This window comes from Podarcis gaigeae, assembly GCF_964106915.1.
Source record: "Podarcis gaigeae genome assembly, chromosome: 12".
Lineage (NCBI taxonomy): Eukaryota > Metazoa > Chordata > Lepidosauria > Squamata > Lacertidae > Podarcis > Podarcis gaigeae.
The window spans coordinates 8,949,272-9,194,048 of record NC_139688.1 but is presented as its reverse complement, the minus strand read 5'-3'; the positions used below and the strand labels follow the sequence as shown (position 1 = coordinate 9,194,048).

Genomic DNA, 244,777 nt, shown 5'->3' with positions numbered 1-244,777 from the left:
CTAGCTAATAAAATTCGAGCGGCAGTTGTGGCATACAAAAATAATTTTACATCTTTCTTGGGCAGTTCCAGACCTGTTATTCTAAGAAGAAAGGCCTCTGGTTTCTCAATAAACGTATATTTAAACATTTTTTCCCCAGTTCATTATAAATCTTTCCCCAGAAGTCTTTCACCTTGGGGCCGGTCCACCACATATGATAAAAAGTACCCTCTTTTTCTTTACATTTCCAACACTTTTGACCCTTTCAATTCACACAAGGAGGGTATATAATCCAAGAGTTGGAAGGGACCCCTGAGGGTTGTCTAGTCTAGCCCCCTGCAATGCAGGAATCTTTCACCCAGTGTGGGGCTCAAACCCACGACTCTGGGGTGAAGAGCCTCATGCTCTACCGAGCTTTATAATCCTAAGAGTTGGAAAGGACTCCAAGGGTCATCTAGCCCAACCCTTGCAACACACGAATCTCAACACTCAGTCCCGCATTCAGTTAGAAACCATAGCAGATCTTGCTGAGCTTTGCAAATGTGGTAGCAGTTACAGTATATATATCGGCAGTGGTGTAGCATGGGGGTGCAGGGGGGGCCGGCCGCACCGGGCGCAACATCTGGGGGTTAGGGAAATCCACGGGTTAGGGGGCGCAAATCCATGGGTTAGGGGGCGCAAATTACTTGCCTTGCCCCGGGTGCTGATAACCCACGCTACGCCACTGTATATCGGTATATGTGTGTTTGTGTGAAATTTCATAAAATATATATACCACTTGATTGTAGGAAAAAACCCCTCAGAAATCATGCCCTTTGTTTATTTTGATTTAATTTTAAATGCAAGTGCAAGGTCCTCAGTCCATAACTGAGCTGTTAAATGCCAGTTCCATCACTGAAATCATCCACAAAAGCTGCTTTGGTTGTACTCCGAGATGGCGAAGCTGATGTGACGGTCAACACAAAACTGAACTTTCAATGTCAGCCGCCCGGTCTTGTGGCATGTTCCCCCTATGGAAATCCAGCAAGCGTTTTTGTATTAATTTTAAGTGTTTTTTTTTAAAGCAAACAAACAAACAAACAAACAAACAAATGTTTGCTGGAAACCTTTCTGTGCCACCAGGCTTATGCAGACAATTAAAGAAAAGAAAAATCTGTTATGCTTGGCACTGATCTGTAGCTTTTATTGTATGTACACATTGTACATTGCTTTGATATATTTTAGGAAACAGTGGCATGCATTTTTGAAAAAATAAACAGTGCAATTGCAACATGGGCTGCCGCTGCAATTCAGGGGTCAGCAAACTTTTTCGGCGCTGTCCCTCAGATCTTGTGGGGGGCCAGACAATATTTTTAGGGGGAAATGAATGAATTCCTATGCCCCACAAATAACCCAGAGATGCATTTTCGATAAAAGGGCACATTCTACTCATGTAAAAACATGCTGATTCCCGGACCCGTGGGCCGGATTGAGAAGGCAATTGGGCTGGATCCGGCCCTGGGGCCTTAGTTTGCCTACCCATGCAATAAAGCATTGCTCATCACTCAGCAGCTGTGCAGCTGGAAATTCATGCCTCCACCTCCACAGTTCCCTGTTCTTGCACATAGTGTTTCAGAGAATAAGATCCCTAGCAAAAGGGGTCCCTAGAATCTGATTCCCTTGTTTGATTGAGTCTGCTAGGACTTTACACTATCCAGCCAGTTATTTGGTTGTGGGCTTAATATAACAACAACAACAACCTTGCAATTTTACTTTTGAAAAGCAATCGGTCCTGATTAATGTACAGACGCACCCATTAAACTGCTTTTTAATTATCCATTCCATTGGTCCAATAAAACCCAAGGGAGCACATTGTTTCGTCATCTCAAAGGAATGTCACTGTTCAGGATGGGGGGGGGGGGGAGGCAATTCCACACCAGAAGATTTTCCCTGCTGGGTGAACTTCCACACACCCTTCAAGAACAAGATGATCAACATTTCTCTAATTGCGAAGAAGAAAGCTCTTAAATGTTGCAATTGTTCGCTGGCTTTCTCTGCACAAAGAGGAAAGCAAGGAGGGCGATGGACCCCAGGGAGGGAGCTAACATAATGGCTTTGATTGATGGGTTGCTACATTATCCTGTTCTGCCAACCTTTGGAATGTGGCCTGCCTTCTCAAATTCCCACCCTCTCTTCCATTGCAAATCTCCAAAATTACAAAGCTGAGATCCAGGATTATTTTTGTGTCCTTGTTTAGACACCCTCAAACCTTTGAAGTTTCAAGTCTCTAATCTGAGTGTGTTTCATGTCTATTTCTGAAGCTCTGGGGGTTTTTTTCTGGCAAGGCTCCTACATTTTTCTCAGCTGCATGGCATAAATCTGCTTGCTGGTCGTTTTTCTTTTTACCAGCTTGAAGATACAGTGAGTGAGAGATGTTGTACCTCTTTGGGCGTCATGCTTTAATGCAGTAATTAAGAGCTAAGACAGCATTGATTTCAAGTCTGGTCTGGTACGGCTCAGCTGGAAATAGCACCCTGTGTCAAACTGTCTGAAGAGCAATTGTAATCATCATATTACACAAGTAGGACTACAAGAAGTTTTGTAAGGAGAAATATATGAAACAAAGTTACAAAGTAGATAAAGAATAGAGATATCAGTGACGAGATTTAAATGCAATAGGGAAAGTAAGAAATTAGGTTAGATTGGAAAATTTCCAGACAGGATTGATGGAAGTCAAAAAATTGTATAAGATGTAAAAGCACGTTTCATTACTGTTGAAAATGGTATGTTAAAAAACTAATAAAAATTTACATACATAAAAAAAGGAAATAGCACCCCGTGTCTTTCACAGGGAAGGGCGATCGACTATAGAACATCTTGGAACTGCTTGCTTGTCTAAAAAAACAAGCGAGATAGCAAAACTGTTTCTGTTTTTAGAGATTTCCACGCATGCATATCGTTTGGGATTCCCCCCCCCTCTCAGTTTGGGAACATTGCCTTTGACCCTCTTCTCTGCTGTGTCGCTCCTTTTTGTCCCTCCCCGCCCCATGGCCTTTAAATATCCCTGTCAACGCCAAAAGGCCCAGTTAGCAGAGACTTTCATTCCAGCTGCCAAATGACAGGGTTGTGATGAGCAACTGGGCGGAGGCCCGGTTTGCTTTCCCCTGCACAGCTGCCAGCAGAGACGTCAGTATCAGAGGAGGGCCGTCTCTGCCTGAAAAAGAGCCACGCTGCTGTGGCCTGGACTCCTCCTTCGGAGAACCCTTCTCTGCATTCCGAGAAACCTATGGTGCTGCAAAAAGAGCAAGTTGCTGGACAGAAGAGACGAGGAGCCTCTCACAAGCCCCGCCAAGGCTGTGCCTGGATTTCAGAATTATTTGCAGGAACCGGTCCCCTCGGCTTGCTTCCAACATCTGGGCAACCACATCTGCCGCAGCTGCAGAAGTGCCTTTTCCGGCGAACTTTCCTAGAGAATGGAGCACAACGGCAGCCCCTTGGCCTCTAATGGTGAGTCGAGACTTGCAGTGATTTATGGCAGGCGTGTGTACGGTTGAACACTGCTGAGAAATGCTCCCTTGCCTCTGACTTAAGGGTGCACATAGTCCCCATGCGCAGCCACGCTGAATTTTTGAGTCGGCCATTGCTAGTGCTCCAGATGTTTCGGACTGTTCTCAACCAGCATGGCCGTTATAGTCCAAAACACTTTTGAGGGCACCAGGTTGGCAAAGGCAGATCTGAGCGATGTGCTGCCCAGGCATCGCGCCACTTATTGATCAGTGTTTTTGCTGCGGGAAGAAAAATAGTTCATCCCAGCGGAATATTATATTTGTTCCGGTTTGTGGCTCTGCTTTGGAGAAATGTTTATTTAAGGATAGTAAAAGAGACTGCTCCAGATGAACCTCTTTTAAACCAACCACTTTTTAATTGCATTTTTGTCAAAGAAAAAGTAATGCTTTGTTACGGTATTGAAATACCATCTGATATTTTGTGAAGCTAGATTGCAATTTGGTACACTGGCTTGCTTTTAGTCCACAACTCTGTATAACCTCTTTCACAGGGGAAGTGTTTTTATTCTTTGTGTACTCAACATATCTTGGCATGTAATGAATGGAGACCTAAAATTAGCACTAATACATGGTCAATGTATCTGTTTCACCGAAACCTGGGAGCTGTTTCGGATTTGGACCATCGCAACTTTGCAAATGTTGGTTAATTGCTACTACTTTTTTTTTGTAAACAACTAATTGGAGAGTACGGAGACGTGGGTGGCGCTGTGGGTTAAACCACAGAGCCTAGGACTTGCCGATCAGAAGGTCGACGGTTCGAATCCCCGCGACAGAGTGAGTCCCGTTGCTCGGTCCCTGCTCCTGCCAACCTAGCATTCAAAAGCACACCAGCGCAAGTAGATAAATAGGTACTGCTCCGGCGGGAAGGTAAATGGCGTTTCCGTGCACTGCTTTGGTTTGCCAGAAGCGGCTTAGTCATGCTGGCCACATGACCCCGAAGCTGTACGCGGCTCCCTCGGCCAATAAAGCGAGATGAGCACCGCAACCCCAGAGTCGGTCACGACTGGACCTAATGGTCAGGGGTCCCTTTACCTTTTTATTGGAGAGTACAACTTCTGGGATAACAAAATCAAAGCATTATTTACAAAGCCAAATCTGAAAATTCATTTTATGGATTGTAGGTAAATCTGTATTTGTTTGGAATGTGTAAGAACAGCTCAATCAGCAGACCACGAGACTCTAAATATCATGGTTGTGAGTTCGAGTCTCACATTAGGCAAAAGATTCCTGCATTGCAGGGGGTTGGACTAGATGACCCTTGAGGTCCCTTCACGCGCTACAATTCTGTGTTTCTATATGAAGTTGCCTTTTGTTGTCCTGCCTGCCCAGACACTGGCGGATGAATGTGGGACCTTCTGCATGCAGACTAGATGTTTTGGCACTGAGCTACTGCCCTTCCCAAAACGTTCTCAGTGCTGAAGTGAAGTTTTTTATTTTGTATTTTCAAAGTTTTGACTGGCAATGGCACCAGTTGACAGCCAATTTTGGTCATACTCAGAGCAAGCTGAGCCCAAGGAGTAGAAAAGGCTTCTTTTTAAGACTTGTTAATCACCATACTTGCTCTTGTTTTTCACTTAAGGTAAATTACTTTTGTTGTTACATGGCACGCTATTATGTCATCAGCGTGCATGGTATTTTACAAAGTACAAGAAAACAGGTTTTTTCCTTGAGGGCTAGGCAGTCTGAAATTCAGTAATAGGAGGAGGGTAAAACATCTCCACTCAAGGCCAGTTCTTTGCAATTTTGTGCCGAAGCTCCAGAGCCATCTGCCCTCCACATAAAAACAATTGATTTAAAACAAGTTAAGCCCAATGAAGACTAAATTAAAACTCTGCTATCTGCGAGCTCTGCGACTGGCTGCCTGCCTCAATGCCATATTGACCAGAAGTCCAGTCTAAAATTAAAATGGGGACACTAAATATTTGTGTAGCATTCCACCCCAGTAGTCTACAGCCTTTGCAAACACCAGCTTAAGCGATCCTTAGAACATTTCTGTAAGGTAGGCTTGTATAAGCTAGGCCTGTTTACGGAAGTTTTTAATGTTTGATGTTTTATCGCTTTATTATTATTAATATTCTGTTGGGAGCCGCCCAGAGTGAGTGGGGAAACCCAGCCAGATGGGCTGGGTATTATTATTATTATTAATAATAATAATAATAGACTCCATTTTGCAACTGTGTTGTCTGAGGTTGGCAAAGTGGGGTTTCTCTGAAACCACCTGGGGAGTTTATGCGTGGTAAGACTGGAACTGGGGTCTTCTCCTGCCTCATATTCTTAGTCATTCTCCTAGCTCTCATAATGGTCCAGTACTACTCGGAAGTAAGTCTCATTTAGTTCCATGGGACTTACTCCCAGGGAAGCATACATACGATTGCAGCCTTAGTCTAATTATTCCTGCCTGCTAAATATATGAGGATGTAGCTATAAGTACAGTGGTACCTCGGGTTAAGTACTGTACTTGATTCGTTCCCAAGGTCCGTTCTTAACCTGAAACTGTTCTTAACCTGAAGCACCGCTTTAGTTAATGGGGCCTCCTGCTACTGCTGTGCTGCTGGAGCACAATTTCTGTTCTCATTCTGAAGCAAAGTTCTTAACCTGTTCTTACTATTTCTGGGTTAGCGGAGTCTGTAACCTGAAGTGTATGTAACCTGAAGCGTATGTAACCCAAGGTACCACTGTATGTAAAGAATTTGTACTGAAGGATTGAAAAGAAGTGATAGAGAATACACGCACCACCAAGCACATTATCAGATTCTTCCAACACACGAATGGAGGAGTGTGAGGTTGTTTCGTTCTTCAATAGTTGCAAAAATAGAATTTGCTGTGTGCGGATTTTGTGGCTCTGAGTAAAACGACCCCCCCCCCCCCAAGTTCCATACTGTGTAATAGCTGAAAAGGGACAGAAGACCCCACACGAAAGGTGCAGGAGCTTACGTAAATAGATAAAGGGATATCTTTTATTGGGACAACCCATGCAGTCTTCCAGATTCTGCAGAACTGTTATGTCAAGCAACATCACTGTTAGAGACCTGTGAAGCTTGCAGGCCTTTCTCTCCCACACCAACATAGGCTGGTCCAATAAAAACTATCGTTATATATACGTATGGTTTTTCAGCAGCGTGGAGATACGATCTTACAGCCGGAACCACCGAAGATGAAACTGTACCCAAAATGAAGGTGTGTCTCCCCACCAACTTCCTTTCAATGTTTCCACTTCCTCCAGAGAGAGAGAAAAAGAAGCTTGTTGCTTCTTCGGAAGTCCAAAAGGATGTCATAAGCAAATAAAAACAAACACACCCTTTAAAACCATCTAGAATAGACAATACTGACCTTGATGGAGCAATCAATGGTTTGATTCAGTAAAAGTCACCTTCCTACGTTCCTAATTATGTACGCTTAAATGAATAAGTGCATAGTTTGTAATTAAATAATTGATTTTTACATTTTTTTTTATTAAGGATCACTTGGTTGTTGTTTTTAAATGACTTCCTCAGTGAACTAGACTTCCCCCAGCTACAGCAACGGTGACGCTCCCACTGATATGGAAAGAACATAGCAGGATGCACACACACAAAAAGCACAACACCCCCATTAGTGTGGAAACTCTACTGCAATTCCGCTTTTAGCTGGGAGCATTAGAAGAATATAATTAGTAGGAGTCACTAATATTACCCTTTGTGTACACAGATTTTAGGGTTGTTCTGAGGTGTCCCATCCCTGCTCAAATTAAGGTTACCAGATTTTATTTTTAATGAATCCGGGGACACTTTCAATAAATAAATAAATACCACACAGTTCGGGATGTTGATGCTGCAGCGATGGCGGTGGCAGAGGGGCAGCCGCCACCTTGACCTCAACCGCCACGTTTCCCCTTCCTCCAAGGCGTCTATCTCCTTTCTCCATGAGCCTGGGCAGCCCCTGAGTTGCTGCTTCTTCGATGGAGGTGGTGGTGGGGAAGTCCATCAGAGCAGCCCCAATCCCATTCCTACTTTCGTGCAAGCAAGAGGGGGCAGGGGTCTCTCAGGCAGCGCAATGGTTCCCATCAGAGCAGCCCCAATCCCATTCCTACTTTCGTGCAAGCAAGAGGGGGCAGGGGTCTCTCAGGCAGCGCAATGGTTCCCATCAGAGCAGCCCCAATCCCATTCCTACTTTCGTGCAAGCAAGAGGGGGCAGGGGTCTCTCAGGCAGCGCAATGGTTCCCATCAGAGCAGCCCCAATCCCATTCCTACTTTCGTGCAAGCAGGAGGGGGTGGGGATCCCTCAGCTGGAAAAAGAGGCTTCCTGTTGCCTAACTGAGAGGTCCCTGCCCCCTCCTGCTTGCATGCAAGCTCTGATAGGCAGCTTGAAGCCTCCCTTCACAGCTGAGAGATCCCAGGTTGCAAGCAGTAGTTGGGAGGCTGCTCCAATAGGCAGCATGAAGCCTCCCTTCACAGCTTAGTTGCTGGGGTCAGGGAAGGTGGAGGCAGCCTGGAAGCTGCATCTGAGAGCCCCTGCCCCACCATCATATAGGGACTTCCCAGCAGCTCCTGAAGCCAGCCAGAGCCAACCGCTCCGGGCTGCTGAGACGGCCACCGCTGTGTTTCCCGGGGACATTAGATGAAATCCGGGGACATTCCAGGGATGGAATTTGTCCGGGGACCTAATCGCAAATCCGGGGACTGTTCCCGGGAAACGGGGACATCTGGTAACTTAGCTCAAATAGGATTTGCAGGTGTTGGAACAATGCCAAAAACCTGCACAACCTTTTTATCCAAAAGCAGTAGCTAGATTGTACGTATTCAGAAGGACGTTTGACCTCATAAACTGCCTTGTTATGGCTGCTAGAAATACGCTGGTTGCTGCCTTCGTAGTGAGTTGTTTTATCAGTTTTAGCTGCCTTGGACTTGCTGATTATTTTGTCTTTTACTGCTTGAGCACCATTTGGTGGAAAGGTTGCATGAAAATTTAAACAAACAAACAAGATAGGCAACCATGCCCCTTCATACCCCCTTCAATATTTAGAATAGTAGTCTGCCCATCGGTAGCCTAACATCCAAACAAATTCAAAGGCTGCAGTCTTTATTCAGTTAAAAGGTAAAGGGACCCCTGACCATTAGGTCCAGTCGTGACCGACTCTGGGGTTGCGGCGCTCATTTTGCTTTATTGGCTGAGGGAGCCGGCGTACAACTTCAGGGTCATGTGGCCAGCATGACTAAGCCGCTTCTGGCAAACCAGAGCAGCGCACGCCGTTTACCTTCCCGCCAGAGCGGTACCTATTTATCTACTTGCACTTTGATGTGCTTTCGAACTGCTAGGTTGGCAGGAGCAAGGACCAAGCAATGGGAGCTCACCCCATCACGGGGATTCGAACCACCAACCTTCTGATCGGCAAGTCCTAGGTTTAACTTAATTCAGTTACCCAGGAGTAAAGCCCCATCGAAATTAATGGGACTTACTTCTGAGTAGACATACCTGCAATAGCTCTTTGGGAGCCAACCTGCACTTCATGTTTTACTTGTTATTGAAACACACAATTAGGACTTTGCATTTATTTGGTAAGAAAGGGCCCCCCCCCAACCATGTGGGAGGGGGGAAGGAATGAGATGTTTGTGTGCCAAATCCGGATACGGGCTGTGCTGCAAAAAGAAGAGGCGGGGGCAGTTGTTAAAACTTGTCCTCCCCCTCCCCCAATTTCGCACACACCCCTGACAAAATTGCTGTTTGCCCACCAACATACTACCAGCCGATTTCACCTTTGAGCGGAGAGCGCTGGATGGAGTGGGTTATTTCTGGCAGGAAAATGGCACGAGGGAAAGGGTTAAACGTCCCTTAAGCCCACATCACAGTCCCGATCCGGATCAGGCGTCTCCCCCTGCCTCCCTCCCTCGGCTACTTTGTGTTAAGGATTGCGTCCCGGTCGCTTTTATTATCATCATTATTTAAGTGGCACAGCTATTAACACAACATGCAGTTTGGTCCCACTTCTTTTTCCAAAATGCACACTGGACTGCAACGTAGAAACTGCACTTTTAGTCCCAAACAAAGTTTAATCCCCATTTGCGGGGACACAGAGGGATTTCCTCCTGAGTTAACAGCCTTAGGATCGGCCTGCAAGCGAGTTTGCAGACACACAAGGGTTCAAAAACCCATGATGCGCCTCTGCTCCAAGGACGCATCGCTCCTGTTTTCCATGCTGCAGCTTTTGGCGCAATTCGTTTTTCACTGCCACTGAACTTGCATTTCTTTTATGATTTCTGAAGCAGAGATTTTTAGGCCGACATGGCTTGACTCAGCCTCCTCCTGATTTCAGAGTCTCTCTACCCCCTCACTTCTCCGTCTCCAAGAGTTTAGATTTTTTGTTTTCATCAGAAAGTGACGCGTTTCCCCCCTTAGGTCAGGGCGGGGACCTCGGAGGAAGCCGGCCTGCTCTGACCAGCCTCATATGGAAACATTGACTTAGCTGGGAAGGGTGACCCAAAGGGGCTGGGAAAAGCTTTGAAAATCTGCGAGCCAGAAACTTTCCAGGCATGAGAGGGAGAGAGAGATGGATACCCCCGTGGAAGTTTAGGGAGAGCAGGAAGGGGGGAAATAACTATGGAGAGGATTTGAAGCGTATATGGGCGAATCTGCAACTCTCATTTTTCTGTTTCCCATTTTTTCAGCCATTAAATTCAGTTCTCCACAATGCTTTGCATTTTTTTTAAAAAAAGAACTTGTGAAAATCCATCAACATCAAAGTGTACATTCCTCCTAATGCACACATCTTTGCATGTGATTGTGCCCAACTGACACATTTGTGCAAAGCAGTGTTGTTGTTTTGTCGTTTAGTCATGTCCGACTCTTCGTGACCCCCTGGACCAGAGCACGCCAGGCACTCCTGTCTTCCACTGCCTCCCGCAGTTTGTTCAAACTCATGCTGGTAGCTTCAAGAACACTGTCCAACCACCTTGTCCTCTGTCGTCCCCTTCTCCTTGTGCCCTCCATCTTTCCCAACATCAGGGTCTTTTCCAGGGAGTCTTCTCTTCTCATGAGGTGGCCAAAGTATTGGAGCCTCAACTTCATGATCTGTCCTTCCAATGAGCACTCAGGGCTGATTTCCTTCAGAATGGAGAGGTGTGATCTTCTTGCAGTCCATGGGACTCTCAAGAGTCTCCTCCAGCACCAGAATTCAAAATTCAAAGAAATTCATAATTCAAAGCAGTATCCCCCCTAATAACAATGCATTTATTCTGGATGTGGTTTTTCAGCGATCTATGAATTTGGAGGCATCGAATTTATCATCATCATTTATAATTTGTATACCGCCTTTCTATCTTACAATACTCAAAGCGGTTTACAAGCTGAAGAAACAAAAAATGTACATCTTATAACAATCTAATGCAATACAAAAATGTGATAATAAAACATAACTTTAAAACAGGCAACCTACATCAAAAAGTAACATTCAACAATCATTAGAATATTATTAAATCATGTGCTAGCAGTTTTGTTGCTGCACCACTAGGAGGACGTACTTAGAGCCATAGCACTTATTTCATGGGAAGTGAGAATGCCTTGATAATGGGGCAGGGCTCAAGTTGTCGCGGAACAGCGGTTGCATTTTTGTTTGTTTGTTATTTGTTGCAGTTATATCCAATTAATCACAACACAGATCAGACTCTCCCAATTAAAATCCAGGCAGCATTTAATCCTGGTAACTTATCAATAAGCAATCTGCCTGGGGTTTGAAAAGCCACTCCGTTGCTTTCCAAATCAAGAGTATTTCTAAACATTGCAAGCAGTGCATTTGAAATAACATAGCCAAGGTGCTGAATTCATTTGGGCAGGAATGCTGAAGAAGCACAATTCTGCATGTGCGCTAGAAGGAGCTTCGGGTGTGACTAATCACATTTTTGCTTTTGGCCTTCACAAGAGAACTCCAGTAACACAGCCGTCCTCTGTGATTCATCCCTCAAATTACACACTGCCTGTCCTCCTTCTCAAGACCTGTTTTCTCATGTGCAACAGCCACACACAATGAAAACTATGCTTCTGATCCCATGATGGCTGGTTATTATCCTATTAACACACTGTCTGTCATTATGATGGGCCAGGTTTCAACGTATCTGCTGGATGGCAACGACTCCTGTAGGCCGGTGATGGGAGAAGCCATGTCCCTCCTGGTGGTGTTAGTAATACAAATCCCATGCTTCTTGTCCGTTGCCCATTCTGGCTGAGGCTGACAGGGCAGTGTGGAAGGGCCAGGGCAGTTTAGAAGCTGAACCAAGTGTGGCAACAGGGGCATCATGGGAATCAGAGTCCTCCTCATCCCAACTGTGGGACTAAGGGCAGAAATACAGAATCATGATCACTGCAGATGGTGACAGCAGCCACGAAATTAAAAGACGTCACTGCAGATGGTGACAGCAGTCATGATATTAAAAGACGCCTGCTTCTTGGGAGAAAGGCGACGACAAAGCTAGACAGCATCTTCAAAAGCAGAGACATCACCTTGCGGGCAAAGGTCCGTATAGTTAAAGCTATAGTATTCCCAGTAGTGATGTATGGAAGTGAGAGATAGACCATCAAGAAGGCTGATTGCCGAAGAATTGATGCTTTTGAATTATGGTGCTAGAGGAGACTCTTGAGAGTCCCATGGACTGCAAGAAGATCAAACCTATCCATTCTGAAGGAAACCAGCCCTGAGTGCTCACTGGAAGGACAGATCCTGAGGCTGAGGCTCTAATACTCTTCATGAGAAGAGAAGACTCCCTGGAAAAGACCTCTGATGTTGGGAAAGATGGAGGGCACAAGGAGAAGGGGACGACAGAGGACGAGATGGTTGGACAGTGTTCTCGAAGCTACGGACATGAGTTTGACCAAACTGCGGGAGGCAGTGGAAGACAGGAGTGCCTGGCGTGCTCTGTTCCAGGGGGTCACGAAGAGTTGGACACGACTAAACGACTGAACAACAACAACAACAAATAGAATCATGGAATTGCAGAGGTGGAAGGGACCTCCAGAGTCATCAAGTACAACCCCCTGCAATGCAGGAATCTTAGGTAAATCATCCATGGCAGATGGCCATCCAGCCTCTGCTTAAAAACCTCCAAGGAAGAAGAGTCCATAACCTCGTGAAGGAGACTGTTCCACTGTCAAACATGGTGCCCATGCAGAGGTGCCCAGAACGGCTATCCTTCCTATTGCAACGCCTCAGTGTGACTAAGACAGCATTCACACCAAATGTTTAAAGTACAGTGGTACCTTGGTTCTCAAACTTAATCCTTTCCGGAAGTCTGTTCCAAAACCAAAGTGTTCCAAAACCAAGGCACTCCCATTTCTTTAAGAGCTTGCCATAGTTTGCTAATCCATTCCAGACTTTTAAAAACAACCCCTAAAACAGCAATTGAACATGAATTTTCCTATCTAACGAGACCATTGAGCCATAATATGAAAGCAATAAACAATGTGGTGCAGTCACACAATCAATCAATCATTCAGGAGCTGAACAGGGTTCCACACAGTCACACACAAAAAAAGCTGTAAAAACAAAAATGCAGAATAAATAGCACTCAAATTGGAAGCATAACACTCAAATCGGAAGCGTAACACTCAAAACAGAGCATGTTCGGCTTCCGAAAAAAGTTTGCAAATCAGAACACTTACTTCCAGGTTTGCAGCATTCTAAGCCATTTGAGAACCAAGGTACCACTGTACTGTGATACCACTGTGAACAGCCATGGCTTCCCCCAAAGAATCCTGGGAGTGGTAGTTTGTTCACAGTACTGAGATCCCCTCGCAGAACTACAATTTATCTGTTAAACTGCTGTTAGAATTGTGGCTCTCTGAGGAGAATAGGAGACTCCCAACAGCTCTTCACATGTCTTCACGGTCAGGCTCTCAGTGACCCGTGCAGGGTCACGGAGCTCCAAAGATTCACGTTGGGTGTGTGTGTGTGTGCTTTTGCACAAGAGCATGTCACCCAAAAATGTGCAAGACTGCACCCCTGGGAAAGGCCCTTTTTTGGGTTGGAATTGTGGCGTGAAATCGTGCAAGATCGTAGGACCGAAAATGGCCGCCATGCTCGTGCAAGAAAACAACGGGATTGCGGCGTATGCAATGGTCTGATTCAGTTTAAGGTAGGGCTGTCATACGTCTGAATCGTCCTGGACATTACCAGGATTTCAAAGAAGGAATTGACGTCGGGTGGGGGGGATTTCTGAAAGGGGCTCTTTGTGCTGGATATTAGGAAGTCAATTGAAAAATCGTGGGGTTTTTTTGTGTTTTCGTAAAAAAAAAAAGCTCTCAACAACTTTTGGGTTTTCCTAGAAAAAGCTAAACCATTTCAGGGTGTCTTGGTTTTTAAGGTAAAGGTAAAGGGACTCCTGACCATTAGATCCAGTCGTGACCAACTCTGGGGTTGCGGCGCTCATCTCGCTTTATTGGCCGAGGGAGCCGGCGTACAGCTTCTGGGTCATGTGGCCAGCATGACTAAGCCGCTTCTGGCGAACCAGAGCAGCACACGGAAATGCCGTTTACCTCCCTGCCAGAGTATTTATCTACTTGCACTTTGATATGCTTTTGAACTGCTAGGTGGGCAGGAGCAGGGACCGAGCAACAGGAGCTCACCCCGTCGCGGAGATTTGAACCGCTGACCTTCTGATCGGCAAGTCCTAGGCTCTGTGGCTTAATCCACAGCGCCACCCGCGTCCGTCTTGGTTTTTACTTTTTGAAATATGGCAGCGCTAGTTTAAGGTAGCTTCCTATGCACCAACATTCAGATCAAAGCTGAATGTGCTGTTGTTTTCAATTGTGCTTTAACTGGATAGTGTTGCAAGCTATTGGGGGTGGGGTTAGGGGCTGAAGGCAAAAGAAATGGATGAGTTGAGGCAACGCTGCCTCAAACTCTCATCTTGTGTTAGAAGCACATTGGCACAGAGCTAAAGCAAGGACTGCAGATCTGCCTTGCTGATTCGTAACACTTCCACAAGGTGGAACATTTAGGTTACGAAGCAAGGGCGACGGGTGAAACAAGCGAATCGCAGAAGGATCATAACTCTAATCCGGTTGTGTTGCTTCCTAGGATTACCACTCAAATTACTGTCAGCAGGAACATTCAGTTGGGGGAACATAGCAAGCACAGAGTGCTATTTTTCAGGTGGGATTTAGTCTCATTGAAGCAATTAACCTGCTTCCAAAACAACCCAGATTTTGCAGAGCGACACTCCTGCGAGGAAGGGTTGCAGCATTTGGGACATCGTAGTTTAGAGAAAAGGTTAGTTGGGGATAGGGATGTAGACGTGTACAACCCTAGAAATCACGGACATTCAGTGAAGCAGAATGTTGGGAGATTCAGGACAGAAAAAAGAAAATAGTTCTTCATGCAATGCAGAGTTAAAGGTAAAGGGACCCCTGACCGTCAGGTCCAGTCGCTGACGACTCTGGGGTTGCGGCGCTCATCTCACTTTACTGGCTGAGGGAGCCGGCGTACAGCTTCCGGGTCATGTGGCCAGCATGACTCAGCCGCTTCTGGCAAACCAGAGCTGCACATGGAAACACCGTTTACCTTCCCGCCGGAGTGGTACCTATTTATCTACTTGCACTGGCGTGCTTTCGAACTGCTAGGTTGGCAGGAGCAGGGACTGAGCATCGGGAGCTCACCCCATTGCGGGGATTCGAACCGCCAACCTTCTGATCGGCAAGTCCTAGGCTCTGTGGTTTAGACTACAGCACCACCTGCGTTCCACAATGCAGAGTTAAAGTCTACTTATTGTTGTTCAGAAAGGAAAGTGGCAGCGAAAACACACTGGCAAACGCGACATAACAAGTGGTCGAAGCGGCATCTTATTTACCACAAGTAAATAAGAACGAATGCTCAATAAACAGCAGGCGTCATATATGTAACCTCCCTGCAAGATTAGAGCAAGCAAATGGGGACGAGTGCTCAGTAAAGAGGTCACCTGGGAATTCAGCCAGATCTATACAACTGCAATTATGTACGCCGGAGGTCACCAATAGGCACGTTTTTGGGACAATGGTCGCATTTGGAATTTTGAGAAAGTGCCGTGGGCGCCAGTCACAAAATGGCTGCCATGGGACACAACATGAATGCTTCTGGGATGTGTCACACCACAAAACAGCTGCCCCGGCTAAAAGAGACAGGGTTTCAGGGACTGGGCAGAGGAGGAGGAGAAGAAGAAGAAGAAGAAGAAGAAGAAGAAGAAGAAGAAGAAGAAGAAGAAGAGTAGTAGTTTGGATTTGATATCCCGCTTTATCACTACCCTAAGTGGCTAACAATCTCCTTTTCCCTTCCTCCTTCACAACAAACACTCTCTCTGTGAGGTGGGTGAGGCTGAGAGACTTCAGAGAAGTGTGACTGGTCCAAGGTCACCCAGCAGCTGCGTGTGGAGGAGCAGGGAAGCGAACCGGGTTACGAGTCCACCGCTCTTAACCACTACGCCATGCTGGGGGCAGGAAGAAGACAGTATAGATTTACAACAGGGGTTTGAGGGAGGTTGCAGCTCAGAGGCAGATGGGCGGAAAAGCTGGGAAATCTTGGGAGAGCCGGAACAACACTCAGCTGACACGTCATTAGAAAGCATTTCAGACCCTACATCTCCCAGAAGCTGGCGAGCCTTGAAAGTAGGAGAGTAAAGAGCTCAAAGACAGAGGGCACGTAGCAACACCCGTAGAAGTGACGAATGAGGAAGTGGAAGAGACGGGAGGTGGAAATTCACTCGGGACAACACCACTATTCAAGAGGCTGGGTTCTATAGCCTCTCTCTGCGAAGATTGAAATAAAAAAGGACAGTAAGAAACTTTTCCTTGTTTTTATACAGTGGTACCTCGGCTTACAGATACTTCAGGTTATAGACACTTCAGGTTACAGACTCCACTAACCCAGAAGTAGTACCTCGGGTTAGGAACTTTGCTTCAGGATGAGAACAGAAATCACGTGGCGGCGACAGCGGGAGGCCTCATTAACTAAAGTGGTACCTCAGGTTAAGAACAGTTTCAGGTTAAGGACGGACCTCCAGAATGAATTAAGTTCTTAACCTGAGGTACCACTGTACTTTCCTGGGCATCCAGCTGGGAATCGCTGACAGCATCCTGACACAGGACCACAAAATGGTTTGGGAAAGCTTTTCCCTTCTCCTATCAGCAGCTGGACAAATGGGAAAACATTGGAAGACACAAGATTTACCCACCCGGGAAGAATGGCAGGTGAAAGTGATGGACTATATGGAACTGGCGGAAATGACTGGCAGAATCCGAGACCAAGTGAAGAGTTGGTGGAAGAAGATTGGGAAAAAATTTAAGTTTATCTACAGAAACATTGTAGAGGGACGCAGGTGGCGCTGTGGGTTAAAGCCTCAGCGCCTAGGACTTGCCGATTGAAAGGTCGGCGGTTCGAATCCCTGCGGCGGGGTGCGCTCCCGCTGCTCGGTCCCAGCGCCTGCCAACCTAGCAGTTCGAAAGCACCTCCGGGTGCAAGTAGATAAATAGGGACCGCTTACCAGCGGGAAGGTAAACGGCGTTTCCGTGTATGGGCAGGGGTACCTTTACCTTTACCTTTACAGAAACATTGTAAAATTAAGGAATGTTAGAAGGTTGTTGGAATGAAGTAATGTGGTTTTAGCAGAAATGATATAAAGGATTAGGTTAAAATTGATTTTTTAATTGGTGAAAGACGAGAATTACAGTATATTAGGATAAATTATTAGGATAAAAACAAAGCTGGAAAGGATTTGCTGAAACATCTAACTGAACTAGAATACAAAAAAGGGAGGTGTGAGGAGGTCAAGGAAATAAGTAAAGGAAAGAAAGCTATGTAAAGGTTTGTTTTGTTTTTTTTAATTGTTTGTATTTCCTATGTCTTTTTATGTTTTTTATTTTTTCTCTTTGTAATCTTTAAAATTTGAATAAATACTATTTTTTAAAAAAAGACAAATGGGAAAACGGCCCCTGTGCCCACTCACTCACAGAGAGAAGCTTTTTGCCTTCTTTCTGTTTAGAACCACAGAATCATCAAATTGGAAGGGAGGGGTCCCCGAAGATCATCCAGCCCAACCCCCTTGCAGTGCAGGAATGTGCAGCTCTCTCATACGGAGGGGGTGGTGGACAGGGACTGAGGAAGAAGAGCAAGCCGTGTCCCTTCCCACACTGGATTTTTGAGGAGAACATCTTCCAAGGATGCCATAGGAGGGACTGGCAGACCCACAGGCACCCAAAGGCCCCACATTGGCCACCCATTTTTTTCTTCTTTTAGAAACAGGAAATGGCCACAGCCTGTTTACTCCCCCTGTTTCACTTCCACCCCATATTTGCTTCCCCATTTTTGCAACCCTTCACGTCCAGCCTTTCCCACATCTCTTTTCTCCCCCTCTTCCCCTGTTTTGCTTAGACTCCTTTCCTTGTTCTCCTCCATTGGGGGCTTTGTGTCACTCACGGATTCACCTCACACCCCCTTTTAATTGTTATAAAAAGCATGTGTGTCTGTTTGTCTATATCTATCTATCTATCTATCTATCTATCTATCTATCTATCTATCATCTATCTATCTATCCATCTATATCTATCATCTGTCTATCTATCTATCATAGGGCTGCCATACGTATAGGCTGAATTTCCAAAAACCGTTTGCAAGCCCTTTCGGAAGTGTTGGGTTGTTTTTTTTTTTTGGCAAATTTCCTAAAAGATAGCTGAAAAACTTCTCTAGTGTTTTTTTTGGGGGGGGAGATTTTGCAAAAAGAAGCTCAACAACTCCCCCCTCCCCAAAGAAAAAAGCTCAACAACTTTGCCCTCCCCCCAGTAAAAGTTCAACAACTTTGCCAAGAAAAACCTCAACTTTTAATAATGTGGCAACCCTAATCTACCACACTGGAAAAACATAATCAGAAACGCTTGAAAAAACATTGTACAGGGGTACCTCTGGTTAAGAACTTATGGTAATTCGTTCCGGAGGTCCATTCTTAACCTGAAACCGTTCTTAACCTGAGGTACCACTTTAGCTAATGGGGCGTCCCGCTGCTGCCACGCCATTTCTGTTCTCATCCTGAGGTAAAGTTCTTAACCCGAGGTACTATTTCTGGGTTAGTGGAGTCTTTAACCTGAAGTATTTGTAACCCAAAGTGTTTGTAACTCGAGGTAGCACTGTAGTGTCTCTGTAACATGCAGGGAGGGTCGACAACCCACAATAATTCACAATCCACTTTGTGTTCTTGAACAGGGAATGTGATGCGAACAGATCTCACCCCTCCGAGGAAAAACATAATAATGAAAGTCCAAACCCACACCTGTGGGCGGCCTTTAAGAATATACTGGAGATCAGCCTCCAGCAGTACAAAACCTTCTGTTAAAAAAAGGAAAGGGCTGAGGTTATATCAGTGAGTCCTTTACCCCGTTAAAGTTAAGTAATTGCTGACCGAGTCACTGACACTACAGGCCCTCTGATTTTTCAGAAAGTTATTCACCTGAATTCCTCAGCGAGGTGACTTGGCATGAGGTAAAGAGAGGAGGATTAGGCCCTTGGTGTACGCAGGGAACATTTTCATATCCACTTAAGTGCACATGTGCTACATCATATGATCTCTGTGTAACGTGGAATGTCAGCAGGAAGAATGCTGAGACATCAAAATGGCATATTATGTTACCCGTTCACACCCCAACGAATGCCAACCTAGCAGTTCAAAAGCACGTCAGAATGCAAGTAGATAAATAGGTACCACTCCGGTGGGAAGGTAAACGCCGTTTCCGTGCGCTGCTCTGGTTCTCCAGAAGCGGCTTAGTCATGCTGGCCACATGACCCAGAAGCTGTACCCTGGCTCCCTCGGCCAGTAAAGCGAGATGAGCGTGCAACCCCAGAGTCGTCCGCAACTGGACCTAACGGTCAGGGGTCCTTTTACCTTTAAGTTAGCAAAAATGTATAGAACAAGTACAAATATCTGTTAGAAATGTAAAAAAAAAAGAAAAGGTACCTTTTGTCACATGTGGTGGTAGTGTAAGGTAATAAAAGCTTTCTGGAAGATGATATATAATGAAATGGAAAAAAAAATGTTTAAAATAACTTTTGTTAAAAAATCAGAAGCTTTTCTATTAGGAATTATAGGTACAGGTGTTCCAAAGGAGCAGAAAATACTTTTTATGTATGCGACAACAGCCGCATGGATGCCACTAGCCCTGGGATGGAAAGAAGAAAGAGTCCCAACCAGAGAGGAATGGAAGCTAAGCTGATAGACTACGCCGAAATGGCAAAGCTGACTGGAAAGCTCAGGATTCGAGGAGAAAAACTTTTAAAAAGAATGGGAATTTTTTAAAATTTACCTAGACCACTGCAAGTAGATGGAAACATTAGCAGGATTTTAATCTCACTTGTCATGCAACAAATATTATGGACAATATGGATTGATATAAAATATACGGTAGATTATAGAATAATAGGTAAAGGTAAAGGTACCCCTGCCCGTACGGGCCAGTCTTGACAGACTCTGGGGTTGTGCGCCCATCTCACTCAAGAGGCCAGGGGCCAGCGCTGTCCGGAGACACTTCCGGGTCACATGGCCAGCGTGACAAAGCTGCATCTGGCGAGCCAGAGCCGCACACGGAAACGCTGTTTACCTTCCCGCTGGTAAGCGGTCCCTATTTATCTACTTGCACCTGGAGGTGCTTTCGAACTGCTAGGTTGGCAGGCGCTGGGACCGAGCAGCGGGAGCGCACCCCGCCGCAGGGATTCGAACCGCCGACCTTTCGATCGGCAAGTCCTAGGCGCTGAGGCTTTAACCCACAGCGCCACCTGCGTCCCCTTATAGAATAATACACAGTTGTAAATGTTGACAATAGGACCCATGGAGGGGGTGGCGGGAAGTCTTGAGATTCAGAGTAGTCTCTATACCATAATCCATTTCGGAAGTCTGTTCGGAGGTCAAAATGGGTTGCTGAAAGAGGCGCCATTGTGCACAGGTGTGGGCGGTGATCGCCCGCTTATGCGCATGTACGATTGGCTATCGCCGCTCCTGCGCATGCGCAAACAGCTGCAAATTCACCGGTTACTTCCGGGTTTGCTGCGGACATTGGGTGAAATGGTCACAAGCAGAGGCAGACGTAAGAAGAGGTTTGACTGTATATGGATACGCATTTGGATTGCTATAATTTTATATTTGTAAAATAAAATATAAATGATTTTTTAAAAAACCCTGAGGGAATGAGCAGCAAAATAGCCATGGAAAACAAGTGAAAAGTGATGCACACTAGGACATAAAAACCCAAGCCCCCGAAACTTTAATCGCACATGGATGCTCTGAATTAGCGGCGATGGACCAGGAACAAGACTTTGGAGTTGTAGTGGATAACTCCATAAGGATGTCAGCCCAGTGTGTGGCAGCTGTGAAAAAGGCAAATTCCGCATGAGGGATCATTAAGAAAAGAATTGAAATTGAAGCTGTGGATACCATAATGCTGCTATGCAAATCCGTGGCGTGACAGCGTCTGGAATACTGTGTGCGGTTCTGGACAAAGGGAATCGTGGAGCTGGAAAAAAAAGGAAGGGTGTGGCATTCAGGACTTCTTAATTTACAGAAAAGGCAAGAGGTGATGTGATAGAAGTTGATAAAATTAGCCATGGCGAGGAGAAGGTGCATGGGGAAAAGGTCTCTGCCCCTCGCTCTTATGACGCTAGAATTCATTGATGTCCATTGAAGCAGAATGATGGAAGAACAGACAAAAAAAGTACTGTATTTTTCGCTCTATAAGATGCACCAGACCACAAGACGCACCTAGTTTTTGGAGGAGGAAAACAAGAAAAAAAAAAAAAATCTGAATCTCAGAAGCCAGAACAGCAAGAGGGATCACTGCGCAGTGAAAGCAGCAATCCCTCTTGCTGTTCTGGCTTCTGTGACAGCTGCGCAGCCTGCATTCACTCCATAAGACGCGCACACATGTCCCCTTACTTTTTAGGAGGGAAAAAGTGAGTCTTATAGAGCAAAAAATACGGTATTTCTTTTTGCAGTGCTTTGTTAAGCTGCGGAGCTCACTCAGCAAGTAGTGATGGCCACCAACTAGGATGGAGGATTGGAGAAATTTATGGAAGGTACAGCTATCAATGGTCAGAGGTAGTAATGGTTCTGAATTTCAGCAGGCTCTTATGTACTTAATTTGTCAGTGTTGTATCAGTACTGAGCCTAAGTTCCGGAGCATCGGTTATTAAAGGCTGCCGCTGCTGCTTTGGGTTTAATCAGAGAGTTATTATGAGGCAAGAGTTTTCCAAACTGTGCTGGGGAGCCCTGGATTCTTCAACGGCAGCCTTCCCAAACTTGGTGCTCTCCAGGTGTTTTGGACTACAACTCCCATCAGCCCCAACCAGAATGGCCCCACGAACCTCAGCTAGGGATATCAGGAGGCAACGGTATCGTTCCATCCTGGATGGGTCACAATCAGCTCTGTTTTCGTTTTGCTGCAGTTCGGCTTCTGTGAAATACATTATCCGTGTCCCTGTCCACTATAGCTGAAACCTACTCAATAAATTTTATTTCAGTTGAAGGGAAACATAATAAAGAATGCAGGGGAAAAAGACAATAATTTACATTAGCAGACTAACGAAAGGATAGCAAATATTGCTCAAGCTCGCTTGTGTGATTTCTTTTTTTTTTTATTATAAATGATTTTTATTGAGATTTAAACCAACAAAAACATCACATCTTATTACATACCGTATTTTCCGCCCTATAGGACGCACTTTTCCCCCTCCAAAAATGAAGGGGAAATGTGTGTGCATCCTATGAAGCGAATGCAGGCTTTCGCTGAAGCCTGGAGAGCCGCAGCACCAGCCCCACAAGGTTGGGGGACAGCGGGGAGGCGGAACGCTGCCATCCCGCTGTCTCCCGATGTGGTTTGGAGGCTGACGGCGGGGAGACGCGTGCTTCTCCCCGCCGCCAGCCCCGCCAGCTCCGGGGACAGCAGGGAGGCGCATCGCGTCTTCCCGCTGTCCCTGGACCTGGTCTGCAGGCGGGCGGCGGGGAGAAGAGCGCTTCTCCCCGCTGCCGGCCCCACAAGCGCCTGGGGGGGGGAAAATAAATTTTTTTCCTTTATTTCCCCCCTAAAAAACTTGGTGCGTCCTATGGGCCGGTGCGTCCTATGGTGCGAAAAATACGGTATATCCTACTTTATGCTCCATAGAGCCGTTGACTTCCGTCCTTCCCTTCCACCAGTTTTCCTGTTCCAATCTATAATTCACAGTTTCTTTAATTAAAAATTACACCATGACATAAGATTTGCTGCCAATCCTGCCAATGTTTTCATATTTGTATAGTTCTCACTTACATAAACCATAAATTTACTCCATTCTTTTTGGTACTTCGTCGTCTCCTGATTGCGAATTCTGTGTGTCAATTTAGCCATTTCAGCATATTCTACCAGCTTTATCTGCCATTCTCTTACCGTCGGAATCTCCTGTAGCTTCCACTTTTGGGCTATCAATACTCTAGCTGCTGTTGTTGCATACAGATATAGTCTTTGGTCTGTCTTCTTAATATCTTCTCCCACCAAACCTAGTAAGAATTCTTCCGGCTTTTTGGGAAAACTATACTTAAACATCTTTTTTAACTCATTATTAACCGATTCCCAAAACTCTTTTATTTTATTGCATGACCACCACATGTGATAGAAGTCGCCCTCCTTTTCCTTGCATTTCCAACAAGTTTTACTACTTGTCCTCTACATTTTTGCCAATTTGGTGGGAGTAAGATACCAACGATAGACCATCTTCATAACATTCTCTTTTAAGGCAGAGCAACAAGCTCGCTTGTGTGATTTCTGTTCCCAACCTCGTACGGACGTGCAAATTGGAGGAAATTCTGCTCCCATCCCTGATGGAATTATGCAACACCCCTACCCATAGCTTTTGCAAGAAAATTTCCCCAGGCAAAGTAATTTTCATCCCCCTTGCAAAACCTGTACTGCTTGTCACTACTGTATTCTATTTTTTAAAATTAAATAAATAAATAAGCAAGCAAGCAACCCCACATCCCGTATGAGCAGTTCGAATGTCGGCAAACATTCCGTGACCTCAGAGCAGTTTGGCCAATAGGGAAATGGGTCTTGAAGACAGGAAGGCACAGGCAACCTTTTATAGCCTAATTACATGTGAGAGGCATTAAAGGAGACAAAACAGTTGGGCACTGAGGAGAAAGGAGGAGAAGAAGGGAAAAGAAATGAAAAGACAATGCCATAAATGCCCTTCCAGTGCCAGGTCACATGCCAGGCAATCAAGTTTTAATTGCTGGGGAACTTTGTCCCTCCCTCGCCTGGGGATTGGAGCAACACAAGTGCAGTATAACTCAGTCTGTTGCATCCTCCTGACTGGTGCAAGAGAACAGGGATTGCCTAACGTCGGACTCTTTCATTTGAAGCCAGCCTCCTCCTGTGTTTCTGTTTCGGCTGTGTTTCTGTTGCTGGAGTGCTTTTTGTGCCAGTTGTTTAACCACAAGGACTTTGCGGCAGCCCCAGGGCGACCAGGGAGCCGGCTGGGCTGGGGACTGACTCCCCAATGCTTGTCCTTGCCTCTCTCTGGGGCAATGCAGTGTTTCCGAAGGCAGCCCAAGCTCAGCAAATCCCAGGAAAACCTCTTGTTGGAAGAGAGCAGGAAAGTGGCAGCTCTGAATGGGAAGAGACTAGGTAAGGGGCTGGTGTCTCAGCCAAATAAATGCCTCCTTAGGTTCCTGGCAGCTCTGTGACAGCAGTGGCGGATGTTTGAATCTCTGCCGCACCTTTAAAGTCAACCAAAGTTGTTTCTGTGCCTTTTTTAAACGTGTGTTTATATATATATCCAGTTCAGCACTTCTTGAAGATCTACCCTTTCCAATTATTATTTTTATCAAAAAGTGGAGATCTTCTTTATCTCAATCTGTAGCTCGACTGGATTTTAAAAACGGTTTTGTTTTTTTAAATCGTAGATGCGTGTGTTTTTAAAACAGTCCATCGCTTTGAGATGTGTTCATAGGAAGTGATTTATAATCTGCGTGTCTATGCAATTTCTCCGCTTCAATCTGCTTGATGCAGTGGAGGTTTTTGTTATGTTTTGGGCCAAATAATGCTTGGAGAAATGTTATTTTGAGAATAACGTTTTGAGAAACTGCTTGGGTCCTTTTGTTACTGTTTTTAAGTTTAAGGAAATGCTCCCCCCAATGAGTTTCCCGCGGTCTGCCTGTGGTAGTTTATTGATTGCAATGTTGTTGTTGTTGTGCTGGTGGTTGTTATCACTACTACTGCAAAACTCAGCGTCTCATCTACTGCTCTGAAATACTGTAAACTAAGAAAGAAACAGGAACTTTATGTTTCCTTCTCTCCCTTGTTGTTGTGGCTTCAGCAAATGGCTTTTTGCAAGGGACTGTAACACTAAGGCTCCAGACTTAGCCATATACTGTATTAAAAGAATTGTGGCTGTTAGAATAAGAGCTCAAAGGAGCCCTCCAAAGGTCATCTGGTCCAACTCCATAGATGGGTGGCCATTCAATTGTTGTTGTTGTTGCTGCTGCTGTTGGTTTACAGTGGTGCCCCGCAAGACGAACGCCTCGCAAGACGGAAAACCCGCTAGTCGAAAGGGTTTTCCGTTTTGGAGGCGCTTCGCAAAACGAATTTCCCTCTGGGCTTGCTTTGCAAGACGAAAATGTCTTGAAATTTCCTGCGGTTCCCCCCCCTTTCCCCCCTTTTTCTAAGCCGCTAAACCGCTTATCAGCTGATCCGCTAAGCCGATAAGCCGCTAAAAGCCACTAAAAGCCACTAAAAGCCGCTAATAGCGCTAATCCGCTAAGCCGTCAATGGGCTTGCTTCGCAAGACGAAAAAACCGCTAGACGAAGAGACTCGCGGAATGGATTAATTTCGTCTTGCGAGGCACCACTGTATACAGAACTATCAATGCGCACGATGTTTCATAAGGAAATAAATACATGAATAAGTTGACACAAGCAGGCCAGTGCCCCAAGAAGCTTGCAGTCTACATTTTGATGGTAAGGAAAATGGCACAGAGATGGATTCTAGAAAGTCCAGGGATGAGCTCAGGTTGTGCCTCTTCCATGGAATAGTGCGGATGTCATTTTCAGAAAAGGCACATGAATAAGCAGCACTCAGATTTTATAGGGGGGCAAGAAGTGGTCTGTTCCCTTTGGTTACTGTAGTTAAGGGACTCTGGTGTGTGTGAATATGTGTGTGGGTTTCAAGGAAGGCTCCTTTACATATTCCCCCCATCCCTGGCAAAAATAATTTGGGAAGGATAAAATGGGGAGGAAGAGGACCGCGTATGCCACCTGGAAGGAAAAGGTGGAACTGAAATGCAATAAATAAAATTTATAAAGGAAAAATAAACCTAGGTCTAGTTCTCAATGCAGAAGTAAAACCACCTGTATCACTGGGATATACTATACTATAGATGGTGACTCAAATACCTGAACGTTCTCTCCCTCTTTGCTTTGGGCTATGAAACAAAAGATTGGCCTCTAGGGCTAATTCTTTAGTCTTCTCGGCTGGATCCTGGTTTTCTAAGGTGGAGAAAATCTTGAAGCAAAACTGATCAAACACAGGCTAGTGCCTTCTTCTGTGGCAGTGATGCTGGTGAAAAAAGGAGAGATTTCTCCCGATAACTACTTCCACTCAGTTCTACCTGGGAATAATTTTTGGCAGAGTGAAAAGTCTCTTGTTTTTAGAGCCTTGGGTTATAACTTTTGGAAGGCCACCGTGGCCTGTTTGTTCAACATTTGGCAGATAAAATCACTTGCACCCGCTTCAACTTGAACTCCTGAAAAAATGCAGTTCAGCGGCAGGTTGTTCCTGCAATAACTTATTTGTCACAATTGCTCAGATGAGCTATGACCCTTCCTCGCTTGACCCTTGCTCCTGGCAGCTTCTATAAATCTGCCTGTCTGGTTGCAAGAATGGGCTAATGCCTCTTTAAGAGCGAAGGGGTGGTCCCCCATTTGAAGGAAGTGGTGGCGAGTCCACTCCTGAAGAAGATATTCTGCGTTTTGGCAAGTGCTCTCAAGTGTGTGGTGATAGTTCACTTCCGCACATCCCTGGCTGACTTCTGTGATGTAGACGCTTTCGCTCCATTTTGGGAACTAAAACTGCTTTGGTTGCTCTGGCTGAAAACTTTTTTCTGGGAGAGAGACAGGCGGAGGATGACTCTTTCGTTTTGTTTTTAAGATAAACTTAAAAGGTTTACTTACATTTCCATGCAGGCAGCAAATACATCAAAGTCATATGCAGGTGAAAGTACTTCTATGTTACAAAATACAAAATTAGTTTCCAAAATGGAGTCTGGGTTCTGAGTTGAGCCCAGGCATGTACATCTCCTCAGATTGCTGGCTTGAAAGAAGAGAGTCAGTATGACTCTGCTGATTTTGGTAAACCTCTTGTCTAGGGATGTGATTTATTGAAAATCTCAATGTTGAACTTATTTGCACAGATTCCCCCCCCCCCCAATTCCATGCCTTGCTCCTTAGTCTCAAAGTGAGAATCAAGCTTCACCCCTGCCCAGACTCCGGTTCTACTGAAAATGCAAAAACAAAACTAGCAAATTATATGCATTATTTCAGGAATAGGCAAACTCGGCCCTCCAGATGTGTTGGGACTACAATTCCCATCATCCCTGACCAGTGGTCCTGTTAGCTAGGGATCATGGGAGTTTTAGTCCCAAAGCATCTGGAGGGCCGAGTTTGCCTATGCCTGCATTATTTTATGTATATACTTTGCCCTGTCCATCCCAGGTTTCCTAAAGTAACCATCACATAACTAGATATAGTCATCGATAAATATATTAAAAAACATATGCATTATTTATAAATCTATGCTGTGGAAATATGTTACAGCATGGGACTTGATTTCTTTTGCATATTATTATTAGCTGGACTTATATGCATGAATGACTCAGAATTCAGATACGAGCAAAGCTCAATCAGGTTGGAACCGCCACCAAATTCTGTGTATAAATCCATTTAAAACGGATTCCTCCTCCATCCCAGTGATTTAACTGTTGTTGCTGCTATTGATAACAGTGTCGTCTTGAATTTACCTTTGAGATTAGATATAAGAGACCCTTCTCCATGTTTCATCTTCTGGAGAAGTGGGAGCTGCCTTGGTAGTGGTGCCGTGAGAAATGCTCTCTGAAAGCAGTTAGGTCTGGTTCTGACACTGTATTCCTCACCCATATATACCTCTTTTTGCCCAGACATTTTAGATTGGGGTGGAAAGAAGGTAGATCTCTGGGTGATTTGCAGTGTGGTGTAGTGGTTAAGAGCGGTAGACTCGTAATCTGGTGAACCAGGTTCGCTTCCCCGTTCCTCCACATGCAGCTGCTGGGTGACCTTGGGCCAGTCACACTTCTCTGAAGTCTCTCAGCCCCACTCACCTCACAGAGTGTTTGTTGTGGGGGAGGAAGGGAAAGGAGATTGTTAGCTGCTTTGAGACTCCTTAGGGTAGTGATAAAGCGGGATATCAGATCCAAACTCCTCCTCCTCCTCCTCCTCCTCCTCCTCCTCCTCCTCTTCTTCTTCTTCTTCTGGAATCAGCAATGATTTCTGGGGTGCTTACAGATAGTTGTTCTTTGGTAGGAGGAAATCATTTGCAACAAACCCATTTCCCATCCCCAAATCAGGACTTCTTGTGGTAAGCAAAGCTATGGGAAAGTCCACTCGAAAAAGTGGGATAACGCTTCCTTGCCACATCTATTGTATAACCTCCCTGCAAACAAACCAGGATGAATGCTCAGTAATAAGTGATGTCACCTGACTTCCCCATATGCTTTGTGCAAGCAGAGCAGGATGAATACTAGGCAGACAGGCCACCTGGAAGCAACCTGATACCCAATTGTTTAACAACTGAAGCAACAATATGACTCCTCTCGCCCTAAATTATATTGCTGAAATAAATAGTGCTGGCAGGGGAACCAGGAGTGGGGTTCTCTGTATGAGCGCCATTCCTTTCTGTTGATCGGAACAAACGCCTGGTTGTTTGCAACAGGCAATAGATGGGGAATCTAGCAAAAACTCCACCATCACTGCAGGAGATCCCACGAGCCTGAAGTGTGCCCAGTCCTGTTTTAGATTATGATGTTTTGAGCTTTATGTATGGCTTCACCAGACCTTCCAAGTATCCCTATTTTCCAGGGACTGTCCCAGATTTGCAGAAGCCGTCCCGGTTTATGATTTGATCTCAGAATGTCCCGCTTTTCCTTAGGAAGTCCCTATTTTCACTGGAGAAATGTTGGAGGGTATGGAGTTATGTGACCGCCGAGCCGTTTGCAGGCAATCCTGTATAGGGAAGGTTGTTTTAATGTTCAATAATATGTTTTTATATATGTTGGAAGCCGCCCAGCATGCCTTGGACAGCTCAGTCAGATGGGTGGGATATTATTATTATTATTGAATAGGCTGTCCCTATTTTTCATAGGAGAAATGTTGGGAGGGTATGGTTTCATTCCTCTACACTTTGCTTATTTATTTATGAAGGATATTTACAGCAGAATAGAGCCAAAGTTTATGTTACTGATTAATGAAAGAGCCAAGGATCTTGTCAGCTGTCTCAAAGGCATGGATTGTTTAGGAACAACAAGTTCAATGATAATAAATTATTATTATTATTATTATGCCCAACCTTATGTTGCTTCCAACCTGCAGCAATAGTATTTATTTATGCACTTATATTTGCTTTATTTTGTTTAATAAAATAAAAATAAAAATGGGTTATTAGCAGCAGGGGCCCATTAATAACAAGACACCTATCACCAATGGCTGATAGAGTTTGGGGCAGTTTGCTACATAGTTCATAGTAGCATCTCATCAGTGCTATTTGTTGTATTCTTTGTTTATGTTATTTTAATGACAATATATTATTGTTATTAAAATGTATGACCTACTCTTCACCCTAAGGTCTCAGTGTGATTTGCAACAATAGCCATTAATATTAAAACGAATTTGAACAACTTGTAATTTTAAATTTCTTTGTATCCTTTTTGAATGGAGGGTGGTCAGCGCATTTAAAAAAATGAATAAATGGCTGACTGATCCTGTGTTTCAGCTCCTGTTTGACCGCGCAATTGCAGAAGGAGCGTTGGGGAATTTCTTCCTCTCACTATGACAGGATCTGTCCTCTTCTCCAAGCTACTTAAAACCTGCAAGTTTGGGCTGCTTTGTCATCGCTATGCAGATGACACCCAGCTCTACCTGTCTTTTTCATCTAGTCCAGGTGAGGTAGTGGGTGTTCTAAACAGGTATTTTGGCTGAGTCATTCAGACGTACGATTTCTCCACCTGCAGCCTAAGGGATGCAGCCTCTTCCTAAAGTTTGGTTTTGAACTTCCGCAAAGCAAAAGGTTTGTGTATTGTGCCATTTTGACTGTAGAAAGACCAGCACACAGAGAATGGAGATTGTCACGCATGCTAATAGCAGTCTGGCCAGTATACCTGAAGGAGCCTCTCCACTCTCATTGCCAAACCTGGACACTGAGGTACAGCTCCGAGGGCCTTCTGGTGGTTCCCTCCCTGTGAGAAGTGAGGTTACAGGGAACCAGGCAGAGGGCCTTCTCGGTGGTGGCACCCACCCTGTGGAACACCCTCCCATCAGATGTCAAGGAAATAAACAACTACCTGACTTTTAGAAGACATCTGAAGGCAGCCCTGTATAGGGAAGTTTTGAATGACTGATGTTTTAATGTATTTTTACTCTTTTGTTGGAAACTGCCCAGGGTGGCCTGGAAAACCCAGCCAGATGGGTGGGGTATAAATTTATTATTATTATTATGGCAATAGTGACGCAGCAGCTTGTGAGTTGCATGGCGCAGGGACTGTTCATACACCTGTGAACACCTGTCCCCCCCATTGATTTTTTTTTTTTGCAGTCTTGGTTGCTGTGATCTTGTCACTCGGCCATTTCTCTTTATCTTTCACCTTTCCCCCCTTAGAGCAGGGAGCTGGAAGGATATTTGTGATGCTGTTCCAAAACTGCCTGGAGAACACCTTTTCCCCAGTCCTTTCCTGCTGGGGACCGACAGGAGTTCATTGGCTCTGGTCTAGACTTCTCCCTGACATGTTACTTATCTGTCTGCAGGGATTCCCAGCAGCCCTTATGGTTAATCACCCGGGCTAGGTTTGCACGGTCAGACAAACCATAGTTAGGGTCAACAAACTGTGGTTTGCATTCTGTGCAAACTGAGTCAATTTCATTGCTTCACGAGGCTCTCTCTGTTTAAACTGGCCGCGGGGTGAAGTTATTTGAAAAGTCGCCATTCGGAAGAGAGAGCAAGAGCTACTGCATTGTAGTTTATAGGAAGCAGATGAGCAGAGATGGAATGGAAAGCAGAACTTGGGGTTAGCCTGCGTGCGTAGCTAGACAAAAACTGAAAGTCCAGTTCACCGATTTAGTTTTGACCCGGGATCCAGCGACTTCATTTATAGGAAAGACGATTTGCGTGCACGCACTCCTAACAGCCGGTTGCTGGGAATTGATGCCAATCGATGGGAATCACAAGTGGGGAGTGGGCTGCTGCGCTAAGCGCCTTTTGGTGGGCTTCCCATAATGGACAGCTGGTTGGAGGGGAATAGGGTCCTAGACTAGGTGGGCTTTGACCAGTCCCTGAAAGTTCCCTGCACGGACCAATCCCTCTTTCCAGGGTCCTTTGGGAATTTCAGCTTTGCGAGGAGAATAGGGGTCCCGAAACGACTCTCAGCAGGTTCCCAGGATCCTTTGTGGGGAGACATGATGGTTCAAAGCATGGAAACATGCTGTTTCCAACGTAAGGTGCAAATGTGGCCACAGTCATGCTGGTTTCTGCCATGCCTGTTTTGCTCACCTTGCGTCACAGAAGATGTACCGGCTGTAATTATAGCTCTTCACGTGCCCTAAGTGACACATGCAGGCACTGCTGTCTTAGCAGCAGCTTAACTCTGAGAAAGCGCCATTTAAATTGCAATAAGAGGAGGTTGGGCACAGAGGCAAATTCCTGTTGCGTTTGCCAGATGGTCTGAATTCCTTCTGTGTGCATTTACAGGAATGATCTACCTGCTCCTTCTCTGTGTCACAGTGATGCAAAACCACATCGTCATACTGTGTGACGAGAAGGGGTTTAGTAATGGACGCATCACATGACAGGGCATTCCACTTCATCAGGTACAGGTGTGGGGATCTCATGGCTCTCCAGGTGTGGTTGGACTCCAGTTCCCATCAGCCCCAATGGCCAGGGATGATGGGAGTTGTAGTCCAACAACATCTGGAACAACACAGATTTATTTAGTCTGGCAGTTATATCCTACCCCAAAATTGTTGAGGGTTTTTTTAAGGAAACCCCCCAAATTATTGAGCTTCTTTAAGGAAAACCCAAAAGTTGTTGAGCTTCCCCCCAAACACCATTATTATTATTATTATTATTATTATTATTATTATTATTAGTTATTAGTTCGACACTCCAGCCACTACACCTCAATGGCTGGTTCGCCTCTCTTCTCCCTTATAGATCCCAAGCTGGTTTCTTCTACCTGGTCTTGGAGAGTAAATTGGAATGTTATCAGCACAGGTCAAAGAGTCACTCATAAAAAACAAACAAACACAAATTGGGAGGGTGTCTGTTTCTTTGGCTGGCGTATGTAGCACTCTGTCCCATTTAATTGTTCAAAACAATAGTCGCTTGACATGTGGAACCTGAGATTCAGTCATTGGTGGGGGTGAATGCAAGGAATAATCTATCAAGTACGGTATAAAACAGGGGTCAGCAAGCTTTTTCAGCAGGGGGCTGGTCCACTGTCCCTCAGACCTTGGGGGTGGGGCAGGCTATATTTGGGGGGGGAATGAACGGATTCCTATGCCCCACAAATAACCCAGAGATGCATTTAAAATAAAAGCACACATTCTACCCATGTAAAAACACCAGGCAGGCCCCACGAATAACGCAGAGATGCATTTTAAATAAAGGGACACATTCTACTCATGTAGAAACATGCTGATTCCCAGACCATCTGCGGGCTGGATTTAGAAGGCGATTGGGCCGGATCCTGCCCCCGGGCCTTAGTTTGCCTACCCATGGTATAAAACAGGGGTAGGCAACCTAAGGCACGTGGGCCAGATGCGGCCCAATCGCCTTCTTAATCCAGTCCATGGACAGTCCGGGAATCAGCATGTTTTTACATCAGTAGAATGAGTCCTTTTATTTAAAATGCATCTCTGGGTTATTATAATTTGTTCATTCCCCCCCCTCCCCAAATGTAGTCCAGCCTACCACATGGTCTGAGGGACGGTGGACCGGTCCACGGCTGAAAAAGGTTGCTGACCCCTAGTATAAAAGCTCTGGGTGGGGAGTGAGGGAGACCTCCCATCCATCATCAACCGAGATAGCTCAGTAGAGCATGAGATTCCCAACTCTGGTTCAAGGTTGGGCAAAAGTTTCCTGCGTTGCAGGGGGGTTGGACTAGATGACTCTGGTGGTGCCTTCCAGCTCTATGGTTCTGTGATCTCTAAATGGCACCCTGGAATAGCCTTTTTGCTTTAGGCCAAATATGGTAGTCAACACCCCGGAATTGCTACCCCTGTACTAATTGTCCACTATCCGTGGCTGCTGGTCATGAGGATAGCTTTGTAGTGATTCCAGATGTTCTGCCCCTGGATACTTGTCATGGGATTCCCATCAGTGCCTGGGCACCGTGAGATTCAGGATGCTGGGTGAGATGGGCCACCAGAACGCCTGCTTAGGTTCTTACGGGCACCTCAAGGACAGCTAAAAACCAGTAGCAACAGGAATTATGTGCATGTTGTTGTTGTTTAGTTGTTTAGTCGTTTAGTCGTGTCCAACTCTTTGTGACCCCCTGGACCAGAGCACGCCAGGCACTCCTGTCTTCCACTGCCGGAATCCCGCAGTTTGGTCAAACTCATGTTGGTATCTTCGAGAACACAGTCCAACCATATCTGTTTTGCATTACTTTCTGGGGAAAAGCACGCCTTGGTTTTGGAACGCTTTGGTTTTGGAACGGACTTCCGGAAAGGATTAAGTTTGAGAACCAAGGTACCACTGTATTTTGAACATTTGGTATGAATGCCGTCTTAGTCACACTGAGGCGTTGCAATAGGAAGGATAGCGGTTCTGGGCACCTTTGCATGGGCACCATGTTTGACAGTGGAACAGTCTCCTTTACGAGGTTATGGACTCTCCTTCCCTGGAGGTTTTTAAGCAGAGGTTGGATGGCCATCTGCCATGGATGATTTAGCTGAGATTCCTGCATTGCAGGGGGTTGGACTAGATGACTCTGGAGGTCCCTTCCAACTCTGCAGTTCCATGATTCTATTTGTTGTTGTTGTTGTTTAGTCGTTTAGTCGTGTCCAACTCTTCGTGACCCCCTGGACCAGAGCACACCAGGCACTCCTGTCTTCCACTGCCTCCCTCAGTTTGGTCAAACTCATGCTGGTGGCTTCGAGAACACTGTCCAACCATCTCGTCCTCTGCCGTCCCCTTCTCCTTGTGCCCTCCATCTTTCCCAACATCAGGGTCTTTTCCAGGGTGTCTTCTCGGGGATTATGTGCATACAATGGTCCAAGAGTCTTGTGCACAATGAGAACATTGGAATCTGCATTTTCCAAAGTGCCATTTAGCTCCTTGTTCTCTTCATCAACTGGCTGCGGCTCTGTAGGCTTTCAGACAGGGGGCGCTCCAACCCCTACCTGGAGATGCTGGGGATTGAACCCAGAACCTCCTGAGTGCAACGCAGGTGCTGTACCACTGAGTTATGGCCCCTCCCACTAATTATCCTACCTTTCCTACCTTTCTGGTGCCCCCTAGGTCTGCAAGATGACAAGGACCTCAAGTTTCTCCTGCGTGGAGGCCACCTGCTGAAGGTCAAGTCCAACTCCTGGAGGAGAGAGAGGTTCTACAAACTCCAGGAAGACTGCAAGACCATCTGGCAGGAGTCCAAGAAGATGCTGAGGTCTCCTGAATCGCAGCTCTGTAAGTCTGCGCCCATCTTTAATGCAGTATGTTCAGCCTATGAACAAAACGTAGTTAGGGGGTGGTTCCTGGGTGGGTGGAGATTCGGGTCTTAGGTGAGAAGAACTCAGGTAAGCCCCCTCCTCTGTCAGTAGATCCGTTTGGACTGCACTGTTACATCAACCCAAGCAGCAGTGTTTGGCAATGAGTCCAGCTACCATTTTAATTTCCCACAATGCCAGGCTGGCAACTGATTACGCCATACACACACCAAAAAAGAGAGGACGAAATCGGGCACAGATGTGCCTCTAATTTGCGCTTGCTAGTTTAGATGTGCAGCTGCTGCCTTGCAGGATATCTTCGGTAGAAGAAAAGGCTAAAACGTAAACACTACACAAATTCAGAGTGGAGTCCCTAAGACAGTTGGATGGTGTGTTGTACACCTCCTTCTGGCAACTCCTGCAGCCAAGCTGGTGCCAAACGTATTGCTCTGCTTTCCTTTGAACCACATCAGCGAGGCCAGCCCAGGACCTCCATACACACTGCCCAGACTTCTGCCCTAGAGAGGTCACTTGGGTGCTGCAAATACATCGGTTTTGCTTCAACCCCAGAGGCGCACTCCATTGTCTCTCAAGACATACGGATGCCCACATATGGATAATATATCCTCTTTACTGTGCATTTGGGACGCGAGTGGCACTGTGGGTTAAACCACAGAGCCTAGGACTTGCCGATCAGAAGGTCGGCAGTTCGAATCCCCGCGACGGGGTGAGCTCCTGTTGCTCAGTCCCTGCTCCTGCCAACCTAGCGGTTCGAAAGCACGTCAAAGTGCAAGTAGATAAATAGGCACCGCTCCGGCGGGAAGGTAAACGGCCTTTCCGTGTGCTGCTCTGGTTCACCAGAAGCGGCATAGTCATGCTGACCACGTGACCCGGAAGCTGGACGCCAGCTCCCTCGGCCAGTAAATCGAGATGAGCGCCCCCAGAGTCGGCCATGACTGGACCTAATGGTCAGGGGTCCCTTTACCTTTAATTGACTGTGCATTTACTGTGTGATGTTTGCTCTTGACGGAGCAGTTATTTGTAATCCCTCTTTCAATACCATTTCGGGGTGGTCACACTGCTTCGTTTCCAACCAGTGCACGTCCTAGAGCTCCCAGCTGAAATCCTGCTGTTTTCGGGATGTGGGGGTTTGCTGTTTTTGTTGCACTGCAGTGCAAGAGTTGGGGTGCGGGTGGTGCTGTGGTTTAAACCACTGAGCCTCTTGGGCTTGCTGATCAGAAGGTTGGCGGTTTGAATCCCCATAACGAGGTGATTTCCCATTGCTTGGTCCCAGCTCCTGCCAACCTAGCAGTTTGAAAGCACACCAGTGCAAGTAGATAAATAGGTACCACTGCGGCGGGAAGGTAAACAGCGTTTCTGTGAGCTCTGGTTTCCGTCACGGTGTTCCGTTGCGCCAGAAGTGGTTTAGTCATGCTGGCTACCCAGAAAGCTGTCTGTGGACAAACGCCAGCTCCCTCAGCCTGAAAGTGGGATGAGCACCGCAACCCCATAGTCATCTTTGACTGAATATAACCGCCAGGGGTCCTTGACCTTTACCTTACCTAGTGCAAGAGTGCCCTGTTATGGCAATGATGCAGTAACATTTGGGAAGCATCATGGAACAACTAATAAAGCAGGATAATGTGGGGACTGTCCAGTATAAACCCATCATGAATGCGGAAGTATTTCATCCATGACACGATGCTCAATATACCTGCAAAATGACACCTTTCTGGAGGAGCCCTGAGCCCACGACAAACTGCCACACAGAAGAGCCCTAAATCTTAAGAAATATCAACAGAGTCTTGGCTAACTTTCCAGTTAACACCCAGTTCCCTCTGCTCATTTAGTGCCCAGCCTTGAAGCGAAAACAAAGTCCTAGATAACATCTAGCTGCTAAAAGCAAATAAGGGTGTGTGTGTGTATGTGTGGGACTTTGGAAAGGAAACCAACCTTAATATCTCTTCTGTTGCAAGAAACAGGAATCCGACACATACAGTACATGAAAGGCTTTCTTGAGTCCGACCTAAACTGGATTTTCAAGTATTCTGTGGAGTTGCTTGTTATTGGAATTGTTTCTGTTTGTTTGCTGTTTCGAAGCCCCGGCCAAAATTAGGTGCACCAAGGCAGGGGAGGGCTTCCTGAGAAGCAAATTCCCACATAATGTTACAATGCAAATGCAGCTTTCTTAGTCTAAAAATAAATCATGATTCACAGTCAAAGTGTAAGGATTCCAGCTCTCCTTTTCTTCAAAAGAAAGGTTTTTTTCCTCCCTCTTCAAAATAGTTCTGTATTTCAAGTTGTTAGTTCCCACGGCTCTCAGGAAAAGATCACATAGGAAGCTGCCTTATATTGCATCATCAAACGAATGATCCATCTATCCCTGTATAGGGAAGTTGTTGTTTTTTTAATGTTTAATGTTTTATTATGTTTTTATATATGCTGGAAGCCACCCAGAGTAGCTGGGGCAACCCAGTCAGATGGGCAAAGTGCACATAATAAAATTCTTCTTCTTCTTCTTCTTCTTCTTCTTCTTCTTCTTCTTCTTCTTCTCCTCCTCCTCCTCCTCCTCCTCCTCCTCCTCCTCCTCCTCCTCCCTCCTCTCAGTGTTGTCTACACTCTCCAAAGTTTCAGGCAGGGAATGATAATAAGGATTTATTCCATTCAGTTTTAAGGCTCATAATCTGTGCACCAGTCTTGTGATTGTGTATGCTGGAAAAGCATCTCAAAGGTATTTGTTTAATATCTGCCGCTCTCTTTAACTTGATCCATCAAAGCTCTCAGAAGCTACTGTATATCCAAAAGACTTTTTGATTACTTGGCATAAAAAACATGTTTGGAAACTTCAGTGAGTTTCACATGTGTGCAGCCTCAGCAAAACAGATGCATATGTTCCAACTACCAAGAACAATCTTTATTTGGCTATCCTTGGTAAATTCTCTATTTTGCTCCCATCCTTGCCTTTTACATTTTATTCATAGAAGTGGGGCCTGCAGAAAAATGTGCCTAAAGGCCCTTTAAAGCCAGTGCTTCTGTTATGGGGTGCCAGCCAGCCATGCCCACCTCCACAACACTCCATTGCATTCCCCCTCCCTACTAAAGATGGATTTCATTTTGTTCAGAGTCCTCAACAGCATTTTGGTGCAAACTTTGGCTAATATATTCATCTTTGTATGCAATTTTGCCTAATGAACACATTTCTACAAAGCAATTTCCCCTAATGTAATGCTATATTGTATGTTATTTTCACTAATCTATGAATTATTAGGCAAATTTTCCCCAAGTATACACATTACTTGGCTGGAAAGTGACATTGCAGTGTGAATTTTGACAGATGGCTGGGTTTCAGTCATCATACTGTTTTGCAAAGTGCAAATAAAATGAACTGAATCAAGTTCCTCCCCTATCCCTTTCCCCCACCCATTTCCCCATTTTTGCACTCTCCATATCTGCTTAATTGCCTCCACAGTTTCCTTGCTAACTTTCTTGATAGATTCCCAATTGACTTCCTTTTTTAAAAAACGAAAGTGAACAACCTGGGTCTCCTGCTGAGGGCAGAATGATTATGAAGATGAACTAGAAAACATTCAATGTCCTGCCCCAAATGAACTTAATTCACCTTTCATTTACTTGGCAATTATGGGAACTAGTTTCAGGTGTCATTCAGCTTTTTTCTTTTAACTTGTTTAGTGAGCTTTGTTCAACTGAACTAATTCATGCCAAGCACTGGGATGCATTGTAGATCCTGCAGTGAGCAGGAGGGGTTGGGCTGGAAAACCTCTTAAGGTCCCTTCCAGCTCTGTGTGTCTGCAGTGAGGGTGTCATTGGCGAGAAGGTACAGTGGTTCCCCGCAAGACGAACGCGTCGCAAGACGGAAAACCAGCTAGACGAAAGGGTTTTCCGTTTTGGAGGCGCTTCGCAAAACGAATTTCCCTATGGGCTTGCTTCACAAGACGAAAATGTCTTGCGAGTTCCTGCGGGTTCCCCCCCCTTTTCCCCCTTTTCCTAAGCCGCTTATCAGCTGATCCGCTGATAAGCCGCTTAACAGCTGATCGCTAAAAGCCGATAAACCACTAATAGCGCTAAACCGCTAAGCTGTCAATGGGCTTGCTTTGCAAGACGAAAAAACCGCTATACGAAGAGCCTCACGGAACGGATTAATTTTGTCTTGCGAGGCACCACTGTATAGCAATGCAAAGTTGCCCTTGGGATGGTACAAGTTTTCATCCGGGAAGTGCTGGAGAGCAGGAGGACGCCCAAAGAATGATTTTCACACTTGACAGGATAAGGAAAATGCCGGGCACAAAATCAGCCTGATTAAAGCTGTGCAGAATGTCCTGGCTAGCTTGGCGGGAACAGCAGTCCAGTTAAATTCGTTAGATGTAGAGAAAACAATGGATTATGTCTGGCTGCTGTTTTTTTTATCATACCCAGGAATCCGCAGTGTGTGCGTTGAGTTAAGGGTGCACTGGAAATAGCCAGCGGTCTGTTACAGGGTATCTGGCTGGACCTATCGGCAAGGGGGGTCGGGGTGATCAGGCTGGGAGATCTGACTTGGGCAAAAGACGAGTTGGACCCTTTTGTGTACACCACACAAAGCTACAACAAAATAAAAAAATTCCTTCCAGTAGCACCTTAAAGACCAACTAAGTTAGTTCTAGGTATGAGCTTTCGTGTGCACGCACACTTCTTCAGAGAAAGCTCATACCTAGAACTAACTTAGTTAGTCTTTAAGGTGCTACTGGAAGGATTTTTTTAATTTTGTTTTGACTATGGCAGACCAACACGGCTACCTATCTGTAACCACACAAAGCTGTGTGGGTGTCCCGCCCTGTGCGGACAGGGAGCAGCAGCAGCCTTTCCCCGTGGCACCGCCAGGTAGCTCCCCTGCCGACGTTTGCACAAAAAGGGGCCACTGCAAAAATGCAGGGCAAGTCTAACACTCCTTCCCAGGCAAAATACGTCAAACCAAAGCCCCAGGAAGTAGCTTCTCTGCCCTGGTGCCCTTCTGGAGACTTCTTATCTGCACTGACAGACTGTCACTATCATAGTGGATGAAAGGTTTCTTTTGTAGGAAAACTTTTGGTGTGTTTTTTTAATAAAGAAAAAGCTCTTATCCAGTTTGCTTCTCGATTCCTCCGTTCGCTTGCTGAGGAAGTGGCTGAGAGAGATTAATTTGTGGGCTGGATAACAGCTCTGAGGTTTGAGCTATCTGTGTCGCCATTGGAATGGCAGACCTAACAGATACCTCTGAATGGGAAAGCGATTGTGGGGATGGGCTGCCCATTGAAATAACACCCACAGGCTTTCTGGTTTTCAGTGTGTTCTTATCAGTGCCGCCACATCCATTAACGGGGGAACAGAGACGTTAGGTGGCTCTCTTCAAATCAGGACTGCGGAGGTGGGAAAGTATTTGGCGTTCGTAACGTCTCACGCGCAAGAATAAAATCTGTTTTTAGGCAAACGGCCTGCCCCAGATCTGAAATTTATCGTAATCGATGCAACCCCTGTTTGAGTTTTACATTGTTTTAAAGAACTATTGTCACAACAATTGTAAGAATGTAAGAAGTGGCTAGGGACGTGGGTGGCGCTGTGGGTTAAACCACAGAGCCTAGGACTTGCCAGTCAGAAGCTCGGCGGTTCGAATCCCCCAAAGGGGTGAGCTCCCGATGCTCGGTCCCTGCTCCTGCCAACCTAGCAGTTCGAAAGCACGTCAAAGTGCAAGTACAGTGGTACCTCATATTAAGTACTTAATTTGTTCCGGAGGTCCGTTCTTAACCTGAAACTGTTCTTAACCTGAAGACCACTTTAGCTAATGGGGCCTCCTGCTGCTGCCGCGCCGCCGGACCATGATTTCTGTTCTTATCCTGAAGCAAAGTTCTTAACCTGAAGCACTATTTCTGGGTTAGCGGAGAGTGTAACCTGAAGCGTATGTAAACCCAAGGTACCACTGTAAATAAATAGGTACCGCTCCAGCAGGAAGGTAAACAGCGTTTCCGTGCGCTGCTCTGGTTCACCAGAAGCGGCTTAGTCATGCTGGCCACACGACCCGGAAGCTGTACGCCGGCTCCCTCGGCTAATAAAGCGAGATGAGCACTGCAAGCCCAGAGTCGATCATGACTGGACCTAATGGTCAGGGGTCCCTTTACCTTTATCTTTAAGAAGTGGCTACCAGACCCAACAGCCAGGCTCTTGGGTTCTTATGCAACCTGGGCATTGATAGAACTTTGGCCCAAAACCTTGTGAGAAACTTTGAGCAGGCTGCTTGTTCATTCCTGCGGGAAAATGTTTTTCTGCTTGGGATGTCTGCAGAGTGTGAAGCGGCCCTCGCTTCCAGAAGTGAATGTGTCTGGGAGAGCAGCCATCAGCCATTCTTCGCTCAGCTCTTGACAACCCTGTTTCCAAAAAAACCCATTTGCTGATGGAAGCATGTTATGCCAAGCTCAAGTGATCTGTGAATGCAGGACCCGTCTGCCTGCTGAGCTTTCTGATCGCTGGCATTTATCAACACCACTCAGTCCTGCCTAGCAAAGCCTTTCTCTGTTTCAAATGCCAGCCTGCCATGACAATGTCTGTTAGCTGTTTCCACTGCCGGATCAAATTCAGAGGGGGGTGGGAAACTCAATAGCTGGAGCAAGAACAGAAATATCATTGACCGGAGGGAGCCAGCAGTAAATCACACTGTGCAAGGTAGACTTAACTCTTCATTAGCAAGAACAGGATCTGCACAGACTTGGTGGAGTGTCTGGCCCAATGAGAACAGGAACTCATCCTTGGTAGGTCTTGCCCCATGGATTCTTGGTAGGTCTTGCCCCATGGATCAGTTGCTGAGACTAGAGGTTCTTGCCTCCCCACAGCTGGCTATGTCTCTTCCTTTCCCCAAGCAAACTGACACTGTGCCTGTATGCCTGTCTTTGCTGTTCCCGCTTCATGCCTCTTCTGGTTCTGGGATATCAGGGGAGAGGGGAGCTTGTCACAGCAGGCGGAGGAGACACCTGTGAGTCTTCACCAGCTGAACTCATCGCTGCCTCTTGGCCTCCTTCTCTCCTGCTTCAGCTTCTGCCTCTGATTCTGGACATCTCTCTGCCGCAGACTCTCCCTGCTCACTAAACCCTGTTACCTCTTCAGCTTCCGACACTTCCTCCTTCCCGTCTTCTTCCTCTTCTCCCTCTGACCAGTCATCATCGTCCCACCACCAATCCCTGGGCTCTGAACCTTCTTCATTGGGGGTTCCCCAGCAGATCCCTCCCACTGTTCCTCCGTGTCCAGGCAGTCCATGAAAGACAGAACTGCTCAGTATCTACAGTATAAATGTCTATAAGCGCACAAGGATGGTGGCTGGCTGCAGCAAAGGCTGGTGGATTAGGATGAATGGGGCATTGCTTCACCAACCTCAGCCAGCCCCCACTTGCCCACCTTCTTCCTTGCAACCAATCTAAGGGGCTGAAAGTCGCTGTCAGCTTCCTCTTTCCTGAGTCTCACTGTTGCCCTTATGGAACTCAGCAGGAAAGAAGAGGATGGGGAGAAAACTAGGATTAGTTGTTTCCACCTAGCGTAGGCTCAGGCTCCGCCCAGCATTCACTCTGGCTCCACCTACCAGAGTAAGCCCCGCCCCCTGCGAGTTCCAGGTTGACAGGCCTGCGAATCGGAAGGTCACTTGTTCCCTGTAAAGTGGAGCAGGTGTGTGCGAGTGTGGCTTAAACCACAAAGGGGCAAATAGGTGGTTAAACATGGAACCCCTCTTCCCAGGGAACTCTGGGAATTGTAGCTCTGTGAGGGGAATAGGGGCTCTCCCTTCAGCACCCTTTCATTCTCCAAACCTTTATTAGGCATTATTACAGTCGTACTTTGGTTCTCGAACAGAATGCGTTCCGGGAGTCTGTTTGACTTCTGGAACTGTTCGAAAACCAAGACACGGCTTCTGATTGGCTACAGGAGCGACTAGTTTCTCTAGTTTCCGGGATTTAGAGAAGACCAGATTTTTTGTCTTCTCCTAAGTTATAGAGAGTTTGTTAATTTCACAGTAAGAAAACAAGGAGAGTAGAAGACAATTCAAACCTATCCTTCTCAATGATAATAAGGTCGCATCATCCACATACAGTAAAAGTGGGACTGGGTTTTGGTTGATTTGGGGGGCATGTGATTCTGTGTTTTTTGTGTGTTTTTTTGGATGTGCTCTGGAAGATCTGATCCAAAATATATTAGAGCGAAAGGGGCAAGAAACCTTCAGCACTCTTCACAAACTACGTTTCCCAGGATGCTTTGGGAGAAGCCAAGTGGTGTGACACTGCTTTAAATGTAGAAGCCGGATATGGCCTCAGAAACGTCCAATGGGTATTTTCCCTTTGCCCTTATATGCCAGCCTTTCTCAACTTGGTGTCCTTCATATGTTTCAGACTACATCATATGTTTCAGACTACAACTCCCATCAGGCTGGGACTGATGGGAGTTGTAGTCCAAAACATCTGAAGGGCACCAGGTTGGGAAAGACTGACTGGGGGTGAAGCCAGCCCCATTCCAATCCAGGGAGGTCAGAGGAACACCAGAACTGGTGTTTTCCCCTCACTGAATCTTTTCACACAGAAGGATGACTGATAAGGGTCTCCCTTTAGGCTTTACAAGTTGCCTGTGGAGAAAAGATCCTTTTGCGGTTCCTATCTCATCTCAGCTGCCCACATATATCTTAGGAGTCATTGTAGGCCTGTGGTTCAGTGAGATAATGCACCCTAGTCTTATCTCCCTCGCTGCAGCTGGCTGTTACAAATCATGCTGTGATTTTTGAGGGGCATTGTTACTTTGGTGTTGCGAACAAATGCTTCATACGTCTCGCTAATGCGTGGGATTCACTGCCGAGAGGTGTGGTGATAAAAGAAAGTATTTCTTTGTGCAGCGCACAATTAAACTCTGGAGCCGGCTCCCTCGGGAGGCAGCGAGGGCCACCAATTTGGAAGTCTTTAAAAAGAGGATTCGACGAATTCGTGGAGAAGAAGGCTAAAATTGCTCTCAGCTAGATTGGTCTTGGGACGCGGGTGGCGCTGTGGGTAAAAGCCTCAGCGCCTAGGGCTTGCCGATCGAAAGGTCGGCGGTTCGAATCCCCGCGGCGGGGTGCGCTCCCGCTGCTCGGTCCCAGCGCCTGCCAACCTAGCAGTTCGAAAGCACCCCCGGGTGCAAGTAGATAAATAGGGACCGCTTACTGGCGGGAAGGTAAACGGCGTTTCCGTGTGCTGCGCTGGCTTGCCAGATGCAGCTTGTCACGCTGGCCACGTGACCCGGAAGTGTCTTCGGACAGCGCTGGCCCCCGGCCTCTTGAGTGAGATGGGCGCACCAACCCCAGAGTCTGTCAAGACTGGCCCGTACGGGCAGGGGTACCTTTACCTTTTTAGATTGGTCTTAACTAGGGCCAGGGCTTTTTCAGTACTGGCCCCGACTTGGTGGAACGCTCTGTCACAAGAGACCAGGGCCCTGTGGGACTTGACATCTTTCTGCAGGGCCTGCAAGACAGAGCTGTTCCGCCTGGCCTTTGGTTTGGACTCAGTCTGACCCTTATGTTTCCCTCCCCTTATGGTTTTGATCTATGGCCTACTATTAAAATGAGGCTGCATTTTAAATTGCATTTTAACCCATATTTTAATTTTTTTCTTTTCTTTTCACTCCCCCCCATTATGTTTTTATTGTAATTTTACTGGTGTTAGCCACCCTGAGCCCGGCTGTGGCTGGGGAGGGCGGGGTATAACTAATAATAATAATAATAATAATAATAATAATAATTAATAATAATAAAAATGGTGGAGGCAGTAAAGCTTATGAATCCCAGATGCTAGAAACCACAGGAGTGGAGAGTGCTCTTATGCTCATGTCCAGCTATGGGACTTAACAATCGGCCATTTGTTTGGAAAATTCAAAATCAGGATGCTAGGTAGGCCATTGGTCTGATGTAGCAGGGTTCCCCCCCCCCCACCTACATGTGCAAATTTTGTGCCAATGTTGCAGCTGGCGAGGGAGCGGGATAAGGGTCCCTCTTTGCACATTTTGTAGGAATCTGCCTTATATATAATTGTCCACCTAGCCCAACATCGCCTACTCCCAACTGGCAGTGACTCTTCACGGCCTCAGCCAGAGGTCGCGGGGTGTGTGGTCTGCCCTGGGTGTCACCCTGATGGGGTTGACAAAATGGTGGGTGGCACTCACTGCAGGGCCTGCAGCACGCCCGAGCTGTGTATCTTGGGTGCCCGCAGGCTCCGCGCTGTCTGCCTGCTGCCTCCCCCTCAGCTGTTGGGCAGCTGAGGCCCCGTGGCACGCCTTGTCCCTAAGGGTGCCACGCACCCCATGCCATCCCTCCCTATGTGCACCGCATGCCCCGTCTCATCCCTATGGGTGCCACACGCCCTGTCCCTCCCTATGGATATCGTGCCCCCCATCCCTATGGGTGCTGTGTGCCCTGTACTGTCCTTATGGGCACCGCACGCCCTGTCCCTGTGGGTGCTGTGCCCCACCGCCGTCCCTATGGGTGGTTCGCCCCAGGTGCCCGAGAGGCTTCCTTTGCCAGTGCCCATCACCTTTGTACATGACCCCTCTCGCAGGAGATACCAGGATTCAAACCTGTGACTTCTGTGCACAAAGCATGTGCTCAATCAGCAAGCTATGATTTCCCTCCAAAAGAGATCCCTTCACTGAAGGGTGAAGAAGGGCATGCGTGATTGTCCTCACACTAAAGCAGGCTTCCTCAACCTCGATCCTCCAGATGTTTTTGGCCTACAACTCCTATGATCCCTAGCTAGCAGGACCAGTGGTCAGTGATGCTGGGAATTGTAGTCTCAAAACATCTGGAGGGCCAAGGTTGAGGAAGCCTAAAGACTAAAGCTTTCATCCTACACGGGGCTAGCTCAGGCTGTGTACACATTACTGCTCACTCTGACTCCAGTGCATTCCCGTTGCTGGTGTTTGAAGCTGAGCACATACGACGTTCGCCGTATGCGTGCTGAAGGCGCTTGAGAAATACGGCTGTTTGATTTGTTTTCGCTCAAACCAGCTTCTGATGCAAATCTGAGGTAGGCTGAGCTGAGGTGTGTACACTTGGGACCGTTGTTGCACATGCCCAGATGACAACTCCATGGAATAGAAGTTGTGGGGTTGCAGGTGCAGGGAAAGAAATCAGCTACTGCACAATGGGTGACGACACCCTTGCCTCTTCTCTGGCATTTACAGCAACGTAAAAGCAACATGGGACACGGGTGGCGCTGTGGTCTAAACCACAGAGCCTAGGGCTTGCCGATCAGAAGGTCGGCAGTTCGAATCCCCGAGACAGGGTGAGCTCCCGTTTTTCGGTCCCAGCTCCTACCAACCTAGCAGTTCAAAAGCACGTCAAAAGTGCAAGTAGATAAATAGGTACCTCTCCGGCGGGAAGGTCAACGGCGTTTCCGTGCGCTGCTCTGGTTCGCCAGAAGCGGCTTAGTCATGCTGGCCACATGACCCGGCAAAACTGTCTGCGGACAAACGCCGGCTCCCTCGGCCTATAGAGCGAGATGAGCGCGCAACCCCAGAGTCGTCTGCAACTGGACCTAACGGTCAGGGGTACCTTTACCTTTACCTTTAAAAGCACGACTTGAAAACCAGGGGCAAGGGGGATGATTTTGCTGCATTTTAAGCCTCTAATGCTTACCTATCCCTAGTCGTTTTGTACCACGTTGCTTGTGCTAGACAGTTCATCCCCTTTCTCTGAAATGTCTTCTTGCGACTGACAGCTATAGGAACCACAGTGGTGCATCTCACATGTGTCCCACGCTTCTAGCTCATATGAGAAGCAGAAGTGTGAAAACAGGTCTATAGGGAGCCGTTCTCTGCTTCCTTGTGGGAACACATGTCGGCTTGTTTTCAAACTGCAATGAGGAACCCAAACCGGTTCCAGACGCTCGCTGTTTTGCAGATTAGGGACTCAGTGGCGCACCAGTGGCTTCAGTTCACGCAATTAAAGTGGGTTTCGTCCTCTGAAAAGCCCCCCTTTTTGTGGCAAGGAAAGTGAGGCGAAAGTGCGAGTTAACAATTGCTTTACAGGCAATTGTATAACCGCCTTACAAACAGATCAGAATGACTGATTAATAAATAACCGGTCCATTCCACGCAACTTGTTCCCCCAGCATTCATCTTGATTTGTTTGCACAAAGTTTTCAGGGAGGTTAGATGGCATTGGCTGTTTATGCAGCATTCATTCTGATTTGTAGGAAGGGAGGTTGTGCCAAGCAAACGTTATCCTCAACTTTCTTGTGCATTTCCCATCATTTTCCCATCACCGTTGAATGACAAGTGTGTTTATAACCCTACAGCTGTGGTGCAATGGGTCAGTGTGTCTGGCTATTAACCAGAAGGTTGGTGGTTCGAGCCCAATGAATGGGGATACTCTGTATCTTTTGTTTAATCCCTTACATCTCCTTTTACTTTTTCTTCTTCTTTGGGTCTTCATAGAAAGGTGCTAGAACCTTTTTAGGGATGCGGGTGGCGCTGTGGGTTAAACCACAGAGCCTAGGACTTGCCGATCAGAAGGTCGGCGGTTCGAACCCCCGCGATGGGGTGAGCTCCCCTTGCTCAGTCCCTCTCCTGCCAACCTAGCAGTTCGAAAGCACGTCAAAGTGCAAGTAGATAAATAGGTACCGCTCTGGCGGGAAGGTAAACAGCGTTTCCGTGTGCTGCTCTGGTTCGCCAGAAGCGGCATAGTCATGTTGGCCACATGACCTGGAAGCTGTACGCCGGCTCCCTCGGCCAATAAAGCGAGATGAGCACCGCAACCCCAGAGTCGTCCGCGACTGGACCTAATGGTCAGGGGTACCTTTAGAACCTTTTTAAAAAGCAGGTACTCTGGTTAAGACGCTGTGGGAAAAGAGCGAATCGGAGCGCTGGATATGTTGCTTGGTTCCTCTGCAAAATGCAGATAAGGCTGGGATCTTCGCTCTCTCTTGATAATAAAAAAAGCGACCTGTTTGTTCCTGCAGTTTCCATCGAGGATATCCAAGACGTCAGGGCAGGCCACAGGACGGAAGGGATGGAAAGATACTGCAAGGATGTGCCCGAGCACCGCTGCTTTTCCATCATCTTCAAAGACCACAGGAAGAACCTGGACCTCATAGCTGGCTCTGAAGCCGATGCCAATCACTGGGTGGCAGGCCTGGCCAAGATCATCGCCAAGAGCAACTCCATGAGCCAGCGGCAGAAATTACAACAGTATCCTTTTGTTTCGTTCCAGAATTATTGCGTGGCAAGTCCCCTCCCCCATGTGAAATGAAGACACTGGACACATTATTTAAGGTTAATGGGCATAAAAAGGCCACAACTTTATTGATTACAGAATTGAAAGGTATTGGCCTTAGGCATTGGCTCCTATTGACTACCCGGTATGGAGACCAGGAAGGGTTATCCGCAAGCCGTGGGAGTCTTGTTGAAGTACGCCAACTAGGATCCCACGGGTGTCACCGCTCGGGGGCGTGCCGGGGGCCCTTACCTCCCTAGGTTTCGGACAAGGCAACGCCCCCCGGAGTCCTCTACCGGACTACCCTTTTCCTTGGGGGAAGGTGATGGCGCTTCCTTCCCCCTTCATTTGCATACCAATTAACCCCCTGCCAATGCCTAACCGCCAATACTGCGGAAGTTGTGACGCTAGGCCCCGCCTCCCCAGCCCGATTGGCGGCCTGGGTGGAAGGCACGCCCGGGGATTCCCTGTTCTCGCGGGGGCAAAAGACCAGCCCCCACATGTGTGTGGGAGGGTGTAGCCCGCAACACCCTCTCCTTCCAAGCTCAGAAATGGCTTTATCAGTAGTATGCATTTGTTTATTGCATTTATATCCAGTTGTAAGCTGAGGGCCCCATTCCCTTCAAGGTAAGCTTTTTGGAGGGGGCAGGGACACACCTGCTGCTGGTGGGTGGGGCCAGGAACAAAATGGGCGGAGCGTCACATGCAAATGCTCCCTTTGTACAGAAGACAAGTTTCTACAGTCACACAACCCTCTGTGGCCTCCATCAGGGAAGCAAGAGGAGTTTTCAGAGTCCAAGGAGACATTGTGGCCAGGCATGAACACTGAAGGATGGTGTGAGGCAGGGCAAGCAGGGGGTGTGGCCTGAGGAGAGTAGTAGTAGTAATAGTAGTAGTAGTAATTTATTACTCTGGGCAGCTCCCAACAGAATATTGAAAACTCGATAAAGCGTCAAACAATAAAAACCTTCTGATACAGGGCTGTCTTCAGATGTTGTCTAAAAGTCAGATACAGTGGTACCTCAGGTTAAGTACTTAACCTGCGTTCCGGAGGTCCGTACTTAACCTGAAACTGTTCTTAACCTGAAGCACCACTTTAGCTAATGGGGCCTCCTGCTGCTGCCGCACCACCGGAGCACGATTTCTGTTCTCATCCTGAAGCAAAGTTCTTAACCTGAAGCACTATTTCTGGGTTAGTGGAGTCTGTAACCTGAAACGTATGTAACCTGAGGTACCACTGTAGTTGTATGTTTCCTTGACATCTGATGGGAGGGTGTTCAGCATTGTGGGTGCCACCACTGAGAAGGCCCTCTGCCTGGTTCCCTGTAGCCTCACTTCTGGCAGTGAGGGAACCGCCAGAAGGCCCTCGGAGCTGAACCTCAGTGTCTGGGCAGAACGATGGGGGTGGAGACGCTCCTTTAGGTATACTGAAGGCCAGACAGAGATATTCTGAGGGCTGCTCCTGGGCCTGAGGTTCCCCACCCACTCCTCTTCTAAAGTGACAGACTCCACCACCGGCTTGAGAACCAGCCGTTATGTTTGCTAAATCAGTGCCCCAAAGGACGACATTGGTGTCTGGAGAAAGCCCTTTCTCAACAGAGTGAAAACGTGTCCCTATTTGGGTATGGTTAAGCAGCGGAGATAGACACAGCCCATTTGATGGGGCATAATTACCAGCATGCAGCGACCATGCCTTCTGATTTGGGCCGTTTTCTTGGAAAAGCCTGGCTTCTCACAGACAAGCATGAGTTTGACGCTGCTTTTGAAGTTCTAGCTTGGACTTCTAAATTTAGATATTCATCGGTCAGGGGTTTGATCCAGTTCAAACATTTTGAAAGCCAACTGCCTTTTTGAGCCGAGGCTTGGCTGAGGTCAACTCCCGCTGACTCTGTCTAGCGCACGTCAGAGGTTTTCCTTGAAGCTGCAATTACCTGTATTATAATTAGCTGGGCATTTTAATATTTGGGTAAGCTTGGGGAAAGATTAGTAGTTTGAAATGTGCTGCAAGCACTGATTCACAGCACTGCTCCATCTGTGTGTGTACGCACACACATCTGAGTGTGTGTCATTGCAACTTTTAAATGCCGTCCTCCAGTGCATTTAGCATGCTGAATTTTGCGTTGCAAACGTCTCACATGCACCATTAATATAAATAAGGGATGAGGAACCCTTTATAGATCAAGGGCCACATTCGCTTATGGAGGCCACATTCTATTGGTGAGCAGTACCAGAGGCAAAAAAAAATGGGCAGAGTACAGCGGTACCTCAGTTTAAGAACAGTCCTGTTTACGAACGATTCAGTTTACGAACTCCGCAAAACCGGAAGTAGTGTCCCGGTTTGCGAACTTTACCTCGGTCTAAGAATGGAATCTGAATGGTAGATGATGGTGGGAGGCCTCATTAGGGAAAGTGTGCCTCGGTTTAAGAACGGTTTCGGTTTAAGAACGGACTCCCGGAACGAATTAAATTCGTAAACCAAGGTACCATTGTAATGGATGAAAAATTTAAAAAATTTAACTTGTACAGTGGTACCTCGGGTTACATACACTTCAGGTTACATATGCTTCAGGTTACAGACTCCACTAACCCAGAAATATTACCTCAGGTTAAGAACTTTGCTTCAGGATGAGAACAGAAATAGTGCAGCGGCGGCACAGCGGCAGCAGGAGGGCCCATTAGCTAAAGTGGTGCTTCAGGTTAAGAACAGCTTCAGGTTAAGAACGGACCTCCGGAACGAATTAAGTACTTAACCTGAGGTACCACTGTATTTTGAAACCAGAGCCACCTGCTTTCACACACATTCGCCCCCCCCCCCCCAAAAAAAGCTTAGGATGTAATATTGGGAGAGGAGGGTTTTTTTTAAATGTAGATCCCTTAACAAGTGACTGAACAGCTGGATCCATGCTTGCTTGCGGAAGGCAGATAAGAACAAAGACAACAAAATGAGCTTTAAAGAGCTCAAGAACTTCATGAAGGAAGTCAACATACAAGTCGATGACAACTATGCCCGGAATATTTTTGAGGTATGGAGAATTTAATTTGCCCACTTGCAAGCCTATTTTGTTATGAGGCAGTGGTGTTTCATGAAACGGTAGGGACCCGATCCTATGGATATTCTCTGGAAGGAAGCCTGATGGGTTCCAGTGGGACCTCCTCTTGAGTAAAGCATATGGAAAGGGTAGGATTTGCACTCATTAGACACGTGTGTGTGTGTGTGTGTGTGTGTATTCCTGACTCTCAGAATTTTGTAGGAGGGATTCAGTTGAATATTGGAAATTTTGGGTTGCATAATTAAAGCGGATTAAAGCACACCGAATAGCAATGGAGCAGAAATTCAGTTTGGTTCACTTTTAAAGCCAAACCTACTGAATTCTTTCTAGAAAAACATACAAACCGAATTGACACAGCTGGCCTTCAAAATTCACACTTGTCTTAATTTTTGCAATGCAGATTGCCAAAAAAATGCATATGGCTAGTGAAAAGGACACACACAAATACAAAAAAGCATGCAAGAAATGTGTATGTTAGGCAAGATTGCATACAAAAATGCAGGCAGCCCCCCGCCCAATTTACGCAGGGGTTACATTCTGAGGCGTCACATGTGTCAGTGAAATCACGTATATTTGAAACACCATTGGAGAAGCCTGCAAACACTCAATTCCTCCCCTTTTTGTGACGTTTTTGGGTCACTTCTGGGTTCAACACAATGCATGTGCGTGTGGTAACACACATATTGAATGTGCATAAGTACTTTAGGATAAATGTATGCTAAAATGCTAATGCAGTTTCATGAGGACCTAAGAAGCAGCGGCACAAAGTGATGTGGAAATGTGGAAACTGAATTTAAGATTGGAAAAAAATGAGAAACTGAGGGAAACCAAAATTGAGAGAATCCCTCTTCTCTACTCTGAAGCCCTCAACATGGCAGCTCCCTTTTCCTGCTCCCAGAATCCACTCTCCTTTCCCAACTTTATTTAGCCAATTCCTATTCCGCCCTAAAACAGAGAGAAAAAGGCCTGCTACGTCGGTGAGATCTGCCAATCATGTACTCCATGCCTAGCTGCAAAGTTGACCTTTTCCAATGACCCCTATCTGTTTTGCATTGTCTAGCCCTGGTTCAGGTTTCAACCCATAAAGAAGAAGGGTTTTTACCTCTTCTCTCTGCGTTCACAGCAATGCGACAAATCCCAGACGGACACTTTGGAAGACGACGAGATCGAGGAATTCTATAAGATACTGACCGAACGGCGTGAGATCGACGAGATCTTCTCTGAGCACTCCAACGGCCAGGCCGTGATGTCGCTGGAGGATCTGGTGAGGTTCCTTCGAGAAGAACAGCGTGAGGAGAATGCTGGGCCTGAACTTGCGCTCTCTCTGATAGAGAGATACGAACCCAACGGAAGTGGTATGTTGGTAACCCTTTGGATTTGACAATATTTACACTGAATGCGTGCAGAGGAGGGCGACCAGGACGATGAGAGATCTGGAAACCAAGCCTTATGAGGAATGGTTGAGGGAGTTGGGTATATGTTTAGAATGGAGAACAGGAGACTGAGAGCTGAGGTGGTAGCCATCTTCAAATATCTGAAGGGCTGTCACATGGCAGGTGGAGCAAGCTTGCTTTCTCCCGCTCCAGAGGGTAGGGTCAGAACCAACGAATTTGAGTTATAAGAAAGGAGATTCTGACTAAACATCAGGAATAATTTTCTGATGGTATGAGAAGGCTATAGTTCATAGGTAGGCAAACTAAGGCCCAGGCGCCGGATCCGGCCCAATCGCCTTCTAAATCTGGCCCGTGGCCAGTCTGGGAATCAGTGTGTTTTTACATGAGTAGAATGTGTGCTTTTATTTAAAATGCATCTCTGGGTTATTTGTGGGGTGCAGGAATTCATTCATTCCCCCCCCCGAAATATAGTCCGGCCCCCCACAAGGTCAGAGGGACAGTGGACCAGCCCACGGCTGAAAAAGGTTGCTGACCCCTGCTATAGTTTCTTTCTTTCTTTCTTTCTTTCTTTCTTTCTTTCTTTCTTTCTTTCTTTCTTTCTTTCTTTCTCTTTCTTTCTTTCTCTCTCTCTCTCTCTCTCTCTCTCTCTCTCTCTCTCTCTCTTTTCACCAGCAACACTATCAAAGCATCTCACATAAATACAATAAAGGAAAACAATAAGATTTAATTTCTGAAAACCAGAATTAAAACTGAATATTCAATGTCTAAAAGCTGGCAACAACCCCCCACCCAAAAAAGCCATGTAGTCACAGCCTGACCCATTCTCAGTTTTGTCCTTTTCTTCTTCTCCCCATTGTACTCCCCCCCTTCTTTTTCTACAGTCAAGGGACAAAATGTCATGACCAAAGATGGCTTCCAGATATATTTGCTGTCTCCCCACGGAAACGTATTCAATCAAGCTCACATCCCCATTTACCAGGACATGACCCAGCCGCTGAGCCACTATTACATATCGTCTTCGCACAACACCTACCTCATGGAGGACCAACTGAGAGGACCGAGCAGCACCGAGGCTTACATCAGGTTTGGCACATCATCTCCCCTCTTCTGATGGAAGAGCCAAGAGAGTTGCCAGAGGGGCCTGGGAGAGGTGCTTCCATTTTAATTACCCACAGTGCCCCCGGGGCACAGCATCACCCCAAGGCATTGTGGGAAGTTAAAAAGGGCGGCACTTATCAGACCCAGCAACTCGGTGCTCCTCAGTGTGCCAGACAAACAATTTGTTTCAGAGCTGTAGTCCGAAAGATCTGGAAGCCATCAGGTCAGCAAAGGCTGGGGTAAGGGGAGAATTTGTGAGCAGTCTTGGGTCCTAGCCGCACGAGACATTTGAAGCGGTATCACTTTAAACAGTCGTGGCTCCCCCCGCAAAGAATCATGGGAACTGTAGTTTGTTAAGGCTGCTGAGAGTTCTCAGGAGATCCCTATTCCCCCGCCTAGAACTACAATCCCCAGAGTTCCCTGGGAGGAGAGATTGGTTGCTAAACCATTCTGGGAACCACAGGTTATGGGAGAGAAACAGCCCTCGTTCTGGCCATTGCTCAGCGGCAAAACATTTGCTTTGTGTGGAGAAGGTCCCCAATATCTGCAGACATGTCTGGGAAAGACTCCCTCCCTGAAACCCAGGAGAGCAGTTGCCAGCCCGTGTCAACAGTATTACACCCTTGTGCACATTAACTGAAACAAACAGTGTAGTTTATTGTAGAGAACTCACATATACTTGTACAAAACTCACATATACGTACATTTGTAATGGATATGACCTCCGCTGTTTTTAAGCAGCATTTGAACATGGTTTGGCATGGAGTCTACTAGTTTCGAACAGCCACTGTTGATTTTCGGATCTCTGTACCACAGAGAGCCAGTGTGGTGTAGTGGTTAAGAGCGGTAGTCTCGTAATCTGGGGAACCGGGTTCGCTTCCCTGCTCCTCCACATGCAGCTGCTGGGTGACCTTGGGCCAGTCACACTTCTTTGAAGTCTCTCAGCCCCACTCACCTCACAGAGTGTTTGTTGTGGGGGAGGAAGGGAAAGGAGAATGCTTTAAGAATGCTTTGAGACTCCTTTGGGTAGTGATAAAGCGGGATATCAAATCCAAACTCTTCTTCTACTTGAATCAGTGCCTGAATGAGCTTCTCCATAGTCATACAGTCTACAGCACGGAGGCGACTTTTGCATATAGCCCACAAATTCTTGATGGGATTTACCTCCAGGGAATTCCCTGTCCTCTCAAGTACCTGTATTTGCTGCTGTGCCATGAATTTCTTCACCACTTTCAATGTTTGACAGGGGGCTAGATCTTGCTGCAATATCCCAGTACTGCCAGGATACCTCTTTTCCAGCTCCGGCATAACTCTCTTTTGTAGAACCTCAACATATTGTGGTGAGCGCATCATTCCTTCTATTGGCTGCAGGCTTCCGACACCATAATGACCAACTGACTTTTCGTGTTTGTTTTGAGTACAGGATGATGAGCAAGATAGAAAACATGCTTTGTTTCAGTTAATTTGCACAAGGGTCTAGGCTAGTTGGAGCCAATGGGTCTGACTTCGTATAAGGCACCTCCTCCTTTCGCCGTCTCTGGGAATCTCATTTTGAACAACTCCCAACAGACCCTGTGATGTTTCCTTTGCAGAGCCCTGACCAAAGGCTGCCGGTGCGTAGAGCTGGATTGCTGGGACGGGCCTAATTCGGAGCCCGTCATTTACCACGGCTACACACTCACCTCCAAGATCCTCTTCTGCGATGCCATCAAAGCCATCAAGAACTACGCTTTCAAAGTAAGGGCGTCTCCTCTCCCTCCAGCCAGCACCCTAGCTTTAAATCTCTTTATGCCTTTTGTACCGCTGTGGTCTAAACCACAGAGGCTAGGACTTGCTGATCAGAAGGTCGGCGGTTTGAATCCCCACGACGGGGTGAGCTCCCGTTGCTCGGTCCCTGCTCCTGCCTACCTAGCAGTTCGAAAGCACGTCAAAGTGCAAGTAGATAAATAGGTACCTCTCCGGCGGGAAGGTAGACAGCGTTTCCGTGCGCTGCTCTGGTTCAGAGGGAGGTTGTGCCAAGCAAACATTATCCTGAACTTTCTTGCGCATTTCCTATCACTTTCCCATCACCAAAGTCCTGATTTGTTGGGTGGCAAGTGTGTTTTTAACCCTACAGCAATGGGTCAGTGTGTCTGGCTATTAACCAGAAGGTTGGTGGTTCGAGCCCTGTGAAAGGGGATACTCTGTATCTTTTGTTTAATCCCTTACATCTCCTTTTACTTTATTATATATATTTTTGGTCTTAATAGAGAGGTTCTAGAACCTTTTTAGGCATGCGGGTGGCGCTGTGGGTTAAACCAAGTAGATAAATAGGTACCACTCTGGCGGGAAGGTAGACAGCGTTTCCGTGTGCTGCTCTGGTTCTCCAGAAGCAGCTTAGTCATGCTGGCCACATGACCCGGAAGCTGTACGCCGGCTCCCTCGGCCAATAAAGCAAGATGAGCGCCGCAATCCCAGAGTCTTCCACGACTGGACCTAAAGGTCAGGGGTCCCTTTACCTTTACCATTGCAAGACACTTTGAGACATGCCGCGAACAAGAAATGAAAATAGCAACAAGGGGCATTTCAAAAAAAAGTCCCAGTTAAAATTCCCGGGTGAATTTATTGTTTAAAAAAACAAAAATCCTACATACCTAAAGTCAAGCAAAGCAGGAACCCGATGGGCTTTTTTTGGGAGGCTTTTCAGCACCGGTGTTGCTGCAATCTGGGGCAATTGCTTTTTTTGAGAAACTGAGAGGGCACACACCCAGAATGGTGCAACTGATCCTGATGATTTTGCTAAAATATGACATCCAAATTCAAATGGACACCCTGATGTTTGGCACCCACCAAATAAGCATATACCGTAGATTAGGGGTCAGCAAACTTTTTCAGCAGGGAGCCGGTCCACTGGCCCACAGAACTTGTGGGGGGCCGGACTATATTTTTTGCGGGGGAAATGAATTCCTATGCCCCACAAATAACCCAGAGATGCATTTTGAATAAAAGGACACATTCTACTCATGTAAAAACACCAGGCAGGCCCGATAAATAACCCAGAGATGCATTTGAAATAAAAGGACACATTCTACTTATGTCAAAACACGCTGATTCCTGGACCGTCCACGGGCCGGATTTAGAAGGCGATTGGACTGGATCCGGCCCCTGGGCCTTAGTTTGCCTACCCATGCCACAGATGTATTAAGATATCTGTTGCATTAGACTTGTGTTCTGGGGGAGGGGAAGACCAAATGTTTTTTGGATAATGTTTCTTGAAAATGTTTAAATTTTTTTTTTTTTTTAAAAGAAGGCCCTGCTCTGTGGGCCCCTCGATTTTACTTCCCCAAAAGCAAGCACCCAGCAGAGCAGGACATTTTTTGAAGAGCTCAAGGGTTGGAGTCACTCGTATACAGGAGGAAAACAGCTGTTATTCTTGTATTAATGTTATTGTTCTCTCTCCCACCCCCTCCTACCCCCCGCAGACCTCTCCTTATCCTGTCATCATATCCCTGGAGAACCACTGTAGTCTCGAGCAGCAGAAAACGATGGCGTACCACATGCACAACATCTTGGAAGACATGCTGTTGGTGGCGCCAGTCGACTCCAATGCGTCTGAGCTCCCTTCGCCGGAGGTGAGTTCAGCTGCATTTTATCAGCACGTAAAATGTTGCGGCTGCCATCTTGGTTGACAAGTCAGGGGTGGGGAACCTGTGGCCCTCCAGACGTTGTGGGACTTCAACTCCCCTCAGCCCCAGACAGCATTGGCTGATGGTTTGGGATGATAGGAGATGTAGTCCTCCTTCTCAGAAGAGAAGAAGAAGAGTTTGGATTTGATATCCCGCCTTTCACCCCCCTTCAGGAGTCTCAAAGCGGCTAACATTCTCCTTTCCCTTCCTCCCCCACAACAAACACTCTGTGAGGTGAGTGGGGCTGAGAGACTTCACAGAAGTGTGACTGGCCCAAGGTCACCCAGCAGCTGCATGTGGAGGAGCGGAGACGCGAACCCGGTTCCCCAGATTAGGAGACTACCGCTCTTAACCACTACACCACACTAGCTCCCACACTAGCTTCTCAGACCATTGGCCATGCTTCCCGAGGCTGATGGGAACTGGAGTCCCACCATGTCTGGAGGGCCAGAGATACTGATCCTGTTCCACCATTTGCACCCTTTGCCACTGTGATATCTCTTTTTTTTTCTTTTTCTTTTCCCTCTAGCAATTAAAGGGGAAAATTCTCGTGAAAGGGAAGAAGCTGAGCCCAGAGACGGAAGAAGTCTCTGATGAGGACGAAGCGGCTGAAATGGAAGACGAAACTGTGAAGATTGAGGTGGAGAGGAAAAGGACGGTGAGCCTCGTTGGCCATGTTAGCAACTCCAGGCCCTGATTTTGCATGTTCTTAGCAACTGCTAGGGACGCAGGTGGCTGGCGGTTCGAAAACCCGCGACGGGGTGAGCTCCCGTTGCTCGGTCCCTGCTCCTGCCAACCTAGCAGTTCAAAAGCACATCAAAGTGCAAGTAGATAAATAGGTACCACTCCGGTGGGAAGGTAAAAGGCGTTTCCGTGCATTGCTCTGGTTCACCAGAAGCAGCTTAGTCATGCTGGCCACATGACCTGGAAAAACTGTCTGCAGACAACCACCGGCTCCCTCGGCCAATAAAGCGAGATGAGAGCCGCAACCCCAGAGTCGGTCACGACTGAACTTAATGGTCAGGGGTCCCTTTACCTTTACCTTACTCTGAGTAAGACGAGCACCGTCTACAACCATGGAGATTGAGAGGCCGGTGGGTTGTTTCACTCCCTGCCTCCCACCCCTGAAACTATGATGAATTCTCAGTTTTCTACCTTTTTCCTTGTCCCTTTTTAGAGTGAAAAACTGAAGCTTGCCCAGGAGCTATCTGACACGGTGGTCTACTGCAAAAGTGTCCACTTCCAAGGTTTCAATAATACCGATTGCAATGAAATGTCATCCTTCAGCGAAAGCAAAGCTTTGAAGCTGGCCCAGGAATCTGGTAAGTAGCCCTTGCCTCATCTGGTGTGCTCAAAAGAGAGATCCACTGACCGAACATAACCCAAGAACATGGTGTGCGTGTGTGACCTAAAGTAAAACGCTGCAGTGTGGAGTGCGCTGCTATTCACGATGCTAGCCAGCCATTCCCATTCCCAGGATACTCCATTCCAGCCAGCTAGCCATGCCCACGTCAAGGAAATTCCATTCCAACCCACCCACCCCCCATTTTCTATTTATTCCCTGCTAATAACCAGCCAGCATTCCATGGCTATTGATCATGCTCAGTCCTTACTGGGCTGTTTTTTGTGGGGGTGTCTCCCCTACTTTTGAACTCCCCCATCTTATAAGCTTACAAGGAGGGCATGCCAAACCACTCCTTCCCCCTATTTCTCGTTTCTGGCGCCACCCATTCACAGGTATACCGCTGCTGAACCTGGAAGCTCTTTGGCCAAAATCACTAGTAATGCTCAGTATATTTGTTTTGTCAGATCCTGGTGGCCACATTCACGTGTGATAGCCTTAAATAATTTTTCAAATTAAATTTTACATTTTTATCATGATAACAACATCACAGGGATGTGGGTGGTGCTTTGGGTTAAACCACAGAGCCTAGGACTTGCTGATCAGAAGGTCAGCAGTTTGAATCCCCTCGATGGGGTGAGCTCCCATTGCTCGGTCCCTGCTCCTGCCAACCTAGCAGTTCGAAAGAACGTCAAAGTGCAAGTAGATAAATAGGTACCACTCCAGCGGGAAGGTAAATGGCGTTTCCGTGCACTGCTCTGGTTCGTCATGCTGGCCACATGACCTGGAAGCTGTACTCTGGCTCCCTTGGCCAATAAAGCAAGATGAGTGCCACAACCCCAGAGTCGGTCACGACTGGACCTAATGGGCAGCAGTCCCTTTACCTTTTTAACAACATTTCAATTCATCAGAATCAAAGAAATACATTCCCCAGAATCCCCACCTCCGACTTCCCTCAACTTCCTCTTCTGTTTTTTTACATATTCACTCCCCCTGCTTGCTTTGTTATATCTTCATATAAATTCTTTATATTAGTTATTATCTCTTATCATTTTAACATCATCTTTAAAATTTCTGTATTTATTTTTGTTAGTTGCAGGTGTTTACTCAAACCCTGCTAGTGAGTCCATTTCTTTACATTGTTTCTGTAAATACAACATAAATGGTTCCCAATCTTTTTAAAATTCTCTATTGTCTTTATTTCTAATTCTTTCTGTTAACTTCACCATTTCCACATATTCCATCAGTTTTTGTAGCCATTCTTCTTTGGTTGGTATTTCATCACTTTTCCATCTTTGGGCTAGCATCCTAGCCGCAGCCGTAGCATACATTAAAAAGTTTCTTCTTTCCTCTTGTCCGATCTTGACCTGAAGTGCCTAATAAAAAAGCTTCTGGTCTTTTAGCAAACATTATCGTAAATATTTTCTTGATTTCATTATAAATCATATCCCAATATTTTTCAATCATTCTGCAATTCCACATATGAAAAAATTCCACATATGAAAAAAGTGCCTTCTTTACATTCCCAACACTTAATGGAGCCTCATGTGTGATAGCCTTAATTATGTGTTGTACAGTGGTACCTCGGTTTACATACGCTTCAGGTTACATATGCTTCAGGTTACAGACTCTGCTAACCCAGAAATAATAATAATAACCTCGGGTTAAGAACTTTGCTTCAGGATGAGAACAGAAATCGCACGGCAGCGGCACGGCAGCAGCGGGATGCCCCATTAGCTAAAGTGGTGCTTCAGGTTAAGAACAGTTTCAGGTTAAGAACGGACCTCCGGAACGAATTAAGTACACAACCAGAGGTACCACTGTACGAAGAAGAGTTTTCCGCCCTCACAACCCTAATCTGTCTCTCTGGGTCACCCCAGCTCACCCACAGTTCCATTATGATTAGAGGAGGAGAAAGAAATTGTCATATTTTTTTTTCTGTTCTCATTCCAGGGCCCGACTTTATCCATCACAACATCAGGCATCTGAGCAGAATCTACCCTGCGGGATGGAGGACGGATTCGTCTAACTTCAACCCTGTTGACATGTGGAATGTGGGGTGCCAAATTGGTAAATTGGGTTGTTAAAATCAACATGGCTTATTTAGTTGTGAATAACTGGGGATGAAAGGGGGCTGTGAAGTAATTTTATCTCTGTCTTTCTGTTTGTTTGTCTTATCACCTGCCCTGCCCTTTAACGCCCCAGAGTGGTTACAACCTTAAAACACAATATTAAAATTGGTTCAAAACATATTACAGTCCTAAAAATGAGGTGGGTGTGGCGATCACACAGGGTCCCTGGACGTTTCACCATCTATTGATCCCTGTGCCACGACTTTATTTCTTGCTGCCACCACCCAGGCACTACCTGGTACAATACTGAGTCCAGTCAGGGTTAAATTGGAACATAAACTTCGGTTTATTTATTGCAGTTTAGCAAACGTGTGGTTTCATAAACAGTATCGGTCAATTACATTCATAGGGTGCCTATCCAAACCTATAACTTCCGCTACCTGCTCTCCCTCACTAAACCACCTCTCATAGAGCGAAAAATACGGTAAATGTCTAAGACACACTTTTTCCTCTCCAAAAATTAAGGGGAAACGCGTGTGCATCTTGTGGAGCGAATGCAGGCTCCATGGCTTCAGTGATAGCAACGCGAAGCCTCCAAAGCACAGTGGGAGCGTTCCTGCTGCGCTCCTGAGGCTTTGCGTTGCTGTTGCTGAAGCCTGGAGAGCGAGAGGGGTCGGTGCACACCGATCCCTCTCGCTCTCCTGGCTTCGCTTTGCTGGAGAGGCACTGTGCAGCTTTCCCTCTCTGTGCAGCGCCCCTTCAACGAAGCGGGAGGAGAAATGGAAGGGGCTCCATTTCTCCTGCTGCTTCGCTGAAGGGGCGCTACGCAGAGAGGGAGAGAATATTTTTTCTTGTTCTCCCCCTCTAAAACAAGGCGCGTCCTATGGTCGGGTGCACCCTATAGAGCGAAAAATACAGTACTTGTCTTCCTAGCCCCTAACTGTCCCCAACTCAGCTTATTTCACTACACTAACTCAACCTACCCACAGACTCTATCCCAATTCACTCCCACTCCAGCCAACTCCCAACGAATTCCCCTTTCGCCCCTCCCAGAGCTGGTTTTATAGCCCTCTGACTCCACCCCTTGGGTTCTGATTGGGTAACTTGTTTAACTATTTCACCTCCAGCACACTTATATGTTAATGTCACAGCGGGTCTTGAGGTATATACACCTCAAGTGTCAAAAGCCAGGATAAGCAGGTGCGTTTTCAGCGCTCTCCGGAAGCTGTACAACAACTTTCCGTGGTGCAATCAAAAGCAAGGACTACATTACTTTTCCAGAACACGATAATGTTCTGTAAATCTGCTATCGTGCCCCATTCAATGGGTTAAGGGCTACTAATGATCATACACACCTAAATGAAGCATTGCCTTGTAAAATAATAATTTGCCAATTAATTGTACGTATTTCTCCCCCCTCCCCCAGTTGCCTTGAATTTTCAGTCCAAGGGAACCGATATGGATGTCTACCAAGGCCGGTTCCAGGAAAACGGCTTTTGTGGGTACGTCCTAAAGCCGGAATTTCTGCGGGACGAGCAGTCCAGGTTCAACCCCAAGGCCGTCTCAGAAGGGCCGTGGTGCACCAAGAAGAAACTCCAGGTGAAGGTAGGAATTGGAAACGAGGTCCAAAGCATAGCTGTCAAGCGTCCCTTATTTGGCGGGGCAGTCCCTTATCCCAGTGCCAAGTCCTGCTGCTGTCCCTTATTGTTGATATCCCTTAAATTTCCTGGGTTTCAAAGGAAGCACCTCCTCTCCCTCCCTGCCTGCCGGCCGGGGAGGAAGGAGGCTCCAACTGTGTTGCTTGGCTGCGTTGCTCACCCAATAAGGAGTCTAAGAATGACTGGGGGGTGGAGCTTGCTTGCCTTGTGCCGATCAAATCGGCCGCGTTGCCTGGGGACTTGCCTTTGCTCAGCGCTTCCCAGCAGGAGAGGTGACGGTGGTTTTCCTTGCTGCATCCCCTTTGCCGGGTTGCTGCGCTGTGGGAACCACCGCTTGAGGCTTCGTTTGGCTGCTGGTTGACTAAAATCCCTTATTTTGGCCGATGATCCCTTATTTTCTTGGCTGATGGTCCCTTATTTTCAAATCTGTAAGTTGACAGCTATGGTCCAAAGTTGGTACCCCAGTGCTGTTCCTTATTGTCCCCTGGAAGGCTTCCAAGTCACAATGGGCACTCAAGACCCCCTCTTTCTCTCTTACAGGTCATCACAGGCCAGCAACTGCCCAAGGTGAACAAGAGCCAAAACTCCATTGTGGACCCCAGGGTGATAGTCGAGATCCACGGCGTCCAGAGGGACAACGAGAAGAAGCAAACCACCGTCATTGACAACAACGGTAAGAGGAGGAGTCTTCACCAGCCAAACTCATCTCTGCCTCCTGGCCTCCTTCTCTCCTGCTTCAGCTTCTGCCTCTCATTCTGGACTTCTCTCTGCCCCAGACTCTCCCTGCTCACTAAATCCTGTTACCTCTTCAGTCCCCAACACTTCCTCTTCCCAGTCTTCTCCCTTTGACTGCTCATTGTCATTCCACCACCATTCCCCGAGCTCTGAGCCTTCTTCCCTTGTGGGTTCCCCAGCTGGTTCCTTCCACCATTATTCTGCATCCAACCAGTCCTTGATACCAAGGCGCTTAGAAACCATGAGCTTAAAGTCCAGTCCAGTGGTTCTGCTGCATAGCGATTGAAAAAGGACCAAGATTTTGGCCGCCATACCTTCTGGGCTGCTATTCTGACAAACCCCTTGGCTCCTAGCTTGGAGAGGCTCTTTCTTCTTGCTGTAGCCGGGTCAATGGAGATTCAATAGCGGCTTTGTTCATTTGTTTCCCGGCAAAGGAAAAAGCTGAAGCTGCTCTTCTTTGTCCAAGATGCCTTACAAAAGGGCCTTTCATTGCTTCCTGGAAGGGGAAAGGGAGCCTGAATCCAAAACTACCAATAGCTGGCAAAAGCCTTGGTTGTATATTCTCCCAACTTTGGGCAATGGGCTGCTTGGCTTTCAGCCCAACTGAAAACTGATTCAAGTCTGCAGACATGCATGTGGTACAGTCCTCTCAAAAGGCTATATCACCTTGCAAAGGAGTTGGGGTGAAAGGGATTGCCATTTTGGAAACTCCCACTATGGCACGATCTCCTTGGCATGTGGAAAACTTACACGCCAGGGAGAAGAGGAGATATGTTAGTCATCAAATATCTCAGAGGCTTTCACGTGAAAGATGAACAAGCTTGTTTTCTCTTGCTCTGGAGGGTGAGACCCGAACCAGTGGCTTCAAGCTACAAGAAAGGTGCGCAGAACTGGACACAGAACTCCCAGTGGGGTCTGACCAAGGCAGAATAGAGTGGGACTATTACTTCACATGGGTGGCGCTGTGGGTTAAACCACAGAGCCTAGGACTTACTGATCAGAAGGTTGGCTGTTCGAATCCCCACGACGGGGTGAGCTCCCATTGCTCGGTCCCTGCTCGTGCCAACCTAGCAGTTCGAAAGCATGTCAAAGTGCAAGTAGATAAATAGGTACCACTCCGGCGGGAAGGTAAGCGGCGTTTCCGTGCACTGCTCTGGTTTTGCCATAAGTGGCTTACTCATGTTGGCCACATGTATGCTGGCTCCCTTGACCAATAAAGCGAGATGAGCTTTGCAACCCCAGAGTCGGCCACAACTGGACCTAATGGTCAGGGGTCCCTTTACCTTTTTATTACTTCTCTTGATCAGCACTCTTTGCTTCTGTTAATGCAACCCAGAGAGAGAGAGAGAGAGAGGGAGAGAGAGAGAGAGAGAGAGAGAGAGAGAGAGAAAGGAAAAACGAGTCTCTGAGCATCTTTTCTATCAATCAAAGATGAGGCCAGATTTTTCTATCTTTTACAGATCTAGCCTACTGGAAGGATGTTCAGACTTGTACATCTCTGTGTTGCCCGTGTTTGTCTTTTCTTCCTTCCTCACTTAACACTCTCTCTCCTCCTTGGCAGGCTTTAACCCCAGATGGGATGAAGCGTTTGAGTTTGACATTGACGTCCCTCAGCTCGCTCTGGTTCGTTTCATGGTGGAAGACTTTGACGCGTCAACCAAAAATGACTTTATTGGGCAATTCACAGCTCCCTTCACAAGTCTGAAGCAAGGTGAGTCTTCCCATCTTAACCTTCAGTGCAACTCTTCATTTGAAGCTTAGAGTAATAGGGAGTTTCTGGGGTCAGCAAAGAACTGGGTGTTGGTTGTTTTTTTTTTAAAGTCCTCTCTCCTTTTTAAGTGTAATGTCTCTTTCAATATGGTTGGGAGGTCTTCATGAACTACAAACCCCAAAATTTTGCACCCTCTCCAAACCTGTGCCAAAGTTTTGCAGTCATTTTGCAGTGAAAACTTTGGCACCGGTTTGGAGTGAATCAAACAATGTTGGATTTTGGGGTTAGAACCCTGCTTTGATGTTTCAATTACTCAGTTGGGGTGTGTGTGCTGCAAAACATGGGGGTTTTTTTGCTGCAAAACGCTGCAAAACAACTGCAAAACTTTGACACAGGTTTGGAAGGAATCCCAAATTTGGGGGTTCGTAGTTAATAAGCGGGGACGCGGGTGGCGCTGTTGGTTAAACCACAGAGCCTAGGACTTGCCGATCAGAAGGTCGGCGGTTCGAATCCCCACGACGGGGTGAGCTTCCATTGCTGGGTCCCTGCTCCTGCCAACCTAGCAGTTCGAAAGCACATCAAAGTGCAAGTAGATAAATAGGTACCACTCTGGCAGGAAGGTAAATGGCATTTCCGTGCGCTGCTCTGGTTCGCCAGAAGCGGCTTAGTCATGCTGGCCACATGACCCTGAAGCTGTACGCCGGCTCCCTCGGCCAGTAAAGCGAGATGAGCAACCCCAGAGTCAGCCACGACTGGACCTAATGGTCAGGGGTCCCTTTACCTTTACCTTTAGCTTTTTAGTTAATAAGCCCTGTTGGGGGCTGCCTTGTGGGCTGAAATTCAGGGGATAGGGCCGTAACCAACACTAGTCCTACTCTGAGTAAACCCAGTGAAGTTAATTAACATGACTAATTTGGGTTCGTTAATTTCAAGGGGTCTGCAACAACAGATAAACCACACTGTTTACGAACCTCCCAGGTGTCTTATAGGAGCACAGCGCCCTCTACTGCCCAGTTCAGGCACCGCTTCCCAAATTCCTGATAATCCAAGACACACTTTTCTGAATTATTATTAATGACATGTGTAAGAGAAGGAGTTGGCCGCCTTCAGAGGAGCCAGTTTATAACACACTTTCTCTTAATATATGCAGACTTGTGGCTGGAGAACTGCATTGCAGAATTCAGGGATGTACAGGTTTCGAAGGCTATCTGCTTTTTCAGGTTGTTGTGTCTTTGTTTTGGAAAGAGTGAATTAGGCCACGTTAAAACTGAATTTCTCCCCCATCTCTATGTTGCGTCCTCCAGTCCCCCTGGCATGTAAGAGTCTGATTGTCGCCACTCCCAGTGCCAGCTATTGAAATACACCAAGTGAAGATAACACCACAATATAATCTCTCTCTCTCTCTCTCTCTCTCTCTCTCTCTCTCTCTCTCTCTCATAAACTGCAGGCTATCGCCACATTCATCTCTTGACGAAGAATGGAGACCAGTACCCTTCTGCCACGCTCTTTGTACACATCAATATTACGGATGCTTACTAAAAGGACAATTTTCTCGGACCGCTCAAGGGAGAGGTCCCTGCTTTCCCTTTGCAAATGAGCTGGGAAGAGAGAGACCTCAAACACTACCCTGGTTTTTAGCCGATGTGGAATCCCCATAACATCCACGGAGAGCAGGAAATGGACAAATGAGTCGAGCCAACCACCACAGAGGTCGTTCTGCAAACTGCCTTGCAGCGTTTAGAAAGCATCATGGAGAATTGCTGCTCCAAGTGCCTGTAAAAGGCCATGTTCTGTTGTGGTTGGGAATTCTGGGCTATCCTCCTTATCATGGGCAGGCAAACTAAGGCCCGGGGGCAGGATCTGGCCCAATCGCCTTCTCAATCCAGCCCATGGACGGTCTGGGAATTAGTGTGTTTCTACATGAGTAGAATGTCTCCTTTTATTTAAAATGCACCTCTGGGTTATTTGTGGGGCCCGCCTGGCGTTTTTACATGAGTAGAATGTGTGCTTTTTATTTAAAATGCATCTCGGGGTTATTTGTGGGGCATAGGAATTCGTTCATTTTCTTTTCAAAATATAGTCCGGCCCCTCACAAGGTCTGAGGGACAGTGGACCGGCCCCCTGCTGAAAAAGTTTGCTGACCCCTCCTCCTTATCCTAGCTGCTGTTTCTGAGTGAAAAGAGAAAAAGAGTCAACTTTTCAATCATGAAGCACGAAAATTAAGATAAGGACAGGCGCAGGAGATTGTTACTTTAGTCCTTTAAGGCTGGGAGGTCCACACACTGGCCACTGTCCCCCCTCTGTTGTCTCTGAAGACCTCACCTGGACTGTAGCACTGGCTTCAGGCATGTTCTGAGTCAGATCCGAGATGTGGCTTCTGTGTCCTTTCCGCTTGTTTCCATTCCTCTGTTTCCTCCCTTATGTCCGATGGTTACTGACTTCCTTTGTGCGCTCGGGCAGCAAGGCGCCAGTTCTTCCTGACGTCACCTTTCAGGGTTTTCACTTTTTCAAGGTTTCAGTCCTCATGATAAGTAAGGCAAGCTTAAAAGCGTAAAGGCAATTTCCGATGCAATTTCGAAGGCTAAGGAAAGTTGTTGAACGATGTATACATTGTTTTAAGAAAGCGCACATTCCGCTGCTGGGTGCTGCAAGCTGTGTAAATCATTCCAATCAAGCAGACTTGCGCAATATTTAATTCTACCTCCAGCAGCAGCCCAAACCCCTCCTTTGCAACTTCTCCGACTTCTGAAATTTAACCGGGCATTGCTCACCTTTTAAGTCATAATTTACCCATTGGCTGAAACAAGAGATTCCCAAGAAGCTGCTTTCTGGGGCCAGTGTTACATTCTGTGTTTCTGCTGCGCTAGAGTGGACCAGCAATGTACTCCCAGCCAGATTTCATACTGTAAAAATGTGATTTTTAATTTTTTTTTTAGACATTAAGACGTAAGCACTGTCCTTGAACTTTCCCAAAACAGTGTCAGGGTATTGGGCTTTTTCAGTTTTAGAAGCTGAGGCAATTGCATCAATCATCACGTTGTGAATTTGCTAGATGCTACTTTTTTGTAAATTTTGTAATTTTGTTCGATCTTTTTATAATTAATTATTACATTATTTTTAGGCGAAAGCAACCAAGGAGAGCAGGCCCATTGTACAGTCACACCCTCTCTTTTCTTAGTAGCTTGGAAACGGTTCTGAATTTGAAGGGGGTGAGGATATAGACTGGGGTTTAATCAATCTCATAGGCCATTATCCAAAGATGATTGTTGCCTGTGGAAATTTATCCCAACATTAGCAAATTCAGCCGCTTGAAAGAAACTGACTGATATAAAATATGCTAATTCTGCTGTTTCAAATATTGGGTTCCCCCCAGCTGGTTCTGAATTACTACTGTTTTTGAACATGATGCAATTGTATCTAAGGTTTTCCGTGAAATGGTGAGGACTGGAAACTTTTGGAGAGTTTACATAACCTCACATCAAAAAGGTTTGAATCAGAGTCCTGTTGTGCCACCATTCTGCCTCTTTTACATTACATGTGAGATACACTACAAAATCCACGCCCTAAAGCCTAATGCTTTTTAAGCGTTCTGTAGATTTCAGTGGGAAAGAATTAAAAGTGCACCTAATTCTCCCAGTGATATCTATGAGTTTTAAATGGCTCTGGATCTTTGCTGCATGTTACACTGTGATCTATACGCAGTGTTTCCCAACCTTGTGCCTCCAGATGTTTTTGGCCTACAACTCCCATCATCCCTAGCTAGCAAGACCAGTGGTCAGGGATGATGGGAGTTGTAGGCCAAAAACATCTGGAGGCACAAGGTTGGGAAACACTGATCTATAGCAAATTGTGAAAATGCTATGCTACTGACAATGTTGTACCAAATCCTCTTATTTTATATGTGGTCCGAGCCTCTAAAACTCACTTTAGATAGAAAAGAGTGGAGGACCTTTGCTTTTCACTAAGCAGAATCCTTTTAAACAATCTGCGGAAGCTGAAGGCTCATTTACACGCAATCATATCTTATGAGAACAGGGCCAAAGCCTGTTCTCATAAGATTTAGGTGCCTATGCTGTGGTACTTTGCCAAATGCCAAAGGCCCCTGATTTCATTTCAAGACGTAAGAATTGGTCAACAGCACTGGCCAGTTTGCAGTTCCACATCAAAGCAGATGGGCCTGAAAGTGATCCGACCGAGAGAATCTGTGATCTCAACTTGAATTCCTCGATTTGCGGAGAGTTGCTCTCTCAGGGTAGATCACCTGTCAGGATCGAGGTGTTCATTTGTCAGCTACCTCTCTGTGCAAATTTCGAGACTTGGCCGGTCTCCTGACAAAATGGCCACCACCTCCAATCCTTTCATCTGCAAAATGGGGTCTGCATTGTTATAGGGCAGGGGCTCAGTGTAGACAGGAACTCATCCTGTGTCATGGAAATCCATGTGCCTCTAACCCAACATAGCCTCTTGTTTTGGGTTAGGCTTTGCCATATATATATATATATATATATATATATATGCAGGTTTTGGTGTCCTCGGGTGTCTTCCCGTGTAAAAGTTGGGGTGTCTAGGCGACGTTTCGACGAGGTCTCACTCGTCATCTTCAGGCTGGTGCTTTCGGCTTCTTGTTACTGGAACATATATATATGCTTTCGTAGATTTTCACGGGTACAGGAATGCAGGTTTTGGTGTCCTCGGGTGTCTTCCCGTGTAAATTGCTCTTTAACACGGAACATCACCACAAGAGAATAATCATGGAAGCCATCGAGATAGAGAAACACCCTCACAACATGAACAAGCGTGACGACACATCCCGCTTGCCAGACATCTGGAAATTAGCCCTCTCCACAAAAACTGACACCAGATCCAGAGGCACACAGAACGCCAACACCAATCAACCACACCAGACCCAAACCCAGACCCTCTCCACAGATGAATTACTGACACCATCCAGTAGCCAATCCATGGTGGCACCTCCGGATGCTGCACCCCCCTGCAATCCCTACACAGATCTGGCTGACACAAGCCACAAAACCACAGCTCGCCCCTATACACGAAGCCAAGCCAAAGCACAACTAAGTGCAATACAGCCATCTTCTCAGGAAAACTCTTCACAAAGTTCAAGAGGTCAAGACACAAAGACTTTAGCAACTAATCCACACCTAATGACCCACCTAAGTGGTACTCAGGATATCACTCAAGAAATCACTCAAGGTATCTCTCAAGTAATTAAGGAACAAAAGAAGAAAAGGCACACTAGCCTGGGAACTTCCTCTCTGCCCAGAACATTGGAGGCTAGACACCACACCCCCTCTACAGTATTTATAGGAACTCAAACATTGAGATCCCGCTCTGTTCCAGTAACAAGAAGCCGAAAGCACCAGCCTGAAGATGACGAGTGAGACCTCGTCGAAACGTCGCCTAGACACCCCAACTTTTACACGGGAAGACACCCGAGGACACCAAAACCTGCATATATATATATATATATATATTGGGGGAGGGGTGGAATCCTGAGAGCCACTTTCATGAAACGCACTGCAAATTTATTAAACAGGAAGGTGGTTTCTAAAAGCCGTTCCATTTTCCCTTTCTTGCGGCGAACATTATCTCAATTCTCAAGGCGCTATGATGAACTGTGTCGCCTCTTCCCCCCAAACATTTCCATCTGGGATTTTGTAATGGAAAAGCCACGTAATGCCTTATTGCAGTAACTGTAAGGTCTTGGTCTAGCACTTTTAAAAAAATGGATTGGGACCTTATAACTGCCCCAGCCTTATTCTGTTTGTGTAGAAGACAATCACAGGGTGGTAAACTTGAAGAATGGTTGAGACGATGGTTGAGATGCAACTGTAGTTTTTAACAGATATTCCATAAGTGGAGCCCTGACTGTCATAATGCAATAGCTGAATCCAATGGGGATTTTGGGCTTGTGTAAGACATAGAATCATAGAGTTGTCATCCAAAAAAAAAAAATCAGCCTTCTCCAATTGGGGTCTTGCAGGTGCTTTAGACTACAACAGTGATGTGAGCCGAAGTCCAAAACATCTGGACAGAAAAGGCCAATTCTTCTAGTCTCCAACTCCCTGCAATGCACAATGTCAGCCTATCATTTGCAGTCTTGTACTGTTGTGCTCCTGTTGTTTACACGACAAAAGTAGTTTGCCCAACAACACCAATGCTCCCACTTCTTGCCCTGACATGACAGTGGATCTTGTCTAAATGGGTTATATCCCAAGTCAGTCATACTGTTGAGTAGACCCATTGGAACTGGCGAATGCAGCTAATGAAAGCCCCTTTATTTCAGCGGATCTGCCTTCGAGTACGGCTTCGCGAGATATAACCCAATCATTCTGCAAACAAAACTGACTTTTATATTGCGGTTTTTTAAAAATTAAAAAATGTCATATAAAGCTACAGAGTTAGAGGGTTTACAAGAGTACGATATAAATAATATATTTTTTAACTGCGATTAAAATGAAAAGTAAAAAAAAGAATTGTGTTTCTCTGCCTCATCTTTTCCTGTTTATTTTTCTTACTGGGTTCACCTGATGTGTAAATGCACATGGCCAACTAAACTGGCTTAGCTCAAGCTCTCCTACCTTGAACTCTGCCACCCCCCCCCCTAAAAATGCTCACTTTTTCTTGAATGGCAGGATTGTACACCTACCCTCCCATCTGTTCTGTATAGAGGAGAGGTTCAAGAAACCGCTCTCTGAGCAAGCATGGCAGGGGACAATGAAGTCTTCCCCCCAATGATGGCGGGAGAATTTTTGCTCTTTCAGACACGGCAGCCATTTTGTATTATGCCCAACGACAGCCATTTTGTTACTGACGCCCACAGGAACATCTCAAGAATCCAAATGGCCCACTGGCCAAAATAGGTTGGCAACTACTACTGTGACTCTATGTATGTTTTAACCTCCATGTCAGGGTCTCCTACCCAGACACTGGTTCCTACTCCTGTTCCAAGACTGGGAAAAGTCATTCATGGAGCTCTACCACATGATTAACCATGGTGGTATTGACCACAAGTCCTTCCTCTTGGGGACAAAAGGGAAGACAAAACAGAAGCGCCCCAGTTTCACTTGCTGATTTCATCACGAATGAAGCTACCGCATGTAGATTTATGAAAAACGTACGCCACCGGTCACTGTGATTTGTTTTATTTCGAAATCATGGCACGGAAATGAACAAAGTGAAATGGCCACAGGTGGTTGTGATGGAAATTGTGGGGAATGTGTGAATTCCTTTGCCGCTGGTGCTGTTTTTTTCTGGATGTAGGCTCTGAAAGGCCTTTGAGGCCTTTGGATGAGAAAAGGTGCCATTAATCCTTGAAGAGAAAAGCTATGTGGAGTTACAACCCTCAGGGTGCAACCTTACACTTCTAGGGTACCATAAACATTCATGGAGCAATCTAGGGTACCACAAACCTTAAGCCCAAGACCTACAATTCTCATTATTTAAGACTCTTTGGGAAGTTTGATCATATCCTGATCGTCATATTGTGATATTCACCCAAATCCCTCACATCCTTATTTGCCAGCGAAATGAGAGTGATTATTTCACCAGCATCTCACTCCTAGCCTGACTGGCAGTATAACAATGATAAACTTAGCAACTGTAGTCAAGACTGTGACCCCAGACAGTTCACGTGGGATTCCCTCCTCTTCATATCCCTTAACAAAACCTGAGCAATACAATTTTCTCTGGACCCAGATGAGGCCACTAGTGCGCTGCCTTTCTTCCCAATCCTGGCTTCATAAGAGAGAGAAGAAAGAATAGTGAGAGCAGAGACCCAACATTTGTTTTCAGTGGTACCCAAACGGATGCTTCGGGGTCCCAAAACATGGCCGCCTGAGGCAAAGGACAAGATGGCGCTGTCCTCTCAATTCCATGTAGGAAAGCCAACCAGACTGAACTTCAACAGGGGCAACGGGATGGAAATTGTTCTCCGCTGTACCAGAGGGCAACGTATGGGGGGTCTGTCCTCCCGACATCTTGCTGTTGCTGCCTGCCCCTCGGCATCTGCCGCCTGAGGCAACTGCACTCAGCGCTGCTTTACAAAGGAGGAGGAGAGGATGGGTCAGGGTATTCAATTCCATGCCTTCAGAATGGAGGCCAGTTGCTGCATAACTAAGGGGTGTGTGTATGTGTGTTATGTACTGAGTTGAATAGGATGCAAAATGCAGCAGTCTGATTGGTCCTAGAACAATGCAGCAGTATGATTGGTCCACAGGAGCCACCCAATCCAGCTCCAGGTGGAAGTGAATCCACAACCTGATTGGCCTACAGGAGAATCCCGGAATTAGCCAATCACGTGGGGCCCACTGTGTAAATAATGTATATAAAGCAGATATTGTGGGGGAACTTCCATTCCTCCTCACCACTATGAGCTGAATAAAGAGCATGAAAGTCACTCCTGATTCCAAGTGTATTTCAGTGTGTGTGTGTGTGTGTGTGTGTGTGTGTGTGTGAGAGAGAGAGAGAGAGAGAGAGAGAGAGAGAGAGAGAGACTTTTCCCTTTCCAAACTTCCAGAGAGTCCAGAATCAGCCCTAGAGGCCAGTCTTTCATTTCCCTTCAACATTGCCTGAAGCTTACAACTTCACGTGCAATCCCTGAATTTCCAAACTCATAAAATGCAAGGAATTTTCTCCCCGCACAGATAAATTATAAAAAGCTTGACAGGCAAAAGAGGTGGCCGTTTTCAGTAGCACAGGTGCAGGGGAAGGAAATAATCTACCAAGCCTTTCTTTGACAAAACTGATTTCAAGAGAGAGAGAGAGAGAGAGAGAGAGAGAGAGAGAGAGAGAGAGAGAGAGGTTTCTTTAAATAGTCCTTTTTGGTAGTGGGGGCGATGATGGAGGGAAGCAACTTTTATTCAGGCTCACTTCCTCCCACCCCTGTGGAGTTATCCCAAAATGAGTTCTAAGGAGCCAGCCAGCCGGCAGGCAGGCAGACAGGTGTGCAGGCCGAAAGCTCCTTCGCTCAAAAGAGTCCAAATTGTTTCTTCTCATTCTGCTGCTTCCACCTGGGCATCTGGTAGAATTCGTCCTTGGTCTTCCCAAAGATGTCATAAAAATCTGCGTCAGACAGGTAGTACTGCAAAGAGAGTGAGAGGAAAAGGAAACAAGTGAGGGGAGAAGCCTGAGGGATTATGGGATTGTTCTGTTCTTGTTTCTATTATGCATTTTTAAAATAATATTGTATTTTTATGTTGTGAACTGCACCAAGATCAACAGAGGAAGGGCGGTATACAACTTGAATGAATGAATGAAATAATAATAATAATAATCAGTGTGGGTTTTTTCTGGGGGTATGCTGGGGTAAGCATACACCTAAACATTTTGTGAATCTTTGTACTTTTGTCCATTTACTGTATTTATTTCCCCCGAATTGAACTATAAATGGCAGTTATCTTGAGTCAAAATGAGAGTAACCCTAAACACATTTTTTAGAAAAAAAAGCACTGATGATGATAATGGTGATGATGATAAAATAGTAGTAGTAGTAGTAGTAACAATAACACACAGCACCACCTAGTGGATAAAGAAAGCAGAGACACATATTGGGTCCTCCTAACATAAAGGTAAAGGAAAAGGTACCCCGCCCGTACGGGCCAGTCTTGCCAGACTCTGGGGTTGTGCGCCCATCTCACTCAAGAGGCCAGGGGCCAGCGCTGTCCGGAGACACTTCCGGGTCACGTGGCCAGCGTGACATCGCTGCTCTGGCGAGCCAGAGCCGCACACAGAAACGCCGTTTACCTTCCCGCTGGTAAGCGGTCCCTATTTATCTACTTGCACCCGGGGGTGCTTTCAAACTGCTAGGTTGGCAGGCGCTGGGACCGAGCAGCGGGAGCGCACCCCGCCGCAGGGATTCGAACCGCCGACCTTTCGATCGGCAAGTCCTAGGCACTGAGGCTTTAACCCACAGCGCCACCTGCGTCCCTCCTAACATACTTGCCTCCAATATACGGTACATTTGGGGCAAGAAACTACCAACATTAGGGTCAATCTGCATTCCAACCACTTTTTAACCTCTCTTGAGATCAAGCGGATGGCAGGAATTTTCAGCCTGTCGCATACCAAGGACTGTGGCACATTCGCCGTCCTAAACACCAGCTCAGGGGCCTTTAAAAGAGGATTAGGTATGTGGCCATGAAGGATAAAGCTATGCTTGGCTACCACTCACAAGGACCATGCGCTCCCTAAGCACCTGGATGGCTGCTTAGGAAACAGGACACTGTACTCAAAAGGCCTCTGTCTTGGTCCAGCACGGCATCTTCTGATGTCCTAATGTCCCTTGCATGCAAGACCAGGGGACGTTTGGTTTCCAAACTGACTCACAGAAGAGGAGGAGTTTGGATGTGATATTCCGCTTTATCACCACCCGAAGGAGTCTCAAAGCGGCTAACAATCTCCTTTCCCTTCCTCCCCCACAACAAACACTCTGTGAGGTGAGTGGGGCTGAGAGACTTCAGAGAAGTGTGACTAGCCCAAGGTCACCCAGCAGCTGCATGTGGAGGAGCGGGGAAGTGAACCCGGTTCACCAGATTACGAGTCCACCGCTCTTAACCACTACACCACACTACCTCTCATAGGCGCAAGACCTACCTTATTGCTGTGCTCCTTAGATCTGGCGTTCCCGAACAGACCTTGTTCCTTTTAATAAAACATTAACCTCCCTTATTCTGTGCGACCCTCTCCTGACTGCACTCAAATGTGTCTTTTAAGTGCCTCATGTGTTGTTCATGTGAGCTGCCCTTTTCACATACCTGCTTCCTGTGCCAGCGATTGTGTTAGCCACAGTGGTTGGGTGAAAACAGTGTGAGAAATGACCAGGGAGCGTGCCGCTCAGTCGGCAAGATAAACAATATTCGGTGTATTCACCTACCTCTTTCTTGGTGGGGTCCACTCCCTCTGGAAGGTCATCCACCGTCTTGTTGATCAAAGCATCTCTGTGATATGCGCCAGTCCCATTGGTCTCCACGGAGGTGGGGTTGTTGTTGTTGTAGCTGCCGCTGCTGCCACCACCGTTGCTTGAGGGCGGTTGGTGTACTGGCGACCTCCTTTCAGTCTCCGAAATGGCTGAATTGGGGGCAGGCTTACTGCTGGCGTTCCTGTTGTTCAAGTTGGCATTTTTAAGGTCCTGCAAAAATATAGGAAAAGCCCATGAACAGGAGGACACTCTGCACATTTCACATGGGGCAAGCACACCTTGCTAAGGAGCATTGGCCAGTCAGAAGTTCCTTGCCACTGAAGGAATGGGTTTCTGTGCAGTCAGTTTGAAACGGGACCCAAACCCCCCTTTTCTTCTTTCTCCAAGAGAGCATTTCTAAAATACATTAACTTGAGCTGTTGAGCAAATGCATAACAAGAACACAGCTTATAAACAAAACTCTCTCCTTTATCAGTCACGGCAATGGACGACCTTGGCTGTTCCAGTGGAGTAGGGATGACATGTCTGGGACGTACAGACCTAGTCCGGGAACAGCGACAGAGTGTTCTTGGAGTTGGTGACCTCTTGCTCCAAGATAAGAGTATAGGAACAGGAATACCCTTTTATGGTCAGAAGTACAGGAAGGAAAACCCTTTTATGGTTAAGAGTACCGGAGCAGGAACATCTGTGATGTCAGCCTGCGTGTACAATCTGACGTGGCTGGATTCCTTGGGAAGGGCGAGAGGGTGCCTGGAGGATATATATACTGCATGAAATCTCTCATTTCTTTGGACTTGCTGTGGACTGACCACGCAAATGCCTTTCTGCTGCTCTGGAGAGCAGAAATAAAGAACTCTTTCTCTGAACCAACCCTCAGTGTCATTTGACTTCCTTCCTCCCGTCCGGGAGCAATGCAGAGCCCACCAATCGGTAAAGTTTAATAAGGCTACACCACATTCGGCCAGCCCTCAGATTTTGGCAGGACCTGAGAGCCAGCCTTCGGCAGGCAGTGAAGTTCAAGCTTCTTGCTGCACCCTTTTGCACCTAGTAAACAGTCTCGTACTGAGCCACACCTAGCGCAGTGTTGTCTACACTGACTGGCAGCAGCTCTCCAGGGTTTCAGACCAGGAGTCTCTCCCAGCCTCTACCTGGAGATGATTGTTGAACCTGGGACCTTCTGCTTCCTGAGTGCCACTGGGCACTTACATGAAGACCCCCTTTGCTTTACGCAAGTTCAGGCTGTCAAGGAATGGTGGGCAACCTCTGGCCCATGGGCCAAATCAGCCCAGCAAGGGGATCGGTTTGGCCAATGAGGTCATTTCCTCAGAACCACACCCACCTGTCCCATCCGGCCAACTGGGAACCTTTAAATTGTGCCTCTGATGGTTCCTTGACAAGTGAGTATTACTATTAACACTGATCAAGCCGTACAGCGTTAGGGCCGCATACTGAATTTCTCAACTTTCAAATTCCAAAAACGAGGCATGCTAAGAAGTTGTAATATGGCTTGGGGATTCAAAATATATTTCGGTTAAATTAGCACAATTTAGCACAATTAAATTAGCACAATTTGCTTGGTAAATAAAATGTGCATAAAAATTGCATAGAAATCATTAAAAGTGCCAAGTACTTGCAGGTATATTATATATTTAGTAGCAGCTGCAGTAGTAGTAGTATTTAGCGTTATCTGATATTTTCAGAAGGTAAAATTAAAATTATTTGGTTTTCCAAAGGCAGTTTATGGGCTTCTTCATTAAATGTAGACTCACCGAGCTAAATGTTGTCCAGTCACAAAAATAATAGCAAATTTGAATTCCTTACACCCAAAGGACCCTTCAATGAATAAATTTGCAAAAATATAAGTTTCACCCCCTAAAATGGCGCGTGGCTGCTTGGAGAGCCTGAACGGTGGAGTTGTCGATGGGGAAGCCCCTAGCACAGAATCAGGTTGGCTCAAAGCGCTGGCCAGCTAATCGGTGCTCACAGCAAGCCAGCTGGGATCTGGACTTGATGCAAGCCAGTCATGCAAAGAACATTCCTATGCAGTCGTAACTCAAGCTGTGCCCACAGAGAAGGAGGTTTACTTTCAGTCACCTGACACTGTTGTGATGTCAGGTGATTGACAAGTGGCCAGCCCCGCCCACTGATCGACAATGTTTCTGGCCCCTGCTGTAAAGAGACGGATGCAACCTCTGCACAAGGAAGCTGCAGCTTCCACCCTAGGCTTACTCACCATGGTGATCTCCGAAATGGTGGCTACTTTCCCCAAGCTGCTCTTAATCTCCTCATAGGACGACTTGCCATCCTGAGAGGAAAGGAAAGAAAAATCGCTGCTATGATATCTGCAAGGAAGCCTTAGTTACCCAAAGAGAAAGGCGGTTGCAACTTTGACGCGAGACCTTGTTTTCCAAATCAGCACTTAAGCAGTGGTGTCTGGTGCTCATTGGGGCAGATGGGGTGCAAGGCAGGAGGCTGACAGTAGGTGGCGCCAGAGCCAATGACAGGCAGAGCCAACAAATTCCAGTTTCGTCCCCTTCATGCTTGCTGAGTTCTGCAAAGGCAACACAGACTAAGGAGGAAGAAGTTGAGAGGCAAGGGCACATTCTGGGCTGGTTGTAAGGAAGGAGGCAAGCAGGTGGAAGCAGCTGAAGTTGTACTGGAAGAAGCAAAGATCACCAGTGTCGAAGCAATGATTCTTCAACATCAACTTCATTGGACTGGTCATGTTGTGCGGATGCCTGGTTATCGTCTTCCAAAAGCAGCTACAGTGGTGCCCCGCAAGACGAATGCCTCGCAAGACAGAAAACCCGCTAGACGAAAGGGTTTTCCGTTTTGGAGGCGCTTCGCAAAACAAATTTCCCTATGGGCTTGCTTTGCAAGACGAAATGTCTTGCGAGTTCCTGCGGGTTTTTTCCCCTTCCCCCCCTTTTCCTAAGCCGCTAAGCCGCTTAACAGCTGATCCGCTAAAAGCCGCTAAACCGCTAATAGCGCTAATCCGCTAAGCTGTCAATGGGCTTGCTTTGCAAGACGAAAAAACCGCTATACGAAGAGCCTCACGGAACGGATTCTTTTCGTCTTGCGAGGCACCACTGTACTCTATTCCCAACTTAAGAATGGAAAGCATAATGCCAGAGGACAACAGAAGAGGTTTAAAGACAGTCTCAAGGGAAATCTAAAAAACCCCCGTAGTATAAACACCAACAACTGGAAGACACTTGCCTGAGAGCACTCCAATTGGAGAACTGCCTTTACCAAAGGTGTCATGGGCTTTGAAGACACTCGAACTCAGGACGCAAGGGAGAAATGTGCTCAGAGGAAGGCACGTTTGGCAAACCCTCACGATGATCAACTCCCGCCTGGACACCTATAGTCCCCACTATGGAAGGACATATGGATCCCGAATTGGCCTCCACAGTCACTTACGGACTCAATGTTAAGACCGTGTTTATGGAAGGCAATCTTACTCGGCTACGAGGGTTCGCCAAAGAAGAAGGAAGAAGATAGGGCAGTGCTCCATTTGCCCTGATGAACCAGCCTTCACTGCACCATATGATACCAGACAGGTAGCATGGCCCATCTGTTAAAACTGCCCTGCAGTGTGCGGTCCAATTCTGGACCAAGTTCTCAGGCCAAAAAAGCTGCCCCACTCCTGTTCTAGTGAACATGCACATTGAGTGAGCATCATTTAGCAGCAAAATGGTAGACGTGTTGCTCTGTTGTCATGGCGCTTGAGAGGGAGGAGTCACCAATTTGCTGGCTCTGATTGGCTTGCCTGCTCAGGTGTCACAGAAGCTGAGGCAGAGCAGCCCAGTTTCTAGTGGAACGAGAGAGAGCTCTTGAAATGCGCAACTTTATGTGGAATTAAAAACAGGTCCCAACTAAAGAATCATGGCAAGAAAAATTGATGAACTATGCAGAACTGGCAAAACTGACATACAAGCTACAGGACAAGGATAACTATGTCTTTAAAGATGAATGGGAACCCTTTACAAAGTATTTAAAGACGCAACAAAGCGAATTGGACTCCTTGGCTGGTTTTGAATAAACATTCACAAACCTTTTATTGATAATAATCAGCTAAATAGTTTGAGGATCTATACAACTGTGTAACATGCAGAAAACAGCATTTTTAGAGAAATCAAAGACTGGAACTGAGGGAAGTCGGGGGGTGGGGGTGGGTGGGTTCTGTGGGGGGAGGGAGGGGGAGGGAGGAAAAATGGGGGGGAATAAGGATGAGATGTTTCTGGATAATATGTTTTGTTTTAATTTTGAATAAAAAAATTATTAAAAAAAACACACAAAAAATAAGCTACCAAACTATGGCCTCAGCGCAGAGATGTTTTTACGTGCGGTTACTTACACTCCACTTGTATGGGTCCCAAGCGGTGAACCAGCCCGTGAAGTTGACGGGTTCGTGACCTTGTTTCACCACAATAATCGGTGTCCCCAAGTCTCTTCCCGCTGGGTGGGTCTTCAGGTACTCTTTGGCTGAGGTCATGGACTCCTTCTTCTCATAGTCGTTGGAAGCTTTGCCAACCCAAAGGAAAACCTACAGGTGGAAAACGGGAGGTGGAAGAAAGAGGAAGAGTCATTTTTCCCCCTAGAAAAAGGCTGGGGTAACTCTGCCCCAATTTGGCTTGTTCCCCCTAACCAGGCCCACTTGCCACACACCTGATGTCATACAAAGGTCCACAAATAACAACACTTTGGAGGTCCCGAGCCTCAAGGAGGTTAGATTGGTTTGAACTAGGGCCAGGGCCTTTTCAGCACTGGCCCCGACGTGATGGAACGCTCTGTCACAAGAGACTAGGGCCTTGCTGGACTTGACATCTTTCAACAGGGCCTGCAAGACAGAGCTTTTCCGTCTGGCCTTTGGGCTGGACTCAGTCTGACCCTTATGTTTCCCTCCCCTTATGGTCTTGATTTATCAGCTATTTTAAAATGAGGCTGCATTTTAAATTGCATTTTAACCTGTATTTTAATTCCCCCCCCCCACGCTCTCTTTCTCCCCTATTATGTTTTTACTGTGATTTTATTTTATTGGTGTTAGCCGCCCTGAGCCCGACTCTGGCTGGGGAGGGTGGGGTATAAATAAAATTTATTATTATTATTAGTTGTAGTATGTGGTGCTAGGTAGAGAATTAGCTGCACGGAAATGATATATAATGAATTGAAAAAAATCACACGTTTAAAAGTAACTTTCCAGAGCCCTTTCTGTTGGGGATAATTCAGAGGGAAATTCCCAGGTGTCAAAAAAGGTTATTTACGTATGGTACTACTGCAGCCCGTGTTTTGTTAGCCCCAAAATGGAAAACGAGTGAGGTTCCATCCAAAGAAGAATAGCAACTTAAGCTGGTGGAATACGCGCAGTTTGCAAATTTAATTTACAGAATAAGAGAGCAAGAAGAATGTATGTTTAAAGAAGACTGGAAAATGTTTACTGAATATATGGGTGAAAATTGTGTTTATTTAAAAACACTGGTAGCGTTAAGATAAATTCAACAGTGTAAATGAGTTTTGATGGATATAACAATGGATTACTGGATAGTTTAGTTCAAGTAAAATATACAGGGATGTATGGTATGCAAAAGGAACTACAGAAAGAGGAGAAGGGAAGTCATTGATTTAAGATTGTTTGAAGCTGGACCATCAAGAAGGGTGATTGCCAAAGAATTGGTGCTTTTGAATTATGGTGCTGGAGGAGACTCTTGAGAGTCCCATGGACTGCCAGAAGATCAAACCTCTCCATTCTGAAGGAAATCAGCCCTGAGTGCTCACTGGCAGGACAGATCCTGAAGATGAGGCTCCAATACTTTGGCCACCTCATGAGAAGAGATGACTCCCTGGAAAAGACCCTGCATGACATTGTGACACCAAGTGATGGACAGGTGGGTGCAAAGGGGGTAGGGAAGATAAGGATCTGGCCCTGCCAGCCAGATGAGATTTCCCATCACTGTTCTAGACAATTAATATCATTCAATGAGCGACGGGTATTTATTACTGAGAAGAACACCCTGTTCGTTCTGGAGAGAGGCTTTGCATCCACGCCCAAGGCATGCATGCAAACTTGCCGCAATGGCAGCAGAACGCTTGGAAAACTCCTCTGCGGAAGCAATAGCTCATCTCCACTGACCTCCTCCCAGGTGTCCAGCAGCATGATGTCATCCTCGTCCAAGTCATCCTGGCAAAAATCCACAATCTCCGTCATGATGAACCGGCCCGTCTGATTGGAGCACTCGAACAAACGGGGCTGGTACTGGGCAAACTGCTCTTGGAACCTGGACGACACAACATTGGGGAGGGAGAGACTCTGCGTGAGATGAAGCCGAGTCCCTTTCTAACATCCGACGCTGATTCTAACCACTAGAGGTCAGGCTCCTAACTCCTAATTGGGAAGAAAGTGAGCTGTGGGTCTTTTAAACCGCTACCAATCAGGATGCCAACCTCCTAAAGGTGGACGTAGATTTGCATGCTTTAAGGTTAATGTTGTTCAGCGATCCAAAGAAGCGTTTGTCCCATGAGGTTTTTTAAAAATACAGTGGTACCTCGGGTTAAGTACTTAATTCATTCCGGAGGTCCGTTCTGAACCTGAAACTGTACTTAACCTGAAGCACCACTTTAGCTAATGGGGACTCCCGCTGCTGCCACACCGCCAGAGCACGATTTCTGTTCTCATCCTGAAGCAAAGTTCTTAACCCGAGGTAATATTTCTGGGTTAGCGGAGTCTGTAACCTGAAGCGTATGTAACCCGAGGTACCACTGTAAAATAAAATAAAATAAAAACGAGTTTCTGTTTTTCAGGCGAAGTGAACATGGCAAAGAAATATAATATGAAACAGGAGAGCAAGACTGAGTTAACAGAACAAACGGAGGTGTGATGAGGGGCAGTGGCAAGGTGGAACTTTGCTTCCCATAAGAGGTGACAAAGTCGGTGTGGGTGGGTGTGTCCCGCCACCAAATTATCTATGCCCTTGACTCATTGAGTTAGATATCGGAATGAGAGCTTTCAAATAAATGACTTCCTTTCGTTTCCTTCTGCAAAGGCATCAGGGCTTGGTGGGAAAAGTACAGCCGTACCTCGGAAGTCGAACACCTTGTGAATCGAACGTTTTGGCTCCCAAATCCGGAAGTGAGTGTTCCGGTTTGCGAATGTTCTTTGGAACCTGAATGTCTGATGAGGGTTCCGAGGCTTCCGATTAGCTGCAGGAGCTTCCTGCAACCAATCGGAAGCCACACCTTGGTTTTTTAATGTTTTGGAAGTCGAACAGACTTCCGGAACGGATTCCGTTCAACTTCTAAGGTATGACTGTATATTACTCTGCATACCCAGCGTTATGAGCTGTGAAAAACACACACCGAAACACACACACGCTCCTATTGTATATGTATTTTTATCTCCTGCCTTGCCACTGGCAAGCTGTGTTAACCTCAAGTCTGTGGGTGGGCATTTGCGGCTACAGAAACCTGCCTTATGCTGAGTCAGACCCTTCAACCATCTTGCTTGGTGTTGTCTACACTGACCGGCAGAGGCTTTCCAGGGTTTAAGGCAGCGAGTCTCTCCCACTCCTACCTAGAGATGTCAGGAATTGAACCTCAGACCTGATGTTCTTTTCAGATTTATCCACACCCATTCTCTGAAGAGATTACAGAACCAGGCATCTCTTACCTCTTATCACTGGCGTAGGGGGCTTTGCCTCCAAGCGCGACCCAGAACTCCGCTGGTTCCTGGCCCTCTAGTATGGTCTGCTTGTCTCTCTTGGAGATAATGTCGGCCACGTTCTTGGCCATCTCTCTCTCGTCCCCACTGCACCCCTGGAGAGGCAGCACAAAACCAGAGCAAATGAGGAGTCGGCACAAAATGCCAGGGGGAGGGTGGGACACTTGTGGAACTGGGACCCACAGGGTCTGTGGCCCTGCTCCACACAACTGGGGGTTCTGCACTCAGTCAGTGTCAGGGACCGTCCTGAGGAAGTCTGCACTGAGGAGGAATCATAGATCTTCCCAGGAGCAGGAAGACAGCATAGATTTGGAGCAGTGGTTTGCAGAGGGGCATAGTTCAGAAGGCAGAAGCTGGGAAATACTGGATGGGGAACAGCTAGAAGAAGAAACACTGGGGGAGAGAGGGTTAACGGATTCACAGTCGTTGGACAGCATTCCTCCACTGCCCTCCCCAAGGTTGAGAAGCGCTCAGAAAGTCTCAGAACAGAAAGCACAGAGGCTACAAGCTCAGATTACAAGACATAGGATTGATGTAGATTAAAAGGGACGGGAGGCGAGGTAGCCTTAATTGGGAGCACTGCCATTTCTAGGGTGACGTGTTCTTTTGTCTCTCACTGTGATTAGTAAAGAATCTACTGTAACTGGTAAGACGTTCCTTTCGTTTGATCTTCTTATTTACTGTCATGGCGGAGGAAGCCAATTCCCCGAAGCCTGACAGTCAGTGTGCCTCTGTATACAGTCATACCTCGGGTTACAGACGCTTCAGGTTGTGTTTTTTCGGGTTACGGACGGCTGAAACCCGGAAGTACTGGAACAGGTTACTTCTGGGTTTCGGCAGTCACGCATGTGCGGAAGCACTAAATCGCAACCTGCGTGTGTGCAGATGCACTGCTGCGGGTCGTGAATGCTGCAGGTCGCGAATGTGCATCCCGCATGGATCACGTTCACAACCCGAGCGTCCACTGTACTGGGAAATGTAGGTCTGAGCAATTAAAGTGGATTAAAGGACTCTATCACTCTAGTGCAGTGGTTCTCAAAAAGTGGGGCAGGAGAGAATGGCGGGAAGTTTCAAGGACAATAATAGAAACATTTAAACATTTCAGTATAGTGTCAACATATTTTTTAATTTGCAGAATGCGTAGATGCATTGCTTTACCCATGATCATAATATAAAGTAGTTATGTTCTATGTTACAAATCAAGCACTGCTAGAAGTTGTTTCTTTTTGTTTTCCAGCGTATTTCTTATTGATAGAAAAATTCGCCGTGGCATGAGCAAATTTTTATTCTGAAAGCGTGGACCAGAGGGAAAAAAAAGTTTGAGAACCACTGCCCTAGTGCAAGAAATCTACCGTATTTTTTGCTCTATAAGACTCACCTTTTCCCTCCTAAAAAGTAAGGGGAAATGTGTGTGCGTCTTATGGAGCGAATGCGGGCTGCACAGCTATCCCAGAAGCCAGAACAGCAAGAGGGATTGCTGCTTTCACTGCGCAGCGATCCCTCTTACTGTTCTGGCTTCTGAGATTCAGAATATTTTTTTTCTTGTTTTCCTCCTCCAAAAACTAGGTGCGTCTTATAGAGCGAAAAATACGGTACTTCAAAAAAAGGAAACTGATCCTTTTGCGGTTAGGAATGTGATGGGAAAATGCATCGGAAAAGGGTGGGATGAATGAATGACTAACAAGATGCACAAACATCCTGCGAGTGCCCATTGTCTGAATAATCTCCCTGCAAACAAACCGGCACAAATTCTCAAGGGTGACCAGATACAACACAGTCCTCACATAAGCACTGTGCAAGGAAGGCTCAGTAAAGAGGTCATCTGGAGCAGCATTCTTCAACCTTGGGCCCCCAGACTTTGTTGGACTACAACTCCCATCATCCCTGGACGCTGGCCAAGCTTGCTGGGGATGGTGGGAGTTTTAGGGGATGGGCACACAAGATTGGAATACGCTGGAACATACGCCCTAAAATTCACCTACCTTTCCACACCACAGGTAGCACATTTGGTTGGTCCTGAGAAGGAAGACATCGTTGGAGTTGAGCGAGGAGGCTCGTGCTGGGACCTCGACGGTCTTGGTGTTGAATTCATCTGTCCCCTTCACTTGGAAGAGCCGGACGGCGGGCTCCGGCTCGCTCTTCTGGGCACGACTTGTGCCTCCCTGAAAGAAACAAAGCAGTCCGTGAAGCAGAAATCCATTTGGTTGGCATCTCAATGCAAACTCTTCTAAATTTGCACTTCCTGAATCAATGTGCAAAAATCCACATGTCTCCCATTTCTGGTGATGCAGTCTTCCAGCCAAGAGGGGTATACAAAAAAGTGTGTACACCAGAGGAAAGTGCCCTACCTGCCCACAGACTGTCTCGCCAGAGTGGTGCATGCTCTAGTTATCTTCCGCTTGGACTACTGCTATGCGCTCTACGTGGGGCTACCTTTGAAGGTGACCCGGAAACTACAACTAATCCAGAATGCAGCAGCTAGACCACATAACACCGGTCTTGAAAGACCTACATTGGCTCCCAGTATGTTTTCAAGCACAATTCAAAGTGTTGGTGTTGACCTTTAAAGCCCTAAACAGCCTCGGCCCAGTATACCTGAAGGAGCGTCTCCACCCCCATCGTTCTGCCCGGACGCTGAGGTCCAACGCCAAGAGCCTTCTGGCGGTTCCCTCATTGTGAGAAGCAAAGCTATAGGGAACCAGGCAGAGGGCCTTCTCGGTAGTAGTGCCCGTCCTGTGGAACGCCCTCCCATCAGATGTCAAAGCGATGAACAACTACCTGACATTCAGAAGACATCTTAAGGCAGCCCTGTTCAGGGAAGTTTTTAATGTGTGACATTTTAGTGTATTTTTGGTCTCTGTGGAAGCTGCCCAGAGTGGCTGGGGAAACCCAGCCAGATGGGCGGGGTACAAATATTATTATTATTATTATTATTATTATTATTATTATTATTCAAAAAATACAGATATCAGTAAAAATAGGTGTATAAAAATGGATTGTATCAGGAAAAGTTCCTTGCAGCAACGTGCTCATTGGGCAAGATTTTGCACGTTAAGAGAAATTAACACGAACATTTGTTGAAATTTTCATGATGCATTGTAAAAAGAATATCGTAATCTGATGTAGAAATGAGGGGAAACAGAAGATTGGAAAAATGAGATATGGAGATATGGGGATCTGGCCAATTCCTTGTTGAGCCACTGCTTTTCTGCAATGATCTGGAAGAGGAACACGGAACAGATCGATACATTATCCCCCGCTGCTGTTCCTCAGTCTATTGAATCGCATTCAGCAAGGTCCTTCTCTATGTTAATTAAATGTTTGTTTGTTTGTTTGTTTCAGTCGCCTCATCTGCTACTTTCAGGGTACTGCCCTTCACAAAGTGATATACAGAGAGAAAAAGAAACAGACTATGAAACACTGAGTGGCTCCAGATAAAGAGACACTTGGAAATATTGAATTGGATCGCCTAAAGCAGCGGTTCTCAACCTGTGGGTCCCCAGATGTTGTTGGACTACAACTCCCATCATCCCTGAGCTCTGGCCTTGCTAGCTAGGGGTGAGGGAGTTGTAGTTCAACAACATCTGGGGACCCACAGGTTGAGAAAGGCTGGCCTGAAGCGTGTTAAAGACAGGCAACTTTAAATAGATTAGGGCCTCCCGGAAAGGGCCAAGCAAATGAGAAAGGAGAGAGTTCTACAACTGTGGAGCCACCCCCAGTAAGGCCCTGTTGGGTGGGCAAATAGTATTATAGCCACTTTTGTTTTAAAGATGTGGAGTTTTGCTCTCCTTAAAGAGAGAGGAAGGGGGGAATGGAGGGAGGCTGAGAAATAAGAGACTTTGAGGTCCCTTGGTGGGTATGGGCTTTCGACCAGCAGGAGCCTACCTCATAGATGATCAGTTTCCCCTTGAAGATGGAGAGGAAGTGTCTTGGCTCCTTCCCCATCGTCACTCGAACCTGCACCGGCTCATCCCCGTATTTTTTGTCCAGCTCCACAGCATTGAACGCGCAGGCAGTGATTTCATCCGCCGAGGCGTGGCGGCCCTGAAGAGGAACAAGGGGAACACCCTCAGATATGCAGCATTGTTCAGACCCAAGGAGGAGTCACCAAAAATGGCTAGCAAAACTGGAGAAGGTGGAAGGAGGGAGGGCTGTTTCGTGAGCTTTGTAAAGCTTGGAGAATACAACTTAGAGCAGGCTTCCTCAACCTCGGCCCTCCAGATGTTTTTAGCCTACAACTCCCCTGATCCCTAGTGAAATATACTCAGAGTCACAAAGTGATTTCATGCTCTTTATTCAGCTCATAGTGGTGAGGAGGAATGAATGAAAGTCCCCTCAAAGTATCTGCTTTATATACATTATTTACACAATGGGCTGCACATGATTGGCTAATTCTGGAATTCTACTGTAAGCCAATCAGGTTGTGGATTCACTTATATCTGGAGCATGATTGGGTGGTTCCTGCCAACCAATCATACTGCTGCATTGTTCTAGGACCAATCAGACTGCTGCATTCTGAATCCTATTGTTCTAGGACCAATCAGACTGCTGCAATTTGGATCCTATTCAACTCAGTACATAACACCTAGCTAGCAGGACCAGTGGTCAGGGATGATGGGAATTGTAATCTCAAAACATCTGGAGGGCCGAGGTTGAGGAAGCCTGACTTAGAGGGAACTAGATGACAAGCTTTAGGGTGGTGGCCTGCTTAGGCATGGCCCCCAACGAAGGAATGTGTCACCTGCCCCTCTAAAAAAAGAAGAGAGGTAATCAATTTGCACAGTGAAATTTATGTCAATAGGTGCAAATGTAGAAACAATTACTATAATAAAATTAGGGGGGGGGACACATCTCACCCTAGTGAGGAAGACTGTCCCTATTTCAGTTCTCAACAGAATTCTCCAACACCCTTAACTCTCACCCAGAGGGAAGAAAACTGCCCAGCACCGCAAGAGGATTCACTCAGGGAAGTGTAGGGTGTCTAATAGTTGGTTTAGCTTGGGCTAGACTTGGTCTTTGAGGCAGGAAGAAGAGCTGGATGATATAAGGTCGTTTTTGTATCATAGGGTGCATCCCGGATAATTTGGGTGGGTCTTAAGAAAGCATATGCTGCAAAGTTGTGGCATGCAGTTAGAACAATTTCACAGTTCATCCCTTGGTTTAACTGCATTAAAGAAAATTGATTCTGGCTTTTATTTACTTGGTTTTACGTGCACTCAACTGAATAATTTTGCAAGTGCTAGTGCAAAGATTAGTACAAGTGCAACAGGACTTTCTCCCCTTGCCTCTGCCCACTGCAACATCCCCAAGTCTGCTCTGGAGGGTTGAGGGACCCCCAGAACAGATTTAGGGGGCTGGGGGAGAGGGGGAGAACATTCTGTTATGCAAGGAGAAATATTTGGACTAACGGAACAATTTGCTTAGTGCTATGTTAAATGCAGCTCGTTGTGAGCACAATTCAAAATGTTGGTGCTGACCTGTAAAGCCCTAAACGGCCTCAGCCCATTATACCTGAAGGAGCGTCTCCACCCCCATTGTTCTACCCGGACACTGAGGTCCAGCTCCGAGGGCCTTCAGGTGGTTCCCTCATTGTGAGAAGTGAGGTTACAGGGAACCAGACAGAGGGCCTTCTCGGTTGTGGCGCCCGCCCTGTGGAACGCCCTCCCTTCAGATGTCAAGGAAATAAACAACTATCTGACTTTTAGAAGACATCTGAAGGCAGCCCTGTTTAGGGAAGTTTTTAATGTTTGATATTTTGTCACATGATGATGATGATGATGTTGGGAGCCGCCCAGAGTGGCTGGGGAAACCCAGCCAGATGGGCGGGGTAATAATAATAATAATAATAATAATAATAATAATAATTTAATTGGACCTGACAGTTTAACAGTATGAAAAATTGAGGAATTCCTGCTCTCTCTGGCAGCTTGGTACCCTTAACTTTATGCTACACTCTGGAGCCAAAACAGCCTCCAGCACTCTGCACTCTCCACTTTAAGCTGTAGGTTGATTCTCACTAAGAAAACAGGAGGGTTAAGATGTAAAATCACCAGCGTTCCACTGGGCCCGATTCACCTTCTCAGAGGACACTGCCAAATAATGAAAACACACCTCTTGATCTCAGCCATTACTTACAAGCCACATGTAGATGATGTAATGAGGCCTGCCTAATTTTGTGTAGGTGTACAAGATGAGGTAACAATCCCCGCCATAGAACTGCCCGTAGGTCCTGGGGGCAACGGGAGCCATTTCTAGATCCTCAATCCTCCACACCTATGGAGAGAAGCACAGTTAAGAATTCAGGGTTGTGGGGATGAGGTGGTGTGCACAGTTTCGAAAACGCTGGGCCGGCTAATTTAAAGCAACATTCGTTCTCAGAAATGTGCCTATTCGTTTCTTATTTAAAGCATATGAACCCTGCTCTTCGGCTTGAAAACATCCCTCAGCACAATACAATTCGGTAGAAATTACACCGACTCTGCCCCTGGGGCTTACAATCGGAAAAAAGAAATGGCACAAAAGGAAAAAAAAGGGTGGGGAGGGAAGAGGAAAACAAGCGAACTCAGACATCAAAGTCTCAACATTGCGAGGTTCTGCTTACAGTTGACAAAGTAGGCCTAGGTGGCTCTGAGAACGCAGGTGGGCTTTACAAAGTGGGCCATTGGCTTTCTGAGGCCTAACGGGAATATCATAGAACTGTAGAGCTGGAAAACACCATGATGGTCATCTCATGCACCCCTGCAATGTAGGAATCTTTTGCCCAGTGTGGGGCTTGAACCCACAACCCTGAGATCACAAGCCTCGTGCTCTACCAACTGAGCTATCCCAGCCATATGCCAGCTTCATCATGGGGGCCCAGCTGATACCTCGCCCTTGTCCCCAGCAGATGGCCACACTTCACCTTGTCCCAGAGCACGTAGAACTGACGACCTCTTGGCCCAGCTGGTGAAAACAGCAGTGAGTAGAAATGGCTGTCCCTTCCTGCCTATTGCTTCTTCTCATGCCCAAGGAAAACTGCTACTATCTGGTCAAACAGGTGCAGGATTTCGTCTCTGTGTTGGGCATCATTACAGTTGTGGTGGTTTTTCTTTGTTGTCGTTGGAAGAACTGGATGAAATTTGCAGGCAAGCTGTTAACCCAGCCAGGCGCCCGCAGAGGTTGCAGCAGCCCAGTAACAGACCCAGGGACAAATATCCTCTGGCCCTGGCCCTCCTCCTTCCTGACTATTTGTGCTGGGCCCGGGGGTAACCAGTGAAACGCGGTCCAGGACCAGTCCAGAATCCGAAGGTTCTGCTAGGAGTCAGTCTGACAGGGCCACAGCAGGAAACCAGGCAATGACAGGTATAGGATCTCAGGCAGGATCTAGCATACAGCAATGTTTCTCCTGCAACCTGGCACGGGGTCCGACAGCCTTTTATCTTTGTCGGGGTAGCGGCCGGTCCTGATCCCCCGGTGACTCACCTCCCTGTCTTGCCTGAAGGCGAGCACTCCTCCTGCGAGTACTCGGGTCTCTCCTTCTCTCAGACCTTAGTCTCTGCGGCTTGGGAGACGTCGGTGGCTTACTAGACCCAGGGGCCGCCTCAGCCTCCCCTGACCCAACTGGTAGTGGAGCAGCTGTAAGTGATGGCCCAGCTGGAGGCAACGAGGTCATCCCTGCATCTGGAGCCAGGGCAGGCTCAGGCCCCTGACTCGGCCCAGCTGGTGCTTGTTGCAGGGGAACCTGTGCAGACTGGGGCTCTTCAGGATCAGGCCCCAGACTTGGTTCAGATGATGCCTGAGGCAAAGGATCTGGTGCAGACTGAGACTCCTCTAGTTCCGAGTCTGAGCCTGAGTCCCAGGCCATCACACTATCGCAACTTGCTTGCATGTCCTGTCTCCCCGGCACTGGCCCAGACAATGGTGGGAAGAGATGGCTAGGAGTGGGTGCTGGATGGCCTTGGTCCAGTCACCATCTCTTCGCCTATCCTACCTCACAAGGTTGTTGTGAGGATGGAATGGGGAAGAGGGGAACCATGGACACCACTCTGAGATCCTCGGAAGATAAAGGTGGTATATAAATGCAATGGATGAATAAATAAAAAATATGAGATAAATGGCAGCTGGTGATAAATGGCAATGATGTCTTGCCCAATATCCTCCAAAATCTGGAGCTGGCACCAAGGTAGGGCGGAGGAGAACTCACCTCTACATTTCCAGAGGCATCATCGGCCATCCGCTGTTCAGCAGCCAACTCCGGTCTCGCGTGCAACTGAGTGACGTCAAATTTGACTTGATCCACTTTGGCTGCGTATAGAACACAGAGAGATGTTATCTCACCTGACTGAACCGCATTCACTGCAAGCAATATATGTCATAAGGACTAGGACATGCCTATTTATAGGATGTGCGTAGCCTCTCTCACACACAGCAGATGAGCTCTCTCTGCCTTCATCCCTGACCACTGGTCCTGCTAGCTAGGGATCATGGGAGTTGTAGGCCAAAAACATCTGGAGGGCCGAGACTGATGAAGCCTGATCTAGTCTAATCCCCTTCAGTGCCAGAATATGCTGCTGTCTCATACAGTGGTACCTCGGGTTAAGTACTTAATTCGTTCCAGAGGTCCGTACTTAACCTGAAACTGTTCTTAACCTGAAGCACCACTTTAGCTAATGGGGCCTCCTGCTGCTGCTGCGGCGCCAGAGCATGATTTCTGTTCTCAACCTGAAGCAAAGTTCTTAACCTGAAGCACTATTTCTGGGTTATTTCTGGGTCTGTAACCTGAAGCGTATGTAACCTGAGGTACCACTGTATTGGGCTCAAACCTGCAACCTTGGCCTTATCAGCATCATGCTGTAAGCAACTGAGCGACCCAGGCTCCCTCCCACCCCACCCCCCCAAAAGGCTGGTGCAATTAGCATTTTTTTAAATATAAAAAACCCTGCTCATTAAGTGCAAAAATGCATTTAACATCATGTCAACCTTTGCCTGAAGGAAAGAGATTTGGGTGTTTCTGTCTCACCAATTTTGCCAACGTTGTAGGTCTTGCCAAGTCCCTGAGTCTCGTCTTTTTCCGACCACTTCTGGAAGAGTTGCTTAAACATCGCCGACTCCGCCCCGTCGTTCATGACTTCTACGTTCGTGGTGGGGGGATACCCTTTGGCTTGGATGAAACCCTAGAAGGGCCCCGAGAATGTGTCAGCGATTCTGGCAAATCACTAAAGGGAAATAATTCTGCAAATCTATAACTTAGTCACCCGCGGAGTGCAGAGATGGTCAAGAAAACATTCATATCCTATAGTGCTGTTACTGCAAAGCAGATGCATATGTTTGGTACTGGGTGAAGAATTTATATTATTAGTGGAATATTAGCATTCTGCCTTGTTGTTGTTGTTTTAAAAAGAGTGCTTCTATTCTACTCCTCAAGGCTGCTAAGGGCAGCTAAGGGCATGGGCATTCCCCAGAGGAGGGAACGGGCAATGGAGGCTGGAACAAGGACTTGGGGTGGAGCTTTCAGGTCCTATAGAACTTTTTGCCCTTTGCCCGGACTCTCAAAAACAAGACAAGTGATGCAGCTATTATTTAGCATATGCACATTGACTTTTAATTTGCCAAAGCCTGCAGAGGAGGTGAGATTGCGGGTGTCATGGCCCCACAATGTGCGCAGGGCTGGAGCCCAGCCCCTGCGTGATTGGGTGAATCCCTGGCCGTGTCACCCCCCCAGCCAGCCAATCGGCTGGCTCTGGGGGTGTGGCCTGCTCTATTTAACGCAGATGCAGCCGGGGATCTCCCTCTTTTCCCACATACCAGCTGTTCCTGTTTCTCACCCTCCCACCCTTTAAGGCTTTCGTTCCTTGACCTTGCTATGGACCTTGGTTGGTCGCCGTTGAGGGGCCTGGTAGGAATTTTTCCACTTGGCAAATTGGCACCAGCCACTTGGTTTTCGCCTGCCTCGTAGCAAATCACCACAACTTTCTTGGTATTGGTGGTTAGGCATTGGTATAGTTCTGTAGATGGAAGAGGGGAGGGAGCACTATCACCTGCCCCACATACTGAAGGGTAGTCCGTTAAAGGATTCCAGGGGGCGTGGCCCTGTCCGAAGCCTATGGAGGTGAGGGCCTAAGGCACGCCCCTGAGCGGTGACCCCGGGGGAGTTCCTAGCTGATGTGCATCAGCAGGACTCCCCCTACTGGTGGTTAACCCTTCCCAGACTTCAAGCGGACGGGCTGAAGCCAGATATAGTCTGTTATGACCAATGCCTAAGCCAATACCGCTCATCACCTGTAACCAATAAAGTTGTGGCCTTAATTAGCCCATTAACCTTAATAATTGTGTCATGTGACTTTATTTCCCCTGGGGGGGGGGTGGCGGGAACTCGCCACGCAAACATGTGCCAGGTTCAAACTTCACTCTGTGTTTCTCTCTTTAGGGCATGACAATAATTATAATGCCGATTGTTAATAATTTCCTAATTATATTTACATTCCTTGCAAGAACCCTCCAAGGTGGGTTCAGGTATTGGCCTCGTGAGCAGAGACCTGAACCCAGCTCTCCCTGATTCAGATTTGGCATTCTGTCCATGCCAAGACACCTCCATTAGCTGTTTCTGCCCGCTTTGTGTCTGAATGTCCCTGTCGTGATCTGACTGAGTTTCCCACCCACCCCCTTTTTAAGCGGAATAAAAAACCCACTTTTTTTTTGCACCGCTATTTGAACACCCAACTCACCACTGCTCGGCTGAACGCTGCCTTCTTCTCTTCTTTGCTGGAGTCTTTTCCACGCCAGACATAAATTTTAAAACCTCCCTGGTCCAAAATGTGACAGTCCTGTTAAAATAAAGGGGGTATGTGACAAGAACCTTCACTGGATTTGAACCCAGGACTTTGTAGACCAGGGCACATATCTGCTAAACTGACAGGGGGGACCAAAAGAGAGAGGATGTCACAACAATCATTCTGCACAGACAATTTAGTACCTTACCTCATGCTGCAAGAGGTCTTGAGTCAGGGGACGGGTAGCAATTTCTTGAACTACTAAATCCTTCCCATTTTCATAGACGCTGCAGGAGGAAATGGACAGTAGGAATAATAATAATAATAATAATAATATAATAATAATTTATTATTTATACCCCACCCATCTGGCTGGGTCTCCCCAGCCACTCTGGGCGGCTTCCAACAAAGTATTCAAATATAGTGGTGGGTTAAACATTAAAAGCTTCCCTAAACAGGGCTGCCTTCAGATGTCTTCTAAAAGTCTGATGGTTGTTCTTCTCTTTGACATCTGGTGGGAGGGCATTCCACAGGGTGGGTGCCACTACTGAGAAGGCCCTCTGCCTGGTTCCCTGTAACTTGGCTTCTCGCAGGTAGGGAACTGCCAGAAGACCCTTGGAGCTGGACCTCAGTTTCCAGGCAGAACGATGGGGGTGGAATTGCTCCTTCAGGTATACTGGACTGAGGAATCCTTAAGGACTTGTCCAAGGTTTGAGCCTGAGAGCTGGGAGACAGTCCTTGCCCTCAGCCCTAAAGGCCTAAATGCCACCCATTCGGGGAGTTATCCAGTTATCCTCAGGCTAATGCGGGCCCCCCAACACTCCCAATCTGGCCCCTGTGACTCTCTACAGGCCAGCCCCACCCCACCCGTGCTTTGCACCCCTTGGAACAGTTTTTGTCTGGCTGGAACGCCATTCTTGAAACTCTCACCCTCAGACCTAAGAGCCAAACTACACTTTATATTAATCATACAGCTCGCCCCTGGTGCAAAATTTTCCTTCCCCATCTGCCAACATTTCTCCAAGCTTGGTTCTGATGTCAGAAATCAGGAAAGGACTGAATGGAGGCCCCCTATACAGGGGTGTGGGCTTTCAGTTATGCCAGGTGAAGCCAGCCCTTGATTCCTTCCATTGGACTTGCCAAGCCCAATTCGACTTCCTACGACTGGTCGCATATCTCCTCACCCCAAGGGAGAAACCAGCATGGTCCCACTCATTGGCCAGTGAAAGAGCAGCAGCTTCAACATCTGCTTTCCTCTTCCCTCCCCGCAGCTTTTTCCTTTTGTGTTGCGCCCTATTAGATTGCAAACACAGCATGGACAAATTTAAGGCACTTTATCAGCGACTAACGTGACCGTAATCTTTAGCTGGTATTTACGGTGATATAAAGGAGGTCCTCGAGACATCTACATCACTTTTCCCATCACAGAATTTGGGGGGTTCAAATTCAACAGGAGTTGCATTTTAAATTTCCCAAGCCTGAAGAAAACAGGCCAATTTTTGGCATCTGCCTTTTTTGGGAGAGAGAGAGAGAGAGAGAGGGAGGGAGAAAGAAACTGAGAAATAACTCCCCAAGACTTACTGGTAAAGGCGGACATTGGCTTTCTGAAGTTCATCAGCTTTCTCGTCAGGCAATGCTTCCCGCAGTTCCCCGTGCCTCTCCCCCAGTACTGCTTTCATGATCTGCATGAGGTCTGGGCAGTCCTTCTCATTGTCGACGACGCCAATCTGAGCACGGCCCCCCCTCTCGCCATCCCGGATACTTCGCGCCAAGACCATGCCCTAGAAGATGGGGAGAATTACGGAGGCATCAATATGCATAATGCTGAATCAGACCGTTGGTCAATCTAACATTGTATTGTCTCCTCCAGCCTCCCCTAGAAGTTGGAGTCCGGATGTTTTGGACTACAAATCCCATCAGCCCCAGATAGCACAGACTGATGGGAATTGTAGTCCAAAGCCTGGTGGGAATTGTAGTCCAACACCCATCACCCCCTGGGATGCAGGAATCTTTCATCCAATGTGGGGCTCGGACCCTGAAATTAAGAGTCTCATGTTCTACCAACGGACCTAAGCATTGCCATTTCTCGAAAACTGCGCCAGAATTAATGCCACTCTGATTTCCAACACTCACCCTTGATTTCTCTGCAACGTTGCACGAGGGACCGTTCCACTGAATCAAGACTTTGCCGAGGTCCAACAGGAAGACGTCGCCTTTGTTGAAGCTGTTCCAGGAGAGATCTACCTGTCAGGAGGAAAAAGAAAAGGGTTTTTTAAAAACAAGAAGCCACAAGAAAGAACGCAGGGTGGTGCGATTAGGGGTGTCAGAAGGCATCGGTTTCCTGTATCTGTCGCAGGCAGTGCCCTTTCCGTTCTGCTGCAATTTGACTTCTGACAAAGCATTTGTCTCATTGTATTCTATGGCAAATTGGGATGCGGGTGGCACTGTGGGTTAAACCACAGAGCCTAGGACTTGTCAATCAGAAGGTCGGCGGTTCGAATCCCCGCGATGGGGTGAGCTCCCATTGCTCAGTCCCTGCTCCTGCCAACCTAGCAGTTCGAAAGCACCTCAAAGTGCAAGTAGATAAATAGGTACCGCTCTGGCAGGAAGGTAAACGGCATTTCCGTGCGCTGGTTTGGTTTTCCAGAAGCGGCTTAGTCATGTTGGCCACACGACCCGGAAGCTGTGCACTGGCTCCCTCGACCAATAAAGCGAGATGAGCGCCGCAACCCCAGAGTCGGCCACGACTGGACCTAACGGTCAGGGGTCCCTTTACCTCATTCTATGGCAAATTTCTACGCAGCTACTTTCTTTGCACCAAAATGAACGGTGTGGGGTAATGTAAAGAATTATGCACCTTTCATTTTAACGAGAAGGAAGCACAATGCTGATTTCTCCCCCCCCCCCAGCCCCCAATCACATATGACTTGCAGAGTGAAAACAACAGCAGCAGCAAATACCAATCACATTCACTGGATTGATTTCTGTTTTGGAAGTGGATGAATAAGCGAACAGGGGCAATTTCTGCCACCATCCAAATGGCAACCAATTCCAGGCTCTCGCTCAGCTCCTTACCTCTGTAGCCGAGACGTGTTTCCTCCCCTTGACGTGAAGGAGGCGTTTGATATTGTACATGTTGGTCTCTACATGCTTGAACCCGGAAGCAACTCCTCCCTTCTTATAGCTGTTGGGGATAAGGAGGTTTTAATAATTGGGGGGGGGGGGGAATGGGGGCATGTGTGCCCGTGGGGTAGGGAGCAAGTGGGCAGTTGAGAACCATGATATCCAGCTCTCCAGTTTCCAAAGTAAGGTTCTAGCACTTGTAGAAAGTGAGATGGAAGGTAAAATATATAGGCACTATTATTCACCTTTTTTGCAGGCGTGAAACTAACCTGCTCCTTATGCCAGTCTTTTACTTTTACTTTGACCCTCCCAGGAAAAATTCCTGCAGGTGCCCATAGGCCTTAAGAGAACAGTAGCTTCTTAATAATAATAATAATAATAATAATAATAATAATAATAATAATTATTATTTACACCCCGCCCATCTGGCTGGGTTTCCCCAGCCACTCTGGGCGGCTTCCAATAGAATATTAAAATACAATAACCTATTAAACATTAAAAGCATCCCTAAACAGGGCTGCCTTCAGATATCTTCTAAAAGTCTGGTAGTTGTTTTTCTATTTCACATCTGGTGGGAGGGTGTTCCACAGGGTGGGCGCCACTACCGAGAAGGCCCTCTGCCTGGTTCCCTGTAACTTAGCTTCTCGCAATGAGGGAACTGCCAGAAGGCCCTCGACGCTGGACCTCAGTGTCCGGGCAGAACAATGGGGGTGGAAATGCTCCTTCAGGTATACTGGACCGAGGCCGTTTAGGGCTTGAAAGGTCAGCACCAACACTTTGATTTGTGCTTGAAAACGTACTGGGAGCCAGTGTAGGTCTTTCAGTACCAGTGTTTTATGGTCTTGGCAGCCGCTCCCAGTCACCAGTCTAGCTGCCGCATTCTGGATTAGTTGTAGTTTCCGGGTCACCTTCAAAGGTAGCCCCACGTAGAGCGCATTGCAGTAGTCCAAGCGAGACACAGGGAACCTGTGGTGTTCCAGATGTGGCTGAACTACAACTCCCAGCAGCCCCAGCAAGCATGGCCAATGACCGGGATGGGGTGGGGAGTTATAGTTCAGCAACATCTGGAGGGCCAAAGGTTCCCCAAACCCGCTGTGGGAGAACAGCAGGCTGAAGCTGTGGACAGGAAGAAGTGAGCCTCGATTCTACACTGTGTGCTGTTGTTAGAATCTTGCCTTTTAAAAATAAAAATAAAAGTTACTAGCCCTTATTGTTGCTCATAGGACTTTTGAATACGGGAATAGTGCAAGAGAAGAAGAGAAGAGTTTGGATTTGATATCCCGTTTTATCACTACCCAAAGGAGTCTCAAAGCGGCTAACATTCTCCTTTCCCTTCCTCCCCCACAACAAACACTCTGTGAGGTGAGTGGGGCTGAGAGACTTCAGAGAAGTGTGACTGGCCCAAGGTCACCCAGCAGCTGCATGTGGAGGAGCGGGGAATCAAACCCGGTTCACCAGATTACGAGTCTATCACTCTTAACCACTACACCACACTGGCTCTTTTTTAAACAAGAGGTTTAAAAAGGAGACAGCCGGTTGCCTGATTCTATCCGTTTTCCCCACAGGACCCCCATTGAAATGAAGTGGGTTCCCCAAGCCTTTCCCCAGCGCTCACATGATGCCATTCTTGAAATAACTTTTAAAGGCTGCCGACTCATGTCCCTGCACTTCTCTGTGCTGGATGGGGTTCCCGCCAAGTAGGTCATCCAGCTGAGTCACGTAGAAAGCAGCCACGCCTTGTTCATCCTGGGAGGAATCGCGCCCAATCCAGTAGTGCAGGTCCGTGGCGAATCCGGAACGTGTCTTTGTGTTCTGCGATGGAATAAATGGAATTACAGAGGGCATAGGTCCATTTCTTGGGACGCGGGTGGCACTGTGGGTTAAACCACAGAGCCTAGGACTTGCCGATCAGAAGGTCGGCGGTTCAAATCCCTGCGACGGGGTGAGCTCTTGTTGCTCGGTCCCTGCTCCTGCCAACCTAGCACTTTGAAAGCACGTCAAAGTGCAAGTAGATAAATAGGTACCGCTCCGGTGGGAAGGAAAACGGCGTTTCCGTGCGCTGCTCTGGTTCGCCGGAAGCGGCTTAGTAATGCTGGCCACATGACCCAGAAGCTGTACGCCGGCTCCCTCGGCCAATAAAGCGAGATGAGCGCCGCAACCTCAGAGTCGGCCATGACTGGACCTAATGGTCAGGCGTCCCTTTACCTTTACCTTTTATGTCCATTTCAGTTCTCCCAGTTTCTCATTTTCCCAGTTTTAAATTCAGTTTTCCACATTTTTACAGGAAGCTGTGATTATTATTATTTAAAAACACACACCCAAATCTTCCTGAAAATTCTTGAGCATTTTGGTGCAAATTCCTCCCCGATAAACACATTTGGGTCTGCTGTTCTGCCTGGCGCATGCATTTTTTTTGCAAGCGCTTTCTCTTAACGCAGTATGTTGTTTTCACAGATATTTTCATCTTTACACACGCTTCCCCTTAATATATGCATTTTTGTAAACACTGGCTGGAAGAACAGCACCGCAAAATTCACGTCGCTGCGAATTTTGAAGGATGCCTTAAATTTTCACATTGCTTCGGGAGATGAGAATGCGATAGATTCGTCTCTGAAGGGAAACTGAGTCAAACTTCTCTCGCCCTCCCATCCCTAGCTGACACAAAAACGAGTAGAAAGCAAATCTCATTTAGCAATAAAATACCGGAGGTGGTTATGAGAGAAGTTTTGAGGTGATCAGAGGCCAGAGTTCCATGTGAAGTGGAATTGAGTGCTAAACCCACTTTGAGAACTGTAGGTTGTTTGGGTCCCCTAACAACCCTCAGCACCTTCAGCAAACTACAGTTCCCAGAACTCTTCTGGGGGGGGCACCATAACTGTTTAAAATGCCATCATGCATGAAGAAGATTGGAAAAAAATAAGGATTATTTGAATAAATATTGTAATATAAATAATTAGAAGTCACTTGAAAGTACCAAATAGGCCTAGGATTAAATTAGGATTAGTTAGAATAGTAAGAAATGAGAATAAGATAGTTAATTGCTGGAATTAATTTCAGTTAAGAATGTTATTGCAGAGCTGTTACATGCAGATATAATGAAATTCAGAAGGGAGGGATCTGAGGAAGTCAATTAACAATGTAAGAGAAATTGGGGGTTTTTAAGGGATAGGCGTTTAAGATCCCATTTTGTTTTTGTTCAACATTGTATTGTGCTTTCTTTGTGTGTTTCCTTTTCTTTTTTCTATGTTATATTTGTTATAATTGTGGGAAATTTATTATTTTTTTAAAAAAATATATAAAATAAAATGCCATCATGCTGCTTTAAACGTAAGGTGCGAATGCGGCTACAATGAAACATACGTGATTTGTCAAGTGAAACCCCTCCCCAGCCTGTGTATTAAAGGTGACCCCCCCGCCATGGGTGAACCCCCCCGGCAGCACCCTTAAGACGGTCTTGAGAGATAGCGCCCTGCGAAGAAGAAAGGGGGGGGGGGAGAGGCGGAAACGCAATACATGCCCCAACATGCACAGCAACCCATTTTCTAGCACCGTCTCGCTCTCCGACAAAGTAAACATTTGCCAAACACCTCCTCAGCGAGGTTACCATAGCGATTGGTATGCCAAGAGGGCAAATTGATGTCCAGAGGGCAAGAGGGAGGAGGGGAACACGGACAGTTTGGCCGCGAACACAGAGAAACAGAGAAGTGGAGCCTTGTTTTCTGACTATGGTGAGATCCGGGGAACTATGCAAACATGGCAAAGGTTTCCAGGGGGATCTTTTTAATTATTATTATTTTTTAAATCAGCCACCAAAACACAAACAGTGAAACCCTCCAATACATTGGGTATACAATATTCAATAATATACATATACAACAACATACATATTCAATAATAGCATATTAAACTTAACCATAAGTACACTTCTATATAGGGACGCAGGTGGCGCTGTGCGTTAAACCACAGAGCCTAGGGCTTGCCGATCAGAAGGTCGGCGGTTCGAATCCCCGCAACGGGGTGAGCTCCTGTTGTTCGGTCCCTGCTCCTGCCAACCTAGCAGTTCGAAAGCACGTCAAAGTGCAAGTAGATAAATAGGGACTGCTGCGGCGGGAAGGTAAACGGCGTTTCCGTGCACTGCTCTGGTTTGCCAGAAGCGGCTGAGTCATGCTGGCCACATGACCCGGAAGCTGTACGCCAGCTCCCTCAGCCAATAAAGCGAGATGAGCACCACAACCCCAGAGTCGGTCACGACTGGACCTAATGGTCCCTTTACCTTTACCTTTAAGCTACTGAAGGTAATGGGGCCCTTTATATGTCCAGCTGTCCTTTGTCAACAACAACAAATTATTGCAGTTTTTTGTGCTGAACATATGCTCTATGGTAATTTATGGACCCAGCAGGTATCTAAAGCCATTTGCAGATAACAAAATATGTATTTAATGAAAGAAATTGTTGAACTGAAATACAATTAAGAAGAAGTACATTAATAGTGATGGGGGGGCAAATGAGTGGGGCCCTAAGCTATAGCTTGTTTAGCTTATACGTAAATCCGGCACTGTGCCTGTCGCACAAACAGATAAACCCTGCAATGTGGCTACTTTGTGCATAAAGAAGATTGGCTACCTGGTTGTGGACACGATTCTTGCATTGCAGGAGGATGGGCTAGATGACCCTCGGGTCCCTTGCAACTCCACGGTTCTGTGATTGTATGATTCATTCCCACCCTATGGCACCATTAGCAGAGCTACTTACGTTTAAGATGATGTAACAGTCCCCTTCAAAAAAGCTCCCGTAGGCCTTCTCAGGAAGAGGCACCATTTTCATTTTCTAAAATAATAACAACAAACAATAGAAGCATAAAAATCCAGTTAAGAAGATATGCAGAGATAGGGTGACAGCCTTCGCTGTAGGAGATTCAGTTCTACAGCCAAAAGGTGGGGAGATTGCTAAGAAAACGTTAATAAGTCCACAAACAATTTATATAAAATAACATGAACACAAGGAATCCAACATGTTTAAATAACAGTAGCAGTTGTTGTTGTTTTTAGTGATTCATTGTGTTTTAGAATACATCAATCTCAAGCTTATGTGCAAGGACAGTTCTTTAAACCGTGTTAGTAGTTTAACTTTTGAATGCTTTAAAGTATGGCTGTAAAATTTTATGGATTTTATTGTTTTATCTTTTTGTAACCTGCTTCAAAGTCCCCCACCTACAATCAAGGGGTGTATAATTTTTGTGAAATAGATAAGCAAACCTCGCTGCAAAACCCCCTCCCTCCCTCCTTGCCAAAGTTTCCGCAAATGGAGGCTCAACATACACATTTGGAAGATCTCACACATCCTTCTCGGCTTAATTAATCGTGAAATGTTTTCCGCTTCACCTCTAGCACAAATTGCAAAACTGGACAAACTTGTTCGGCAGAGAAGCAGGAACAAACGATGAACTGACTTCTCCGACTTCAGCCTAGGTCACGAAAGGGTGGAGGCAGGTGTGCTTGTACATTTGGGCCTGTAAAATGGCAAGCCCAGATTCTTCCCTTTTTTAAAGCATTCTGGATTGATCTGGCAAGACTTTGGTACAGTGGGCCAAAGTTAACCAAAGACAACTTAAAGTCAAGTAGAAATTTCATCACCACAGCCTTTTAAACATAGGGAGTATTGTTTTTCGTTTGTTACTACGTTCTGCATTTTTGCCGTTTTATTTTGTAAACCGCCCTGTGATTCTCAGACAAAGGGCAGAATGGAAATGTAATGAAACAAGAAGCAAATGAAAATCCCATAGCAAACGATTCCAGAAGCAGAACAACGAGTCCTATCTTTATTTCTGGCAGAGTTCAGCTGCTTTCAACTGCTGGGTGACAGGCAGAAATCAAAAGGGTGAACCTTCACCCAAATCCTTTCCATTCCAAAGGGTGGCTGGCTATCACACTGTTATGAAAGCAAACTTGTAAGCCTGCTCCAGGGGAGCTTTTATGGGTGAGAGTTAATTTCAGTGCAATAATGTACTAAACCTAACCAACCTAGGCCAATGATTGAGGACTAGTAAATTTGTGGACTCACTTGCAAGGCTGGACATTTAAAAAAAATAAATCCATTTCAGAGATGGAGGACTGAGGTCCATCTCCAGCCATCTGTTCCTTTGGACAGAATGTTTGCAGAATTCTTTAGAGAGCTGCTAGCCTTTACACCAAGGCACAAGGAAACCAAGACCGATGATCTGGGAAGAATGAAGTTGCTGTTCTGGGCAGCTTGGGAACAGACTCCCAGGAGGCAGCTTTCGAACCCAGAGCCAATTTACATGGAGCTCATATGCATTTCAGGGTTTTGACTAGCCAGCACATGCCTAGGCTGTGGCCAAGCAGGAATGCTAGGGAGTGAAGCTGTCATGAAGCTGTCATGAAGTCCATGAAGTCCATGTCATGAAGTCCTCCTTATCTGGAGGCGTAAGAAAAACGTTTTTGGAAGAGCTGTAATAATATGCTCATCTTCTTTCTCACCAATTGGCAGACATCACCTTCTTGAAATTTCCAGAAGCTTGCATTCAGAAGCATTGCTCCCCCCAGTTGTAGAGGCAGAGCCATCCTATAGGGTTGCCATATTTCAATAAGCGAGCTTTTTTAAGAGAGAAATTGCCCCAAAACAACACGACTGACATCGCTTGTAACCCTACATCATGGCTAGAGGCCATGAATAGCTTACTCCTCCAATAACATCTGGTGACCTGCGGGTTCCCCACCCCAGATTAACAAACTGTAGAAGGACCAAAACAACACATTGTTCACCAGTCAGGTTAGCCTAAAGGTCACTTTTGTTGTTTAGTCAAGTCTGACTCTTCGTGACCCCATGGACCAGAGCACGCCAGGCATTTCTGTCTTCCACTGCCTCCCGCAGTTTGGTCAAACTCATGTTGGTAGCTTCAAGAACACTGTCCAACCATCTCGTCCTCTGTTGTCCCCTTCTCCTCAGGGTCTTTTCCAGGAGGTCTTCTCTTCTCATGAGGTGGCCAAAGTATTGGAGCCTTAGCTTCAGGATCTGTCCTTCCAGTGAGCACTCAGGGCTGATTTCCTTCAGAATGGAGAGGTTTGATCTTCTTGTAGTCCATGGGTCTCTCAAGAGTCTCCTCCAGCGCCATAATTCAAAAGCATCCATTCTTCGGCGATCAGCCTTCTTTATGGTCCAGCTCTCACTTCCCTGTTGCAAAGGTGTTGTTGTTGTTGTTGTTGTTGTTGTTTTAGCTGCTGCTGTTGTTGTTACAGTTTATATACTGCCCTTTACCAAAAGATCTCAGGGCAGTGCACAACATTAAAAACACATTACGAAACATCAACAATAAAACATAGTTGAAAACACAGTAAAAACCATATTGGCAGACATAATAACAGTCCTGTTTTGTATGATTACATGTGCAATCACAGTGTTTGTGTTATTCAACATGTGCGTATGAGAAATGCATCCGGAAAACAAAATGTATTGAGGAGTTTAGCTATCTGACAAGGACTCCTTCCTGCCTCTGTTCCTTCCACCTCCCTCGCTCTTGTGAACTTTTTCGATGGTGTGAGAACAGTCTTAGATGACTTGAGAACATTGGCAGGAGGTGAAACTCCACACACAGCTGCCTTAATCAGATGTGGAGGATAATGCTGGGTATCTTCTTTGATGTTGGGCATTGTTTTGAGAAAGTGAGGCATTGGCAGGGGGTGGCTATCTATAAAATCGGACGGTTTGGGCAGAGTTTGGGCAGAGTTTGGGCAGAGTTTCTTCCAAGCTTGTGCAGAGACTGGTCGGCCACTGGGCCGTGCAAACTGAGGCTACCTGGGGAAGCCGCTTCTTTGCTTCTTGACGGCTTCCAAGTGGCAGATTGAAGTAAGTGCTTAAGTGCTTGGTATGTATACAGTGGTGCCCTGCAAGACGAATGCCTCGCAAGACGAGAAACTCGCTAGACGAAAGAGTTTTCCGTTTTTGAGGTGCTTCGCAAGACGAATTTCCCTATGGGCTTGCTTCGCAAGACGAAAACGTCTTGCGAGTTCTTGCGAGTTTTCCCCCTTCCCCCCCTTTTTCTAAGCCACTAAGCTGCTAAGCCGCTAATAGGCGTGCTTCACAAGACGAAAAAACCGCAAGACGAAGAGACTCGCGGAACAAATTAACTTCGTCTTGCGAGGCACCACTGTATATTGCTTGCTGTTTTAGAATAAAGCCTTTCATCTTTTCACTCACTTGTGTAGTTTGCATTGCTTCTGAATCTCATTTTGAAAGAACCACCTTGCCTTTGGCAAGACAGTATGTTCAGCTAATTCATGTATAATTTAACAACCCAATTAAAATGAAAAGGTGAGCTCTGCCACACGACCTTTTCATCAAGCATTTATCCTGATTTGCTTGCCCAAAGCTTACGCGGCAGTTAGATTTTACTGAGCTTTTGTTCTGATTTGTCTGTGGGGAGTACCGTATATATGACAATGAGCATTCGTCTCAAAATAATAATAATAATAATAATAATAATAATAATAATAATAATATACTTATACCCGGCCCATCCGGCTGGGTTTCCCCAGCCACTCTGGGCGGCTTCCAACAAAATATTAAAATACAATAGTCCGTCAAACATTAAAAGCTTCCCTAAGCAGGGCTGCCTTCAGATGTCTTCAGATTCGCCTGTGAGGTGTTTCTACAACTTCCCATAAATCATTTGTTCATTCCACACTTCTCAAGGGCATTCTCCCGTCACTTTCCTAACCGCAAAAATCCCACACTCGGATTCACTTCAGTTGCACAAACTGATATTTCTGCTATGCGCCTGAGTCTCTCCTGCAAAATACTAACAGCCTGAGGAGTAGACACCGTGTTGTATCACCCTGCAAAAAATACAGGCGATGTATGGAGGATGCCAGCTGTACTGTACCTCTATGGTCCATATCTGGAGGCCTGGCTTCCTCTCAATAGTGGGGAGTCCCACGTCTGCTTCAGCGTCAGCCATCATTACTGCAAAAAAAGAAAAAAGAGGAGGTGAAGGTTTTCTTTTTAAAAAGTACACATTTTGATGAAATGAAAGCCAGCAAGGTCTCATGGTTGGAGTGTTGGGCTAGGATCTGGGAGACCAGGGTTCAAAGCCCCACTTGGCCATGACACTCACTGGGTGCCCTTGGGCCACTCACTGCCTCTCAGCCTAGCCTACCTCACAGGGTTGTTGTGGGGAGTAAATGAGGAGGGGGAAAACTGTGGATGCCACCTTGAGCAACTTGGAGGGGAAAAAAAGGTGAGATACAAATGCAATAAAATAATTACATAAATGCATAAATGATGGGGGGAAATCCAGTTCAATTTATTTCATTAGTGGGGGTCCATGAATAATCAGTTTAGAGGTCCCGGGCCCTAAGGAAGTCAGATTATCCTCCACCAGGGCCAGGGCCTTCTCAGTGATGGCTCCAACCTGGTGGAATGCTCTGTCCCAGGAGACCAGGGCCCTGCAGGATTTAACCTCCTTCCACATGGCCTATAAGACAGAGCTATTCCGCCTGGCTTTCAGTTTGAACTCAGCCTGATCTTTTATTCCCCTTCCTTCCCTCCCCCTCCCCTTTTTATGAAGATTATCCGCTCTGGGATCCCACAGCTAATTCTCCCCTGGTCTCCTCGCTGGCCCAAATAAGACTAACTTAGCCAGCTAGCCCTAGTGACCATCCAAAGTTTATTGGATGGATTTCCCCCCTAAATTGATTTTTGAATTCTGAATTTATTGTTATTCACGTTTTATACTGTATTTTATGCTGTTTTTTGTTGCATCAAATGTTTTAAATTTGTTGTTGGATGCCCCGAGCCTGGTTTTCTGGACCGGGAAGGGCGGGGTACATATAAAAAAAATATTTATTATTTATTATTTTAGCATCTTTTATTCAGGAATGGCAAACAGTATCATGAGCTCTGTTGCCAACATTTCAAGCAGGCAGCAGGGGGAATGATCAGCTGCCAATTGCTGCAGATCAAACTACAGTGATACCTTGGTTCCCAAACTTAATCCATTCTGGAGTCCGTTCCAAAACCAAAGCGTGCATTCCCATGGAAAGTAATGCAAAATGGATCAATCTGTTCCAGACTTTTAAAAAGAACCCCTAAAGCAGCAATTTAACATGAATTTTTCTATCTAACAAGACCATTGATCCATACAAAGAAAGAAATAATCAATGTATTGTACTATAAAATAAATAAGACAGTATTGTAGTTGATAAAAAATAAAATAAAATTCTTACGGGCACTGATAGTCATTGTTTCGATGGGGGGCTTTTATCCATTTCTGCAGTCACACAATCAATCAATCAATCAGTAGCTGAACTGGGTAACACAGTCACAAAAACAGGTCACAGCCAAATAAACAAAAAAGCCACACAAACAAAAATGCAATTTTTTTTTTAGCAAAAACAAAAGCTCCAAATATCACCTCTGTTTTTGTGTGAGTACGAGGGACTCAACATCCGACAGACTCAACAGGAAGCCTCTAACTACCAGCGGGGGACTCAATTTAAAAACCAAACACACTCAACAGGAAGCGGAACATGTTCAGCTTCCAAGGCAAAGTTCACAAACCGGAACACCTACTTCTGGGTTTGCAGCATTCTTAATCCAAGTTGTTCATAAACTAAGCTGTTTTAAAAGCAAGGTACCACTGTACTATTAAACACGCAGTAACAAGGGCCAGTTGAACACCTGACCTCCCTAATCAATACATCAAGAATGGTTTCCTAGAAGGTAATTTTTACAGCCTTCCCTTCTCCAAACTTTTGCATTTGTTTCTGATTTATTTTTTAGTCCTCCCGAAAATTCGTTAGCATTTTAATGCAAATTTCTCCTAACACACACCCTTCACATGCAATTTTCCCGATACACACATTTTTACAGTAAGCTGAAGTAAATTTCTCCCCATCCCTTTGCCAGAGGTATACAGTGGTACCTCAGGTTAAGTACATAATTCATTCCGGAGGTCTGTACTTAACCTGAAACTGTTCTTAACCTGAAGTGCCACTTTAGCTAATGAGGCCTCCTGCTGCCGCCGTGCCGGCGGAGCACAATTTCTGTTCTCATCCTGAAGCAAAGTTCTTAACCTGAAGCACTATTTCTGGGTTAGCGGAGTCTGTAACCTGAAGCGTATGTAACCTGAGGTACCACTGTACTGTCATTGCATATGGAAGCTCCAAACCTAGATGGAATGGCTGATAGCCACCAGCGCACTGATTCTCCAAGATTTTTGTCAGCCTTTCCCAAAACCAGCATGCAGAACAACATCCTGAAGCAAAAGGATCCGCAGCGAAGGATGAGTCAGTGGTGTAGCGTGGGTTGTCAGCACCCGGGGCAAGGCAAGTAATTTGCACCCCCTAACCCGTGGATTTGTGCCCCCTAACCCGTGGATTTGCGCCCCCTAACCATAACCCCCAGATGTTGCGCCCGGTGCGGCCGGCCCCCCCTGCACCCCCACGCTACGCCACTGGGATGAGTAGCCTTGCAAATCATTTATCCCAAACTTTTATAGTTCCAGAAAAGTCTCCAAGCTGAAATTCCTCACGGCAGACCGGAAGCATTTCAGAATAAAAAGTTGGACTCGCCTAATAGCCTTAGAAGCTTCTATTTTAATGCTGTTCCCTTGATCCTGTCACCTGTTTCAGATTTGCTTGTCGTCAAGCAAACAAACAGATAGACACACGAAACTCCGTTGCATTTCATTCTCCCATCAGCATTCTTTGCACATTTAAATTCTGCATTGATCTGAGGCTATCCTTCCTGTTTGCACTGTTTCCTGGTTTTTTGTTAAGGTGTTTGAAATGACAGCCAGTAATGCTCCCATGTTCCAAACAGCATAGGCAGAAGGTCAAACCGTTTTTCTGGCATGAGCTGCAACAGGAAATAGGTGGGAGGAAGACACACTGTCTCTGAATCACTGCAAACAATTTCTTCGCTTCTCCTTTTCTGTGGAATTGACATTGATCCTTATTTCAGAGGAACTAATCAACTCATCAGTGACAAGCTGTTGTGGTTTGAGGTTTCATCCACCCAGTGCTTTTTTCCTAAAAATATATATATTTACGGGTATTCTCATTTTCCTGTTGTTGTTGTTTAGTCGTTTAGTCGTGTCCGACTCTTCGTGACCCCCTGGACCAGAGTACGCCAGGCACTCCTGTCTTCCACTGCCTCCTGCAGTTTGGTCAAGCTCATGTTCGTAGCTTCAAAAACACTATCCAACCATCTCATCCTCTGTCGTCCCCTTCTCCTTGTGCCCTCCATCTTCCCCAACATCAGGGTCTTTTCCAGGGAGTCTTCTCTTCTCATGAGGTGGCCAAAGTATTGGAGCCTCAACTTCACGATCTGTCCTTCCAGTGAGCACTCAGGGCTGATTTCCTTCAGAATGGAGAGGTTTGATCTTCTTGCAGTCCATGGGACTCTCAAGAGTCTCCTCCAGCACCATAATTCAAAAGCATCAATTCTTCAGTGATCAACCTTCTTTATGGTCCAGCTCTCACTTCTATACATCACTACTGGGAAAACCATAGCTTTAACTATATGGACCTTTGTTGGCAAGGTGATGTCTCTGCTTTTTAAGATGCTGTTTAGGTTTGTCATTGCTTTTCTCCCAAGAAACATATTGAAATACTGCCCTTCAATGAGGCCAAACTTAGATTCACAAAATGTTTAGGGGTCTTCTTCTTCTTCTTCTTTGGCGATCCCTCATAGCCGAGTAAGATTGTCTTCCATAAACACGGTTTTAATAATGAGTCCATAAGTGATTGTGGAGGCCAATTCTGGATCCACACCTCCTTCCACAGTGGGGACATTGGTTCCTGGGCGGGAGTTGATCACGGTGTGGATTTGCCAAGCGTGCCTTCCTCTTAGCACGTTTCTCCCTTGCGCCCTGAGTTTGAGTGTCTTCAAAGCCCATGACTCCTTTGGGAAAGGCTGTTCTCCAACTGGAGTGCTTGCAGGCCAGTGTTTCCCAATTGTTGGTCAAAATGCTGCACCAACAAGTATAAAATAACCCCTCTGCAGCACCACAAATCCAACTCAATGTTTAGGGGTATGTGTACCCCCGTGTACCCCCAGAAAAAGCATTGCATCCACCCACAGGAACCTGCCTTGCACCGAGTTCAAATCTGTGGACCATCCATCTCTGTACTGAATGCACCAAGGGGGCAGCAAACACAATGCTTTCCAAATGCCTCCAGCTTCCAACAGCCCCAGCCAGGCATGCCGGGTTCCGCCCCACATTTGGAGTTCCTGGTGTGTGTGTGTGTGACATCATGCACATTGCACCTGTGATGTCACATAGTGCGACATGGCTCAAAGCTGTGGGTGTGGGGGATTCCCTGGTCCTGAATGGGGTAACTGTGCCCCTGAAGGACCAGGTGTGCAGCTGTCCATGGAGGCGCAGGTCAATTCTGTGTCCAGGGCAGCTGTCTACCAGCTCCATCCTATCTGCCCGCAGACTGTCTCTCCAGAGTGGTGCATGCTCTAGTTATCTCACGCTTGGACTACTGCACTGCGCTCTATGTGGGGCTACCTTTGAAGGTGACCTGGAAACTGCAATTAATCCAGAATGCGGCAGCTAGACTGGTGACTGGTAGTGGCCACCGGGACAACATAACACCAGTCCTAAGAGATCTGCATTGGCTCCCAGTGCGTTTCCAAGCACAATTCAAAGCGTTGGTGCTGACCTTTAAAGCCCTAAATGACCTTGGTCCTGTATACCTGAAGGAGTGTCTCCACCCTCATCATTCAGCCCAGACACTGAGGTCCAGCTCTGAGGGCCTTCTGGTGGTTCCCTCATTGCGAGAAGTGAGGTTACAGGGAACCAGACAGAGGGCCTTCTCGGTAGTGGCGCCCACCCTGTGGAACACCCTCCCTTCAAATGTGAAGGAAATAAGCCTATCCTATTTTTAAAAGACATCTGAAGGCAGCCCTGTTTAGGGAAGTTTTTAATATTTAATGCTGTATTGTTTTGAACACAAGATTGGGAGCCGACCAGAGTGGCTGGGGAAACTCAGCCAGATGGGTGGGGTATAAATAATAAATTATTATTATTATTATTATTATTATTATTATTATTATTATTATTATTATATATTGTTATGCATGATGTCACATGGTGTGATGGGCCCCATTGCGCCTTGGTGTCTGACATCACATGCAAGACGCACTGGATCGCCCAGCCGGGCACCCACAGTCAAAGGATTTTGGGTCCCTTGGCACCCAGCCCCCCCCCGAGATGGTGCCAATGGCCCCAGCCAACATGGCCAATGGCCAGGGATGATGGGAGTTGTAGTCTGACACCATCCAGAGGGTGCCATATTGGCTGCACTTGGTCTATGCCAGGCTTCCTCAGCCTCGGCCCTTCAGATGTTTTTGGCCTACAACTCCCATGATCCCTAGATAGCAGGACCAGTGGTCAGGGATGATGGGAATTGTAGTCTCAAAACATCTGGAGGGCTGAGGTTGAGGAAGCCTGGTCTATGCTGACTGGGAGGTGCTCTGCAGGATTTCAGACAGGATTCCTTCCTATCTCCTGCGATCTGGCCCCTGTAGCTGCAAGTCAGGCTCTTCTGCATTCAAATCATACACTCCATACCGTTCCTCAGATGAAAACAGGGACATTTCTCATGCCCCCCCACCTCAAGTGACCCCACCTTGATCCCCTCCATTTTTCAGCAGATGAAGAGGGGCGAATGCCAACGCCGCTTCACCAATGAGACACAGCACACCCGCCCTCCACCGTCCTGAGAAAATCCCCTAACCCTGATTTTATTTTTATTTTGTCCTTTGGTAGATTTGCAGAAAAGAAGGACACACACTAAGAAATTAATTTAAGAAAGGGGCAAGATTAGATGCGGTCACACACAAAAACACACAACAACATAGGGCACATGTCAGCTTAAATGCGTGTGAGATTCTGATTCCCAGGGGGAGAGAGTGGTCAAACTGTTTCCCCTTCTTTGTACAACCAAGCTGGATCCCTCAACTTCTTGTGCTGTCCTTCAGAGACTTAGGCCGCACCTGCGCAGAGCATTTTAAGCAGTATCACAGCACTTTAAACAGCCACACTCATACCATACACTGAAAGCACTATGATGCTGCTTTAAACCATAAAGTATTCTGGGAGTTGTAGGTAGTTACAAACTCTGGGAGTTGTCACGAGACCCCTATTGCCCTCACAAAGCAACAATTTCCTGAGTTCCCTGGGAAAAGGGATTGACTGTTAAAACTGGTAGTTCTGTGAGGGGATTAGGGGCTCTCCCGGCAACTCTGAACCAACCACAACTCCCATAATTCTTTGGGGGGGAAGCCATGCTTGTTTAAAGTGGCATCATAGAGCCGGTTTCCCCAAACTTGAGAAGTCCGCTGTTGCTGGACTACAATTCCCACCATCCCTGACCACTGGTCCTGCTCTCTATGGATGATGGGAGCTGTAGTCCAACAACAGCTGGAGATCCAAGTTTGGGAAGCCCTGTTAAACGTATGCTGTGAATGTGGCCTTGGACAACATGAAGACACAGCCTTCCTGCCGTACTCCACAGGGAATGCCTTTTTAAATTATTTCCCCCTCTCCTCCCTATTCCAGTAAAACAGCCCCGAGCACGCTCATCGCTTTCAGTTTGCCCTATTAAAACTTGCCCTTGAGGATTAAAATTGGCCCCCAGTGATACTGCTAGAAATGTGCAGATGGGGCCGTATAACATTTTTGAACCTCACATCTTGTTTGACCCTGAGGTGTGGCTGGCTCTGCTTGGCTTGCTGGACTCAAGGTGCCAACACACCTTGCCATCTTTCTTTCCGGCTGCCCAGCCATTCACGGGACGTTAACTGTGTTGCGAGGTGCAGCCGACTTCACAGTTTTATTGTCAGGTTTCTGTCAACTAAAATCCCTGAGAATTTCCTCGGCTTAAGCCCCTCCCTTCCCCACCCTCCTCTCCTAAGCTGGCTCTTTGTGCCCAGGGATACGGGGAAGAGAGTTGCCTCACATGAAAGTCACGCCTGCAATTTCAAGACGCAAGTAAACAGAGGCGAGAGGAAACTGGTCTGAGTCCGTAACCCCACACAAAACCCAGAGCTGAGAGGGTTGTTTGCTTAAGGACTGGCTTTCCACTGAGGAGAAAGGCCTTCAGAGATATTGTGTGGTACGGTCCTCCCTGGAGGCCATACCACTTCAGAATGAGAGGAGAAGCCAATTCTGAACAGTCTCCAATATAATAAAGCTCATACGTTAGGTTGTGGCCTAGTCCTCCCTTGATCCCTGAAGGGCCATAGCTCAGTGGAGGAGCTTTTGCCTTGAATGTAGGTTCAATTCCCAGCATCTCCAGGTAGGAATGTCCTCTGCTTGAGACCATGGACAGTCACTGCTAGTCAGTGTAGATGACACTGCACTGGATGGACCAATTGTTTGACTCAGTCTGAGGTAGCTTCCTATGTTCCAATAGTTTACAGTAGGATGGAGGAACCTGTGGTTCTTTAGATGTTGTTGGACTACAACTCCCATCATCCCTGGCCACTGACCATGCTGACTGGGGCTGATGGGTAGTAGAGTCTAGTAACATCTGGAGGGCCACAGGTTTCTCAACCCTGGTTTACAATACTGGTTTCAAGCATCCAGCTACTGCATCAAATAAAGTAAATGATACAGCCCCAATATTGATGGTGGTGTGGTAAAACTCTGACCCGGTTCAGATGATCTTATTTAAGCTTTATAAGCCAAGATATGAATGAGTCCTTTGCCCACAGCCCCTTTGTTCCCCCCTAAGTGCATAATGCAACCTGAATGCAATAATGAAGTCTCTAACCAACCACAGTTTCCTGTTTCATCTTAACTGAGAAACCATGGTCACCAACTTCACAACAAGCCCATATCCTTAACCAGGGTTTGGAGTTGGTTTAGGATCCTGGTTTGTTTCCAAGTTCAGATAAAATGGATAACTTTGCTGAATTGTGGCTTGCAAGAAAGGAAGAGGGAAGAGGCCTCACACACAACCTAAAGGCTTGCTAATATTTCGGGTCATTAAGCCAAGATATGGTGATCTAATTACTTCTGTCTACAAAATACTTCAGGACTCTCTGCTTGTTACCTAGATTATTCCACAGATTCTGAGCATGTGGAAGTCCACACTGATGGAAACCTGTCACCCTTAACTATACTTTTTAAAAGTTAGTTTTTTTCTGTGTGCAAAATCTGGTACCAATATTTTATTGAGGTCAATAATGTCATACCCAGCACCCAGATGAGTGGAGGTCCTGGAAATACAAATCTTGTCATTCCATACAAAGTAGACTTTCCAGCTACTATTTAACCTTTCTCTGCTATATATCAGGAATTATGCATTTCTAAGCAGCTAGAATACTTTTGTCGCTTGGGGCAGGAGAATTTCTGAATGCCCAGGTCAAAACAAAGTAAGGATTATTTTGGAAAACGGGACAAGAAAATGGGCATATGGAAAAGTCACAAAGCAACAAGAATTTGCATTCCGTCCTGTCCAGACCAGGACATTGTCCAAGTCAAAATATATTTTGGGTGGTGGTGGGGAAGGAATTCTTCTGAATGTTCTTAAAACTGAAGAGAGAGAGAAAGAAAGTCTTCCCTTCTCAACTCTCTTTTCAAGTCTCTGTAACACTAGGGAGTTGTGGTCTTTGATGGCTTGGTTTGGAACGGGCACGTTAAGAAATGGACAATTACCACACAACAACCAAAATAGGCACGTTTTTTGAACTGCCACTTCCTGGTTTCGTGGGCAGTCATTCGGGTTAAAATGACACCAGCCGGCTTCTAATTAGATTCCCCACTGACAGACAGAGAACCTTATTTCATACAACATCAAAGAGACTACAGGCACATCTATAATCATCAGTATTGGTTTGAGCAGTCAAAGGGAATAATCACTACAAGCTGAGCTCCCTTCTGGACATGTTCATATCCATCTCTGTATTTATCTGTTGCTCACTTGTTACAAATTTACGACAGGCCATTTTGTTTTTGACCAACCTGGAATTGTTAAAGTCCGGGATGGAAAACTCGGTTCCCCATCAAATGTTGTTGGACTGCAACTCCAGCTGTCCTGGTCATTTGTCAGGCTCTTGGAGTTGTAGTCCAACAACATCTTGAGAGCGCCAAGTTGTCCACCCCAGATTAGCCAGATATGCTGGTGACTGAAGATGGGCATTGCATAAACCACATGCTCATCCACTGAACTTTGGACCTTTTCCTGTAGGCATCCCATCATTCTTTAACCAGCCAGGCTACCAGCAGATCCCACTACAAAAACCAGCCTTTGACCCCATGACCTTACGTTGCTCCTTCAGTTAACCTTAAATGCACATTCTGGGTTTTTTCAGAACCGGATCCTCAACACAGGACTCCTGCAGGCAACCTGTTTATCGAGAATTCTTCCTGGTTTGCTTGCACAAAGCTTATGAGGTGGTTAGATTGTATTTGGTGTTTATCTGTTCTAATTCTTTATGGGGCGAGTATATATGTGAATGAGCATTTGTCCTGATTTCGCTTGCAGGGCGTGTGTGCATTGTCCCGTTAATCATTTGTTCTTCCCACACTTTTTCATTTCAGTTCCCATACCGCTCGCACCACAAAAGCCATTTTTTTTCTCCTCCTCATGTGGATTTGTTGCAGCAGGAAAACACAGCAATTTAATAGTGTGCAAAGCCGCATTTACAGGGACGCGGGTGGTGCTGTGGATTAAATCACAGAGCCTAGGACTTGCTGATCAGAAGGTCGGCGGTTCGAATCCCCGTGACGGGGTGAGCTCCCGTTGCTCGGTCCCTGCTCCTGCCAAACTAGCAGTTCGAAAGTGCAAGTAGATAAATAGGTATCGCTCCGGCGGGAAGATAAACAGCATTTCCATACACTGCTCTGGTTCGCCAGAAGCGGCTTAGTCATGCGGGCCACATGACCCGGAAGCTGTACGCCGGCTCCCTCGGCCAGTAAAGCGAGATGAGCACCGCAACCCCAGAATCGGTCACGACTGGACCTAATGGTCAGGGGTCCCTTTACCTTTACCTTTAAAGCTGCATTTGGGGTATGCAGATGAATCCCTCCTGCAAAAATGCTCTGGAGCCAAGTCCTGCTCAATTCAACAGCACTTGCTTCAGGAGTCACCAACCCAGTGCCCGTGGGCACCGTGGCACCCACAAAGGTCTTCACTGGCACCCTCAGGAAGACATGAGGTTGTCCTGGGAGAGGTGGGGTGAGGAGAAGCAGCAATCTTGTGTTACCGGACGCCCTCATGGCAGCCATTTTGTGTTATGCCATGCCGCCCATGACAGCCATTTTGTGACTGGAGCCCACAGCACTCTCTCAAAATTCATAATGTATCTTTTGGTCCAAAAAGGTTGGCGCCCGATGCCTTGGTATGTAGAAAGCAAGTAGAAAGAACTGTCGAATAAGCCCCAAAAGATGAGCACAGTGTCTTAAAAGGTCACCTGCCTGTCCTTGGTTCAGCTGTGCCTGTGGGCGGTGAATTTAGACATAAACAAAGGGAAGCCGAAAACACCATAAAACAACCCCTGGCCAGCCCTGCCTGGCTGCTGCCTATGCATCAACGAAAGTGAGAATGTCACCAATTTCAACCAGCTTCAGACCTGGTTCACTAACTGGGGCTTTTAACAGCTGAGTTTCCAAGCAGAAATTCTCTGTTGCTGGCACCTGCCTGTCTCAAGAGACAATGGAGTGCGCCTCCTGGGGTGAAGTCAAACTGCTGTGTTAGTAGCACCAAAGTGACCTCCTTAGGGTGCAAGCCTGGGCAGTGTGTATGGAGGTCCTGGGCTGCCCGGACAACAAGACCCCCCCCCCAGCTTCACATATGTGGCCTAAAACAGTGTTTCCCAACCTTGGGTCTCCAGCTGGTTTTGGACTACAACTCCCATCATCCCTAGCTAGCAAGACCAGTGGTAAAGGATGATGGGAACTGTAGTCCAAAAACAGCTGGAGACCCAAGGTTGGGAAACACTGGCCTAAAAGGAAAGCAGAGCAAGTTGTTTGGCACCAGCTTGGGTGCAGGAGTTGCTGGGAGGAGGCATGCAAGGCACCATCCAACTGCCTTAGGGACTCCACTCCAGATCTGACAAAGTTTTTTTTTGTTACTCCTGGGCCTTTTCTTCTCCAGAAGATGTCCTGCAAGGTTTAGACCCAGAGTTTTCCTTCTTCCCAGGTGGACGAGCCCCATCTGCCCCTCACTTCCCTCTACACAGCATGCGCAGAAATTGCCTTCTTGACCGATGGACCCACTATTGATCTCGTCTGCGCAATCTGCTGGAGCCTGCCTTCACCTGCTTATTTCTCAAACTTTTGTAGGCTCAACCCCCCATCCCCATCCATTCTTCTACACGTTTATGGCCCCAGTCTCCCGATCCACAGCAGAGCAGGCATTTGGATGAATTGTACACGGCCTTGCCAACTGAGGAGTGCCACAATCTGTGGGGATGAGCACTCAACCTCTGGCATCGAAAGAGGAAACAGTACAGGACAGTGGAGCCCTCCAGAAAGCACACAACAGGGAAATGCCATGTAAACAAAGCAGCTCCCCTTGCCCCTATCCTGCTTAGGAAAGTGAAGAAGCAAGAGCTTGGAAGGTGGGTGAGGCCAAAGGGGGCCCCGTATAGCCCAGAACAATGGCCAAAGTGAAGCCCACATGGAGGACCTGAGGGCAACTGCCCTTGTTATGTACTGAAGTTCTAACCCTGGGCCAGCAGGGGGATACTGTAGATAGTATTCCCTCAGGTCCACATATGCAAATAAGGGATTGAAGGTGACGTTCAGTGATTGGATAGTTACAGAAAGTTGTTACTGTTGCATTGTAGTGGAGCTCTATATAAGCAGGCTGGCTGAACCCTTCAGTTCAGTTCTGTTCTGGGCCTGTGAATAAACAAGAGCTAGAGTCTGCAAATCATTTCTTGATGAACTGCATTCGACAGCCTTCCCAGCAACCTCCAGTTCCAAAGAAAACCATGATGCCACCTCAAGAATCCAGGCAGGCTTGCGCTCCTGGAAGCTGTTCATTTTAAGATTTGTTTCATAAACAGGAGTGGGGAACCTTCCTCAGCCCCGAGGTCTGCATTCTCTACTGGGCAACTTTCCACAGGCCACATGCCAGTGGAAGGCAGGCCAGGGGCAAAAATGGATGTCTATTTCTCCTAGTTTCTACACAAACCCACACACCAGCCTCTGTCCTCCATTGAGGGGAGCAAGAAGCATTATTATAGTTCAAGGAGGCACTCAAGCCAGGAAAACACACCCAAGGGAGGTGTGAAGCCAAGTTGGTGAGGGGCATTTGCCTGAGGAGAGTGCTCTGAGGGCCAGACGGAAAGTTCTGGAAGGCCACACTTGGACCTGTGGTTCCCTATCCCTTTTCTCTAAAAGTAGAAAGAAGAACTTGCCACAAAAAACCCAAAGGTCTCACCTGCACAATACGTCTAAAACAGTACGACTCTCAGGACCCTTAACTAACTTCAGTTTCTGGGATTGTTTGGCAGAAGCAAACAACTGTTCAAAGTGGTATAAAACTGTTTTAAGTGTACAGCGCAGATGTGGCCAAGATCAGGCAATGTACCAACCTCAGGTACTTAGTAGCCGGACCCTTTCCTTCCAACCCAGTTCTCAACCATTCAGTTAAGCTCAGGGGAAGACACCCTGAGATAAATCCTGCCACCGTTCAGGTAAAGCTCAGGGGAAGACACCCTGAGGTAAATTCTGCCACAAAGCTTTTCCTTTTCAGGGATTATGGGTAGTCAGGGATGCTGCGAAGCGCTGGAGAAATGTTCGGTGGAAAGAAGGAGAAAACCACACACATCACCCCACTTTGAAGCCATATGGTCAGCATGACCCCACAGCTGCCAGAACGGGAAATAAATTCCAAAGTGGCTTGAGAATAAGGAAGGAAAACAGAAGCCCTGTTTGCTGGGGAAGAGAATGGTCAAGAAATTGGAAGGCAGGTTTTGGCGCAGCTACTGGGCAAAAATTATCCATGGGCTGAACAGAGACATCCCTTGGCACCTTTTCTTTGACGCTGTCACACCAACACAGTCTATCTCACACACACCCCAGGCATAAATTGTTGACGTGCTATAGTAAGCCGCCACCTTCCTGCAGCGACTGAAAAGATCTACATTAATATGTAACCAGTTACAGGGTGGAACTCGGAATTACTTTCTCCTGTGAACATATTCCATGCTACGTGGGTGCGACTGACCTATATGGCTCCCTGGGTTTCCCCGGTACTTAAAATGAAGACATGCAATACCAAAGAATCATAAAATTGGAGAGTTGGAATGCAGGAAACTCAGCTGAAGTATCCATGACAGGTGGCCATCCAAACTCTGCTTCAAAACCTGCAAGGAAGGAGAGTCCACAACCTCCTGAGGGAGACCATTCCACTATTGAACAGCTCTTACTGTCAGAAAGTTCTTCCTGATATTTAGTCAGAATCTTCTTTCTTGTAGCTTGAAACCATTGGTTTGGGTCCTACCCTCCAGAGCAGGATAAAGCATGCTTGCTCCTTTGTCCATGTGATAGCTCTTTAGATATGTGAAGATGGCTGTCCTATTTCCTCTCACTCTCCTCTTTTCCAGGCCAATTCCCTCAACCGTTCCTCATCAGGCTTGGTTTCCAGACCCTTGATCATCTTGGTTGCCCTCCTCTGCACATGTTCCAGTTTGTCAACATCCTTCTTAAATTTTGGTGCCTAGAATTGCACACAGTATTTCAGGTGTGGCCTGGCCAACGTAGAATAGAGCAGTACTACAACCATCCTATATTTGTGCATCTGATTATTCTTGCCTAACTGTCGAACCTTACACCTGTCCCAACTGAAATTCATTTTACTAGTTTGGGCCCAGTTCTCCAATCGATTAAGGACATATTGAATGTTGTTTTCTATCTTCTGCAATGTTAGCTACCTCTCCTGGTTTAGCGTCATCTGAAAATTTGATGAGCAGTTCCTCTATTCCTTCATCAAATTCATTTATAAAGATGTTGAGCAACACTGGTCGCAGGACAGAACCCTGTGGCACCCCACTTGCCACTTTTCCCAGGATGACAAGGAGCCATTAATGAGCATCTTTGGGTTTGGTCAGTCACCTAACAGGAACATAGTCTAGCCCACATTATATCAGCTTCTCTGCAAGAAGATCACAGATGACTTTGTCAAAAGCCTTACTGAAATCAAGACATACTACATCCACAGCATTCCTCGGATCCACCAAGCTTGTAACTCTCTCAAAATAAGAAATAAGCTTTGTCTTGCATGACTTGCTTTTGAGAAACCCTTGCTGGCTCTTAGTCATCGCAACATTCTTTTCTATGAGTTCGCAGTTCAATGATCTATTCTAGGACCTTTCCTGGTATCGATGTTAAGGTGAGGCAGGTGCCTGGCTTCCCCACCCCACCCCAGCTTTTGAAGATGAAAAACAACATCAGTGTAGCGCAAAAGGTACTGCAGTAGAACATCTTGTTGTTGTTGTTGTTTAGTCGTTTAGTCGTGTCCAACTCTTCATGACCCCATGGACCAGAGCACACCAGGCACTCCTGTCTTCTACTGTCTCTCACAGTTTGGTCAAACTCATGCTGGTAGCTCTGAGAACACTGTCCAACCATCTCGTCCTCTGTCTTCCCCTTCTCCTTGTGCCCTCCATCTTTCCCAACACCAGGGTCTTTTCCAGGGAGTCTTCTCTTCTCCTGAGGTGGCCAAAGTCTTGGAGCCTCAGCTTCAGGATCTGTCCTTCCAGTGAGCGCTCAGAGCTGATTTCCTTCAGAATGGAGAGGTTTGATCTTCTTGCAGTCCATGGGACTCTCAAGAGTCTCCTCCAGCACCATAATTCAAAAAGCATCCATTCTTCGTCGATCAGCCTTCTTTATGGTCCAGCTCTCACTTCCCTGTTGCAAAGGTGTTGTTGTTGTTGTTTTTGCTGCTGCTGCTGTGGGGAGGGGAGTGTGTTTGAATCCTGCTTGTGGATTTCCCATGGGCATCTGTTTGGCCACTATGAGAACAGGACACTGGTCTAGATGGGTCATTTCCAACTCTTTGTTGTTGTTGTTTAGTCATTTAGTCGTGTCCGACTCTTCTTGACCCCATGGACCAGAGCACACCAGGCACTCCTGCCTTCCACTGCCTCCCTTGGTCAAACTCATGCTGGTAGCCTCAAGTTTGGTCAAACTCATGCTGGTAGCCTCAGGAACACTGTCCGACCATCTCGTCCTCTGTCGTCCCCTTCTCCTTGTGCCCTCCATCTCTCCCAACATCTGGGTCTTTTCCAGGGAGTCTTCTCTTCTCATGAGGTGGCCAAAGTACTGGAGCCTCAGCTTCACAACCTTTCCTTCCAGTGAGCACTCAGGGCTGAGTCGGACACAACTAAACGACTAAACAACAACAAGGTGTCCTTGTAGGGCTGCATGAGATTGTCTTTCTCATCACTTGCTGCCAGAGTTTTCCCAACTGTTGGAAACTGCTGTTGTCTTCCATGGCAATGCCTCCCAGCCTCCTTCTCCTTGAGGAATCAGCCTGGAAGCAAAAGGATCACCTCCGCTCTGAAACCTGCAGACGTCTCCACACAGCCGCCTGGGAAGGCTTTAGCAACCGTTGCCACCAAGTCCTTGGGGAGGAATGTCGTGGGAGGGAGGGAGCGAGGCAGAGAAAGGGAGGGAGGAGAAGGGCTCGCTTGTTTGAGCTGTGGCAGGCAGGGGAGTCCACCTCGCTTTGCCTAGAACCAGCGGGAACGGGATAGAACAGGCCCTGCGAATTACTTCTCTCCCCTGGGGCTTATCGGTGCAAAAAATCAGCCTGATTCTGCTATTGAGAAGGGAAGAGCTTGTGTTGCAGGCCATGTGCTGGAAGAGGGAGCTCTGTGCCAATGCGTTCTTGAAATCTCACCCCCTGACTTGAGGGCAGAAGAACTGGAAGGGATGGTGGCGGCGAGGAACAATTTCACCAAATTTCTTCAGAAGAGGGTGAATTCTCAGACCTGGGGCTCCACATCAACAGTGGCAAGAACTTCCACAGTCTCTCTCTCTCTCTCTCTCTCTCTCTCTCTCTCTCACACACACACACACACACACACACAGAGCAGCAGCAGCAACAACAACAACTTGTGTTGCCCCCATTTCAAATCCTCCACAATGTTCCAGGATGTTGTGAAGGGGTGGAGAGAAATGGAGAATATTCGGGGGAAAGTCTGCAAATAAATTTCTCAGGCGTTCTCTGAGAGAAATGTCTTCTCCCGTTGCCTCCCAGTATGTTTCGGAGCACAATTCAAAGTGTTGGTGCTAACCTTTAAAGCCCTAAACGGCCTCAGCCCAGTATACCTGAAGGAGCGTCTTCACCTCCATCGTCCAGCCCAGACACTGAGGTCCAGCGCTGAGGGCCTTCTGGCGGTTCCCTCACTGCGAGAAGCCAAGTTACAGGGAACCAGGCAGAGGGCCTTCTTGGTGGTGGCGCCCAGCCTGTGGAATGCCCTCCTATGAGATGTCAAAGAGAAGAACAACTACCAGAAGACATCTGAAGGCAGCTCTGTTTTGGGAAGCTTTTAATGTTCAACAGACCACTGTATTTTAATACTTTGTTGGAAGCCGCCCAGGGTGGCTGGGGTGACCCAGGCAGATGGGCGGGGTATAAATAATGAATTATCATCATCATCATCATCATCATCATCATCATCATCATCAATGCTTTCTCCCACTCCAGAAGGTAGGACCCAAACCAATGGCCTCAAGTAACAAGAAAGGAGATTACAGCTAAACATCAGGAATAAATTTCTGACAGTAAGAGCTGTTCAACAGTGGAACGGACTCCCTTGACAGGTGGTGGGCCCTCCTTCCTGGTTTTTTTTTTTAAAGCAGAGGTTAGATGGCCATCTGTCAGGGATGCTTTAGCTGAAATTCCTGTGTTGCAGGGGGGTTGGACTAGATGACCCTTGTGGTCCCTCAACTCTATGATTCTATGAAATTCCTACTTGGTTGTAGTAGGAAGTGCTTTTTGGTTCTGCAACAGTCACCGACACTCTTATCAGAGCCATCGTACTGGACCCCTTAGGCATTGGTACTGGCCCAAATTCTAACAAAATTCATTTTTAAAAAACAACACCCTTAAGCACTTTAAATGCTTCCAGAAATATTATGAAGCTGGTCTAGGGAGGAGGCAGGCAAAATGAGAGAGAGAGAGAGAGAGAGAGAATGCAATGGATTGGTTTCCCCATCAGAGTTTTGCAGGAGTGGCTGACAAGGTGAGGCAATGCTGTGTAGCTGTCAACCTGACACCAGCATCCCTGCTGCTTACCTGGGTGTGGCAGGGACAAGGCCCCTGGAAGCCTGGCTAAGCATGAGAGTGGCCCTCAGGCCCAACACTGCATATGGATGTATGGCCGCCATTTTGGTCAGGAATTCAGTGGCACCGGAAAGGCAACAGCAACAGCTTAACAAATATTGCCTGCCCCCCAGCAGTCTGCAACTGATTCCCTGCCCAATTCTGCCTTTGTTACTATGTGGAAAAATAAGTTCAATTGCACCTTTTGTCAATATTATCTTTAGCAAAGTTTCCCACGTTCAGAAATAAATACACTCAACTTCCTCTTTTCTACATTAAACAGTTTGCGCTCTCGGCTAGCACTGCCTTAAAAAAATAGCCCAGCACCCGTTCTAAGATACTATCCAGTGTTACTCTGAAGTAAACCATCACATAAAGAGTCCAGGTCTTCTTGAGGCTGTTTTGCATCTCAAATTAACAGGGCGCATGAGGGAAGAGGAACCATTGTAGAAAAACCAGACAACAGGGGTCCTTATGTGTATGCAATCAAATAATTTCATTTTTTTTTAATGGACACAAGGCAAGCTGTGATATTTAGCTGATCTGGTGCTTGGGCTACAGGAATCCTTTATCAATTGAGAAAATCTAGACAATCTCTTCTTCCCCCTTCCTGCCTTCTGAAACAAGAAGTGTACAGAACAACTTTTAAATTAAACCCAGCTCCTGCCGCAAGTCAGATGAGTCACCGACGCTGAACAAAACAGAGATAATTACTTGTTGTGTGAAAGTCAAAGCAATTAGACTGCGCTGGAAGAAAAAGCCGGCTATTGTCTTGGAAAAATGTTATGTATGTACTTGGTTTGGAAAGGGTTTCTTCTACCACCCAGCGAAAGGCTGTAGAACGCAATTTCCAATGGTGCAATAAAAATAGTAATTTCTGCAAATCTTTCTGAAGAGGATTCAACTGACCCCTTTCCCCTTTTATTAGCGACACCATGGGGAGAAGAAATCTACACACACTCCCCACCATGCTGGGAAAGGTCCCCGTCCGCACCTCTCTTATTTCGGCCTGACAGCACGCTACTCTTAGAAGCATAGGAGCCCTGCGGCAAGGAAACATGGCAACCCCGATAAATGCAGCAGGGAAACACAGATCTAAATGCTGCCTTCAAATCAAACACTTGGGAAGAAGTAGCCCTTTCTCCCTTGGATTGGATTCGATCCAAATAAACCGGTTTGCTTCTAAAGTCACTTTGTGAGTTTCTGTGTCATCCTGTCCTTAACAGGGACTTTAAAACAGGCCCCATTTCTTCCAAAGGGGGCAATCGTAGGTGACTTTTAACTACGCTTTGTCTGCAAACGGGCTGCCAGATGGGTCCACAGCCTCACGCAGCTCTGCCCCTTGCCAAAGGAACTTGGGAGATTCCACTTACCTTCTTATCCAGATTCTCTCCTCCTTTTTTTCCTTGCCACCCCAAATGCACCACTGAGCAGATCGCCGGCTCCTGACACGCTCGCTCTCCTCCTGGGCTCCCTCTGGCAGAAGGAGGCATGGCAAAGAGGAAGGTAATTCAATAGTGTACTTAAGCAGGGCGGTGGAGGCCAGCCTCCCGGCGAGTCACACCCATCCTCTCGCATGAGAATCGGCGGAGCAGCAGTCTGCAGCCAGGAGCAGCTTTCGACGGAAAGTTTCAGCACTCCACAGAGCAAGGAAATGAAACCATGGCTATTGCTTCTCTCTCGACTGGGCGAAACAGTTAAGCAGACCTTTCTCTCTCTCTCTGACACACACACTTTTTACCTAGGATGTTCTGTTAGGCATTGCAGATGTGAAGCGGTGCATGTTTGCTGCTCAGCAAAGTTTCGGATGCAACAAACTTTGAAATGCAGCTATCCGTCAAATGCACCGTCCTCTGAATTTTGTGGTGCTGTTCGTCAGCCGGAAAAAAAGGGCACAAAATGAGCGTAAAAACGCAGACATTTGCAAAAATGATATTAAAAAGTTTCTATTTTATTGATTGCATTTCAAAGGGCTGAAGGTGGCAAACATAGTGGTCAACGTTTCCCTTTTTTAAAGGGAAATTCCCTTATTCCGAATAGGATTCCTTGCAAGAAAAGGGAACAGTTGACAGCTATGGTAGCGAACGTGGTTTTCCCTGCACTTCTCTCTGAATCCCCACAACAACCTTGTGAGGTAGGTTAGAGTTGAGAGACGGTGACTGGTCCAAAATCAGTGAGTGGGGATTTGAACCCCAAACCTCCCAGGTCCTTGTCTGACCTCTAACCACCACATCACACTGCATTGCATCAGGAAAAAAGAGATATTGCAAAAATGTATTTTAGGTAAGAATCCGTATGAAAATGTGCATAGTATGGGCAGTATTCACATCGCTGGGATGGCTCAGTCAGTAGAGCATGAGGCTCTGAATCTCAAGGTCCTGGGTTTGAGCCCCATGTTGGGGGGAAATATCCCTGCACTGAGGGGGGTGAACTAGATGGTTCTCAGGGTCGCTTCCAGCTCTGCAAATCTGTGGTTCTATCTGCTGATGAGACATCACCTTGCCAACAAAGGTCCGTATAGTTCAAGCTCTGGTTTTCCCAGTAGTGATGTATGGAAGTGAGAGCTGGACCATAAAGAAGGCTGATTGCTGAAGAATGGATGTTTTTGAATTATGGTGCTGGAGGAGACTCTTGAGAGTCCCATGGACTGCAAGAAGATCAAACTTATCCATTCTGAAGCCCTGAATGCTCACTGGAAGGACAGATCCTGAAGCTGAGGCTCCAAGACTTTGGCCACCTCATGAGAAGAGAAGACTCCCTGGAAAAGACCCTGATGTTGGGAAAGATGGAGGGCACAAGGAGAAGGAGATGGCAGAGGATGAGATGGTTGGACAGTGTTCTCGAAGGTACCAGCATGAGTTTCACCAAACTGTGGGAGGCAGTGGAAGACAGGAGTGCCTGGCGTGCTCTGGTCCATGGGGTCACAAAGAGTCGGACACGACTAAATGACTAAACAACAACAACAACAATGTATTATTTATACCCCGCCCACCTGGCTGGGTTTCCCCGGCCACTCTGGGCGGCTTCCAACAGAATATTAAAATACAATAGTCTATTAAGCATTAAAAGCTTCCCTAAACAGGGCTGCTTTCTGATGTCTTCTAAAAGTCTGGTAGTTGTTTTTCTCTTTGATATCTGGTGGGAGGGTGTTCCACAGGGCGGGTGCCACCACTGAGAAGGCCCTCTGCCTGGTTCCCTGAAACTCGGTTTCTTGTCATTTTTGCAAGAACGACTTTGCATTCTTTTTACAAAAGGATCTGGAGATATGCCAGACTTAAGATCAGAAAGACGAGAGGAGCCGAAATGGATAGAATCTGTCCATCGCAAGGTGGTAGGTGACTCTGGATTGCTGCCATGAGTCGCCTCAGCAGCATACCCATGTTTGTGTCTGTGTAATGTGCAAAATGCCTCTTGTGGGAACAGGCCTGTGCATTATTCCAGCGCTCAAGTGAATTTGAGAAATGAGGGAGGTTCCCCCGTCTCATTTGCTTCCAAAATGCTGGACCTTCGGACAGCAAGCGCTTTTTGACAGTGGAGCTGACTGTTTCACTGGAGGGTGTGTTGTTTTTTTAGCAGAGGTTCAATGGCCATCTGCCATGGATGTTTTGTTGAGATCCCTGCATTGCCGGGGGTTGGACTAGATGACCCCCGGGCGTCCCTTGCAACTCTACAATGCTATATTTAAGGCAAGCAGATGAGGGCAGGCTTAGTCCTAATGGACCAGCCTCCACTGCCTAGACCATGGGCAGGCAAACTAAGGCCCGGGGGCTGGATCTGGCCCAATCGCCTTCTAAATCTGGCCCACAGATGGTCCGGGAATCAGCGTGTTTTTACATGAATAGAATGTCTGCTTTTATTTAAAATGCATCTCTGGGTTATTTGTGGGGTATAGGAATTCGTTCATTTTGTGTGTGTGTGTGTGTGTGTGTACACACACACACACACACACACACACACAGTGGTACCTCAGGTTAAGTACTTAATTCGTTCCGGAGGTCCGTTCTTAACCTGAAACTGTTCTTAACCTGAAGCACCACTTTAGCTAATGGGGCCTCCTGTTGCTGCCATGCCGCCAGAGCACGATTTCTGTTCTCATCCTGAAGCAAAGTTCTTAACCTGAGGTACTATTTCTGGGTTAGCGGAGTCTGTAACCTGAAGTGGTACCTCGGGTTACATATGCTTCAGGTTACATACCCACAAGGTCTGAGGGACATTGGACCGGCCCCCTTCTGAAAAGGTTTGCTGACCCCTGGCCTAGACAACCAGCCAAGAACAGCCTGGTTCCCTTCCCTGCTGCTTTTTCCTCTTGCTCTCCCTGAGTCACACAGCCAAGCAATTTGGCTTAAGTGGCACATCAGGTGACAGAATAGGAAATTAACATGGGCACCTTGTGTGTGTGTGTGTGTGTGTGTGTGTGTGCGTGCGCACCCCTCATTTCGCCCTCAGGCATAAATTTCCTGAGCTAGTCAGGAAAGGAATAAGTTTTGGCTTGGCTGATCAGGCTAGAAAACAGAACAGCTTATTGCGCCGCCTCTCTTATCAGAGATGGTACATGTGTACTTCTGAAAAACAGTGGGCAGAATTTGTTCTGCCAGGTTCGTCAGGAGAGGAAACTTACTTCAAAGATGTACACTTCCCCGAATTTTGCGGTGTGGTTCTCCATCCAAGTAATGCGTACAAAATAATAAAATGACAATAACAATGAGCAGGATCAACACAAACACGAGCAGCGATAAATTTAAAGGAATTATAAAGGACAAATGTGTAAAAAGGATAAATTTGGGTCTGAATTAAGAATGTGATAGGAAATAAGAAACCACAGAGGGGGTGGAGGGAGGCTGCAGAAAATATTATTTGATTTGGGTAGATTATTTTTTTAGTTGAATGTTGAAAAATGGGAAATAAAATTGATTTTAAAAAAACCAAAAAACCAATAACCAATAGTATAGTGTTATGAGTTTGGGCAAGACCTCCTTGGAAGCGTTCTTGTGTTCACTATGACTGAGCTTTTTTCTTTTTAAATAATAATAATAATAATAATAATAATAATAATAATAATTTATACCCCACCCATCTGGCTGGGTTTCCCCAGCCACTCTGGGTGGCTTCCATCTAAATATTAAAAACAATAAATAGATAACGTCACTGAAATTGGGTGCTTTGTTGTTTTATGGCTGCTCTACGTCTGACTCCAGTTCATGACAGTGAATTAATATGCTTTGCGCATAGAACACATGGGTGAGCCTTTTCCCACCCACCCACCCAGTTGCTACATGGGAGAACAATGGTGGTGACTGGAGACAGACACAGAAACATGCTGGCTAAGTGTTGGACTTTGAGGCTCCTTTGGAAACCTAAAGGGGAAGCGAGATCTATGGGGGTGCCAATGCTCAGAGCCCCTCCGCCCGATGCTCAGGTTGTATGGAGGTGTACATAAAAACATATACCCAAAAGATAGCACAGGTCTCTGCTGACGTTCCTTCCTACAGTGTGGTGTAGTGGTTAAGAGCGGTGGACTCATAATCTGGTGAACCGGGTTCAATTCCCTGCTCCTCCACACGCAGCTGCTGGGTGACCTTGGGCTAGTCACACTTCTTTGAAGTCTCTCAGCCCCACTCACCTCACAGAGTGTTTGTTGTGGGAGAGGAAGGGAAAGGAGATTGTTAGCCGCTTTGAGACTCCTTTGGGTGGTGATAAAGCAGGATATCAAATCCAAACTCTTCTTCCTAGGAACAACGAACCTTCAGTCAGTGCTTGGAAACGCCTGGAATCTCTTGGAGATTGGGTTGGCACATAACATACTAGGGTAAAGTGTGAATACGAGTGCATATTATAGTGAAAAGGCGTGCTCAAATGCATTGTATTGGGGGAAAGTGCTTTGCATTAAATCGGAGAAATTCACACGCAAACGTTGGCGAAATTTCACGAGGATTAATTTTCAAAAAAATGTCACGTACTCATGTGGGAAATTGGGAGAACTGAAGTTAATAAGATTGGAAAGATGAGAAACAGGGAAACCAAAATGGATAGATTTGCCTGTCCCTCTGCTTTGCATGCAAATGTCCCACATTCAGTCCAGGAAGGGCTGGGAGATGCTCCTTGCTTGAAGTCCTTGAGAACATTCACTAGTCAGTGCAGATAATACTTAGCTATGGGTACCATCTGTGTACACATGCTTAAAAAAAGAAAAATACAATTCTTAAAATAAATGTTGTGTGTCATTTCAAAAGAATAATAATAATAAAAAAACTGCTGTACATCACCTGGGTCTTTTTAGGGGGAAGGGACAAAAGACAGTTCATAAATGAATGCAAACTTTAAACCTTAAGCGGAAGGGATCTGTTCGTCCAAACTTGCATAATAGAGATGGCTATTTGCTCATGACTCATCTTCTCTCGTAATTCAAACTATAGGCTCAAAAGAGGCCAGGCAATGCGTGTGCTCTGGGAGGCTTTGGGTGGGAGAGCTAATTTCTGTTTACTCTCTGTTTACACACCTGGCCTGCGAGCCAGATTTTAACAACAGGAGAGATGAACAGGATGGTGACACTGGAAAATGAGATGCTGTCAATGTTTTGCTTCATCCCTATCCTTTCTTCGTGGCATGGGCAAGCATGTTAATTAACTACTACTACTACTAATGGATGAGGGTGGCGCTGTGGGTTAAACCACAGAGCCTAGGACTTGACGATCAGAAGGTCGGTGGTTCGAATCCCCGCGATGGGGTGAGCTCCCATTGCTTGGTCCCACCTCCTGCCAACCTAGCAGTTCAAGCACACCTACACAAGTAGATAAATAGGTACCACTCCGGCGGGAAGGTAAACAGTGTTTCCGTGCGCTGCTCTGGTTTGCCAGAAGTGGCTTAGACATGCTGGCCACATGACCTGGAAGCTGTACGCTGACTCCCTCAGCCAATAAAGTGAGATGAGTGCCGCAACCCCAGAGTCATCCGAGACTGGACCTTATGGTCAGGGGTCCCTTTACCTTTACTACTACTGCTACTACTACTACTAATAATAATAAAAACCAGCACTGTCCCAGGATGTACAGTCGTACTTTGGATCTCAAATGCCTTGGCTCCCAAAGAAATCGGCTCCCGAACGATCAAAACTGAGTGTTCTGGTTTTCAAACGATTTTTGGAAGCCGAACGTCTGACGGGGTTTCCGCGGCTTCTGATTGGCCGCAGGAGCTTCCTGCAGCCAATCAGAAGCTGCACTTTGGTTTCTGAATGTTTTGGAAGTTGAATGGACTTCCGGAACGGATTCTGTTCAACTTCCAAGGCACGACTGTACGGTGGTTTATGCAGTGGTAGGGACGAGGTCCTTGACTCTTCTGCCTTCTGTGACACGAGGGCAGCTCAGCCAATCACTGCCAGTCACCAAGTGCATTTCGGTAGCCATAGCATCTATGGTCATTTCAGTGCAGTGTTTTGACAAAGCAAAATGTAAATATCAGTGAAATATACTCAGAGTCGCAAAGTGATTTCATGCTCTTTATTCAGCTCATAGTGGTGAGGAGGAATGAATGAAAGTCCCCTCAAAGTATCTGCTTTATATACATTATTACACAATGGGCTGCACATGATTGGCTAATTCTGGAATTCTACTGTAAGCCAATCAGGTTGTGGATTCACTTATATCTGGAGCATGATTGGGTGGTTCCTGCCAACCAATCATACGGCTGCATTGTTCTAGGACCAATCAGACTGCTGCAGTTTGGATCCTATTGTTCTAGGACCAATCAGACTGCTGCAGTTTGGATCCTATTCAACTCAGTACATAACAATCAGTCCCCTTAGAAGGGGGGAACCAGGACCGCCAATGGCGAACTCAAAACCCGAGAACCTGCATTCCTGTACCAGCTCCCTGTTCTTTAACTTGGCAAGCAGTGGACAGACCACAGGAGGTTTTCCTATTGTGGAGTCAAAGCAGACAGCGGGCAAACAAGCCAGGGAATGCCTCCCTGCTGTGGGGAAGGGCAGCTGTGCCATTGTGCAGGGACCTAGCTGGGCGATTTTCTTTGTCCCACACTTCCCTCCAGGCTGTCTCTCTCTCCCTTGTTCCAGCCAGTTTTGATCTCAAACTACTGCCCCCCTAAGCAACCCCCTGCCACGGTTGAGGTCCCTGGCTCTCTGCTCTCTCCTGGAACACTGCCACTTAATGCTTGGGTCGAGATTTAAGGCTGTAATTTAAAGGTTTTAAAATATTTGCCCAAGCCTCCCTTCCCATTATTCTTATCCCACAGACCACCCCTGCGGCCTCCGTTGCGATTTAAACGAGGAAAAACTGACGTGGCGCGAGCTTTTGATTACATTTAGCCGCAACTGTGGGTTAAACCACAGAGCCTAGGACTTGCCGATTAGAAGGTCAGTGGTTCAATTCCCCGCAACGGGGTGAACTCCCATTGCCCGGTCCCTGCTCCTGCCAACCTAGCAGTTCGAAAGCACGTCAAAGTGCAAGTAGATAAATAGGTACCGTTCTGGCGGGAAGGTCAACAGCATTTCCGTGCGCTGCTCTGGTTCGCCAGAAGCGGCTTAGTCATACTGGCCACAGGACCCGGAAGCTGTATGCCGGCTCCCTCGGCCAATAAAGCGAGACGAGCGCCGCAACCCCAGAGTCGGCCACGACTGGATCAAATGGTCAGGGGTCCCTTTACCTTTACCTTACGCTATCTCCCTGTTCCCTGCAAGGGATTAAAGAGCTGGTGGATCTGTGAAGTTCCTGCCCCTTTTTCTCGTGATGACAACATTGCGAGGTAGGGTTAGGTGGAGAGGAAGAAGCCCATATGAGAAAGACGGGGTGACAATGTCTTGCTGTTGTTGTTTTAGTGTTTCTAATATTAACTTGTAAGATATGGATTTGTTTTTTGTTTTTGTTGTTGTTGCTTTCTTTAGTTTCCGAATGTTGATTTTTGTGTGTTGTGTATTGTTATTTTTTGATATCTTTCATGTTGTTGCTGTTGTTTGGAAAATACTAATATTTTTTTTTTAAAAAAAAGAAAGACAGGGAGTGTGAGTGAGCGAGGATACAGGCTCTCTGTGCATGATCAGGAACTGCACAAAGGCCACAACTCATTAGCAGAGCATGCAGGAGGTCCCAGGCAGGGAGCAACTTTTCTGAAACTCTGGAGAGCCACTGCCAGCCAGAGTTGGCGATGTAGAGCTAGATGGGCCACAGGTCTGTCTCTCTATAAGGCAGCAATAGGGCATAATTAGCAAGAGCCCCTCTTCCTTTGCTAATCTTAACACTCAAAAGGGCTTGCAGCGCAGATGTGGTCTTTCAGAAACTTTGGGGCCTAAGTTATGGTTACCAGATGTCCCTGGTTCCCGGGGACAGTCCCTGGATTTACAAATCTGTCCCCGGACAAAATCTGTCCCTGGAATGTCAGTTTCTACCTAAATGCGATTTTGGTTTTAAATGCAGTGTAAGGTAGTCTTTATGTGAGTATATTGTACAGTGGTACCTTGGGTTACATACGCTTCAGGTTACAGACTCTGCTAACCCAGAAATAGTACCTCACATTAAAAACTTTGCTTCAGGATGAGAACAGAAATTGTGCGGCAGCAGCGGGAGGCCCCATTAGCTAAAGTGGTACCTCAGGTTAAGAACAGTTTCAGGTTAAGAATGGACCTCTAGAACAAATCAAGTTCTTAACCCGTGGTACCACTGTATTCAATTATGGGGTATCAGAGTTTTTAGGGGCTAACCAGGCTGGATAGCTGGGATAGCAGGCTTGTGGGTTTTTGAATGTCTGATGTAGATTTTTTCAGTTTCGTTGTTCTGTATGGGACAATGACAATAATTATTGTATTGTATCGTAAGAGGAGATTGAGAGGAGATAGGCTGGCCATCTTCAACTATCTCAAGGGCTGTCACGTGGAAGAGAGAACCAGCAAGTTTTCTCCTGCTCTGGAGGGTAGGACTCGAACCCATGGCTTCAAGTTACAGGAAAGGAGATTCCGAATAAACACCAGGAAAAACTTTCTGACAGCAAAAGCTGTTCAACTGTGGAATGGTCTCCCTCGGGAGGTTGTGGACTCTCCTTCCTTGGAGGTTTTTAAGTAAAGGTTGGATGGGCATCTGTCAAGAATGCTTTAGCTGAGTTTTCTGCATTGCAGGGGGTTGGACTAGATGACCGTGGGGACCCTTTCAACTCTTTGATTCTATGATTTTCCTTCTCATCTCTCTCCCCAAAAGATGGCTTGGTATCACTGCAGCACAACCAACCCTGCAGCACACTGCCTCCCCTTCCTTCTCTCTCTCACGTGCACTACCGTATTTTTTGCTCTATAAGACTCATTTTTCCCCTCCTAAAATGTAAGGGGAAATGTGTGCGCGTCTTATGGAGTGAATGCAGGCTGTGCAGCTATCACAGAAGCCAGAACAGCAAGAGGGAATGCTGCTTTCACTGCACAGCGATTCCTCTTGCTGTTCTGGCTTCTGAGATTCAGAATATTTTTTTCCTTGTTTTCCTCCTCCAAAAACTAGGTGCGTCTTGTGGTCTGGTGCGTCTTATAGAGCAAAAAATACGGTATTTGGAATAAACTAGCATTGTTTACCAATGGTTGAACAGGATTTTTCACAACGTGGGTGGGAGGGAGCCCAGCAGTTTAGCCTGAATTACAGAGCTACCTACTAGTGCATCTTTAGGGAGTGTCCGACTGAAAAGCTGACATTTCACACAGGAAATCTTTAGGGGTCAGCCAAGTGCATAAAGAAGCAAAGAGATAGGGGTGGAAGCAAAGAGAAAATCTTGGTTCCCCACAAAACCATTCCCATGTGACCAGACAGGGCGGGATTCTGTCTGAGATCCGGTTGCCAGAGCGTTTCCTAGCTACTGTGTTTGCAGTCCTGCCAGGGTGGTGGTGGTGAGGGAACAGGCAAGGCTCTAGAACTGAGAAAGAATCGTTCTTGGGAATGAGGAAAGAAGGGAAGGGAAAAAGAGAGAGGCAACAATTGTAAATACTAGTCTGAAATTGCTGTCTCGTTACACCAGAGACTGGCCTAAGATTGAATTCGGTAGGTATACGTTCCGCTGAATAATAATAATAATAATAATAATAATAATAATAATAATAATAATTTATATACACCCCGCCCATCTGGCTGAGTTTCCCCAGCCACTCTGGGCCGCTTCCAACAGAATATTAATACAATAGTCACTTAAACAGTAAAAGCTTCCCTAAACAGGGCTGCCTTCAGATGTCTTCTAAAAGTCTGGTAGTTTTCCCCCTCTTTGACGGGAGGGCGTTCCATAGGGCAGGCACCACTACCAAGAAGGACCTCTGTAACCTGTAACCTCACTTCTTGCAGTGAGGGAACCGCCAGAAGGCCGTCAGAGCTGGATCCCAGTGTATGGGCTGAACGATGGGGGTGGAGATGCTCCTTCAGGTATTCTGGACCGAGGCCGTTTAGGGCTTTAAAGGTCAGCACCAACACTTTGAATTGTACTCAGAAACATACTGGGAGACAATGCAGATCTCTCAGAATCCGGTGTTATGTGGTCCTGGCTGCCGCATTCTGGATTAATTGCAGTTTCCGGGTCACCTTCAAAGGTAGCCCTACATAGAGAGCATTGCAGTAATATATATAAAATGCCCAAGAATGGCGGTGGGTGGAATGAATAAGTACTTTTCCATCCTGGCAATAGGAAACAACTGACCAAAGTTCAAGTTCGGGCTCAGTTTGAGGTGCTGCTAGCGGTGCACAGAGTCCTATGTGTCTTGGGGCCAGGATTCCTAAAATATCACATCTCGCATACCCAACTGCCCCGTACTGTAGGAGAAGGCCTTTTGCAGATGCCATCTCATCAGTAGGTCCGTTCTGTTACCACGTAAGAGTTAGGTGCTGTCCCACGCAAAGCCCATCAACAGCCATGGTGATTGTATGAGGCAGTACGATTCTGAATACAGTGGTACCTCTGGTTGCAAACGGGATCCGTTCCAGAGGCCCATTCACAACATAAAAAGAGCACAACCTGCAGCGGTGCATCTGTGCACGTGCGGGTTGCGACTCACCGCTTCTGCGCATGACATCATTTTGTGCGTCTGCGCATGCGCGAGCGGCAAAACCCGGAAGTAACCCTTTCCGGTACTTCCGGGTCGCCGCAGGACGTAACCTGAAAGAACGTAACATGAAGCAGACGTAACATGAGGTATGACTACCAGTTGCTGGAAGCTGCAAAGGGGAGAAAGGTGTCATTCCACAGCTCCCCCCCGCCAGGCAAGGCCAAAGAAAAGGAATGACGGAATAAAAATGCATGCATCCAAATGAAATAAAACAAGCAATATTCTCTTGCCATCCTGCAAGTTACCTATGACGATTGTTGTTATCGTTGGAAGAGGATTTGTTTCGGCAAGAGCAAGAGTAGAAGGCAAAAAGCCTCAAACGTCTCCTTTTCTGTAACACCTCCAAACACGGAAGGGAATGATTTCGACTCTTTAACAATAACATACCCAATATGCTCTTCGTGAAACAATGGGTGGACCGAAACGAAGCTACGGTTCAAAATTCACACTCCTCCGAATTTTGCAAGAGGTTGTAAGCCAGTCTGAATCCAGTCAGTGTCTCGATGAGAGCGCCCCGCAAATTTTACACGTCCTGCTTTTGAGTTCGGTGATGGGAAGAAAGGTGGATATTCAGTGCAATGGACAGATATTTTAGAGACAGCTGTTTTCCCCATCTTCTTGGCGAATTTGCAAAACCTAGTCTCCCCTCCTCCTTTTGTGACTGATGGGGTGATGGCTGTTCCCCAAATAAAAGTTTTTTTAAAAGAGCAGGTGAATTTTAATCTCGAGGAGCTTGAAGGCATCTCCCCAGCTGAAAAACTAGCTCAAGTCTTCCACCCAGTGGACTGAAAAAATCCCTGCATGAGGCGTAAGAAGCCCCAGCCAATCCCAGCCTCTCAATAGAGCAGAGCCTTTTTCGAACTTTTAAAGGCAAAAAATTGTCAGATTACAGATCGTGCAGAATTTATTCCTACTCCAGTGTGACGTTCCAATAGCTGCACATTCAGGAAGATCCTTTCAAAAATAAAATCATATTTTTTTTAAAGACTAGTTTAAAAAAACGTTTGCCTTTAATTGGAAAGTTAAATGAGAAAATGGGGAAATAGCCAGACTTGTATAAAGTACGATACCAATATTATTTTGAACACAGTTGTTTTGGACACTTTTAAATCTTGTCTATAATTTTTCCAGAGTTCACCTTCTCCTCTTTTGGAACAACTTTTCTAAAATTTCCTAAATCTAAACAAATATTTTGAAGTATTTAGACACAGTTTTCCTAAAACACCTAACTTAAATTAAGCTGATTTTAGGGGTGGGGGGTGGGGAAGCATTTTTTAAAATAAAAAAAAAGCCAGAAAGCAATACTGGAGCAATGGAAAAATCACTGGCTTATTTAGCAGAATTCAGAAGTTAGTATGTTGCAAAGTTCATAGTAGTGGTGCAGATGGCAAGCAATGGGAATTAAGTTATGCCATATAAATTGGGAAATAAGAGGGGGGTTTTGGTGGGGTTTTTTTTAAAGGACAGTGTTCCCTTCTATTCTCCAAGATGCATGCACAAGTATCTGAACTGTTTTAAAAAAACCTTTTATTTGAAATAGTCAAGAAATCATTCAGGTCCCTGCCTGACAACACTCTGCCCTCTTCCCCTGGGAACACTCGCAGGGTAGTAAGTTTCTCAAATACTGTGGAATTGTCCCAACACATGAAAAAAAAGTGCAAATAAGTTCCTTTATTGTATTAACAAACAGTTCACCCTTTTGCGTTTTCTCCCTTTCAGAAATGCCCAGCGACCCATTTTTAACAACAAAGTAGAATAAAAATAGCCCTTTTTTGGCATAGGTAGCCAATCAGATTTCAAGCAATGCCCCAACACAAACTGCCCTTCTGTCTGCTCAAAAGTGGGATTGTAGCACCTTTGAAATCAGAGGCAAAAACATTTGTTTTACCATAGGGCAGTGCGGTTCTGTTTTATTTTTTAACTAATAGATCTACCATATTTTGTGGGCTGGAAAAATATATAGACTACAGGTGTTTTACAATTCCCAAAACTTTCAACTCTGCAATACAAGCCAGGGCTCTTTGATATGCAATGGCTCCCAAATCATCCTGATTCGTAATGATGCAATGACAGAGATTGCACAGACTACATATTAGAAGAGTTTGGGGAGTAAAATCTCTGCTTGGTTTTTCTTTTTAAAATGACAAAGCCACTACCGACCTAAAGAGGGGGTGGGGTTGCGGGCTCACGCCCCCATCATCAATCTCGCGGGGCCAGCGGCAGCCCCGCGAGAAGCAGGGATTCCCCCACCACATTAATATTCACCGCCCATAGAGGCAGCCAATCGGCTGCCGGCGTGGGCGGGCTTCCCGGGATCACTTAAGGTCGGGGCAGCCCCGGCTCGCCCCTTTTCGTCCCCACAGCTGCAGCGGTTTCCCACCCACCCGCCCTCTAGGTTTGCATTTGGACTTTGCTATGGGCTTCGGCTGGTCGCCGTAAGGGGCCTGGTAGGAGTTTTTCCATTTGGCTAATTGGCTGCTTTGAATGCCACTTGGTTTTTTCGCCTACCTCCTAGCAAAACGTCACAACTCCTCGGTCCTGGCGGTTAGGCATTGGCATATTGGCTCCTCGGTCTTGGCGGTTAGGCATTTCCATATTGTTATGGAAATGAGGTGGGGGGGGAGGAACGCCATCACCTCCCCCAAAGCTTGAAGGGTAGTTCGTTAAAGGACTCCGGGGGGCGTCGCCTCGTCCGAAACCTACGGAGGCTAGGGCCTAAAGCGCCCCCCCGAGCGGTAACCCCCTGGGGCGCGCCCTGGGATGTGCATCTCGGGGGCTCCCCCTGTTGGTGCTTAACCCTTCCCGGTTATACCGGATAGTCTGTTAGGGCCAATGCCTAAAGCCAATACCACTCTTACCTGTAATCAATAAAGTTGTGGCCATTTTCGCCCATTAACCTAAAATTCTGGTGCCCGGTGTCGTTATTTACTTCATCTTTGGGATGGGGCGGGATTGCCACGCAATGGCCAAACAAAAAGGAACAGAACCACCCACACAATCCAAAGCAGCAGTTCCAATATGTATTTCTTGTAGTCCTTCCAAACCTCTGCACATCTCTCTTTTGCATTCCATTCAACTTTAAGAAATCCCCCCCCATACTTCATCAGTTTCTGCTCCCTACCTCTCTCTTCAGTGGAAGAGAGAAACACCAGTAGATTTATCATAGAATCATAGAGTTGGAAGAGACCACAAGGGCCATTGAGTCCAACCCCCTGCGAAGCAGGAAACACCATCAGAGCACTCCTGACATATGGTTGTCAAGCCTCTGCTTAAAGACCTCCAAAGAAGGAGGCTCCACCACACTCCTTGGCAGCAAATTCCACTGTCAAACAGCTCTTACTGTCAGGAAGTTCATCCTAATGTTTAGGTGGAATCTTCTTTCTTGTAGTTTGGATCCATTGCTCCATGTCCGCTTCTCTGGAGCAGCAGAAAACAACCTTTCTCCCTCCTCTATGTGACATCCTTTTATATATTTGAACATGGCTATCATATCACCCCTTAACCTCCTCTTCTCCATGCTAAACATGCCCAGCTCCCTTAGCCGTTTCCTCACAAGGCATAGTTTCCAGGCCTTTGACCATTTTGGTTGCCCTCCTCTGGACACGTTCCAGTTTGTCAGTGTCCTTCTTGAACTGTGGTGCCCAGAACTGGACACAGTACTCCAGGTGAGGTCTGACCAGAGCAGAATACAGTGGCACTATTACTTCGCTTGATCTTGATGCTATACTCCTATTGATGCAGCCCAGAATTGCATTGGCTTTTTTAGCTGCCGCGTCACACTGTTGGCTCATGTCAAGTTGAGATGGAAAGCTGGCTGGTCCCTCACACTTCCCCTGTATGCATTGTGAAAGGAAAAGAGCTCTACTGAGCCTATGGGTACCCTTAAATGCAGACACTGTACCTATAGGATGGTCCATGCCCATTTTATTCTTACCCACCCAGAACCCCAACATACAACCAGCAACAGAGCTTAAGCATCTTACTTGCGTGACCGACAGAAATTTAGTTTAAAAATCTGCATCACTGATATGCTCCCCAAGTATAATTGTCTGTACCAGGGCATTAATGTCAGTCACACGGCAATTTAAGGAATTGTTTGTTCTCGTGGCCTTATGAAATAGATCTCTCTCAGTTTGGTTGAGCTGTGGTTTGCAAATAGCCGCTAAAAATATAAACTTCATATAAACCGGAAGATATGTCAAGTCTGGACTTTCAATATTGTAATATTCAGTGAGGTCTACGTCTAGGGACACCCCCGCCATCAATAAATGTAGACTGTAACAGTAGTTTCTGTTTTTTTGGTATTTGGCAATCACACTCGGGTCTCTCTTCAGATCGTATTCAGCAACCATTCCGACAAGGGATCAACAAGTTTTGGCCAAGCTGTAAAGCGCTCCGGACGTGTTGCGATGCGAGAGTGGACAGTGGAGAGTGCAAAGACCGACCTCAGGACTGCGTTATTATGGAGAGTATTCCTCCATAATATTTCTCCATTTCGCCTCACATGATGGGTTCAAAATAACGGCCCAGACAATTTTATGGTGCACTAAAGCAGGTTGCTGTGGGTTAAACCACAGAGCCTAGGGCTTGCCGATCAGGTCGGTGGTTCGAATCCCTGCGACGGAGTGAGCTCCCATTGCTCAGTCCCAGCTCCTGCCAACCTAGCAGTTCGAAAGCACACCAGCAGTGCAAGTAGATAAATAGGCACAGCTCCAGCAAGGAGGTAAACGGTGTTTCCGTGCGCTGCTCTGGTTCGCCAGAAGCGGCTCAGTCATGCTGGCCACATGACCTGGAAGCTGTACACCAGCTCCCTCGGCCAATAAAGCGAGATGAGTGCCACAACCCCAGAGTTGGCCACGACTGGACCTAATGGTCAGGGGTCCCTTTACCTTTAAAGCAGGTTTCAGCTGATTTTTCTTCAGAGGCTCTTAGACATGTACTGACTTCTGCAATGCACAAGAACACTGGACAATGGATCTGAGCTATTTACCTGTCAAACGGTCCTGATTTCGCCCGCCCCCCCCCCCCGAGATTCCTTGAATTCTTGAGTCATTTGGCAGAGTGAGATCTTGGCTCACAGAACCTACTGGTGCTATGACAAATGCATTCGCCCATAAGGAGTCACATGGCTTTATAATAAACCGCTATTTATTTATTTATTTCAAGAATTTAGCAGATTTTTAAATTTCCCAGAGTTATTTTCAGCATGTTTCAATAGAGTTGGGGGGGGAGGAGGGTGGGGAGAGGAGAGAAACCAGAAAGAGAAGATCCATTGTCTATTGCATGTGGATTCCACAATGTTACAAGACACTTTTAATATCGACATTCATTCACAGACATTTAAGGCAACTGGTTAAAGAGATAAAATCGACGATTTCCCCGCCCCCTTCCTTTTATAAAAAAGTGAACATTGAATGAAAATGGCCTGCGTTATGTACAAACAGATCACGTAAAACTTGTCAGAAGGTCACGTCGTGCTAGAAAGGGCGGGACGAAGGACGAGCGATGGTTGGAAGATCGCGGAGCTTCATGGGGGTGAGAATAACCACCCGCGGCTGACTTCTCCTTCGTTCCAACCATTCTCCATCATCCCTGCCCTTGCTACAACCTGAATACTTTTCCCTGCAGACTCTACTCGAGGCTCAGGAGGCCAGAAGCACAGTGGAAAAATACTGCTCGGAGAACACGCTTTGGCAGTAACAACCGCTTTTCATTATTCTGCATTCAAATACAAAAATTAAAGAACACTTTGATTGAAGGTAAGCTTTAAATGGACTAGCCAGAATCCATACTTTTTAAAAAAAATCAAAATGAAAAAGAAAACAACCCCTAGGTTTTCTCTTACGTTGCCAGGTTTCCTGGCGGACAAAACATACGGTACTCAGTTAAATAACCTCTGGTGGGCAAGCAAGGGGTGGAAAAGGTGGGCGGTAATTTTGGACAAGTGGAATTGTAAGAGGCTCTGCGAACACTGTGCAAAATTGTACTATGGAGTGACAATTCTGTTTTCTGCTGTGCCTGTGATAACCTATTTCATGCCCATGGAGGCTGGCTTTTCTTACGTATAAATGTGTTAAAAGCTGCTTCTTTGATGTTTTTAGTGAAGGACTGTAAATCCTATTTTTGGCTCCTACTGGCCATTACCCAGGTAAAGGCAGGTAGAGACAAGCTGTTTCTGCACCTGACAGTTCACTGGGCTAAGCACCAAAGAGGGTTTTTCTCCCCTCCTTTTTTCCTTTTGGACAATTCCTGTCCAGTATGGCTAATCTGAGCTACTATAGATTTCAAGTTGGTGCAAAGGGGGAAAAAAGTGGCCTCAGATATTGATCGGGAAGGAAAATAGCAGAGAGGCAAATCATCAAAATGGGATTGTGCTGCTGGGTTTGTCGTCTTTGGAGCTTCAAGTGTGTGTGTGTGTGTGTGTGTGAGAGAGAGAGAGAGAGAGAGAGGAGAGTATGAAAGATAGAATCCTTTGCTATTAAAAGTTATCTTTCTGTGGATAAGACTGACATGTTTTACATGAACAAATTAGGGGCAAGGGCGATAGAAAATGCAAAAAGCATAAAAGCCCAAGCTATGGAGAACACTTTGAGAGTCTTAACACAAATACTCCAATTTCAAACAATTGGGTAACTCCAACATGTACGTGATATAGGTAACCTCAGGGATGATAATCTGAAATCTCATCTAGTAAGTGGGGAAAAGAAAATGAAATGAAATAGAGGAAGGTTGTGGTAAGCATGGAATTGTCTTTTTGTAATTCTCAAAGCAGGGAAAGTGAGTTTTTTTTTAAAAAATCCCACCATGAAGAACACAACCCCAGTTTGAAAGAGTTTTGCAGGCCACGTTTGATTCAGCTAGGCCTATATAGCTCAGTCAGTAGAGCATGAGACTCATAATTTCAGGGTGTGGGCCTCAACATTGGGCAAAAGATTCCTACATTGCAGAAGATTGGAATAAACAATCCTCATGGTCCCTTCCAACTCCACAATTCTATGATTCTAGGATATATAATACTGTTTGATACACAAAGCTAGCACTTCATTTGTTGCCCATGTTTTGCAGCTTACAGAAAAAGGTTTTCAGTAGCACAGGCACAGTGGCGAAGAACAGTATAACAGCCAGGGTTCAGCTCTGTTTGGTGAACCTTCAGTAGCAGCAGTTAAGAAAAACAAAATATACAGGGCACAAAAAAGTGGGGGGGGGGACTGTCTCCTACACACTGACACCCCATTGTGACAGGAATGGGAGTTGTGCTCTTGTGTGATCTCCTGCACTCCTTTCACCTGGGTGGGCTTGGGCCCACACTTCTTAACAGCTCAATTTGCATCTTTCGGTAAGGAAGGAATTCAAGCTTAATAAATAAACCCCCATTTGTTGTCAATGCTTATCGGTAGCTCACCGCTAACAGCATCTGAAACACCTGGTAGTTGTGCGTTAGCAAAGACAGTACAGGACCCTCTCTCTTTCCCCACCTCTTGAAGGTGCTGAAGAACTCCTTGCCACTGCGTGTTTATCCCATTCCGTTTTGTCGTATGCAGTCAAAAAATGCAGAGATACCCTAAGCTATGTGCAAAACATGACTCAAATTAGTAAGACAGTTGCGTCACCAACCTATATATAACCCAGATGACTTTCTCCTCGTATAGATTCCTGAACCTTTTCAAACGTGACACAAGCACAGCAAATACAACCCCAATGTCACCATCTTGTAGGCAGGACCTCTTTCGATTTTTGCCTTCGTCTCCATATATTACAGTGCTCTATAAAAAGATTTCCAACTTTCTCTCTTCTTCTTAAAGCATTTAAACAATACAAGACTAAAAGATGCCTGGAAATACGCCTTAATACAAAAATGTCTCTCTTTTTTAAAATCTGAAAACAACATTCAAAAAGGCACTTCATCGTGGAAGAAAGACAAGTTCAGAGTCAGGTCAACTGCTCTTATAAGCAGGGCGGGGTGGGAAAAATGGTCTGCATAGCAGGAGGGTTTGGATGGGGGGAAAGGGTCCAGTCGACTTGCTGAAACATCAAGCTTTCAATATATATATATTTTTGGCATGTTTTTAAGAAAAAAAGTGGATCCTGTAAATTGTGTCCGTTTATGAAATTCATTAAAACAGTCCCCATTCAAAATGGCTTCTTTTTAATTTGCTTCCTCTCCAAGTAGTCTCGTCGCTTTGACGGCATCAATATTCCCATGATTTAAGTCGCATCGATTCATGATTGTCCTTCATGCACAGCAAGTTAAGAGGGAGTTTGAGCGCATCGTGACTCTTGACAACTCGAGCTTCCTCTCTGAGGTGCTGCGCTGGGATTGGCTGTCCTGGAGTGGCTACGGTCAAGCAGAGGCGTGGCCTTGCAGGGCTACCTGTTGCAGAGTTTATGGAGCATAGTGTAGACTTCCTCCTCTTTGCTTAGTCCTTCGAAGAAAGGAATGAGGTCTAACAGTTCCGTGTCTGTCATGTCATCAAACCACGACTGCACAGGCACCTGAAACAAACAAACAGTGTCACGTTAAACACGTTCGTTGAAAACAAATCAGCTACCCTCATCCCCAAAGGAAGTGTCTTGCATGAAACCTTAATTCAAGGCATTTTATATACGGCATAAAGGTAAAGGTACCGCTGACCGTTAGGTCCAGTCGCAGACGACTCTGGGGTTGCGAGCTCATCTCGCTCTATAGGCCGAGGGAGCTGGCGTTTGTCCACAGACAGCTTCTGGGTCATGTGGCCAGCATGACTAAGCTGCTTCGGTGAACCAGAGCAGCGCATGGGAACGCCATTTACCTTCCAGCCACAGCAGTCCCTATTTATCTACTTGCACTTTGACGTGCTTTCAAACTGCTAGGTTGGCAGGAGCAGGGACCGAGCAACGGGGGCTCACCCTGTCGTGGGGATTCGAACCGCTGACCTTCTGATTGGCAAGCCCTAGGCTCTGTGGTGCCACCCGCGCCCCCATTTACGGCATAATGGTTAGAATAATTGTGCAGAGAATAAATTGGGTACAAAATCCATCATAAAATGGGACTTAAACCAAAACACTACTTTAAGATGCCTGCTGAAATAATAAAAGTCTTTGTCGTGTGCCTGAAACTCATCAAAATCTGTGTGCCAGTCTGTTTAATCTGAGTTGGAGGGGGTTCCACAGGCTTTTGGCCTGCAACACCGAATACATGTCCACTAGTAGTCATGAACTGTGCATCTGAGCCACGGGGTAGCTGGGTGGGGGGACAGAGCCCATCAACACAGACTCCCCAGACTCTATGGGATCAGGCAGGGATATATAATACAGTGGGTAAAGAACTCTTACTGGCCACATCAGCATGTCAGTGACTGGTAGGACGCTGATGATTGTGATGGAGATGGAGTCTGGCTCGGGCAGGGGGGTAGTAGTCTGTGGGAACCTGTACCAGCCAGGAAGGAAGAATCATAGGCAGGGGAAGCTTCAGATCTGGAGGAAGAGGAGGAAGAGGCAGGCCAGGCTAGCGAAGGGCCAGGTGCTTCCCCACCCTTCTCTGTACCACTCCCAGAAGCAGTAGAGAACTGTAGTGGGAAGAGCAGAAGCAGCTTCCGTTCCGGCATAGTCTCTGGCTACGTCAGGGGGAGGTACATAAACGGATGGAGGGGGAGTGGTCCCCAGTTGCTGCAACTGCTCCATAGAGCGCGGAGCTGGGAACAACTGTCTGGGTGCTAGACAGGTGCGCACAGGTCTCCAGAGCTGAGGAAGCAACGGTGTTATCGTTGACAATGAAGAGTTAAGTCTCTGCTGTGTGCACTCCTCTGGCTGCGAAGCACCCTTGGCAAATGCTGAGCCGAACTGGAGCACTGGATGAGTGCGCTGGCTCCCAAGGAAGAGACTGCAGTCGCTTTGCTGCTCCACAGGCATTATGGGACCATGTGGTGCAGCAGCAATGCTGAGGTTTGCAACAGGTCATGGTTAAGGAGAAGAGACCTGAAGAACCACGATCCCAGGTTCGGACAACCCACTAAGCCCCGTAGTAGTAAGCATCACTATTGCCCCACATCCATGGAGGAGCAAAGCGGCTGTGAGCTTTTCGCTGGCTTGTTTGTGCTGTCGCAGTAAGCTATACTCCGAGTTCACTCTAACATGCAAACTTGGCCATTGCGAAACTGCATGCCAATACAAACTCGGTTATCTCTGGTGCTTCTGCAGGTGGCTCTGTACTGCTAATTCTCTCCAACATATACAGATAACTGTAAGGTTGTGAAAAGCTCTTGTCTTCCCTCTCCCTCTCTGTCACTTTCAGAGTTCATTCACAGCTCCACAAAAACAAACATTTGGTATCATTCAGATTCCCCCCCCCCCCGTTGAACATTTGGTACCTTATGTAAGATAACGTCTAGCTGCTCTAAAATTAAACAACCAATGAAGAATTTGAAAATACCAGCTTTCAAATGGTCTCGAAGAGCTGAACAGTTGGAAGAGTAAAAAACCTGTAATATTATTAAGAACTGTATGCATGTTCCTTGGGCTCTCAAGCTTTCCCCAATTGTAAGGGGGTGAGTTAACAGGAGCCCCTAAAATCCAGGCGCCTAGTTGCCATCAGGCTAAAAAACACACAAAAAAGGGGTCGGCAGCTCTGAAATAGGCTGCTGAAAAGAGCCACAGCTTCTTCTCCTGCTCCCTCTTCCCATTCACTTCCAGGATTCCTTAAACTATGGCAGAACTTTGGAGCAACTTAATTATAGCGTGAGGTAGCAGAAAATAATAAAAGAATGTGGCCCCGATCCTCTGCATAGGCAAGGCAGAGAACACAGGGAGAGGAGAATGCTCAACGAGAGAAGGATCCTCTCTCCTTACTGGTACACCGCGGAGTAACAATCCTTGTATTCTTGATTTAAATTCGCCACGAACTCATGCAGATCGTGGTCTGGATATCTGGGATTAGTGAGGAGACGGCTGCTCTCCCCGCAAGCCCTCTGGGAGCCACATGCCAGGGGTGGGTGTAGCCAAAAGTGGGCGCGGCCACCCCAAATACGCAGGCCTCTCAAATCTGTGTGGATCAACTGATGACTGTTGATGGGGTTGTCACCCCTTTTCCACTCAAAGGAAATGGGGAGAGTGTTGCTGTGCTCAGGCCCTGTTTTGGGGTTTCCTGCACAGCATCTGGTTGGCTATGGTGAGAAGAGGATGCTGGACTAGGTATTCCTTTGACCTGACATAGTGGGCCCTTCTTTTGTTCTTATGCATCCCCACTGGGGCACTGGGTTTTGTTCTTCCCAGCACTATTAAATTATAAAATTTCATTTTGTTTTCATTGTTGTTGTTGTTGTTGTTGTTTAGTCGTTTAGTCGTGTCCGACTCTTCGTGACCCCATGGACCAGAGAACGCCAGGCACCTCTGTCCTCCACTGCCTCCCGCAGTTTGCTCAAACTCATGCTGGTAACCTCGAAAACACTATCCAACCATCTCGTCCTCTGCCGTCCCCTTCTCCTTGTGCCCTCCATCTTTCCCAACATCAGGGTCTTCTCCAGGGAGTCTTCTCTTCTCATGAGGTGGCCAAAGTACTGGAGCCTCAGCTTCACAATCTGTCCTTCCAGTGAGCACTCAGGGTTGATTTCCTTCAGTATGGAGAGGTTTGATCTTCTTGCAGTCCATGGGACTCTCAAGAGTCTCCTCCAGCACCATAATTCAAAAGCATCAATTCTTCGGCGATGAGCCTTCTTTATGGTCCAGCTCTCACTTCCATACATCACTACTGGGAAAACCATAGCTTTAACTATACGAACCTTTGTTGGCAAGGTGATGTCTCTACTTCTCAAGATGCTGTCTAGGCCTGTCATTGCCCTTCTCCCAAGAAGCAGGCGTCTTTTAATTTCGTGGCTGCTGTCACCATCTGCAGTGATCATTGAGCCCAAGAAAGTAAAATCTCTCACTACCTCCATTTCTTCCCCTTCTATTTGCCAGGAGGTGATGGGACCAGTGGCCATGATCTTCGTTTTTTTGATGTTGAGCTTCAGACCATATTTTGCGCTCTCCTCTTTCACCCTCATTAAAAGGTTCTTTAATTCCTCCTCACTTTCTGCCATCAAGGTTGTGTCATCTGCATATCTGAGGTTGTTGATATTTCTTCCGGCAATCTTAATTCCGGCTAGGGATTCATCCAGCCCAGCCTTTCGCATGATGAATTCTGCATATAAGTTAAATAAGCAGGGAGACAAAATACAGCCTTGTCGTACTCCTTTCCCAATTTTGAACCAATCAGTTGTTCCATATCCAGTTCTAACTGTAGCTTCTTGTCCCACATAGAGATTTCTCAGGAGACAGATGAGGTGATCTGGCACTCCCATTTCTTTAAGAACTTGCCATAGTTTGCCGTGGTCGACACAGTCAAAAGCTTTTGCATAGTCAATGAAGCAGAAGTAGATGTCTTTCTGGAACTCTCTAGCTTTCTCCATAATCCAGCGCATGTTTGCAATTTGGTCTCTGGTTCCTCTGCCTCTTCTAAATCCAGCTTGCACTTCTGGGAGTTCTCGGTCCACATACTGCTTGAGCCTTCCTTGTAGAATTTTAAGCATAACCTTGCTAGCGTGTGAAATGAGTGCAATTGTGCGGTAGTTGGAGCATTCTTTGGCACTGCCCTTCTTTGGGATTGGGATGTAGACTGATCTTCTCCAATCCTCTGGCCACTGCTGAGTTTTCCAAACTTGCTGGCATATTGAGTGTAGCACCTTAACAGCATCATCTTTTAAAATTTTAAATAGTTCAGCTGGAATGCCATCACTTCCACTGGCCTTGTTATTTGCAGTGCTTTCTAAGGCCCATTTGACTTCACTTTCCAGGATGTCTGGCTCAAGGTCAGCAACCACACTGCCTGGGGTATACGAGACATCCATTACTTTCTGGTATAATTCCTCTGTGTATTCTTGCCACCTCTTCTTGATGTCTTCTGCTTCTGTTAGGTCCTTTCCACTTTTGTCCTTTATTGTGGAAATCTTTGTACGAAATGTTCCTTTCATATCTCCAATTTTCTTGAACAGATCTCTGGTTCTTCCCATTCTATTGCTTTCCTCTATTTCTTTGCATTGCTCGTTTAAGAAGGTCTTCTTGTCTCTCCTTGCTATTCTTTGGAAATCTGCATTCAATTTCCTGTATCTTTCACCATCTCCCTCGCATTTTGCTTGCCTTCTCTCCCCCGCTATTTGTAAGGCCTCATTGGACAGCCACTTTGCTTTCTTGCATTTCCTTTTCATTGGGATGGTTTTCGTTGCTGCCTCCTGTATAATGTTACGAGCCTCCATCCATAGTTCTTCAGGCATTCTGTCCACCAAATCTAAATCCTTAAACCTGTTCCTCACTTCCACTGTGTATTCATAAGGGATTTGACTTAGATTGTATCTTACCGGCCCAGTGGTTTTTCCTACTTTCTTCAGTTTAAGCTTGAATTTTGCTATAAGAAGCTGATGATCTGAGCCACAGTCAGCTCCAGGTCTTGTTTTTGCTGACTGTATAGAGCTTCTCCATCTTTGGCTGCAGAGAATATAATCAATCTGATTTCGATGCTGCCCATCTGGTGATGTCCATGTGTAGAGTCGTCTCTTGTGTTGTTGGAAAAGCGTGTTTGTGATGACCAGCTTGTTCTCTTGACAGAACTCTATTAGCCTTTGCCCTGCTTCGTTTTGATCTCCAAGGCCAAACTTGCCAGTTGTTCCTTTTATCTCTTGACTCCCTACTTTAGCATTCCAATCCCCTATAATGAGAAGAACATCCTTCTTTGGTGTCACTTCTATAAGGTCTTGTAAGTCTTCATAGAATTGGTCAATTTCAGTTTCTTCAGCACAAGTAGTTGGTGCATAAACTTGGATTACTGTGATGTTAAAAGGTCTGCCTTGGATTCGTATCGAGATCATTCTATCATTTTTGAGATTGCATCCCAGTACAGCTTTTGCCACTCTTTTGTTGACTATGAGGGCCACTCCATTTCTTTTATGGGTTTCTTGCCCACAGTAGTAGATATGATGGTCATCCGAACTGAATTCACCCATTCCCGTCCATTTTAGTTCACTGATGCCCAGGATGTCAATATTTATTCTTGCCATCTCATTTTTGACCACCTCCAACTTACCCAGGTTCATGGTTCTTACATTCCAGGTTCCTATGCAATATTTTTCTTTACAGCATTGGACTTTCCTTTCGCTTCCAGGCATATCCGCAACTGAGCGTCCTTTCGGCTTTGGCCCAGCCGCTTCATCAGCTCTGGATCTACTTGTACTTGCCCTCCGCTCTTCCCCAGTAGCATGTTGGACGCCTTCCGACCTGAGGGGCTCATCTTCCAGCGTCATATCTTTTATATGCCTGTTGTCTTTGTCCATGGAGTTTTCTTGGCAGGGATACTGGAGTGGCTTGCCGGTTCCTCCTCCAGGTGGATCACGTTTGGTCAAAACTCTCCACTATGACCTGTTCATCTTGGGTGCCCTGCTCGGCATAGTTCATAGCTTCTCTGAGTTCTTCAAGCCCCTTCGCCACGGCAAGGCAGTGATCCATGAAGGGGATGTTTTCATTACCAAAATCAATTGGCCTAAAATGCTCCCAGTGCTTTCTATGTACAGGGTGCGCTCTCTCTCTCTCTCTGTATACACACACACACACACACACACCAGGTTGTCTGCACTGAAGATCCAGGAAAAAGAAAACAAAAAAAACCCACTTTCCTGGTCAACACCATGGCATCTTTCAAGCAAGCTCAGAAACAGAATGCAATGAGTTTCTGACACAAACAAAAGAGTTGCCCCTCTCTTGCCTTTTAACACCTAAGCCAGGGGTTAGCAAACTTTATCAGCAGGGGACCAGTCCACCATCCCTCAGACCTTGTGGAGGGCCGGACTATATATATATATATTTTTTTGGGGGGGGGGATGAACGAATTCCTATGCCCCACAAATAACCCAGAGATGCATTTTAAATAAAAGGACACATTCTACTCATGTAAAAACACGCTGATTCCTGCACCGTCTGTGGGCCGGATTGAGAAGGCGATTGGGCCAGATCCGGCCCCCGGGCCTTAGTTTGCCTACCCATGACCCAAGCATTTTGTAGCATTTGCTCCTCAGGCCTTGATGCTGCTGCCCTGCTCCATTTTACAGTAGCGAGAGCAAGCACTTGTGCATCTTAAAGGTAAAGGTAAAGGTACCCCTGCCCGTACGGGCCAGTCTTGCCAGACTCTGGGGTTGTGCGCCCATCTCACTCAAGAGGCCAGGGGCCAGCGCTGTCCGGAGACACTTCCGGGTCACGTGGCCAGCGTGACATCGCTTCTCTGGCCAGAGCCAGAGCCGCACACGGAAACGCCGTCTACCTTCCCGCTAGTAAGCGGTCCCTATTTATCTACTTGCACCCAGGGGTGCTTTCGAACTGCTAGGTTGGCAGGCGCTGGGACCGAACGACGGGAGCGCACCCCGCCGCAGGGATTCGAACCGCCGACCTTTCGATCGGCAAGTCCTAGGCGCTGAGGCTTTTACCCACAGCAGCAAATGCCGGAATAAACAAACCCAGAGACAAAAGAATTGACTCCCGTCTATTGCAAAAGTGCTAGTACTTACTGCATTTTCAGGGTGGAAGATGTAAGACGCAGGGGAGTTGTCCACTATAATAACTTTGCTCAGCTCCCGCCCAAGCCGGCTTAGATCCTTCACGTAATTCCCTCTGTGGAAAACGCAGGATTCTCTGAAGAGCCGAGCTCTGAAGACGCCCCAGCGATCCAGCAAGTCGGCCACGGGGTCTGCATACTTTGATTAAAGGAAGGAAGCAGGAGAAGAGGAGGACACACGGTGAAGACACATGTAACCCTGGGAAAATCAAGCATCTCTTTTCGACGTAGATGTTGAATGAGCCAAAAGGAAGAAGAGGAGACATGGCTTTGATGAGACTCTTGTCAGATGCCTGCGACATGAAGGTGCAACAGGAATGTGGAGCACTCCTGACCCTCCCTCTTTGTGGTGCTCTGCACATGAGCCAAGCACCTTCCTCCAGAGTAAACGTTCACAAAAGGTGCTGTGGATATCCTTTAATACAGTGACCTTCCCTCAACAGAAGGACGAGTGACTGCCCCAATCTTTCAAAACACACACACGCACACACACACACACCTTTGTTCTATGGGTTAACAATCATTTAATATACTTTTTATGTCTCAACACAGTCAGGGCAGTCAAAGGCAAGGTGCACACAGCATCTGCGACAGGCAAGTTATTTAAAAATTTACTTCTGAGAGATAGTATATGGTAGGCCCATTTAAAAACCTCCCTAAGGGCCATGTTAGATTACGAAAGAGGCTCTGAGGCAAACGAAAACACTCCCGACTCCATCCTTAAGGCTAAAGTTCACCAAATGGCTTTGTCAAAGGATTCCCACAGGGGAATACAGAGGCAAATAAGCTGCACAAATTGAAAGTGTGCCGAGGATCTTTCAGGAGAACCGTGAAGAAGAAGGACAGAGGAGCTGCCTGCATGCTTTTCTCCAGTGAAATGGCAGGGCGGAATAGCCAAGAGCTGCCCATGTTGCCAGGTTCATTTTCAATTCAAGGTGCTCCCATTAAGTGTTCAGAACAATAAGCAACTCAGGTCCCAAATACCTGAAAGTCACCCCCCTGGTCCTTCCCTGCAGCCTCCCTGGATGTTAAGATTGGCTGAGGGAGCCCTATTGGTTGTTCCACTGCCCTCAGAAGCTCGGGGGTGGGGCCCGATCCAGGAAGAGGCCATTCTCTGCTGCAACCCCTAAGCACTCCTTGCCTGCAGAGATGTGTAAGCTATCTTCAATACACAGCTTTGGGCAATCGCTGAAGACACACCTCTGTATCTTGGCTTCTGACACCTGAGAGGCATATTTCTAGGACCCACCTGATTCCTGGGATTGCAAATTGTTTCAAACCATTTTTAACAGTATACCTGAAGGAGCCTAGTATTCCTGAAGGAGCGTCTCCACCCCCATTGTTCTGCCCGGATGCTGAGGTCCAGCGCCGAGGGCCTTCTGGCAGTTCCCTCACTGCGAGAAGCCAAGTTACAGGGAACCAGGCAGAGGGCCTTCTCGGTGGTGGCACCCGCCTTCTGGAACACCCTCCCATCAGATGTCAAAGAGATAAACAACTACCTGACATTTAGAAGACATCTGAAGGCAGCCCTGTTCAGGGAAGTTTTTAATGTGTGACATTTTAATGTATTTTTAATCTTTGTTGGAAGCCGCCAAGGGTGGCTGGGGAGACCCAGCCAGATGGGCGAGGTACAAATAATAAATTATTATTATTATTATTATTATTATTATTAGTCATATCCTGCCCTGGGACCTTTGGTAAACAATGATGCTGGTAAAGATGATGTTCTCTCGATTCCAGGTTAAAAGGGCCTCAGGGAGAATATATCTGTCTTTTGAGAGCCACTGCTGGTTCATGGAGAAGAGGGCTATCGATGGCTACTATAGCCATGATGGCTATGCTCTGCTTCCACAGTTAGAGGCAGCAATGCTTCTGAATAGCCCTTGCTGGAAATAACAGGAGGGGAAAGAAGAAAAAGAAGAGTTTGGATTTGATATCCCGCTTTATCACTCCCTTTAAGGAGTCTCCAAGTGGCTAACATTCTCCTTTCCCTTCCTCCCCCACAACAAACACTCTGTGAGGTGAGTGGGGCTGAGAGACTTCGGAGAAGTGTGACTAGCCCAAGGTCACCCAGCAGCTGCATGTGGAGGAGCGGGGAAGCGAACCCGGTTCCCCAGATTACGAATCTACCGCTCTTAACCACTACACCACACTGGCTCTTGTGCTCGGGTCCTGCTTGTGGGTTTCTCAAAGGCAGCTGGTTGGCCATGGTGAGAACATGATGCTGGACCAGGTGGGCCATTGGCGTGATCCAGCAGTGCCCTTCCTGTGGCCTTATGTTCAGAAGAGACCATATTGACCCAGATAGTCCGACTCAGTGGAAAAGCAGCTCATCTCTTTTATGTAACTGCACATTAAATTTGCAGTAGCCCAGCAGGATTCAACAGCTGCACTGCTCAGTTTCTAAAACAGCCGTGAAGCATGAAGATGTGGTGGGGAGCTGCTATTTTCAAGGAAAGCAAGGCTAACATCGCCCCCCCCCCCCAATTTTGTGGAACAACTTTCACTGGGCCTTGGGATCCTGGCCACTGACTCTCTTCTCAGCTAAAATGCAGCCCAACAAGTCTAGCAAATTTTTCGACAAACACAGTCACAGGGTTAAGTACAGCCACAATATCCATTCTAAGCTACTCCGTACCAAGTCTGGTTCCAAAGACAAAGGCGAGAGAAGCCAACTTGGCCTAGGGATCCTGGTGTGGCTTCTCAAAGGCGCCATATGCAGAAGTTCGTGGCATTAGCAGGAAATGGACCCTCAAAAAGTTCACAGGAAGAGGTGGGGAAAAGTCATTACACAGATATCAAATATACTTTGCGCTACCGGTGCATGAAGGAGTAGAGTCTTATTGTGCACTTCCTTAAAATGTACTTTATCACATGGGGATACGGGCTGAGACAGGCCAAAATTAAAACAACGCACTGCAAACCCTACACTCAACTTTTATATCATCTCTCAATCAAACCTACTACCTCGCAGGGTTGTTGTGAGGATAAAATATGGAGGTGGAAAAGGGGGAACCATTTATACTATTTTGAGCTCTTTGGAGGAAAGGTGGGATATAAATGTAATTTATTTATTTTTTAAAAAAGAAAACTCCTATTTTGTTTCATTATGTGGAATTTCAGGAACAGGAACCTGGAGGCTCTGGTGATTTTGAGTGGAAAGTATGAATTTGTCCCTATTTTGGTCCAGCACAAGAGACAAACCAGAAACTTCTGAAAGTACATTGGTGAAGTCTGTTTGAACATTACTAGGAGTGATGGAGATGGTCAAAGCTGCCTAAGTGATGAAGGAAGGGAGGAGTCCATGTGCTGATGTCAGAGTCCTGGGTTCAAGGTTCTTGGGGTGAGAGCAGAGGCTCTCTTGTAGCAATGACAGTTCATAGCTAATCTGAATTGTACGTTGGATTTGCACCACTGGACTCAGATTGATGTGGCACCAAGAGGAGAGAAAGCTTGGGACTTTCCAAACAACTCATAATCACTGTAGGGAGAATATATGTTCGTGATTATAGTATGCTATAACTGACTATAAATACTATAAATATTCTATTTACAGTCCCCTAACTAGTTATAGGACAAAGCAGGCAACAAAATTCAAGTAACAGGAAATCACATTAGCAATGTAGGCAGATTGTTAACTAACAAGCAGCCTCCATTGTATTACAATGTGAGAGACCTTCTCAGAAAGAGTCCAACAAGATCTTCAGATCTTTTTAGAAAAAACCCCAATGCAAAGGCAAAAGCATACTTCATCAGTCCAAAGTCTACAAATTACTGAAAAGCAACAATCTAATTTGAGGCTAAGAGTTGTGTAGAATGCACAACTAACACCAGGCCCACAAAATTCACGCTCCGTAGAACTGGAAGTTCACATCCAAACAATATATTTGGAGCACTCTTATACCATTTTAACTGTCATGGATTCTTCCAAAGAATGTTGGGAACTATAGTTTGCTAAGAGCGCTGGGAATTGTAGTTCTGGGAAGGTTCTGCTACTAACTCTCAGCACGTTTAACAAACTGCAGGTGCCAAGATTATTTGGGGAAAGTGTTAGAGCGGCGTAAGAGTGCTTTAAATGTGGTGTGGATGTGATCCAAGTCTCGGCTATCATCTCCTAAGCTACAGAAACTGCCTCTATCTTTTGAACAGGAAAAAAGAGTTAATAGGCAAGCTTGAGGATGCTGTGGCGACTTCACCCCCAAGCACTCACTGCAATGTATGCAAAAGTCTACTGGAGGGTAGGGTATGGGGCGGAATTAAGCCAATCCCGATTTCTCACACCCCAAATGCTGGGGTGCACACCCCTCCCCCAACCATATTTCTATGCATATGCTAAAAACGAGTGGCAGGTATATCAACCCTGGCTATATTGACTTGAATAAAAGATTCATTTCATGGCAAGTTTAATTGAAGCACTTGAAGGCTGTAGCCAAGAAAAGTGATTGCTAAAAGACAAGCAGGGGAAGAATTGAGCTTGAGCTTTCTGCAGGCAAGTGCCCAACAAAATGAGCTTGCCTGAAGCCAAGAGCCAAAAAGGCTGCTTTGCAGGAGCAGTACATGTGCTCCCCAAGTCCTTGTTGCAAACAAGACGCTCTTCTCCAATGACCAGAGAAGCACACTGCCAATGCGTGGAAAGCCTCTTCCAATTATCTGCTAACCGAGGCAACGTAGTTGTCCCCCGCCTCCCCATTTATCCAATACGGTGGGAGTTTGCAAAAGTTTGACTTTGTTTTCTACAGGAACGTGCTGCTATTGCCACTACAGACATCAGTGGCAAACATCATGGTTGCTAGAGACGGCTAAGTCTACTGCAGAGCTTGTGCTCTATGCACTAGCATTTCTACAACTACTCCAAAGTGCACACAAAATATCAAATTATCCCCGGTTCCCCCTGCCACAAACCCACCAATGTAAATATCACCACCAAGCTTTGCAAGCACTTATACGTTATAAATGCTCCTCGGTAAGGTGTGCTCTGTATTCTTTAATCGGCCGGAGCCCCGACTATTCGTTGCCTGTACGGGCACTGCATTAGAGCCCAGTACACTTTATTTGTGTGCAGCTTTAGGAATACTACGTTATGTAATAAGCTATTTATTCCCATTCTCCTCCCCACCCCTCCCCACCCTCCATAACCATGGCAACTATATATCTATAAAAAAGGCCTTTCATATTGCCATCATGAGCAATACATGGAGGCTACATTATGAGACAAGCCCATATGTGATATTGTTACCATGGGAACACTTACCCACACACTAGCAGACAAAAGTACATGCTGCCAAATAAAGGAAGGAGGGGAGAAAGGGGGGAAGATTAAGACAATTATTTTCTCTTCAATGGGACAGAAAGCTCAATATATTCATTTTTTTAAAAAGTCCTCGAAGGGGACTTCAGGCATCGCGAAGGATAAAGAGAGAGAGAGATGTCTGCCTACGTTGGCAACACCTTTGACCCAGCTGAACTGCTCTGGGTTCAGGTTTACAAAGACGCTTGTTCGGTGACTCTTCTGAAGCAGTTCGCCCCGTAATTCTGAGGGGCGGCTCTCAAGAGAAGCGGCTCTTATTTATTAAGTGGCAAAGGTTTCCCAGCTGTTCTGAAAGTTTGCTCTAGCCAGTTTCTGAGGTACCTGGAAGGAGGTAAAATATACCAAGGAACACAGAGAGGCACTGACACACGACCTACCTTTGCTAGACTGGCTGTGAATAGCACACATTCAAAGAGCTCTCCCATCCTCTGGAGGAACTCATCCACGTGTGGTCGCTTTAATACATAAACCTGGAAGGATGCAGGGAGGAGGAAAGGGTGGGAAAAGAAGAGAGGTTGAGACTCTGGTGGAAACACACCGCGGAGATTAAATCAGCAGAGAAGAGATGTTGATGGGCCCTATTATTACTCGCTGCACAAAAGGCGACAGGCAAAGCAAGCTTGCAAGGTGGGTGACTGGAGTAGAAAATTGACAGTGGCATGGGAAGCAAGGCAGCTGCGGTTGTTCTTTATTTTTCTCCATTTGCAAACAATCAGTTTTTAACTGAACCAAATAAAAGAGCTGTCTTTCTGAGCCAAGGAAACTGCAATACATCTGGGACATTTAGTGCTTTCAAGGAACATCTGCTTGAAACGGTGTTACATCTGCACACTGAAAAATGAGCACCACAACCATACAGCACATGTTCTCTCTCCCCCCCCCCCCATGTTTAAGGTAACGTTGGATCCTTGATGGTGAAGCAGGTAAACATAGCAAAGTTGCCCTTGGTACCCAGTATATCTGGTTGTTGGTCTTCTTGCTGTTAAGAGTTGGGAGAAGACGCGTGGACTCGAACCTCTCAGCATTGCCTTCACTGTGTTGTGGCTACTTCCCAGTGCAAGTAATCAAGGATAGGCCATTTAGAATGCACACAGCCTATCCTGGATTACTTGAACCAGGTCACAGCCTCTTCTGGAAAGATCATTCAAGGAGCACTGCCCTTCGGGGAACGAAAGTCATCACATACTAAAGTCATGCACACAGCTTTCAAATGACATGTTCCTTGTTCTTCTTATTTCCCTCTCGCTATTATTGTGGTTAAAAAAAACAAAAACCAGAATCCTTAGCTCAAAAGAAGACTACTACTGTTAAAAACAAAGCCCCAAATCATAGCTATGTTGCTAGATGTTCTACATTTTGTTTGAGTTCCGCACCCTGATCATCCTGGACAGAGGATGGAGAATGACTTCTGTGTTCGAGAAAATGCAGCTCTCTCCAATCATTATTTAGTGGTAAAAGGTAAAGGTAAAGGTACCCCTGCCCGTACGGGCCAGTCTTGACAGACTCTGGGGTTGTGCGCCCATCTCACTTAAGAGGCCAGGGGCCAGCGCTGTCCGGAGACACTTCCAGGTCACGTGGCCAGCGTGACATCGCTGCTCTGGCGAGCCAGAGCCACACACGGAAACGCCGTTTACCTTCCCGCTGGTAAGCGGTCCCTATTTATCTACTTGCACCCGGAGGTGCTTTCGAACTGCTAGGTTGGCAGGCGCTGGGACCGAGCAGTGGGAGCGCACCCCGCCGCAGGGATTCGAACCGCCGACCTTTCGATCAGCAAGTCCTAGGCGCTGAGGCTTTAACCCACAGCGCCACCTGCGTCCCTATTTAGTGGTACAACAGTTTATATTGTGAAATGCATAAAGAAGGACAGAACTTTTTTATGTATGCTACAACAGCAGCAAGAATACTCATTGCAAAGTATTGGAAGACACAAGATCTACCTACCCTGGAAGAATGGCAGATGAAAGTTATGGACTATATGGAATTGGCGGAAATGACCGGCAGAATCCGAGACCAGGGAGAAGAGTTGGTGGAAGAAGATTGGAAGAAATTTAAAGACTATTTGCATAAATACTGCAAAATTAATGAATGTTAGAATGATGTTGGCATGAAGTTAAGTGGTTCTGGCAGCAATGTTATAAAGGAGTATGTAAAAATGGATTGTTATCAGGTGAGAATGTAAAGATATAATATATCAAGGTAGAGGAATAAGATAAAAATAAGGAGGGAAAGGATTTGCTGAATTAACTAACTGAACTGGAATACAAAAAAGGGAGGTGTGAGGAGGTCAGAGAAACAAGTAAACGAAAGATAAGATATGAAAAGATTGATTTGTTTTTTAACTGTTTTTCGTTTTTCTGTATTTTGTAATTTTTACTTTTTTCCCCCTCTTCTTTTCTTATTTTGCAATTTTTTTGTAATCTTTTTTGAAACTTTAATAAATATCTTTTTTTAAAAAAATATATATTGTGAAATGCAATTTAACTCATCGCAAACACCCTTCAAATCAGAACTTCATAAGTGGGGGAAAAACCCAACCCTTTTCAAACAGCAGCGATTCTCTGCGCAAAGAAAGGAGGCGTTGGATGTTTCTTAAGACACATTTTAATGCACTCCTCAGTCCTTCTCAGTGCTAATGTAGGGAGGCCTGCTGGGCAGCGACACAGCACTCTGAAGGCAGAAAGCAGTGCCAAGTGGTCATGGGACTGGAATAGAAATTTACTGAGCAACTGCAGAAGATGCTTTGTTATTCAGATGGGCAAATATTGTAGGCAGCACCTGCAAAACTGCTGAAGGATCACCCTGTCTGTAGTGGAGGACAATACAGGATTGTGGTCATCTTGTTCTCTTTTTTGGGAGGGGGCAGGGAAGAGAGAAAATTGTCCCACGTTAAAAAAAAGATTCTTGCTCTATTCTGGCAATTTACAATTCTAACCCATAAGTTTTACACTTCTTATCTTTGGAAAGCGCTACCTTGGCACGTGAGGCTGATTAGGCAGAGAGAACTGATAAATAAAGATTGGAATTTGTGGGTGGCAAGTAACCCAGGTCCTGTTACAACAACAAATATATATTAGTTTGAAATCTGTTTAACTGTCATGGCTTGCCCCATACTATCATGGGAATGAAGGATCAGATGGTTAAGAGAACTTCAGGTCTCCTCAGAGAGCTGCCATTCCCAGGGCTCCTTTGGAGAAAAGAATGAATGTTCCACCCCTTTTAAGTCTGTAGCGAGAGAACTGGTTCCCTGCACTGCTTTGGGAGAAAGGGCAAATTTCATAAATACAACTGACTAAATGAATGGTGAGGATACATATTGGAAAAACATTTTTATCCTGCTGAACAACAAAATGTGTTTATAAAATATAACCGTTTCCAATAAAACCAATTTAAACAAGAAAGTAACAAGAATGTAACAAGCAAGCCATTTTAGTGGAAGTTTTCCTACTGGCTTTTCTCTGGGCAACACTTTCATAATAAAAAATTGTTCACGCCACACTGAATTTTGTTATTGACAACAAATACATTGCGACAGTAAAACAAAAAGAAACAACTTCCAGCAGTGCTTGATTTGTAACATAACAACACAACTACTTTAGAATATGATCATGGGACATCCAGAAAGAAGAAAACAGTGCAGCTACATAAGAACATGAATCATTCCCAAATAATTAGAAACGAGCCTCTTATATATGTACCTTAAGTATGTATACAAACTCAATGAGAGGGGCAAGCTTGCTTTTGCTGGGTAATCTCATTTATATTAGGTCTAATTGGAGACAAACACAGTCTTATATCCTCATCAACACAAAGAAGCCTTTCTATTTTCTGATATTTCATATTTGTCAGAATTGAAAAATCCCTGCTCCATATCTATCCACAATCTGCAAATTATATATATATATATATATATATATATATATATATATATATGCTGTACTACACTGAAACGTTTGTTTATTTTATTGTCTTTGAATCTTCTCACACTTGCCATCCTCTCCTGCCACACTCTTTGAGAACCATGGCCGTACCTTAACCCATTCTATTTAGGTGGATACATTAGAGAAACCAGTTTTATCAACTAGATGGGGAAAAGGCAGAAGTTTTCTAGTCAAGTGAATCAGTTATGTGAAAAAGTCTGTGTTCAAAGTTCTTAACGAGATCATGCAGCAACAATGTGCTCTGAGCGCGCACGAACAATTTGTTACTGATTGGGCAATCTTTTCTTGCCTACCCTTTCACCTTGTATATACACACACAAGATCCCGTTTCTTCTGCAATTCTAGTGATAACTTACATATTCTAGTTAACAGTTCAGCCATTTCAAATCCGAGTGCAAAGACTTTCAAGTGAATGCCATCTGGCCCCAGTGACATGCTATTTTTAATGTGTCAATTAGTTCTCAAACTCCATCCTTTCATAACCTGACACCAACTGGTGGGAAAGAACTCCAGGGTGAATACATATCCATTCTTTTCTTTCAATTTGACAATGTTTTTCTTTACATAGGCATTCAATTATTAGCTTTTTAATGGAACAGGAGAGGAAAATCACAACATGTAGCCACACACACATGTGAACACTTTATAAACTTATTTGACAATGGGTCTAGTTTATATACCGGGACGCAGGTGGCGCTGTGGGTTAAAGCCTCAGCACCTAGGACTTGCCGATCGAAAGGTCGGTGGTTCGAATCCCTGCGGCGGGGTGCGCTCCCGCTGCTCGGTCCCAGCGCCTGCCAACCTAGCAGTTCGAAAGCACCTCCGGGTACAAGTAGATAAATAGGGACCGCTTACCAGCGGGAAGGTAAACGGCGTTTCCGTGTGCGGCTCTGGCTCGCCAGAGCAGCGATGTCACGCTGGCCACGTGACCCGGAAGTGTCTCCGGACAGCGCTGGCCCCTGGCCTCTTGAGTGAGATGGGCGCACAACCCCAGAGTCTGGCAAGACTGGCCCGTACGGGCAGGGGTACCTTTACCTTTACCTTTACTAGTTTATATACACACTTTTACAATGTCCTCAATAATATGTACTGATGAGCATATTCTGGTGTCTTGTTAACACCAATAAATAATAAAGAGACTCCATTTCCAGTTGTCAAACTGCCTGTCTTTCTTTACTATGTTACTCAAGTGTTATCATTTGGGCCACTTCTCAAACCCCAGTCATCCAACCACCTAGTTTTGGAGCATTTATTTTTCTCCAGTTATAGTTGCAGTTAAAAGATGTTCCATCATTTCTTGGTCTTTTGAGACAAGGGGATCTTTTATATGATTTTCTATCCTGACAGGACAGCTACAGTGGTACCTTGGTTTAAGAACAGCTTAGTTTATGAACAACTTGGATTAAGAATGCTGCAAACCCAGAAGTAGGTGTTTTGGTTTGTGAACTTTGCCTTGGAAGCAGAACATGTTTTGCTTCCTGTTGAGTGTGTTCCATTTGTAAATTGAGTCCTCCACTGCTATGGGAAAGCACGCCTTGGTTTAAGAACGCTTTGGTTTAAGAACGGACTTCCAGAACGGATTAAGTTTGTAAACCAAGGCACACTGTATTTCCTCCCCCTTCCTGAGTGCAGGTTTACTCTATGGGATCACTATGTGTCTCCTGATGATGGGAAAAGATTTCTGAAATTCTCAAAAGTAAAATAAAGAGGGAAAGACAATGTCCCGGCAATAGCTACCCACCCAGACACGAAAAGCTGCAAGGGAATACCAGCACAGCCAAAACCAGTGAAATTGTGAATAGAAAACAGCGACGCTCACCTGATGTATAGTTCCATCAATTTCAACGGGAACAATGAAATCTGCATTGCTAATTGGCTAGGGGGGGTAAAAGTGAAAATAAAATCAGTTTGAGAAAACATGAACAGTCTGTACTATCGTAAGCTCCCCGCACATGCTCCAGGGAAACATACTGGGAGGGACAGCACAGCTCTTGTCGAAGCCTGCAAAACCTTGACGACAACTGGCACAGAAAACTCCTTCGGAACAACTGCCAAAGAGCTGGAAAATTATCCTGTTCACATATTTACACACAAACCCAAATCTATTGCACAAACACATTTGCGCTTTCAGCTCTTGCAATATGGAAACAATGGGTGTCGGAGGATGCTTTCATTCATGTGCTCATACAGGCGGCGGGGGGGGGGGGGGGGGAGCTTGCTTGGCTTCCACAAACAGAGCCAGCAGGTAGAGCAGGCAGCAGATCTTCCTCTCAAGCAGGCCTGCTTTTGAGAAAAGGGTTTCAGCCTGCTGCATGAAGGGGCAGGGTGGGAAACCTTCCCTTCGTCTGAGCAAAACTGAGAATGGCCCCCTGCAGCAAGGATGGAAGGCATCATTTTCTGTTCCGCTTTGTATTCATGACATGCGGCGCCGTCCCCCTTCCGCTGCAGTTCGCCTTCCACCAAAAACTAAGTTACTTGTCTGCTGCGTTGAAACTATGTAAATTATTACATAAATTATGATTCGTTATGCTGTTCTACCCCATTCATTTCAACGCAAAGGAAACAGAATGCAAACAGAGTGGTAGAACGTAATCATTTGTGGACTGAAAGTAATAATAATAATAATAATAACAACAACAACAATAACAACAATAACAATAATAATAAAATTTTATTTATATCCCGCCCTCCCCAGCCGAAGTCGGGCTCAGGGCGGAACACTGATCTTATCCACTGGATTGATTTCCATTCAGGACATAGCATGAAAAAAGCAAAAATGGTCATTTTTCACTCCTGCTTCCATTTTTCCTGGATTTCTCTGGCATCCGTGTTCACAGATCAGTTAGTGGGGAAAGTAGCAGCCTTGGTTAATGTTGGTTAATAATGCAGAGGAAATGAGGGGACCTTGGTGATGCACTCTCTTTCCAAAAGGGGGAAAGAAGCAGGAACTTCAGTCCTAACAACTAACACCACCAGGAGGAAGAGAGGTCTGCACCAGCTTTTCCTGGGCCATGTGTTAAGAAAATAAGTTGGCTTTCCCTTTACCAAGGACTCAGAACATGTTGCAAACATTTTGAAAGGAGGTGTGTCCATGTTTAATGGGCAAAGGCTATGCATTTTCAGGCCTGATCTACAAGTAGCAACAAAATTAGGTTTACTGCTCCATTTCAGATTGCATGTGGGAGAAATCCTATTTTTGAATGCTTTCCTACATTTTTTTTTTTAAAAAGATCACTGCAAATAAGACCCTAGCAGATGTGGGAGAAATTTATTCCACCATGTACCCTGCTGTAGGGAGTGCTTTGTTTTTTTTAAACATAGAGGATCATTCAAAAGTGCTATTCCCCCACCCAAATTCTGAGGTGGCAGCCTTTTTAAATGACTGTCAAAAATGTTATGACAAGATGGCTTGCTCTTCCAAAAGCATGTCACATGACCTCTTGCTGGACGGCAACCATGCCGTTTATTGTAACACTGGTGACAAACTGTTGTTTACCTCATCTTCAAAGTATTAAAGCAAGGTACAAAAGAGACAGGCTGAATTTAGAGGATGTGAGATAATCGCACTAGCTCCTGGAAACAATGATGGGCTGCCAAGCCAAGGCAAAATTTATGGAGGCTGTTTTACTGAGCATACGTTTTTGTGGGCAACAGGCAACTTCAACATATGCATGAGGTGAAACAAACTAATAAGGTGGTCACTTTGTGCACACACACAAAGTCTGAGTCTAGGAGACGATGAGAGAGTTAAGATGGGGACTGAGGGTATATAATCTATTTGCTGAAGTACATGCACAAAATAAAACAGTTAGCATCATGAGTACTTAAACACAGTGCCTGTTCAAAATGGGAGACGTAAACGGAAATTGAATTACTAGAACACACACCTATATCTATTTTCGAGACCCCCAGGGATTTGTTAATAGTTAAAGCCTCCATTATGAAGCTTCTCATTCCATTATCCTGCACAGCAGCCCTTTATCAGACAGAATATCTAGGAAACAAAGTCTTGGTGCCATCATAAAATGCCAGGTATGGATGGCCGCTAGGTCGAGAGACAAAACATGGATCAGGGCAAATCTCGTGCCTATGCCAGCACTCCTGGAAACGGCTGCAGAGCTAGCTGAGGAACATTCAACTCTTCTCTGCCTTACAAAGGAATGCAGTGTTTCTTTACAGAAGTTTTCCCTTACTGGAAAGCCTACAGGCTTCACATGCACATTCTCACTGGATTCTCATCACTTGGAGCTCATTGTGTGAGGTGGCTTCACTGAAAGGCACCAAGTTTTGAGGCTATGTGGAAGCTCTCTCTCTGCCATGGTTAGTCATACATCTAAATCATCACTAAATGCTGTAAGACATGTGCTCCCTTTTCCAAAACAGATGCATCCAGCATTGGATCCCAACACTTAATATTTCAACTATTGTGGGGTGGGGAGAGGTAGGAGTAGGTTCCATTGTAGGACTTGTGTGTGTTTCTTCAGACAGTTATGGCCTATAACATGCATCTAGCAGCCTATCACAAAGGATACTACATAGCATACATACCTTAAATGAACTGTGCACCAGTGTTTCATCTAGATCAATGACCACACATTTCTTTCCATAATCAGATATTGTCATTTCTGGCAGGAGGTATTTAGCTGGTGGCTGAATGGAAGACACAGGAAGACCAAGCACTATTAGAAACATATCCCCAGAAAAGTTATTACAGTAGTAATTAGCACTGATGAGTAACACGGACATGTTGGGGGCAGTTGGTGGGAATCACAAGTGAGGTGTTGTGCTCAGGTTCTGTTTCTGGGCTTCCCATAGGCATCTAGCTGGCCAATGTGACAACAGGGTGCTGGACTAGTTGGGCCTTTGGCCTAATTCAACAGGGCTCTTGTTATGCATTTAGGTCTTTGGGAAGTGCAGCAGATGGAAAACATTGATTTGTGTAGTTAGTGTGTGGCTTTCAGTGTTGCTACAAAAAATCCTGTTCATAAACAATGAGAATGAAGAGAATCTCAATTCTGAAGGAGGATGAGATCTTCAGGAATAATCCTCGTGGAACGCCACCCATCACAATCTCTTCCACAACAACCAGTAGCTAACGTTCATAAGGACTAACAAGAATGCAATGAGAGAAACGATTCTTCATGAAAATCCCACTTTTAATCTTTTTTCTTAAGAAACCCAAAGCTGAGCTCCACAGTAAATCTCCCTATAGCTCAAGTGATTCTACTCCTCTGTGGTCAGAGTGTGAGGGCCCCTCAATTCAAAATGGACAGGAAAAGCACTGCTAAGGTATTGTAGTCTCACCGACAATCCATTACTTGACCCTCCTCTGGTATCCCATTGATTGGCTTCTCTGTCTCTCTCTCACACACACACAAACACACGGTTGAAACATGGGACCCAGTTTGGCAAAACCCTGCATGAACAGTCCTCTCCCAACTTCTTGGGATATGTGTGTGTGAGAGCCAAAGGCAACTGATGCTCTAAAGAGGTGATTGGCAGCATGATCCCTCCTCCCTCTCTCTTGGCAATCGTTTTGCTGTTACTGCATCTTTCGACAGGAGCTTTGCCCACTCTTCCCCTCCCATGAAGTGGTGATTTTTATGCTGATGAACAAATCCCGCAGAAATCTGGTATGGCCAAATCAGCTAGCATTTCCTCAACTAACTGGAAGATGACAAACACTCCCCCCTCCCTCACCCCCCCAAATGAGCCAAGGTACTGAGTCCCTGCCAACCATAACTAACTCCCCTTAAGCACATGGAAAGTACCTGCACAGGCAGCAGATTAAGGCCTCCGATTGATAACAGACTAGAAGCAGTCACACAAATGGCTGATTCATAACAGAATCAGATTTCAACCAGTATGTACATAATATTTATCTACACTGGAAGGCCTTCATTGCCTGGTGGCCACCAAGTGTTTGTAAATGTACTTTGGACATGAACAGCCTTTTGTTCTGGCGGTCACTGCAATGTAACACACAACACAATAAAAGCCAGGCCGCTGAATAAGGCTATTGCGGAACTGCATGGGGTGGCTTATCTTTTGCCGGGTGTTTATTTTAAGTCTCTGTGTGTAGCCAGATAGCTGAAAATGGAGATCCTTTTATTGTGCTGCAACAACAGGGCTGCTGGTAGTGGGATTTCTACTACGCATCTGTAAACTGATCAGAAATGTGAGGTAGTTGGGATGTGGTAGGAATTTGACCCATAGCTGGCCGCTATAGGCAGCTTTGGCTGCATGCTACTGTGGGGTAAGCAATTTTCTATAGCCACCAAGGTCACATTCACACCATGCATTTAAAGCATGCTTATACCACTTAAGGGACGCGGGTGGCACTGTGGGTTAAACCACAGAGCCTAGGGCTTGCCAATCAGAAGCTCGGCGGTTCGAATCCCCGCGACGGGGTGAGCTCCCATTGTTTGGTCCCAGCTCCTGCCAACCTAGCAGTTCAAAAGCACGTCAAAGTGCAAGTAGATAAATAGGTACCACTCCAGCGGGAAGGTAAACGTCATTTCCATGTGCTGCTCTGGTTTGCCAGAAGCGGCTTAGTCATGCTGGCCACATGACCCGGAAGCTGTACGCCGGCTCCCTCGGCCAATAAAGCGAGATGAGCGCTGCAACCCCAGAGTCGGTCATGACTGGACCTAATGACTGGACCCTTTACCTTTATACCACTTTAATAGCCATGGCTTCACCTGAAGAATCATGGGAAATGTAGTTTGTTAAGGGTGCTGAGGGATGTCAGGAGACCCCTCTAACAGAGCTACAATTCCCAGCACTCTTAACTACTGTTCCTGGGATTCTTTCGGACAAGTCAAGACTGTTAAAATGATATAAGCAGTACTTTTTGGGGGTTTTAAAAAAGGTGCCAGTATTGTGATAAAGGTGCTGTGGGTGCCAGCACAATTTGGCTGCCATGGGCAGAAAAAAGAGATGTGAAGATACTTGATACAGGTGACAAAAAATTCACTGGATAGAAGGGTGCTTAAATCTACGGTGCAACTCTAAAGCCCACTGGGAAATGGATTAAAGGAACACCAAGAATGTGGAACAATTCTCTTCTGGTCCAATAAGGCTAAGGTAGTTATGGGCACTTATAACTCTAGAAAAAACAAAATAAAATAAAAAGAGAAGCTGAAATTTCCTTTACACTTCGCCACGAGGGAGGCCTGTATACAGTGCTAGAAACTGGACATCCATTATATTTTGTTACCTTGTGGGTTAATTGATGCTGTTTGTTGTGCAATAACCATTTTTTAAAAAGTGTGTAATGACAAAGGTTTAGTGAATGGCTCAAGACATATTGAAGACCTTTATATGTTTCATTTGGTTCCCGTTAATATGATTTGTATTCACCAGCTACTGCTACTTCATCATCTTATCAGTTAGTATAAAAGAAAGGTCCTACAGCATGCAACAAAAAACCCCACATCAATCTAGACTCAACACAAGAGATAAATGATTAAACCAACCCCAAATTAAGAAAATTCAAAAATAGAAAAGGAAAAAGAATAAAAATACATACACTTGGTATGGGAATGACCTGCATCTGGTCACCCTGAAGGGGAAAGGAGAAAAAAAAGGTCACTGTCAGAGTAAGGTATTTCAAAAGAGAAGAACATAAAAATAAGTGGAAGTATCAGATTTAGTACTCAAACCATTCCAACAGAAACCCAAAAAGTTGCTTAAGAAACCAGATGAATAAAAAGGATCTAGAACTATGGCAACTAAAATTACCAGTTAATAGAACAGAAGAATTTGTAAGAAAGGTGGGTCCCTAGTTGTTAATTCCTATATTCTCCACAGTATTGTTTGAAAGAAATTTGCAAAAAATATAGTGAATAGTGAAAATGCATAGGGGCTCAGTCAGTACTGAAGTATTTAAATCCCCAAGATTTAAATCCCCAAGTAAAATAGTAACCAAAATTAGTGTTCAGAATAATTACCATATTTTCAAACACAGAGGACAGGGTAGCTTGTCACGTGTGGGTGGGTGCACTTTCAAACTTTTAAAAATTCTACCACTCAGAATTATTTTAGTGTTGCACTATAAACACAAAGCATTCACTGGAAAAACCAACGGACGCTCATGCTTTCTGACATCCATTTGTTCTCATGAGTTGAACAAGAGCCCTTCTGCTTGTCTAGAAGCAGGGCTTGGTGAACTGGGACTATATAAATTGTGCCAAAGTATCGTTTGAATCGGAAACACAGGACAAGCCCCCCCCCCCTTTTAATAGAATTTTTGATATGAGAGGTGCTGAGAGGCCACCCTATGTGAGCTTGGAAACTGCTTCTTCTGATTCCTGATGTGTAGTGGCTGGTTCAGGGTTTAAGAAAAGGCACTCTGTATGCACTCTAACTGCCCTGACATCTAATGATGAAGGGCAGCACATAAGTCTAACAAATAAGATAAAATAAATAACACGAACGCTTTCCTAAGCCTCGGGGCTAAGCCTTGATGAACCACACTTCCTTCACTTTGTCATAATGTCTATTTTTAAAAATAACTTTAACCCCCTTCCACTTTTCTTACAGCTTCCAGTTGTGTCAATGCCAATGAGTTATTAATTATTTTCTGAGCAACTGAAGTCACTGTGGTTATGTCAGAATCTTATTCCACCCGCTTCCAATTTCCTTCCTCTTAAATTTGTTTCATATCTTTGTTGCCGCTGCCTTGAAGCAAGGAAGACACAAGGAAAATACGTTTTCGATGTTTTGCTGCAAATCCTACACTACCTTCTCAGAGATTAGCAATGCCCTAGTTTGACGGCTGAAGACTGTCACCCTGAATCAACAGTCTACATCTGTTGTGTGGTCCTGCCACTCTCCATTTAATATAACAGGTCCACCCAAGCAAGCAGGGTGACAAACTGGACCTCCGTGCCCTCCTACCTTAAAGGGCTTACAGGCAGAAGAAGAGAGACAAGCACAGCAGTCATAGCACTGTTCTACATTTTTCCCAGTTTTAGGGTATAGATTTGTTGATCCAGAGGAAGAGAGACAATCTGATGCACTGGAAGTTACTCCAGTGCAATGCTTTGTGTCTATGAGACAAGCTCTGATTTCCTATAATTTCATATATGGAAAGATTATACTTCACCGGACTAGGCAATCTATGGAAGTTGCTGCTGACAATGGTGTTTCTGAAATAACCATCAGTTCTCTCGCTGGCAGGAACCAACACAGATATTCTTCTACAGAGCCTAAGAAGGCAGCCCTATATGTGTTTACTCTCAGAAGTAAGTCCCACTGAGCTCAATGGCACTTGCTCACAAACAAGTGGGTATAGGATTGCAGCTCAAGTGGCATTTTCATATTAATTCCCAAAGGAATAATTGTTAAATTCCCGAGTAGTCTAAATAGGCCTTTTCATTTAAGAGGTAGAGTATGTAGGAACCTGCAGCTTAAACACCATCTTCTTTGATGATTTTGTCATTACGCTTCCAACTCAGAATTTAACTATTCTTTTAATTATTACCCTCAACATAAAATTGACTTTATTCTGTTTAAACTACTGTTCAGTCTCCTGTTTTACCCACGGTTATCTATTCAGCCAATTGTCACAGAATCACTGAACACCTACAATCAGGTTATATTAGTATTAATTCAAAATTAGGAAATCCACGAGATTTGTTTGAGTTATCTGAACATGGCCATTAAACTGTTTTAAATTATCAGCATAGCCAGGAGGCTGCAACTATTTGCAGCAGGCAAGCACAACTTGGGGTCCACAAGCGGCCCAATGTGTCTTCTGTTCATGGAGACCTCTAGTCAATCCCATGACAAGCTACAATACATTGCTGGTGAGATGCATTTGGCTTGGTGGTTCACAGTTGGGTAGGATTCCAGCATTAGAGCAAGAATCACCAAAGAGGCCTTCCCTGGTACCCACACCTTTACCTACTGAAATTAGGCTCGAAGGAAGCATTCTGATTCAAAATAATAGAACAAGATGTGGCACATGCTTGCCTGCAGTGTGTGTGGTACTAACAATTTCATTAGCTTGCAATATGCTCCAAAATTTTGGTGACACCCCCCCCCCCCGATTAGAGGATGGCTTCATACAACAACCGCTCAAGCTAGTTTGCCGTCAAACCGAATGCCAGGAAATTTTCATTCTATTCTAGTGTGAAAAAGATATCCTCAAGTGAGTTCTATTTAAAACGTTTGTCAGCCCGACAGCTTGCTAAGTGTCGTCAGTTCAATCTTCTTGAATTTTCACCACAATTTCATGAAGAATATGGGAAAAGGCAAAGTCACATTTTGCTTCTTCTCATAATTACCAGAAAAAGACTGTTGGATCAGCTCTGTCCCCTCCTCCCTCCCAAACAGTCAACATGGCCACGTTTTTCTGCCCAGCATAGCAGAAAAGAGATCAGTTAAAAGGCAGGAACTGTGATGCAAAACAATCCACAACCGCATTCTGCCCTTGCACTCAAGAGCATGCACCTGCATGCGCTTATCATTTCCTTTTCCACAAACGGCTGCCATGGAATTCCTAGGCTCCTCTTTAAACTCCAGACCTGAATTAGTATGTGGAGCTAAGTATCAACTGGGAATAGTTTAGAAGGAAAATGGAAGTGGGGGGGGGGGAGAATATTCACTTAGCACACCCACAGCAGGCTTAGCCCTGTTTGGTAATTTGGTAGTTGCTAGGTTGCCTGTGATGATTTAAAGATGGCATGGCTCCACCACTGAGAGCAACGGACTCAGATAGCAGAGTGCTGCACTAACTAGAAAGCAACTGCAGTGCTCTGTCATCCAGCTGAGTTGCACAACCGCCAAGTGGAAAGAAATATATGGAGGCATCCTTGAGCTGGGCCTCTGAAGCGTGTTTGCATGTTGTGATTTGAAGGAAAGTCAGAGAGAGCGCCACGCTGTGTGCAGCAATGGAACAACACTGTTCCATCTTCTCGTCACAATTCATTAAGGGAAACGCTAGCTAGCAAGCTGTGGTTGGGAAGAAATCCTTGGTTAAGGCTGCGTGACATCACAAAAACCTACTGCAGCAAACTGAGGAAGGAAAGGAGGAAGCAGGGTGCGTCCTGATCATAAAACCTGTTTGCTGATTGGGCAGTGTGAACCTGAACCAGACCACAGACATTTCATCTAGAGGCTAGGTTTGCCATGCAATTGATAGTGATATTGTTTTCTTCAACAGCTGTGGCAGCCTGCAAATGACCTATTATGTTTCAAATGGGGGGAGGGAAGTGGTTTCATCAACTGCCATACTTTGCAACATTTCCCCCACTCCTCAGAAACTTGTAGTCATGGTTGCAGCTCAGTGGTTTCCAAATGATGTTGCAGGATATCCAGCCGCACACAACTTTTAACGGAAGGTTTAATCCAAAAAGCAAAAATTAGCAAGAGGATGCCAACCTTCTGAAGTCCGCCATTTTCTTCCACCAAAGGAGGAAGGACACTGGTGCTGTTGGTAGATGGTGGCTCAACATTGTAGTCACGAAAGCAGCAGAACAAAGTGCTAAAGATGTTTCGACTCCTCTGCTTCTTCAAACTGAGATTACATTGGGACACTGTAAAGAAAAGCAACATTTGAAGTCAGGTGTGTAACAGCTTCCTAGGCTCTTGAAAAAAATGGGTCAGTTATCTTATATGTGTTCATACTACTTTTAAAGTAACATCATAATGTTGAAGGTGAAAGCCTTATTTCTAATCATCTTCTTTTGAGTTATGCCAGGAGGCATTGTTGCCTCTTTTACTCAAGGCTGTTTGGTGTGAAGACAGCAGTGCCAGGTTATACTGGAGAAATATACCGGACAGAATTTTGCTAAGCTGTGTGTCTCACTGCATGGCTTTTTACAGCAAAGCTACACATTATGCTGAAGCAAACACTGACACCCATCACATTCACACTTTATATTTAACAAGCAAGAGAATAATGCGTGAAGCAGTTCTTTGATTTCTTATGCAATAAAGAAACAATTGCCATGGCACTATGACAAACAATACAGGAGGGAAGAGAATGTTCTATCTACGACCCATTTGGGCAGGACCTTTGAGTCGGCACAGCAGATGTGAAAGGCATCTGTGCCTCTGCGGCGGCCCTTCAGAAAAAAAACAACCACCACCAAACAAAACAACCAATCAAATTGCTGACACGTGCATTTCAAAGGCTGTCAAAAGCACCTGTTCAAAAGTTCATTTCAGGACACAGCTCTGGCCTTGGATGTGATCTGTATATGTAATTAAGTTGTGACAGCTAGGATTTAAGTAAGTGGGGAACCAGTGATGCAAGCCCGAAATGGTTGGGGGGGGGGAATGTGTTCCTACAAACAGCAGGACCTTATGCCCCATAGCAAGCTGCTTCTGAAATGAAAGGTTTTTTCAAAGGCCTTCTGTGATAGTGCTTGGGCAAAAGGGTCAGCTGTGCATGGAAACCCCCCCCCCCCCAATCAGGATAGCACAAGCACTATCTAGTAGCGGTGGGTAGAGGCCACAAAATTCAGTGGAGGTTCCCCATTTGGCACTTGGTAAAATAGCCTGATTTGGCTCAGGCCAAATTCGAAGCTTTCCAGTTCAGCTGGGGTGTCTGAATCCACTTTGCTCCCCTCTCCCCAAAATTCACTATTGGGAAATTTAAACACTCACTCTCTCTCTCTCTCTCTCTCTCTCTCTCTCTCTCTCTCTAACATTTCCCCCAGTTCACAGAATTTGATGAAATCAGCAGATATATTAGTCCCTTCAAAATGGATCAATTGGATCAGGAGCTGTTTTCTTGGATGTCTCTAAAACATGACTTTGTTTTTTCAAAAAACAAAAAGGCTATAACTTTCATTTTGGGGCAGAACCGGATGAAATTTGCAGGCAGATTACTCCTTCTGAGGATCCAGACCTCAAATTTCAGAAGGATAGCTGCAGATTCTTGCCAGGGCGGCAGTAATATTTTTTTGGGGGGGATCACTTACTCTCCCTTCATGTTTGTGGACAATTGGTCTAAAAATGGAGGCGCCAGAGAAATCATCCTGGGCAGAAAAAGAAAAACCCTGTCAAATTGTAGACAAATTGTTCCAGGGGCTTTGGTGCTAGGTATCTGTGAATTTGACTATGGGTTGAGACAGAAGGCAATTAATTTTCATGCCCTATGACTACAAGCAAGATCTGTCATTCACGGAAGAGCTCCCCCTGTCCTGATTCTGCAGTTTTCCTTAAAGGTTAAGACGTATTTCCCCTTTTGCAATGCTGTTCTCTCTCTCCCCACACACCGTTAAGGTAGAAGATGCTTCACAGGTCCCTCTGTTGGCTCATGTAGCCTCTTGTAGAGCCTGCAGTGCGTCAGACAAGCCCAAAACGTAATCTTAAAACATTTTAGCCACCTATTTGGATCCACCTTTTATAGACTGCTGTACCTCAGCTGAGTTCCCATGCCAGAGCATATGACTGGGTATCAAGTGGCTCTAGTGGACAACATGGTGCTCACTTCCTGCACTAGTACAACGGTGCGACAGGGAGGTGCGCTGCTAGCATGGCAAGCAATCAAGACCCTTATCCAGGCTACAGTGTGGTCCCACTTTGCCAGCGCCTACGCAGGTGGCGCTGTGGGTTAAAGCCTCAGCGCCTAGGACTTGCCGATCGAAAGGTCGGCGGTTCGAATCCCTGCGGCGGGGTGCGCTCCCGCTGCTCGGTCCCAGCGCCTGCCAACCTAGCAGTTCGAAAGCACCTCCGGGTGCAAGTAGATAAATAGGGACCGCTTACTAGCGGGAAGGTAAACGGCGTTTCCGTGTGCTGCGCTGGCTCGCCAGAACAGCGATGTCACGCTGGCCACGTGACCCGGAAGTGTCTCCGGACAGCGCTGGCCCCTGGCCTCTTAAGTGAGATGGGCGCACAACCCCAGAGTCTGGCAAGACTGGCCCGTACGGGCAGGGGTACCTTTACCTTTACCTTTACCTACATTTAGCTAAAATGTGGCAATGCCCTACAGGAACATACTGAATGACCTAGATCCAGGCATTCACAGCAACAGTTTTACACTTGCTTCACTATTCCTGCAGAATAACCCTAAACACTCACTATCTGCACTTCACTACAAACTCGGTGTGTGTGTGGATCAGCCAAAGGTACCAGGTGTGACTACCGATTTGTGTTCCTGGAGAACACTGAGAGGGATTCATGCAGTCTTTTACATAAAATCACAGAATTGTGGAGTTGGAATGGACCCAGAGGGTCATCTAGTCCAGCACCCAGCAATGCAGGAATCTCAACTAAAGCATCCATGACAGATGGCCGCCCAACATAAACTCACAGGAGTGACTGGCCTGCTGGGAGCTGTCAGAGAAAGGCTGGAGAATCCCCCCTGAAGCCTGTCTGGTTTCTATGCTAGGATGTTCCTCTTCTGCCGATCTCCTTGCTCAAGGACATGGAATTCATGCACCTGCCTGCAGATAATTTCTTGTTGCCTAAGGTAGAGGCAAAGCACAAGTCTGATTTAAAGAAAATACTGAATAGCATTAACCTGTACAATACAAAATATTCCCCCTCTCCAATGTTTCTCAGCTCAAGCATCTTAAAACTCTTTGCACCTTCAACAGCTTTAGTTGCAACTTTCTGGTTGCAGAAGTTTTAGCATCGTTATTGCTGACTAAGGAGGTAACTGATACACACATCAGACTAGCCAGTATGTGCATAGTACTAATAATGCTATTTTGTGGCAGATTAAATATAGCTTATTCACCATTTCCTTCCATTACTTCCTGAACCGCTTGATGTCTTTTATATAGAGAAACCCCTAACAAACATTTATGAGTAAAGGTTCTCAAAGCAAGCTGAGCTCACAGTTTTGCCCTACAGGACAAGGTCTGGCCTGAAATGAACCCCTCTAGATCTTATGACAACAAAAGAGTAGTTTTCATTATGAGGCAAAAGATTGGAAACTCAGGCTTCCTCCTGGGCCCTGTCCAGAAAGTGGTGGTGGGGGATGAGTGTTCAGACCCCTGGGCCCTCACTTGTGGAGTGCCTCAGGGTTCCGTCCTATTCCCTATCCGTTTTAACATCTACATGAAGCGCTGGGAGAGATCATCAGGGGGTTTGGGCTGGGTGTCTATCAATATGCAGATGATACCCAGCTCCACCTCTCTTTCAAATCAGAACCAGTGAAGGCAGTGAAGGTCCTATGAGTACCTGGAGGCGGTTGGAGGATGGATGGGGGCTAATGGATTGAGGTTGAATCCTGAGAAGACATGAGTACTGTTCTTGGGGGACAGGGAGTGGGCTGGTGTGGAGGACTCCCAGGTCCTGAATGAGGTAACTGTGCCCCTGAAGGACCAGGTGCGCAGCCTGGGAGTCATTTTGGACTCACAGCTGTCCATGGAGGTGCAGGTCAATTCTGTATCCAGGGCAGCTGTCTACCAGCTCTATCTGGTACACAGGCTGAGACCCTACCTGCCCGCGGACTGTCTTGCCAGCGTGGTGCATGCTCTGGTTATCTCCCGCTTGGACTACTGCAATGTGCTCTACGTGGGGCTACCGTTGAAGGAGCCTGGAAACTACAACTAATCTCGAATACAGCAGCTAAACTGGTGACTGGGGGCGGCCGCTGAGACCACATAACACCAGTCTTGAAAGACCTACATTGGCTCCCAGTACGTTTCTGAGCACAATTAAAAGTGTTGGTGTTGACCTTTAAAGCCCTAAACGGCCTCGGCCCAGTATACCTGAAGGAGCATCTCCACCCACATTGTTCTGCCCAGATGTTGAGGTCCAGCGCCGAGGGCCTTCTGACGGTTCCCTCACTGCGAGAAGCAAAGCTACAGGGAACCAGGCAGAGGGCCTTCTCGGTAGCGGCGCCCGCCCTGTGGAATGCCCTCCCATCAGATGTCAAAGAGATAAACAACTACCTGACATTTAGAAGACACCTGAAGGCAGCCCTGTTCAAGGAAGTTTTTAATGTGTGACATTTTAATGTATTTTTAATCTTTGTTGGAAGATTCCCCAGAGTGGTACAAACAAATTATTATTATTATTATTATTATTATTATTATTATTATTATTATTATTATTATTTTGAGTTATGCTTGCAAAACCAGAAGGGTCTTTGTCTACTTCCATCCGACTCAGATGTGAGCAAATCATGCAGGCTTTTGAAAGTTTCTGGCAGAAATAAACACATTTTGGAACAAAAAGGGATGGTCACTGATATTTTACCAAAGACTAAGCCCCATGTTAGGTCTTTACTTAGTATGTAAATTTTGCACTCCAGGGCATGCAAAATTCTTGTAGAGTGTTAGCAACAGAAGGGCCCATACCTTCATGATTTGCCTTCCCAAGACGGAGTGGCAGGCAACCTGGGTGGCTGGCAGATCAACCAAGGCCTAATGGACTTTATCCCTTCCAGCCCACCTGCTTCCTTACTGTCCACCACATGGCTGAAATCTTCACAAATTTTCTTCTGAGGGGGCCACAGCTTGGCATGCAAGTGGTGGGTAGTACTACCTATTTCCTGCACTTCTCTCTCTCAATAAATGCAGGCTTGTGTGTGGCCAGCTCCAATTAAAATAAGAAAGAACCATTACCCAGCTGCAGTTATATTGGTTCTAAAAGAAAAATAAGGGGGGGAACCTTACAAATGAGTTAAGGAACCATAAGGCAAGTCTCTTAAGCAAAAGGTCTAGAAAAATAAGCCCTACCAGATCATCAAGTACCTCAAGTGTGAATGGAAGAAGCCTCAAACCATTATACAAAGTGGGTAGGTGTTGGGGGTGGAGGGTGGTGGAGAGCCATTTCATATCCAGGCCTAGACCATTCAACCCTCTTTTAGGAAGGGTTACTGATTCATGTGGGGTTATGCTCCTGACCTCCGTGTGTGCCAGCAGAGCATGAATAGGTCTTTTCTGGCCATTTCCAGGTCACTGCAATGCGCAGTTACGTGTCAATTGGACACGCGTAAATCGGTCATTGCCTGTACTTAAGGCTGCCCTAGATGGGTCCTACCTGTGATCAAATATATTTTTTAAAGATGAAGATGTGTACATTATTAAGGCCTCAGTGGATCTGTGTTACTAATTTTCAATTTCTTACACAAGGAAGATGTTTGTGTTGCACAACTAATGCAGAAGAAGTCTATACAAAGGTGAATTTTCATAGCGCAGCAGCATATAGGCCATATTGTACCTTACACAAGATTGAGTTTCAAGAAACCATTTAAATTAATGTGAAATGGTTTTACTTCATAGCCTATGTGCCTCAAATGCAACACAACTTGAGCCTACCACTGACTCACATTTCCTTGTGGAAAGATGTTCTGGAATAACCTTTGACATCTTTATAGTTTTGCAAAATTATGCAAGGACTATGTCTGTTACTGTGATGCAAGTGTGAGATATAACACTTGAGAATGTAAACCCTTTTAAATGAATTTATCAGCTCTTTACAACTTTTAATTTTATATCTTGTGGTTATTGTCTTAAGAAAAAGAGGACCGCTAACAAATTACCTTTAAATGTACATAGGAAGCATTCCTGGAAAACTATTTTATACGTCTTATACAGCACCCCCCCAAAAAAAAACAACAACAACCCAGCAGTAAAAAAACCTGCCTGAATGTCAGAATTTTACATTTGAATATTCAAGGTGTATGCTACTGATTAAATGCATAGTGAATATTCTGAAGTGATATCCAAGGTTCATACAGTTGCAATTCAAAACTGTTATGGTACTTTAATGTGGTGGACAATGAGAACTCGCTGCATTTGTGCCACTGTCTAAGGGCCATCATAGAGCCAAGAAGGATATGAAACGGGTTCTGGGTGAACGGCGATGAAGAGCGAAGAAAACAAGACTCTCACAAAATGGCACTAACAGTGCTATCTGTAGACCACTTATTAGCCATTGTTTCAATGCAGTCAGAGAGGCAAATGCTTCACCAGGATTTGCAATTCTGGACCAGTCACAACATGTTTGGTCCATACATAACCCTGTTTTGGTTTTGTCCTCCTACAGAGTTCTGAGTTGATCAAGAAAAGACCTACCCATTCTGTATCTCAATGCACAGGAGACATCAGCTTCCATTTATGTATCAACATTATATTATTAAATGCCTGCACACCACCCTTTTCCTTCTTCGCTCAGGCATACAGGATGAGCCTCAAAAGGTAGCACTCAGTGTCACCGACTCCAACTTCCAATCCCCAAGGTAACACATTTAACATTCCTGGTGCATGACAGGAGCATTTAGAGTTCCCAGCCATGTTTCTCCAATTGGGGGTGGGGGAGAAGCAGGAGGGGAGCTCACCTGCAACACTTGTTTGCACAGGTGCTATAAATCTTACTCAAATTTATATTAAAAATGCCAAATGCTCAGGAGTTCGCATTTAGAGAAGCTAACTCAGCAACAAGAAGGGAGAAAAAAACTCATTCTTCCATTCGAGAGATATTCCAAAAAAGTAAAGGCTCCAAATGGTGTGGCAGAACGATCACTAAGGAACAAATAAAATCCCCTGCTTGCTTTCTCGGTCACATTTGCAGCCACTCCACAAGATGCTCACTCTACTTAAGACATTTTTTCTGGAGACACTTTCAAGTCAAAACATCAATGCAGCTTTTAAGGCCAGCTACAGCTTCCTCACTTTCCCACGTCCAAATTGCTCTTATTTCCAAAAGCATGAGATGTTTTTACTGGACTTTAAATATAGATCAGTCAAAAGAACAGCTGCCTAACCAAGCAGTGAAGTGCTACCCTGTATTAAAGTGCATGTGCGTGAGTACAAAATGAGTGTTTCACAGTAGTAACTGCACTAAAGGAGAGGCACGCAGCCAAGTATGTGCCACATGTACGAGCAAGTAAGGTGGTTATAAGTCCTGCTGATAAATTGGCTTGTCATACTACCCTTAGGATTCTATTCTTTTTAAGCAGAGTTAAAATGACAGAATATGCAGAAAGCATCATAAAGCAACGAATGAAGAGTTACAGATGAATATAAAACCCAATGTATATAGTGTTAAGTGGCAGACGGATATGCAGTAGCTCTGTATAGTAAGGTACACATATATGCTAACTGATAGCAAGGAAAACAGTAGCAGTAAATAATTACATATTTAATAAGAGAATGAAATAATGAAGTAATATAGCCTTTCACCACATTATCATATGGCTGCCTAATAATAATAATAATTTTTTATTTATACCCCGCCCTCCCCAGCCAAGGCCGGGCTCAGAGCGGCTTACAAGCAATAATAAAAACAAGATGAATGGTTACAACTTAAAAACAAAAATAAAATACATTAAAATAATGGAACATTAAAATATTAAAATGTAGCCTCATCGCAGGAGGAGAAGGAAAAGAAAGGGGGGAAAAAGAGAGAGAGGGAGGGAATCAAATTGGCTCCAAGCCAAAGGCCAGGCGGAACAACTCTGTCTTACAGGCCCTGCGGAAAGAAATCAGATCCTGCAGGGCCCTGGTCTCATGAGGCAGAGCGTTCCACCAGGCCGGAGCCAGAGTTGAAAAGGCCCTGGCTCTGGTTGAAGCCAATCTAACTTCCTTAGGACCTGGGACCACTAGGGTGTTGTTATTTATGGACCTTGAGGCTCTCCGTGGGGCATACCGGGAGAGGCGGTCCCGTAGGTACGAGGGTCCTAGGCCGTGATAAGCTTGGCCAACACTATTTTCGTATTGTAGGTAGAAGGATGAATCCAACAGAGCAGCAGCTTGCTTAAAGGGAACCCTTGTGAGTTGACAGGTTTCCTGGGAGAGGGGTTTCACTCAGCCACTATATTAGCACAGGGGAACTCTCAAGGTCCTCTGTTGGGGCTCAAGCAACCAACAACAAGTCCTAGAAAAAGTGGCAATTCCAGGGAAGCTAGCTCGCCAAATCTTCCGAAGGAGTTTTTCAAAAGGCATCCACAGAAGGATTGCTACAACTTTCAGCTGGCATGCATTGTGGTTTGTTGACCTTTTGAAGCAATGATACCTTTGGCTCCCCCAGCCCTTTATCTTGCCTATTTTGCACTGGGGCAGACAATAACTCGCAGAGTCTCAGAAACATGATTGCCACTGGCAGCAAATTTGTGGATCTCTAGTCGTGGCTTTGTTTTACAGGTGAATTTTGGCTTCACATATATTCTTTTGATTCTAAATTCTATACAGTGGTACCTCAGGTTACATACGCTTCAGGTTACATACGCTTCAGGTTACAGACTCCGCTAACCCAGAAATAGTGCTTCAGGTTAAGAACTTTGCTTCAGGATGAGAACAGAAATCGTGCTCTGGCGGCCCCGGCAGTAGCAGGAGGCCCCATTAATTGAAGTGGTGCTTCAGGTTAAAAACAGTTTCAGGTTAAGTACGGACCTCCGGAACGAATTAAGTACTTAACCTGAGGTACCACTGTAGTGAAGTTCTACATGGCATTGAGCTTCATGTTTTTATTGCTTGTGATTACTATTTCCTAAGAAAGAATTCTATTCTACTAAAGAAAACATTCCTTCCTTTTAACAAAGGGAACTTTCAACGCTGTACTAATAGATACAGACATAGAATGATCCAAGAAGTCCTCAACAGCAGAACATGCGGAAGATAACAAGTGGTATGTTACAACAGCTGTGAAGGTGGATGAAGGCTGCAGCAGATCCGTTGTGATACTCATGCCATTGGAATAGAGCCTTACTGCGAAGACTGTGCGTTGGTCAGCATACACTTATGCATACACATAAAACAAATTCACACACAGGCGTCCTCCAAAAATACAGAATGGGTATGCTGTTAGCCTGTGCTGCCTTTCCTAACACCTTTCTGAACTTCCCCATTTACACTTCCATTATGCTGCAAGAGCAGCTGTTCATAGGGATGCTGCTCGTAAATTAACTCCAAAAACGCTGCTCAGCAAATAACTCGGGAGTTCATGGCTGCGAAGTGACCTCATAGCACGCACACACTTCCCAGGCAGCACATATTGGAATAGCTGCTTAGTAATATCCAGGGTAATGAGGTGCTAATGATGCAGTTTGCTGAGAAGCTCAGCTAGTTATTTCTAGAGCCCTGGTCTCAGATTTACATTAGGAAAAGAGCAAAGAGGGGACAATTCTGTTAGGGTGGACACGTGCGCATTGCTAGAGAGAGGGCAAAAGAGGACAGAAATTTGCATGAACTTTCCACATGCTAATTTAAAAACAGTATCATTTACTTATTAATTGCATTTGCACGCAACTCCCCATTTATGCAGGGGTTGCACTCCAAGGCACTACATGAGTTGGGGGGACATGCATAAGCCTGCCCCATTCTGCCCCTGCTCCCTTCCAGTGCCAAAAATATGCCAAACACCCGCAAATGGGGATTTGCCTGTATATCCACCCCCAAGGAAGCATACATGGTACTCCTGCTCCTCACTTAATCCTCACAACAACCCTTTGAGGTATGTTAGGCTGAGAGGCAGTGACTGGGCCCAAGGTCACCCGGTGATCATCATGGCCAAGTGGGGATTCGAACCCTGATCTCCCAGATCCTAGTCTGACATTCTAACCACTATGCCACACTGGCTCTCAAAGGTAAGAAAAGAAGTATAAGGATGTAGGTTTAGAAACAGTAAGTGTAACTTAAAAAGAAATACAATTCCCCAATATGGAGATAACAGTGACCAAGTAACCCATGAGCCTGTTCAGTCTGCTGTTGTTAAATGTTGATGTCCAACTTCAAGGCACCTGCTCTCCCTTCTTAGAGCTCTCTTCTTTTAAATACTATATGGAATATCATGGAATATGGAATATGACCTGACAACCCATCATATAGAGGACAGACCTCTGTAAAGCAGGGCACATGTCCACCCTAAATTCTGTTTCCCTGCTCTGCTATGAAAGATCACCTGGTTTCTCTTTGCTTCCAAAGAAAATGCACATGAAATCCTTATGGTTTTCAGTTCCAAGTTAACACATGCACATGATTCCCAATAACAAGAAAATATAATTTACACCAGAATCAGATTCCAGGATGGCACTGAGCAGCGAAGCTAGTTATCTACTTGAGGACGAGCTCCCTATGTTATGCATGCAAGACAATATTTCTTCTGCAATTTTTTTTAAAAGTTTTTTGGCATTTTCTTAATATCATTTTAACCAACGATTCCAATATGCAATGGAACACACTATCAATCTTACGCCATGTTGGTTAAAAACATGAAGAGCAAAAGTCATTGAAGGGAATCCTCCCAGTGCCTTCTAATAACCAGTCAGAAATAAAAACTTTCCAACATATATCTGGTCTAAAACAATTGCTAAGTAGTCTAGACGCACGTCCACATACTATTTACCTGAAGTAGAATACATCTCTAGTAAGGCAGTAGGAAGGGCTTGGTGGGCTACTTCTACCACCCCCAGTACTTTAAATGCACATTTCATCTCTGATCAATGCACTAATCATCCTACCAATGCATTCAATTAATCTTTCCTCTTTTCATTAAATTGTAACTACAAGGGAGATACAAAATTCATTAGCTGCAAAAATATTTCACAGTGTTTTTACAATGCAGGGAAGGTAGCTCCTCGCTTTGCAAGCCTATTTCCAAACTGGCCTTGGGAGGGTAAGGCCCTAATTGACTCCAGCTACAAAGATTGAGGGGACAGAGGTGGCGCTGTGGGTTAAACCACAGAGCCTAGGACTTGCCGATCAGAAGGTCAGCGGTTCGAATCCCCGCAACGGGGTGAGCTCCCGTTGCTCGGTCCCTGCTCCTGCCAACCTAGCAGCTCGAAAGCACCTCAAAGTGCAAGCAGATAAATAGGTACCGCTCCAGCGGGAAGGTAAACGGTGTTTCCGTGCACTGCTCTGATTCGCCAGAAGCGGCTTCGTCATGCTGGCCACATGACCCGGAAGCTGTACGCCGGCTCCCACGACCACTAAAACAAGATGAGCACCGCAACCCCAGAGTTGGTCACGACTGGACCTAATAGTCAGGGGTCCCTTTACCTTTACAAAGGTTGAGGCTGCTGAAGAACCCAGAGACCATCTTGACTGTCTCTTAGTGCAGACTCAGGTCACTGAGTGTGGGCTTCCACTGCTGCCCCCTGTCATGAACCACCATGGCAGCAACAGTAACAGTTAAGTTCTATGCTTATGATAATCAGCTATTCTCTTGCTAATTGTGCTGTTTTAAATGTGCATTTCATTGTTATTTTTAAAATAACTTTTTATTGGGTTTTAGAAACAAGTTAAATGTCAATTGTAGATCTTACTTCCTTTAGCAATGCTTTCTTTTGAAACGTTTAAGGTAATTATTTTGTTAACTTTTCTGCATTCAGTGTCCGTTCTGTAGTGCAGTGTTTCCCAACCTTTTTTGGGCAAAGGCACACTTGTTTCATGAAAAAAATCTTGAGGCACACCACCATTAGAAAATGTTTAAAAAATTAACTCTGTGCCTATATTGACTATATATAAAGTAACTCTCTTTAATAGGAATCAAATAAACACAAAGAAAATATTTTATAATTACTTTATTATGAAATAGTAAGTAAACAGAAATATGAAAAATTATAAAATACTTTATTCAGTGCGCCTTTTGTCCCTCTCCTCGAAATGCTCCAACTCAATGTTCCTCCGCGGGCTGGCCATTGGAGAGCCGTGTCGCCCACACCGCAGCCCAATACAATATGAACCCTCCCCTCGCAAGCGGCAACCCCTCCACACTCCCCACCTTAAGCCTCCACACGCGCCCTGCCCAAAGAGATGCCCGCCCGCGAGGGGATCCTTTACCTCAGCATCCCGCCCCCCCCCCAAAAAAAGAGGGCGGGAGACTGCGGTCCCTCAGAGGCTGGGCGTTAGGAAGAAGCAGCCGCCTTCATCCAAGCAGGAGCAGCAGCAGCTGTAGCTGTAGTAGCGCCAAGCTGTGCCGGGGTGTGCCCATGAGGGGAGGGAGGGGAGAGAGAGGAGAGGCAGCAGGTCGCCCTCTTAAGTCACACGCGCGCAGGCACCACCACGCATCCCTCGCGCCCTCTCGCAGAGCCCCTGCTCAGCACCTCCCACCTCGGGGACGCCCGTCATGAGCCGCTGAGAGGCCGCCAAGCCTCCAGGCTGCTCCCATTCAGCCTTAGGCGCGCGCCCGCCTCGGGGAAAGCGGTGCTGGGAGGCGGAGAGAGAGAGAGAGAGAGGACGCCGCTGGCCGCGTCCCACCCTCAGTCAGTTGGCTCGGAGCTACTGAGGAGAGGGAGGTGGAGACGACGGCGCGTCTGTTCCGCTCGGGGCCAGCGCGCCCCCGCCCCCTCTCCAGAATCCCCAACTAAATACGATGCGCTAAGGGAGGGGGGAGAACCCACCCACAAAGAGGACGCCTTTCTGCAGGGCGCCTAAGACCTCTCGCCGCCCGACTCGCCCGCCTCCCTCCCACGGCACACCAGGCAACGTCTCGCGGCACACTAGTGTGCCGCGGAACACCGGTTGGGAAACACTGCTGTAGTGGACCACCTTTGTAATGTTTTGTTCTGGATGGTTTTATTTGATGTTTTCATGTGTTTTAAACCTCTCTGAGACTTTTTCCCCTTTAAAATATAACGTCAGCACAGAAATGAAACACATAAAAACAGAAGCAAATGTCTTTGCACTGGGTTCAGAGCAGAGATTGTAATGGGGAATTGGTGCCCTTGTAGTATCTGTCTGTGCACAGTAAGATGTAGAATTATGTTATCGAGAATGTTTTCAGCACCTTGTCCTCACCCAGCTGTGTATAAATAGACTTTCATTCACATATGTGGATCTGGAACTATGGATGCAAGTTCAATGCAGTGCAAGTACAGAGCTTCTGCATTTGGATGAACATTACGTTCAATATATATACCCTTTTTATACAGTGGTACCTCATAGAATCATAGGGTTGGAAGAGACCACAAGGGCCATCGAGTCCAACCCCCTGCCAAGCAGGAAACACCATCAGAGCACTCCTGACTTATGGTTGTCAAGCCTCTGCTTAAAGACCTCCAAAGAAGGAGACTCCACCACACTCCTTGGCAGCAAATTCCACTGTCAAACAGCTCTTACTGTCAGGAAGTTCTTCCTAATGTTTAGGTGGAATCTTCTTTCTTGTAGTTTGGATCCATTGCTCCGTGTCCGCTTCTCTGGAGCAGCAGAAAACAACCTTTCTCCCTCCTCTATGTGACATCCTTTTACATATTTGAACATGGCTATCATATCACCCCTTAACTTCCTCTTCTCCAGGCTAAACATGCCCAGCTCCCTTAGCCGTTCCTCATAAGGCATCGTTTCCAGGCCTCGGGTTACATACACTTCAGGTTACATACGCTTCAGGTTACACACTCTGCTAACCCAGAAATAGTGCTTCAGGCTAAGAACAGAAATCGTGCTCCGGTGGTGTGGCAGCAGCAGGAGGCCCCATTAGCTAAAGTGGTGATTCAGGTTAAGAACAGTTTCAAGTTAAGTACGGACCTCTGGAATGAATTAAGTACTTAACCTGAGGTACCACTGTACATGACTATAACTGGACCAGGCTAACGGAACCTTTAGCATACAAGTTTAACTTGTACCATAAAAGGTCTCTTTCTTTTTTAATTAGGCAGGGAGTAGAGCATCACAATCTTCCCTTAATCACTCCAATATTACTACTTTCAAGTTAGTTCAGTGCTAGGCAAACATTTGGCTCTTAGCTGAACCATCATCAAAAAAATCAGAACTAGAGCAGAGCAGCAATCTGAACTTATTTCAGCTTTATAAGCATGTATGCACTCTTGATATTTTTCTCAGTCCCGTTCAGGAAGTGCTTTTCTTGCTGTGAAAACGCCCATTCATTGTTGCAGGGAGTTAATGGTGACTGAAAAGCCTAAAATGATACTATCTGCCATCCACTTCAGTTCCCACTCCACACACACACACTTCCTCTTTTCTGTCAAATACTGAACAAATGATGTAATTTATTCCCATAGCTAAGCAAATCAGACTAGACCCAATAGGAAGAACTAGTAAATTCAACATGTGTTTCCTGTTCAGTATAAGGATTGCTAAGTTAAAAAGGAAAGGAAAGGAAGTACATGCCAAATATTGTTCCTCTATAGTCCTGGACAAGGTTTTCATTCAAGGGTCTTTACTTGATCCAGAATGTATTTTAGATTGGGAAGGAGGGGAATTAGTAATTTCAGCGATCTTAAAATTATGCTAATTGCAAACCCCCCCCCCCCCAAAAAAAACCATTAAGTTAAGCTCTATAGAGGCAATAATGGAGTTGCTTACCTCCAGTTAATACTGCCCCAAGGTCTGCAGACACACATTTAGGAGTGCCCTGGAGCTTAGAGAGACGCTCAGTCCACTATCCTTTTGGATGGCCAATGCAAAGTAAGTCAGCTGGAGGCCGCATTAAGCTTTGCCTTGTCCAGTTCCCTCCTCGCTACCAAGGAGGCCACAATGGGAGGAACGCTTAAAACATGCTTATCGTTACCAGGCGTGAACAGTTAAATGAAAACCAAATATTAAGCAGACTTTGTAAGAAAGCAGACATAATAATAATAATAATAATAATAATAATAATAATAATTTTTTATTTATACCCCGCCCTCCCCAGCCAAGGCCGGGCTCAGAGCGACTTACAAGCAATAATAAAAACAAGATGAATGATTACAAACTTAAAAACAAAAATAAAACACAACAATTAAAATAATGGAACATTAAAATATTAAAATGTAGCCTCATCGCAGGAGGAGAAGGAAAAGAAGGGGGGAAAAGAGAGAGGGGGGGGGAGGGAGGGAATCAAACTGGCTCCAAGCCAAAGGCCAGGCGGAACAACTCTGTCTTACAGGCCCTGCGGAAAGAAATCAGATCCTGCAGGGCCCTGGTCTCATGAGGCAGAGCGTTCCACCAGGCCGGAGCCAGAGTTGAAAAGGCCCTGGCTCTGGTCGAAGCCAATCTAACTTCCTTAGGACCCGGGACATGACTCTTTTGGTCCCCAAAAACCAAAAGGGAAAGGGTCAGTGCTTTGTAATAATGCACAATCTTTGCATGCAGATCCCAGGTTGAATCCACAGCATGTCCACGAAGGACTGCAGATGACCCGTTTGAAAGCTGTAAATTCACTGCCCATCAGCAATGACAATACTGAGTCTGATGGACCAATGTACTGAAGGCATAAGGCAGTGTCCAACTATGGCCGAGTTCTTTCAGGTTTGAGCTTCTGTGTGTATGTAATTCCAAAATATGAGACTTCACAGAGGCATCAACTGCAACATCTTCAGAAGAAACACAGTATAAAATATCCAGTTTAGGTGATAAGGGCTTATCGGCCAATTAAGTTGCTTTCACTGGATGAAACGGTCAACTGCATCTCCTACAGCAATTAAGCCAGGGGTCAGCAAACTTCTTCAGCAGGGGGCTGGTCCACTGCCCCTCAGACCTTGTGGGGGGCTGGACTATATTTTTGGGGGGGCATTGAATGAATGAATTCCTATGCCCCACAAATAACCCAGAGATATATTTTAAATAAAAGCACACTTTCTACTCATGTAAAAACACCAGGCAGGCCCCACAAATAACCCAGAGATGCATTTTTTTAAAAAAAGGACACATTCTACTCATGTAAAAACACGCTTTTTCCCGAACCATCCAAGGGCCGGATTTAGAAGGCGATTGGGCCGGATCCAGCCCCCGGGCCTTAGTTTGCCTACCCATGAATCTGTCCAGACTTCTGTCTTCCAAATGAGATGCTCTAAATGTGCACCACTAAAAAAAGGATCTGAATTTTGAAAAGTCAAGCACAGCAATACTCATTTAATCCAGCGGCCTGCTGTCTGGATTGTTCTATATTCTAGATAAATTACTATTTACTACTCCATGTGTCATTCCGATGCCTCGTCACAGCAAGCAAACCTCCACAAGGAACGGCAACTAAATGAAGCTGGTATATATTTGCCAGCTTTAGATCTCAAAATGGCAATGCTGTTTTGTTTCGTGTGCATGTATGTGTGTTAAACTTAGCAGACTGAATTCTTTCCCTCGGCAGAAAAGGATGTTTGGATTCTGTGGCTGCATCTGCTGTTGAACTTTGTGCAGCTTGTCTCTTTTTACTAGAAGAAAGCTTTGTTTGTTGGCCCCTCTCTCAGGGCGGGAAAGGAATGCAATGCATGCACAGACTCTGCAGTATTTCCTGTTACACTCCTGTTCCAAACCAATGTACTGGGAAAAAATCCAGGCAGCACAATCAAATCCTTGATCTAAAATGAAGGAAGGATGCTCAATGTTTTACAGTTTATATTTGTAGAGGAGTTATCTACATGGATTGGCGGGTTGTAAATAAATACAGAATTTACCTTCTAATCTGGACAAGACTAACTAAAATTCCCAAATAACAGCATATATACCAGCAGAGTAGACAAATGCCAGCCCAAACTAGATGTAACAAGATTTTTCAACGGCAATTGACACAGGAAGGACCTTATCTCTCTATCTACTTTATCTCTCTACAACCTGCTGCAAGTCATGCTTCTAGCTGGTAACTCCCTCCACCCTGCAACTGAAACAGATGATTGGTTCACTCCCTGACCAAGGGGATTACCCCACATATGCCTGGACAAGAACATTTTATTTTATATCCAACCCTTCTGCTGTCTTGCATGCCTCCAGGTCTCTAATACCAACTGAAAATCTAATTCTGAACACCAAATGTACACTATCAAAAAATATTATCAATAATCTATAAGATAATCAGTGATTTACAAGTAGGCCAACTTAATTCTATGAAACATCTTTGGGAGTTAGACCTAGAGGCTCAGACTGAAGAGGACTGGCATAACCTAGGCCCTAATACACATCAACATGTATTAAGAATAACACTGCTAAAGTGCAACTGTATTAGCAAGTCATCCTTCTTCCTTTGCTAGAGGAGATGTAATGACATTGGTACCAGATGTGGTGGGCATGTACCAAAGCAGAACCTTTCCAGCAAAAGGTCTTTGAGGAAATACAAAGTGTGCCAAGGCTAGCTTTCTGAACAATAGAAAGAACAATGGGGGGGGGGGGGAACCACTGGAAAGTGTGGGGCAAACCACTTGGGCCCATGCCTCCTAGGCATGGGGCAAGCGAAAGTGCGGACAAGGCCTTACAAATTTCTATGTGGCGACAAAAAGGATGGAAGATAGCATTATCAGAACAACCGAGGGATTTGGTCAACAAATGAGATTGGACGACCTTTTGGAAACTTATTATCCTTTCATAACATTCTTGATTGAAAACCCCATTGTTTGGCACCTACCAGACACACACCTGCAACTATGGTGAAATGTATTTCCATAATTTTCTGCTCCATGGAGAAGGGGGTTGGAGATTGATGACTTTTTGGGGGGAAAGTTTTAAACACCCCCCCCCCCGATTTATTCTTACGAATATAATGCATTTACTGTACATACCATCCCAATTATTCTACCCCCCACCTTTGGTCAGGGAACCAACTGGGTTTGGGTGGGAGGGAAAAGACCATGGACTTAATTGTAAATGGTACCCAGGACCTAATGTGAGATGTGTCTAGAGACAATCCTGTCTAAATCCACATATATGTAATTGAACAACTTCGAAGAAGTCCAACGTGGATTTGAATTCCAGTGAGGAAACCTCTCATAATTGAGGGGACTGCTCAAAAGGAAGCTGAAAGGGGAAATAATCAAGAAGGTCAAATCTCTCCAGAGGTACAGTAATTATTCAAAACCACAATGATAAAAGCCTAGCTATAATGTAATGTTTATTATGGATCTTAACAACTAGGGACTATACAGAAGACATAGGAAAGGAGGCCCTCTCCAAACAGGTTTAAAAAGACAGCAAAAAAATGAAATGCAGAATAATTATGCTTCAGAAGGAGAAGGGAAATTCCAAATTTAGAACCATATATTGTTAAAATGATGCTTCTTGAGATCTTTTGAACAGTGGGAGGTAATCTATTGATTATCAGAGAAGATGATGCAAGAGAGTGGATATATTTAAAAGTCAATCATGTGAAAATAAATGTGAACAAGGTAATATATGCAGAGAAATCAGTAACAGAAACATATAATCCTGATGTAAGAGAAAAGACAGGAATTGAAAACAAAGTAAGGATGAGTGGCTAAATGTGCATTATAGCAATGTGAAAACAAGACAAAAAACAAACGAGAATGAGCTTTAGCCATATTTAACAATAGAAAATGACAGCTTTTGACAAAATCTAAAGAGGGAAGAGGTGGATGAAAGCTTGAAAACCAGGGAAGTGGTATCAGGGACAGATAAAGAGAAGGAACATGGTAAAAAGAATCAATAGATAAGACATTATTTGAAAAAGACTGAAGTGGGAGAGAAAACAATTACGAAGAAATAGCAGAGACAAGATGAAGGATCAGCAAAAGAAGAATATATTATCAGAAGTGAAAGATAAAATAAGAACAGAGAACTGAAGCTGATGTTTGAACAGAAAAAGGAAATGAGTTAGAAGTTTATGTTGAATGGTAGGGTTGGAAAGAGCTTTTTAGGGATCAAAGTGTGTGTCGTAAAAAAATGGAACACCAACAGATCCACAAACATTCAAGCAATTTTGAAATCAAGTAAAGGAGGGAAACAGAATGGTAGTTAGCCAACTATGAACGGTCACAGGAAGGTTTTGTTGCTATTTTAAATAGGAGAAACTAAAGCAGATGTTAAGTAGGATGGCAAACACACAGTAGCTTAATAAAGACTGAGAATTCAAAGGAAGCAAAGAAATCTGTTTAAGACAAAGAAGGAAATGGGATCAAGGGGACAATAGCTCTTCATGACAAGAGAACAGTGACGAATTTCTAAGAAAGAGGGAAGGAAAGAAAATGGAAAAAAATATGATAAAGAAGATTTCATTGAGTACAAAAGATGATGACATGGAGAACAAAGAGGACTGGAAACTAAAAATACAAACAAACAAACAAACCAGTCAGCTTTTTTTGGAATAAAAATTGACACATACACTCCAAAAAATACCTGAACGAAAAACCCCCCTGAGAACAAGTTGGAGGAAGAGAAGGAGAATGATAGTGTAAAAAAATGACCGGGGGCGGGGAAGAGCGTAATAATAATCAAGAAAAAGTCGTGCTTAGCAGAGCAAGAGCACATGAAGAAGAGGTAAGCATAAATGGGTAATGCGCCAAAAGATGTTTAGTGGGTCAAGCACATGAGTGAAAATTTCAATTACAATGCAAGCATAGGTTGAGATGGACAACAAAAATAAATAAAAATGTGAAAAATCTATTTGAATGGGGAAAGCAAAATGAAGTATCTTTACATTTTCATTAGAGAAAGTGAGGCAAACACAGGAGAAAGTAAAGGTTAAATGAGAGGGAATAGAAGTGGGATCACACGCATGTCAAATTGTTGAAAGGATTAAGAGCAATTAGGCAAACCAACGTCTGATAATAGAGATGATGATTAGGTAATAGGAAGGAAAAATCAACAGGAACCAAGAGATGAAAAAGCAAAAGTTGTTCCTCTTTCTAAAGCATGACTATCAGAACCAGTATACATGGTAGAAAGTTCAAAGGAATCAAGAAGAGCAAGAAAATATTTTATGTCAGCATTACTGAACATCACCTAGTATAAAAACTAGAGAAGAAGGCTCTGAAAGCAAGAAGGGTAAATAATTAGATCTGGAACCCAGAGGATAACAGGAAATAAAGGGGATTTGAAGGACAATAAAAGACTCAAAAGCAAGAGAAGAACATGCTTGAGGCAAAGAAATAGTACTAACCTGTTGCCCTCTGGTTGTTTTGGACTACACCTCCCATCAACCCCAGTCAACGCAGCCATGTTGGCTGGGATTGATGGAGGCTGTAATCCAAAGTATCACTGGGGCAACAAGTTGGTGAAGGCTAGAATAGGGAAATGACAATGCAAGAAGAAGAAATTCCACTCCAATCCCATTGGCTTAGTAAGGGGAGTGAAAGCAAAAAAGAACCACCAACATCCCACAAAGGGTTGCCAGGATTAGAGTCAGATGGTGGAGTCCAGTTTTACACCAAAGCAAAACAAGGAGTGAGGAACTGCAGGTTTATTAACACCTGAGCACATGCTCAAGAAAGTAGATAAAAAAGGAATAAAATTGAAATCAACCAGACAGCAGGCACAAACATACAAGGGCCCGGATTCAAATGATTCACAGTGGTGTTGGATAGGTAAGGTGAGAAAAACAATTTGCCACATGGGTAACTCATGCACACTGGTTAAGAAAACTGCCAATGTGTTTAAGCAAGGGAATGGGAAATTCAGGGGCAGGGGTTTTCCTAGCCTATTATTACAGCGAAAATTGCAATTCTGGAGAAAATGGCTAGTCACAGGGAAGCAAACATAGACACTTACCGCAGTTTGGCTACCAGGCCATGGTAAGTGTGCAGGGTTAATAGCTGCTGACAGAATAGACTAGCCAACCTCAGGAATGGACCTTGTGGGAACCCTACTTGGCTGCGAAGTTTCTGACAGCATCTGCAAAGAAGCTTTCAAGCACCAACTCACCACCAGGAGGCATGCTGGAAGTTTATAAAACTCTCTCTCTGTTTGTTTTAAACTTTTTAGGCTGCAAGATTATGGGTGTGTCTGAAGAGCTAAATATGTTTTCCATAGAATATGTTCTCCCACATATAAATGGAACAGCTGATAACTGATCCAAGGTTCTAGCCTGGTTTTTAAATTTAATTTTGTAAAAACACAGCCTGAAGAACAACCTAATAAAAACATATTTCCCCTTTTTCAGTTTTGGCATTGGCTCCTATGTTATCTTTCATTTATGCTACCAATGTTGTAATAAGGTTTTTTATTTTATTTTCGGTGCTAATTTTTTATATTTGGGGTTTTTTTTTAAGCTACATTGGGTTCTTATTTTACAATGGGATTGATTGATTGATTGATTGATTGATGGTCCAGGTCAGCTGGAATCAGCTGATGATATACAATATTAGTAGCTAGCAAATAAAATGTTTCTATTGTGAAGTTTGAAACAACATCTTAATAATTTAAAATATTGTTCCCCATCCTTCCACAACGTAGTGTCCAAGAGAGCTTCCTACACTTGGAATATTGGTCCCAGTGCAGAAACCGGGTGCACCAATGGTGGATGGTGCCCATTGGATCTGGTGGGACTGACAACAGATCAGAAGGGTGTGGCCAAAATGTTCTGATTCTTTCTCCTTCATCCCTTACCAAACTACTGTGGATGCTTAAGCACTGTAATTTTACAAACAAATAGCACTTCATGACAAAGAGGACATTTAAGTCTCCAGATCCTCTGGTGTGCTTGTGTTTTTAGAAGGTGTAAAGACAATGATATTCTTTCAAGTTGGCGTACCAAGAAGGAAAATGTGCAGGCAATATTCTACTCGAAGTGTGATGCAGCTTAATGGGTTGAACTATTAGCACCACCAACTCCTCCTCACAAACCACAGCCTCCCATTAGAGAGGAACCGTGATTAGGGAAATAAAATAAATTTATACACCGCTTGATCGTAAAAACACACACCCCTCAGTTTGTTTACAAGAAGATAAAGCAAGAAAATTATGAAAAAATGGCACCCACACTATAAAACAGGCACAAGCAAGCTCCGGCCCTCCAGATGTTTGGGACAATTCCCATCATCCCTAGCTAACAGGAACAGTGGTCAGGGATGAAGGGAATTGTAGTCCCAAACATCTGGAGGGCCAGAGTTTGCCTATGCCTGCTATAAAACATACAAAGGTTAAAATACTTAAAACAGTAGCCTTAGTGGCCAAGACTCCACTGCGTACCACTACTAAGTAAAATGATAGTGTGATTGTAATGAAATTTAATTTAATAAGCACACAGTTTAAGCCCCGAGTAATCCAAAGTGACCTCTTAAAATTTAGGTCAGCTGTTACCCAGCCGCAGCCTGTGCTGTTTTCCCCTGCCAGAGCTTTGGGAAACTGTTACAGAAAAGCCTTCTGGAAACCATGCAATTTATGCCTGAACCAGCTTGCCACCTGCAATCCTTGAGGCTGCTTGACTCCTAATTGAGCCCTAACGAACTCTTCTGAAGTCTTTACAAAGCCAGCTAATGGAGGGAATTGCAATGAGGAGGCTTATTTGCTCCCAGCATGCCTGAAACTTTCCTGATTGAGTACCAAATAATGAGGCTGTGCTTATATAATTAACTGCTTTTCATAAATTAATGAAAAGCAATGCCAATAGCCAATTGCATAAATGCAGAGGGGGGGAAATACTGTCGTCATTTACACAGCAAGATGCCTTTCACTCATTTACACTATTATCAAAACAAAGGCTGATAATTTTATTTCTGCCTGGTCACCTAGATGTACCTGATAGACTTCTGGGAATGTGGAAGATTTCTCTCCTGCCATGATCCAAACATGTTAACATGTTTGGGAACATATATGAAAGCTCACCCACCCTGCAATTTCTTGGTTTAGTCACAAGGGATCTAAATAATACAAGCCTAGTTTCTGGAGGAAAGCTTGCAAGATTTGTGAATGAAGGCCACTGAAAAACAAGAGGCGTTCATCTTCAAGTAACAGCAACCCCAGACAAGGATTTATTATTACAATAATCTTGCTATCCCAAACAACCGCAGTGAGATAGATGCTTATTTATCCCCTTTGCAGAGTAAGAACTGGAAGTTGGTATCTAATGATCAGACCATAGCAAAATAAAAGTGCTGATTTCTCCAAGCTGCTATTTGAGCCCATGACTTGTCATGGTCTACAATTTTGCAAAATCAGTTCAATAACTGCCTGGTCAGCTAAATCAGACCAGATACACATACACCAGATACTAGTCCAATATAACTAAGATAGAAGAAAGCATAAACACAAGCGCTGGAATAAGGACTGCGATATAGTGTTTGTACAGTGGTACCTCTAGTTACGAACTTAATTTGTTCCAAAGGTCCGTTCTTAACCTGAAACTGTTCTTAACTAGAGGCGTGCTTTCGCTAACGGGGCCTCTTGCTGCCGTTGCACTGCCAGAACACAATTTCCTTTCTCATCCTGGGGCAAAGTTTTCAACTCGAGGTAACTCTTCCAGGTTAGCGGAGTTTGTAACCTAAAGCGTTTGTAACCTGAGGCGTTTGTAACTCGAGGTACCACTGTATTATGGCCAAAACTAGGGGGCACAATCAGGATCAGATAAAACACATGGTCAAAGTACAGTCTTCTTACCAAGTTGCTGGAGGGAGAAGGGGCTCTATGTTTATTTGTCAGTGTATGGCAGCCTTTTGTTACTGGGTGACATGCAAACTAAGCAATAGGCTATATTAGCAGCATGTGATTACTCAGGATTTTATTTCATGTAGCAAATAGAAGGCTGAGCAAAACATAGACGACATTATCATCTTGTAAGGATAAGCCAAAGAGGGATTCTAGTGTCATTTGTATATCATCAACCATCTTCATGAAAGGCATTTGAAGATCAGTTTATACATTCAGCAGTTGTCAAGTGCTCCCATGCTCACTGCGGCCCACTATCCCACACCTTTCCTGTGAGCACTGATGCACTGGAGAGGTCTTTTGGAGGGAGCAGGGGTCTGGACTGGGGCAGATAGGATGGGGAATTCCTCTGCCAGACTGGATACAACCCAAGAAGTATTTTGATACTCACCCATATTAAAAACACTCTCTAAGTAGGCACATCAATGAAAAGTTTCAGCCTCATCTCCTTTGATATTTTACTGTGGGAAGGGATGTACAATACAATCATATGAAAGTTGCCATCCCCACCAGTGGTCTGTAGTGGTTGAGCTCAGGAAAAGCCTTACTGACGGCTTCTGCTGAACATATAAAACGGCCCTTAAAACTAACGAGAAGTTTTCTGACAACAGCTTTATACTTTCTTTCTTTTTTAACTTTGGGACAGCCAGAAAATGGTTGCGCTACAGCGGGAGGTCTGCTCACATAAAGGTTTTCCTCTCTGAGCAATATATATTGTATTAGTTTCTACAGCCCTGACATCTTTAAAACGCGATGAGAATCAGCCTGCAAACAGATTTGCATCAGTTAAGACAATACACTGAAATTTCAACTGCTTATTCACCAAGCGGCAAATAATGCTGGAACTGTGTACGCTTTGGTCTAAGAACTGCAAAACCACACTACACCAGATTTTGTTGAAATGTACTGTATTTCAAGACAGTAGATATAACAGCAGTACAGTAACCATCCTGGATGAGACTGAAGATCCATCTTAAGCAGCAGTATGTCAAATTGTGGTCAAACAGACGCCCCTAAGAAGCTCTCAAGCACAGGAGGATTGAGATTGCCATCACACAGTGCTTGTTTGCAGCATTTGGGAATTGGCAAGGTGTGGCCTCTCACCAGCGATTCAGTTTAAACTTCACTGCTTTTGGTATCTTCTTTTCTTCCAAAGCACTCAGTTCCTATTACTGTGCAAGCTAGAAATAACTTAAGTGTGCTGCAGAACACTCCTGAATTTCCAAACTATTCTCTACCTAAAAGATTGCTAATGATAACAGCAAAGTGTTTTTGACCCCAATGAAAATAAAGACGTCTTGCAAGTCATACAAATTAAGTCTACTATATATATTTCTGTATCGGGCTTAAATATAGGCCGCATGATATTTGAATACCCAAATTCTTTGTGCCTTTTCAAAGCAGAGGTTGGCAACTTATACCTTTCCTTGGCAGAATCACACATACCCTTCCGTGGATGCAAAATAGGTTGTAAAGGTTTGTTCACAACTCCAATAGGGCTATAGAAGCTTCAGTATGTTAAAGCATGGATGAGCTACACAGCCTTGATAAAATTGCCCCAAAGGCAGAGCTGTAGCTACAGGAGGGATAGCCAGTTTTTTTTTGCCCCAGGTGAAGCCTCCAGAGGGGTGCCATTGAGGCTTCCAGCCTCTGTGTGTGTGCAAATGTGGGTGCGTGCGCCAAACTGGGTCTATGGCCCGGGTGAAAATGAGCCTAGTTTCGTCCCTGCCAAAGGCACCATTCAGACAAGATACTACCTGCCCACGCTCTTAAGGTCTTGCCCTAAAAATATTGATGTGAAGGTTGTACATTTGTGTTCCACTGTAGAGGCCACTCTGGAGCAGAAATTGAAGCAATCTCAAGGAAAAGGGTATGTTTTCAGCTGATCCATTGTAGGCAGTGAATGGTGAAGGGTACAAGAATCGTGCAGCCAAAACTTCACTCTGTTCATTGGAACTGACTGAAGGGTGAATTAATTTTGCGGACGAAACCCCTTCTTGCCTCTTGCAAAGTCAGCTCCCCTTGCCTGTTCAGCAAATAGGGATAAAGAAATGCAAGCCATTCTTAGACTCACAATAAGTAACCTTCCATCCCGAATGAACCAGGTATAAGATCTAGGCTGAACTGTCAGGTAGTTGGTGGTTTTTTTAGTCATGAAAGGTGGCACTACCAAGTCAGGGCATGGGATACAGAAGGGTAATGCCGCAAAAGTGTAATTTCAGGGGTCAGGTGTTTTGTGGCATTTCCCCTTAAAACACCAAAAGCCTTTTGAAGCATCTTGAGAAGTCTTCTAAAAGGATGCTCCCTCAAAAACAAGCTAGTGGAAGGGCATGTAAGAACTAGATGACTGAATAGCAAACCTTTGCCTACCATCTGAACTGAAATCTAGGTTGAAGGACAGCTGCAAGGCTGCAGGATTCTTTGATCTTCTGATCCTGCTTGTTGGCAAGAAAGGGGATATTAAAATACAAAGGTGGGAAAAGATGGTTGTAGCAGAAGTAAAAGCTGCATCTGTTAAGAACAGGAGTCACTGACCTGAATCTGAAATGGAATGCTGTGGAATACCCACCTAAAGGGAACGAAAAATTTTGTGCATGACAAAATAATATGAACTATCTGTGTGAAAAAGCAGGCACAAAGGTTTAATAGAAACTCCTAATTATCTTTCTAAAGAACTCAAATCATGTGTTTAATTGCTGCTTCAATGCAGAAAACAAATTCAATTCAAAATAAGGGCTATAATCCTCACGCCACTCTTCCAAAATACACAGAGTTCTCCCATCAACAGTATTTGTTTTATACACTCAATATGAGCATCTCCATACTTTCCCCCCCAACACTGATATGTGAAACGCCTACCCATGTTCTCTTTTCTTTCTTTTATGAGAGGTAAAAGCAGATTGCTTTGAGAAAATAAGCTGCCTGACATGCTTACTAATTGGGATTGGTCAAACAGCAGCTTCACAGACATAAAGTGCCCAGAATGTCAGCCTCCTCCCAAGGCAGGAAGTCCACCAAGCAGTAGCTGGCCAATGCCAGAGGAAACTGAACCTTCTATGTTTGTCCAATTACCCTTTTTTCCCTTTTGGCTGCCTTTGCTGTTCATACACACTCAAGCTTCCCTTGCACAGGAAGTTGGGCCTCAAATTTAATCCTGCAGATTGAAGCCTTGCTTCATTAAAGCTACCAGCATTTTTTTAAAAAATCAAACATACCACCACTCTTGCTAACACCAGCACATGCAGGGGGTGGGGGGGGGAGATTATCTGCAAACACCTGCCAAGTTAAGTATTGACTTCAACAGGAAGGTGGGGAAGGCTACAGCTATCACAACTTCCTAATGAAATTATGTGCCTCCAGGAAGAAAAGTGTCAGCAATTCTTTCACATTTGTGTGGCCAAACGTGTGTCCTGTGAGTACTCAGTGTCGAGGTCAGAAAGAGGCACCAAATTCTACACATTTCCAGTTTTAAAACACAGATAAGGAGCCACATGACGAGGAAAAATTCCAAGTTAGAAAGCAAAAGCACATAAGCGTCCCTTGTCCATCATGATTTTGCCTACATCCCTCCCGGTGGTCACAGGTGACCAGAAGTTTAAGACTGTAAGAACATAGGAAGAGTCTGCCAAATCAGGCCAATGGCCCATCTAGCCCAGCATTGACCAGATGTCATGGGAAAACTGCAAGCAGGACTTTGGCACAAGAGCACTATCCCCTCCTGCAGTTTCCAGCAACTGGCATTCAGAAACATTGCTGCCTCTGCTCACGCAAGTGAATTGAATTCCATGCAGATTGAGTAAGCAGCCCATTAGAAGACAGATGGGTCACTCTGTCCCTCCTCCGCCAGCCCGCATGGTTTTTAGCTACTGTGGGAGAAAAGCTCTCCTCTCCAACCAGCATACAAACACAGGGTAGTACTCTCCTGCCCCCAGGCTTGCATCTTATCAATACAGTAATGCTCTTTACACCATCCACAGCTGCTTGTTCGTCATGACAGAGGGAACTTTGAAATATTTTGTACACCACTAAAAGGGAACTACAGTGGATGCTCAGGTTGCGATTCTGCGCAAAGCGCAATTTAGCACTTCTGCACACGCGCGACCACCGAAACCCAGAAGTAACCCGTTCCGGTACTTCTGCGTTTCGGAGGTCCATAACCCGAAAAAACGCAACCTGAAGCGGCTGTAACCTGAGATATGACTGCATGTGGCACGGAAGGACCCTATGCTATCAAGACATCCGAAATGTGATGCATCCATAAATCTTACACAATATTAAAAGAACACAGGAATTTTACCAACGGCTTATGAAGCTTCATTATTTTAGAACTTTTCATATACACATTTAAAGAAAAGTTCTCTTTAATTCATATTCCAAATGGAATGGCGAGAACCAGTGGGACATAGTTATCCCTGGATATAAACTCAATAGGAAGCATACAGTAAGAAATACCAGAGGCCGTGTCACTCTATGTCAAAGACAGGTTGCAGCAGACTCCTCCATTGTGGTGGTGATACCGGACCCCAAGAGTAATTTAGTGCTGGGGATACGCACTGAGTCCAGAATGCTAGAAATCCCAAAAGGGGAAGGCTCCTCCACCGACCTGACATTTAGCAACAGCATCACCAGGTGAGAGGGTAGACCAACAAGTTAGGTGGACCAGCATGACTATGCAGGTTCTGACAAGGGTAACAACCCTTTAATGACATCACACTTTTTCCTCCTCCCACAGCTCTACAACCCAAAGACATCTCTGTTCAGAAGACACTAAGGGAATGAAGTTGTAAAAATGTTTCACTGCATAGTAGTTAACGTAACATAAAACAAAATTTCAAAGTAACTTACAAAGTTACAGAAAATCTCTCTTCTGCCACCATTTTTTTAACCAGTTAAAATTACAGCAGCTAGCACAACAGCAGCGATAATCAGTGTTAAAGTGCAGGTATGCCATTTCAAAAGGCACTTCCTACAAAACCTAAGGTACAGTTTCTTTTTACAACAGCGTATATAGAGCGCAACAGCAATTTCAAATTGCAATTGTGCACAGCATGAACTATATTAATCCTCCAGCAGTTTTACAGTACAGTGGCAATTAAAGTGCCAATGTGCAATATGCAACAATCATCCAGCACTTTTGCAGTGCAGCAGCAGTTTTAAGGTGCAATGATACAGCACAGCAGCCACATTAAAGTGCAGGTCTGTAACCATATGAATTAGGCTGATGATAATCCAGTAGTTTCCCACCTTAATAAAACGGCAGACTCTGCCACCCATCATCTGGGAGCATCATTGACTTTAGTCTACCATCCTGGGGTGACCCCCCCCCTTCTTCCTCTCACTTAGGGTTCCAAAAATAGCCCTTGTCACTTATCAGGGAGGTTGCTGCCCCACTCCTCATTATTTCCCAAGTGACAGCATGCCCACCAACTGTCCACCCAGCACAAACTGGACTTTTATCTCCTACTCCAAGCAGCATCCTGAGGGAAGGTTGAGCCAAGTGCTCTGCTGCAGCATGTGGGCAATTGTAATTAGAGAGCTGGTGAGTCAGTATTTCAGTTCAGCTGTCACAAGCTGCTGGATGTTTCTGGCTTAAGGTGGACTACACTTCAGCTAGTGGTGGGGAGAAGGGGAGTGCTCTCACCTTACTCTCTCACAGCAGCTCAGCTACTTTCTCCAGTGCTGCCCCTGGAGAAATCATGCTGTGAGTACTGTATTATCCAGCAGCATGTTAGCTTTATTTCACTAAAAGATTTTATTAACATACTTTATCTAACATAACAGAAAGGTGGGGTTTTATATATACATATATATATAAAATACCAGATCATTTTGAAATGCATGACCCAGCCCTAAATAAATATAACAACAAAGTGCAATTCTAACTTTAGGTTTTACTTTCATAGTGCATCTTTAAAAGTAGTACATTTTTAATAACATTCAAAACCGAGCTTTCAATAAATAAGACTTGCATTGTAAAAACTGCAAAAAAGTTTTAGAAATGTTTGATATTTGGAGCAGCCCAGAGATCTGGAATAGCCGTTAGTGATTCATATTTCTTCACATTAAAGTACTAGTCACTGCAGTCTCTATGGAGTTCCCACCCACTTTGTAAAAGGATCAGACTAAATGTCATAACATTGCTAATTCTAGCGGTCTGCTTATGGTTTACAAAAACCTCATTTTAGATGTTGACTTAACAAAGCAGGCCCAAGTTATAAAGCACCTACAATACACTTAACCACCTTGACTGGCCTAAAATGGGAGTCCATTTCCATGATTGAAAGAATCATTTTATGAACAGATATATAATCTTAACATCTTAACATCCACACTAAATGCACAGGAACCAGGTCGTCTCTGCAGGGCTGTAGATGGAAGAGAATGTTGACAGAAGCATGTCCAGTTGGGTAGCCTAGGTGGGTGAGAAGAATCAGAAGACTCAAAGCTGGACAGAACATTGGAAGAGAGCAGCAAGGCAGTGGCATGGAGAACAGAAGCAAGAAGTGCATTAGTAGGCAAGTAAGGTTTCCGAGCAGGGCAAGAATCGGGGATGGGTGTGACACAGGTGTTCAGAGTACAGAACTATAACTAGCAAACACAAAAAGTGAAACTTAGGAATATGGGCAGCAATGGCTATGTAAGCTCCCTAAGGCAGGACTGTATTGCTATGGTCTGTGCACCGTACTATGCAAGCCCTGATGGTTGACAGGTGGGCCCTGCCTGACCTGTGCAGGGCAGAGTAGATGGGGATTTGGCTTGCTGGCCATTTCCAGTCCACCCACCACTGCTATATTCATAAAAACAGATAGATGATGTTAAACTAGGGGCAGTCATAGCAAGAAACTTGAAAGGTTTAATGGAGGATGGCCCAGCTAGGCCTAGGAGAGTACCAGCAACCCCAGGGTCCTTTTGACAATGTGTTAACAACTCCTGGGAGATGAAGTCAGCGTATTATTAGCTGACATGAATGCATCCTCATTCCTACACCATAAACAATTTCTTTTATGTTAATACATATTGACATTTTTCTGAGCAGGAAACATTTACACCATGATCCCCACACTGCTAGGTTCTTCCCACGCACCACTGAACTGGAAGATTGCCATTTTCCTTTAGAACTTAACAGTCACACTACCCAGAAAAAAAGAGGGGTGGTAAATTTGATAAACTGATGTGCCTCAGAGGAATCACAACTGCGGGCATTAAAAGCTAGGGTTTGAATGTAAGACACCCTCCTCCTGCTTAGTCCATATCCTCTTATGTGAATCTGCCCATCCTTTGAGGTTAGCCATTGCATCCCCTCTTGCATGTCCCATCATCCCCCAAAGCAAAGCTGGTGACAAACAATGTTAGAAACGGAGATATGAAAGCCAGGAGCTAAATGGCATCTTATACCTAGGTTATGGGTACAACAACGGAATGTCTAGGTACACTTTTTTATAACAAGAATACAAAGCTGAAAATGGATTGCAGCTAAAATTTTATGCTCATTTTTCATATCGTCTAGTCCTTCGTCTGCCCACCACACCAATATTCTTAGGAGGATCTCTTTTCTCATATCTTCGGAGAGTAGCTTTAAGTGGGGAAGCAGGAAAAGGTCATTCTTTCCTTCTACTCTGCAGTTTTAATCTGAAATTTTAGGCACAGTACTGCACTCAGAGATCAGAAACTGCTTGCGCTAATGAAATTCCCTGTTGCAGAATGCACCTAGAACAATGGGGGTTTTGAACACTGGTGACAAGACATGACAGAGGTCTTTCTGTAGTGGTGTTCCATATGGGGAATTCCATGCCCAAAGAGGTTAGGTTTATTTTGTTCCTTAATTTGTATTCCACTTGGACATCCCTTTTTAAACAAGCTTTTGATTAGGGCTAACTTTTCATCTTCCTGCTGCTGTTTTTAGTTTGGCTGAATCATTGCTGCTTTTATATTTGCAAACTACTTTGCAAATATAACTCTTAATGCAAAGTGCCTGCATATCCAGAGAAGTCCCTGGGATTTCAGCATATTTTCTTAAAACAGTAACAGAAACTAGCTGTTTTATCCTAGCTTGGGGCATACACACAAAATGATTCTGGTTTACACTGTCACCTCATGAAAATTTACTTACTAGCCTTATCCCCCAATGTGGCTTAGAGTACTATCTAGAGCTATTTTGAATAGGTAAAAAGATAAAGGGGTACAGGACCCCTGGATGGTTAAGTCCAGTCAAGGACGACTGTGGAATGCGGCACTCATCTCGCTTCAGACCAAAGGAGCCGGTGTTTGTCCACAGACAGCTTTCCGGGTCATGTGGCCAGCATGACTAAACCGCTTCTGGTGCAGCGAGACACCATGACGAGTGCCAGAGCACACTGAAATGCCATTTACCTTCCTACTGCAGTGGTACCTATTTATCTACTTGCACTGGTATGCTTTCGAACTGCTAGGTTGGCAGAAGCTGGGCCAGAGCAACGGGAGCTCACCCTGTCACACGGCCACAGATTCAAACCGCTGACCTTCCGATTGGCAAGCCCAAGAGGCTCAGTGGTTTAGACCACAGCGCCACCCGCGTCCCAATTACTTTGAATAAAGCTACCACAATAAGCCATTTCAGTTTAGTTGTTATGACATAAACATGAATGATTAAATGTGCAAATTGCAATGATATTGCTGCCTATATTCTTTGTTTATAATATTAATTGTGTTTTACTGTGCTTTTAAAAACTGTGTCCACACTAGTTTTTAGCACAAGTATTTGCCTTGTTTTGAAGCACCGGTGGCCTACATTTGATCCACTTTGCTTAAGATACAAACACCATCAGCACCCATGTATACAGATGGGGCATATCAGATCAGTGAGAGGATAGAAAATTCTAGGTCCAGAGTCCAAGGTCACTAGTCAAATGATTACAGGCCAGAAAATATCCCAGAGAGCTGCTGAAAGGGTAGATGACATTGGACTATGTAGATCACAGGCTTGACTCAAAAGAAAGCAGCTTATTTGTATCTAACTGAGAACTGTACCTCTCTTAAGATTCTCCACTTCAATGTCATGCATGGGCAGAAATACATGTTAAACTTGTAGAATCACTTTTAATGTCCCTCCCCTCTACCTACTCACCCCATAGACTTTTTGTGCATGTGTATACTTTGCATGATACCCTTGCAAGTAAGCTAGATTAGTCTCAATGCTCTCTACAACAAGAAACACAAGAGCACATGGAAGTCTAATCATCACCACCACCAAAGTAAGCATCATCACAAGCCAAATGATTTATAAGGAACTTAGGAGCAGAACCTCAATGAAAAACTGAGATATTTTCTAAAATATTAAGCAGCATAGAAGTGCTTTAAAATAAACCAGGCATCATATATCCACATTGGGACAATAAAGCCTACAACAAAGGCAAACAGAAGTGGGAGAAACTAATACTGCAATACTCAGCTAATACTGAAAACAGTGGGATACACAGGTTATTTTATTTAAATTTAAATACCCTAAGAAAAAAATAGGAGAACATAGCAAGACATCTACAAAGGATGAAACTGGATATGACAGAATTTTAAAATGCAATTGTATGTAATCATGATTATAAACATTGATGATGGGTGAGCGAGAAGTCATTAGTATTGTAGAATAAAATTATGACTGTTGAGTGACAAAGTGTAACTTTGAATCTTGAAATAAAATAAAAAAAGAATTTAAAGACTCGATGTTCCTTTAAGATGACAATAAAGCTGGTTTCAAACACAAGATATCTAAACTTCAGATAATTTATTTTCCTGCCAAAGTGCTGACAAAGCTAATATACTTTGGGCCAAGTTTCACTTCCTTGCTGCAGTGTCCTTCATTTTTATTACTGCAATACTAATGAACCTTCAACCAGCCAGCTCCTTGCATTTTACCCCCTATCTGAACTGCAAACTTACTGAAGAAAAAGGAAATTTAAAGTATCCAGTATTAGGAAGAATTCATGCCTGCACTGGTAATGCCATTCCACATTTTTCAGAGAATAGTGTAAAACACCTTTAACCTTGCTACAAGGCATCCTACGTATACACGTTAAATTGATTGCAGTTATTGTAATGGACAGCTCTTGCAACAGCTGCGAATGTTACAGCAATCTTTATGATGCCCTTGTGTAACCCCAAGTCAAATGTTTCTTTCTAGAGGCAATTTGGCTAGCTAAGTGTGGCACACACAGCTAACATCTGCCACCATCAAGACTAAAACATAACAGCATTTATGGGAGATAATCATATACATAAACATCAGTTCAAAGCGTTTTCCAAACAGTTAACCTGTAAACCAACGCTGCATACTAACACCATCATTTTCCGCAGAGGAAGAAGTCAAGAGAAGAGCAATGCTAATGGAGCAGTAATGATTCTGTCAATGAAACAACAACAAAAACCTCCCCAAGGATACCAACCAAGAATTGACCAAGAATTAAGAGCAGGAATGAAAGATGCAAAGTAAAGGACAGTAGGTCACTTTCTGGTCAGAGCTCCAGAGAAACAACATTTTTTAAAAAAAAAGTTGGGGAGGGGGAGAGGAAAACACAGCAGTGAGCTGGAAGATGTGCACATGTGAAAACATATAAGAAAGCACACATGTGAAAACATATAAGAAAGCACACTAGACCCTCAAAGCATCTGTAAAAAAAGTGTCTAGGTTTTAAGACACCAAAGTGGCAGAAAGGAAAGGGAACCTGACCCCAGACTGCCATTTTTTTTTCTCTCCCCCAATGCCTAGCACCCCTGAACCTCCATTTAATGGAAAAAGCACTTTAGGGAATAGTGTGCAGCAGGCATAGACATTCAGCAACTCTACCCAAATACTTCTTTTTGTCTTATATATTACCTACACTCCCTGCTTTACAAGTGATTGAGGGAGGTCTGCATTTCAAGATTCAGGCTTGCCACCATCCCAAAATTTGGGCCTCAAGCTCCAGAACTGCAGAAACCAAGAGTCTACACTTTTGTAGTTAAGCAACACTGTGGCCTAAGCAAGTTTGTACTACATATAAACCTTCTGCCTTCTGGACACAGAGCTTACAAGATAACAGGAAGACAACATGAGAATGGAGAGGTTCTTAAGGCTGTCTGGGTAATTTTAACTTGAGCACAGCGTTTCCAAAACCAGCAATCCTCAGGCTGTACTAGAATATCCTAAAACAGCTGAACTGGACAAGTGGTGAAAAATTGTTGCAAGTATGCACAGGTTTATTTTTATTGCACAAGGGTGGCAACTATGTATAACAAGTGACTTGCCAAACATAATGCAAACTTCCTTTCATGGGATACACTTAGGGCCAGCTAGGCCCACTGAATTTAGGGGGACTCTGTATAGGATTCCACTATCAGAAAATGAAATTATATATGTGTGGGTGTGTGGGTGTGTTCTGGGGAAGCACTTTTCCACTGGTTATTATTTGAAACTGGTAAAACTCTCATGTAGGAACAAATATGCAACGCGCACAATATTATCTACATGCAGCTTTCAAGTTTTAAAAACACGGACAGAGAAGCTGTCAAATGTGATCAATTCATCTTATTTGAAGAAACCTTTACACTAAACCAAGTTTTCTTCCATAAATCTGTCAATCACACTCAGCTTAAAAACTCCTACAAGGATTCCTGGCCATTGGATTAAGAAAGGAACAACTCCCTCAACTACTGATGGGGGAAGAACAGCTCATACACAAAACAGCTCAAACCAAGATGACTCATTTGTATTTTAAAAGCTGCTATTTTTCCAAAGTAGAAAGCGGAAAACTAATACAGAACTCAAACTGTACTTGGAAAACAAATAACATCCCCCAGTTTAGGGAAGGAGCAGCAGCTGCTTAGCAATATTTAAGAGTAGGAAGAGTTGTCATAATCCACCAGGAAACAAGGGGGTGGGGACACAAGTGAAAGTAAATTGTTCCTTGGCTATAAAATTTTCAAAGACATATATTTAAAAAGTCTATTGTGGGCATTTCATAATTGGTTAACATTACTCTCTTGCCCACCTAATGCATTTTTGAGAGGTTTCGCTGAAGGTAAAAAGAAGTGACTGTAGTTCTGGAAGATGTGATGTGTCTGCAGTTAGCAAACACCACATTTAGACTTATACATTCACAAATTCATTGATACTTTTATGCTTTGGAACTACTAAGTCTCACCCTCTTATACATTTGGTTTTGCTTCTCTGGTATTTTATGGGTATTCCGTGTGTGTACACACACACATACACACACACACGGGGGGGGGGGCTTTCAAGAGAAAATAAACATATAAGTGTTATTATAAAGAATAAATACATGGGGTGTTAGAATCAAGGTCTGATAACCACACACATTTTGTCCACTGGTTTGCAGTCATGGACTGCTAAATGTGGATGAAGCTGGCCTGAAATGGGGAACAGTCATAGCTCAGTAGCAGGAAATCTGCTTTGCATGCCAAAGGTACCTAGGTTCAATCTCCATTTAAGGTTTGGGAAGACTTCCTGTCTGAGAGATTTGAGAGCTGCTCTAAGTCAGTGTGGACATTACTGAATTCAGTGGCTCATCAGTCTGAGTTGGCATAAAGCGGCTTCCTAGTTTCCTGTCATATGTTATTCCACTACATATATATAGACCTGGTCTAAGCAAACACCTCAAGTGTTTTGCAGACTGATATTCACTTGTACACAATTCTGTATGCAGGAGATGATCTGCCACATTGCCAGGAGTGATGTTTCAACTAGGCATTTTATTATATAACAGCAATTTGCTATTATAAGTAACGTTAAAGGTCTAGAACACATCCACAACCTCTGGCTCTTGTGCCTAATCAGGCCTGTCTGGCTTCTGGCTTTGGGTCATAAGGCCCAGCCATGTCCACTTTTCCTGCACCTTACAACATATGACACAATTCTCAAAGTGGCATGCAGAAAATTGACTACTTTTGGATCTGGTCCTCTGGACAAAAGTGGTTCCTCACTATACACATGTACTTGGTAATAAGTCTCATTGAACCAACAAGGCTTACACTTGAAGAGAATTACACTGCAGTGTTACTATGTGTTAATATTGTGGTAAACTACAGCGGAAGTGGCCAGAAGGTAAACCTGGATCTACTGCTAGAACTGAGTGGTTTACAATAGATCAGTAAAGATTTCTGACTCCCAACTATTTCACAATAGCAGGAACAAATTTTTCCCCTCTTCCCAAACTACACTGCTGAAATAACAGAAGCTTGGGGTCTGCATGATTAGATTTGTGTGTGGTGCTCATAACAAACTTTAATTCTTAGAATTCTTTAATTCTAAGTGTTTATCTTTTGCATGTCAGGCTTCGGTTGTTGGATCTCAGAGATCGGGGGGGGGGGGGAGACACCTTACAAAATAGAACCTGCAAGCCTCAAGTCTGTCCACCCCTAAACTTACAGAGAAGTTTATGACTGTGTGTTTAAAGCCCTACATTAATCATAAGTATCTGAAGCTGAAGGTAGCCTAGAAGGAAAAGCCCACCCTGAATGGTTTTGTTAACACCTAGAACTCTAGCCAATGATGAAGTATAGCATCATGGCTCTCATAATGTAGATTTCTTTTGTTTTGCATTCAGCAACTTAAAAGCTTTACCCAAATGAGTAACAAACCAAACATCATATAACCTCGACTTCCATTATACAAAGCCTATTATACAAACATTAAAAATGTTGGGGAGGGAGCATTATGTACTAAATTTATTATGTACTTTATTCATTATTGTTATCGCCTAGAGCCATTTTAAAAATATATCATTCAGTTGTAATTTCAAAAGATCTAAAAAAAAGTCAGTGATGCTAATGGGGTTATATAATTTAATACTTATTTGGAAGGCACTGTTACATTCCAACATATGCTTTGAAAAACTCAAATTACCACTCAGGCCATAGCAATTTCAGCTCACTTGCATTTCATTCACTCTTCATTAAGCACCTCCCATCTCTAGGCGCCCTCTCAAAAGTTATTGTAGTAAAGTGTCCCCTTCCTTCCTTGGCTACTGCTGAATTTATATAGCTGGCCTTATAATGCTTATAGAGAGCTGCTCATCCTTTAGGGTAGGTCACAGCTGACAACATGGTGGCATGAAGAAGCTACAGATGATTTGTGTATAATTTAAACTTAAGCTGCTAGACAGCATTTTTATTTTGCACAGAAGATATAGCCAAATAATGATGTTCACAATAAAGAAAGTTTCTAAAGTCTGGCTAATAAAACTGTGAAGATTCATTTCCAAAGAATTGTAACAGGTGGGTCACATTTTGAAAGCCGGGTAATGTAGAATGAAACAGATAAGGCATACACACAAACTCAAAAAACAAGTTTTTTGCATCTCCTTAAAAGGATCAAAATTGCAATCTCTTGATGTTTACAAAGTTAAAGGGCTGTAATAGCAAAGAGATGTAATTTGTAGGAAATGGCTTTGATTAATGAAAGCAATGCTTTATTAATGTATTGCTTGACCATTTAAACACACAATATCTACATGAGGCTATGATTTCATTGTTGCAGGTTCTATCCAACTCCTTCAAAATGGCTTGAGACAGATAACGGTTTAAGGTGACACATAACAGAAATACACACACTGTTATGTGGACTGTCAGGACTATGGTGTGGTAAGGAAAAGTTAGGAAACTCCTCCTTGCACACCATTGTCCCAATTCTCACCCACAGCAAACCATTAAAAAAAAAAAGATTCACACAGTGCTAAACTACATATTTAGCATTACACATAGTTGGTCTCCAGAACAACTTGGAATACTTTTCCAGTATTGGATCAGAAATGTCTCCTGGTTCATCTGACTTTCTAACACATACTCACGTATACATTACATGGCCCTTAAAGTTTCACTGATTACAACTTTGAAAATGAAAAATTTGATCAACACTGTATCCATTCATTGTATTATTACAAATGGAAATTTTGTTATGCAACAGTTTTGTTAAAAACAACAACCCACACACCCTCCATTAGAAATATAAACATTCATATTGTAATATAAAAACTATATATTTTTATACATGCATGCATAGTTGATTTTCTGTTACTTTAGTATCAAGTTTTCAGAGCACACTTAGAAACTAACACAAACTGTATGTAAACCATTGTTTTCTTAAGTCATTTTATGAGTCTAATCCTAACCAATTCTGCTATAAATTAAAGAGCTTTAGCCCAAATAGTGTACATCAATATGGGTCAACTTCTCTATCAGGCTGGGAAGAATTCACTTTTTCCATTGATGCAACAAGAGTGATCAGTATTGACCAGTAACTGTGCCATTTTTTAAAACCAGCCCATATCCATTTTGCGTGACATGATGACACCATAGCATGAGGTCAAAGCCAGCTATTGGTCTGAAGCAGGCTTGCTTACCAACTGCTATCTATATGGAGCACAGGTGATGTTATTTGCCTCCATGCTATGGTGTCTAGAGCAGGCATAGGCAAACTTGACCCTCCAGATGTTTTGGGACTACAACTCCAATGATCCCTAGCTAACAGCACCAGTGGTCAGGGATGATGTGAATTGTAGTCCCAAAACACCTGGAGGGCCGAGTTGGCCTATGCCTGGTCTAAAGTATTGAGTTTGAATGTGAGTAATTAAAGTTCAAATCCCTGTTCAACTATGAAGTTCACCAGGTGAACTTGGGCAAGCCACTTTCTCTCATCCTAAGCTACTTCAGATCTGTAGCAAAGCTAAAATGCTGAACGAATTTTTGCAAGAGGAAGAAAGCATACAAAAACTTATAAAGCAGCTCCAGAGACAGCTTATGCTGTAAATTGTCTAGTTGCAGACATGCTGCCCATCCGCAAAGTCAATATTGTATGTGGATAAATAGTCCATGAATGTTGACTTGGCCTACTATGAAGATACCATTTTCTGTAATTAACAAGTGCTTTGGTAGGCAGGGTTTTCTCCTATTTGTGCTGTGGTTTTGAGAAGGTAAGAGCAACAAAATCTCTTCTTACCTACTTCAAACCTCAGCAAAAATGAGAATTCTGGATGGCAACCTGTGAGCTTCTGGCTTTTTGTTCACCAAAAAGACCAGAGCAATTATAACTGGCAAGCAGATGTGTCAACACCTGGACATTACTAAAGCTTCACTAGTAGCAGGGGTCCACCGTTCCACTCCCCACGCTCACCATGGCGAGTGTTTCATCACCCTCTGACAATGGTGATGAGGAGACAAAGCAAACAAATAAGAATCATAAACAGCTGTAGAAACAGGCCCAACATGAAAAAAGACAGCTGCACAAGCAGTTATTTCCCGCCGCCTTTGCTGCCTTTCAAGAAACCACCCTCTTATCTAAAAATCTACCGGGGGCGGGGGGGGGGGGAGACAAAGCACAAAATTATATACACTAACCCCCCAAGTATGAAATTTAAAATCCTCTGTTGTGTAATTCTGCAATTTCTTTTTACAGCTCACTAGCATCAAGTTAGAGGAAGTTGTGGCTGGGCATTTTGGTGGTGGGCCATTCAGGCATTTGGAGCAGTTCCATCACCTGCTGCCAAAACAAGTCCCAACTTTCACTAGAACTCCAGAGGGGAACATATGCGCTGCTCCAGCTTCCAAAACCCAACACACTAATGCTGGAATAAACCCCACAGAGCACAGTGAAAGTTTATTTTGAATAAACATGCATGAGATTGCATTGAAGAGGACACAATCCTGACTCTGTTAGCAAGGCACTCCAACTTTGTGGATCCTAACAAGTTGTCTCTGGGTGCATAATCTGTTAAATCTGATCAGGGGGCCCATCTAGTCCTGCCTTTCTAACTGTAGCCAGTCAGCTACTTCCAGGAAGCTTATAAGCAGAGAATGCAGGAGACAGTCCTCTCTTGATTGTCTCCAATATCCAGAGTTTGATGGAGAAGGTCTCTTGCTTCACTCCTTGCGTTTAATAGGTTTTTCAATTAAATCATCTGTTTCTGACAAGTGTTGGTTTATGCAACTGCTTCAACATAACACCAGTAGTGATAAGTACTAGGAAATTTCCTCAAGCCAGTGCAGTTGTAATGCTCTTGTATCTTAGTGGGGTTTCCCCCCCGAAAAAATCAAATGTTCTTTCCCCACCAGTCCCTCTACTCACATGAGCATGTCTCATACTCTAGTTTTAATCACTTAACACTAATCATGGTTTGCTAGCAAAGTTCCAACCCCAGCTAAAACAGTGGCTAGTATTAATCGTGTCTGTTAGCAACCATTAACCCTGGTTAAGATCTGGCAGGGAAGGGAATCAAGCATGCAGCCCCACAGCCTGTTCCCTCTTAACCACGGTTCACATTGAACAGAACACCTTAGTACAGAGGTTGCTAGTAAGTTCTCACATTTGTTTCTCATTTTCCACTGCCACCACTATATTTATCTGTTAGACATGGGTTTATATTCCAAAAACAACGCAAACATTACACAGTTCTGTTTTATGTAGACTGGTCTCTTTAGTAACAGGACTCCCTATTACAAGAGCATGTACAAAGAGCATGATGAACAAGACGAATGGTTTAGAAACCTGAAAAATCTGAAAGCTTCCTCACTATAGAAGGAAAAGGATTATCCAACATGGATGAATGCTTTAACTAACAGCATTAAATTGGCTTCAAAATAACGGCTTTCTTTTTTATATGATGGTGATGATGAGTATGAATGATATGAGGGAAATCACAGAATTAAAACAAGTAAACCAAAATGAAAAGGATATCAAACCCCTACTCCACAGCGGGATACTCTAACCATCATGACAAAGATTATTACCTATTAGCCACACCAAGCAAGCAGAGAACTGGAGCAGTCACAGTACACTACAGTGAAAGAGATAGCTACAACAACTTGAAAAATAAATCTGCAGCCATGAGGAAGATTATAATCTTTATTATTTTTCAGGTGACTACATTTGTACCACCAGGTTTATTTCATGTTCCCCCCCTTTTTTTTAAGGACTGCCCATTCCATTTCATGCCACCACACATTGAGAGCACAGTCAATGACTTCTTTCATGCTTCACTGGTCTAAAACGCCCCTTAAATTCTGAAGTTTTGACCATCCACCTTGATCTTGGTTCAAGCCTTGCTTTTGCTGAAGGAAAAATGAAAACAGTTTGACCTGGTTTTTGAACTGGAGGGCAACGTTCAATGCATGTTATGAGTAGGATCTTTACATCCAAACTGGTACACCTTATTGCTTTCCCTGACCATTTTTAGCTGTTTCAGCGCAAAACACCTTAAACAAAAAGTCTCCAAATCAATCATTTTAATCCACAGTTTGAAGGAGGTTTACACCAGCCTCTTCCAAAAAACACAAATTCCTCAGTGCCCAAATGCCAAGATTTCAAAACCATCCTACTAAGTTCAATAAAGGTCTGCCTCCCTAGAGTTTGGACTTGGCCCAAACTCTAGCTGGCAGAGGAACAACAAGGTTACACGAGTTGCACTCAACACCAACTGGAGTAGAGACAAAACACAGAGAGGCACAAAAATGCATTCCACTTCAATAGCTATAGTGATGTCTTAATTTACTGCTGGACTGAAGCAAAACAGTTAAGTGAAGAGGTTCAAGGTGCCACACCAGAGCAGCAACCTGAGTCTACACTGGCACAATGCTGAAAGGAATACTACAGGAAAAATAAAAAAACCCAGCTTGCCCATTTTGTATGCAACCATTAGGACAGTATTGTGTACCCATAGAGAACAGTTTCTCACCTTTATCCTGAGAGCAAGACAGGATTTCTTCCTCTTTGGGGTTAGTCACCTGGGTGATAATGGACGGGTTGTCCATGGAAACAGAGTGCGTTTTCACCTGGCTATTTCCCTCCCAGAGGCAGGTTCGGTGTGCGTTTATGGGTTCCTTTTTATTCGTTTTCCTTTTAGGAAATCTAGAGGCAGACTTATGTGTGAAAAAAGAACTCCTCCAGGAACGAAGCCAAAAAAAAATGTTATAGAAGGCAGCACGCATACAGGTCTCTTCTGTAGTGCCTTGTCCTCTTTCCTTCTTCAAAGAACGGAGGGAGTTAAAAAAAGATGGGGGAGGAGGAAACCCCAAATCCAAAGACTACCCCACCTAAAGCAAAACCCTGTACCACTCTGAGTTAAAAGAAAAAACCCAGTGCCACTCCAAATCCCTACTCCAGGCACAAAAATACCCGCCTGAACAGCAACCTCAGGACAGCAGTAGAGAAAATACAGATACGGGGTCTTGGCGGCGGCTCACCTTCACACCCCCAATTTGTCCTGTGCCTCCTAAATGGCTGCCCTGAGCTGATCCCTAAAAAAAAACCACCCCACTCGCACTCACCCCAAAGCCAAGGCTTTGTATTACCCCTCCCCCCAAAATCCCAATTCAAAACACCCTACATGTAACCCCCCCAAACCGTGCTTCTGATCTATCATTTCCCCCCCAAATCCCCTTGCCCCAAAATAGAGGGTTCAGACCCCCCCTCCTCATCTGGAGGCAGCACCTTCCTTCCTCCTCCCCCCCTCTATTTAGATCCCTAAACTTACCTACCTCCCCCCTCCCGCCAGAAGAAAAAAAATGCCCCTTTCCAGGAGGAGGAGCAAGAGGTGCTCCCCACCCCACCCGAAAGAGCCCTCCCCCTCCCCTCCCGTGCCCCCTCCCCTAATCAAGCCCCCACCCGCCCTGTCCTCCCCCCTTCCCCCCTCCCCTCGGGGATTATCTCATCCCTCCTTCGCCTCCTTCCCCGGTGCAGCTCTGAGGGGGGGGGAGTCCGAGGGAGGGGGGAGGAGGAGGAAGAAAAGGGGGGGGGGAGAAGAAGAAGAAGAAAACGGGGGAGGGAGAAGGGGAGGCAGCGCCTGCGGAGGAGGCCGGTCTCCGCGCTGCGCCACAGCAGCAGCAGCAGCAACAGCAGCAGCAGCCGCCTTCCCGCTCGCCTTCCCTCCTCGCCTGTCAGCGCCAGTCCCAGGCGCCGCCTCCTTCCCCTTCTCCGCCTTCCCTCCCCTCAGCGCCCCACAGGCTTCGCCCGCCCCCGCAGCCTTCCCCTCAGGCCCGCCGCGCGCGGGACAGCAACCGCCTCAGCCTCCTCCTCCTCCCGTCCTCCTTGTGGCGGCGGCGGCGTCTTCCCCTCAGGCAACAACATGGAGGCGGGAAGGAGAGCGGGCGCCTCGCGCCGGGCGGGAGGGAGGCGGGGCGGTTTGAACTGCGCGCGCCCGCCCGACCCGTTTCTCCCTCCCTGCCTGCCTGCCTGAGCGGTAAACAACGGGGCGTGGCCCAGCGCTGGCTGTCCGTCAAGGCGGGGGAAGAGGCTGGCCCGTCCAACCGGGGTGGGCGTTAGGGGCGGGGCTTGCGCTGATTGCGTCTGAGGGGTGGGTAGAGGGAGGGGTCGGTCCTCCAAATAAGGGACGGGGGCGGGGCTTGCTTCTGATTGCGTTATTGGGCCGAGGGGCGTGTTCGATCTCCGAAAGGGGCGGGGGAAAAAAAAAGAGTGGCGTGGGCGGGGCTTGCTTCTGATTGCGTTCTTAGGCCGAGGGGCGTGTTCGATCCCTGAAAGGGGCGGGGAAAATAAGTAGCGTGTGCGGGGCTTAGGCGGATATTGGGGACAGGCTGGCGGCTTCAAAGCGGGTGGTCTTCAAGGGGGGGGGAGGAGGGAGGTGCCTTGTCTGGGGCGGGGGCGGGGGAGATGCGCGGCATAGGCTGGCAGCATACACACCCCAAGAGTCCTGGGGGGCTTAAGGGTGCTGGGAATTATAGTTCTGGAGGGGAGAACTACAGTTCCCACTACAACACAGGAATGGGGGGGGGGGGGTAATGGTTTCAGGGTATTAGATATTGTAGTTCTGGGGAGGTGCAAACTACAGTTCCCAGGATTCTTTGGGGCATGGGGAGGTTTGCTTTAAATGTATGATGTGTGCACAGTAAGTGGGTTTGCTTCCACCACTGGCTGGTCCCTTCCTTGCCCACCACAAAGCAATGCCTGATTTAACACTAAGCATGCACAGAACATTTTTTAAAAAAAATTATTCCCAGACTGTGCAGCATTAGTAGATTAACTGATCAGATTCCAGTTAGTCCAACAATCCGTTTAAATAATTTTAGTTCATTAACTAATGTAGATTTTTCACTTTCGTTGTTCTGTATGGGCCCATGGCAATAAAGATTATCGTATCGTATGGTAATCTGTATATTTAATTAGCATTTTGGTAAAACAAAACAAAACAAAACAAAACACCAAACAATATTTTGTAGCAGGTATCTCTTTCAGAAGAAAGATTCCTACTATGAGACTAGGGAGAATATCTCTTCTAAAATGGAGCTTATTTTCTGCAGTTTTCATGAACAAGTTTAAAATACTGTGCATATGTTACCCAGCTAATTAGGTGGCACACCATTTTATTGGATTAAAGGTAAAGGGACCCCTGACCATTAGGTCCAGTCGTGACAGACTCTGGGGTTGTGGCGCTCATCTCGCTTTATTGGCCGAGGGAGCCGGCGTACAGCTTCCGGGGTCATGTGGCCAGCATGACTAAGCCGCTTCTGGTGAACCAGAGCAGTGCACGGAAATGCCGTTTACCTTCCCGCCGGAGTGGTACCTATTTATCTACTTGCACTTTGACGTGCTTTCAAACTGCTAGGTTGGCAGGAGCAGGGACTGAACAATGGAAGCTCACCCGTTTGCGGGGATTCGAACCACCGACCTTCTGATCAGCAAGCCCTAGGCTCTGCTGTTTAACCCACAGTGCCACCCGCATCCCTTTTTATTGGATTAATAGCTTTTAAATCAGTTAATGTAGCCAATTGCAGCCCTAATTTAAATATATTTGCATACCAGGTAAAAGCTCAGTATAAAAGATACTCAAGGTATATAGTAGTATATGCTGTTTTTCATTTTCTTTTGGCTTCTAGAATTTTTCAGAGAATGAAAAAAGTTCTGCTCTCATCACTGCTGTGGAAGAGAGGACTTTCAAAGCAGGTGTGTCAAAACTGGCCTTCCAGGTGTTGCTGGACTGCAACTCCCATAATACCTGGCCATTGATGATGGTTTCTGGGGGTGATGGGAATTGTAGTTCAGCAACATCTGCAAGTCCCCCCCCCCCCCAGCTTTAAAAAGAATATCAGAATTCAGCAGGCACAGTTGTAGGACACACCTGATGGGGTGGGGGATAGGAATAATTAAAATTCCTGACATGACTTCAAAATATGTGACGTTTTCGTATTTTTAAAAAATGTGTTCTTTCGACATTATGTTGAAATGAAGACACCTGCAATACTGCCTCAGGGAAGAGGCTGCTTTAATATTTCCCAGGCCCTTTTCTCTGTCCAGGTGTGTCTTTTGGCAGTCATCAACCGAGTGAAACTCACTCTCTCTCTCTCAAGAATACTTCAAAACATTTCTTTTTCTCTTCCATAGGCTTTGAGTAAACCTCTGTACGAGAATTCTTTGTTATTCTCTGTGCTTTTTCTTTTTAACGTTGACAGAAGGGATGATCATACTGGTTCCCAATTAATAATTGACAGTTAATTTGCTTTAGTTAGGAGAATTTCTAAAACAAACTCTAGGACTGGAGCATGTGCAGTATATCACACCATCCAGTTCGTGCCCTGGGAAAACACTGTGCAAAACTAATCTTGATATAACCACACGTACAATTACATCCTAAGGGCGCAGCGGGAAATGTTTTCCTTTGGGGTGGATCCCCAGTTGCACTTTAGCAAACCAAGCCCTCCCCACCTCAAGCAAATTCCTCAGGAATATTCTGAATATCCACATGGTACTTTTGGGGAATCCCAGGCTATGTATTCCACTCCAGAGATGGAAAGATATCTTTTGATCTGCAAATTGTTCTCTAACTACTTCTTCTTCTTCTTCTTCTTCTTCTTCTTCTTCTTCTTCGGCAATCACTTGTAGCCAACTAAGATTCTCTTCCATAAACACGGTTTTAACAATGCGTCCGTAGGTGACTGTGGAGGCCAATTCTGGATCCACACGTCCTTCCACAGTGGGGACATTGGTTTCCGGGCGGGAGTTGATCACGGTGTGGATTTGCTAAGCATGCCTTCCTCTTAGCACGTTTCTCCCTTGCGTCCTGAGTTTGAGTGTCTTCAAAGCCCACGACACCTTTGGTAAAGGCTGTTCTCCAATTGGAGCGCTCGCAGGCCAGTGTTTCCCAGTTGTCGGTGTTTATACTACATTTTTTAAGATTTGCCTTGAGACAGCCTTTAAACCTCTTTTGTCGAGTGTTCTCTAACAGCTCTGAACTAGTTACAGATAGGTAGCCGTGTTGGTCTGCCATAGTCAAAACAAAAAAAATTCCTTCCAGTAGCACCTTAAAGACCAACTAAGTCAGTTCTTGGTATGAGCTTTCGTGTGTATCTGAAGAAGTGTGCATGCACACAAAAGCTCATACCGAGAACTGACTTAGTTGGTCTTTAAGGTGCTACTGGAAGGAATTTTTTTTGTTTTAGCTCTGAACTAGTGTCCCATCATGCACAAGCTTTGCAGATCAAGACTGATGGAAAGGCTGGTGTCATCTGAAGACATCTGAAGGCAGCCCTGTTTAGGGAAGCTTTTAATGTTTGATGTATTACAGTATTTTAATATTTTTTGGGAAGCCGCCCAAAGTGGCTGGGGAAGCCCATCCAGATGGGTGGGGTATAAATAATAATAATAATAATAATAATAATAATAATAATAATAATAAGCGCTGTGGGTAAAAGCCTCAGCGCCTAGGGCTTGCCGATCGAAAGGTCGGCGGTTTGAATCCCCGCGGCGGGGTGCGCTCCCGTTGCTCGGTCCCAGCGCCTGCCATCTAGCAGTTCGAAAGCACCCTCGGGTGCAAGTAGATAAATAGGGACCGCTTTCTAGCGGGAAGGTAAACGGCGTTTCCGTGTGCAGCTCTGGCTCGTCAGAGCAGCGATGTCACGCTGGCCATGTGACCCGGAAGTGTCTTCAGACAGCGCTGGCCCCTGGCCTCTTGAGTGAGATGGGCGCACAACCCCAGAGTCTGGCAAGACTGGCCCGTACGGGCAGGGGTACCTTTACCTTTACCTTTTAATTTGCTTCACCTAAGCTTGGGGGTGCTCTGTAATTGTCGCTCCCAGTCCCAGCTGCCCTCAGTGGTGCCTTCTGTCAGCTTCAGCTGGTGGCCCAACTATGCCCCTGTCTGGACAGGGATAGCTTAACTTCTGTGGCCTACACTCTGGTAACCTATAGGGTGGGTCACTGCAGTGCATCATAGGGCTGCCTCTGAAGACGGTTCAGAAACTTCATCTAGTCTTGAGATTCCTGCCTTTCAGGGGGTTGGTCTAGATGACCCTCGGGGTCTCTTCCAACTCTACCATTCTACGATTCTACACAGGGCTGGTGAGGGGGCATGGCCTGCAGAGAGTGGGTATCACTCAGGAGGAGGATGTTGGCTGGAGAGAGAGAGCCCTCGGGGCTGAATTCGAGCTCCAGGCCTGAGGATATCCATCCCTCTTTTACGCATACATGCACTCCTTCTCCAGACAAGCAAGAGGTATTATTTGTTAAGTCAGACGACACAGCGATTCTTCAGACAGCTCTTGTTTATTCACAGACCAGAACAGAACTGAACTTGAAGGGTTCAGCCATCCTGTTTATATAGAGCTCAACTACAAAGCAACAGTAAGAACTTTCTGTAACTATCCAATCACTGAACGTCACTTTCAGTTCCTTATTTGCATATGTGGACCTGAGTGAAAACTATCTACAGTATCCCCCTGCTGGCCCAGGGAGAGAACTTCAGTACATAACAGGAGTTTGCCCCCAACCAGAGCACCTCTGTCTTTGAAGGATTTAACTTCAACCGGCTCACATGCAAGAGGTCTGTTTCCCTGAAAACCCCCAGCCCCAACCCTGCACCCCGCCTGAACCTCACCTCAGTTCCTTATTTGCATATGTGGACCTGAGTGAAAACTATCTACAGTATCCCCCTGCTGGCCCAGGGTGAGAACTTCAGTACATAACATTATTGTAGATCTAGGACACATATCACCCAGGGAAAAACACCTGAGGAATGTGAGTATCAGGACCAGAGAGAATATGGCCTCCTGTTTTCCCTCCTTTCCCTTCATGCTTGGAACTCTTCCTGCTTGTAGTAGCTGTTGGTTCTAACAGCTGCTACAGTCAACCGGAGTCCCATTTCAGCGACATCCAATTTGACAGTCCCTGGCACTGCAAGAAAAATCCACGCACTGCCAATTTCCACACTACTTTTGTACGTGCAGGCTAGAGCGCATTCCTCCCCCATCATGTTGGTGCAGCGTGCAGGAATGCCACTGTTTTCCTTTCCCCAAAAAAGTATTGAAAGTACACCTGGAGACAAAAAAAGAGTTATTTGTCGCTTCTCAGAAGAGCTGCCCTTTCTGAGCAACTCTGTGTGGTACCTGTTGCAACAAGATTTGTTTTCGATTTTTTATTTAATTTTACAGCTTGAGTTTCCAGACACCTCCCTAGCCTGCTTTAACAGCAGTGCCACGGGGCATGTTTGTACCCGCGACGTAGCCCAGCTTTCTCTTTTCAGTGGGAAAACAGCAAGTCATAAGGGAGAGGCAGTCGCAGACGAATGAATGAATGGAGGAGGTGGCCCCTCGCACCCGCTGGGGAAATTGTAAGGCTGTCTGAAAGGGTTGCCTTCCTCTACTGCGCAGCTGCCAGCCAATTTTGCAACCAGCCCTTCCAGCAGTGGCGAAAACTTGAACATGTTGATGCATTGCTGTGCAATGGAGGCTTTTAAACATGGGGGGGGGGGGGCATTTGTAGCAAGGAAAAGGCGGCAAGCTTTAAAAGGTATAAAGGTAAAGGACCCCTTGATGGTTAAAGTCCAGTCAAAGGCGACTACAGTGGTACCTTGGTTCTCAAACGCCTTGGTACTCAAACAACTTGGAACCCAAACACTGCAAACCCGAAATTAAGTGTTCTGGTTTTCTAACTTCTTTTGAAAGCCAAACGTGCTTCGTTTTGAGTGTCACACTTCCAATTTGAGTTCCACACTTCCTGCCACGCTCAGAAGGCTTGCGGATAGCTGCCTGAAGCCTGGAGAGCGAGAGGGGTCGGTGCGCACCGACCCCTCTCACTCTCCAGGCTTCAGCGAAAGCCTGGATTCGCTCCATAGGACGCACACACATTTCCCCTTCATTTTTGGAGGGGGAAAAGTGTGTTCTATAGAGCAAAAAATACGGTATTTGAATCCCCAGTTTGCTTTGCACTGCAGTCCAAATCCAACAATTACCCCCAGACTTGTTCTCTAGGATGTACTGCAAGAGGAAAGGACTCTCCCTCTCTGCACCTTTCCCAAGAACCACCTAAACGGGCTCAGAGCTGGTAGCTTTTGGCAATTTAACACATAAACTATCCATTGGGTAATTTACAATTGTCTGGAGGATGTGCTACGGGGAGGGAGACTTCTCCCTGTCGTGCCACACTCTGGGAGAGCCTTTCCCGATGTGGCAAAAGCTAAATGGAAGCAAATGTGTAAAATAAAGTAAATAAGTTAGTGCTTGACATTACTTGACCCGGGTCCACATTCCTTCTAATCTTAATTCAGCACACAAGGGAATAAGGGAAATGGAGGCCTATTACCCAGCAGCCAGGAATTTGAAATACTGTTTAGCATTTAGATTAGCTATTAGGTGGTGATGATCCATATGACTCCGTGCAGGCTTGATCTTAGCCTGTTGGTACAATGAGAACTGGTTCCTTCTTTTTCTACTGTTGTTAATAATAGTAATAGTAATAATAAGGAATTCAACACCTTGCTCTTCCAGTCGTTCTGTCTGCACAAGCATTTATCATTGCCTGGTGGAACAATCCCTCCTCTTCCGCATGCAATTCTGGGGCATAGCTGTCAACTTTTCCCTTTACTTGTGAGGAATCCTATTCGGAATAAGGGAATTTCCCTTAAAAAAAGAGAAACGTTGACAGCTATGTTCTGGGGGTTCTCCAGCCACCCCCTGTGCCAGTTTGGGGAAAGTGGGGGGGGGGGCAGATTTACGTAGAAGCTAAACAAGCTATAGCTTAAGGCCCCACTCTCTTGGGGGCCCCATAAAAAAATAACTCTTCTTATTGCCAAATGCCAATGTGCTTGCATTGTTAAGTTTCCTATGAATAAAAAAATCATTTTAAGTTAGAGCTTAATATTTATTTCACTATTAATATACTTCTTCTTAATTGTATTTCACTGTGAATATACTTCTTCTTAATTGTATTTCAGTTCAACAATTACTTTGATAAAATACATATTTTGTTATGTGCAAATGGCTTGAGATACCTATTAGGTCCATAAATTACCATACAGCATATATTCAACACAAAAAACAGCGACAATTTGTTGTTGACAAAGGACAGCTGGACGTATAAAGGGCCCCATTACCTTCAGTAGCTTAGGGCCACATCAAACCTAAATCTGGCCCTGGTGGCGGCATGTCAGGGGGAGGAGAGGGGGGAAACCCCATTGCACTAGTGGTAGTTATTGCGCTTAGGGCTGTAATCAGACGCAGGTCAGCATAAAAGACGCAAGGCTCCGTTGTCGGCGACAGTAACCCCACGAAACTGCTGGTTGGTTTCTGCCCATCTTCCCCTTGCAAGTCAAACCCCACCTTGCTTTCTCTTCTCTCTGTAAAGATAAAGGGACCCCTGACCATTAGGTCCAGTCGTGGCTGACTCTGGGGTTGCGGCGCTCATCTCGCTTTATTGGCCGAGGGAGCCGGCATACAGCTTCCAAGTCATGTGGCCAGCATGACTAAGCCGCTTCTGGCGAATCAGAGCAGCCGTTTACCTTCCCGCCAGAGCGGTACCTATTTATCTACTTGCACTTTGACGTGCTTTCGAACTGCTAGGTTGGCAGGAGCAGGGACTGAGCAACGGGAGCTCACCCCGTCGCGGGGATTCGAACCGCCGACCTTCTGATCGGCAAGTCCTAGGCTCTGTGGTTTAACCCACAGCACCACCTGTGTCCCTATCTTCTCTCTTTAATTCCACGCTTTTAATTGTAAGCACCTGGTGGGCAGGGGGCCACAGTGTGATGTAGTGGTTGGAGTGTTGAACTAGGGCCTGGGATACCAGGATTCGAATCCCCAATCGGCCGCAAAGCTCAGTGGGTGACCTTGGGCCATTTGCGGCCTCTCAGCCTAACCTACCTCACAGGGTTGTCGTTGGGATGGAACAAAGAGGGTGAAAACCTTGTGCTCCTTGGATAAGAAAGGCATGATATACAGTGGTACCTCGGGTTACGTACCCTTCAGGTTACAGATGCTTCAGGTTACAGACTCCGCTAACCCAGAAATATTACCTCGGATTAAGAACTCTGCTTCAGGATGAGAACAGAAATCATGCGAGGCAGCAGGAGGCCCCATTAGCTAAAGTGGTACCTCAGATTAAGAACAGTTTCAGGTTAAGAACAGACCTCAAGAACAAAGTAAGTTCTTAACCTGAGGTACCACTGTAAATCATGGGTAGGCAAACTAAGGCCTGGGGGCCGGATCCGGCTCAATCGCCTTCTAAATCCCAGCATGTTTTTACATGAGTAGAATGTGTGCTTTTATTTGAAATGCATCTCTGGGTTATTTGTGGGGCATAGGAATTCATTCATTTCATCCCCTCCAAAATATAGTCCGCCCCCCCCCCCATGGTCTGAGGGACGGTGGACCGGCCCTCTGCTGAAAAAGGTTGCTGACCCCTGATATAAATGCAACAGATAAGTAAATTAATTAAACAGAATTTTCCATATATACCGCGAAGTGCCGCAGACCTCAGCAGTGCTGAAGAATAAACCGATAAGCCTGGTGAATGGATGCATGCCAACTTAAGGCAAGATTATTTTTATTTCAACCTACAGCACCACATCATATAGAAGCCGCTGCTTTAGTTTTTGGGTGACCCTTTATTTTCTTTGCTTCCAAACCAACTGGCACACAGCCACTTGAGTTTGCTGTGACAGGGGGAAGGAAAAGCATTGTCCCTGGAACAGGGTGGGGAGAAACTGAAAGATCGCAAGCGTTTATTATGGGTGCCTGCTGCTAGACTCTTTCCAGTAAATGGTTTGATAGATTAAGCATCTCAGCATCGCTGTAGCTATTAAATCATACAGTGTCTGCTGGCTGTATATTCCTTTGTATACGTCCAAGTGGTGAGGATTATCTCTTAATTTCCCCCTTGCAGTCCATTTATTTCCCCAACAAACGCCACAACGGGGGTGGATTTCAGTAACGAGATATTGCTCAAAACAAAGTAATAGAGAGGACATCCCTTCTTCCTTATGAAGCGCTGTTAAGAACATCAGCTTCTGAGATGCAACTGCCGTTTTGGCACACACTTGGGGGGGGGGGAGTGAGCTGGTGGAGTAGAGAACCCCCCTTTTTAGATGGGAGGAAAAGGAACTGGAAGAAGAGTTTCGATTTGATATCCTGCTTTATCACTACCCTAAGAAGTCTCAAAGCAGCTAACATTCTCCTTTCCCTTCCTCCCCCACAACAAACACTGTGAGGTGAGTGGGCTGAGAGACTTCAGAGAAGTGTGACTGGCCCAAGGTCACCCAGCAGCTGCATGTGGAGGAGCAGGGAAGCGAACCCGGTTCACCAGATTACGAGTCCACCGCTCTTAACCACTACACCACACTGGCTATCAGGTGGCATCACTCAAGTGAATCAGAGGACAAAGCATTTGCAACCGAAATGTTATAGGGAAGGAAGAATGAGAAGAATTGCGACCCAGGCTGTGGGGTTGATTGCCTTGAACTGTGCTGATTGACACCAGTCCAGCAATCCTTTATCCCTGGTGGCGCAGGCTGTTGGTATCTTTAATTTTCTCAAAATGAAGGCTGATGGATAAAATTACTTTGCTCAAGCTTGGCAGATTTATTACTCTGTGTTGGCTTTCCCCAACGGGGTGCTCTGCAAGTACATATCCTCCAACATTTCTCTGAAGAAAATTTGTTGTTGTTTAGTCGTTTAGTCATGTCCGACTCTTCGTGACCCCATGGACCAGAGCACACCAGGACCTCCTGTCTTCCACTGCCTCCTGCAGTTTGGTCAAACTCATGCTGCTAGCTTCGAGAACACTGTCCAACCATCTCATCCTCTGTCGTCCCCTTCTCCTTGTGCCCTCCACCTTTCCCAACACCAGGGTCTTTTCCAGGGAGTCTTCTCTTCTCATGAGGTGGCCAAAGTCTTGGAGCCTCAGCTTCAGGATCTGTCCTTCCAGTGAGCACTCAGGGCTGATTTCCTTCAGAATGGATAGGTTTGATCTTCTTGCAGTCCATGGGACTCTCAAGTGTCTCCTCCAGCACCATAATTCAAAAGCATCAATTCTTCGGCGATTCAGCCTTCTTTATGGTTCAGCTCTCACTTCCATACATCACTACTGGAAAAATCATAGCTTTAACTATACGGACTATACGGACCTCCTATACGGATCTTCTATTATAACTATACCCTATTTCCATCACCATCATCATTTGGTGCCTTATACTCTGTCCTTCTGACTGGGTTGCCCCAGCCACCCTGGGTGGCTTCCAACATATATAAAAACGTAATAAAACATTAAATCTTAACAACGTCTCTATACGGGGCTGCCTTCAGATAGCTCGGGGGTGGGGGGTGGATAACTGTGTTGTGACGTGGGGTTTGTGATTTCAGCTCTCTTGACATAATATGCTGGAGACAGTTCTCTAGTAAGGTAAAGGTAAAGGTACCCCTGCCCGTACGGGCCAGTCTTGACAGACTCTGGGGTTGTGCGCCCATCTCACTCAAGAGGCCAGGGGCCAGCGCTGTCCGGAGACACTTCCGGGTCACGTGGCCAGCGTGACATCGCTGCTCTGGCGAGCCAGAGCCGCACACGGAAACACCGTTTACCTTCCCGCTGGTAAGCGGTCCCTATTTATCTACTTGCACCCGGAGGTGCTTTCGAACTGCTAGGTTGGCAGGCGCTGGGACCGAGCAGCGGGAGCGCACCCCGCCGCAGGGATTCGAACCGCGACCTTTCGATCGGCAAGTCCTAGGCGCTGAGGCTTTAACCCACAGCGCCACCTGCGTCCCAGTTCTCTAGTAACACTTCTTTATTAAAGCAAACAAGACTAAGACTTGAGGAGGGGAGAGCTACATTTATAGGGACAGGGAACTAGCTGGAAAGGATACATTTTGGAGGGAACAATATCAGGCAATCACAGTCCTGCCTTTTGGAGGAAACCAATAAGACAGAGCATCCAAATACAGCAGCTTAAATGAACCAATAGTAGCTGTACCCTCTGGAACCAAAAGGCAGTTACTTTACCCTAATGCAATACAGACAATAATGTTGTTGTTGTTGTTGTTTAGTCGTTTAGTCGTGTCCGACTCTTCGTGACCCCATGGACCAGAGAACGCCAGGCACCTCTGTCCTCCACTGCCTCCCGCAGTTTGGTCAAACTCATGCTGGTAACCTCGAAAACACTATCCAACCATCTCGTCCTCTGCCGTCCCCTTCTCCTTGTGCCCTCCATCTTTCCCAACATCAGGGTCTTCTCCAGGGAGTCTTCTCTTCTCATGAGGTGGCCAAAGTACTGGAGCCTCAGCTTCACAATCTGTCCTTCCAGTGAGCACTCAGGGTTGATTTCCTTCAGTATGGAGAGTTTTGATCTTCTTGCAGTCCATGGGACTCTCAAGAGTCTCCTCCAGCACCATAATTCAAAAGCATCAATTCTTCGGCGATCAGCCTTCTTTATGGTCCAGCTCTCACTTCCATACATCACTACTGGGAAAACCATAGCTTTAACTATACGAACCTTTGTTGGCAAGGTGATGTCTCTACTTCTCAAGATGCTGTCTAGGCCTGTCATTGCCCTTCTCCCAAGAAGCAGGCGTCTTTTAATTTCGTGGCTGCTGTCACCATCTGCAGTGATCATTGAGCCCAAGAAAGTAAAATCTCTCACTACCTCCATTTCTTCCCCTTCTATTTGCCTTCATGGATCACTGCCTTGCCGTGGCGAAGGGGCTTGAAGAACTCAGAGAAGCTATGAACTATGCCGAGCAGGGCACCCAAGATGAACAGGTCATAGTGGAGAGTTTTGACCAAACGTGATCCACCTGGAGGAGGAACCGGCAAGCCACTCCAGTATCCCTGCCAAGAAAACTCCATGGACAAAGACAACAGACAATAATAATACAGATATAAAATCCTTTGACTCAATACACAACAAACTCCATACCTTCCCACATTCCTCCGATGAAGAAAGGAATGTCCCAAGGAAAAGCATGACAAATCGTGACGACTTCTGTAAATTTGGGGCTGTCCTTGGAAAATAGGGACACTGGGAGGGTCTGCAGGTATTTCGGACTACAACTCCCATGTTCCACAGGCAGGCAGGCAGGCCAGGTGCTTCGAAAGCATCAAGAGAGGCCTAAATCTGGCTGCTTTCCAGGCCCCACCAAAAGATAAAAAAGGGAAGAAGTTCTACAGGAACTACGGACGGCCTCACCTGGTATGTCCCACGGAGGACCTAACGGTCTTCAAATAAAAACATCTTGGAGATCCCGGGCCACAGGGAGGTTAGGCTGGCCTCAACCAGAGCCAGGGCTTTTTCGGCTGTGGCCCCAGTCTGGTGGAACGCTCTGTCACAAGAGACCAGGGCCCTGCGGGACTTGACATCTTTCTGCAGGGCCTGCAAAACAGAGCTGTTCCACCAGGCCTTTGGCCAAGGCACAGTCTGACTCCCCTCTCTCTTTCTGTAATCCTCATAGAACTCTAGCCCAATGGTTGCCATTAATTTGATTCTGAATTGATTTTAGAATGTATTTTAATTAATTGACTGTGATTTTATGTAAATTGTGCTATTTTTACTGTTGTTAGCTGCTCTGAGCCTGGCTTTGGCTGGGGAGGGCAGGATATAAAGAAAATATTATTATTATTATTATTATTATTACTACTACTACTACTACTACTACTACAAGTGCCCTGGGCTTAGCTGGAAGGGACTGATAGTTTTGGAGGGAGGGTGAAAGAATAACATGTAGGGAAGCACCGGCCAGGGTCCCAAAGCACTCTCTACCCAGGGCTGTCAGGGGAGAGGACAACCTGGTGATGAGATGGCCAGGATCTGTAACAAAATGTTGCAGCACGCACCAGTCCCCCCTCTTATCTGGAATGCTCTCCCATCATGATGTTGCCTTATAATTATACAGAGCTGAGTTGGAACATTCGGACTTAGGGAGATGGAAAATGGAGCAAGCTTGTTTTCTTCTGCTCTGGAGGGTAGGACTCGAACCCATGGCTTCAAGATACAAGAAAGGAGATTCCGACTAAACATCAGGAAGAACTTTCTGACAGTAAGAACAGTTTGATAGTGGAATGGTCTCCCTCGGGAGGTGGCGGACTCTTCATCTTTGGGGGTTTTTAAGCAGAGGTTGGTTGGCCATCAGTCACGAATGCTATAATAATACTAATACTACTATTACTATTACTACTACTACTACTAATTTATTATTTATACCCCACCCAGAATATATACTTCCCACAGAATATTAAAATACAATAGTCTATTAAAAGTGTATTAAAATAGTCTATTCCCTAAACAGGGCTGCCTTCAGATGTCTTCTAAAATCTGGTAGTTGTTTTTCTCTTTGACATCTGGTGGGAGGGCATTCCACAGGGTGGGTGCCACTACCAAGAAGGCCCTCTGCTTGGTTCCCTGTAACTTGGCTTCTTGCAAGGAGGGAACCACCAGAAGGCCCTCAGCTCTGGACCTCAGTGTCCAGGCAGAACGATGGGGGTGGAGACGCTAATTCAGGTATACTGGACCCAGGCCATTTAGGGCTTTAAAGGTCAACACCAAAACTTTGAATTGTGCTCGGAAACATACAGGGAGCCAATGCAGGTCTTTCAAGACGGGTGCTATGTGGTTCTCGATGGCCAATCCCAGGCACCAGTGTAGCTGCTGTATTCTGGATTAGTTATAGTTTCTGGGTCACCTTCAAAGGTAGCCCCACGTAGAGTGCATTGCAGTAGTCCAAGCGGGAGATAACCAGAGCATGCACCACTCTGGCGAGACAGTCGGCGGGCAGGTAGGATCTCAGCCTGCGTACCAGATGGAGCTGGGAAACAGCTGCCCTGGACACAGATTTGACCTGTGCTTCCATGGACAGCTGTGAGTCCAAAATGACTCCCAGGCTGCGCACCTGGTCCTTCAGGGGCACAGTTACCCCATTCAGGACCAGGGAATCCTCCACACCTGCCCGCCTCCTGTCCCCCCAAAACAGTACTTCTGTCTTGTCAGTATTTAACCTCAATCAGTTAGCCACCATCCATCCTCCAACCGCTTTCAGGCACTCACACAGGATCTTCACCGCCTTCGCTAGTTCTGATTTGAAAGAGAGGTAGAGCTGAGATTCCTGCATTGCAGGGGGCTGGACTAGATGACCCAGGGTCCCTTCCAACTCTATAATTCTATGTATCAGAAAGGGATGCGGGTGGCGCTGTGGGTTAAACCACGGAGCCTAGGACTTGCCAATCAGAAGGTCAGCGGTTCAAATCCCCATAACGGGGTGAGCTCCCATTGCTTGGTCCCTGCTCCTGCCAACCTAGCAGTTTGAAAGCACATCAAAATGCAAGTAGATAAATAGGTACCACTGCAGCGGGAAGGTAAACAGCATTTCCATGCACTGCTCTGGTTTGCCAGAAGCGGCTTCGTCATGCTGGCCACATGACCCGGAAGCTGTACACCGGCTCCCTCGGCCAATAAAGCGAGATGAGCGCCGCAACCCCAGAGTCGGTCACGACTGGACCTAATGGTCAGGGGTCCCTTTACCTTTATTTATCAGAAACCTGGGGCCAGATGGGAAGCCGGTTGGAACGGAATCCTGAATAGCAAACACTGCAACGTTTTGTTGCAAGCCACACTCGTCCTCTCTAATTGCTCACTTCCTGCGTTCGGGTTTCCTAAACCAGAGAGCGTTTCTGCATCGGAGTTCCTCCCTCCGTATTTCGAAACGGCGCAGCCCCTGGAGGGATGTGCCCCATTTGAAAACAAGCACAGGGAACGGCTCTTATGTAACAGCTTTATCAATGCTCGCAGTATTCTCCGAAGGGTGAACGAGATGTGTGTGGTTTCTTCTCTTTCTGAGCCGGTTCCTCCACCCGCACACACACACACCCCACTCACCGATCAGGAGCAGAAATGATGAATGAGTCCTGGAGACGAAAAGCAACTGGGCCCCCTCCAGGATTACAAACAGCACAAAGGAGTTGTGGCATATATCATGCTACAGACATGTTTTTGTGGTGCAGAAAAATAACAAGGCGGGGAGCTTAACAAGCCACTCATTGGCAAATCACACTGAACCATTGTTCCCCAGCAAGTGAGAAAATCCATTCGTGTTTATTTTTGCAAACCACATCCTAGCAGGGAGAGGGAAGCACAGGGCAAGGAAGGTGGAATCCTGACTGGAGTTTTCAGCAGCAATTTATTCAATCAGGGACAAGGGGCAGGGCTTGGTGGGTGTTCGGACACAGCCTTCCCCAACTTGGTGCCCACAAGATGTTTTGGACTGTGTGTCGGCTGGGGCTGATGGGAGCTGTAGTTCAAAACTGGTGGGAGGAGGTGACTGTCAGGAGCCAGGCCCTGTGACCAGTAGGACTTTGCAGGACTGGGGCCTTCCTAAGTTGGTTCTGAAGAGGCAAGGTGTGGCTGCACAGGTGAGGCCAATTGGTAACTCACAGCACCTGGTGGCAAGAGCCGGGAAGGGATATAAGGTCAGCATTTCCCTTTGGCTCTTTGCCACAGCAACACGTTCCCTGCCTTGCTGCGTTTGGCTCCTTCCCTCTTGATCCTTGGACCCTTGACTTCGTGACTCTTTGCTTCCTGACTTTTGGACCCTTGGCTTCTTGACTCCCGGCTCTCTGAACCTCAGACTCTTGGCTTCCTGACTCCTGGCTTCTGTACTCCCATTCCTGCTCCCACTCCGCCATCTTGCCCCCGGTCCCAACGTCCCCAGCCAGGACTTCGATTGCCCGTGAACTGGACCGTGACAGTGACCACACAAGCCTCTAGACAGCTAAATGATAGGGGGAGGTGAGGGCCACCTACTAGGATGATGATGATGATGATGATGATGATGATGATACCCATCTCACTGGGTTGCCCCAGCCACTCTGGGCAGCTCCCAACAAAAACTAGTAGAAACACAGTACATCAACCATTAAAAACTTCCCAGAGCAGGGCTGCCTTCAGATGTCTTCTAAGTCAGATAGTTGTTTATTTCCTTGACATCTGGTGGGAGGGTGCCACCACCGAGAAGGCCCTCTGCCTGGTTCCCTGTAATGCCACATCTCACAGTGAGAGAACCGCCAGAAGGCCCTTGGAGCTGGACCTCAGTGTCTGGGCTGAATGATGGGGGTGGAGATGCTCCTTCAGGTATACTAGGCTGAGGCCATTTAGGGCTTAAAAGGTAGATTAGCCAGATTCATGGAGGAGAGGGCTATTGATGGCTGGTAAAGGTAAAGGACCCCTGGACGGTTAAGTCCAGTTGAGGGCGACTATGGGGTTGTGGTGCTCATCTCGCTTTCAGGCTGAGGGAGCCAGCGTTTGTCCGCAGACACCTTTCCTGGTCATGTGGTCAGCATGACTAAACTGCTTCTGGCACAATGGGACACCGTGACGGAAACCAGAGTGCACGGAAACGCCGTTTACCCTTCTGCCGCAGCGGTACCTATTTATCAACTTGCACTGGCATGCTTTCAAACTGCTAGGTTGGCAGGAGCAGGGACAGAGCAACGGGAGCTCACTCCGTCATGGGGATTCGAACCGCCGACCTTCTGATCGGCGAGCCCAAGAGGCTCTGTGGTTTAGACCACAGCGCCACCCACATCCCATGATGGCTAGTAGCCACAATCGTTCTGCCTTGCCTCTGCAGTCAGAGGCAGTAATTGTCTCTGAATCCCAGTTGCTGGAAAAAAACAGAAGAGGGAGTTGCTCTTATGCTCAAATCCTGGTTTCGGGTTTTCCACAGGCATCTGGTTGGGCACCGTGAGAACAGGATGCTGGACTAGATGGGGCCTGATCCAGCAAGCTCTTCTTATGTGTGTTACCTTTTGAATCGGCCTCTTTCCTTGCACTTAGCTAGGCATCCCTACTGCTTCTTATGTACCGTATTTTTTGCTCTATAAGACTCACTTTTCCCCTCCTAAAAAGTAAGGGGAAATGTGTGTGCATCTTATGGAGTGAATGGAGGCTGCGCAGCTATCCCAGAAGCCAGAACAGCAAGAGGGATCGCTGCTTTAGCTGCGCAGCGATCCCTCTTGTTGTTCTGGCTTCTGAGATTCAGAATATTTTTTTTCTTGTTTTCCTCCTCCAAAAACTAGGTGCGTCTTGTGGTCCGGTGCGTCTTATAGAGCGGAAAATATGGTACCTGCTCCACCTCGTGCCTTGCCAATGGACCGATCTGATTTCTGCATTAAAGCCTTTAGCAGAACAAAGCTGGGAGTTTGAGTTATCACCCCGGCAGCCAAGACCAGCACAGAGTGGCGAAGGCGGCTTTCTCTCTTCCCTCCTTCAACTGCTGCTTGATTTCACTAATGCTCTCATTTTAGCATCTTGGGAGCCGCGATTTGCGATTCTACCTTGCGTCCTCCAGGACGTCGTGTCATTCAAGGCAGGCGCTGCCGCTCCCCGCCGGGAAAAATAATGACCACCTGGCTGTAGGTATTACAGCATGTACTCGGCAAATTGCTGTGCAGCGTCTGCCTGTTGGCAGGGATATATCCATTGCGTTCATCACACCATGGCAACATGTTAAGCCAATGGCTTTCCATGCATCCCTCTGGATGCTGTTTGTGCACCAGAGGGGAGGCAAATGTAATGCGCCAGAAACCACCCAAAGCCCAGCCACGGAAATAGTGTGGCCAGCAGGCTATTCTCATTGCAGAATCCGGGCGGGTAGCATCTCATCCTCCACAGAGGCAAGGCAAGGAGAGATGGGATGAGGTACCCTTCTCCTCCTTTAAAGCCCTTTGTGGCTTAGGGCCCTCGTATTTACGGGACTGCCTCTCCTGGTCTGCCCCGCAGAGGACCTTAAGGTCCATGAATAATCATAGTTTAGAGGTCCCGGGCCCTAAGGAAGTCAGATTATCCTCCACCAGGGCCAGGGCCTTCTTAGTGATGGCTCCGACCTGGTGGAATGCTCTGTCCCATGAGACTAGGGGCCCTGCAGGATTTAACTTCCTTCCACAGGGCTTGTAAGACAGAACTATTCCGCCTGGCTTTCAATCTGATCTTTTATTCCCCTTCCTTCCCTCACTCACTCCCCTTTTTATGAAGATTACCCGCTCTGGGATCCCACAGCTAATTCTCCCCTGGTCTCCTCGCTGGCCCAAGTGGGACTAATTTAGCCAGCTAGCCCTGGTGATCATATAACATTTATTGGATGGATTTCCCCCCTAAATTGATTTTTGAATTCTGAATTTATTCTTATTCACATTTTATGCTGTTTTTTGTTGCATCAATTAAGTGTTTTAATTTTGTTGTTAGTCGCCCTGAGCCTGGTTTTCTGAACTGGGAAGGGCGGAGTATAAATAAAAAATTATTATTATTATTTATTATTAAGTGGGGTCACATGAATAGCCCACTCAAATCAGGAACCATGGGACAGGCTGAAAGATTGTCAGTGGTTGATTTCAAAGCGGTGGCCTCCTGGGCTATGATCAGGGGATGGAACCAGGACCAGATGGAGAGGACAGAGCTGGGCAAAACCTGAAGCTAGCCTCAGGGAATGGGCTGGCATCAATATTTCTCGGGAGACCACAGAACAGTGTGCCTGCTCTGTGTTAGAAGGCAACAGCACCTGTTGTGGCTGTAGAGACCAATATGGGAGAGACATGTTTTGTTGCAGCTGCGGCAGATGGAGGCGTCCAGTTGTGCTGCTGCAGATGCACCATGGCGTTTCTTTCTCTCCGCTCCTCCCAGCGGTCATTCCTCCTCTGGTCATTGCTGTGGATACATGACCTGACTGATTGTTTCCAGGTGCTGTGGTCATCTGCAAGGGATTCTCAGACAGCAGGGTTGATGTTGCCGGCCTTTATTGTTCGTTTGCAGACATCTCTGTGGGTTAAACCACAGAGCCTAGGACTTGCTGATCAGAAGGTCGGCGGTACAAATCCCTGTGACTGGGTGAGCGCCTGTTGCTCAGTCCGTGCTCCTGCCAACCTAGCAGTTCGAAAGCACGTCAAAGTGCAAGTAGATAAATAGGTACCGCTCTGGCGGGAAGGTAAACAGCTTTCCCATGCACTGCTCTGGTTCACCAGAAGCGGCTTAGTCATGCTGGCCACATGACTCGGAAGCTGTACGCTGGCTTCCTTGGCCAATAAATCGAGATGAGCGCCGCAACCCCAGAGTCGGCCACAACTGGACCTAATGGTCAGGGGAGTGCATCTTTGTTTGTAACTCTGTCCTGCCATGTGATGTCCAAAATCTTCCTGGCACAGTGCTTGTGGAAGGCGTTGAGATGTCACTCCAAGTGGTTGTAAGAATGCCCACAGCTCACTTCCATAAAGCAGTGTGCTCATAAAGCAGTGTGGTAAACATTCATCTTGGTCATAAACATTACAGTGGTACCTCTGGTTATGAACTTAATTTGTTCCGGAGGTCCGTTCTTAACCTGAAACTGTTCTTAACCTGAGGTACCACTTTAGCTAATTGGGCCTCCCGCTGCCACTGCGCCGCCACCGCATGATTTCTGTTCTCATCCTGAAGCAAAGTTCTTAAGCCGAGGTACTATTTCTGGGTTAGCGGAGTCTGTAACCTGAAGCGTCTGTAACCTGAAGCGTCTGTAACCCGAGGTACCACTGTACATTCTCACTCACACCCTTTTGGAGAGGTTAGCTGTCTTGCCAACACACCTGTCCAGCGTATATGAGAGCGGAAGCAGAATTCATTAGATCCGATATAAACCTTTCACAAGAGCTGGCATACTGAGTTTGGATTTTCCTTGGTTTTCAAACCCTGAAGCACAGGTCAGGCTAGTGGGACTGGTGTATACGTCAAAGAGAATGCCAGTTCTTCTTCCAGTTTACCTCCAGCTCTTTGGGGGTGGAGAGAGCTCTTTACTCAGCCTTAAAATGTTTGTTCAGAAGTCTCCATTCTCTCCCTTCCCCTCTGCCACCCCACAGAAAAAACTGCAAGGCCCTCAATTTACTTAACTCAGAGATATGATGGATGCTGAGCCATCAGTGCCGGAATGTGACCTTCGTGTTTCCAGTGACACGAAATATTCCAAATGCTTTGGGTGCCGCCGGTGGGTTATCTTTGGCATGCTAAGTGAAGGGGGGGGGGGAAGCAAAGGACAAGAATATCTAGAGATAACACTAGTTGACCCTAGTGCTGTGCAGATACTGAATCTTAAATGAGATTCCATCTTAAAATGATGCGTTCCCTCTTTTGTGGCAACGCAACCGTACCCTCAGTCTGACAGACCAATGCGGAGTTTTTCTGACTGATCTCAACAGCTTCACCCTGAGCAGAATCCACAGACACCATATTTGATTTGGATAGTTTTCCGACAAACCTATACAGCATCTTAAAAAGCAGAGACATCACCTTGCCAACAAAGGTCCGTATAGTTAAAGCTATATAGTTTTGGTTTTCCCACTAGTGATGTATGAAAGTGAGAGCTGGACCATAAAGAAGGCTGATTGCCGAAGAATGGATGCTTTTTAATTATGGTGCTGGAGGAGACTCTTGAGAGTCCCATGGACTGCAAGAAGATCAAACCTCTCCATTCTGAAGGACAGATCCTGAAGCTGAGGCTCCAATACTTTGGCCACCTCATGAGAAGAGAAGACTCCCTGGAAAAGACCTTGATGTTGGGAAAGATGGAGGGCCCAAGGAGAAGGGGACGACAGAGGACGAGATGGTGGGACAGTGTTCTCGAAGCTACCAGCATGAGTTTGACCAAACTGCGGGAGGCAGTGGAAGACAGGAGTGCCTGGCGTGCTCTGGTCCACGGGGTCACGAATAGTCGGACATGACTAGTCGACTAAACAACAACAACAAAGTTTTCTGGCACTTAGACATACAGACACCCCACCCCCACCCAACAGCCACCCCCATTTTGTGAGACTCCTTCCTTAATTAAAACTTAATTGGCTGTTATGAAACGTTTTTCGGAGGGGCATTGCTTTAATTATGAATCCTTGCTATTAGGAAATGGATATTGGCTTTGTTTATGGATGCAGAAGTCAGACAGGGGTAATTGGCTCTGCAGGAGGAGGAGGAGAGAGAAGGATGTGGATGATTGAGAAAGGGGGAAGGAAGAATAGAACAGGGAGGAAATTAAAACAGTAGCATCCTAGACCAAATACGAAACAGCCAACACCTCAAGGCAACTCGTTGACACAAGCTGATGAAGTTGGTCCTGGTTTTGCATCGGGGAAAGTTGAATGGTATGCCAGTATGTGGACACCTCCCTTCTACTCTTAAAACTAGATTTAGCTGGACTTGGGCTTGTCTTGTCACACGTACAATTTCTGGGTTTTCCACATTCCTTGCTGCCAATCAGCTCACGTTCCGAAGACCTCTTAGGGCAAACTCTATTCTCAGGAGCAACAGGTGGATGTGAAAGAAAAAGGCCTGTTTTGGCTATCCCCAGACAAGCTTCACGGGACGCGGGTGGCGCTGTGGTCTAAACCACTGAGCCTCCTGGGTTTGCCAGTTGGAAGGTCGGCGGTTCGAATCCCCGCAACGGACTGAGTTCCTGTTGCTCTGTCCCAGCTCTTGCCCACCTAGCAGTTCGAAAGCACACCAGTGCAAGTAGATAAATAGGTACCACCACTGGCGGAGGAAGAGGAGTGCACAGGGAGCGCACCACCCCTGGCAGCGTGATCCTGGTTGGGTGCCATCATGGCTGCCCCCCTGCCTGCGGTGGGTGCCCTGCCCTTCAGGCGGCATGCTCACCCCCAGAATTTGCGCCATGCCCCCAGGACGCACGTGAGCCCCACCCCCGCCTGTTCTCCGCTCCCCGGTGTAAGACCATGAAGCTCCGCCACTGGGTACCACTGTGGCAGAAAGGTAAACAGTGTTTCCGTGCGCTCTGGTTTCCGTCACAGTGTCCCGTTGTGCCAGAAGCAGTTTAGTCCTGCTGGCCATATGACCTGGAAAGCTGTCTGTGGACAAACGCCGGCTCCCTTGGCCTGAAAGCGAGATGAGCACCACAACCCCATAGTCACCTTTGACTGGACTTAACCGTCCAGGGGTCCTTTACCTTTTACCTAGACAAGCTTCACTGAAAGGACATTAAGAAAGGATGTTCAGCAAAATTATCACCATTCTCAGGGCGTGATAAAGAGGCATTTGAGGCCATCAGCCTCTAAAGCCATAAAGCCACTCCTATCTATCTAAAACTCTCAAAATGAGGTGCATCATCAGTCTAAGTGGATTGGTTTAATTCAATCAATCAATCAATCAATCAATCAATCAATCAATCAATTATCATGGCAACTGGAGATGTGGTTCCCTCCATTCTTCATAGCTCTCCTTTGGAACTCCCCCCCTCCTTGCTGGGACTCCTCCCCCCCCCTGTGATTACAGGACGATAATTAATGGGAGCAAAGTTTATTTGAAACCCAACTCCGGATTGCTATGGATGCAATCATGCCAGGAGCCCATAAACCTTTCTTTAATTTGCTAAGGAGGAAATTTACAGCCGCACGCGTCATTTAAAAGTTTCCGCTTGTGCAATCCCAAGGCTAATTCCCAAAGGTGACCTCTTTTCTTTCAGCTTCCCTCAGCCAACACTGAACTGCACAGATCCTTCAAAGAGGCCACCGGTTCTTCAATGCCAAACGAATGGCTTTCTTGCTTCCCACTGCTGCTGACCCACTCATATCTTACCTGGATTTCTTTGGGATTTGAGCACTTCTTATACCCACCACGTGACTGCCCTGCCCAAAGGATTCTGGAGACTGTAGTTCATTAAGGGTGCTGTGAGGTGTTAGGAGACCCCTGAACTAAACTACAGTTCCATGCAAAAAGATGCAATAGAAGTAACTACAGAAAGCCAGTCCTCAAAATGATATAAGTTAGCATCTGCAAACAGTCACCCAAGGGGAGTGGCCAAAGGGCAATGAAGCACCCTACGTCCGGAATTTCCCAGGATTCATCCGTCGAAAATAGTGTCCGGGTGGAATTTATGGAAAACGGTTAAAATGTCTGGGGAAAATGTCTTTGTTTTTTTTTTTTTTAGATTTAGTAAAAAAAACTCAGCTAAACAACGTTGACCGCCAAAAGCTCAACAACTTGTGTTCCAGGATGTACGACACCATATTTTTTGGCAATACCCATTATATACGTTGCTGTTTCAGTTCTAATCAAGGTATCTATTCACTGGTTTCTACGCAGGAACTGTTTCCTGGTGGAATTACATTGCCCCCCCTCCCTGTTAACACTCTTGCTTTGCATAATGTACTTCCTCCTGCACCATCAGAGTCACTAGGGCCGTGAGTCAGTGCTCTTCACAGAGAACATCATGGCTTTTCCAGTCAGCTGGGATGACCACCCCAGCTTTCCTTCTCTCTGTTTTCTTGGTCCTGCTGTGCTGGGCCCAGGGGTTAACCCAAGCAACGTGGTCCAGGTCTGGTCCCGAATCCAAGGATTCCACGAGGAGTCAGTCCAACAGGGCCAAGGCAAGAAACCAGGCTAGGTCAGGCACAGGGTCTCAGGGAGGTTCTAGCAAGCAGCAATGTTGCTCCTGCAACCTGGGGCAGGGTCTGACACCCTTTTATCTTTGTTGGGGAAGCGGCTGGTTTTGATCCCCCGGTGACTCACCACCCTGTCTCGCCTGAATGTGAGCACTCCTCCTGCGAGTACTCAGGTCTCTCCTTCTCTCAGACCTCAGTCTCTGCTGCTAGGGAAATGTTTGTGGGTTACTAGACCCAGGGGCCGCCTCAGCCTCCCCTGACCCAACCGGTAGTGGAGCAGCTGTAAGTGATGGCCCAGCGGCTGAAGGTAACAAGGTAATCCCCGCAACTGAAGCCAGGGCAGGCTCAGGCCCCTGACTCGGCCCAGCTGGTGTTTGTTGCAGGGGAACCTGTGCAGACTGGGGCTCTTCAGGATCAGGCCCCAGACTTGGTTCAGATGATGCCTGAGGCAAAGCATCTGGTGCAGACTGAGACTCCTCTGGTTCCGAGTCTGAGCCCGAGTCCCAGGCCATCACACCTACTGTGGGGTTGGCTCACATCCCTTCACGGCTCCTTCCCTTAGTCCAGACTACAGTTCTCATCAGCCTTGTCCTAGATGGTCAATGGTAATTGAGGATGGGAATTCTAGTCCAAGATACACGAAGGACCACAGGTTGTGGCATGCTGAGTTAAAATGCGCTTTCGAAGCTCCAGGCAACACCGGTACAACCAAAAATGTTGTTCCCTGTCCTCCCTGCCCCATGAACACTTGGTCCCACCCACCCTGTCCGGTTTGTCAACCTCAGTGACAGGCATCGGGCGATTTATAGCCATGGTAAATCTTGTTTGGGACGCGGGTGGCACTGTGAGTTAAACCACAGAGCCTAGGACTTGCCGATCAGAAGGTCGGTGGTTCGAATCCCCGTGACGGGGTGAGCTCCTGTTGCTCGGTCCCAGCTCCTGCCAACCTAGCAGTTCGAAAGCACGTCAAAAGTGCAAGTAGATAAAAAGGTACCGCTCCAGTGGGAAGGTAAACGGCGTTTCCGTGCGCTGCTCTGGTTCGCCAGAAGTGGCTTAGTCATGACCCGGAAGCTGTATGCCGGCTCCCTTGGCCAATAAAGCGAGATGAGCGCCACAACCCCAGAGTCAGCACGACTGGACCTAATGGTCAGGGGTCCCTGCTTCAGGATGGAGTCTTGGTTTAGCCATCTATACTGTAGCTAGAAAGGGACGCGGGTGGCGCTGTGGTCTAAACCACAGAGCCTAGGACTTGCCGATCAGAAGGTCAGCGGTTCGAATCCCCGTGACGGGGTGAACTCCCGTTGCTCAGTCCCTGCTCCTGCCAACCTAGCAGTTCGAAAGCACATCAAAGTGCAAGTAGATAAATAGGTACCACTCCAGCGGGAAGGTAAACGGCGTTTCCGTGCACTGCTCTGGTTCTCCAGAAGCGGCTTAGTCATCCTAGCCACATGACCTGGAAGCTGTATGCCGGCTCCCTCGGCCAATAAAACAAGATGAGTGCTGCAACCCCAGAGTCGGCCACGACTGGACCTAATGGTCAGCGGTCCCTTTACCTTTAAATCTTGTTTGCTTTCGATTCTGGCTTTCTCTCTCTCTCCTCCCACAATACAATAAATAATCACTATTGTTCCCATCAATCAGTTGCATTTCTATACAGCTAAATAGCAGGATAGCTTCCAGATGACCCTAATCTTTACCGGCAGTTCAGCAAGAAGGGGTTAGGTTAATTGTGCAGCATGTTAATTGTGTCTGGAATGAAATGCCATCATTTGCTTACACAGGAGGAACTTATAGCTCCTTATCACTGTAATGCCTTTATCATTTTTATGTATATATTTCATCTATTCTGTCACGGGGAGGGGCAGCAGTGGGAGCAAAGAATATGAGTTCTCTGTTTTGGTGGAAGTTCCAGCTAAGTCCCTTTAATCAGAGACCTTATTAAATTGGGTGTTGCTTCTGGGAGCTGCCCGGTTGGCATCAAACTGTGACAGGACCTCTTCGGTGGTGGCTCCCTGCTTGTGAAATGCCCTCCCTGGTGAGGTGCATCTCTCTCCCTCATCATGAGCTTTTAACAGGAAGCTTTCCTTATATATATAATGCTTACCCAGGCAGCATATGGCTGAAATATATTGTTCCTAGCAACCTTGACATTATTAGCTGTCAGGGTATGTGATTCTTTCCCGTGTTTTTAGATGTTCTGCAAGCTTTTAGACGCTTTAATAGTTGTTGTGTGCTTTAAATGCATCTTTATTTTATTTGTAATTGTATTATTCTGCCATTTTTTAAAATTATTATTATTATTATTATTATTATTATTATTATTACTGCATGTGGACTGAATAGACAAGGCCAATAAAGGTCCAACACTGAAGAAGGCAGCTCAATAACTATCTGATGTGCTTCAGAACACTTTGAAGAAGACAAACCTACGGGACCGCCTCTCCTGGTATGCCCCGCGGTGGACCTTAAGCTCCATAAATAACAACACTTTGGAGGTCCCAAGCCTCAAGGAGGTTAGATTGGTTTCAACTAGGACCAGGGCCTTTTCAGCACTGGCCCCGACTAGGGCCCTGCTGGATTTGACATCTTTCCACAGGGCCTGCAGGATGGAGCTGTTCCGCCTGGCCTTTGGCTTAGCCTCACTCTGACCCCTTATATGGGATTTTGTATAGAAATTTTCCCTTGGCTTTTTTGCTGGCGCATGTAGGACCAGCATGGATAGCTGGCTCAGGTGAATATCTGATGTCCCTTTATGGTCTTGATTTATGGGCTACTACTAAAATGAGGCTGCATTTTAAGCTGTATTTTAAGCTGTATTTTAATTGTTTGTTTGTTTGTTTGTTGTTTGTTTTCCTCTATTACGTTTACTGTAATTCATATTTGGTGTTAGTCGTCCTGAGCCCGGCCCTGGCTGGGGAGGGGAGGGCAGGGTATATAAAATTATTATTATTATTATTATTATTATTATTATTATTATTATTATTATTATTTATTGAAGACAGGAGTGCCTGGCATGCTCTAGTCCATGGGGTCATGAAGAGTCGGACATGACCAAACGACTAAACAAACAAATTATTATTATTATTATTATTATTATTATTATTATTATTATTAATGCTCTAGTGCAGGCATAGGCAAACTCAGCCCTCCAGATGTTTTGGGACTACAACTCCCATCATTCCCTAGCTAACAAGACCAGTGAATTGTAGTCTCAAACACCTGGAGGGCCGAGTTTGCCTATGCCTGCACTAGTGCAACGCGACAGATCAAGGGACCCAGGAGAAGGCAAACAACCACAAGCGGAATGGCTGGGGGATCTGGAGGAAAAGTTGCCTTTCTCTCTCACCTGAGGCAATGGCTTCAGTCTGTCCAATGGTAGGGCCGGGCCAGGCCAGGCTAAGCAGCCGCCTGCAGCAATTGCTAGCATTGTGATGCTCCCATTGGGGCCGTACCAGGTTCCTGGCGCCGAGTCCGATCAAAACTTGCGGGTCCTGTGCTGGAAGCTGTTGCAGGCCCCCCGACACTTCCTAAGAATCCTGTTTGTGTTTCTGTGGTTTTGTTCCACGCCTCATCCTCCCATGGAAAGTGACTCTTGGCTGGAAGCCTTTAGTAAATAAAAGATCGTATCAGCTGTGTGCGATCCTGCGCTGGGATTTCTCTTTCTCCCTTTTGCAAGCCATATCTCGAGTTTACACAGCTGTTTCTCGTGTTGTGATTAAAACAGTGGCAAAGAGGCGCAATCCCCCCAGGAGATGGGCTGCGAGAGGCCTGCAGAAATGTTCGCAAAAGCAGCGTATCGAGAGGGCGCCGTTAATAAAATATCTCGTTATGCAGTTTTTAATTGTTTTCTCACAGCAGCTCAGCAAAGATCACTACCCCCTTTCGGCAGAGGCACATCCCTGGTAGATGGCTTTGGTAATAAGCCGTTATCGGGGTTATCATCTGCCGGGACAACTTGATAATTAGCGATTCGTTTCAAACACGTATTTTCTATCGTCTCCGGTTCGCGCTCAAGCTCAGCCTCACAGGGCTGGCGCAAGAGATTTCGCTGCCTGAGGAGAGGTGGACCAAAGCCACCTAATTCTGCATGGTGGTGGTCTCTTCCTTTGCTGCCTGCTAGTGTCTCTCACTGTCTCTGTAGGAAATGTAAAAACCCTTCCTCAGAGTCAGGCATTTGTGGGTGAAGGCGCCTTGAAGATGGCCTGCGCCCCACCACTGCTGAGAAGCCAAATACAGTGGTACCTCAGTTTTCAAACAGCTTAGTTCACGAACAACTTGAAACCCAAAGGCTGCAAAACCGGAAGTAGGTGTTCTGGTTTTCGAACATTTGGTTCATTTGGATATGCAGAAGATGTTAAAAATAAATTTAAGGAACCGCAGAAAGAGGGGGAAGTCAAATTTTGAAATGTCAAAATGAGTGAAAAATTCGTGAAATGTATAAACTTGAAAAGTAAAAAAATGTAAATAAATAAATATTGATATAATTGAATAGGACATCCCTATTTTCGTCAGAGAAATGTTGGAGGGTACGCCTCTCCTAGGGGTTGATGGGAGTTGTGGTTCCATTAGGGTGCCATGTTGGTGGAGAAGCGAATTCTGCTGCCTTCGAAGGAGCTGTTTCCTCAGCCTCCATCCTTAGGCAGCATGAAATTGAGCCCCCCCCCCCGGACAGAGGCAGAGCTGGGGGGGGGGGCCTTCAAAGAAAGCAGGGTCATTGCGCTTAAAACCAGGCACTTGGTAAGTATGGATTAGGCCTCCACATAAGCTCTTTGCAGGGATGGGGGAGGTCCCATCCACTTCAATGGGAGTCTCCCCCATGCAGACATCTTCTTTGGCGATCCATCGTAGCCGAGTAAGATTGTCTTCCATAAACACGGTTTTAACAGTGAGTCCGTAAGTGACTGTGGAGGCCAATTCTGGATCCACACGTCCTTCCACAGTGGGGACATTGGTTTCCGGGTGGGAGTTGATCATGGTGTGGATTTGCCAACCGTTCCTTCCTCTTAGCACGTTTCTCCCTTGCGTCCTGAGTTCGAGTGTCTTCCAAGCCATGACACCTTTGGTAAAGGCTGTTCTCCAACTGGAGCGTTCGCAGGCCAGTGTTTGCCAGTTGCCAGTGTTTATACTATATTTTTTAAGATTTGCCTTGAAAGAGTCCTTGAACCTCTTTTGTTGATCACCAGCATGACACTTTCCATTTTTAAGTTTGGAATAGAGTAGTTGTTTGGAAGACGATAACCAGGCATCCGCACAACATGACCAGTCCAGCGAAGTTGATGTTGAAGAATCACTGCTTCAACACTGGTGATCTTTGCTTCTTTCAGTACACTGGCATTAGTATGCCTGTCTCCCCAAGAGATGTGTAAAACTTTTTGGAGACACTGTTGATGGAATCTTTCGAGGAGTTGGAGATGGCGTCTATAAGTGGTCCATGTTTCACAAGCATACAGTAAGGTTGGTACTACAATAGCTTTGTAAAGAAGCATTTTGGTTTCCCTTTGAATGTCCTTGGTCCTCAAACACTCTGCATTTCAATCGGGGAAAAACCGCCCTCGCAGAGCTCAGGCGATGCTGGATTTCGGCATCAGTGTCGGTCCTTTAACTGCCCAGGTAGGAGAAGTGATTGGCATTTTCCAATGTCTAGCCCCATGCAGAAATAGAAGGTTTGGAAATACATACCCTCCAACATCCAACAAGCATTTGTGTGTTTGCACATGGGTCCCAATCCAGATCTCAGGCCTTGCGCTGGACGTTTGTTGAAGGGAAATCCTGTCCTCAAAGGCAAATCTCTCATCAAACATCCCATGCAGTTTTGGCCC

General features: G+C 45.9%; 3 protein-coding genes and 1 long non-coding RNA gene across 6 annotated transcripts; 1 reads left to right on the top strand and 3 right to left on the bottom strand.

The window, feature by feature from the left end:
• Window positions 1-3,098: 3,098 nt before the first annotated feature.
• Window positions 3,099-68,061, top strand: PLCD1 (phospholipase C delta 1). 2 transcript variants are annotated; one of them, XM_083704053.1, is made up of 15 exons: window positions 3,099-3,465; window positions 34,282-34,446; window positions 47,450-47,678; window positions 50,597-50,726; window positions 51,877-52,108; window positions 53,029-53,230; window positions 54,838-54,982; window positions 56,707-56,856; window positions 57,440-57,568; window positions 58,088-58,232; window positions 60,206-60,322; window positions 61,751-61,929; window positions 62,523-62,655; window positions 64,279-64,428; window positions 65,876-68,061. In XM_083704053.1, the coding sequence occupies exons 1-15, from the start codon at window positions 3,432-3,434 to the stop codon at window positions 65,965-65,967; spliced, it is 2,232 nt and encodes a 743-aa protein (XP_083560179.1). In that variant the 5' UTR covers window positions 3,099-3,431; the 3' UTR covers window positions 65,968-68,061. The 2 variants fall into 2 exon arrangements, with proteins under 2 accessions (XP_083560179.1, XP_083560178.1); XM_083704052.1 differs by lacking the exon at window positions 3,099-3,465 and adding an exon at window positions 23,674-24,149.
• A 3,514-nt stretch (window positions 68,062-71,575) lies between these two features.
• Window positions 71,576-124,927, bottom strand: VILL (villin like). Its single transcript, XM_083704054.1, has 20 exons — window positions 124,644-124,927; window positions 105,852-105,931; window positions 101,705-101,779; window positions 98,568-98,764; window positions 96,905-97,013; window positions 95,963-96,073; window positions 95,411-95,610; window positions 94,038-94,116; window positions 93,785-93,883; window positions 92,080-92,233; window positions 91,264-91,364; window positions 89,217-89,354; window positions 86,967-87,125; window positions 85,064-85,243; window positions 83,031-83,176; window positions 81,498-81,642; window positions 79,725-79,913; window positions 77,598-77,669; window positions 75,320-75,574; window positions 71,576-73,528 (listed from the first exon to the last, which is right to left on the bottom strand). The coding sequence occupies exons 2-20, from the start codon at window positions 105,927-105,929 to the stop codon at window positions 73,415-73,417; spliced, it is 2,601 nt and encodes an 866-aa protein (XP_083560180.1). The 5' UTR covers window positions 105,930-105,931; window positions 124,644-124,927; the 3' UTR covers window positions 71,576-73,414.
• Window positions 78,411-215,476, bottom strand: CTDSPL (CTD small phosphatase like). 2 transcript variants are annotated; one of them, XR_014556502.1, is made up of 9 exons: window positions 214,036-214,893; window positions 171,579-171,733; window positions 167,722-167,754; window positions 164,739-164,840; window positions 162,010-162,066; window positions 156,630-156,722; window positions 150,898-151,083; window positions 142,963-143,830; window positions 78,411-78,460 (listed from the first exon to the last, which is right to left on the bottom strand). XR_014556502.1 is itself a non-coding variant. In XM_083704303.1 (8 exons), exons 1-8 carry the CDS (start codon window positions 214,286-214,288, stop codon window positions 143,705-143,707), a joined length of 1,005 nt encoding a protein of 334 aa, XP_083560429.1. In that variant the 5' UTR covers window positions 214,289-215,476; the 3' UTR covers window positions 140,468-143,704. The 2 variants fall into 2 exon arrangements, 1 of the variants encoding a protein (XP_083560429.1); XM_083704303.1 differs by lacking the exon at window positions 78,411-78,460 and having other exon boundaries at window positions 140,468-143,830; window positions 214,036-215,476.
• LOC310827921 lies at window positions 167,051-167,708 on the bottom strand. The gene is made up of 2 exons (XR_014556562.1): window positions 167,235-167,708; window positions 167,051-167,180 (listed from the first exon to the last, which is right to left on the bottom strand). It is a non-coding gene; the product is annotated as an uncharacterized lncRNA (long non-coding RNA).
• Window positions 215,477-244,777: the final 29,301 nt, after the last annotated feature.

Excerpts from the sequence above, each read along its gene's own strand:
- PLCD1 (XM_083704052.1), top strand. The coding sequence starts at position 23,687 with ATGAAAAGACAATGCCATAAATGCCCTTCCAGTGCCAGGTCACATGCC. Across the intron at positions 47,679-50,596 it reads CAGCGGCAGAAATTACAACA|CTGGATCCATGCTTGCTTGC; the intron begins GTATCCTTTTGT and ends GTGACTGAACAG. Across the intron at positions 56,857-57,439 it reads CTGAGCTCCCTTCGCCGGAG|CAATTAAAGGGGAAAATTCT; the intron begins GTGAGTTCAGCT and ends TTTTCCCTCTAG.
- VILL (XM_083704054.1), bottom strand. The coding sequence starts at position 105,929 with ATGATGGCTGACGCTGAAGCAGACGTGGGACTCCCCACTATTGAGAGG. Across the intron at positions 95,611-95,962 it reads ACGTTGCAGAGAAATCAAGG|GGCATGGTCTTGGCGCGAAG; the intron begins GTGAGTGTTGGA and ends CCCATCTTCTAG. Across the intron at positions 79,914-81,497 it reads TGCTGGACACCTGGGAGGAG|GTTTTCCTTTGGGTTGGCAA; the intron begins GTCAGTGGAGAT and ends TTCCACCTGTAG.
- CTDSPL (XM_083704303.1), bottom strand. The coding sequence starts at position 214,288 with ATGCGTGCTGCCTTCTATAACATTTTTTTTTGGCTTCGTTCCTGGAGG. Across the intron at positions 156,723-162,009 it reads TTGATGGAACTATACATCAG|GTTTATGTATTAAAGCGACC; the intron begins GTGAGCGTCGCT and ends GCATCCTTCCAG. Across the intron at positions 151,084-156,629 it reads TCACAGCCAGTCTAGCAAAG|TATGCAGACCCCGTGGCCGA; the intron begins GTAGGTCGTGTG and ends CTTTAATCAAAG.